Source organism: Rhododendron vialii, chromosome 7a, assembly GCF_030253575.1.
Source record: "Rhododendron vialii isolate Sample 1 chromosome 7a, ASM3025357v1".
Classification (NCBI taxonomy): Eukaryota; Viridiplantae; Streptophyta; class Magnoliopsida; order Ericales; family Ericaceae; genus Rhododendron; species Rhododendron vialii.
Genome location: NC_080563.1, coordinates 482260 through 758952, shown reverse-complemented (window position 1 = coordinate 758952; position 276693 = coordinate 482260). Strand labels below are relative to the sequence as shown.

The 276693-nt window shown below is 38.3% G+C and overlaps 25 protein-coding genes, 3 long non-coding RNA genes and 1 other non-coding gene across 66 annotated transcripts; 12 read left to right on the top strand and 17 right to left on the bottom strand.

Annotated features, from left to right (window-relative positions):
- Positions 1-4981: 4981 nt before the first annotated feature.
- On the bottom strand, positions 4982-7995 carry LOC131334582 (probable WRKY transcription factor 46). Its single transcript, XM_058369685.1, has 3 exons — positions 6777-7995; positions 6546-6665; positions 4982-6137 (listed from the first exon to the last, which is right to left on the bottom strand). Exons 1-3 carry the CDS (start codon positions 7073-7075, stop codon positions 5555-5557), a joined length of 1002 nt encoding a protein of 333 aa, XP_058225668.1. The 5' UTR covers positions 7076-7995; the 3' UTR covers positions 4982-5554.
- A 3956-nt stretch (positions 7996-11951) lies between these two features.
- LOC131334581 (F-box/kelch-repeat protein At3g06240-like) lies at positions 11952-14865 on the bottom strand. 3 transcript variants are annotated; one of them, XR_009202217.1, is made up of 3 exons: positions 13510-14865; positions 12301-12408; positions 11952-12207 (listed from the first exon to the last, which is right to left on the bottom strand). XR_009202217.1 is itself a non-coding variant. In XM_058369684.1 (2 exons), the coding sequence occupies exons 1-2, from the start codon at positions 14626-14628 to the stop codon at positions 12397-12399; spliced, it is 1131 nt and encodes a 376-aa protein (XP_058225667.1). In that variant the 5' UTR covers positions 14629-14865; the 3' UTR covers positions 11952-12396. The 3 variants fall into 3 exon arrangements, 1 of the variants encoding a protein (XP_058225667.1); XR_009202218.1 differs by having other exon boundaries at positions 11952-12196; XM_058369684.1 differs by having other exon boundaries at positions 11952-12408.
- An 8891-nt stretch (positions 14866-23756) lies between these two features.
- On the bottom strand, positions 23757-24824 carry LOC131334579 (MYB-like transcription factor ETC3). 4 transcript variants are annotated; one of them, XM_058369680.1, is made up of 3 exons: positions 24595-24824; positions 24376-24466; positions 23757-24052 (listed from the first exon to the last, which is right to left on the bottom strand). In XM_058369680.1, the coding sequence occupies exons 1-3, from the start codon at positions 24659-24661 to the stop codon at positions 23929-23931; spliced, it is 282 nt and encodes a 93-aa protein (XP_058225663.1). In that variant the 5' UTR covers positions 24662-24824; the 3' UTR covers positions 23757-23928. The 4 variants fall into 4 exon arrangements, with proteins under 4 accessions (XP_058225663.1, XP_058225665.1, XP_058225664.1 ...); XM_058369682.1 differs by having other exon boundaries at positions 24598-24824; XM_058369681.1 differs by having other exon boundaries at positions 24376-24463; positions 24595-24823.
- Positions 24825-31030: 6206 nt separating this feature from the next.
- LOC131334578 (uncharacterized) lies at positions 31031-36419 on the bottom strand. The gene is made up of 8 exons (XM_058369679.1): positions 36019-36419; positions 35557-35630; positions 34457-34537; positions 33780-33864; positions 33253-33350; positions 33037-33124; positions 32054-32411; positions 31031-31403 (listed from the first exon to the last, which is right to left on the bottom strand). The coding sequence occupies exons 1-8, from the start codon at positions 36304-36306 to the stop codon at positions 31150-31152; spliced, it is 1326 nt and encodes a 441-aa protein (XP_058225662.1). The 5' UTR covers positions 36307-36419; the 3' UTR covers positions 31031-31149.
- Positions 36420-37676: 1257 nt separating this feature from the next.
- On the top strand, positions 37677-39911 carry LOC131334576 (protein WHAT'S THIS FACTOR 1 homolog, chloroplastic). Its single transcript, XM_058369677.1, has one exon. The coding sequence runs from the start codon at positions 38027-38029 to the stop codon at positions 39623-39625; it is 1599 nt and encodes a 532-aa protein (XP_058225660.1). The 5' UTR covers positions 37677-38026; the 3' UTR covers positions 39626-39911.
- Positions 39912-42018: 2107 nt separating this feature from the next.
- LOC131334575 (pentatricopeptide repeat-containing protein At4g01030, mitochondrial) lies at positions 42019-45327 on the top strand. Its single transcript, XM_058369676.1, has one exon. It carries the CDS (start codon positions 42189-42191, stop codon positions 44967-44969), a length of 2781 nt encoding a protein of 926 aa, XP_058225659.1. The 5' UTR covers positions 42019-42188; the 3' UTR covers positions 44970-45327.
- A 546-nt stretch (positions 45328-45873) lies between these two features.
- LOC131334577 (abscisic acid receptor PYL9-like) lies at positions 45874-49027 on the bottom strand. The gene is made up of 3 exons (XM_058369678.1): positions 48669-49027; positions 47332-47547; positions 45874-46540 (listed from the first exon to the last, which is right to left on the bottom strand). The coding sequence occupies exons 1-3, from the start codon at positions 48768-48770 to the stop codon at positions 46307-46309; spliced, it is 552 nt and encodes a 183-aa protein (XP_058225661.1). The 5' UTR covers positions 48771-49027; the 3' UTR covers positions 45874-46306.
- Positions 49028-69568: 20541 nt separating this feature from the next.
- LOC131334573 (phospholipase A1 PLIP1, chloroplastic) lies at positions 69569-76253 on the top strand. 3 transcript variants are annotated; one of them, XM_058369668.1, is made up of 6 exons: positions 69569-69899; positions 72594-73297; positions 73937-74467; positions 74583-74642; positions 74759-75175; positions 75632-76253. In XM_058369668.1, exons 2-6 carry the CDS (start codon positions 72620-72622, stop codon positions 76040-76042), a joined length of 2097 nt encoding a protein of 698 aa, XP_058225651.1. In that variant the 5' UTR covers positions 69569-69899; positions 72594-72619; the 3' UTR covers positions 76043-76253. The 3 variants fall into 3 exon arrangements, with proteins under 3 accessions (XP_058225651.1, XP_058225649.1, XP_058225650.1); XM_058369666.1 differs by having other exon boundaries at positions 69569-69982; XM_058369667.1 differs by lacking the exon at positions 69569-69899 and having other exon boundaries at positions 72496-73297.
- Positions 76254-78244: 1991 nt separating this feature from the next.
- LOC131334574 (zinc finger CCCH domain-containing protein 1-like) lies at positions 78245-82357 on the bottom strand. Of its 6 annotated transcripts, none has more exons than XM_058369671.1 (4): positions 82275-82357; positions 80581-80646; positions 79652-80487; positions 78245-78525 (listed from the first exon to the last, which is right to left on the bottom strand). In XM_058369671.1, exons 2-4 carry the CDS (start codon positions 80618-80620, stop codon positions 78421-78423), a joined length of 981 nt encoding a protein of 326 aa, XP_058225654.1. In that variant the 5' UTR covers positions 80621-80646; positions 82275-82357; the 3' UTR covers positions 78245-78420. The 6 variants fall into 6 exon arrangements, with proteins under 6 accessions (XP_058225654.1, XP_058225653.1, XP_058225655.1 ...); XM_058369670.1 differs by having other exon boundaries at positions 80581-80655; positions 82275-82338; XM_058369672.1 differs by having other exon boundaries at positions 80581-80655; positions 82070-82291.
- Positions 82358-84237: 1880 nt separating this feature from the next.
- On the top strand, positions 84238-93525 carry LOC131334561 (uncharacterized). Of its 7 annotated transcripts, none has more exons than XM_058369641.1 (9): positions 84238-85274; positions 86406-86594; positions 87396-87488; positions 87648-87830; positions 87907-88009; positions 88115-88300; positions 88462-90860; positions 91474-91979; positions 92914-93525. In XM_058369641.1, exons 1-9 carry the CDS (start codon positions 85044-85046, stop codon positions 92993-92995), a joined length of 3972 nt encoding a protein of 1323 aa, XP_058225624.1. In that variant the 5' UTR covers positions 84238-85043; the 3' UTR covers positions 92996-93525. The 7 variants fall into 7 exon arrangements, with proteins under 7 accessions (XP_058225624.1, XP_058225627.1, XP_058225623.1 ...); XM_058369644.1 differs by having other exon boundaries at positions 92892-93525; XM_058369640.1 differs by having other exon boundaries at positions 91471-91979.
- On the bottom strand, positions 84255-117313 carry LOC131334571 (uncharacterized). The gene is made up of 2 exons (XR_009202216.1): positions 117191-117313; positions 84255-84376 (listed from the first exon to the last, which is right to left on the bottom strand). It is a non-coding gene; the product is annotated as an uncharacterized LOC131334571 (long non-coding RNA).
- Positions 94992-102029, bottom strand: LOC131334562 (DEAD-box ATP-dependent RNA helicase 31-like). Its single transcript, XM_058369648.1, has 10 exons — positions 100392-102029; positions 99280-99386; positions 98624-98679; positions 98228-98452; positions 97635-97841; positions 97457-97543; positions 97280-97375; positions 96750-96965; positions 96204-96386; positions 94992-95515 (listed from the first exon to the last, which is right to left on the bottom strand). Exons 1-10 carry the CDS (start codon positions 101747-101749, stop codon positions 95288-95290), a joined length of 2763 nt encoding a protein of 920 aa, XP_058225631.1. The 5' UTR covers positions 101750-102029; the 3' UTR covers positions 94992-95287.
- On the bottom strand, positions 103904-183640 carry LOC131334568 (probable trehalose-phosphate phosphatase C). 5 transcript variants are annotated; one of them, XM_058369661.1, is made up of 11 exons: positions 183631-183640; positions 106780-106837; positions 106442-106543; positions 106011-106151; positions 105760-105831; positions 105548-105673; positions 105346-105402; positions 105102-105203; positions 104928-105005; positions 104693-104833; positions 103904-104557 (listed from the first exon to the last, which is right to left on the bottom strand). In XM_058369661.1, the coding sequence occupies exons 3-11, from the start codon at positions 106508-106510 to the stop codon at positions 104303-104305; spliced, it is 1041 nt and encodes a 346-aa protein (XP_058225644.1). In that variant the 5' UTR covers positions 106511-106543; positions 106780-106837; positions 183631-183640; the 3' UTR covers positions 103904-104302. The 5 variants fall into 5 exon arrangements, with proteins under 5 accessions (XP_058225644.1, XP_058225645.1, XP_058225642.1 ...); XM_058369662.1 differs by lacking the exons at positions 106780-106837; positions 183631-183640 and adding an exon at positions 110354-110392; XM_058369659.1 differs by lacking the exons at positions 106780-106837; positions 183631-183640 and adding an exon at positions 107303-107591.
- LOC131334563 (cyclic nucleotide-gated ion channel 1-like) lies at positions 117164-123066 on the top strand. Of its 2 annotated transcripts, none has more exons than XM_058369649.1 (9): positions 117164-117440; positions 118283-118414; positions 119042-119612; positions 119928-120140; positions 120689-120981; positions 121229-121340; positions 121485-121721; positions 121835-122244; positions 122493-123066. In XM_058369649.1, the coding sequence occupies exons 2-9, from the start codon at positions 118386-118388 to the stop codon at positions 122794-122796; spliced, it is 2169 nt and encodes a 722-aa protein (XP_058225632.1). In that variant the 5' UTR covers positions 117164-117440; positions 118283-118385; the 3' UTR covers positions 122797-123066. The 2 variants fall into 2 exon arrangements, with proteins under 2 accessions (XP_058225632.1, XP_058225633.1); XM_058369650.1 differs by having other exon boundaries at positions 117219-117493.
- LOC131334564 (long chain acyl-CoA synthetase 4-like) lies at positions 123356-135576 on the bottom strand. Of its 2 annotated transcripts, none has more exons than XM_058369653.1 (19): positions 135229-135576; positions 133552-133615; positions 133375-133464; positions 132862-132918; positions 132582-132630; positions 131424-131500; positions 131216-131255; positions 131048-131142; positions 129383-129550; positions 129152-129262; positions 128990-129077; positions 128577-128643; positions 127941-128016; positions 127719-127836; positions 126938-127183; positions 126701-126840; positions 125379-125561; positions 125109-125228; positions 123356-123711 (listed from the first exon to the last, which is right to left on the bottom strand). In XM_058369653.1, exons 1-19 carry the CDS (start codon positions 135381-135383, stop codon positions 123667-123669), a joined length of 1989 nt encoding a protein of 662 aa, XP_058225636.1. In that variant the 5' UTR covers positions 135384-135576; the 3' UTR covers positions 123356-123666. The 2 variants fall into 2 exon arrangements, with proteins under 2 accessions (XP_058225636.1, XP_058225634.1); XM_058369651.1 differs by lacking the exon at positions 135229-135576 and adding an exon at positions 133789-134044.
- Positions 140003-146202, bottom strand: LOC131334566 (beclin-1-like protein). Of its 3 annotated transcripts, none has more exons than XM_058369655.1 (10): positions 145862-146202; positions 144643-145004; positions 144286-144456; positions 143495-143619; positions 143234-143282; positions 142506-142664; positions 141909-141994; positions 141056-141127; positions 140692-140841; positions 140003-140389 (listed from the first exon to the last, which is right to left on the bottom strand). In XM_058369655.1, exons 1-10 carry the CDS (start codon positions 146016-146018, stop codon positions 140143-140145), a joined length of 1578 nt encoding a protein of 525 aa, XP_058225638.1. In that variant the 5' UTR covers positions 146019-146202; the 3' UTR covers positions 140003-140142. The 3 variants fall into 3 exon arrangements, with proteins under 3 accessions (XP_058225638.1, XP_058225640.1, XP_058225639.1); XM_058369657.1 differs by lacking the exon at positions 145862-146202 and adding an exon at positions 145610-145755; XM_058369656.1 differs by lacking the exon at positions 141056-141127 and having other exon boundaries at positions 141888-141994.
- LOC131334567 (uncharacterized) lies at positions 147689-152420 on the top strand. The gene is made up of 3 exons (XM_058369658.1): positions 147689-148492; positions 149571-150207; positions 151974-152420. The coding sequence occupies exons 1-3, from the start codon at positions 147855-147857 to the stop codon at positions 152118-152120; spliced, it is 1422 nt and encodes a 473-aa protein (XP_058225641.1). The 5' UTR covers positions 147689-147854; the 3' UTR covers positions 152121-152420.
- On the bottom strand, positions 152018-157033 carry LOC131334864 (putative RING-H2 finger protein ATL21A). The gene is made up of 2 exons (XM_058370154.1): positions 156287-157033; positions 152018-153372 (listed from the first exon to the last, which is right to left on the bottom strand). The coding sequence occupies exons 1-2, from the start codon at positions 157031-157033 to the stop codon at positions 152926-152928; spliced, it is 1194 nt and encodes a 397-aa protein (XP_058226137.1). The 3' UTR covers positions 152018-152925.
- LOC131334559 (protein REDUCED CHLOROPLAST COVERAGE 1) lies at positions 173720-192728 on the top strand. 3 transcript variants are annotated; one of them, XM_058369637.1, is made up of 25 exons: positions 173720-174091; positions 174401-174502; positions 174626-174687; positions 175554-175646; positions 175959-176031; positions 176135-176464; positions 177249-177316; positions 177431-177562; positions 178540-178581; positions 178742-179266; positions 179381-179538; positions 180101-180626; positions 180760-180822; positions 180922-181023; positions 182101-182418; positions 182833-182925; positions 183525-183626; positions 183763-183867; positions 185503-185636; positions 185913-186096; positions 186996-187127; positions 187533-187645; positions 188140-188230; positions 188966-191572; positions 192467-192728. In XM_058369637.1, the coding sequence occupies exons 2-24, from the start codon at positions 174442-174444 to the stop codon at positions 191405-191407; spliced, it is 5949 nt and encodes a 1982-aa protein (XP_058225620.1). In that variant the 5' UTR covers positions 173720-174091; positions 174401-174441; the 3' UTR covers positions 191408-191572; positions 192467-192728. The 3 variants fall into 3 exon arrangements, with proteins under 3 accessions (XP_058225620.1, XP_058225622.1, XP_058225621.1); XM_058369639.1 differs by having other exon boundaries at positions 173809-174091; positions 174372-174502; XM_058369638.1 differs by lacking the exon at positions 173720-174091 and adding an exon at positions 174191-174212.
- Positions 192729-193565: 837 nt separating this feature from the next.
- LOC131334570 (caffeoyl-CoA O-methyltransferase-like) lies at positions 193566-195845 on the bottom strand. The gene is made up of 2 exons (XM_058369664.1): positions 195399-195845; positions 193566-194368 (listed from the first exon to the last, which is right to left on the bottom strand). Exons 1-2 carry the CDS (start codon positions 195450-195452, stop codon positions 193703-193705), a joined length of 720 nt encoding a protein of 239 aa, XP_058225647.1. The 5' UTR covers positions 195453-195845; the 3' UTR covers positions 193566-193702.
- Positions 195846-198948: 3103 nt separating this feature from the next.
- LOC131334565 (dynamin-related protein 5A) lies at positions 198949-206651 on the bottom strand. Its single transcript, XM_058369654.1, has 16 exons — positions 206232-206651; positions 205481-205544; positions 205261-205365; positions 204889-204990; positions 203623-203673; positions 203437-203498; positions 202650-202740; positions 202158-202222; positions 201518-201712; positions 201285-201404; positions 200939-201009; positions 200608-200833; positions 200124-200174; positions 199675-199903; positions 199421-199560; positions 198949-199331 (listed from the first exon to the last, which is right to left on the bottom strand). Exons 1-16 carry the CDS (start codon positions 206358-206360, stop codon positions 199203-199205), a joined length of 1830 nt encoding a protein of 609 aa, XP_058225637.1. The 5' UTR covers positions 206361-206651; the 3' UTR covers positions 198949-199202.
- Positions 206652-222076: 15425 nt separating this feature from the next.
- On the top strand, positions 222077-226495 carry LOC131334558 (uncharacterized). The gene is made up of 2 exons (XM_058369636.1): positions 222077-222893; positions 225973-226495. The coding sequence occupies exons 1-2, from the start codon at positions 222252-222254 to the stop codon at positions 226132-226134; spliced, it is 804 nt and encodes a 267-aa protein (XP_058225619.1). The 5' UTR covers positions 222077-222251; the 3' UTR covers positions 226135-226495.
- Positions 226496-227663: 1168 nt separating this feature from the next.
- On the top strand, positions 227664-232470 carry LOC131334556 (phosphatidylinositol 4-kinase gamma 4). Of its 5 annotated transcripts, none has more exons than XR_009202213.1 (4): positions 227664-229540; positions 230237-230616; positions 230984-231062; positions 231184-232470. XR_009202213.1 is itself a non-coding variant. In XM_058369632.1 (3 exons), exons 1-2 carry the CDS (start codon positions 228212-228214, stop codon positions 230612-230614), a joined length of 1707 nt encoding a protein of 568 aa, XP_058225615.1. In that variant the 5' UTR covers positions 227664-228211; the 3' UTR covers positions 230615-230616; positions 230984-232470. The 5 variants fall into 5 exon arrangements, 3 of the variants coding, with proteins under 3 accessions (XP_058225615.1, XP_058225617.1, XP_058225616.1); XR_009202215.1 differs by having other exon boundaries at positions 230973-231062; XM_058369632.1 differs by having other exon boundaries at positions 230984-232470.
- On the bottom strand, positions 232309-235386 carry LOC131334557 (E3 ubiquitin-protein ligase SINAT3-like). Its single transcript, XM_058369635.1, has 3 exons — positions 234969-235386; positions 233589-233975; positions 232309-233030 (listed from the first exon to the last, which is right to left on the bottom strand). Exons 1-3 carry the CDS (start codon positions 235143-235145, stop codon positions 232668-232670), a joined length of 927 nt encoding a protein of 308 aa, XP_058225618.1. The 5' UTR covers positions 235146-235386; the 3' UTR covers positions 232309-232667.
- Positions 235387-240347: 4961 nt separating this feature from the next.
- Positions 240348-244207, bottom strand: LOC131334555 (UV-stimulated scaffold protein A homolog). The gene is made up of 2 exons (XM_058369631.1): positions 243883-244207; positions 240348-242423 (listed from the first exon to the last, which is right to left on the bottom strand). The coding sequence occupies exons 1-2, from the start codon at positions 244063-244065 to the stop codon at positions 240666-240668; spliced, it is 1941 nt and encodes a 646-aa protein (XP_058225614.1). The 5' UTR covers positions 244066-244207; the 3' UTR covers positions 240348-240665.
- Positions 244208-249804: 5597 nt separating this feature from the next.
- Positions 249805-251758, bottom strand: LOC131334554 (aspartyl protease family protein 2-like). Its single transcript, XM_058369630.1, has one exon. It carries the CDS (start codon positions 251625-251627, stop codon positions 250095-250097), a length of 1533 nt encoding a protein of 510 aa, XP_058225613.1. The 5' UTR covers positions 251628-251758; the 3' UTR covers positions 249805-250094.
- Positions 251759-257147: 5389 nt separating this feature from the next.
- On the top strand, positions 257148-259237 carry LOC131333083 (uncharacterized). The gene is made up of 3 exons (XR_009201695.1): positions 257148-257317; positions 258020-258078; positions 258944-259237. It is a non-coding gene; the product is annotated as an uncharacterized LOC131333083 (long non-coding RNA).
- A 6568-nt stretch (positions 259238-265805) lies between these two features.
- Positions 265806-265877, top strand: TRNAQ-CUG (transfer RNA glutamine (anticodon CUG)). Its single transcript has one exon. It is a non-coding gene; the product is annotated as a tRNA-Gln (tRNA).
- Positions 265878-265994: 117 nt separating this feature from the next.
- On the top strand, positions 265995-271186 carry LOC131334086 (uncharacterized). Of its 6 annotated transcripts, XR_009202045.1 has the most exons (4): positions 265995-266520; positions 267731-268005; positions 268439-268515; positions 269499-269993. It is a non-coding gene; the product is annotated as an uncharacterized LOC131334086 (long non-coding RNA). The 6 variants fall into 6 exon arrangements; XR_009202044.1 differs by lacking the exon at positions 269499-269993 and adding an exon at positions 270956-271186 and having other exon boundaries at positions 267731-268515; XR_009202043.1 differs by having other exon boundaries at positions 268439-269993.
- The last annotated feature ends 5507 nt before the right edge of the window (positions 271187-276693 follow it).

Here is a 276693-nt window from a genome sequence, read left to right as displayed (position 1 = left end):
AAGGTTCTAAAAGTCTTGGTCCAAAGTTGGACAGAGTGAGGTGTTATCTTTCTAAATTAATTAGCATATCTGATTAAGTGAGCAATACGTGTGATATATAAATATAAACATGATTCATACGTGTGATATAAATATAAACACGATTCATACGTTCATTAGGAATATAATTATATATGATTCCTTGCTTCATTAAAACAAGCACAGAGAAGTTTAATTAGTAGGTCGAAGTTAATTTATTAGGTTGTTTAAACACGATTCCTTTGAAAAAATTGTTAACATGATTACATTGACTAAATTGTATGACAAACGAAGACAGTCAAGACACATAGAGAAAGAAAAATAGAGTGACTGTGATCTCACGTTCTAAGGAATCAGTTAATCTAACTACTCTAACAACAATAGTTTTCGCTCATGAAAAAATTTCAAATTTCCTTTTTTTTTTTTTTTGGGAGATCAACTGTTACGGCGTCTTAGTAAATTATTTGCTTAAATTAGTAAAATTTAACGAATATATATGTGTCCAATTTCGTCAATAAAATAAGCTTGTAGAACGTTGAACCAACAGAGTTAAGATTTTGTATATGCAACAAAAAATCTTCAAATTTGAGGATTTCAATTGACCGATAATTCTGGTCAAGGCATATATTCAATGTAAAAATTTCTTGAGAATATCATTTTTGCGTATGGTTGCCCAATGTCTTTTACTCCCTCCGTCCCTAAATTAGTGTTTGGTGTGCAAAACTAGGCTTTACAAAAACATGCATATTTTTTATTAATTTTTTTTTCTACAATCTAATAGAACTCATTGCTATCTATTAATTCATGAAAAAAAATTAATTTTTTTAATGAAACATATGCTTTTTTTTAAGGCCTAGTTTTGCGTGCCAAACACTTATTTAGGGATGGAGGGAGTATTACTTTTGGGAGATCAACTGTTACGGTGTCTTATTAACTTATTTGCTTAAAATATTAAAATCTAGCAAATATGTGTCCAGGTTCGTCAAGACTTAAAAGAAAATAAGCTAATAATTAAAACGTGGTAGCAACTGGGGTAAGTTCTTGTGTATATAATAATGGAGGTTATGAAAGAGAATATATTCTTTGGACAATGTATAGGGTGACCAATTCCTGCTAATCGTTTAATTCATAGATTTAATTGTATTTACTGGTTCTTCTTTCAAAGTTGTTTATATTACCTAAAAAAAATAAAGGTGAATGGCGAAGGTAAAGAGTGTTTTTTTTTATGATTCTATGAATGATAATTGGACATCATCTGACCCTATGAATCTTTACGGATCAACTAGCCAATTTAGCTGATATAATAAGTACAGGGACTTGTTGGAGGGCTAAAGTTGTCAATAATTGCCCTGCCTTTTTGAACATAGACTATATTTTCACTTCAAAACAAATCTCCTTTAGGAGTACCTTTTTGTGCTCTCTCCTTATCCAACTTTCTATCTTCTTTTCCCTCTGCCACCCACGAGAATTTTTTCAGTGCTATGTGATTATCACGTGGTGCCCATTCGAGCCGTCCGATGCGATTTTGAACAGCTCAGATTTTGAGAGGGAAAAATGAGAGAGAAAGAGGAGGGGTGAGAGGAGAGAGAATGTTTCAATCTGAGCCGTCCAAAAATGTATCGGACGGCTCGGGAGTACCGAGCGAACACCACATGGGATATACCCGCTCAGCATTGAAAAATTTCTCGCCACCCACCAAATGGAAATGTTCCTCTAATGCCCTAATCTCAACATATCAACTTTGCTACCACCACATCCGTACAGAAAAATACTTGCGCACTCTCACTTGTAACTGAGAGTGCGTGAGTGTTTGTGTGTTTGGGCTCACACTCACTGGTGTGGGGTGTTTGGGTGTGGTTTAAGAAATTTTGCTTAATGCAATGGAAGATATTTCCTATGCGTGGGCCTCACCCCTCTAATAAGTGAGGGTGTGTAAGTATTTGTATGTGGTTTTGGAATTTCTGCTCAACATAAATTAACGAAGATATTTGATGAAAGTCAGGGAAGATATTGGTGCCTTTCCATTCAGACATTGATTACCACGGCATATAGCCAAATTAGTAATTGTCTATGTCTAAAGTCACACGACAATATTTTTTCAACAAAATCTAAATGAAGTATCAAATCTCTTTTTTGAAATTTTTTGTGTGGATACAACGGTTCTTTTTAACTTCATCTCACATGAGATGAGTCCCGAATATGCATACGGTCCTATCTCATGCGAGAGGAGCATTACAAATAACCGTGAATTAGAAAATTTTTTCTTCTCTCAACAAAATCTACTTCTCGAAAATTTTCATTTTATGAATAAGCTTCAAACATGGTCCATCTAAAGTTCATAAAATAGTCTAACACAACAAATGCTACCAAATCTGTTTAATTCCATTAGTTGCATTCAGGGATAGCATCAAAGATATTAAAACTGTATAATCATACGAGATTCCAACTCGAATTCAATTTTTTGAACTTTCATACATTCAAAAGTGACACCCCTATCGCACTTGTTTCTTTAACTGACCTAGAAAAATAGAAAAGCAAAATAGTTCCAAGATTACATATAACCAAGTAAATAGTAGAGTTTGAAACTCTGTCTACCCAAAAGGTTCCAACAAAAAACCTACAATCTTCAATTCCAGACAGATCATGACACTTCAAATCATCTAAACCAATAGCACAAGTTGTATTGAATAACAATTTTGTTCTTTTACCTATTAGTTAAAAAGAAAAAGAATCTGATGCGAAGAATTACTATTGGCCGCAAAGAATTACTTCTGGCCGCAAAATGTTACTCTTAGCCGCAAAGAATTACTCTTGGCCGCGAAGAATTACTCATGTAAACAATTATTCTTGGCCGCGAAGAATTATTCCCGGCTGCTACAAATTTCTCTTGGTCGCATCGAATTGCACTTGGCCGAGTCAAATTACTCTTGGCCGCATCGAATTGCTTTTGACCGCATGAAATTGCACTTGGTTGCGTCAAATTACTCTTGGCGGCATCGAATTGCTTTTAACCGTGCAATTCGATGCGACCAAGTGCAATTTGTAGAGGCCAAGTGCAATTCGATGCGGCCAAATGCAATTCGATGTGGTTAAAAGTAATTCTTGACCAAGAATAATTCTTTGTGGCCAAATGTAATTTTTTGCAACCAAGAGTAATTCATCGCGGTTAGGAGTAATTTTTTGCGGATATGAGTAATTTTTTGCGGCTAATAGTAATTCTCGGCCAAGAGTAATTCTTTGCAGCCAAGAGTAATTTATCGCGGCTAGGATTTATTTTTTGCAGCCAATAGTAATTTTTGTGAACTTCTAATCTCAGCCATTGGCTTCAATGATTGAGATGTAGTGTCTTTTTTTGTATCCCCGGAACGCTCCCCTATATATATTCTTCAAATTAGAATAGAATTTGGAAAGTTTTGGTATTCTTATCTTTTTTTTAAAAAAAAAATCACAGAGACATTAATGTACAATTGTTAGGAGTAAATAAACCCACACAACATTTTGTGTAATATGTGCAAAAAATGTGAGCACTTTACTGAAAGGAGGAGAATGAGCCTGAACCGTTGGATCAAAGTAATCATCAATTGCAACTTATCTTTTGTTAAGTATAGATGGGCCCTACACCATTGTGTTATGTATTATAAAAAATTAAATTAAATAAGAAAATTAACTCTCATACAGAAGCATATGCACATGTATATTTTCGTTGGCTTTCAACTTTCAACTCGATGAATGCAAATATGAAACTAAGACTTATAATCAAGATGCAACAAAATTAATACATTTGCTACCACCAATATATTGTAATGAATCAAATAACTAAATATATAATTAATCAATTTTTTCCCCCAATCATTCAACCAACTAAGCATTTAGCAATTTGAATACATTTCAAAAAATGACAGGGCAAGAAAATGAGAGAGCTAAACGTATGTGTGAGAGAGAGAAAGTAGTTTAGGATTCAAAATTGGAATCCGTTTTGGAATTAACGTGTGAGGGAGAGAGAGACAACCCTAGATCACGGTAATCATTTTTGATTGATAATTGTTAGGAAAGTAAGAAAAATTCGAAAATAAGGAATTAGAATAAGATTAGAAAACATTAATTTTAGTTTTTCTTTCATCCTTCTTTCAAATATTCATTCTTTCTAAGTATATTTCTAATCTTACTACCGTAAATCTCAGATATACAAAAAAATATGTACAAATCCAATAGTCTAAAATATAGAGAATTTAAAAAGGGAAAATGAAAGCCCATGACGTGTTTTGATAATTAATACCCACCAAGGACATGCTGAGAACATTTGTTAATGAGCAAAATGTCCTTAATATGTATTAATTATCAAAACACGTCCTTGGCCGTCATTTTTCCATTCAAAAATTGCTGCTCCATATTATATAGATGGGTTGGTCCAATAAAATTAAAACAGAAGGGCTCAAATTGATGGGTCACAGCGACTCTCTTTTACTACTAGTTTCTGTGGCCAAGGCACCATCTAGCCCACTGGGAACTGGTTTGGGCTTTCGAATAGCACTTCTACACCAGCATGCATAATAGGCCTTTCCAATTGAGAGCCAGCACAACTGGATTGGCCACTCAACCAATATTTCCGTTCGTTTGGTGCAAATTGGGCCCAGAGTCATAGCTGCTTTCCCTGTTCTTTTGCACTGCTATAGGATGACTACCCATGAAAATTTAGCATGTTGGAATGCATAATCTGGTCCGTTGGTATGGTTAGGTTAGCTTGAAACTTGGGTATGATCTATCTTCATAAAGAGTGAACAACCCGAGTGCATATATGAGGTACAGAATACGCAAGTGTTTTCCTATTCTACTCTAGTTGTTTTTGCTTTATATTTTTCGGGGTGAAGTACTATGGAGCTGGATCATTTCATGTGAGATAGTACAAGATTTTTAAGACCATTGACAAGGTAAACTGAACTCCCGAAACATGTTCCTATGTATATGTCCACCTAAAATGTACATGTGTCTCATAACTTCGTTTTATACGATTGTTGAGTATCTAACACACGTACTTTATACGTTTAGAAGTCCGTGTAATAAGAGTGACGAGTCTAACTAGAATCAAGACGAGTTCACTACATTGAGTACTTAGAACTTCATACAATGGGCAATGGCCCTCACTCCAAAATGTTTATCAGAGATTCTAATGTTCTCAGCTAAGAAACAGAAACCAAAACTTCTAGACTTAGAAATTACATATTATCCATCCCCAACTACGACTACAACTTCCAAAGTAAAACTCTCTGAACCAGCATCATAGTTACCTTATTTGGTTCAACTCTCATCTCATTTCATTTTTCTCTATACGTTTCTCAATACTTTTTTCTCTTTATCTCTCTCCACTCATTACATCAAAAATAACTTTCAAAAAGTTGAACCAAATAAGGTGAGGTATTACTCGTATGAACAGTCTTTCCTCTCTCTTTCGATGCCGGCTAGGATCAAGAAAGTTAAGTGGATGCCACTCTTGATTTCTATCTTTCTGGGTGTTTTGGACGGATGAATCTCCGTGGCGTTAACTGAAGAATTCAGAAGCGTCGAATTGGAAATTCGGATCAAAGTTCACTTGATCAAGGGAGAAGAAGTCCAAATTTCCAGTGGGAGAATTTGTGACTGAAGTGGGAGCTGAAATAATCTCACTCAAATCAGATTCCGAATGCTGCAAATCCTCTCCAAATCCAAAGTTGTCAATGGGGAATTCCACCAATGAGAGGAATTCCAGGGAATCACTACCCAAGAAATTCTTCGCCTTGAGAGGCTCTGGAAAGGAAATGGTTTCAACATTTTGGGATTTACTGGGAGAAGAAGGAAAGGAAAATGAAGGAAAAGTCTCCTCCATTATGCCCATATCCTCAGTTTCAAAACCAGTTCCAAAGTTAAATAATGGAATCTGATTTTCTTCTAGCAGGTGAGGCTGGCATTGATCTTTCTTCTGTTTGGCAAATTCCTTTCCACTTGATGCCAAGGCTGGTGATTGGATGCAGGTGTGTCTTCCTCTATATGTTATCTCAACTATTGAAGGGTCTGCATCTGATTTCTGCACTTGCTTTGTTGCCAAACAGCCTTGTACATGGCGATGAGTGCACCGGTAATATGCTCTGCAATTGCAACACAACACTCTTCGTTTTAGAGAAAAGAAAATTTGTGGTAGCTTCCATGTTTTCAGAAGCAAAAACAATAGTAGCACAACGAGGATCCGTTTGTTTATCGCTGTTTATTTGCTTATTTTGCATCTACATCGTAACGTATTTTAGTTCTTAATTCAAAGTCAAAGTAAGCAGGATAAGCTAGTGATCCATAATAACCAAACAGTCCTTAGAAAGCACTCTTGAAAATTGTTTTGTTCTTTAAATTTCAGCAATTGAAAGCGGGTTATTTTCAGAAACCCGAAAAGTTGTAGCTTGGTTTTTAGGAACAGTTCGTCAATTGTCAAACTGCCGAACTGTTCCTGATTCCAAAAAATGGGCAACAACAACAAAAACAGCAAAAACGGAAGCTTCTGTCACCTTGGAAAATTAGCTCCCAAGATATCTTTCTGGCCATATTTTCTCCAAGTATAGCCGTCATCACCCGTCCCTTTTCCCGAGCAAACTCTTACTTGTTCAGTCCACCGCGGCGATGTCTTTCTGCAAATTCCCCACCAAGAAAGAAGAAGAAAGAAACTTTAGATCAAATTCATCCGAAAAGAGAATTAGCTGAATTACAGGCACCCATAGGTGGTAGGGGCTAAAATTCACCTCTTTTTGTAAGCATCTTTGTGGCATTGATCTGAAGCCTCACTCATTGGGCTCCCACCAGTGAGAGGTTCTTGGGCTTCCAAAGTCCCAGCAACCTGTTGAAACTCTCCCGCAGAATCACCAAAATTTAGAATTGAAAGGGCTCTGTCATATGTGGAAATTATCTTGTGAACCAGAAATTCACACGATTCAGGTGATGTCAATGGGCCAATGTGGCGTTTGAGCCGCTTTGTTAGCTCATACCCTTGGTGTAGCTCATTGATTAGAGTCTCTTGCTCCAACCCCCTGATTTTTTCCATTTGGAAATTGCAGGAAAAAGAAATGGTTTTGTTGAGTAGTAGGGGCAGAAATGATTTGATCAATTCAGATAATATAAAGTAGCTGAAATGGGAAATGGGAAATGTGGATTAGATCAAGAAAATGTTTTAAAAAGGGGAGAAATAACTGAAACACCAGAATTTGAACCTGGGTCTTAGGTTTTTGCCCAGGAGGGTAGAGAGAGAGAGAGAGAGAGAGAGAGAGAGCTCTGAGGGGAAAACCTTGGTTAATGAATGATGAGGTAGGAGAAAACAAAGGAAGATGATATAAGGGGGGGAAAAGCTGATGTAAAGAGAATTTTTTGACTGAAAAATCAAGAAAGGGGAGTGTTTTTCCTTTTTTTCAGAAAAGGTCATGGAAATTATAGATAAGGGGAGAGGAAAACCCAATTGCTGACCCGTTCAAATGGAGGGGAGGGCAATTAAGGCCCCACATCTTTACATAACCCTTTGAACGGTGAAAAAAATACAAGACAGGAAGAGGAATTCTTTCCCATCGAATCTCAGTCATTTTTAACGAGATCTCACAAGAAAGAAGAAGAGTTTAATCAATAAATTTTATTTTTATACTTTTCTCATAATTTTTCATCAAAATATTTAATCCAAATAATTGATTCGACTAGAAATCATAACTATTTTTTCTTTTATTTTATTCTGAAATTCCTTTATCAAAACGGGCCGCTAATATTTGTCTACCATAGGAAAATCACAGGGAAGGTGAATTTTAGGTTTTTTTGTTTTCTTGTACTGTATGAAATTAGGATGAGCGTTTGGAAAGGTCAGAGATATGGAGAGGGAGGAAGAACTGACCAAGAATCTTCAAGGATTCTTCCGCGTTGCTACTTATTACTTGCTCTATTTGCTATGAGAGAGAGAGAGAGAGAGAGAGAGAGAGAGAGAGAGAGAGAGAGAGTGACGTAGAAAGGTGGTGTCAAGTTCAACCCCTTTGCTTACGCCTGATTTCTGATAGGTCACCCGCGTATTGGAAAGTTCCTTTGCCGTGTGCCCGCAAAACCATAACTATTAAGCTAAGAGGTGGTTTTTCCACGGAGGCTCAGTAAAAAGGGTTTTCGTGCCACCTCATTTCATTGTTCGTCTCAGTAATCAACGGTTCGAATTTTAAATAAATTATTCGCGCGAATAATTTAATTATTTAAACTATTTGCACGAACAATTTATTTAAAATTTGGATCACCCAAAACACTATTGGACGAGTAAGATTATTCACCTTCATGAAAACCTTCTTTACAGAGCCTCCTAAAGACGTTTTTTTCTCTTAAGGTAAACTATTGGTACTTCCAAAGTTATTGTGACATTGTCTTGTGATACTTTATTTAAATAAAAATATTGACATCACACAATGTGAGTCACTTCTTATCCATCAATCGCCTAACAAAAATGAATGATAACGTCATTATTGCATAGTTTGTCGCTAAGTAAATGATAGAGAGTGATAGACAGAACCACGTGGTACTCTAAAAGTGCTGAACAATTACTCATAACTACTAACCCCGTCCACGTATATATTTCATCTACTTCGGACAAGCGTTTCTATCACTTTCTTATAGTAGCACATAGTTTTTTTTGTTATAAACAATGTTTACTTTCTGTAGTACCCAAATAACGAATTGAGATTTATTGATTGCTGGATTTTGATGTTGATGCATTATTTGTTAATCTGCGTAAAATGGTTGGCGACGATATTTTCGTCTTGATAATTCAAAATAAATACAGTAAGTCAAAAAGCAGCGAATTACCGACCAAGCTCCTAGTAGTTCAAAACAATAAAGTGGTTTTAGCCAAATCAAGCATTGCAAGGGGTTCGTGTCCCTTTCACCATGTTTGATCATTAATTGAATCATGTCTCAAAGATCGATCTGCTCTCTCAAGATTTCAACCTGAATCGGTACATAGGATTTGAGAACAATACCCCTGCTCTCAATCATTTACTACTTGTGTCTAACATAAAGTGTAGTGTAGGCAGCTTGTTACAAAAGTGCGATATTGATCGGTATGTAAGCACATGTTATTTTACTATAGTATAAAGGTCTCGAGCTCGAATCAAGAAAAAATTCTGTCTGAAAATGGATGGTGTTTGCATTTAGATGCTCCCCACACTCCAAATTAAGTGTTAGGAATTAATATTGACCACTATATTGCCATTTTCCGAAGGAGTACTATTTAAACGACGGAACAACTAGAGATGAAGTTGGGGTAGATATCCATCGATTCTCATTATAAAAAATTGGATGCTTCTAACACTGGAGAACAAATTATAAATCCATTAGACGACCGAATTCTCACAGAGTATAAGATGGAATTAAGCACATTGTTAATGTGGTATTAAGAACACTACCTCGTTTTATATTAACCAGTCCAATTACATTGAGGTTATTGTTCACCCATGTTTCCATATGATTGAACAATATCGATCGAACAATATTTAGATTGAGTAGTCACTCTCCGTTAAGTGACATTACTCAGTCTGATAATGCAATGCCCTTTTTAATGGGTTGTCAATCAAACAAGACCTTATTTCTTTTTGTTTTTGTATCAGAGGATCTCCAATGGAAAGCAATAGTACTAGGATGATCAGGTTTGAGAGGTGTATATGCCACCATAGACTAGATGGACAGAAAGTTGAAATAAACATGCATATAATATTAATATGTGTCTTTTTTTTTTTTTTGACACGTATTAATATGTGTCTTGACGTCTCTCAATTCCAAGAAATTGCAAAGTAAAAAGGTAGGATGGTTCCAAAAGTGGAGTCCCATTCTCAAGTGTGAATGAGGTTAATAGTGGGGCTGAGATTCCATTCTCCTTCTAGACAGATGTGGACCACCCTGACCTTTCTCTAAACACACGGTTTGGAGGGTAAGAGTGAGTGCTTAGTATTATGATCCAAGGCTTCCTCCCCTCCCCTCCCCTCTCCTACCCTACCTGGTCAAAAATTAGAAAAAAACGCTTTGAATACGTTTCTTCATTTCTCATGTACTAGTACATATCAATCATTTCTTTGGAGACTCTCTCTCACACAAGAGTACATAGACCCATTTCTCATGTTCAAAGTTTTCAAGGAAAGCAATCACACCCAGCATATTGGTGGAATAGTAGGACTAGTACTGATCTAGTAATTGATAACTGGTCTCATGAATTAACTCGTCCCACACGGTTAATACTTAATAGTGAAGATAATACCCACATCACATCTCATAACGTATTTTTATATCTTATATTATTTGATGCACCAATTGAGGTCAATTATGTTGGAAAATTTGTGTATGAACTTGAAAAATTCAAAGGGTCTCCCTCGCAACCGAAAGATTCCTCTGTGGTTCATCGTATTTGGACATTGTAGCTCAAAGGACCATGGTTCTAAGGCTGGTTACTCCCCCCGTGATGTGAGGTTGATTATGGTAGAATTCAACTCACCTATTCATTTCCAGAAAGACTACGGCCACCGCAGGCAAAATGCGGTGGCCGGCCACCGCATTCCATTTGGGGCCCACTCCGGGCCCCGCACGGACGATATGATCCGTTCAATAATTTAAAAAAAAAACCGAGTGGGTCACGCGAGAAAATCAGCTCGATTCGATATGTGTAGGTGCTCGGATCAAGCTTCTCATCTATGGAAAATTGGAAAAAATGGAAAGATTGGTTTTCCGATTTTCCAAAGATGAAAAGCTTGATCCGAGCACCTACACATATCGGATTGAGCTGATTTCTCGCGAGACCCACTCGGTTTTTTTTTAAAACATTATTGAACGGCTTGGATCGTCCGTGCGGGGCCCGGAGTGGGCCATCACGGTGTGCGGTGGCCGGTCACCGCATTTTGCCTTCGGTGGCCGTAGACTTTCTGATTCATTTCAGCATTTTCATTTGTATTGATTTCTGACATCAACTCAAGCGTCTCTCCTTCGCTGTAAACTGACCAGTCCTGCATAAAGTGTTCTTCACCACCTCACAAATTCCTCATACCAACATTCTGAAATCGTTCTTGTTTGTGAGAGAGATAGTCAGACACAAGTTCTTTCGCCAATTGCCAAGGCTATCTATGGTGGTGTGTTTCATAAGCTGTGGTTCTAGCCAAATCATCTTGGAAGATAGACGCCGATTCAACCTCAACACTCTTCAGCAAGCCGCAAATTTGTTTAAGTTAGATTGTGTGAAATACAGGATTCCATTTGCTATTGCATCGTGACTTCGTTACAGTGTATTCATTTCGTTTATGTCAATGAAAGTTGTATTCTGAAATTATCCGATCATACTGTATTTCTTCCAACAAATTGACCACAAAAAAATGCGGTCAACTTTATCCATTAGTATTTAATCTTACCGATCAAACAAGTTGAGAAAAAATAACTTAAATAAGTATGCGGTTCAATTGTATCCATTATTTAATCGAGGGTTGTTTTGAGCGATTACTATGTGCCTCCATGCCTACTTGTTTTCGTCTTTCCTTCAATAGTAATTTAAGTTGATGGGATGCAACGTAAAGGGTACGCCAAAGGGGTACCGATAACGCGCGCCAAAGGTGTAACCTGCTTAATCTTGGATGGTTCCAAAAAAGAGGAAGAACACAAACTCTCTCACATTTGGCCAGATAAAACTAATACGACATCAGAACCATCTCCAGCTCCAAAAGCATCACACAGTTTAAGTAAAGAGCACCCGCACACCGAACTTGAAAATTATTCTTATAAAATCTGTTTTTCCCAAAACATCTTTCTCTTTTTGCTCTTCAAAAATATATCGGACCGAAAATACGAATGGTAGTTTACAATATTCTTTAATACGTTGTAATATCTTTTCCAAAACTTTAAGGTTTTCCAATCATGCAAACAACCAAACATTCTTCTCTGGTCAAAATTTAAATTATTTCTCACAATATCCGTCAAGACGAGGAAGAATAAGGAACAGCAGCGCTAAAAAAACAAAATTATTGAATTCAGTGAATACTTGTTCACCCAGTAGTCTAAGCATGGGAAGAAAAAAATCGCAGGAGCCATTGAGTCCTTGGCTTTAATCAATAGCCCAATTCCTACTTGTTCTCTTCTGTACCAACACAAGCCCAAAAGTAACTGCAAAGCTACAGCACAACTGCAACATAACTAATTATATTACAGGCACAATCAATGGTTCAACCACAACTAGTTATAAGATATGGAAAACAAAAGTAACAATCTTTGTTCTTCAAAGATTACCTTAGAAGGCTCGTTTGAATTTCCTCACAAGAAAAGTTAACACATTATGATTCCAGCAGAGCTCCACAAACATCGATTTGTTCCTAAAACACAGGGTCACACACAAACCTGCACACACAAAACACCAGCTTTTGAATTTCAACAGTGAAACATAATTTGGTGTGCGTGTCCGTAATACCAGACAACATCAGCTATCTTTGAAAACATCATCAGTGAAACATAATCCAAGTTAGAGAAACAAGCTAGGCTTCAACATGCAAACCAAGATATATACAGGCATTTCTTCTTTCCTACCATCATTTCCTTTTCCAAGCAAACAACATGTGAAAGCAATCAATGGCAATGATACCAATTACGGCTAAAAACTTCGGAGTACCATAAGTTCCTAAATCTCCACGCCTGGAAAGAACCTACAACCACTTCTCCACCAAGAAGTCTGTCAAATGTAATTTTATTGACAAAGGAGTATTACATAAAGATCTTTGAGTGACAATTTGGATTGAATACCACTGGATGATAAAGTACACAGACAACATAAAATCTAGGGTGTATTGGCAGATAGAGTCATGGTCTTAAAAGGAATACAATTTCCTCAAAAGCAATGTCATCCAGGCAGGAAGGAGATACCGCCGAAGCAAACAGCAGGAGGGTTCCCTAGTTTTTCATTATTACGGTCCAAACCAACGGTTCTTACAGGCAATAGTTACACAATGCAATACCAGAAACATGAAGAAACCATATCCACTTTCACAGGCTCACAGCAAGGTAATCATGAATAATCAGTAACGAGGCTTCTGGTTTAGTATGCATCTAATCCACCATCTTTGGACATATGCGAGCAGAACAGAAAAATAACTCGCCTTAAATAAAACTCTTTCGACAGTATAGGTTAACGTTAAGAAAGGACATAATGAAATCGAATTAGGATTAGTTCTGCCCCATGTGTTGCCAAACCAAAAGGATACGTATTTAAATGTATTCACACCAAAGAATAAGTTTTCTTTACATAAAATCCTGAAAAACTAGATCATATCAACACTAATATAAGAGACAATAAGTTCTAAGCATTAATGAGAAACAGTAGTAAATAGTTTATCTTTATCCTCCTTTGTTGATTCTTCAAACACTCAGTATTTTATCCTCCTAATTCCTTTTCCTTTAACTGCACCTCAAACATATTTCCCTTACCAAATTTTCTTAGCCCAATACCTTTTCTCCTCTATCAAGCAAAATTAGGCTTGACGTGCAAGGAACTAAGCGGAAGTAAAGACCACTAATTCCAAGATCCTTCATCTGTTGGTTCTCAGCATCGCACGAAACCAGATTTCCACTCTTTGTTTCAAGCAAAACATCCCCATTATCCATAAGGTTCAGTGGCAACGAAATCTGTTCCCCTACAATGGAAACTTGTCTCATCCAAGAATCCACAACACCATACTCCTGCATCAACCATACCTCCCACCGGTCGTCAAACTGGAAAAAAAGAGACAGTGTCACACCAGAAGCCGAAGCAGACAAGTGCAATTTGTCATAACCTATAGGGCGATTACTGGGCAATGCCATCTCTTTGAAAACCTCACCACTAATATCAAATGACATAATTGAATCGCGCAGATCACCAACCCTAGGCCTCTTGTAGGCCATCCAATGAACAACACCATTCACATACACATTGCTAGACCAACGATCAGGCATATAGCACGGCGCAACGGCTTCAATTTTCCTCCAATAATTCAACTCCATAGAGTACACCAATACATCAGGAATATCATCACTATCAACATCATACAAAATTTGAACAACTTTGAAATCACCCGCTTCCGAATCAAACCCAAACCCAACAACCATATGAGAGAAGCTATGACGATATCGATATCCCAAGCGCGAACAAGGCAATTTCTTGCACTTCCCAATGACCATGTTCCATAGAATTATATCAGCAGCAGGCGAATAGAAATCATTATCAAACAAACAAACTAACCCATTCGCGGAACCGACAATTTTAACGTACCCATACTCACCATGGCTGCTCTTGAATGGAAGTCGAAATTTCTTGTGCTCAATAAGGGTTTTACCTCCGTCTGCGAAGCTGGAGATAGAGCAGTACTGTTTCTTGAAGTCCAAAGATGATTTGTAGCAAAGGAGGAGGAAATTGTCATCTGGGAAAGGGTTGGATTTCGAGCGAGTCAAGTGAAGGTTGATGAATTGAGGGTGGTGGATGAGAGAGAGGAGTTGTTTGGACGAGAGAGAGAATCGGATGAGGGGTTTGACGGGGAGTCTCAAGAGGATGTCGAGCAACACGTCGCGGGGAAGGCTGGAGATATACATTGAAAATCAATGGATGGGATCCTTGATTTGGAACAAGGGTTTGCTAGCTAATCGTCCTTGCTTGCAACAATACACTGGCCTGTTTGTAAATATAGGCACGCAGTGCCGCCGGCCGGCCTTGAGTTGAAGGTCAACGCGCCGGATTTGAGGTTCTGCTGTGAGCATATCACACAAGTCTGGCGGCTCCATGTTATACATGAGTACTCAATTGAACACCCTAGACTTGGAGAAGTTGTATATATATATAGGGCGTGTTTGATTGCAGATTTCGTTTTGAGGGGATTCGTAATGATATGGGATTAGAATTGGGATTGAGAATGAGGTGGGATTATTAATGAGGAGATGAATTATTTATTCATGTTTGTTTTGCACGGGATTAGGATTGGGATTCGATTGAGAATGGAAAGGAATTGTAAATAACATGTTTGTTTTGGCTAGGATTATGATTGGGATTGGGATTGAAGTGGGTTTTTAAACATGGGGATGGGATTATTAGTAACACCCCCCCATGGTATTGCTAATACCCCCATTTTGGGGGATTAACAATCCCATGGGATAACTAATCTCCCCTACAAAAACCTAACCAAACAAGGTATTAACAATCCCATGGGATTATTAATCCAATCCTCCCCTCCAACCTCCTATCAAACACGCCCATAGTGTACCGTAAGTAGTACTCCTACGAGTTTAAATTATTTTCGGATGAGGTGAAAATCCAATACCCCTCTGCTTTAAGATTTTGGATTTTTATGTAATAAGTGTAGAGAGAAATAGAGTAATGATTGAAAATAACGGTAATGATTGAAGAAAGATAAAAAGAAAAATGAGGATAATGATTGAAGAGAGATAGCCGAGCAAAAAAAATGATTAGAGAGAGATAGAAATAAAAAATGAGAATAATAATTTGAGAGAAATAGAATAATGATTAGATTCAAAATCCAAAACCCTAAAACAAACAAGGTTCAATAGTTTCCGCCACTGATTGTGGCTATCACTCAGTGTGTTCATTGTGGTAATCTGAACCGTCTATCTTGTAGGGCTCGAGAAGTATGATACTCATGCAAAAAAAAAGAAGCTTTATTGAACATTTATAGATATACCAAAACTTAAATTTTAATTTATATAAATGGACAGTTTAACTTAAAGAACTAATAATAGAATTTGGTTATCTATTTTATAAACCAAAATTCAATTTTAGATATAGCAATTGATGTCTGATCAAGCTAATTTTGCGTGAGTTTATTTATTTGCGGACGCTATAAAATTAACGATTCAGATTATTACAATAAACTCTCAGTAGAGTCTAGAATGTGCGGTGGCAGAAATCTCATGGATTCCACCTCACCCTGACAGAACTTACACTCAATGTAGTTTTTTTTTAAAATTTTTTTGGAAACGTACACCCTATGTAGTTGGGTATGTAGTTAGGTATAATGTAGTTAATCTACTGTAGAAATGAACACCTTAGCCACATAACTTTACTTTTTTTGTTACCCATAATTTATCAATTTTAAATTAGTTGAACACATGAATTCAAAGAAACCTTACTTTGAATTTCTAACGCCGGCATCAGGCTGCGTTCCGGAACAAAAAAAAATTCATATTTTTTAAAAAAACAATTTCAAGCTCAAAAATTATGAGTTTATTGAAATCTAAAAATATGCAATATCGATCTTGTTACGATGCAAAAAAAAATTGAAAATTTATTTTTCATTTACTTTAATTTTGAATTTGAAAATGTGAAATAAGTTATTTATTTTTTAAAATTTTTTTTGAAACGGGGCCTGAGCGTAGTCGCATCCTTCTTATACCATGTTGGGGAAATACTCAAATTTTTTTTTTTTGAACCTCCATGTCAACAAAACTCAACCTCCATTGAAGTTGCTCTTCCTCTCTCTTTCGGCTATACTGTAATTGGGTTGGGCCTCCAGTAATAGACGGTAGGATTGGTACCCCAAAACTAGTTAATGTGTCCATACGGTGACCCAGACACGTTATCAAGAAAAAAACTTGTAACTACTACCTGCTCCGCCCATTTTTTTTTCTTTTTCTTTTTCTAAGCCAACGAGAAGAGAGTTTTCAGTGCAACAGCTTTCCTTCACCAACTATCAGAGTCTAAATTGGTTATACTATTCAAGAGTTAATCCTAGAGCGCCTTCCAAAAAAATTCATACAAGCGAATTTTCAAAGAACCCTAATTTGATGTGGGATCATACAAGGGTTTTGAACTCGCTTGATACGGAGGGAAAAAAATGGTTTTAACCTCATAAAATGACGAGAATAAGAGAGAAGCTATCAAGGTCCCAAAAGCCGTCGTACTTGTTGAAGGCAGTGGCAGTGGTAGTAAAGGTGGTGGTCCGCGGCATTGGCACGGCAACTAAGGTTACGTCTCGGGATAGTTTTCCTGCACTAATTTCTTATTTTCTTGACAAGTTGAAAGGTATTCCAATTCCAAGCACACAACACACGAGAGCAATAACGGTAATGATTCCATTTATCGCTTAAAAACTTCGGAATACCACGAGTACCTAAATCTCCACACACAGAAAGAACCTACAACCAATTCCAAAAAAAATTACAAAATGATCTTTTAGGGACAAATTGGATTGAAGAGCAGTGGATGATGGAAGTACACGAACAACATAGAACCTAGGTTGTATTGGAAGATAGAGAGTCAGGGTCTTAAAAGGAATACAATTTCCTCAAATCGTTAGAACAACTCTATGCAGTCTTAGTTGCACTGTCAGAGGCAAAAACATAAGCAAGAGTTGCCTTAATATGCTAGGTTAACTAGCTCCAGTACATAGATTTATTCAATTTAATCTGACTCAAAATGTTGCAAATATGTTCAGGACGAACCTGTACTTCTGAGTACTCAAAACTCAGTAATGAAATTCTATGTCCGGTAAATTTCATTTTGGTTCACCCTGATGCATACTTGATAGTTGATAGTGCAAAATATCAAGATGAGCTTGAATTCAATACCTTTAGCTCATGGTTTGATGGTAAGAATTCCTGTGTTCTAACTATGAGACTTGAAAAATGGGTACAAGTCAACTTGCTCTTTCAAGTACTTGTTTCCCCAGCTATCCACATTTTACTCTCTCTCTTTTTTACGCAAGACAAGCACCTACCACAATGAGAACACCAGGCAAGACAAGCTCCTACCTCCATAAAACCAATGTCATCCAGGTAGGAGGGAGATACCACCCAAGCTAACAACAGGAGGTTTCCCTATTTTCCAGTCCAACCCAAGGTTGTTAAAGGCAATAATCACCCGTGCAACACCGCAAACATGAAGGAACCATATCCACCATGGTAGTCATGAATAACCAGTAATGATGCTCCTGGTTTACTATGCGTATAATCCACCATCTTTGGACATATGCGTGGAGAACAGAAAGATAACTCGCCTTCAATAGAACTCTTTGGACACTAAAGGTTAGCATTGAAAAAGGACACAATGAAATATTTGAATTACGAATTTAGGATAAGTTCTGCTCCATGTGTTGCCAAACCATAACGATATGTACTTCAAAGTTTGCACACTAAAGAATAAGTTTTTACAAGAGACAATAAGGCATAAGCCCTAATGATTCAAGAAAAACGGCAGCACATAGTTTGTCTCGATCCTCGTTTATTGATTCTTCAAACACTCAGTATGTTATTCTTCTAATTTTCCTTTAACTGCAACTTAAACATATTTCCATGCCAAACGTTCTTTTAGCCCAATAATTTTTCTCCTCTATCAAGCAAAATTAAGCTTGACGTGCAAGTAAATATGCGGAAGCCACTCTGAAGACTACTTATTCCAAGATCCTTCATCTGTTGGTTCTCAGCATCGCATGAAACCAGACTTCCACTCTGCATTTCAAGCAAAACATTTCCATTATCCATAAGTTTCAGCGGCCATAAAATCTGTTCCCCTGCGAGGGAAAATTGTCTCATCCAAGAATCCACGACGCCATACTCTTGCATCAACCATACTTCCCATGCCGAACTTGAGAAACAGAGAGAGTGTCTCACCAAAAGCCAAAGTAGACAAGTGCAATTGATGAGTAAAGCAATGATTGGGCAACCCTCTATCTCTTTGAAAACCTCAGCACTCATATCAAATGACAAAATTCTTGCAGGCCAGCCAATGAACTGCTCCATTCACATACACATTACTAGACCAAAATCTAGTTATAGAGTAGATCCATACATCAGGAAAGTCATCACCATCATACATAATCTGTACTACTTTGAAATCATTTGTCTCCAAAACAAACCCAAACCCAACAACCACATGAAAGTAGCTATCACGATATAGATGTGTCAAGTGCGAATTGCGCAATTTCTTGCATTTCCCAACGATCATGTTCCATAAAATTACATCACCAGGATGCGAATAGTGAGTAGTATAAAAAAAACTAACCCACCCATTACTGGAACCCACAATTCTAACAACCCCACACCCACCGAGTCTGCACTTGAATGGAAGTTGAAATTTCTTGTGCTCAGTTAGGGTTTTACCTCCGTCTGTGAAGCTAAAAGTAGAGCAGTACCGTTCGTTGGACGTCCTCCAACTCCAAGTATCTGTAGTAAAGGAGGAGGAGGAAATGGTCGTCTGGAGAAGGGTTGAATTTCGAGCGAGTAAAGTGGCGATTGATGAAGTGAGGGTGGTGGATGAAAGAGAGAAATTGTTTGGATGAGAGAGAGAGAGAGAGAGAGAGAGAGAGAGAGAGAGAAACGGATGAGGATTTCCATTGAAAATCAACAGATCGGATAGCTTTGGAAAAAGGTTCGCTCGCTCCTCGTAAAGGTCAACGTGCCGGATTTTGGGGGATCTGCACTGCAGCAGAGTATGATGTGCCTCAAAACAGTGTCAATAAAACTTGAATTTACAGCGAGAGTAAATTCTACACGGCCCCTCCGTGTAGAAAGGATGTGCGGCAACAAATGTAGAGATGACACGTCATCATTAGGCCAATTTGAAACTTAAAACAGTTATTCTTTTTTTTTCGCTCTTGGATCCTGTAGAGCAGAAACTTAATTATGTGTGCTTTAGAGACAAAAATTAATTATGATTCTTAAGGATAAAATGATAAAAAAACAAAATCTCCGTACCGGTTCAAACGGATTGAAAATTGGAGTACTTAATTTTTTTTTACCATATTTTTTAATATATAAACAATCTAAAAATATTATGTGTTCAAATTTTCAATCTGTTAAAATCGATGCGAAGATCTTATTTTTCTAATCATTTTATTCTAAAGGGTCATAACTAATTTTTGTCTTCATGACTCTCATTATTAAGTATTTTCTCTTTATTTAAGACTCTATAGAACAGATACTTAATTATAAGAGCAATAGAGACAAAAATTAATTACGACCGTATAGGATAAGATGATCAAAAAACTAAGATCTTTGCAGAGGTTTAAACGGATTGAAAATTGGAACACTTAATTTTTTTTAGACGGTTTATATATTAAAAGATAATGCGAAAAAATTAATTGTTTCAATTTTCAATCCGTTTGAACCGATGCGATTTTTTTTTTTGTTTTTTGACCATTTTATCCTTAATTTTTGTCTCTATGGCTCTCATGATCAAATTTCTGTTCTACAGTGTATTAAAGAGCAGATACTTAATAATGAAAGTCATGAAGACAAAAATTAGTTATGACTCTTTAGAAAATGATTAGAAAAATAAGATCTTCGCATCGGTTCTAACGGATTGAAAATTCGAACACTTAATATTTTTAGATTGTTTATATATTAAAAATATGGTGAAAAAAATTAAGTGCTCCAATTTTCAATCCGTTTGAACCGGTACGAAGATTTTATTTTTTTTTTATCATTTTATCCTTAAGAATCATAATTAATTTTTGTCTCTAAAGCACACATAATTAAGTTTCTGCTCTACATGATCCAAGAGCGAAAAAAAAAATAACTGTTAAGTTTCAAATGGGCCTAATGATGACGTGTCATCTCAACATTTGTTTGCCGCACATCCTTTCTACACGGAGGGGCCGTGTAGAATTTACTCTCATTTACTGCTCCTACCGTCCCGGTTTGTTTGTCCCCCTTTTTAATTTTTTAAGAGTGTTTGATCTCTTACAGAATTGGCTATAATTTTCAATTCGTAATTTTTTTAATATTCAATATAGATATTGTTTGATAGATTTCAATTAGTTTTATTATACAAAATCTTCAACAACAAAAAAATTATAAAATGTAAAATATAAGTATATTTTTGAAAGACACATATTTTTTTGATAGTTGGACAAACAAATTGGGACTCAAGAAGTACTCCAATCAATGGACTATAATGTAATTGGGCTGGGCCTCCACTAATCCACGGTGTGATAGGTAGCTTGAATTAGCCGATGAGCCTATACAGTGGCCCATACGTATTAATTTTTGTCTTTATTCATTTGAATTTAATATTTTGTCTTTTTTTCAGTGAGAAATGATATTGGTACTCCAAAATCAGTGTAACTCCAAAGTTAATTTCCTTTGTTTTTTGGAGTGCCAATATCATTTCCCTTTTTAGTACACTTCTTCACATATTTAAGGATAATATCGTAAATTTATGTGGATAAAGACAAAAAAAAAATGTGTATAATTAAAGAAGAGTGTAGAAATCATTTTCCAATTGTGGTCCAGTCGGTTATTGTCTATTGTGATCTAGTACACGGTGAGGATTAAATCTTGGGAATCCAAGGGTCCATATGAAGCCAGCGTGGAGCCTCACATTTGCTCTTAAAACGGCACTGACGATCGCTTTCCTTAACGGAAAGCCCCAGCCACCAAACCATAGCTAACGACAAGCTTAAGAATTAAGTAGCGTAACCAGGAGTAGGATATATTCCCCATCAGAAAATAAAAAATAAATAAAATATGAAAATTCCAACATAAATAATTACATTAGCATCAGTTATACTCCAATGACTTAGGGGCGCGCATTTTGTGTCTTGACGTATCATGTTCGGATCATGACAAACGGGTGAGTATCCAAGTACCTATATATATTACTTAAATGTGTGACATCAACCCAACTTGCTAAAAATCGTGTTGTATACGGGTTGATTACGAGCATGCCGTGTTCGGATTGATCCTTTTATCCAATTTAACTAAAACAAAAATAAAAAAAATACAAGAAAGAGAATTTTTTTTTTACCTTTTTTCATGTTTGATTAGCTTGAAAATAATAAAAAGTGTAATAAAGGTATTTTTTTTTACAACACATCTAAGCATGGCTACCTTCCTTTAACTTCCTGGGCTTTTTACCACTAGGTATAGAAAATAAAAAGTATTTCATACCAGGTCATGTCCAATTAATGATACATTAAAACCCTATGAAAGTACCTAAACCCTGGAAGTGTCTAAATCCTAGGGTACCATATAAAAGTGCCTAAACCATAGGGTACCCTATAAAAGTGCTTAAATCATAGGATATCCTATGAAAATGCCTAAACCCTTTGGTATCTTATGAAAGTACCTAAATCGTTAAAACCCTATGATAGGAAAGTGTACCCTAAAACTCTTATGAAAGTGTTCAAACCTAAACCCTAGGGCTCTAGAAAAGCTCATAAACTTAAACCCTAGGAAATCCTAAACCCTAAAACCCTAGAGTACCCTAAAATTCTATGGTATCTTAAAACCCAAGATACCCAAAGGTTTTAGGGTACCCTAAAACCCTAGGGTGACACTTCCATTAATGGTAAATGTATTTTGTAAAAAGTGAACCTAGTGGTAATTAAGTATTCTATTTTACTTAATGAGAAATACTTTTTATTTTCTGTACCTAGTGGTAATACATAAATAAACTTTACTTTTGTAAAAATTGTCAATTTTTATTATTTTCTTGTTAATCAAACACAAAAAAAAACATTAGGAGTAATTTTTTTCTCTTTCTCACATTTTTTAATCATTTTCACTCCAGTTAAATGGGATTAAAATTATCAACCCAAACATGGCATGCACATAATTTTAGACACATCTTTAAAGATTGTTAACCACAGGGGCTAATAATGTCAACCCGAACAAAACACCGTTTCAAGCAGTTCAAGTTAATGTAAAAATATGTGATACATTTTAGTGAAGGAATGTCGACACGAACCCATTTGTCATGACTTGGACAAAATTGATAAGGCACGATGCCGTCTCCTACTTCGAATCATTATATTTAACGAAATCAGTTTAGTAACGATGGTATTTTTCCTACCGTTTTGTTCCGAGGAATTCATCCAATTTGTGAATACTCTAGTATTTTTTATTCTTAAGCTTGGCGTCTTTCTTAAGAGGCATATATGGAGTAGATTGACTTTTCTCATTTACAATTAGTACTTTAGTTCAATTAGTTTGGCACTTAACGAAACGATCGTCGGTGCTGTTTAAGAGCAAATGTAAGGCTCCACGCTGGCTTCATATGGAGCCTTGGATTCCCCAGAGTTAATCTTCACCGTGTACTGGACCACAATGGACAATAACCCACTGGACTGGAGCTGAACCCGTTTGTATTGTTGATCCAACCCAGTCAAGTCTCCTGCAATGCTCTTATCATGAGGAGAAATTTTTTTTTGGTGCCGGATGGGTATATCCCACGTGATTACCGTTTGGTACATCCGAACCGTCCAATACACTTATGGATAATTCAGATTGAAATTCTCTCTCTCCTCTCACCCAAACACTTTATCTCTCTTCAAATCCGAGCTGTCCAAAAAAGCAATGGACGGCTCTCGAATGCGCCAAGTGGGTATATTCTACCAACGATTTGGTGACTGTATTTATCTAAAGTCATAACCAAATAAAGACATTTAATGTTGAATTTAATTTTGGTCCAATAGTATAGTAGGGCACCACTTGAATTTAATGTTGGTCTGACAAAGGTTGGATTGAAACAAGAACGCTAGCAGAGATGTGATACGCTTGTGCTGCGGCATGTTTTTTCATCTTACGTACCTCAAATCTTGCCACGTTATTTAATGAAGGAGGACGCACTGCCCCTGCAAAAATTGAGGTTGTCTCTCTTTATCTCAATTATATTTTTTTAATTTGAAATTAACGACCCACTACTGACATACATGCAGTTCAATTTTTTTTTTTTAAAAATTTGAGCTTCAACACATACACATGCATACACATATAGAGATCTCTCTCGAGAGAGAAATGAAATTAGGAAGTCTCATGTATACAGTACACTAACAAAAGCACTTGTTGTGGGGAAAATGGGTAAGCCCAACAGAGAGAGAGAGAGAGAGAGAGAGAGAGAGAGAGAGAGATTCTCCCACCATAAAAAGGCTTTAGCAAGATTAATTAACGGGGCTTGTTCAATTGGGCTCTACGTTTGCTGGCAAAAACTTGGCTATGGCTCATTAACCAAAATCTTTCGATTTCTTCAGCTTTCCGGCCCGGAATTCGCCCGGCTATCAACCCCCACCTGACCGCATTCAGCACCCATTATTTATTATTACTCCAAAAGGTAAAAAAGACATACCACAATATACTACGGAGTACTACTACTACTATCCAACCAAGAAATGCTGACTCGTTTTTATGTTTGTTTTTTAGAAAAACTTGTCAGCATTTCTTGAAATCAATATGACAAGATTTCATTTGAGTTTTTTTTTTTTTTTTTGACAAGGATTTCATTTGAGTTGAGCATTCGCAAATATACGGGTTTGGTTCGTGTTAATAGTGGCATGAGAAGCTGTAACAAACAATTAAACCATATTATTATTAATTAATAAACAGGTTAATTACCTGTCCCCAACAAGCTTATGCATTCTGTAAATCATGTCTTCCTCTTGTTCGGTCATGTTTATGACTTCCCACTCAATGCTGCTCACCTCTGCTAAAAACGTCCCCACAGAGAGAGAGAGAGAGAGAGAGAGAGAGAGAGAGCCATATATTAACCATTAGACAAAGAATAAAACAGAAAGTAACCCAGATCGAATTAAAGGAAAATGAAGGAAAACGTACCACCTTGAGAGCAATTACTACAGTTATTGTGGGTAGTCTTCAGCTGCTTCCTCCGACGTTTATCCATGGGTTGATTAGCTAGATTAGGGGCTAATTACCTAGGAAATGAAAGATACTGGAGAGAGAAGAACCATAGAAAGGAAGAACAAGAGGAAAGTTTGTTGGTGAGAAGGAGGAGGAGCTATAGTGGTAACATATATTTGTAGTAATTTTTAAAGTACTCCAGCCAGGATAGGAAAGGAAACTCTTAAAATAATACAGTACTAGCTAGTACTATATGGAACGTACTCAGAAAATTGTGTCATGCAGAGAGAGAGAGAGAGAGAGAGAGTATGTAGAGAAGGAACGGTTGGTCCTACCAAACAAACAAAATGTATGTAAGTGGTTGACTTGTAGTTGTTCGTGTTTTGAATTGGCTGTAATAAGAACATACTCTAGTGGCATGGGTTGGTCGGGTGGTTAAAGTAAAAAACACATCAAGATTTGTTTCTTTTAAGGTTTTAATTTTAAAACTCCTTACGTGTGATTAATTCTTGTGAGATCCGTCGCATACGTTGTTCTTCTTTTTTCAGTTTTATAAATAGACCTATAGTTAGTAAGCTGATCTTCTAAAAATTAGTCGAAATGCAGGTAAACCAACTCGGATATCACTTCGGCCAAAAGACAAAAAGCACCCTCTATGGAACAAGATCCTCTGTCTTGGTATTCCCCCAATTTCGGACTTAGAGCAACTACATCAAAGTAGCAAAACCAACATTTGTAGCTATTTTACCTAATTAAGGCACCAAAACAAGCTTGCAGCAGGTTCAGCAAGCATGGCTCTATTTTTCCTTTGTGAACGGTTGATAGTTATTCCTACCGAACAACTATATATTCATGAGGATTAAAATATTATTTTCTTCTCTCTCCTCCCTCCCACGCTCTTGTTATTCTCCCCAACCCAATTGGGGAAATCAAAATAAACGATAAAGATAATAGGAAAAGAGCGAAAATGTATATTTTAATTGGTGTTTGGTAAAATAGATGGTATTAGTGTAATTGTGAAAGAAAAAATTAATAGCTAAAATAGAATTGTGAATTGTTCACAAGATAATATGCATACCCACCAGTAAACTTGCTCTTGAGAGAAGACATAATTACCACTTCGCTAAAGGAGATAGGACTTGCTGTAGATAGGGGCTGAACTGTATTTTCATGTGTTTGGCAGCCTTTTATCCACTACTAGTGTAGCTTGTTCTCAGTTTTGTCTTAATGCTGTTGTATCCTGTGGCAATTTCTCAGTAGTAGCAAAAACTCTGAAGAGTTGATGTAGTTGGGTTACATCATACAAAATGAGAGGTCCATATCTTTGGATTACTAAGCTCATGCACCATCAAAAGTGGTTAAACTTATGGATTAATTAACTGTAGTTAAGAGCATTACTAAGTTCACTAAACCTGCTTACTTATGCCTTGTTTCGTTGTGAGTTTGAAAAAAATTTGGATTTGGTTTTTAGGTAATAAGTGAGGAGAGAAAATATGATAATAATTGAGAATATGAATAATGAGTGGAGAGAGATAAAGAGAGAAATTAGATTAATGATTGGATATAAGATAATGAGTGGAGAGAAAAATGAAAATAATAATTGAAAATATAGATAATGAGTGGACTTAGGTTTGAATTTTTTTTTCTAAACCCACAACCGAACAAGAGCTTAAAGTATTAGTATACTTTGGTTAGCTACACTTATGGAATGCAAATCATATATACCAGAGTAGGGAGCTAGGTATTCCATTTTCTTATAGGTGCTTCGGAATAGCAACTAGAAAGGTATTCAATTGTTTGATACAAGTTTCAATTCATTGTATCTAAACTTTTTCTTAACAATATAAATGTGTTTCAAAAATATACGTATTAATCAATATTCGATGAACATGATTTTGCCATTTTGGCGTGATTCATGGTTTCAACAAGCTTTAAGAAGTAACAAGTCTTGATAATCCAAATAGGCCTGAGAAAGATCCACAAATAACTAGGACAAGGCCAATTCCATGAGGGAACCGGAGAGAATCTCTTTCTTGCAAACATACCTACAAATTCAACATCCAAATACAAGCTTTGACTTTACCGTATCTATCTTCTTTCTTTTTTTTTAATAACCGGATGTTCAAAAAAATCTCCATTGACCCGAAAGTTCAGAATGTTTAGTTTGGGTAAAATTCAAGCTTGCGACCTCTTAGGACAAACTCTTTATAGTTGTTTTCTTTTGCCCATTTGACCAAACTTTGGAGTTGACTAAACCATATATTGGTATTCAATTGTACAGTGAACATGACGATTTAGGTTACAAAATCCATGTGTGGTGTAATACAGTAAAGTTCAAGAAGAAACAAAACCAGATACGGTTTTACCAACTTTGTTCTTTTATTTATTTATTTATAGAGTAATATAGGAGAAGAGGTAGGAGAAGATAGGAGTACTAATCAAGTCCGTACAAGGTTTTAGGGTTTAATGGTTCAGCTGAGACAACTTGTTTTCTAGTTACTAGAAAAAGAATAAAAATGTCAAATACGTACATTTTGGCAGCTTTCACGAGAGTTGCAAAGCTTTCTAATGAGCTGTGCTACTTGCACAGCAGCGTGTACACAGCAGCTGTGCACAGATCTCATTTTCTCCCGACTCGGGTCGCACCTAAATTCTGAAGTGATTTTGGATGTTTTGTTAACGTCTCTAACGATATCGAACGAAGCTCATTTTTTACAGAGACCTTAAACGACATATTTAGAACAACATGAGCGGCTTCGATCATCTTTGTGCGACCCGAGCAGAGAGAAAATGGAATCTGTGCACAGCTGCTGTGCACGTAGCTTTTCTGCTTTCTAATAAGCCTTTCTTACGGCTGAAACACAGATCAGCTTTTTGGCCGGTGGTAATCAGCTTTTTTTTTGAAAGTAATGAATTGTAAGAGATAAATAAATAAAAAATTATTGTGAACGGGGCACATGAATTTTTGAAAAAAAGAACAACGGCTAAAAATGTCCTCGCTCATAGACCAAATCCTCCCTCTTTTGTTATTTGGACGGTCAAGGTGTCCAACTAGCATACGTGCATCTCGACTATTCCTCTCTCAGGTCTAGTTAAAGGCAGACTATCAACGCCGGAACTCAAGAATTCATAAGAGATTTCTTTCTTGCAACCTATCGCCAAGAGGTTGTCAAGTTTCAACTCAAGATGTCTGGATTTACAACTCATCTATGTTGCCGCTTAAGCTACCCGTTGAAGTTGTCTAATCCTCTTTTCCTTATCCATTTCCCTCCATGGATCTCCATCAGTGATTCAAACAAGCACAGAAACGACAAGAGAATGTGCTTGAAAATAACTAACCATTAAAGTTGGTGATCTACCATCCACATCAGTGCTTCAAACAAACACCAAAATGGCAGACAAGTGCATAAAATAACTCAGTGTAAATATGTATCCATCCTTCAAAGATTATTCAAAACAAAATAAGTGAAAATAACAATTGATTTAATTTGCCCATTTCATGAAGAAAAAACTCGGCAATGCTAGACAGCTTAAGTGGGTCACAGAGAACCCCTTCTTCTTTTCTGTCATTATTCTGAAAACTCGAAACAAAAACAACTCAACTAACAAGTTTCTGTTACCATTATTTGGGTCCGTCCTTGTTCCTCTTGTCTTGTTGGTTCAAATAGCAGTAATAGCATTGGTTATCTTATCACTAACTGCAGTTCTCTTAGGCCTTCCTCTCGATCTGTTTATTGCGTATCGATTCACCCGTCTAGTGTCCATACAAAAACCACATGAGATGCCGTATTCCCCATCCTACCAGTCTCGTTGTCCAAATCACCCTTCTACCACAAGAGCTAGATCAGGGACATAGCAGATGGAGGATTGGCACAGAGGCTATGATCGAACAAGGCAATATCTTTGATTGTTTTCCAAGAGATTCAACCTCTAAGAAACTCGGCAATCACTGTCCATGGGAATTGGAATTCACATAAAATTAGAGCTAACAGCAGCCAAGACTCAAGAGTGCTGCTTCTGATATTGGTTTGTAGGGTAAAGTCTGTACGTGTCCATTTAGTGTTAGGCAACAAGTGCCTACTTAGATTACTCGTTATTATTGGTTCGTAGGAAAAAGTCTGTTCATGTAATGTATAGTGATAGATTACACATGCACGAATGATTACATTACTTGGTGTGGGAAGTTAAGATCAGCAAGTACAAGAGGAGATCTGAACAAACGTGCTTAAAGATTAGAACTACAGTCGGTCTCGAAGCAGGTATAAAATCTTAATCGTTTGGATTTTGGAAGCTGTACTTCATAATTTAGTTACCAGTGTCGTGCTTGTGTCCATGATTTTTTCTTGCGATTAGATTTTCACGCAATTGATGTGTATGTGGTTGGATGATATGATCTTCAAGTTCTACGCAAATTTTTACTACTGCTTAAATAACTTCGGTTAATCTGGTTAAGCAATGTTCGACTAGAAACTTTCTGTCAGCTTGTTTATATTGCAACATCGGACTTAAAAGCTAAAACTACTACAAAAGCTGACTCGGGATTGAACCGCACATCCAAAGTATTTTTTCTTTTTTTTTTAATCCGAAAAATCGCCCGACGGGCCACATCCAAAGTAGCATGATGCATGAGAGAAATAAGACGAAAGAATCTAAGGTAACAAGACAATAGTCTTTGGAAATGTTGTCCAGCTAATTTCAGCTAGGATCCTACGGACAATGTCACCACTATCCTATGGGTAATGATTAAAATGGTCTACTGGAAAATCAAGTACATTCAATCACAGGCATTTGATAAAGGATACTTCGAAGTTATTTGCACTGTTCCTACCGCTCCACGTCCTAGATACAAGAATGAAGCTAGTTATTGCAATTTAAAACAAAAAAAAATAAAATGCATAACAAGATATTTAACGGACAAATGGTGGCGATTTCATTTTAATTTGGCGTCAGCTAGGAAGCGTTGATGGATAATTTTGGTTTCATTTCGGAAAACTATTCTTTGTATTCAAGCAAGGGCAAAAGCCCTTTTAATTTGTGGTTTAAATTTTCAAATTTGGATTTTCATTTTGGCTCAAAACTACATGGAAAGAGAGAGACTTTTTTGTCGAAAATGATATTGGTACCGACGGGGTCGGTACCGAAATCGTAGGGACGGCCGCGCCAGGCCGTCTCTGCCCACCGGACGGCCGATCCGAGCCGTCCAAAATTCTAAAAAAGAAAAAAAAAGAGGGGGCTTACGCGGAAATCAACGGCATCCGAGGTATGTAGGGTGCTTGATCCGAGCACCCTTTTTTTGTGTATATATGTATAGGGTGTTTGATCTGAGCACCCATTTTTCGTGTATATATGTATACATGAAAAAAGGATGCTCGGATTAACCACCCTACACACCTCGGATGCCGTTGATTCCCGCGTAGGCCCGTCGTTTTTTGTTTTTTAGAATTTTTGGACGGATTGGATCGGCCGTCTGGTGGCCGGAGACGGCCCGGCGCGGCTGTCCCTACGATTTCGGTACCGACCCCGTCTCCTTTTTTGTGGGACTCGGGCAAAGATGTGTCCGTTCTCCCGCGGGGAGGGCAGTTGAGGCATATTTCATGAGTACCGTACATAATTATCCCATTCCATATGTCTAATTTTACTACTTGAGATTCGGAACCCTGTTGCTTTGCTTTGCTTATCTACTCCATTCTCATTCTCCATCTTAATCTTATTCTGACATGAGATGGAGCTTGTGCATTCAACAAAGCCATTACATTGTCCTTATTTGCTTGGTACTGCCCAAATGGACCACGATCACAACAAGGTACCGGCCAATTTTCTGCGTTCTTTCACGGTTTACCAATCAGCCCTAAAGTCGAAAAAACATCAATGCAATGGCATATGGTCCATTATACAAATAGAATTATACTTCAGAAGCCACGAGCAAAGAGGAAGAATAATAGACTTTACCAGCTAAAACAGTTCACCATCCCTTCAAGCTGGGAAGTATGGTTTCGGCCAACTGTCCACAGAAAGTGTAACTATTCTCCTTCAAAATATAGCGATCACATCACATTACTAACGATGATTTCACTGCAGATTTATGCACCAAAGATACTTGTGGCCCTGGGAATAGATAGCCAAACAATTGCCTCTTGAAGATAAAAGTCGCAGACCTAAATTTGCTCGTCCTCGCATCATTTTCAATGCTATAATCTTTGTTTACAGTTGTGTAGCCTCTTGCATATAGCTTAGCATGTTTGAGAGGGGGTAGGGGGGTACCGAACAGATTTTTGGGTTAATAAAGCTCTGGGTAACGAAGCAGGAGTAAAAAAATCCAGTGACAAATTCCTGTAGGATTTAATGACCAACCATGCATAAAGCTAGCTAGAAGCAATGAGCAAACCATTAGCATCTCATCTGAAAGGTAACGTTGACTGAGAAGAGCCTCAACTGATTTATAAACTCCGTTCCGGTTACATAAAAATGGAGAACAAATAGCCAAAATTAACGTAACAATTTCTAGGGATGAACAATACGATTGATCTCTACCTACAGAAGATCACAAAAGTAATCCAAACCTTGACCAATTTCCCAAATTGAGATGCCAGCACCCCATGAACGAGCTTCCTCCAGACGCATTGCTATGGAAGTCAGTGACGGGTAGAATACAGCATGCCTGACATGCTTATCGTCAGAGTATATGAAGAAATGCTCTGCACTGTTCTCATCCCACTGCAACAAAGGCCGGTGCAGTTCCAACAAAGACAGGTAATCACTTCCGATGATAGCTCCACCACCTAAACCTGCAAATTCAGGAGATCAATCGTCTGCTGCCATGTATATGCATGTCATTATGAATGTTCATTTGGAAGAAAGGTTGTATCTAGTAAACACCCTATCAAATACCACAGTCCATGAATCAGAAATACTCCTTTGGGCAGGATAAGGACTCCAGATATGAAATGCACGAGATTATGGATCATTAGAAAGGTCATTGGATTCATGATTAGAGAGTTTTAGGAGTTTATTATAATTAAAGCATTCTTGATTTGGGCACGTTTCTGCCGAAGTCAAATATTCCTCTCTGCAATCCAGATAATATGATGAGTTCAATGCATATAGCATATGCAGATCAAAATCACTGACAAGGTCCCAGATGGGTTCATTTAAAATGAAGATAAGGCTCCTAAGGAGTCCCTTTTGGGACATCCAATAAAATTAGAACAAAACAAAGAAAGCCCCTGAGGAAGTGTGTCTACTTTCTCCAAAGTCAAGAAATTTGGAAACCCCAAGGACTTGGTCTTTTGAAATCGCCAATCATGGTGCCTTATTTGATTAATGATATCCTCCTTCATGTGCTCTGCTTAATCAGTCAAGAGCATCGGGTATAGTACAAATTTGTTAAGACCAAACATAAATTAATAGTTCTGAGATTAAACAAAGTGATATATACCTTCTGAGAGGCTGAAGTCGTTCCCGTAGAAATTGAGACCAACAAATATCTTATGAGCCAGGATTCGAGCACCATTACTGGTGGGACCAAGGAGCAGCTGCACAGTAGAACGGACCCATTTCAGAGGTGCATTGGGACCCGGACGCTGAGGACCCGAGAAGTCATAGGTCATGAGTGAGAAACCATCTACAGCATCACTCAAGCTTTTAAGATCTTCCGGCCCAAAATCATGCGTTTGAAGTTTCTCTGAATATGGTGGACCTATAACGTACACTAGTTGTAAACGTTGTTGCCCACTGCTCCTCTCTAAGCTCACAGCATGAAGTGCTTGCCCAAGTTGCTTTATGAACTGAAGTGCCTAGACTTGCAAAGCAATAAAGGTACCACGCACATCTTCAGATGTCAGAAGATATAAAATGGCTTCATATATAATGGTAAATGTACAGGTTAAAATGCCAAAAACCAATTAACTGAAAAAGCACAGCCTTATCGCTCAAGACTTAAGAGCACAGTGTGCTCACAAGGTTCTATATTTACGTACAAATGAACACAATATGACGAGAATATCTGCTATGACAATTAAAACATGAGTCAGGTATAACAACAGCAAGTTTTCTTCTTGATTTTGCTAAATTCTGCAGTATAGTACATTTGAAAACCCAAAAAAAGCAAAGCAAGGAGGCAGCCAAGGAAAGAAAGAGAGAGGAAAGTGGTAGTAGAACATGAAACAAAATGGCATGGCTAATTGCCAGGTGCATCAAAGAGAAAACCAAGCCAATTAGTTTTTCGAAACAAGAGATTATAAATCATCTGTACAGAATAGGCTCTTAAGGTATCCTGGAATAAAAGATAATGAGATATTTGCAAGCCCCTGCACTCTAGCTGATTAAATGTGGAAGATGGTGTGTACAAAGTTATTTTAAAGTCGCACAGCAAAGAATTGTTCAAAAGACACAGGAACACAACTGGGAGTATTCATGTACCATATCCCGCATGGCTGGATCTTGCAAGACTCCATAACCTGCCCACCTTGACCAAGATTCGAGAACAATACCATCATACTCCATTTCCCTGTAATTTAGAGAAGAGACACAAGAAGTACTCAATCCCAAAAGTAGGCTTACTTGCATGTGAAAATCATGTCATCCTCGTATAACTAGAAAACAACTTGTTAATCTGTTGCCGCATAGAAGGCTTACTTGCATTCTGCCACTATAAGATCGATAGCTTTATTCCTCTGCTTTTTCTTTTTCAGCAGCTCACTGGGTAATGCTTCCAGAACAACTCTTGGCAAAACCTATTTTGAGGGAGAGAGAGAGAGTCTGATATTGAACTATTCCACACACAATGCGGGACAAAACTAGAAGTATGAGTACTTATGATCATAGTGGTCTCCGAGGGAAGATATTTCCCTCTAAATGCGAGGTGCGCCAACCTTTCAAGTAAAAGAATAGAACTATTCTAAACAAGAAACCAAGAACGTGAGCTGATGATTCTGTTTCAAACTCTCTAAATGTTTGTTCAATTTCATGAGCATCTTTTACTGGAACCAAAAAGTCATGCACTCTCTTCACTCATTCAACAAAGCCTCAAAAGTTTCACAATCAAATGAGATGTCCATGAATTATTGAATAGTCATCTTCTATTAACAAGACATGGAAATCCCAAAAGTAGGAATGTAGTAGATCAGCCTCATTCCACCTGTGACAACATGCATTGATTATACCTGAGCATCTCCTTTCATTCTAAGATCTGAAATCCATTCTCTATCAACATTGTGTCTTCCCTCCAGAATTAACTTTGGCCCTTCGCTGGCAACAGAAAGAAGAAAAGATATGATACTTGACAATAAAGGCAGCCCCAGTATATACAGTTCAACTTCTCATACCTTAGTTTTAGCACAAACGTCCAAATTCTGGGATCTTGGAGTCCCATTTTGCCAATCAGCAAAAAAGAAACAAAAAGACAAAACTAGCTATGTTGAGGATTTGTGCCAGCAACAATAAGCTCCATCCATAAAAGTAGGTCATTTGGCTGGCTGAGAACAGTTCATGACTATGGATCAACAGGAATTATGACCACGATAGTACTTTGGTAAAACAGCTAAAACGAACAGTGACGAGAAATGCTTGAAATCTTATATAACAAGTTTAATCCACCAGTGAGACTTAATTATGGCCATGATAGTACTTCTGTAAGATAGTTAAAGCGAGCAGTGGCAGGAAAAGCTTGAAATCTCAAAAAACAAGTTTAATCCCTTTGAATCCTTCAGGTGTCAACCATAACCAAAGGGGTCAATGTATTCTAAAGAACCCAAAGGAGAAACTTCAGCCTCCCCATCAAGGCATCAATACCTCTAAGATGCAGGACTTACTGAACTGGATAATCAGAATTCAGACGCACCTCTTCAGGTCATACCACACAGGCGACAAATGTGTAAACTTGGAGTTGAACCTCTTTGCAATTTCATAACCTCTTGAGTTCCTGCACCATTTATTATGTCTTACATGAATTCGTATAAGCTCAAGGTTTGAATTGGCAAATATGGTTATCAAACAAATGCCAACAGTAGATAATAAATGCAGGATAGAGTACAATCGACCCAAGAACTGATGTGAATATGATAGTGGAAGAAATATATATGGACCCACGAGCTTCTACAAATCACCATGAAAATTTAAATAACAGCTTTGCTAGCAAAAACACAACTATACCACCAAACAAATTTCTGAGTTTCTCCCATAAGCTTTTCATTGATTGCAAACGTACATTTTTTTTTTAGTGACAAAAATTAGTTTGACTGAGAATACAAGTTTCAGCTCCAAATCTAGTTCAGCTCACTAAATGGCCTGCTGATAGAAGACAAAGATGTCCACAATATACAAGCCAATATTCCTAATTTCCTACCACGTATAAGCTATTAAAACACAAAGATGTCCACAATATACATATCCTAAGATGCTATTTGTGTCGTCCTCCTACCTTAAAAAATTAGAACCGAACAAAAGGAAAGCCTAGGAAAACTCACAGAGCTTTTCTACCCAACATTACACACATTACCGATGGGTATGTAATCTTGTTTCAATCAAACAAGAGAATCTCCACTCATTCCTTAAATGTCAACCAAAATTTGTATTTGAGTAAATAACACCAAAACCATCTTTCCACTCCTTTTCCCAAACCTAAATGAGAACGAGTTTAACCCAAATGAAGGGAGACTCTTTTGTTCACTCAAATATCTCAAGGCCATTTTGTGGGCCTCAAAATTTACCGCTATCCCATGAACAAAGTTTTTAACCAAATTTAATGCTTAAATGCGAACTCTCTATTGGAATGTTTCATACCAAATGAAGTTTTAAGTCAAGGGCAGGAAACGTCTATAACAATTAACCACTTGTACGCCTAATAAACTCAATTATAAAGGTTGATCACTTTGCTTTCAAATGAACCCAAAAAAATTTTACTTAAGAAATAAGCAAATTAATTTTACAAGATGAACCTACCATGGAGTAATGTAGGCCAGTACAACATTCGTAAAATGCCGGTGAGATGTATTCTCTGAGACCTTCGAATTTTCCTGAATTCCTAAACAAGAAATAGGTGAAATACCACAAAGTTCTATCTCAACCACAACTACAACTAAAAAACAATGTGTACCCACACTCATGTACCTATACATAAATGAGACATCTATATATACTCCCTCCGTCCCATATTGTTTGCTCTTTACGGGAACTCAACTTTTTAAGGGAAAATGTAATTGATGCAGGTCTCCATAGAAAATTTGAGAGATTCCCAACACTACCCCTTATTATCTACCTTAAAACTGCTTTTAATCATTTATGAGTGTTAGTTTGTGAAAATTTAAACTTGAGGGGAAATCCCAAAATATAATACCAAGCAAGCAAAATGGGAAGGATGTCAGTCTTGACATCTGTGTGGGAGAGAGAGATGGAAACACGTACAGTAAGAACTTCGAGGTAACTGATGTCAGTCTTGACGAAGCCTGGTTGGTGTACGTGTGGGAGAGAAGCGTCCGTACGTGAAGCGTATCGAGTACGGTATACAATTAGGGAAATCAAAGTAGAGACTGTGAAGAAGATAACGACGAAGATAGTGAAGAAATTGTGATCGTGGATGGATTTAGAACTAGCTGATCGTGTGGTCAGGTCTTCTCGATTTGACAGTTCAACTCGGTCCCGACGGCGATCCGAACCTTCGGCGACTCGCCTCTCTCGCCTCTTACCCACCATATCCTCCGGCGCCTCCGATCAAAACTGGGCCAGAAGATCAAGAACAAGAAAGATGTACTTTTTCGGGTAAAATGCATTTTTATCCTCTCAGTTATTCAATCTTTTTATATGTCATCCTCAAGTTAACAAATCAACCTAAAATGTCCTTCAAGTATTTAAATCAGTATATTAATCAGAGAATTGATATTCATACTTCTTTTTTGTCTCATTTTTTTTGTTTTTTAGTGTTGAAAATGTAATTTTTTTTTTGCTAAAAGACAAAGGAGGTGTGGATAACACAAAAAGAAGGGTGAATGTCAATTTTCTATTAAAAACCGTAAATTTGATTGATGGAAGTGTTAGGTGAAGCTCTTGTATAGATTGGCGATGTGAGCATAAATAGTATTCTGTGGCTAAATCACTTTTTTCTCCCAGTCAACAGACAACCAAGGCTTAAATTGAGAGTGAAATCAATTAAATGTTTTTTTTTTCTTCCATGAATAGGGTTATTGAACAAAGGGATTGAGGCCCTTGGGGGTAATCTAACATGAGAATAATATAATGATACTTGGGTGGAACAATTTCAAAAAATAACTATCAATTTCTCTTTTCTTCTCTCCATTTTCAAAATTTTCTTCCAAAGCAATGCTCTGTTTTGGCTCAAGATGACGTGATGATATTTTGTGTATATATCACCGGCATATGTTATGAGTAACTTTCATCGAATAGCCAATCTTCAAAGTGTCTTTATTATGGTATTGTTTCCAATCCCAATCGTGATGCACGTAAGCTTAGAAAAGTTGGGCAAAGCCGGTGGTTACACCCATAGCACACGTTCGCAACACTTTCGTAGCCTAGGTTCATGTTTTTCAAGGAAGAACGGGTGGGGTGGGGTTTAGTTGACATACTTTAAAGATGATTTAGCTTGAATTCTTAATTTAGGGACAAGATGGACAAAAAGTGTATAGTTTAGGGAATAAAAGTGCATGTTAGGCTAAACTTCTGTTGTCAAGACAACTGTACCCTCCCATTTCTCCCATTTTTAGTTCAGGGCTCTGCTATTCGCAGCCTTTTATTTTCTCTCATAACTCACTACATTTCGGTAAATGGTAGTTGAAAATCATAAATAAAATTTCGGTAAATAACTGTTGAAAACAAGATTATATTTCAGTAGCTACATGTCAAAAATATGTTCAACTTTCGGTAAATAACTACCGAACATACATTTTCGGTAAATAACTGTTGAAAAAAATATTATATTTCAGTAATTGAATGCTGAAAATATATCTCAATTTCGATAACTAACTGTCGATTATAATTAAAAAATTTTAACGAACTATAAGAGAAAATAAAGGACTGCAAATAGCGGCACCCTTAGTTTATTACCCTCCAATTCCCTTGGGACAAGATAATGTTTTGGTCACAGAATCAGGAATATCTGCTGAGAGGGGTTTTCCATTGATAAACCCCAACCTGCTTCATCTCCCAATCTTCTTGTATACCTGGTAAGTAATCATCTTCTTCATCCATTGTATACGTCTTACCGTTTTCTCTCTCTAGCTTCACTTGTGTGTATACGAATTGCCTCTCTCTCCAGTATTCCTATAAAGAGACTGATTATGATTGAGCAATACTTGCTGGGATTATATTCCTAGGGTTTCTCTGCTTTGCGTATAGCTATTGGTATCTTTATGCTTAAACTTCCTTATTTTATTTCTCTTCTGAAAGAAAGAGACTGATTATGGAGCCCAAACTGTTTCTGTCAACATCACCATCTATTGCTACTATACCCTTTTTCGGCTCATTCAAATCGACATTCACTAAGAAACCGAAGCTTTCTTCAAAAACCCATGTTTGTCTACCGTGGTATGGATCATGGAACACATCATTTCTGGGTCAAAGTTTTAGTTCACAGGAAAAACATTTTCCTTTTGGTAATGTACCGAGAACCCGCGTTCCATTTGGTCCGATAAGAGCTGCTGTCAAGAGAAGAAAAGAGATTCCTTTCGATAGTGTGATACAGAGGGATAAGAAGCTTAAATTGGTTATGAAGATCAGGAAAATTCTGGTGAGTAACCCCGATAGGATAATGGCGCTTCGTGACATGGGTAGGTATAGAAAGGCACTAGGTCTTCAGAAAAGGCGACGATTTATTGCCTTATTGAGGAAGTATCCGGCGATTTTTGAGATTGTGGAAGAAGGGGCTTACTCGCTCCAGTTCAAGTTGACACCCGAGGCGGAAAGGCTTTATATGGAGGAGTTGAGGATTAGGAATCAGATGGAGGATGTTTTGGTCGTTAAGTTGCGAAAGTTGTTGATGATGTCCTTGGAGAAGCGTATTCTTGTCGAAAAGATTTCCCATTTGATGTCTGATTTCGGGCTTCCTCAAGAATTCCGCGACACAATTTGCCGCCGGTACCCACAATATTTTAAAGTTGTTATGACTGGACGAGGCCATGCTCTAGAGCTTACTCATTGGGATCCTGAACTTGCTGTTTCTGCGGCTGAGCTAGCCGAGGAGGAGAATCGGTATAGAGAGTTAGATGCGAAAGATCTGATAATAGATAGACCACCGAAGTTTAATAGAGTAATGCTGCCCAAGGGCCTTAATCTTTCCAGAGGCGAAATGCGGAGGATTGGTCAGTTTAGAGACATGCCTTATATATCGCCTTACTCTGATTTTTCAGCATTAAGGTCGGGTACGCTGGAGAAAGAAAAGCATGCATGTGGGGTGATTCATGAAATATTGAGCCTAACCATCGAGAAGAAAACTCTGGTGGACCACCTCACTCATTTTCGCGAAGAGTTTAGATTCTCTCAGCAGCTGAGGGGGATGTTGATTAGGCATCCTGATATGTTCTATGTCTCCTTGAAAGGAGAGAGAGATTCAGTCTTCCTTCGAGAAGCATATCATGATTCGCACTTGGTCGAGAAGGATCGATTGTTGCTTAATAAGGAGAAGCTCCGTTCACTTGTTGCTGTTCCACGATTTCCAAGAAGAGGTGTTCCCAGGACTGATGGCGATGGAGCAGAGGGAACTGATGAGCCAGTCGAAGGAAGCAGGGAAGAGGGTGGAAAAGAATGGTTTGATATTGATGACATGGTGGGCGATGAATTTGATGAGGAGGAGGAGGATGATTATGATGACGGGGACGATCTTGATGATGAGTATGATACTGATGATTTAGAAGGCGATGACGATGAGGTTCCCCCGGACTTTGATGAAGATGGTGGAAGTGTGAGAATTGGAGTCAGCAAATTACCTAAACAGGTAGAGAATTTGAAGAATGAAGAAAAGGTGCTTGCATTTCCAGATGGTCGGCCTAGAGAGCGCTGGTGAAAGTGGTAGGAAATCAATTTGTATTTCTCTAGTTTTGGGTACGGAGGTGTAAATGCAGTTAAATTGTTGCATTTGGAGTGTATTAGAACAGGTGTTTTGTCCTCCTAGAAGCAAAAATGCACTTCACCATTTGGAGGGTTCTGCATTTTTGTGCCAATGTGAATCGTGGATCTTCTTCCTCATATTTAAGGCCCAGGAAACTGCTTGAGAAAGAGACTTTTGTCTGAAATTATGTTGTTTTGATATAAATTTAATTATTTACTTGCCTTACCATCATGATTTTAAACTGAACATTTGTGTGGCTGTTGTATCAGTAAGCTTCTTCTGGTATGCTATAAAAATATGAGTTTGTTTCATGTTGGAGAGCACAAATAGGTTAGTTTTAGTTTGCCCCCAATATAGATGATACTTGGTAGCCTTATTTCCATTGTTTAGATTATGTATTTGCTGAGATTTAATAGGGACTGTGGCCTCAAAGATTGGATCATGACCTGGCAATAAGATGCTTGGAACTTTGGACAAGCATCAAGGAAGAAAACATTTGATGTTCTTACTCAACAGTAAGATTGTTAACTAACATCTACTTCTTGGAATGCTTGTCATTTTAACGTTTTAAACCATTAACAAGCTTTTAATTGGTTTTACTTATTTCATCGATAGCTTAAAATGTGTCTGATCTTTATGGTGTCTCCCTTCCTCCAGCTTACATTTTCTGGATTATTTTGGGAAACTAGTTGAAGGCTACTATGTGTTCCTCATAGTAAAGCTTAGTCAAATCACTGTTATTAGATCTTCTTCAACTTTTTTTGGCATCATTCAACATTCTAATTTGCTCTTTTAGCTGTTAGCTGCTTGTTTGATTGACTTCTTCCCTAGGACCTGCTTGGACATTAGATAAAAGGGGAAAGAATAGAGAGGGCTTGGATAAACATAACTAGTTTCTTATTACTGTTTAAGAGGGAATGAATGAACAGTTTGCCATTGATAGATTTATCAGTCAGGAACCTTTTGAAAGGGCTAATATTAGTTTTGAACTCAAATTATAATTGTCTGTGACTTTCATACCTGAGTTAGCTTCTGCCACAGCTTTGAACTGTACCGAGCTTTGCATACTGGGTTGGGATCTCCTATATAGGAGGCCGAGGGTAAAGACTAGCTTTCAGTTTCTTAGCACTCTAGGTGATGGGTAATTTTTCATGGTTGTCGTCATGACTCTTATCACTTGTATCTACTTTTTCATGCTTGGCTCACTCTTATCTTCAGCACTGCTTCCATTTTTACTCTTAGACTCTCTCATTAGATTATGATTTTGAGGAAAGGGAAAGAAACAAAACCAAATTTTATACATAATACGTTAGTTTGATTCTAAAGAATCCTAATAAACCTCGTTAGTTCACAACCGCCTAAAACATAGTCGATCCTATTCCTCTCTACTTGAAACTTTCAGTAAAGTTTAGTGGTGAGATGCCGTAGCTAAATACTACATTAGCACTTTAGCAGGGTGATCACCGAGTGAGAAGGTTGAGAATAAACTGGCATGAATTGTTCTTACAACCCTACTACGGCCACCGACCGAGCAGCACCAACGGTGCACCGACCATCACATGGAGTCTACTCAGGATCCCGCACGGATGATCCGAGTTGTTCAATAATTTAAAAAAGCGAGTAGGCCTGTTAAAAATCAGCTAAATCCAATACGTGTAGGTGGTTGATTCAATCTTTCAATTTTTCATTCAGATTCAAGATCTTGTAATGGTAAAGAAACTCTGGATTTACAAACATAATGCCTTTTAATGGCTTTGGATGAAAAAAAAACTATCAGCTTTCTACTTGAATCTGCTTCCTTTTAGTAGCCGACTTTCATTCTGTTCAATTTGAAGTCGCTTAGTTTACATGTATGGCTCGAATTCTTCATGTTTATTGATTAGTCAATTCAACTATTTTTGCAATAAATTTGGACATTTTTGGTAGGATACATAAAAATTATCCATGAAAGTGTTCATAAAATTAAAATGAAGAGTTCAGACTCACACTGCCTTCATTTTCTTTTCATGAATAGTTTTCTTGTACCGTGTCAATCCTTAAATTTGGAACCTCAGAAATCAAAATCAAATCACATTGTCTACGTATTGACAAAGCAAGAAATGTTTTTCGAAACAATACTACTCCAAACCGGAGTACTGCATTGATGCAAAATCATTTTGGCTCAATTACTAATTCTCTAACATGGAAACAAACTTTCTGATTTTTCTCTTGATCTCGGATGATATCCAAACCGAAATAAACAATCAAACCGAACTACTAAAATTTGATTTGGCATAGTTTAATCGCAAAATGTCCAAAGACTCCAAACGAACTGTTTACCCCCTCATGGCTCAATGACACTACCCACCGTTTTGAGAGCGAGAGAGAGAGGATAAGCCTTATCCACTGGATATCTGAGCCCTGGAGTAATACTTTTCAGGAAACTATCAACTCCAATTTCCTCTTTTGTAGTCTTAACTAATCTTTCTTGGCAGCTTCGCAGCCCAACTTCAGTTATATTCGCAGCTGTCTCACATTCATGGGGACAATCCCTCAATTGCACCCCATTAATCCATCACCACTCCAAAATCCACTCATCACCAAGAAACCCCGGAGCCATTCCACCGCGTTTAGCATTCTTAGAGTTGCAGAGACCCAGCTCTCTACTTCTCTTCCACCATTTCATTGCTTAAATGGCTATCACGAGCCTAATTCCTTGAAGTCAGTCAAAATAATGCATGCCCAGATAGCAAAAATGGCCAAAGACAAGAATTCAGATGCCAAAATGCAATCTTTGATCACATCTTACTTAATTTTTGGCGATTTTCGTTCATCTGCTATGGTTTTCTTTCTGGGTTTTGCACAAAACTACCTTCACTGGAATTCTTTTGTAAAGGAATTCACTAGTTTTGGGGGAGACCCATTTGAAATTCTTGAGGTTTTCTGTCAGTTGCATAATAAAAGAGTGAGCTTTGGAAGTAGAGTTCTCACTATTGTTTTGAAACTTTGTGCAAATGTAAGGGTTGTATGGTTAGGTACGGAAGTTCATGCATCTTTGATTAAGAGGGGATTTGACATGGATGTCTACTCCAAGTGTGCACTGATGAACTTTTATGGTTGCTGTTGGGGCATTGAATATGCAAATCAGGTGTTTGATGAAGTGCCTGACCAAGAGGGTCTATTGTGGAATGAGGCAGTTTTGGTGAATTTGAGAAATGAGAAATGGTTGGAGGCTCTACAATTGTTTAAGGAAATGCAGTTTTCATTTGTGAAAGCCAATAGCGTTACACTTGCTAAAGTTGCGCAAGCCTGCGGAAAAGTGGAAGCTCTTGATCTAGGAAAGCAGATTCATGGATTTATCATTCGAAGCGCATTGGAATCAAATGTATGGGTATGTAATTCGCTAATTGGAATGTACTCGAGAAACAATAGCCTTGAACTTGCTAGTGCAGTTTTTGATTCAATGGAAAAGCGTAACTTGTCTTCATGGAACTCAATCATCTCTAGCTATACTGCACTTGGTCATCTACATGATGCACAGAAACTGTTTTCCGACATGGAGAGTTGTAATATGGATCCGGACATTATAACCTGGAATTCCCTTATGTCAGGTCATTTCCATTGTGGTTTATACCGAGAAGTCCTGATTCTTTTGCAGAGGATGCAAGCTGCTGGTTTGAAACCTAGCTCTAGCTCTATCACCAGCGGTCTTCAAGCGATTAGTGAATTGAGTTACTTGAGTCTTGGGAAGGAATTACATTGTTATGTGGTAAGAAATGGATTTAGCAATGATTTATATGTGGGAACTTCACTGCTTGATATGTATGTGAAGAATGATAGTCTAACCTACGCACAAGCTGTTTTCGATAGTATGATGAATAGAAATATCTTCGCTTGGAATTCATTAATTTCAGGATATTCCTTCGCAGGCCAATTCGAAGATGCCATACAAATGTTGAACCGGATGGAAAGGGCAGGAATTAAACCAGATTTAGTGACATATAATGGTCTGGTTTTCGGGTATTCAACATGGGGCCGCAATAAGGAAGCTCTGTCCATGATTCACCATATGAAAGTTTCAGGCTTGACTCCTAACGTTGTCACTTGGACCTCTCTAATATCTGGTTGCACACAGAAAGGAAACTTTATGGATGCACTTGATTTTTCCATCCAAATGCAAGAAGATGGTATCAAGCCTAACTCGGCCACCATTTCCACCTTACTTCGAGCCTGTGCCAGCCTATCTTTGCTACAGAAGGGAAAAGAGATACACTGTATGGCAATTAGAAATGGCTTCATGGAAGAGGTATATGTAAATACAGCTCTAATTGACATGTACGCTAAGTGTGGCAGCCTTGTGAGTGCCTACGAGGTCTTTGGAAAAATCCAAGACAAAACATTGGCTTCTTGGAATTGCATGATCATGGGTTTTTCAATCTACGGCCAAGGAAAAGAGGCGATTTCACTTTTCAATGAAATGCAAGAAGCGGGTATTCGGCCTGATGCTATTACCTTCACAGCTCTCCTCTCCGGTTGCAAGCACTCAGGTCTAGTAAATGAAGGATGGAAATATTTCGACAGTATGAAGGTAGATCACAACATAATCCCCACAATTGAGCATTACTCTTGCATGGTTGATCTTCTTGGAAAATGTGGGTTTCTTGATGAAGCTTGGGACTTTATTGAAAGGATGCCTATAATGCCAGATGCCAACGTTTGGGGCGCTCTTCTTGGATCATGCCGAATCCATGGAAATTTAAAGCTCGCGGAAATTGCAGCAAAGAACCTTTTCAAGTTAGAACCACATAACCCTGCCAATTATTTACTGATGATGAACTTGTATGCGGCTTCGGGCAGATGGGAGGATGTAGACAACATTAGAGATTTGATGGGTGTGAAAATGGCGACACTTGGGCAATGGAGTTGGATACAAATCAATGCGAAAATTCACTTGTTCTATTCCAAAGGAAAAGCTCACCCAGATGAAGGAGAGATATATTTCGAGTTATATCAGTTGATTTCAGAAATGAAAAGTTCGGGTTACATCCCAGATCTGAAATGCGTAATCCAGGATATTGATTATGACGAAAAGGAGAAGTTGTTGCTTGCTCACACAGAAAAATTGGCCATTACATATGGACTGCTAAAGACGAGAAGCTCTTCACCTATTAGGGTGATCCAGAACAAGAGAGTCTGTTCCGACTGTCATACAGTAGCCAAGTATATTTCCATGCTAAGAAGACGCGAAATCTTCCTCAAAGATGGTGTCCGGTTTCACCACTTCAGAGAGGGGAAATGTTCCTGCAATGACTTGTGGTAGTGGGGGAAGAACTGTGGAGTTTATGAGCATTGTTTTGCGTGTTCAATGGTGACAAGTAGGTGGATTTGGTAAGGTTGGTGGAAAATTATCAAACAGAAAGCGGATGCCAAGGAAGAATTGTTGTCCATCAGTTTGAGATGATTGTCTGCAAGAGAGCTGTTAATGCAAAAGGGTGGGGATTGTGAGGCATTTTTGAAGATAGTTAGGTCATAAATATGAAGACACCTACACTGTCTAGCATATCGAAGAGGCCTGGAGTTTTAAGCCGTGTCTGGATCTTGTATTTATCAATCGAAACAAAAGTACTTTCAAGACTCATTACGGATAATGAAAAATTCGTGAAGTATTTATCGAATGCCTATTTATTTTCTTTCCTTTTCCGACCCCAAGAGGAAAGAGGAGAAAGAGAACTTTAATTTTTATTTTCTGCTCCAGCCTATATCTTATCTGCCAGCAACGGGGAAGAGTAAAATCTACTTTCCATCATGTTCAAGTGGGAGCCAGGGTAGGATTGAATCACTTCTGCTTGGACAGTTTCCTTGAATTAAGTTGAATAAGAGTCAAGTTATTGATATTGCAATCTCAAAACTCTTAAACTGTCGGCAGAAACAGTTGCATTACAATATGTAGGATCTGCATTTTGTTTACTGATGTTAGAGACACTCCATAAACTACGTATAAATGCAAATGCCCGGCAACATGATTGAGCCCATTTATTTGACTGAACTAAAGTGAAACTGAAAGGTTATATTATTTCATCATACGTCTGATTTTATCGTACTTGTGTTGACATATATTGGAATCCCAGCCAATTATTAGTACCCATCGGCAAGGGCACATACACGGTGAAGCAAGGGACATGACATACATACTTCATAAAACAAAACTTGTAACATACATGGACTTCAAACAAATATGTTCCACACCTCTTGCATACCTTACTGTAAGTGGCAGCTTTGTGCAATAGGTTTTTATGTTCATCGGTTGAGAACCGAAGTAAGTACAGTTTGAAATTGAGTCCACGGCAAGTGACAACAGAAGGAACGCAATACCAATACAAATCCAGTCCATAGGGAACACATCGTAAACATTTATATACAAATTACATTACAATAACTTAATACACCATGCTCAAGCCAATACACAACTGTGGAAGAGACCTGAGTTTTATCAGACGTGCTTGTCCAGAGTATGATGATGAAGGAAAATGACAGAACTACAAGCATGACTGGTCAAAACTTTTGAGGAAGAGGAAGATATGCCCCAACCAATGTCTTCAAATCTTCTGGGTAACTAAAACCTCGCCAGACAGGGACTAAAATACTTTCAAATCCTTCTCACTCGCAAACTTGGACTCGAGTAACGATACCGGACTCTTCGTGAATGGCAGCCAGTCTCTCTGAAACTTCAGCCAAAGATTTGAGGTTGCAGTTGATCAGGGCCCTAACAAAGTAGCATGTCTCATCTTTAGTGTTCCCATCAGGTACATCCACGACAAATGACTCTATCACAAGAGTCCCGCGTCTGCCATCAACTATCTCAGGATGGACAGTAATGATTGAAGAGTAGTTCTGCAAAATAACGTAACAAAAACCCCATAAGTTTAGCGTTCCTCAACAACTGCACGATTGGAAGCATCAAAACAAAAGAAAGCCAGTAACTAAGATAAAAAAAACACAACTATAACGGTGATAGAGCCAATCAGAAGTAGGTACGTCTTTAGTCTTCTTACCTAATCATCTAAGTGAAACACAAAATTATGGCAAACGACAATGGATTTCTTGAAAAGTGTATCAAAGGATGGCCCATCATCGGGAGATGGGAGTTAAGTTCTACATTGGCAGTTATCCATATTCACCAAGGAAACATGTCAGTAACTGTTTTGACTAATGCTTGTCTAAGAGAACTTGGAAAAGTAGCAACATCTTTTCAGAATAAACAAGTTCATGATTTGATTAAATTTTGTTGCTAAATCAAATACTCCTATGTTTTAACGGTTGTAAAAGTGGAGCCATGATTGGTCCGGCGTCCACTCTAAACAGTCGTTGGAGGGGACGACATATCCTCTTATCGTTAATCTATCAACCAGGTACAACTATTCTTCCTATGAGCTTACATAGCCCCACATTATCAAGCCTACCAATCACATGGGCCAAGACTTCATGTATTATCAATCCAGTGAACATAAACAAAATTTAGGGCATTCATCCTAGCAATAGATGATTCTAACTCTCTAAAAAGTAAAAACAGCAACAAAAAATTTACAGTCAAAACATGGCAGAAACATTTTTCCATACTCAGTTTAACAAAGGTAGGCTGCAGAGGGAAGCACAGAAAAAGGAAGAAAGAGAAAAAACCATACCCTCAACCTGTGATCACCACCAACAATCCTGATTCCAAGGATATGCTCCTCATCATCAAACAGTTCCAACCTTTCGGTGCTAGTGGTGGCTGGAAGCCCTGACTTCACATTCACCTGTCTGAGACTTCCAATATTAAGGTCACCTTGCATGGTGCATTTGCTTACAAAGGGTTTGTAACCCTGTGGCTGATCGAAACGCCTCACCAACGACCAAACCTAACCAAAGAAAATAGTTCCTCAAAAGAAAAACTCCATCTCCCTAGAAAAGAAAGAAGAACAAAAAACTTTTAACCACTAAATAACATCTAGATGACCACCATCCCCATAATTTGCCCAAGAAACCCATGTTTACAGAAGCGAAAAAAAGAGAGTTTTCAACTCCGTTTAACTCCAATTTTTAACTTCCAAATGTCAAACTTTTCAGGTCCTTAACTTCCCTTGAAAAATTGTCGGCAACCACAAACATATACACCAGCTCAAATTACCATCAAGAATATATAACACCGATTTAGACAACTAGTCCTCAAGATATGAACCTCTTTTAGGTGCTACAAAGTGTTGAACTAAAAACCACATCACAAGACATGCCTTTACATTCACTAAATGAACTCTCACACTCAAATTCAAACAAACGCCCTCAGAAACGAAACAAAACCAAACGAATTGAATGGAGTGTAGTGTAGTGTAGTATCTCAAATCTAGATCAGAAAATAATAAGCTAAACAAACTTTTTTTAACTACTGAATAACCTCTAGATGACCACCATTCCCATAATTGGCCTAGAAAACCATGTTTAAAGAATCGAAGGATAACAATTTATTTACACCGTTTGACTCCAATTTTTCACTTCCAAATGTCAAACTCTTCCAAGTCCTTAAATTTCCTTGAAAATTGTCGGCAACCACACATATACTCCAGCTCAAATTACAATATAGACTATAAAGATCATCAATTCAGAAAACCAGTCCTCAATATATGAACCTCTTTCAGGTGCTATAAAGGGATGAACTTAAAACCGCATCACAAGACATGGCTTTAAATTCGCGAAACGAAATATCAAACTCGAATTCAAACAAATACCCAAAGAAACGAAACGAATTGAATCCAATTAGCATCTCAAATCTGCATCAGAAAATAAATCAGGAATTCTCGATCCCATCACAACAATTCGTTCCATGCAATTAACCGCAAATCAAACAAATTAGAATAAACAGCAAATCGCACACTCAATTGCCTAATCCATGCATGTATGTCTGTATCTACATCCGTACACACACTCACGCCTTCATATATGAAGAGAGAGAGAGAGAGAGAGAGAGAGAGGGATAGGTATATACGAGATCAACGGGGGCTATGATGTGCTTGACAAGAGCGGACGTGCACTGATTCTCGTTAATCTCGTGCTTGTGGTGCCTCCTTATGTACTCATGAATCTCCATTATTGTTAGTATTTCTCTCCAATAATCAAAATCACCACAATTATCACGAACCGCTTCAAATCCACGCCTCCTCTCGATTCAGATAACCTTAACCTCTCTCTCTCTCTCTCCTCTCTCTCTCTCTGTGGTTCAGCTCATCAGCTTGAGTTTTGACTTGGGGAAGAAAGAGAGAGCAAAAAAAAAAAGAAGATATAATCTAGACTGATAAAGTCCGCCGACAGCCCTATGCCCGAAAAGCAATTCTTCCGATTTAAAAATAAATAAACAATTTTATCTCCGCGTTGCTTTTATTGGTAAAAGAGAGAAAACACTACTAACAGGACGAGGCTGTGATCGTTACCGTGGTGACAGATTAATTGGAACCGTTGTGGACTGAAGATGAACCGTCAATACTGGTCTAATAAATGGGGTTGGGGGCATTAAGCGTGTGGGCTCCAGCTAACTTAACATTTAGGAGTACATGCACCGACCCAGGAGTGTTTTTTTTATTTTAGTAGTGTAAAACATGATGAAAGTGGAGAGCATACTACACACATGGTGAGAGCAAGTTTACCAATATTTAGGTAAAAAAACTTGTGAATAGGGCACATTTTTCATTTTACCTACTCATATTTCTTTTAACACTACATCAGCATTATCTATTTAACATATCTTGTATTAAAATATATTTTCTTTCATTTTCAATAGTGCACCAAAGTGCAGATTTTTCAAAAAAGAAGAAAGAGGAAGAGAGAGGGTCGAAGAGAGGAGAGAGAAAATAATATTAAAAATCACATATCTAATGAACAGTTCTTAGCTACAAATAGCTTACAACTGTAGATTGAGCAACTCTGCCTAATTGTTTACAGAGGCCGTTGCATGATACTTTTTTCCAATTTGATGAGCTAATATAGCTAAAAAGCTTCTTTACCTTAACTGGTAAAGTTGCTTTGAGTTTAGTAGTAATTTCTATTTCGTGAATATTTTATCTCTAGATTTTTTTTTTGTTTTGTGTTTGTTTATTACGTCTTTTTTTTTCAATATTGTATATATCAACGACAATTAACAAGATGTTAGTAACCACCACAACGCAGTCTCCGGTTGGGCTCCAACTTCCACCACCACTGTTGCCTGTTGGGGGAGGGTGAGAAAGCCAATTGTGCTACGCTAGCCTGGCTTCTCAAGCCAGTTGTTTATTATGTCATCGACGCAGCACTTTTTTGTGCAAATTAATGCTACACAAAATGTACAAAATTCAGCAATTATACAAAAATACTAAGAGTACCGACAAAATGAGTACTAATGAGGTACCAAGGGCACGTGAGACCCCACTCCGAATCCCGCATGGATGATCCGAATCATTAAATAATTTTTTTTTAAAAAAAACGAGTGGGCCTCGTGAAAAATCAACTCAATCCGATATGTATAAGTGTTTGATCTAATCTTCTTATTTTTCATTCAGATTACAAAATCACTATTTCATTTAGGGTGTCGTAGTCACATGGTATACCATATCCCACTAAATTGATATTAGTGTTAGGATACAAGTCTGAATTTTGGAGAGAAAAAAAATAAAGAAGAAGAGATTTTGTCCTATGAATGTAAACAATCTTGTTTTTTTTTTTTTTTAATATGAAGAGATAAAGATCCTGTAATCCAAATGAAAAATGAGAATATTGAATCGATCCCTTACACATATTAGATTGAGCTAATTTTTCATAAGTCCACTCATTTAAAAAAAAATATTGAATGGCTCGAATTATCTGTGCAAGACCCAAAGTGGGCCTCGCGTGCCTGGCGGTACCCCATCGATACTCATTTTATCAGTACTAATAGTAGGACTCATTTTTTTTATATCAATATTTTTTTTTTTAATAATTTAGGTGATTGGATAAGTTTATGATCATCTCAACTAGGGGTGGCAAATTGAACTTAGACCCATTAACAAACCCAGACCCATCAACTAGAAAATATACCCAACCCAACCCATTTATTAGTTGAGTAAGAATGGGTTCAAACCCAGCTAACCCATTATTAGTTGAGTCATAATTGGGCATCAATTAGGTCAACTTAAATGACCCAATGAGCAATAAAAGTAACCCACCAAATTCCATCTCTTAATTGGTCTTTTTTTCAAACCCAGACCCATCAATTGGTCTCTTTTCCCTCACTCTCTCTCTCTCTCTCTCTCCCTCCCCCCCCCCCCCCCCGCTCTCTCTCTCTCTCTCTCTCTCTCTCCCCCCCGCCCCCTCGAACCCCTAAGAGTATGGCCTTCTCTCTCTCTTTTATTCAATTGTTTTGTCTTAAATCACACGCGTCCAAAAATATTTTGAATGGTCCGAATTAAAATCAATTGTGACCGGTAACAATTATTTTGACCCGTCAAAATTGAAAACACATCTCATCCATTAATTGCGCGAATGGACCCGTGAAATTGTACTTCGCCGTGAATAAATTTCTCTCATGGTAGTCCCGCAAAGGGTTTGGATTAAAAAATTGACTTATTTTTTTGTCCTTATTCAAATTTTTTTTGCATTTTTTTGTTTTGTGTCATATTTTTGTGACTTATTAATTTGTTTTGATGAGAGGAATCGGAAAAGTAAAAAAATTTGATCGAAACTTATAATTTTTTGAATAAAGACAAAAAAATTACTTATTCTCGTCTTTTTGAAAAAATTTATGAGTTTCGATCATAATTTTTTTTTACTTTTTTAATTTTTCGATCATAATTTTTAGTATATATGTAATTGGGTTAATGGGCGGGTCGGGTTTGCCTTAAAATAAATGGATCGGGTTGGGTATGAGTATGGGTAATTAGACTCATAGTTAATGGGTCTAAATGGGTCAATGACCCATTAAAGACCCAACCCACTAACAACTTACCCAATTTGACCCAAACCCGCCCGTTTGCCACCCCTAATCTCAACTAATCATGCGAGCCGAATCTCACAGTCCACTTGAGGAGTCCAATTAAATCTGAAGCAAAGTTCAGTATGAACTAGCTTCAAAAGAGCTGATAGCATCTAAAATATTTCAAAATTAGGCTAGCACCTTTGAGATTAATTAATTATTTATTTATTTATCATTATCTACATCCTAAAGTTGCCATTTTTGTTTCTATGTACTACCATTTGTATGTACTTGTTGCCTAAATTGTCAACATGTACCAAAACAATTGTGTGGTGGTTCTTTTTCCTTAAAAAGCGTAATGAAAATTTGTGGTGCACACATTTTTGTGCTCCTTTTGCGGTAGGAATACCTACTACAGTAAAATACTGTTGAATGCAAATTTGTGTGAATGCCGATTGGCCACGACAATCTCAACCACACCGTTAGCTTCACCTTGTCGTTTTCTTTCTCACCCAGTAATTACTTCGACACCGCTCGTTTTGAAATTTTGGATTTAAATTTGTAGGTAATAAGCGTAGAGAAAAATGAAATAATAATTGAAGATATGATTAATGATTAGAGAAAGATAAAAAAAAATAGAATAATTAAAAAAATAAAATAATAATTAAAATTCAAAATCTCAAACTTTTAACTAATAGTATCTCTTCCACCTTGTATTTATGTTTTTGGATGGGATCCCTTCAATATTTTAGTACTTAATTGGGTACGAGAAGATAGAATGACAGTTAAGGCCATGTTTTCTCTAAATTTTTGGTGAGAAAAAGTAGGTTATTTTAGACAATCACTGTTTAGTGTAGTTGGTTAGTCATTACGTTCCCTTTGTGGAAGGTCTTGGGTTCGTGCCCCACAGAGGGCAGGCTCTTTAGGGAATCAGGGCTATAGATAGCTTCTGGTCTTTCCGTGCTAACTCTAACACCCCTGCTAACCCCAGCTGATGTATATCGCCATGGCAAAAAAAAAAAAAAAAACATAGGTTATTTTACCATTTTGTTCACACTAATCAACAAGTTTTGATGTTACACGAAACTCAACTCCAAAAGCTAGCTATTGAAGTGAATGTGCCCTTATGCATATATTCTTCATATTACTTTGGTACCCAAGCGATGTGGAACTTCGCTTCACACCCTCCTTTACGCCTAGAGTGCTCATTTGACAGCACATGCCGCGTGCAGGCCAGGGACACGCATCCTACCCATCCTTGGCATACTCGGCTCTGATACCATGTTAACTTCTTGTTAACAATAACTTAACAACTTGTCAACAATAACTTCTTTTTCAATAATTTCCACTCACATATTCATCTACAAATTATTTACTGTCGAAATAACTTGACATTTCTCAATTCTCAACAATTTATTTCCTATTGAAAACATCTATCAACTTGATTGTAACAAATTCTTTATCAAAAGTTATTCACTACCGAAAACGTCCCGTAAACGTGGGTAGGATATAGATGCAATTGGGGGCATGTGTGAGTTTGATATTTTGATTATGTGGATTAGGTAAGGTGAATGATTAATGGATTTTGTGAAAGCTTATTTTTTACGGTTAAAGAGATGAAATTGATGTGCGAATGATTAAACTCAAGAAAAAGTAGACGAGATATTTTAGTAGTAAGAGCATGTACACAAGTTGGGAGCAAAAATGCCTATGAACAGTATCCAATATTTACTTTACCGATTCATTTTCTTCTCCCACACTGCACCGGTCTTCCTATTTTACCTACATTGCACACAAGTGCTGACAAGCTAGTCACGGGGAAGGGGAGAGAGAGAGAGAGAGGAGAGAGAAACAATAGTATTTTAGTTATACCTTTGCTACATTACATCGCCAAAACTACCGAGCAAAAATTTCAAATGTATTTTACCTTTCTTTTTACCTAGTCTGTTGTACTCTAATTTTCTCATTTTGCATAGGTAAAATAACTAAAATTGGGTGTTTAACTAGTCTTGTGTACATGCTCTAACTTTCGAAATGGACCAACGAGGCTAGCTCAATTTGCTAGAATCCTTGCACCTAAGAGTTAATGGTTTGATTCTTTTTTCTTAGAGTTGTATTTGTAATTGTGCACTTATAAAAACCATCGCCAACCCAATACTCTATTTTTACCTTCATTTCTTTTTCATTTGGGAGGATCAAAATAACATATTTTTATTATGAAAGTGATTTTGAAGGAAATCTAACTCCAACCCAATACTCTATTTCTACCTCTCTCTTTTTAAAAACTCACTTCACCACACACCCTCCAAAATTTAAATTCTCATTTTTGTAACGTTATTAAAAAAAATATTCAATATTGGTCTTATTTTAAAGATATTGTAAATAGGAGTATCTTTTAATTGGCACAAATTTTATTAAAAGCAAATGTATCAAACTAATTTTGTAGAGACCCGTATTTTCAACAAAAAAAAAAAAATCGTTTAAAGGTTTATTAATGTTAGACTGTCGAGTAAATGTGAAATTTGTTGAATTTATTTGATTTGGGGTCAATGTGATAGGATTAAAAATGGAGGGAGTGCAAGTGTGGTTGGTGTGTGTGTCCTAGTATATATATGTGTGTGTGTGAGGGTGTAGAGGAAAAAAATCCCCAACTCTCTTTCTCTCCTCCCGATCTCTCTCTCTCGGCTTCTCTCGTTCTCTCTCTCTCTCACACTCGAACACCCCAAAATACCTCGAACCCACCTCAATCCGCCGCAAAGTTCTCGCATTCAAGTGTTATAGAGCTTGGAAATTCGTGGGTTTGAGCTCGGAGAAGAGTATTCGGATGATTCGGAGTTTTCGGAGCTAGGGCTTGCTTGGTTGGGCTTGGATTTCGTTCTTCGACTTCGAGGTAGGGATTTCTCACAACTATTATATGTTTATGTGTTGATTTGGTGTTTGAATCGCACCCTAGATCATTGGTTTTGTTGTTGGAATTGTTCTGGTGAAATCTGAAAATCGTGCACTGAAAACCCAAGTCCTACCGGTAGGAGTTTTGGCCCTACCGGTAGAAACGCTGTCCAGTAGAGTCATTTTCGTGAAATTGTGGTCTCCTACCGGTAGGAAAATGTGTCCTACCGGTAGGAAATGAAAAATTCAGCATTTTGGCAAAACTTCGGAAGGGCATAACTTTTTCATCCGAACTTCGTTTTGGGTAAATTTTATACCGAAATTCATGTGCCGGAAGTCTACTTTCCAATGGTGGTGGTCTCACATCCAAATTCTTAATCAATAAGATTTGGTAGCCAAAATAAGATAGATATGTTCGTAGATGTTGGAAAATCCTTTTCCTTAGAATCGTTTGGGTGAGACATGGATATTCTTAGGTTCTCCTAAGTACTTAATTGAGTGGTTTGACGAGGCTAGTGGTATACTAGGCTTTATGGTGGTCGTTGGGTTCCGTATGAATCTTATGACACCGAAACGAGGGTTTAGAGAATATAAGGAATATAGGTGGGCGAAGGTTATATGTGTTGACATACGATGTGAAAAACGAACACGTAGAACACTCTTTTGAGTTAAACAACGCTAGGCGTGGACACGCGAGACATTTCTTTGTGTTTGATATGTGGTATACCTCTTGCGTAACTTATACGATTTTACGAGTTGCAAGGTGAAAATCTATGAATCGTTGTGAGAGAATATCCTTTGATATGTGAATGCTTATATGAAGAATGAATGGTGTAATGATTATGAGTTGAATGAAGTCGGATTATCCTTATTACTATTACAACTACTACCTCTTGTGAATAAGTCTTCGTTGTGAAATCATTATATGTGATTGAGATGAATGGTTGAGTGGTGAGGTGTGTTGGAGGAATTGTGGTACGGTGACTTATGCTACGTGATGTGATTTAGTTCCTTTAGTGAGGAAGGTATTTGTAGGGAGTAGCGGGACTCCATGAATAGCCCGGAAGGAGCACTTGTTTACGCCATGTGATGTGGGATTGCAACGGTGATATATATATGAGTAAACGTAAGGGTTTATTTGATGAATATACGAGAGAAGTGATTGGTTGCTGAGACAACACCATAGAGTCATGTATCAACAGGTCTTTCTCTTTAAACATGTGACGTTATGACTAAAGCGAAGTCGAGGAGCGGATAGAGTATTCGGAATAGGGTGTTATGGTTAGCCTATAGTCTTGATGTATAGTCACGGAACTTCATTTATGTCGTCGATATTGGGACAATCACTAATCATGTTTTGTTTCTACTTTGAGATACCTTACCTTGTCTCCGTTATTCATTCTACCTGTCATCCCATTTGCATATAATGGTTGTGTAGATTTCTCTGCTGGGCTAGTGTAGCTCAACCTATCATTTTTCAGGTATGAACCCGGAGCAGTAACATAGAGCGAAGTGCATGCATTCAAGTGATATTCTCGAAAGAGGTGGTAAAAGAGACCTATGGACATTTTGATAAAATGCATTTTTTTGGGAATGTAATGGAACCTATTTTTTTTTATGATGTAATATATTCAAACTCTTGGAGTTGGATCTGTAATTTAATGATTAGGACATGGTGAAATCTTTTGGTGTATTATGTAAGATATCGTGAGGAGTTTTATTTACAAAAAAACTATCTTTATTTATGTTAAAAATCGAGGGCATGACAACTTGGTATCAAAGCATAAGTTTAGAATACCTCGAGACCGTGGGGAGACTTTGAGTCTCATGGGTTCAAAAAAAAAATATTATTGCATTGTGACATGACTTATGTGCTATTGAGTGATTGATATGTATCCAACTATGTGGCATTGCATTTATGTTACCGTATAATGGCGTAGAGTTGTTAGATGGGATTGGTGGAGTTGGAGATTCGCAGTGTATTCCTTTGTTGATGATCTTTTCATTGTTTCTTTGTAGTGAGATGCCTCCAAGACCTGAGAATAGGCGGGGTAGGATTGGGAATCCGAGAATGGGGGCAGGACAGAATCAGCTTGCTAGGGATATTGTAGCGGCACTTGCGGCAGCTAATCTTTTGCAACCACCTCCTAGGGATAACGCGGACAGTCGGGCCATAGTAGCCATGAGAGAATTTAGCCGTAGAAATCCACCTCAGTTTGATGGGGAGAGTAGCGATCCCCTTGTGGCCGACCATTGGCTTTCACAAATTCGTAAGATCTTCAATGCCCTTAAGATTACGGAGGACGACCTACGGGTGAGTATAGTAGCTTGTCAACTTATCGGTGAGGCGAACGAGTGGTGGGAATCTGTTTTAGGAGTAAGGAGAGATGCTAGGAGGGCGGCTGGAGTTGCAAATCAGGAAATTGAGCCGGTTGAGGAAAGTTTGACATGGGCTAAATTTGAGACACTTTTTGAAAACCAATATTTTCCAGAGTCGTATCGCGAACAGCTTAGAAACCAATTCGAAAGGTTAGATCAAGGTGACATGACCGTTTCAGAATATGCCACTAGGTTCCAAAACTTGTCCCGTTTTGCGCCAGAGTTAGTTGCAACCGATGGTAGGAAATGTAGGCGTTTTGAGAAAGGGTTATGTCTGTCTATCAAGAAGTTTGTGGTAGGTCAACGAATTGAAAGGTTTTCTGACATTATCGAGTGTGCTAGAAGTATTGAGTATACGGAGGAAATACCAGAGGAGGCGAAAGTGCGGGAGTCGAGGAAACAAACCATTAGCAAGAACATATCTATAGAAACATCTGGGAGCCAAGGCAGGAAGAGACAAAGAGATCAATTTTGGTCCACCTCGGGCCAGCATAGTTCAGAACCACCTAATCTTTCCAGAACGTCAGGAGTTCCGTCGGGATCAACAATTGTGTGTTATCGATGCCGCCAGTCGGGCCATCGTGCAGTAGACTGTCCTCAGGAGAAGGAATATCATGGTCAGAGACCACCTCGGGTTTGCTATCGATGTCGTCATCCGGGGCACTTAGCGGTAGATTGTCCACAATCGACAAGCAGAGGGAGCGTACAAAGACCCACGGGGTCGGGTCATGCGTCTCATACCGCGTTGCAAGGTAACGTGAATTTATATGTTATGTTGAGATTACTTATGCGTATACAAAGTGCTTAATTGCCAAATGATTGTTATTATGAAGTGTATGGTCTATTCTAGTGTTGGATAGCATTGCAGAGTTGTCTCTATGAACTTGTCTGATAAAATCTAAGTGTTGTGACAACTAGACTAATGGGATGAAAATACTCAAAATTGATAAAATGAATAGAAATCGTGCAAGGTCTTGTGGGATTGAAATGAACTAAATTACTATTGGGCTTCTTAGAGCCACGAGTTATGAAGTTTGGGCACTAAGTGAGCCCGTGGTTGTATTGGGTACTGTGTGAACCCGTGATGGTATTGGGCACTGTGTGAGCCTGTGGTATTTTGGGCACTATGTGAGCCTGTTGTCATATAGGGCACTGTGTGAGCCCGTAGTGTGCTGGGTACTATGTGAGCCCGTACTATATTGGGCACTGTGTGAGCCTGTGGTATTTTGGGCACTATGTGAGCCTGTTGTCATATAGGGCACTATGTGAGCCCGTAGTGTGTTGGGTACTATGTGAGCCCGTACTATATTGGGTACTGTGTGAACCCATTGTATTGGGCACTATGTGAGCCCGTGGTCGTATTGGGTACTGTGTGAGCCCGTTGATGCGTAGATGTGTTCGATGATGTGTAAACCATTAATTCGTACAGTGGGTTTGCAACTGGTTAGTCTATTATGGTAATTGTATATGAAATCGGTTGCTGTTTAGTTTTAATCTACATGCTTGACTTGTAATGTAAGCTTAGCGTGTGGAATTTGCTTTTGGAACACGATACTGGATAGATGATGATGTGCGTATAGGTACTTGCTACGTGTTAAATAGATGATCGATAGGAAGTGTTTGAATGGGGTGACCCAAAGCTCGTAGTTAGATGTAACGTTACGTGATGCTTGAAATCTCTAATCTTAACTCCTTATTTTGTTATACCTTATGATTTGATGATTTTTTTTTGCATGCCTTTCACTTTATAGATTATGGTCTTATTGAGATTTTCAATAGCCTAATTAATCCTTCGTGAGATATTGAATAAGTAAGACTACATGGATGTTGTGGACATATGCCGAACATGAATTGAATTCTTTACTAGGAGCGCCGCGTAAATATAGTGAAATGTGTGGAGTGGTGGGTCTTGGTTTAGAAAGTTGTTACACTTACGGATGTACATATTTTGAACTCAAAAATTTTCGGAAAGGGATAATGCTTGGTGAAAATTGAATCTTTGCATAGTTCATTTTCCAAATTTATAACGGTATAGATCATTTTCAAAAATGATAACGGTATAGACTTGGAGTCGGCTACATCATAGTCCATTTCCATGTTGACAAAATTGTCATTATTTTCAAATGACCAAGTGAGCTGTTCGTAATTAATTGTTGATAATGTCGTTCCGAAATGAACATTTCCTTTCAAATTCTATAGAATTTTGTCACACATGGGCATGTTTCAATGGTTTGGCAACTACTTGAACAAGAGTTTTCAAGGAGGGGGCAAAATTTTCATCAAAACTAACACTTCACCATGGCTTTGGAAAATATAAGTTGGAAATTCATGATCATTGTTTAGTTTAGACTTCATCGTGTTGGACACTTTAACAACTACTCGGCATTTGTCTTTTGAGGGAATTTGTCTTGAATTAGTATTAAGAACTATTAGAGTTCTACTTGTGCGAGTCTTAATAATTTGAGTAAGTCGGGGAGTAAAGAAATGAGGTGAAAGGAGAAATGTATGAAAGTTGATTTCCCTGTAAGCGTGCGCGAAGAATCTAGTAAATCTTGGGATGGATGAGTTAATCTTAGAACTTTTCGATTACGTATTGCTTGACAAGGTTGTTGAATTACAACGTTATGAAATTCTCTTTTGTGTTTGGACGCGGTCCATGGAACCAGAATTGGTTAGTCGGAAGTAATGAGAATGGATATGGTTTGTGAGACTGGAATTAGATGGTAACATGACTATGATTTGTATGAATACGACAACTTCGTGATTTGACGTGTATGAACATCGGAACTTGGCAATTGTTTAGTAAAAAGCTAAGCTAGTTAGTTGTGGCATTATAGAGTTTTCTACTTTTCTTGCATTTTGGACACGGAAGTGGCGGATACGAAGCGTTGTGTGATGAACACGGCCCTTAGGACAAGAAATCCATTGATGGTGTGCTTTCATTTATTCTATGCAAATTTCGGGACGAAATTTCTTTAAGGAGGGTAGGATGTAGAGACCCGTATTTTCAACAAAAAAAAAAAATCGTTTAAAGGTTTATTAATGTTAGACTGTCGAGTAAATGTGAAATTTGTTGAATTTATTTGATTTGGGGTCAATGTGATAGGATTAAAAATGGAGGGAGTGCAAGTGTGGTTGGTGTGTGTGTCCTAGTATATATATGTGTGTGTGTGAGGGTGTAGAGGAAAAAAATCCCCAACTCTCTTTCTCTCCTCCCGATCTCTCTCTCTCGGCTTCTCTCGTTCTCTCTCTCTCTCACACTCGAACACCCCAAAATACCTCGAACCCACCTCAATCCGCCGCAAAGTTCTCGCATTCAAGTGTTATAGAGCTTGGAAATTCGTGGGTTTGAGCTCGGAGAAGAGTATTCGGATGATTCGGAGTTTTCGGAGCTAGGGCTTGCTTGGTTGGGCTTGGATTTCGTTCTTCGACTTCGAGGTAGGGATTTCTCACAACTATTATATGTTTATGTGTTGATTTGGTGTTTGAATCGCACCCTAGATCATTGGTTTTGTTGTTGGAATTGTTCTGGTGAAATCTGAAAATCGTGCACTGAAAACCCAAGTCCTACCGGTAGGAGTTTTGGCCCTACCGGTAGAAACGCTGTCCAGTAGAGTCATTTTCGTGAAATTGTGGTCTCCTACCGGTAGGAAAATGTGTCCTACCGGTAGGAAATGAAAAATTCAGCATTTTGGCAAAACTTCGGAAGGGCATAACTTTTTCATCCGAACTTCGTTTTGGGTAAATTTTATACCGAAATTCATGTGCCGGAAGTCTACTTTCCAATGGTGGTGGTCTCACATCCAAATTCTTAATCAATAAGATTTGGTAGCCAAAATAAGATAGATATGTTCGTAGATGTTGGAAAATCCTTTTCCTTAGAATCGTTTGGGTGAGACATGGATATTCTTAGGTTCTCCTAAGTACTTAATTGAGTGGTTTGACGAGGCTAGTGGTATACTAGGCTTTATGGTGGTCGTTGGGTTCCGTATGAATCTTATGACACCGAAACGAGGGTTTAGAGAATATAAGGAATATAGGTGGGCGAAGGTTATATGTGTTGACATACGATGTGAAAAACGAACACGTAGAACACTCTTTTGAGTTAAACAACGCTAGGCGTGGACACGCGAGACATTTCTTTGTGTTTGATATGTGGTATACCTCTTGCGTAACTTATACGATTTTACGAGTTGCAAGGTGAAAATCTATGAATCGTTGTGAGAGAATATCCTTTGATATGTGAATGCTTATATGAAGAATGAATGGTGTAATGATTATGAGTTGAATGAAGTCGGATTATCCTTATTACTATTACAACTACTACCTCTTGTGAATAAGTCTTCGTTGTGAAATCATTATATGTGATTGAGATGAATGGTTGAGTGGTGAGGTGTGTTGGAGGAATTGTGGTACGGTGACTTATGCTACGTGATGTGATTTAGTTCCTTTAGTGAGGAAGGTATTTGTAGGGAGTAGCGGGACTCCATGAATAGCCCGGAAGGAGCACTTGTTTACGCCATGTGATGTGGGATTGCAACGGTGATATATATATGAGTAAACGTAAGGGTTTATTTGATGAATATACGAGAGAAGTGATTGGTTGCTGAGACAACACCATAGAGTCATGTATCAACAGGTCTTTCTCTTTAAACATGTGACGTTATGACTAAAGCGAAGTCGAGGAGCGGATAGAGTATTCGGAATAGGGTGTTATGGTTAGCCTATAGTCTTGATGTATAGTCACGGAACTTCATTTATGTCGTCGATATTGGGACAATCACTAATCATGTTTTGTTTCTACTTTGAGATACCTTACCTTGTCTCCGTTATTCATTCTACCTGTCATCCCATTTGCATATAATGGTTGTGTAGATTTCTCTGCTGGGCTAGTGTAGCTCAACCTATCATTTTTCAGGTATGAACCCGGAGCAGTAACATAGAGCGAAGTGCATGCATTCAAGTGATATTCTCGAAAGAGGTGGTAAAAGAGACCTATGGACATTTTGATAAAATGCATTTTTTTGGGAATGTAATGGAACCTATTTTTTTTTTATGATGTAATATATTCAAACTCTTGGAGTTGGATCTGTAATTTAATGATTAGGACATGGTGAAATCTTTTGGTGTATTATGTAAGATATCGTGAGGAGTTTTATTTACAAAAAAACTATCTTTATTTATGTTAAAAATCGAGGGCATGACAAATTTGATGAATAAAATGAGTTTGAAAAGGGTGAATAGTGAAATGGAGAAGCCTTTAAGGTAAGGCCTCTCGTCAACCTTTAAACCGAGAGTTTAGATATCTTCATTAGTAAAAAATATTGTCTGGAAGAAGTTTAAAGATTATGTATTTTTTTTCTATTCTCTGAATTTGGAGTATCAAACTTGATCCTCTCCGATGGAGGATGAGTTGGAGTTGTATTTTCTCAAAAAATAGAACTCTCAAATGGAGAAATTGAGTGTGGATTGAAGATACCTTAAAAGTATATCCAACGTCCCACTATTTCTTCAAATATAGAGGAAGAACAAGTTCAGCACATCCTTTATTTCACATTTTTTCCCCTCTAAAATAGAGCGTTGGATTCCTCCACCCTACCCTTTATATTTGGAGGTTTGGAGGAGTGAGGACACACTATGTATTGGGAGGAAAAAATAGAGTCGAACCCTCTATTTTGGAGGGTCGATGGGATACTTCGTGTCCCTGTGTCACTATTCACCCTCATAAAGATAAAACAGAGGATTGAAAAAGTAGATTTGAAGGGGGAAAATGGAGATATGTAACACGAATTGGAGATGCCGTAAGAGATATCTTACCATTATTTAAAATGTTTGATGTATTGATAAAATTGAGTATTGACAAACCCCTCATTAGAAATTCATGGAATTACTCAAACTTATAAGATCCTATATTACACATTTCGTAGTATAACCAAGCAAACGGTGATAGGCATTTTGAGAAATGAGTCCAATCTTTATACGTCATACTAACCAACATAATTTAAGAGTTTTTGGACATGTCCAACATTAATGAGGCATGAAACCGAAAAGAGATATAATAATACAAACGAAAGTATTGAGACCAATCCATAATGAGTTATTCGGTGCTTCTGGACATCTTCAACAATGAATATGATTCATATGAATCTTTAATTATGATCCGTCAGCGTGTTGAAGCATTACTTGATGGATATCTTAGAATTACCAATTTTACTGATGAATAATTTACTCCATTTTGTACCGAGAAAGGGTACTACAAATCTTATGTTGATGAATCGACCTGAAATGAATCAAATGATGATAACCTGCCGTAAGGACTTATTAGCGAACGAAATGTCTCCCTCAAATCAGATACCTACCAAAAATAATACAGTATCTAACTGGCACTACACGTACGCGTTTAAGGACACAATTTTTTATATTTAAAGATGGAGAATCAGATTCAATCTTGGGGCCATATTCATTGTTCCTGTCGCATTGGTTGCCAAAAGTGCCTCCACCTTGTTCCAACTGACAGAATCCCGCGCTAAATAAAAAGAGAAATGATTTTGCCACACTATTTTTTGATAATACCACATTCTGTAAGTGTATTTTTGCACCAAAAAATACACTTGCAGGGTGTGACATTATCAAAAGAGGGTGTGGCAAAATCACTACCCTAAAGGGTTGGATTTCCTTTCGGTATTTGTCACAGCGGTTATTTCCTGGTCATCTTACAAGAGAGATCAAGGTTCGAGCCTTGTTAGAGGCGCTTGAAGTTAAGAGTTATGACAACTTCTGAATCCCTTGTGGCCTAACTAATTAACTCATCCGCTAACCCCCTACTGATGTATACAAAATTGACAGTATTTGTCGTAGAGTCTAAATTTTTTCATAATGCTGTAGCATCTCTTTCTTACAAGTAAAATACTACTTTTATGGGACTCACATTTAATGGCGAGACTACCCTAACATTGTTAGGGAAAAATCCACACCTCCAAAAAAAAAAGAGGGGGGGGGGGGGGGGGAGGGGATCAGGACTGAGGAAAGAGGGATCTAGAGAGACTTGACTGGGGAATAGTTGTGGTGTTTTTTTCTTAACTAGATGTCACTCACCTCAATTGATTATGGGGTCCTAAAATTAATAATTGAACAAATCCTCTAGTGGTCCTAATGTTTCAACTTTCAAATGTTTAGCTAGCCTTTATAGAATTCAAACATGCAATCTCATGAAGGACAAATTGTTAATATTGAATTGCTAGAGAAAATTTGGGGAAAATGATGTAGTATTCCAGTAATCTTGTTTTACGTGTACATGCGAGATCTCTACGCTATATGCTTTCCGTCCATGTATATTTTTTTGGATAGATAAAGAACCTGAAGAAATTCTTTAATTCCATAATCTTATCCATTGTACGTAGTCATTGCTATTTCTGGCGTCAAGTACTTCAATTTGTTTACCCATTCCCGGCCACATGTAGGTGTTGCTCTCTCTCTCTCTCTCTCTCTCTCTCTCTCTCTCTCTCTCTGTGTCTCTCTCTCTCTCTCTCTCTCTCTGTGTGTGTGTGTGTGTGTGTGTGTGTGTCTCTCTCTCTCTCTCTCTCTCTCTCTCTCTCTATATATATATATATATATATATATCCATTCTAGTGCTCATTTAGCTGTTTAATCATTTCGGGAAGAAGATGGCATAATAATAGGGTGGGTTACAGTTGGACCAGACCGTGCTGTTGGATCCTTTGTGAACTATTTTTGGGCCTATTAATTGTTACGACAGCCACTAATTGTTACGACAGCCACGAAGTAGAGAATAAACAAATCGGCCAACAAGCTAGCGATCAAAATAAGAACACAAAAATATACGTGGTTCCGTTCAAACACAAAACAAAAATGTCTACGGATGAAGAGCGAGAGACGAGGATTAATCACTATGAATGAGGGGATATTACAAAGAGCCTACTATACCCGTGACTCTCATCGAAGCACCAAACGATATTCAAGGATTAATCTCTTATGAAACCCGAAAGGAAGCACAAACCCTTGGTGAAATCCAAATAGACAACTCAAAACTCTATTATCAAGCCCTAACAACAAAAGGAACGAAGAACTTCACAATAAGACCCAAAAGAGTTTTTCCTTACCGGACCCAAAAGGGACAAACCCCATAAACCTCCAAGGTTCCTTATTTTTATACTCCCTCCGTCCCTTTTTAAGTGTCCTGTTTCGTAACTTCAACTTATTAAAAAGACATCATCATTACACCTTTCACATCAACTATTTCCCTACTTACCCATCATCATTACATTTTTATTCACTAACTTTTTAAAATAAAATCTACTTTTAGGGACAAAATAGACAATGCACCAACTTTTACCCCCTAACTTTACAAAATGGACACTTATTAAGGGACAGCCCAAAATGAAATATTTGACACAAAAAAAGGGACGGAGGGAGTAATAAATTTAGAACTAAATAAACCTAAACAGACTTAGGCCCCGTTCCAGAACATATTCTTAAAAAATAAGTATTTATTTTACATTTTCAAACTAAAAAATAGTGTAAATAAAAAATAATTTTTAAATTTTTTTTGCACCATATAAAAAATCTCATCGAGATTTTTCAAATAAGATCCATATTGCATATTTTTAGATTTTAATAAACTCATTATTTTTGAACTTGAAATTACTTTCTTAAAAAATAAGGACTTATTTTACATTTCGAAATGGGACCTTAGAATAGAATTCTAGTCATATAAGCCTAAACCGACTCCATTAAGAAATTCTAATCACTTTCCAACGGGGCCTACCGGACACAATCAACTTAGAAAAAAACGAGATGGCGCACCGGATTGAAACTTATTTTGGTCAATATATATATAAATGTGTCGCGATCATGTGTGTTGATTGATATCGAATAAACGAACGTGACTTTTAACATAACTGGTGTTCTTGATAGACATTTATGTCGGCCGGCCCAGATAATATACACAAAAGGACCCACCCAGCAGCATGGTGGTAAGGATTGCCAAACAATGTTGCAGAAGCTGACCCAAGGCCCAATGGGCCTTAGCAATCCGTGATGCCATTCTGTGATCTTCAATCGATGGGCTATTGAATTGGGCACTTGGTGAAACTAAAAAAGAACAAGTGGCGAAGAAGAAAGAAATTTCACAAAGAGGACCAAGACAAATTTAGGGAGTAATTAATGTTTTATTTGGAGGGAACAAAATGCTTTAAAGTTGTGCGTACATACAAACATGAGAATAACTTATTCACGGCGGAGGAGTCATTAATAAAAGTTTTACGGAGCTCAATCTCACTCAACCAAAAGTGTTTTAGACGATCCGGATTAAAAACAAACTATTATCAGTCAGAGATATTTATTACGTACCGGTCAAAATTTAAAAACATATCTCAACCATTGATTGTCGATGCAGACGTGTGGCTATATATGATGACCCCCACATGCATCAAACGGATCCGAACACATCTATATCCGAATCTGCGCGTCCATGCTTGTGTTTGTAACTTTGGCAGATAATTTACGTAGTATTTCGTGCACCAAAGTGTTGGAGTGATAAAATTTCTCAAGGATTGAGAGGCTGAAAACCCAACACATGGCATCATGCCAGGTTGCAAAAAACTAGTGGACTTAAATGAGTTTAATTTGATTGCGAGCTAGATTCATTTTAGTACAACCAAATAGACTATAATACATTAAGAGATCTTATTAATTACCAAGGTTAATTAGGCTTTCTCCTCCTATAGCCGGCCTGTTAGGTACATTTTGAAATGGAGGAGAGGAGGTAATTAAGAAGGGAGGAATATTATAAAGACACAAGTGTGTAATGTAGATGACAAATGGCATAAGATTTTACAGTCATAGAATTTTTTATCAGAAAAAAGAAAAACAAAAGGCAGTCATACTTTTACAACAATAATCACCAACCAATACTATTGGAGGATTATATGAGCTAGCTAGGGCTACAAGATAAATAATAATATACAATATTCCTGTTAGTGTATGCACACACGTGGTAAAAGTATTTAATTACCAAGGGAAGTGGTGGAAACTCGATTAGGACATAACTGGACCAGGCCCAAGTTCAAGTCCTCCACGGTTTTTATTGGAGCTAAACATACTTTTAACATTACTTACACGTGGTGAGATTTTATTTTCGGACCGAACGCAGGTGCAATAGAATCTTCTACTGATAGTGATGTGGTGATGGACATCCGTAATGAAGGTGACAGAGTATTATATCTGCCCTTCCACTTGTGTAAAAAATTTAAAAATAAACACATTGTAAAAGTATGCAAAGGGTGCTATAACAATTCATGAAAGAGCCATACAATGCACCTTTCATAAAAGACAGCTTTAATTGTGATTCACACATGGCATGCAATGCAAGAGAGGAGAATTCCATTTCCAAGCAGCTAGCTGAAAACTTTCCACCAGTTTTCTGCCCGATGCCACCGGAATTGGGGGGCAGACAGAGAAACAAACAAACAGCAGAAACTAGAGGCGCGCAACACCCCCGGTGGCGAATGGTGGTACTTTAGTCCCCATGCAACCGCACATTTGGCACCACAACTCTCCCGAGTTTACCATAATAACCCCCGACCCCCTTCTACGCCTTTACAAATATATCTCAATTGCCTCATTTAATAAGACTAAACTACCCCTCACTCGTTTCATTTACAGGAATATCCCATGAAGCTGACAAACTTGCAAATGGGCAAGAGTCAGACTGTGTTCTCTTGAATTTAACTTAAATTGACGAGTTTTATTCTTATTTTTTCACATTTGTTAACTTCGCACCAAATTTTTGTAAATTATTGATTCGTCTCGACAAGAGAAATTGAAAAAATTTAATTTTTTTTTACTTTTATCCAAATAATTTGAGAAATAACCAATGCGAAAAAAATTCAAATAAAGACAAAACTTACAGATTTAAGTTAAATTTAAGTTTAGTTCAATAGAATGCAGCCACAAGACATAACATAAGAATCCAAGAACTACCTAATGATTACCATTAACCTGGTGTTACTTAATTTGCTGAACACAGAAAACTACTTTTTTTTTAACGCGCATCTCGACTAATTTTGAAGATCATAAATCTATCCATCCACTAGCAGGGGCACCACTTGAAGCCGGAGCAAATACTCCATTTGGACTAGCCTTAGAGGAGTTGATAACATCTGAGAAGTTTCGAATCTGAGATCTTAGGAAAGAGCAAACTGCTAAGTCTAAGGCTTTGACCATTAGACTAACCTTTTTGGTTAGAAAACTAGTTAAGTTGGCTGAGTGAAGCATTGTTGATCTAGTTTGTGAAGCCTGGTTCAACTTTGAATTGTGGCTTTGCTAACTATATTGGAGCTCAAGATCGAGCAGCACCCTCTAAACCTATATTTAGCAGGGTATCACAATAATGAGCAACGTAAACCCTAATTGTAAATATATCTTACATTCGCTGTAACTGGTACTCCATTCTTCACTTTCATAAATGGTGAAAGATGATGTTAGCTATGTATGTACTTAGTTAATTACACAACCACAGAACCACGTTCTGTCTTTGTTATTTGCATTCTTTGTTCTTCCCGTTGTGTGTTGTGGTTTTAGCCGATTTCTCAACAAGCATTACAACAATTAAGTAGTTTACCACCCAAGCTTGCAAGTTCAATCGCCATCTCTAACAAAAATACTTGGGAGTCGTTGGAGGTTTATTTGGTTGTTAACTTTAATGCTTTGAGATTAATTGAGTTACACATAAGCTGACACAAACTTCCGATCATAAAAATATTTAAAAAATAATAATCGAAAGAGTTGAGAGGAAATTATAAGAGTTTTGAAAGTGTGAAGAATCTGGAGGCTTAAATATCGTTTGGTGCTCTCTTCAATATAACGTGCAATTTACCACAAATACATATAAATATATTTGTGTGTATATATAAAATATAGAATCCATATTATAATGAGCCACTTCTCAACTTGCCTTTTTTTTTTTTTTCCCCCTATCTTTCTTTCTTTCTTTCTTTGTCCTTAATAAATGCAAATATGAAGCTCACACTCTTGGACCATATCTTGATTAGCTCATCTACCCACAGGAATTTACTTTCGTTAAGTAATGGGAATGATTCTGAGAAGTAAAACAAATTAATACTAGATCTGATCATTTAATTAAGAAAAATAAATTCGTTAATTACTATATATAACCACCAAGTAATATATATTTGGTTGAACCAAATTGATGAGTCATTTTCTTCAAAACGACTAAAGTCTCCCCATGTCTTGTGACTATGCCCAAAACGTTTGTTTATTCCTGCCCAAAATAACAAAACCAAAAATCTTATTCTTTTTTTCCTACCTACTCTACTTGTGGGAAATTATTAATACTCTTACTAAAAAACAAAAAACACAAGGGGCAATTGTGTCCAGTGAAAATATATATATGCAGATTCGAAGGAGAGAGAGAGAAGAGGGGGGAGACACGTGATTAGATTCCCCTTCCTTCCTCCTCATGCTGGTTTTGTGATTCCCTTCTTCATTTGTTTCACGCAGTGTGTGTGTATATATATATAAGGCGAATGCAGGGAACCATCACTACCTCATGAGAGAGAGTATATATACTGACATGCATTTATTTTATATATATACTTAGTCCGAGAGAGCTTTAATTTACGTGTGCACAAATCGGTCTCTGTATATATATATAAAGTTATATAGAGAGGAGAGAGAGAGAGAGAGAGAGAGAGAAGAATCTGTTATTTATGTGTGTGCATTACATTGTGTGGATCTGTTACGTTCCTGCTGCGAGATGTCTCCGCTGATGGGGGCTTTCGCAGCACACCACTAGCCTCTCTCTCTCTCTCTCTCTCTCTCTCTCTCTGATTTGCACGAGATGCGGATGTGATGAGCTACCTATGGAGTTAACGCACCTATCATCATCTTGAAAGAAGCGATCTCCACCGTGTGGTTCGTCCTCCCACGAAGCGATTCCATGATTAATCAAATTGGACGCGATCGATCGTTGTTGAAATTAATAATTTCCAGGTATATGTCGTGATCATTTGATTGCAGTTTGCCATTTCAATTTCTACATTGCGAATCTGGAGGCGTCCAACAAACTCTGCTAGGTACGTATCTAACAACTCCGCATTAGGACACCAACTCTCTTTTGTTTTGGCCTACCTACATTCATATGGTTTATATACCCTCAAAAGTTGAATAATTTGTGAGTAGTGTATCCAACAGAGTCTCCTGCTTTTGGTTTATTGTTTCGTCCCTTCTCATTCCCTCCCGCCCCCAAAGGTTGCATAAATTTTTGTTTCAATATTGCAAACTTATCCATACAGCTAGCATTGCGCATATTCGTGTATATATGGAGAAGTCACAATCTGTTACATCACATTAATTCTCTGTTGTTTTCAGGTCTATTGTTTGACAATTGACATTAATTCTATTCGATCTCTTTTTGATGTTTTCGTTATTGCGACATCGTCAACCCCTGCTCTCTATATCTCCATTTCTTAAAAATTTGGAAGAGAAACGAACGCCACGGTGGAGAACTCTCCACCCAATCCTCCTCTTCTTCGTTGGAGGATGGGATTTGATGAGTGTAGAAAATTATGAAGCATCTCTTCCATTTCGCTACTCGATCACATTTTTCAAATCACATATTCATCAAATGAGAGTGTACGTGTACATTTCTTCTTCTTCTTTATAAAAAAATTAGTACCATTAAAAAAATATTCACTTTACCTGTAAAATAAGATCGCTGTTGAATATTTTCAATAAAGATTGGAATCCAAGAATACGAGTTCTGGAGGAAAGTGACGAATGTTTCAGGTTTGAAATGAGTTTTCTGAAGTATAGAAGAGTATTGGGTTGGACCGTTGGAGTTATAGAAAAATTCCTCCAAAACCCCTTTGTTTGGTATAATATATGATAATTTGATACTCTCAAATTGAGAAATGAGGTGAAAATAGAGTATTGAATCAGAGACGCTCTTAGTATCCAGCAGCTGCCATTTTACCGACAAGAAAATCTTTTAATGGCGGAGTCGTGAATAGTTGTTTACGGAGCCAATTGCGACCATTCAAAAATGTTTTGAACGATCCGGATGTAAACAAAACTTTTTCGGGAAAGAGTTCAACTTTCATTGAAATTCGGACTGTCCATAACACTTTTGGACGGTCACGATATGTTGCTACCGTAAACAACTTGTTCACGGTTGAACTGTGAATAAGTTTCACTCTTCATCGACTTACCGCACAAACAAAAGTAAAGCAATAAGATTATACAACAAAATATTTCTTTGGCGAATTTCTTCAAATTTGGTCCCTATTTTTTTTCCTTCTAATTTCCCTCATCGAGAGGAATAAGATGAAATAAAAAGGTACAAAATTTAACTGGAAGTTTAACCAAAAACTCACTCAAAATGAGAGTAGAGCGGGAAATAAGGGTTGACTCTTTAGACGGTGCACTCTACTAGTAGATTACTGTATTTGATGAGGTTAACCTCAATACTGTTAAGGGCACTCCCACTTTTACTTGGTTGTCTAGGCTTTTGCTGAGTCGTAGGTCTCTCATAATATTTTTGTTCTAAAAAATGATGAACGAGGTGAATATACCACCCATATTTTAACAAAAAATAACTAAATATATCATCTCCTTTAGAGCATCTTTTTTGGCAGATCTGTAAATTTAAACACAAAAGTGTTCTTTGCTACCTCATAGGAGTATACCAAACAATTTGAATGGTGACTTTTGACGGTGCACTCTTGTAGATTATTTAAACATGACCCTTCAAACAATATTTTTGCAATAAAAAATGATAATCAGTACACAATATAAGAATTAAAGTGGAAGTTTTATGCAATAAATAATACTGTACTAGTTTGTCATTTGAAGGGTGAGAAATAAAATTTGAATGGTAAGATGGGAGTTTGAAAAGTCTATTGGAGTATGTAAAAAGTATAAAACCTTCAAATCTTTTAATATTTGAAGTTTGAGGAATTTGCTAGAGATTGCATAGAAAATGGACAACTCCTCCCAATCCCCCATTGGGAGGAATGCAACCCTCAGATCGCGCGTCTACGACTACCATATCAAGCTCGATTTTGTCATGACATTTTTTTTACTTGCAATCACACCAGATTTTATCATGACTCATGATATTTTTTTAATATGCAACCGCGTCCCTGTCCATTTGAAATGATTTACTAACACGACGTTTGAGGATCATTAGGATCGGCATAGCTCACACGTTTAACAAGTCAATCAAGTCTTCAAAGTTTTTTCTACATGAAAATAACACCACACGACACCCACCCCTACTTAATAGTATAAGTTATTGAAGGGTCAAAATTTAGGTATGATCTATATATGTTGGTATTAGCCGTGTGATGAAACCAAGCCTTTAATCGCCGCATTTATTGGCACTGGGGAGGTTTGTCCCATGAAATAAGTGAAATCACTGTTATACCCTCATCCATATGCAGTTATAAGCATGTAATGGATGGATAACTTAGTCAATTCAACAGATTGTACGTTGTAAACCGGTATCATCATTTATGTTCTCGTTGTAAACAAGGTGCATTTACATGGCCTCTTTATAAGTCCGCTGCTTTTCCTCAATTAACAATTCCACCAAACTAACAGAGAGAGAGAGAGAGAGAGAGAGAGAGAGGGAGGGAGGGAGGGAGGGAGGGAGGGATCCTCACTAACGAAATTGTTCATTTCCAGGCATTTCAAAGTGAGGATATATAGTCATGGAATGCACTTCATTTTCCATCACTAGCTCTCCATTTCCCACAGTGGCAAAGGATACACTACAAGAACACCATGGCCTTCGCCGGACTTTTTCTGGCATGGACTTGTGTGCCCGAGCCAGAATGAAAAGGTCGTATTCCGACAACCACATCGTCCACTCCATCAACCGCTCTCGAGCCTCTACAACCGAACCACAGATGAAAAACAGCCAATCAATGGGGTTTTTCAATTTCAAGTTAGCAGGACCAATTTTCCCAAACTCTCTCCCATCGTTTCTCTTTGATCAGGACACGAATAAGGACATGGACGTGGCAGAGACCACGACTAAGAAGACAGATATGCCGGAGGAGAACTCGTTCGAGAGCGATGATGAAGACGAAGGGGAAATGACGAAGAGAGTGAATTGGATTGAAAGGATAGTGGAGATTCGGAGTCATTGGAGAGAGAGGCAACAGAAAGATAATTTTCACAGTGATGGAGTGATTGATCAAGATTGGGATGAAGATCATGAGGGTGGCTGTGAAGCGGACTATAGCGATGAAGAAGAAGAGGGGAATACGAAAATTGATTCCGAGTCGTTCTCGAGGTTGTTGGTTCAAGTTCCTTGGTCCGATGCTAAGCGTTTCTCTCAACTGGCCTTCCTTTGCAACATGGCATATGCCATACCGGACATCGAGGTACGTTTTTTCTTCAGAGTAATACTACCATACAAAGAAAGTACTTGACAATATTCACAAACAGAATGATGCAGTGCCACTTTGTAGTTCTTAAATTTAAAATCAGAACACCCTCCGTTCACTCACAGTTCCCAAAATCCCTCCACCTCAGTGTTCTGGATTAGTTTTCTTATTCAAAAATTCTAATCTGAATCTACTTGTTAGGTGTAATTAGGAGGACCATAATGACCTAGCATTTCAATTCTTCCATCCCTAAATAGTAGACCGATCAGTAGAGTTTCGATCATACCAATTAGGAGAGATTGTCACAAGAACCATGAGGTAGGTTTCGTATTAAACCTACCAATATTGCTGCATTTATTAGAAGACTAATTCCCTCCTTCAAATAGAACTACAGCACATGTTTATTCTGAAGCCCCACAAGTGAATATCCTCCTATGGTCTCATCTAGTACAGAACCCTCCATCCAATAATTTCACTTTGCATGCCCCTCAGGAACTAGTCTCTGCTAATGATCTCCATCAACAGAAGATACCGATAGCCGGTAACAAGAATATTTGTGAATGACAACTTTCTAGTCAATTTGCTTTAGCTTTTTGATCACGTATATATAAGTAATTTGATCTGGCTGACATGTAGGCCAAGGATTTAAGAAGACAATATGGCCTCTACTTTGTAACGTCTTCCTTGGAGAAGAAATCAAAAGCAGCAGCACTAAAAGCCAAACTTGATCAAGACTTGACTCGCGAAGCTGTTGCTTCCTCAGCTACTATTGTGTCGAATGGAGGAAAGGCTGTGAAATCTGCGGAGAAATGTCCAAATTGCCCTGCCGTTGCATATGAGATTGCTGCTTCAGCTGCATCTTATGTCCAATCTTGTTCTGACGACCTTTTACCCCTTGGCTACGAAAACAAACAAGGAGGAGATGACAGGGATTTATATGGCAACGAAGCATACCGAAAAGAGGAGGGAGGGAGTTGTTCACCTCGAGTATACAAATCGGAGGTGGCTGCATATGTCACAGCAGCGTCAACTATGACGGCAGTGGTAGCTGCAGGTGAGAAAGATAAACAGGAGGCGGCTAAGGACCTCCAATCACTTCATTCATCACCCTGTGAATGGTTTATTTGTGATGATCTGAGCACATATACTCGTCAATTCATCATCCAGGTAACTGATCCATAGATATCTCAATATCTATGCTTTTATATCAATTTCAGCAATTTCTCTCTTAAACCTATTTGTATAGTCATACGATTAACATGTTAGTTCTCCAAAATCACAGGGATCGGACTCTGTTGCATCATGGCACGCAAATCTCTTTTTTGAACCCACAAAATTTGAGGTAAGCATAAGCGTAAAACTCCCAACACTTGTCTAAGATCGAGTTCTTTCACGCGAATAAGACAGAAACATTGAGGAAAAGCCAGAACAATTCAGGAAAATCTTTCTTTCTTGTAGGGGACAAATGTGCTTGTCCATAGAGGAATTTACGAAGCAGCTAAGGGAATATACGAGCAATTCATGCCAGAAATCATGGAGCACAAACGTAAATTTGGGGAACGTGCAAAGTTTCAATTCACGGGTCATTCTCTTGGCGGTAGTCTTTCCCTATTGGTTAACTTGATGCTCTTGACAAGGAAAGTAGTCAAGCCCTCTGCTCTGTGGCCAGTTGTCACCTTCGGATCGCCATTTGTATTCTGTGGAGGCCATAGGATTCTTGACGAGTTGGGGTTGGATGAGGACCGTGTTCACTTTGTGATGATGCATAGAGATATCGTCCCAAGAGCATTCGCGTGCAATTACCCTAACAGTGTCGCCCAACTCCTTAAGCGCTTGTGTGGCACTTTTCAATCCCACCCATGCCTCAATAAGAAGGTAGATATCCTCACACAACTCTTTTATTTCTGATTTTCACAAAGGCCTGCCCTCTCTGATGCCATTTGGCTTTGATTTGAGGGCATGGTTCTGTAGCAAAACAGGTAGGGGGCTCCACTGTTTCAGTGGTATTCTGAGAGCAACCATTTTGTGCATATTGTCAAAGGTTAGATCTGTCTCCAATCCTCCACGCCCATACCCCCAATGATTGGGGACTACATGGATTTTGTTGTTGTGTTGATGTTTAAAGCCGGGGATTCATATGCGTCCCTCGGTTATTTTGGATCTACCTTTTGCTGGGCATCCAAGGCTGGCACATTCAAACCTCAACCTAAAAGCCCTGCCATTAAACTAAACAAAATATAGGGAGAAACCCATTTTACTTTAAAGATAGGCAAGTCATTTCTGAATCTTCATTCAGTAATCTAACCCTTTTTAATATGACTTTCTCTGCAGAAATTGTTGTACTCTCCGATGGGTAAAATATACATTCTCCAACCAGATGAAAAGTCCTCTCCTCCTCACCCTTTACTCCCTTCAGGGAGTGCCTTCTACGCCGTTGAAAATACCCGATGCAGCTTTACCCAAAATGCCCTCAAAGCCTTTCTCAATTCTCCCCACCCACTGGAAACCTTAAGCAACCCTACCGCCTACGGCTCAGAAGGTACAATCCTCAGAGACCACGATTCAAGCAATTATCTGAAAGCAGTCAATGGGCTTATTAGGCAGCACACAAAGACCGTTGTGAGGAAACAGGGAAGTCTCTTGTGGCCACTGTTGACTACAGAGTCTCCACGTGCATGGAGCCATGAACATAATCTAGAGGAAAACAGGGTGGTAAAACAGGAGGTGATGACTAGCGTCTAAACCTTTTCTGAAGATTTGCTACCACAAAATCTAGAGTTATAATGTCCATAAGAACTCGAGTTTGGGGTAAATTTTCCCGAAACTCCATGTATATTTTGCCTAACTATCTCAGTACATGATTGTATTTGTATGTTGTTCATCAATTTATCAAGTTACAGTTGATAAAATCTCTAATAAAACATCTATGTACTTGTACAAGCTTTACTCAAAAGATGTTTTTCCAAGTTCGAAGAATGTACTAGTGCCCAATTAATGGCCTATGTTGTCATCTATGAATCCAAAAAGATGCAAAAACGCATGCCTAGGAACTGTATCTCAGCCCTACCTGGGATCTGGTTCCTCCCTAAGGAAATAACATCTGCTGTAAAGGATACAAATCAACTCGCCCCTCTCTCTAAAGCGGCTTATGCACTCCACTCGTTACCGCTAAACGCACTCCCCTCATTACCACTAAACGACGAAATGACGAAACCAGGAGCGGGATGAAGCCAGCTAAACGCACTCCCCTCATTACCACTAAACGACGAAATGACGAAGCCAGGAGCGGGATGAAGCCAGGAGCGGAAGGAGGGACTTGAACCCTCAACCTTGGCAAGGCTATGCTCTACCATTAAATTACCAAAACAGGTAGAGAATTTGAAGAATGAAGAAAAGATGCTTGCATTTCCAGATGGTCGGCCTAGAGAGCGCTGGTGAAAGTGGTAGGAAATCAATTTGTATTTCTCTAGTTTTGGGTACAGAGTGTAAATGCAGTTAAATTGTTGCATTTGGAGTGTATTAGAACAGGTGTTTTGTCCTCCTAGAAGCAAAAATGCACATCACCACTTGGAGGGTTCTGCATTTTTGTACAGAGTGTAAATGCACATCGTGGATCTTCTTCCTCATATTTAAGGTCCAGGAAACTGCTTGAGAAAGAGGCATAGTCTGAAATTATGTGATATAAATTTGATTATTTACTTGCCTTACCATCACGATTTTAAACTGAACATTTGGGTGGCTGTTGTATCGGTAAGCTTCTTCTGGTATGCTATAAAAATATGAGTTTGTTTCATGTTGGAGAGCACAAATAGGTTAGTTTTAGTTTGCCCCCAATACAGATGGTACTTGGTAGCCTTATTTCCATTGTTTAGATTATGTATTAGCTGAGATTTAATAGGGACTGTGGCCTCAAAGATTGGATTATGACCTGGCAATAAGATGCTTGGAACTTTGGACAAGCATCAAGGAAGAAAACATTTGATGTTCTTACTCAACAGTAAGATTGTTAACTAACATCTACTTCTTGGAATGCTTGTCATTTTAACGTTTTAAACCATTAACAAGCTTTTAATTGGTTTTACTTGTTTCATCGGTAGCTTAAAATGTGTCTGATCTTTATGGTGTCTCCCTTCCTCCAGCTTACATTTTCTGGATTATTTTGGGAAACTAGTTGAAGGCTACTATGTGTTCCTCATAGTAAAGCTTAGTCAAATCACTGTTATTAGATCTTCTTCAACTTTTTTTGGCATCATTCAACATTCTAATTTGCTCTTTTAGCTGTTAGCTGCTTGTTTGATTGACTTCTTCCCTAGGACCTTCTTGGACATTAGATAAAAGGGGAAAGAATAGAGAAGGCTTGGATAAACATAACTAGTTTCTTATTACTGTTTAAAAGGGAATGAATGAACAGTTTGCCATTGATAGATCAGTCAGGAACCTTTTGAAAGTGCTAATATTAGTTTTGAACTCAAATTATAATTGTCTGTGACTTTCATACCTGAGTTAGCTTCTGCCACAGCTTTGAACTGTACCGAGCTTTGCATACTGGGTTGGGATCACCTAGATAGGAGGCCAAGGGTAAAGACTCTAGCTTTCAGTTTCTTAGCACTTTAGGTGATGGGTAATTTGTGTTCATGGTTGTTGTTGGCATAACTCTATCACTTGTATCTCCTTTTTCATGCTTGGCTCACTGGTATCTTCAGCACTGCTTCCATGTTTACTCTTAGACTCTGTTATTAGATTATGATTTTGAGGAAAGGGAAAGAAACAAAACCAAATTTTATACATAATATGTGTAGTTTGATTCTAACGAATCCCAATAAACCTCGTTAGTTCACAACTCAAGCCACCTAACTCCTATTCCTCTCTGCTTGAAACTTTCTCAGTAAGTTCAGTAAAGGTTAGGGGTGAGATGCTGCACATCTCAATTTCTAGAACATTATCTTCTGCTAAATACGTTAGCATTCATTGTTCATCTGAAACTAATGCATCAAGGAATATTGGGTGAAAAGTTACAGCGTCAACAATAAGTTGGTGGAGGAAAGGAAGGCTCAACTTACATGAAGATGAAGTTACAAAGTACAAACCCAAGCAGTATACAAATACTACAGACAGCCACATTATTTACCCTCGGCAGCCATCTTTTTCTTTATCTCATGCGCAGCATTGAATATGCCATCAGTTTTCTTGTTGCAAACAAAGCACTTTTTGTTCTTGGCATGATGCTGTGAAATAAAGGAAGAGACAATTAAAATATTATTAGGTGAAGAAGCAAATGTATCATGGCAATAACTCTAATACCTTTGAAAGGCTTAGAGGATTCAAATATTCCCCAAGCATGCTACAAGGCTTTATCATTTTTTATAAGCAAGCACAAGTTGCACAAAGAAAAACAGCTAATGACAAACAGCAATAAAACACAATACAGTACGGCACAGAGGGTTGAACATCACTTAGCGCTTAATACAATCACTTCTAAACAGTGTTCAACTCCTTGGGGCCACTCATCACGACGTTCAATCTTCGGACAATGCTTTCCATGTGTTCTCTCTGGCTTTACCAATAATATCTCTGATCTTAATATTCAGATTCTTCTCTTTGTAAGGTTTCCTAAACTAACCAATGGAAACAAGGATAGCATTAACAGGCTTCTAAATTTAACCTTCGCACCACATTGGAAATTCGTATTCCTCCAGTCATCACCAAAGAACTAATCTCAACCAAACTACTAACCCGTTCCTCCCCACAACCTATCTTCAATCCCTGAAGTCTGGCCAGTAGCCACCTCATCAAAATGCATCACCACCTCTTCACCCGGCCAACACACACAGAACATACCTGTGTGTTCCATTGCCATCTCCAAAATTGGAATTTTCCCAAAATCGAATTTTATTTCTTCCCCCGGACTTACTAGTCTGGGCAGCGGAAAGTTTGTTTGCCTGTAACATAACAGTTCTGCTCCTAAAGATGAAATTGTTTGAGGGAAACATTTCATAAACTTTGGTTATGATAGTTTTCTCTTATATATGTTGCCAACTCCAAAAATATTCATCTGGAATAGTAACACCACAAACATGTTTAACCCAAGTAGACTTTTAGCAAGTCATCTCTATTTCTCTACAGTTGAGTCCATTAAAGGGGATTTTCCTCTCCCGACCCCCAAACTATTAGGTTCTGTTATTTTTCAACCTCCTATGGTTGCTTCTTGCAAATGTATATTCCATCTATCTGATAATCACAAAACTAGTACCAGCATGGGAAGACCTGACAAGAAGCCAAAAGACAAGGAACACTCGAGCACTAACACAATTATGACCAGAAAAAGAAAAGAGCGTAAGAGGGCTTGCTTACCCTCAAAGCGCAATGCTCACAGAAGTAGTGCTTGCACCTGGTTACAACAGGATCAACAAAAGGCTGCCTGCATATGAAACAAGCAAATGGCAACGAATCCTCATCATCTTCGTCACTCTGGTCCGCAACCCCCTCATCCATGTCATCTCCTCCCAGGGCCAAATTTCGCTTTCTTGCCTTTTCAGCTTCCTCCCAATCCTTTTCCATCTGCCATCCCGACTTATAATCCCCCCGATCATGCATGAACTTACAAGAATCTCCGTACCCACAGTAACCAGTCTCTTTATAATCCTTACAAATGTCTGGCTGGTAGTCAAACCTGGCTGAAACTCGTATGTGAGCAGAAGCCCGAAGAGGCCCATGTGATCCACCGGCTTTCTCCGAAGAAACGGTTTGCTCCCTACGGAACCCAGCTTTGTAATCAGTATAACCATGAATTCCTTTATACAGCTTTTCACCTTCAGGATTCTTGCTTTTCCCCTTCAAACCCGCCTCTGCTTGCTTAAGTACTTTCTCTCGAATCGCTCGAGCATCTCTTGAGAAGTCAGTCTCAGTTTCCAGAGTCGCAGTTGCCCTGCTATCATCTTGAACTTGAATTTCTTTTGAGGACTCAAATTGAAAGATTGGAGCGCTAGACTCCGCATTTGACTCAGAGGACAGTGAGTGTTTTGAAGCTCCTGTGGAGAAATGAAGCTTATTATCAGGCCTTGGAGGCTTTTTCTTATTGTGTACCAGCGAATTCTCAGCTTTAGAATCTTCATCTTCATTGTCATTTTCATCTAATGTCCGCTTTCTGATATTCTTATTCTTTGATGGCTTTCTGAAGAAATTGCAGACTGCAAAGTACAGAATGAGTAAGTACTCCTTCAAAAGAGCATATAGAAAATGACATACAACAAACGGTAGAAACGCTACAAATAACACCAGACCTGCTTCAGACTGTTGTTGGGGTTCACTCGAGTCTGCCATTGACAGTTGGGCCAAAGGTTCAAAACCTACAGATGCTGAACAAAGAGATATATGAGATGTTTCTTCTATCCCAGACACATATTACATTATAACTGACAAATAAACAGAAGTCTAGCCCTTTCAAGGGATCAGTCATCATTCAAAAGATGTCCTAGTAAAATGCATACTCAACCTTGATACTTTGAGGAGTCGTTATTTGCTAAACGTTGAGAATTAAACACAAACGCAACCCAACGGTGTCCACCATTATTGACAAGAAAATCTGCTACCTTATTGAATTGAATAAGAAATGAAGCAATGTTGATCATCAAACAATATTCGTTCAGTTGTCCATTTTGCAGCCAACTGTGTGATTGCTTCCAAAAACTAACCAAGAGAAGTGGAGTATCCATCCCCGCACACACGGTCATTTTTCCCTTCTTTTTATACCACATAGCCCCAGCATTGAGGTCGGCGACAAGAAAACAAATGTGATATGTAGAATAGCCATCAATAAAACAGAATATTCAGATTGGACTTATCCTCATTATTTCATCTTGTTGAATTATTCTAAGATATCCCAATTGTCTTTACAAATGCCACTCACCACTGGAAACTACAAAATATCCGCAGAAAGGAACAAATAAAGCTATGATTGTGTTGCTATAAATTTGATAAATCAAAATGCACCCATAAATATTTCGGTTTTCCAAAAGGGATCACCAGTAGATCGACTAAAAATACTGGGTTGAGGGTCACAAATTGTACCTCTCATAATTATACAAAACTAACAAAAGTTTCCATATAAGGTTATGCATCATTTTCTTTTTGCATGGAACGGGAATCTTTTGCATTGCTCATCAACAATGTATACAAGATCTTAAGGTCCCCTAGCATTGTCCTCGTGCTGAAACAAGAACAAGATTACTTCAACCTGATATTCGGCATTGGGTGATGTTTCATACTATACATAGGGCCAGCAGATCAATTTAATCCAATTTTCGAAACAGAAACATTCCGATATGGAATCAAAACATTGACCAACATCTCTACTCATACGTATCACTATCTACACTCATACAGTCCTACGCATATAGTTTACACAGATATGCAACAATTACAGATTAGACGACTGTGAGTTATCAAATTAAATAAATAGACGGCTATCATAGGTAGATAAGAGGAGAGAGAATAGGTTGAACTGGTTTAAAAGGTCTATTGCAAATGGCATCGATATCATATGGTGGCATTAAGATGAATGTAAACTAAAAGTGACCTCAGAGGCAGTAATTCGAAAAGACCTAAGTTTGTCAAATATCACAAAACAAGATACCCTTGAAAAGGTTTAATGGATAAAAACAAATTCATGTAGCATATGCAAGACAGAAGAACAAGCAGGGCCGGCCCTTGATAGAAGCCTAGAAAGCAACTGCTTCAGACCCTCAAAAGAATGCTAAGAAGAAGGCCCACCTAAAAGAATGGGACTACTGCATCTGCGTCAAATTGATTCACTCTTGGTGTGTGCATTGGACATCCCAATCAACTCTTTCAAAGGACTGATTATTTACTAAGCCCCAAACATATCAGGTTTAAGTATCTAAATTAAGGGCAAAATAATCAATCACATATATAGACGACGCGAGCGAGCGAGCGAGAGAGAGAGAGAGAGAGGTACCTGCTCGAATTTGGGCCGGTTCTGATCGCGGTAGAAATGGCGTATATGTGTGCGACTGTGCGTATGTGTGTGGCGGCGATTACAAGGAAAACCCTAGAATTTGATCCTTGTTACAAACTACTCCCGGTAGTTCTACCTTTTTCAATTCAAAGTCATGAACTCTAATTTAACAACAATTTTAACCTTGTGTTTATTATAATACTCAACCTCTCCAACGGGACACACCATATGTATGCATCTGAATTTGTTGTAAAAGTAATTTTTAGTGACAATACTGTTGGAATGTGTCCCACTCGCCTCGACATGCTTCATATGTGCTGGTTTTATAAAGCTTCAGTTTCCCTCTTCTTAATACTTGAATTTTAATGAGTAGTTTGGACTGGACTTTTCAACTTGGTATCAAAGCTTGGTTGGGCCTTTGTTTGGTGGACCATTGTCCAGTTGCCATATGTTATGATCCAGAAAGGTGTGTTGGAATGTGTTTCACATCGTCTGGACATGCCCCATCTGTGTTGGTTATAAGGTTTAACACCTGAGTTTTAAGGAGTAGTGTGGGTTGAAACTTTCAACTAACACCACATCAAGATTAATTAATATTTACTATGCCCCACATCATAGTATTTTTGTGTAGTTAAATATATGTAACTAAACGTAGTCAACCTTTTCACCCGTACATCATTACAAGTATCTGCCTTCTCTCTTATTTTCAAACACAAAACTTGACAAAAACAATAAAGCGTTTATGATAAAATTGTTAGACTTGATTTTTTTTTAACACGGTTAGACTTGATTAAACGTGCTCACAATTTGAGTTGCAATAATTAAATAATGGTTAGTAAATTAATTATAGAGTCGAATTTGTCATAATTAGGTGTTGTGCCTATTTGTAGGACAATTAGCAATTGCGAGACTCAAACAATAAAGGTCAACAATGATAGAAGCACAAGGCAATTATGAGTTTTTTTGCAACTTTTATCCGATTTTGCACATACAAGGGCTCAAAGAAAAGTATATGGTGGTTTGTGAGGATTGACATAGCAAAACAAGTTTGAGTGAAATTTAAGAATAGGTCAACACATATAAAAAAAATACAAAATGAAATTAAATAACATGATATTAATAGGCTGCACACGAGACGAAACAAGTCAATTTTTAGATTTTTTAATTTCCTTTGTTAAGTTTTTAACAAACTCAAACTCAAGCTCAATAAAATTTGGTCAAGGTTTAGGTGCTACGATGCCGGTGTCTAGTGCTAGTTATAGAATTATGTGCAAATTAGACATTCTTCGATACTTGTAGGGAATTGATTTTGCCATTCTCCTTTTTGTTAATATCACTATCATTCTCTCACAAAATAAATTCATTTAATCAAGACACGCAGGGAAGTGACATTAACAAAAAGGGAGCGGCAAAATCACTCCCCTACTCTTATATAGTTGGTAACTCAAATTAGTACAAGTAATTACGAAGATCATAGAGGGTGTTTAGTATTTTTTCCAAGAAGTGAGGAGCATTGGTATAATTTGTTTTTTTACATTCATTGATCAATGGACTGACTATTCGCAATCCCGTATTTTCTCTCTTAACTCGTTACATTTCAATAAATAGTTGTTGAAAATCATACATAACATTTCGGTAAATAGTTATTGAAAACAAGATTATATTTCGGTAACTACATGTCGAAAATATGTTCAACCTTCAGTAAACAACTGTCGAACATACATTTTCGTTAAATAGCTGTTAAAAAAATATTATATTTCAGTAATTGTATACTGAAAATGTATCTCAATTTCGGTAACTAACTGTCGAGTATAATTAAAAATTTTTAACGGACTAAGGGAGAAAATACGGGACTGCGAATAGTCGTCTCCTTATCAATTTGCTTCATTTTCCAACTGCAACTATTCATTTCAGATTTAATTATTCACCATGCATTAACTAATTTGATCTACTAGTATTCAGATTTCATTATCTATGATTGTTTGCCCTACTCTTCCAATAAAAGATTGCCGTAAACCCCTACCTCTTTCCATTTGCAGAAACCGCAAGCAAGCAAATCCCCAACGTCAACTCCTCTTCTCTCTCTCTCTCTCTCTCTCTCTCTCTCTCTCTCTCTCTCTCTCTCTCCTGATATCTGATTCGCACCACCACGCCCGCAAATACCCGATTTTTAAAATCTCTATCAACGATTCAACGATCCCCAATAGCATCAATAACATCCAGTGCTTCAATCCGATACATTTATTTTTTACTTTTTTGTTAAATTCCTGATTCGTGGACATTTAACTATTCCTAATTTCGCACCAAATTCGTTGCGTCCCCATAATAATAACTGCAATCAGTTCCACTTAGGGTTTGTTTTCAATCTATCCCGATGTGGTGATCCCTAACTTGTACTCCGTACTTCATTTCCATTTCGTTTATTGCTTTTTATCTCTTCGTATTATTCCCTCCAAAATAGCATTCTTTTTCCAATTCATTTCCTCCCATTTTCGACTAAAATGGATAAGGGTACATTCTGAGAGTATTTCTTTTTGCAAGTTTTTTCAGTATTTAAAGTTGAATATTGGTCAAAGTGAAGCCTGTTATCTGTGTTTACTATAAACATATATAAAGTTTTGTTCGTTGGGGGATTTTCATCCCTGTTTGCTATAAAAAAGAAGAAGAAGAAGATTAAAAAACATCAAGTTTTGTGCCTTTGGCGGTTTTTTTGTTGCTTTGGGTGCAAAATAGGAACCAGCATAGTACAGGGAGCCGATAGCCACGTCCATGGGCGAGGATGAGGGCTGGGCAGAGCCAAGTGGGCTACTACGGCCAAATGGCCTATTGGCCAATGCAGGTCCGGTGATTCGAGTTCTCGACTCGGAGAGATGGTCAAAGGCCGAGGAGAGAACTGCAGAGCTCATTGCCTGCATTCAGCCCAACCCACCATCGGAAGGACGCCGGACCGCTGTTGCCGATTACGTGCAACGGCTCATTATGAAGTGCTTCCCATGCCAGGTAGTTCTTTTACTTTGAAATCTTTCCTTTGTGTTGTGTCGATTCTTGATGCAGATTTTTGGGTTCTATTTTCCTAGGTGTCTTTGTTCTTTGGGAACTGCTAATAACTTGTCAATGTGTGCCGGTTATCCTTTGTACATGTAATGAAGTGTATAAAATAGTGGGGGGAAAGTGTATAGACAAACGTGGCGTCTCGAAGTATGTGACATGTATGTGAAGATTCTAAAAGTTTTGGGCATTATCTCTACCTTAACCATAACATGTAGTCCGCGGTTAGCAAGATCCTTGTTCTTTGCTGTGGGTGGGTCGGTAGGAGTTGCTAAAAGGACAAAGGAGAAGTGGAAAGGGTGTCAGTTGGGGTATGATACACGTGGAAGGATTTGAGTAACAACTAACAATAAGCCTTCAGAACAAATACGCAATTAAGGGTCCTTAATTAAGTGTCCTTAATCGGCAAATGGCATCGTCGAGAGATGACCATAGATTTATTGAAATGGTAAGACCAGATTGTAGCCAAGTATAATGCTTGAGATTGTGCTTCCTCGATTTGAGCTTTTCGTGCACAGTAGTGTAGTTGGAGAATTGTCAAAGTTTTTTTGTTTGGGTAGCTAGCATCTCCAATCCAACACCCTCCAAATCTCTATTTGAGAGGATCAAATTAATCTATTTTATTTGAAAAGTAGATTTAGAGGATTGTACTATTTATCTCAACTCCAACCCAACACTCTATTTCTCAACTCCAACACATATTTGGAGGAGATCCTCTATTTTTTCCTTCATCCTCTATATTTAGAGGATCAAAGTTCATCCTCCCAAATGGAGGAGAGTTTTAGAGGATGGGTTGGAGAATGTTTTTCCTCCAAAATGAAGAAATGGAGTATGGGTTGGAAGAGTTCCATTTTAGAGCAAACATAGCAAGAACAACGAAGGCATTTATTCCTAATTCAAGACTGAGAGGGGAAAAGTTGTTGTGCAATAACCCAGTTTACTTTTCGTATGCTTTATTTATGTGATATGTAGTTTTCACAAAATATGCAGTAATTCTAATTTTGAATTTCCTGTTCTTAATTAGACCCCAATTGATTGTTACACAAAGCTTAGTTTGGTTTGGTTACTTCGAATTCTCTACAGGTGTTCACTTTTGGGTCTGTACCCCTCAAGACTTATTTACCCGATGGAGACATTGACTTATCGGCCTTCAGTAACAATGGGGACTTAAAGGACACATGGGCTAATCATGTTCATGATATGCTGAAGGGTGAGGAAGAGAATGAGAATGCTGAATTTCGTGTAAAGGAAGTTCAGTATATTCAAGCAGAAGTACATCCTTTTTTGAACCCTCACCTTCTATTGTTTTATACTTCTCTTTTTGTTTCCTGTCTCCTTAGCAACATTTTTTTTGCTGAGTTGCGATTGTTGATATGCTTGTTCTATATGACACTTATGTTGATCAGCTTGGTTCATAGTTAGTGGTACTTGTTTCAATGGGAATTTGATTTATGACGTCCTACTTGACAATATTTTTCAACAGAGCGAACCAAAAAATCAGCAGAAATTTCCTTGACTTTTGAAACTCTATCCTTCTGTCACATGGATTTTGTAAATGTTTGTTCCACCTTGTTGGTATGGTGTCAACTCTTTGCTGGATATTGTAGCATCTCTTTTTGCACAATGGTGGGACTAGTGTCACAGTTGTGACTTATTAGACCTAAGGAAGTTTTGTGGATGGTAAGTCAACTTATGTTGGTAGACAAGATTGTGGTGTCTAAAGTTTTAGATAGTGGGCTGCTATGTTTTTATCTTGAGAAGAACCTCTACCGTCACGTGATTTACATTTAAAGCTTATCCAAACCAAACCAAAACGAGTCTTGTGTCCCAATCAATTGTAGTTGGCTACATGAATCCTGTTTTCCATCGAGCTCTGTCCAGGGCTACCTGTTCACTTAGATTTAGTAAGTCCAAGTCATTCCTTATCACTGCATCCAAAGACAGTTTATTTAAAGCTTATCCTAGTTTCTCTTAAATGAATATGAATCTCCTTGCATTGCAAACGAGTCAAGTGACATGTAAACATGTATCCCTCTTCCTTATCGTTGCTCTTTTGTTCTCATCTAATTGCAGGTAAAGATAATAAAATGTCTTGTGGAAAATATTGTTGTAGACATATCCTTTAATCAGCTTGGTGGGCTATGCACTCTTTGTTTCCTAATGCTGGTCAGTTATTTGTTTCACCACCTTCAATTTTCTTTTGTATAAGAAATAACCTTCAAACTACTCGTATGTAGAAAAACCTTCAACAAAAATTCAGTATGAAAAATATGAACTCTGATGATGTTAGGTTGCCTGTACTGGACGGAAATTTCTGGTCTGCAGGTTGATCATTTGATTAGTCAGAATCATTTACTCAAGCGTAGCATTATATTAATTAAGGCGTGGTGTTACTATGAGAGCCGTATACTGGGTGCTCACCATGGACTTATTTCAACTTATGCCCTGGAGACCTTGGTTCTTTACATTTTTCATGTTTTCAACAATTCCTTTACTGGACCACTAGAGGTTGGTATAGTTATTTTTTCCATTTTGCTCTTTTTTAGTTGATTTTCCATCTGAAATATTTTCTTTGCTATTTCAGGTCCTTTACCGTTTTCTGGAGTTCTTTAGTAACTTTGACTGGGATAACTTTTGTGTAAGTCTGTGGGGTCCTGTACCCATTAGATCACTTCCAGATGTGACAGGTAATAGCAGATGGTAGCTTGCCATCTCTTTCCTTGTTGAATGACCCTGTAGGAATACTTTGCCCAATCTGCCTTTTCTGATACTTAGATTTGAATGTTTTACAGCTGAACATCCCAGAAAGGATAAGGGAGAGTTACTACTTAGCAAATTATTTCTCGATGCTTGTAGCTCAGTCTATGCTGTTTTCCCAAGTGGCCAAGAAAATCAGGGCCAGCATTTTGTTTCCAAACATTTCAATGTTATTGATCCATTACGCGTAAACAACAACCTTGGGCGTAGTGTTAGTAAAGGTACTTGTTGAACACTATGTACTAGTTCAAACTCTTGAATCTTGACTGCTTCCTGTCCTTGAGAATGATTTTTGCCTTCTCAGTAGTTACATTGCATGTTAGTTATTTATGGATCGGTTGCCACTTTAAATTTATATAGATTTTAATTTGTTTTATACCAGGTAATTTTTTTAGAATACGCAGTGCATTTGCATTTGGGGCGAAAAGGCTCGCAAGATTACTTCACTGCCCCAAAGAGAACCTAGTTTATGAAGTAAATCAGTTCTTTATGAACACATGGGATAGACATGGCAGTGGTAATCGCCCTGATGCGCCAAGAACTGACTTGTGGTACTTGACATTATCAACTCCACATCAACTACACAGGCCCGAGAATCTGAAAAACATTCCAAGTGCCAAAACGTTGAATGACAATTCTTCTGGTTGTGATGTTGAAGTTGTTGAATCCCGTTTACATAATATTTCCTCCCAACATAGCAATCTTTCCACAGAAAACACATCTAGAAGTCCCAACATTTTTGCAGTTCTTCCTACTGAAAACCAAAAGACTTATGGCAATCTGAACAGCTCTAGGGTATCAGATCCAGTTGCACAAGGAGTTGGTTCTAATTTGGGCGTGCATCAGAGAAATTTTAGATCTCATCATTTGGTAAATGATATTCAGGGTAGGTTTCTTTTCGCGAGGACACGTTCTAGTCCTGAGCTTTCGGACACATATAGTGATGTCTCTTCTCGAGGAAGGCATGACAGAACACCAGAAAGTGGGAAAACTCAGCCTACCTCCACAAGACAGGATAGTAGCAGGTGGAATAATCAAAGATCTGAACTTTTAATAAACCATAGTTCTCAATCTTCCACTGATGATCCTGCACCTATCCGAGAAATTCCATTCAATCAAAGCCTCGAGTCTGCTGTTGACTCGACCAGTGGTTTCTATAGGCATCGGCGTGAATTGGGTGGTGATGAATTTACTTCTGTAAGTGGGACCCATGGGATGCATCAGGAAGAGCAAGATCTTGTCAACTTCATGGCATCTTCAAGTCTTAATGGACAGGTTCATGTGCCACTGAATTTAGCATCGCCTCACCGACCTATTCAAATGTCACCATCCATTCTAGCTTCAATGGAATATGCTCAGAGGACTTTGGCTGGAATGGTTCCCCAAAATGTATCCTCGATTGATCCTTCTTTTTCAAACATGCAGTTTCCTCAAGGTTTCGTGTCTCCGCCACTGACCCGTTACTTTCCTGGATTGACCCAAAATTTTCCCGATGCTATTGAACCAGGAAATGGAAATTTCGGTTCCATGAAGATGAAAACAGGAGAGGTCCATCATGATTTCTGGAAGGATGTGGGTTCCACGGAAGGCTTTGAGTCTGATAGTGGACATCATGACATTCTTCAGTCCGATGAGAAGCCAGAGTCAAGTGTTAATTTTGTTCCATCATCTCGGTTAAGTGGTTCAGGTAGCTCAATGAGAGTTAAGCAGAGGTCCACCAAAGAAAACCGAGGATCAATGCAGGAAGATCACGAATATGGTTTCCCATATCAAGATAACAGAGGAAAGGGCGTTTACTTTGATGACAGAACTACAAGTCGAAGGTTCTCATCCGCAGCCCACAGTAGTTCTCTAAGAAGTAAAACTTCTTCAGAGAGTTCTTGGGATGGATCATCAGCAAAGGTCTCAAAGTCTACAAGGGAAAAGAGGGGAAAGAAAACAGTTGTTGCCGAGATTTCTTCTACGTGTGGAAAATATAGAAACGCGTCCGAAAATACTAATCAAGTCGAGGAGGATGAGAGTGACTGGAATTCCCTATCAACCATGAGTGGTGAGATGGAAGAAAGAAACTCAGGACCTCAGCCTTTTGGAAACTTACACGGCCTGAGGCAGCACGTATCTGGCTATGATTTAGCTCAGACAAGTGGGTCAGACTCCATGATACCCATTGCTCCGGTGCTCTTAGGTCCTGGTTCTCGTGAAAGCTCGTTGGATAATTCTGGGGGGGTTCCTTTTGCATTTTATCCTACAGGGCCACCTGTTCCATTTATTACAATGCTTCCTTTCTATAATGTTCCACCTGAAATGAGAACTTCGGATTCATCGACGAGCCATTTTAGTGGTGAAGATAATTTGATTTCATCTGAGGAGATTGATCATTCTGAGCAATTAAGTACTACTAGTTCTTCAATGAGGGCTGCTTTTGTTGGGACTGGTAATGAACATAAATCCGATATTCTTAACAGTGACTTTACTAGCCACTGGCAAAATTTGCAGTTTGGGCGGCTTTGCCAAAACCCATGTTACCAGGGGCCTTTGAATTATCATTCACCCGTTGTTGTGCCACCTATGTACCTGCAAGGCCGTGTACCATGGGATGGTCCGGGAAGACCGGTTTCAGCCAATACCAACGCACTTACTCAGATAATGGGTTATGGCCATCGCCTTTTTCCCGTTGCTCCACTCCAACATGTTCCCAACAGACCTCCCAATGTCTATCAACAGCATGCTGATGAGGTCCCAAGATATCGTAGTGGGACTGGAACCTATCTGCCGAATCCTGTAAGATAGTTCTTCATGTTGTCTATGGCCATTGTGTTTAATTCTGCTATTTTTCGGCTATAAGTCTGTTTACTGCTCTTTATACTGATAAAAAGGCCAAGTACCATATTGCTGGACAAAATGTGTTCTATATGTTTGACGCTTGTTTTTCTCACATGCTACCGTGGCCTACTGAATGGACTAGGCTTACAGAAAGTACCAACTCTCTGATGCGTCTATTTATTGTGTTCTTCACTTGCATTGCTTGATTAATGGGGCTGTGGATTGATTTTCATTAATTGTAGCAAGGTTATCATGTCCAATTTTGACCAATGCTGTGAACATAGTGGTTGCTGTAATCGTTAATTTGTTTGGTTAAACTTTAATTTAGAAAATGACTAGAGTACAGTAGGGATAGCTGTTTGCCAGCAAGTTTTTGCAGTCCTAGAGACACCTTTCCATCAACATGTTATGGCGCCGTGGCCATGGTTTGGTAAGAGCAAGAACAAACACTTGTTCCTGTTTTGGTGGGTTGGGCATGCTTGTTATTATTAGTTTGAATTCAGTTATAGCAACATTTATACAGCTAGCTTCTCAGTGAATCGCTTATTTTGAACTTACTTTTTTTCAGAAGGTTTCTGTTAGGGACCGAAATTCTTCAGGTGCTAGAAGGGGAAGTTACCACAATGATAGAAGTGACAACCATGGTGATAGAGAGGGGAAATGGAATAACTCCTCAAAATCAAGAGCTGCTGGGCGCCATCACAGTCGCAGCCAAACCGAGAAGTCAAGCTCGCGGTTGCAATCACATTCCCAAAACGGTCCATCGCACTCTGATTCCAGTCATGCTCCTCCCAACATGGCATATAGCATGTATCAGTTACCAGTCAGGAACCCTAGTGGAATTTCATCAAATGGACAAACTCTTCCATCTGTTGTCATGCTATATCCGTTTGACCATAACACAAGTTATAGTTCACATGCTGAACAGCTTGAGTTTGGGTCTCTTGGGCCAGTGGGTTTCACCTGTACGAACGAACGACAGCTAAGCGAGGGAAGTCAAGCCAAAGAACAACGGTTTCACAGGGCCTCTGTTCTGCGGTCATCCCCAGATCAGCCATCTTCACCCCATCTCCAAAGGTAATTCCTCCTTTTAAAGCACATACGAAGTTAGTTTGACGACTATTTGTGCCGTATAGTAAATATGGACTTATTTTCACACTGTCACTAGATAACACTAAATATTTCCAAAATCTGTATGTTGTTGTTCCGAAGCAGGGAGTTTATTAATCTAAATGGATCCCGAAATCCTTTTTTCTAGCCTCAGGTACGGGTAATAGGCTAATAAACTGAATGAACAATCTATGGAAACTGGACTTTTTCAAGGATGGATGTTGTAGTACATAATGCTTCTAGGAAAGGGTTACTCTTGATCATCATTAGTTGGAATTAAGTCAAAAGGTTTGCTTCTTCAATTGACTCCATTAAATGCCATGTCCTTAGTTAAGCCAATGCGGCCTTCTTTCAGCCTCAACCTATATCCTATTTTGCTCACTTCTTAATAGGTTACTATCTTCATAGACTTCAAGTCCACTTGTGTCTTGTTGCCCTTGTATGTACATGGTGGACCATCGAAATTGACTCTCTTGTTGTATATTTAATTGCTTCGACTTTTCCTCAATGGAACTTCAGTATAATATTAGCAGTATGCTTGCCTTGGTGATGTTTACAAATAAGCATGTGAAGCCCTTCTCACCTTCACGGGAACACAGGATAAGAAACTAGTGGGATTGGTCTTTTCGAGCCCAGGTTGTGGTGTGTTTTGATGCTCTTGGTTACCCCTGGTTTAGAAAGTTCTCAGGTTTAATTGGCTGACAAATAGTAGATGACACTTCTAGAGAGCTATTTTAGCTGATTAGAATGAAACTGGACTGAATGTTTAATGCTGTGGCTGTATTTATCTTGCTTACCAATTGCTTTCTCTTTCATTCCTTTGCTTCCAATAAAGCACTGGAATCACATTGTGATGCTGTCAATGTATTATCTTAACAGGAGGCTTTGATTATTTTGCCAGATCGGTGGCCCAGAGGAACTATGAGTTGAAAGAAGAGGATTTCCCACCCCTTGCATTTCCGAACCAGGTAGAAAATGATTAAATCATAATGAGAAAGCTTCTAACTACCAAGCCTTGTTGTCACGTCATTCACAAAGGAAACACCTGGTATCTTGATAAGATGATTGCTTAAATCTTGCTTACTAATACGGTCACCCTCAATGCTAGTTTAGCACGTGTATGTAAACTACCAAGTCATATCTAACCCACTGCCTTTTCTGACGACATGGAAGCGTGGTGGGAAGGGGGAAGCTGGACCTGTTCAGATTTTTCTCCTTTTTCGGGTTTCCTTATAGGCCTTGACGATTGTATTACCCCTTGAGAACTCTCATGTGGTTAAGAAAATAGGGTTTTACGTTGTTATAACGCTATTATAGTCAGGCATATCTTCACACTGTCGTAGGGTTTTGATTGATAAATTCCCTGTGCACTTGCCGCCTTTAGCTCTTGTTCAGGACGTTAACAGTGTAACAACAGCAGCTTGGTTAAGATGAAATTAGATGTCAAAGAACTCCATATTTCATCAAAGCATGAATGGGTCTCATATTTTTATGGACATAATAATTGTATCGTGCACAGTGATTAGCAACAAATTTTTGCATTGTTTTTCTTTAATCCTCGGTTTTCATGTGATTACACCTGAAGAGCTCCCTGCGAGTAAAATGGCCATCTCACCTGTCTTTGCAAATGTTATTAATGTTTAAGACCAATTAAAAAGCCTCTTGGTTATTCCCTTTTTTTTTTTTTTTTACTAGAAGCTGTGAGCTTAGGCGGTAATGCTTTCTCCTGTACTCGGAACTCTGAGATTTAAAGCTTCCATGGGAAAATTGGGAAATGTCATAAACAATCGCATTTTATTATTAATATGAATATTGCTGCGGACAAGAACTGAAGCTCTCAATGGGTTGGGACTTGCACGTTACAGACATGTTTCAACGAGACACACACACAACCCCATCCCCCAAGCCCCCGCTGTGTGTGTGTGTGTGTAATCCTAGAGTTTTGAAGGTGAATGCTATATCTTCCAAGTATGGATGGTAAGGAGTAAGGTCAGAAAGCTGTAGTCACATGAATGGTTGAATCTTGGGAGTCTTGATGCCTCGGTTGAAGTTGGGTCCTCTCCCAAAATGAGATTCTATCATGTGACCATTCCTTAGGTAATCTGGATCCTCTCCCAAAATGAGTTTCTATCATGTGACATTTCCTTATGTAATCGGATCCAGTACGTTTCTATTTGATGAGTGGATCTTAATTCCTCACCATTTTTTTTTTCAGGAGAAAAAAGAGAACACCATCATATGTAGGGTTTTATAGAGAAAGTTATCGAGATGTTAAAGATACATATAGTATTTTAAGAAACTACATCCAGAAACAGACAGCACCACGGCATTAGATGAGCAATTCAGAGATGCGTAAACCTAGCAAAGAGCTATAGGGAGTTCATTCAGAATTGAGAATCTCAACTAGAACAAATTGCGGATCAAAAAAAAAAAAAGAAAAGACCAGAACAAATTCTCTCATTCACCACCTTGCATTGAGCACCTCAACAAATGCATTCTCTTGTTTAGACTCTCGAGTCTCCAATTTCACCTTGAAGAATGAAGATCATGTGCTTGCAATAAAAAAGATGCCAAACTGGGTCCCTCATCTAGCTAGGCTGGGTTTTCCCTATTGTCTAAAAAGACCAAGGGTGAGTTGCCCTTAAAGAAGTTTGTCTATAGCTTATGGGCTTTAGACAAGTTGTTTCGGCTATTTGGACTTTTAAATGACGTGAGTGAAGAGAATGATATGCCTCAAAATTCATGCTTTTGTAGTATTTAGCCCCTTTTTTTTAGACAACAAAAACACAAATTTCAAGACAGGCCAATCTCTTGACATACATATACTAAAAGTCTATTTAACGGAAACAACTTGTCTAAAATCCTTAAGCTATAGGCAAACTTTTTAGGGAAAACCCACCATTAGTGTCTGTTATTGGAAGAAGTGTTTTTCGTTTCCATTACATGTTTAGCAATATCAAGCCTTTTGCCCACAGAATAATAGCCAACGGGAAAAACTCAATTCAGTCCTCAGAATCAATAGATCAAAATATTGGTTCATTGGAAAAATGCTAGATTCTCACTTTCCAGTACAAGGAAACAATAGAAAGCAAATGCGGATATACTCATCTTTTTCCTGGATGTTTCAACGAATATGAACACAGATCAATTCCTTGTATGAATTACATAATCGAGACAAGGCCTAAGCTTTTAGAGTAGGGTTAATGGTGCAACCATTTTCCTTCAGGTCACAACAGAAATTATGAGACAAGAGAAGCATTCCAAAATTTGTAAATCTATTTAGAACGCAAACCAGGAATGTTTCTCAGTCCCATTTTACCAAGGACAAGCTTGGGAATTGCTGGAGGGTTGTCGAGCCCCATACATCGGCTGAACTCATTAGCAAGCTCCACAAGTCTGTACTTGTCCCGACCCACAATCTTATTAGAATTGTAGTAACCAAGCCATGCCTGGTATGCGGCTTCTTTGTTTTTCATCTCTACATGAGACAATGCTCGTTCCACCTGTTCGGTCATTCGTTAGTATACTAACAGTTTCCTCAACAGTTGCCAGTACTGATAAGGATTTGCATATACAAGACGAAATTTCTTTATCAAATTAGAGAACATGAACTGACTAAGAACAGGAATCTATATAATAAAACAGAGTGGCTTTTGACAAAATGCCTACGCATACAAATAAAGTAACATCCACGGCCATCCGATCATATTTTCATGTCAAGATTGTAGCCATCAGGTCATTTCTTTTCAAAAGATGCAAAGAATATTTTGCTAAGAAATCTACCCCCTCTCTCCTCACTTTAAATGTTGCCTTCTGTTATTACGAAAACGTCTCAAAATGATAACTAACGCTATGTGTAGATCAGGCGGGTTGAGCAGGTAGTTTATTTACGTTGAGATGATTTTACGTTCTGACTTGCCTTTAGGCACATGCATCCACTAGTTTGCATATAAAAGATAGTATTCCTTTGTCCACAACTCCACATAGACGACGTGAGCTGACTATTACCAAAAATTTGCGCATAAAATAGGGCATGTCCTTGTCTAAATAGAAGAGATAAGCCAACTTGTTTAGCTGGAAAAGTTTCTTGCCATTATTTGGCTGATGGGTGGGGAAGAAGAAAAACCAAGATAAAAATTGAAGATTAGGAATTTATGATGAGGAAGAACTGTAAATTCTGCTTATACTAACCTTTTTGTTTGTCTCTGGATCAATCGAAGGTATCTGGCCTTTTGCAATTGGCAAATCCTTAATAGAAGACAAAAAGGATTCCTCCCAATGTGCCAATAGCAATATGCCCTGGCCTTCTTTACCTTTACGACCGGTTCTACCAAGTCGATGCACGTACTGCTCTCTATCGGATGGCAAGCCAACCTGCAATCGCAAATATGCTTTCTTTCAACTAGTGGCAAACAGAAAAATAAGAATGGTATCTTTAATTCTGTACAAAATACATATACACAGATTTTGAGAGAAGAATCTCCTCGCTCATTTAGTATAGCTTTAGAAATGTCCAACTCAATCAGCGGACTAAGGATGATGTACTCGAAGGCACCACTATATATACGGGAATCAGACATATCCGTTAATATGCTTTTGTAAAAACGACTGCATTATTCATCGATTCAACAATATTCAAGTTTCAACAGAGATAGAATTAAGTGAGTCCCAACCATATATAAACAACCAAGTGATTCAACATCTTAGACACTAGGAATTAGGAAATCAACATGATACCTGTATGACAAGAGTAACATCGGGATAATCAACACCACGTGCAGAAACATCAGAAGTCACGAGAATAAGGCCCTTTGACTTCCGGAATTCATCAGAGACCCTTGTTCTATAACTTTGTGGCTTCCTAGAATGGATCTCTCGAACATTGAGATTGAGCTCACCAAGGAGGTCAGCAACTAGCCGCGTGACCATTGCAGTAGTGCAGAACACAAGAACCTGCAAAAAAAATAAAATTCTGGGGCAAATATCAAAACACTGACAAACAAGTGTCCTGGACATTAAGAGCAAGACCACAATCTCACTGCAAAACGATACACTCACTAGCAAACCAACATGATCAACGCCAACCAAGAAACAGTTATTTTGAAACCAAAAAATTAGCCAAGCAAAAAGTTTACCCATGCAAGTCATATAGCACTTCAGTACTTCTCAAAAAAAAATAAAAAAATAATTGAAACAAATAAAATAATCTATTTGAGAATATTTAGGCTAAGATAATGCAGAGAAGAGGCTTTTCGACTGCACTGTACCTTGTAATCTACATCATCTGCGATATGCTCTTTCAGTAGAACATACAGTAGTGGAAAATGCTTGTCCAAAGGAGCAACTAGATGCATCTGACTGACCTACAATTATCCAACACTTAAGGATTCAAGATTACAGAATCAATATATTAGTAAAACAATTGCAGATAGCCTTCAGCATACCTGTGAGTTTGTCTCCTCAGTACCCTCTCCAACTGTATCGATAAATTCATGATCTCTTTTCAAAGCAATATGGCAAATTTGCCGGACCTAAGTATCAGAAAGCATAATCAAAATTTCCCTCTGAGTAGAAAGTAACAGAACTTGTTACCACACAAAAGAAAAAGTAAGAAGTAAAAACCTCTTTTGGAACAGTAGCAGAAAACAGAAGTGTTTGACGTTGTTTTGGAACAGAAGCTATGATCCTCTCAATATCTTTGCGGAAACCCATATCTAGTAAATGATCAGCTTCATCAAGCACAAGGACTTTCAAACCCATGAGCCGAGTTGCAAATCCTGCTGTATTCTCAATGTGATCTTTGAGTCTTCCGGGAGTAGCAATAAGAATCTGAGTAAGTAAATTATATCAGCTTAAATAAATCTAAGTATACCCAGACAAAATAAATGAGGGTCGGTGGTACCAAGTTGATGCATACTGCTACATATGCAGACAAGCAAACAGTTCAAGTTTTTAATGGGTTGTAACAAAGATCCTTGTCCAGTGGAACTTACAATCGAGTAAATTGACATTAAACTTCTATTTGTTCTCTCTGCAAGTACTTTCAACAACATTCTGCATGGATGTTTGCTGATTTAATTTGCAATGAGAATCATAAAATCATATTTCACACATGCCCTGGCGGATCTCCTAACATGGTGCAATAAAATCAATGCGCCAAAATTCATAACGTTGCATCGTCTCTTACAAATTAGTTGCTATGATGAGAAACTCACCTGACATGGATTAGCTTGCATACGTTTCTGCTCTAGAGTAAGTCTTGTACCTCCTATAACTACTTGGACACCAATTGAAGGATGATACTTCAACAAGGTGTTAGCCTCTGCAGCTGCTTGACTAGCAAGCTCTCGAGTTGGGCATATTACCAGCACAATAATTGGGGGTCTCTTTTGATCACGATCCACAGGGGGTGTTTTGACTACCACTTCAATCGATGGAAGCTGGGGAAAAAAAAAGAAGAAACACTGAGCTACCTAAAAAAACATCAGTTACAAGGTAATAGGATTCACCAAATAGGCCAACATTAAGAGAGTAAGAAAGCCCTCAATTCTAGACAAGGCATTTGTTGACAATTAACTTCACATGTACGCCCAAAGATAAAGTGTTTTTACCAAAAATGCAACAGTTTTCCCAGTGCCAGTTTTTGCCTTGGCGAGAACATCCTTACCTACAAAACATCATTGACAAAAACAGGTCACATGTAGAGAGAAGAATGTATCATGGATTAGGATAATTTAAAAGGATGTAAGTTCTTAGCATCTACTCATGTTAGGTTCAAAATCACTTTCTACTTCATACGCTACGAAAGCTGCCAAAAAAAAGAATGGAACTCACTGGATGTAAAAAAAGCACCAAACCAGTGAAACCATCCAGATCTAGAAAGTTTTACCATTAGCAATCCTCAATTTGAAACTTTCCTTCTCCTTTTTCTCGTTTCTCTTTTGGTTTTCGATTTTGGAATAGGTCCAATGTAGGATGTGACACACCTTAAACTATTTTAGAGAACAATGATTGGAGCTCCTAGCCTAACGAATGAATTACTACATGCCAAGTTCCATTCAACCTTTCATCCATTAGTAAATTTTTACAAACCACAGGGAAAAAAACATGTACCAATTGGTTGTACATCTAAAAATACTATGAAAAGTGTAGTCAGTCTCCTGAATAAACCTTAACATTAAAATAATTAATAATGGAAGAGATAAAATAGTTTAAGCTTTAGCACAAGCCTTTCTTAAAATAATTAGACAGGCTAGGAAAACTAAACCTTTAAGAATGACAGGAAGTGTTGCCTCTTGCACCACAGTCATCGTCTCGTATCCAGCATCTTTAATTCCTTTCAATGAAGAGGGAGAAACTGAACATTTATCAAACCTAAGGACATTAAAAAAACCAAACGTCAACAAAACAAAAGCAAAAGAATAGGCTGAATATCAATACAAATTACTAAAAAGGGCCTCACATGCAAACTATTCCAAGCAAAACTCCTTGTCATTTAATTCTATCTAAGGGCCATATCCTTTCTGATTCCCCAACAATCGTGCATTCACAATCACCTCTACCAAACAGAGCAGCCAAAGTTCATTCCCTAGATATTTACCATGTATGACTTGTAGTTCAGGAGATGAACAATGGCACCTCGGAATTGCAACAGCTTATTACTGTTGCCCATACATAAATTATAACATGCAGGTATACATATATAAGTATAAAGAGTTTATTGGTATTGCCCTTCCAGTCTGCCAAACTGCCTTAGTTAAATTTATCATGAACAAATGCTTCTACTTGCCCGGTAGTTTGTACCACAAAGTATGGCTCTTTGTATCAATCCCAAATCTTTTCCTTCCACATGAAAATTGAAATACAAACAAGAGCAACAAAAGTCTGTCAACTCTATCCGCTTCAATATTGTTTTCAATCTTCCTTCACATGTAGCTGAAGAAAATTTTCGACAATGGATTGACTGTCAAGTTCACTGAACACCCTAATTCTAGATTATACTTTTACCGATTACATTTACATTTTTCACAAATTGTAAGTACCTCAGTCCATCAGCAACCTTCCAATCCAAGCAGTACGGCAATCAAGTGCGATTTTGGATAAATAAACAAAAGAGCAACAGCCTTTTTCGATTATCTACTTACACCTCAGGGAACAACTAAGCACCTCCCTTTTATAAATTCCTGCAATTCTTAGCATAAGGTTTCCTCTTACCCAAAGTTTCTTCTTTACATTTATGCAGCCCTGCATATCCAATCTACTGTCCTCTACTCAAAAAACCAAAACATGATATATTCCTCAAACCAGCAGTAACACAAATGCAGGAGATTGGAATAACAAAAGAAAAAAACTACAACAGTTAGAATGTTCGGAACAAACCTGGTCTCGCTCAAGTACGAGTCACTTCTGCCAGGCGAACTAGGCACAGCCTGTGAACTAGCTTGTTTCTTTCTGGCAAAGAGAGAACCTGCATTCTTGAGCATATCATCATCATCACTACCGTCACCATCCTCTTCTTCTCCCTCACTGTCTTCTTCACTTATCAAATCACTAAAGCTCTTCATTAACCCCCGTTCCCCTCCCTCATCATCATCACCAATTTCTTCGTCTGAGGTCACCAAACCACCTTTTGTCAAACTTTTCCCGCTTCCCTTCAATTCACTACTACCGTTACTCCTACCCCCTCGTACCCCTCTGTCCCGCCCATACCCAAAATCTGAACCCCTCCCACCTCTCTTTGCTAACTTCCCTTCCCCTTCATCATCATCATCACCAATTTCTTCGTCTGAGGTTACCAAACCGCCTTTTCTCAAACTTTTGCCGCTACCCCTTAATCCACTACTTCTATCACTCCTACCCCCTCGCCCCCCTCTGTCCCGCCCATACCTAGTATCCGAACCCCTCACACCTCTCTTAGTTAACCTCCCTTCCCCTTCCTCCTCACTATCATCGCCAATTTCCTCGTCTGAGGTCACAAACCCCCCTCTTTGCATACTTTTCCCGCCTCTATTCAATCCACCACTGCCTCGGCCATTACCCCTACCTCCTCCTCCCCCTCGGTCCCGCCCATACCCAAATTCCGAACTTCGCCCACCTCTCTTAGACATTGTCGAATCCTTCTCCCCTTGCCAACCATTGTCTCTCCTCCGTGACACAAACCCATCATCCTTCCCCTCGAATTTACCACCAAACCGTGTTTTCTCCCTCGAATATGAATCCCTGCCCGTTAGCCTATTGGAAGTTGAATAATCATCCGAATCACCATCCCTTTGCCTCTTAAAGGACAAAAACCTAGCCCCATCCCTCCCACTTCTCTCATCCCTACCCCTACCCCTACCCCTACCCCTATGACTACCTCTACCTCCACCTCTATCTCTACCCGAACCACTGCCACTATCATCATCATGAGTACGAAACGAGTTCGATCTCAGCCCACTGACCCAATCACTGAGTTCAGCCTCATCGTCAATAAGGCTCTTCGAAGCCCTGACCTCGGCCCCCGAACCGGACCTACCACCGGTCGAAAACCGACGAAAGCCGAGATATTCTGTTGGGAGCCCTAATCTTGTGGAGAGAGATTGGTACTTGAGCTTGTGAGGGAACATCCGGGAGAAAACGGGGATGACCCGAGAGGAGTAGTGTTTGAGGGATGGGTTGGTGGACTTCATGGTGGAGAAACGGGATAGCGGAAGTGACTGGTTGAGGAGACGGAGGTGTGGGAGGAGCTTGACGGGCATGCTACGGTGGACAATTTGAGAGAGATTAAGCCAAAAAAAAACCTGGATTTTCCAGTTAACGGTGGTGGAATGGGCAATGAGGAGTGTTATTGGGGGAAGTTTATACTGTGTAGGGGTTTTAGAGTTTAGACGTTAGGGGTTGCAGCGACGAGAGAGAGAGAGAGTGTGTGTGTGTGTGAGAGAGACGGAGAGGGTTTTATTAGGGTTTAAGGCGCCCGCCCTCTGCTTCTGATGGAGACTGGGAAACTGAAACAAGGCTCTTCTGGTCATTAGGGCTCATAAACGGACAAGGGGCCCTCATGTGCCTTTGTTTAAAGTCGCACGTATGAGAGTGTAGTGTGATTCAAATCGATCACTTTGTATTGTAGACCTTAATACATACACAGAACAGTCTCGTAAAAAACTGAATCAATCAGATATCGATAACACAATTAACAAATCACGTTTTTCTGTAAGCCTTGTTCAAATTAAGAGAGAGGACTGAAAAAATCAATTTTTGCATGTTCGGTTACTAGAAAAATAATGGGAATCCTAAAAATGTTTTTCCCACCATGACTCTTTTTCACAGAATTCATCCCATAACAAGGTAGGAATTTATTTTTCTGGAAAAAATTTCGCTAGCCAGTAACACTTCCCTCCTCCTGACAATCACTTTTTTGGCACCAATATCAATTTCCTCTTCTCTCTTCTTATCTTAGTACTGGGTTGACATTTAATTTATCTTTTCTTTTCTCTATTTTCTTCTGTATTTCTTCTTGGCAAGGTAAATCTTCGATCTCAATTTTTCGTTCAAGATTAAATCAATATCTAGATTATATTTGTATGGTCCGAATAATTAACCATTCTTAGTTGGAATTCAAGACTTATTTTAAGAATAAGTATCACTAGGTATATTATTTTAAAAAAAATATGGTGATTATTAATTCATAAAGTTACTTTTGCCAAAGTTTGTCATTGCACAAACAACTTTTCCACAATTTTCCTTTTTGTGGTAAATGAACAAACACATTTTGGTTTTCCTGCAAAAATTCTTTGTCAAATGAACACTTACAAAAACATAAATTTTTCTTTAACTTCACTTTAATTCACTTTTCTCGGGATTAACTTTTTCTGCTTAACATTCTTGGCAAATGAATAGTGCATTAATAAATGAACAACTAAAATTTGAAATATACGCACCAAAATTATTTGATTTCATCAATAAGCTACCATTGCTGATCGACTTGATTTTAAAATGGAGTTGTTCGTGTTTAGCTCTAAACATTGAACTGTTCAGATTACATTTTCAAGATCGAGACAAGGCCCGATTGTAGACACAGGAGCCTTCTGTGCTCCAAAGCAGACAGAAACTGGTTCAAGCACTTACCCAAAAAAAACTGGTTCAAGCTTTGTTTGTTATCTCCTTTTTTTTTTTTAACAGATGCTTGGTTTGTCATCCCAATCAAACTGTTAACGAGTTGAACACGAATTCAAAGTCAACCCGCTTGGTTGTTTACGAGCTCTACCTGTTATTGGATTTTGAGGACTAACATCTCGGCTCGTAGTTTTGAAATCGGAAGTGGGAGGCAGCTGTGAGCAAAATACAGCAACATACAGAAGAACGCAATCTCACCATACAAAAGTGTTTTAGGCGGTTCGGATTTAAAAAAAATTCTCCTAAGAAATGGAAGAGTTTTTTTAAAATCCGGACCATTAATTGCCAAAACGGACAGTGAGATGGGGCACACACCACGCTGTTGTGTTTCCTCACAACAGCCCCCGCTTCCTTTGAAATTAGTTGTGAATTTACAGAATTTACAGCTTGAGAAGTGTTTTCGACAATTAATTAATTCGTGTATTTTATAAAGCAAGAGGGCAAACTGGCAAATTAATTATTTGAAAAGGGAGGTTTAAATTTTGCATTGTATGCTCAGAGTCAAAAGGAAAGAAAGAAAATGATACTTACATCCTCTGAGTGCTTGTGGCTGAACTACTGCTTAGCGTTGCAAGTGGAGTGATTGATCAGTCATAAATACTCCCATGTATAATGAGTATGACCGGAGTTCAAACCTCACTAACTACAACAAACACTATTGACCTTCGCCGAGGAAAAAAAACACACATGCGTAAGAGTAGAAAAACTTGTTAAACAAAAGCAGTACATCCAATTAACTAAGCAAAAGAAACACTAGCAAAGCTCCCATTTGATCAGGTACATGATGTTCCAAAGAAACAACTGAAACAAGAGTCCTTCATTCAGCACGTAGCACATATTCATCAACTATACTTGGCAGAATTGGAACCCAGAATCCCATTACACCGGATAAAAACAAGACCTATACGAAATAGGCAGCCTTCCCATAATTTTACAGGCTCGCCCATGATTCACTTGAAAGTTTTCTCCTGCTCCCTGGTGATCCATTTCTCCCCATATATCTCACTGGTCGTATCATGATTGGATAAAAAGGATGGAGGTATAATACTATTCTGCAATGGTATAAAAAAATAAAAAAATTCACCCCAAAAAGAAACAAGTATCTCCCTTTTTGCACATTAGATTAGAGTAGGATAGGTTTATGGGCACCTTTCCAGTCCACCCTTTGGGTTCCATCCTCTAAATTCAGACACCACTCCTTTATAGTTTATACCATTTCCGTTTCCCCTTCTATATTTAGCCTTGTTGTCTAAAGAAGAATTTTTACGCCACCTGACCAGACGAAACAAGAATTTGTTAACCTCCGACGGATTACGCAGAGAGAATAATGCCATCGTGTCCTTTGGAGTGGATGAAACAACAATGGGATAGCCGTCTCCTCTATTCCTTATAGCCTGTGAATATCCAATTACGAATTAAACTAGAACGTGAGAAATGCTAATGGAGGGGGGAAAAACCCAGCAAACATTATACATGAAAGTATGAAACAATCAAAGCGTAGTTGATGATGGAAAAGGAGTAGTTGATACCTTAAAAGCGTCTTCATCGGTTCGATCATCTCCAATGTAGATAGGAAGGACATCACTAGAAGCTCCGAGTCCTAGTGTGTCGAGTAAGTAATTTAGAGCATGACCTTTATCCCACTCCATATCAGGACGTATCTCAAGCACCTGTACAAATCCCATCCCCAAAAGGTATCAAAATAGGTCAAGAAAATGGGATAAAATGATTGTTTCTTGGAACTATAATGGAGATTATAAGAACCTTTTTGCCCTTTGACATGCGAAACTCTTTGTATTCTTCAAGTATATAATTTACCAGCTTTTCGAGGGTGCAAAAGTCCTGCATTTTAAACTCTATGCTAATAAGCTACAGTTATCTAAGTCGCAAGTGATTTTTTTTCCCGTCTCACCATTTATGAACACGAACGACACATACCTCATCACGTACTTGTCTGTAATGTACAGAAATGCAGAACTTATTGTTTTCGATCACGACGCCTCTTATACTTCTAGTCTTCTCACTCAACACGCATAATATCTGCCACAAGCACAAGATAAGTTAGATACACATGAGAAGAGGAAGAAAGAGAACTGACAATAGGTTTTCCAAAACAGTGGACTGATCATCTGCAAGAGGTTTCATTAGTGATGAAATGCAACTAAACCTGTTTACCACCTACCTTATGAATTGCTGGCAAATACTTTATCGCCGGTTGGAAGATAACTACTTCATTACCCTATAAAAAGAAACCATGTAACATTTTCTAGTTAGGTCAGTTACGGCCGATTCAACCATATCAACGCCAGTACGCCACCAAAAGCATTGTAATCAGTTCTTGCTTGTGTTTACCAGGTTTCCTAGTAGAACAAAGCAATTCTCACCTCTCTATCAGCAACACTGGTTTGGTGCTTGGGATCTCCATTGGTCATAGACTGCACTGGAGCTGCTATATCCAATCCATGACTTCCAGCATAGTAAACACCGTCTAGTTCTACAAAGTCATACACCTAGAAGAGGGAAAATAAGATGTTACATTACTTTTATAACAATAAATAGAATATGCAACTAGTTAATTTTTGGTCTATAGCATCACCTTATCACGGCTCCTTCCACTTATAATTGCAGTGGGAAAACAACTGGCAACTTCACGCACTGCCATTCGCATCTGTAATGTTTCTCACAATTTTCATTACTCAGGTCGAATTTCATTTAGTTATCACCATGGCCTATGAGTCTTAATTATGTATCAAACTATACCCGGAGTTCATACTCACAAAGAATAGGAACTTTCACAATGAACCATAGTTACGATGTCTCATGAGTCATGAGTAGAAGATTATTCACCTTATTGGTCATGAAAGCCTTTTCAGGATTTTCCACGATATCGGAGAGCGTTCCATCATAATCCAAAAACACTACCATCTTTCTCCCTTTTGCGATGCTCATCATGTGTTTGAATGCGTCCAAGGCAGAAGGATGCTTTAACTGTAGCCAAAAAAATGGATAAATTTAAGGTCAACATCATCTAATGTAAACATGGGAGAAGAGGAATGGTACAGAAAACATGGTTTCAAGATGCAAAATGGGAAAAATCTGTACCACAACATGAATCAATAATGTCTATTATACAATGTGCTAAGATGAACAACAAAGGAAATTAATACTTTGGCTGGAATTAATACAAAGGAAATTATACGATGTGCTAAGATGAAGAACCATGCTGAGTCTACAGCTCAATTTGAAGATGAAAATCAAAATGACTATGCAGAACTTACCAGCCATGAGTCATATGGATCCAAAATAGAATTTCCATTCTCAATTGCTGGTAATTGCAGCAATCCCATCTCTGTACAATCAAGTGTAAAATTTATGTCTACCTGCAAGAAAATTTTTGAGTTAGATGGTTGAAGTTGATAATAGTAAGTTGCTTTCTGGAATACTAAGATTAAACTGAATTCTGGAAGACAGGTTCCAAGACGAATGCTACTTTTAACTTCCTATGAAATCAAGCTATTTATTTTTGCTTGGCTTCCCATGTCGACTTTGTATTGTGGAAAAAAATATCAGTAAGATGCTTCCGTTTTTTGCTCATGCGTAGGTAATATCTTACTACCTATTGCCTTTTCATTTGGATTTGTTGCAGAGAAAGAACTTGAGGTGGAAGTGGGCACCTAGCAGAGGTTTTCTAATCTTCTCAGGGTATTTGGTTTATTGCATACCCTTTATTCGAAAATGATTGTATAACTCCAAGGCATCGAAGGGATATTTTTATATGTCAAATTTGATGACTCATCGTTTGATAGTCTTTGATGCATTACTATTCTCTGACTCAGCTGATACTGACTGAGCCTAACTAGAAACTAAATTAAGGTTTGTTTATTGGAACTTCATTTGGCTGCGCTCAACCATCAATTCATCAAATAAAACTGACGATGCCAACTAAATTTTAAATCCTTCAAGCAAACATCAATAATTGTTGTCAGCTGTTTTGACATATAATCGATGCAGTGAGCATTATTCATTTCAGGAGCTCTATATGATGCTTTCAACTACCTTCATGTTAGTGCCCATGTTAAAATATTCAACCTGATCTGCCATGTGTTGAAGAGAGAATTAGAAGGTTGAGTTGACTATACCCATACTTCTAACAAAGCCTTGCCTTGGCCATGGCTGAATGACATCAGTCTTGCGTTGAATCTCACTCACACAAGAAAAGGAAAAGCAAGAGGAAGCTATGAGGCAAGTGATCTACTGACCCAATTGCTAAAAGATCAGAAGAGCTTTAAAGAGCAACTTCAAAACTTAAAAGCATCTATTTGAGATACAATGCTCTTCTAGTCCATTTTTACAGTGAGACCAATCAGATTTCGTCCATCTGTGATGGTTCAAATTAACAAAATCCAGGATGTGGGAAGGGGGAGACCCTAAGTTAGGCCTTCTTGTTGACAACTTTGGTAAGAAGTACCTCTTTTTTTCTTTTTTTTGAAGGGTACTTTGGTAAGAAGTACCCTTTGATTTGACTTAAAGTGCATTAAATGTTTGTTGCATTAAAAAGTTAGAATTTCAAAAAGGGACAAAAATTATGGGACGGAGGGAGTACAAGATTTGTGGCTTCTACGGTCTTTAACGGTTTTTATTTTCAGCCTAGCCATCTATCAGGTTTTTTTCTCCAACATTTGACAAGAAACTTTCAGCTCCAACTAAATTCTGAAGTTTGCATCATTCTCGTTAGGCACATCCATTAATTGTAACATTGTTTTCTAAGCTAATCATCACAAAACATGCCCTAACAAGTAGGTGACCTTGAATCAAACAAGTTAGAGGAAAGCATGCAATTTCCAACTTTCCTAGCAAATACCAAACAAAACATCATCAAATAATACAATGACGAATGCGTATAAAGCATGCAATTTCAGACTTTAATTTTTTTTTTTTGCTAAGCAATTTCAAACTTTATTACCAATACCAAACAAATCACCATCAAATAATACAATGACGAATGCGTATATTGTACCATAACCACTACTAGCATATTAAAAACCAATCAAAACATGCCCCAATAAATAAATTTAGGCTCAAGTCGCATCGCAGAAAATAGTAAAGTCCAAACTTCTTCCCCAACTATGAGTTGACTTGCCAAGAATGACATGTTGGCATGTTTGGCACTGTTTTCATTTTCTGTTCTATGTTTTCACTATTCAGAGAATTAGAAAACAAGTGTGAAAGTACTTTCCCAAAAGAAACTTGTCAAAATCCAGGAAACAAGAAAACTATGCTTTTGAATTTTTTTGTAACAACACTATGCATAATAATCCAACAATTATAAGAGATTATGTTGACAAATACTAATTTTGTCCCCGTTCCCTTCCTAGTCAACGAGAATTTGTTAAATTTTTTTATGGTTTTTGCTTCCGAAGTAGAGAAGAAAGAAAATGAAACACTACCAAACATAACCTAACATTATTAGTCCAACCAACCAAATATGGCTGAGGGGTGTTGCTGCTTATGGCTGCAGTGGTGAATGTGTCCCCTAATCCCAGATGTACTGCAACGCAAACAAACCTGGTGTTTATTTTTGGTGCAAAAAGTGGCCAGTTCTTGTACAGATATTGAAGTGTGTCTACTACTTCCTCAAAAGAAAAGGGGGGCCTGTTGTGTTCTGTTCTAACTATACGCTTGTTCTTTCTCCTTTTTATAGGTTGAACAATCACAAGGATCTATGGTGTCAAAGTGAACTTGAAAATTCAGGGTGCCTAATTTACATGGACCTCCACACCGTATGTGCACCGTCAGATTATTTGTGTGGGACCCCGGAGTGGGCCCTACACACTGTATGTGCACCATCAGTGCCCATTTCATCGGTACACATAGAAGGTCTCTCTACTGCCTGTGAATACAAACCCAACTGAGAGAAACTAAGAAAGCATCATCTGTATAACCTCTAGTTTCCTAACGCGCCGGGAAAAAAGAACAACAAAAAACAAAAAGCCAATGCAGTATTGACGCATTCACTCCATGATGGCCCTAAAACAGAACAGTAAACAAAAAACTACTACTAATACTACGAAAACCTAGAGCACGTTTCCACTTTATTATTCTACTACAGGCTAATGGCAATAATCAAGTTGTTTCCGCTAAATGGTACTATTTGATGTATTTGAGAAGAATGAGCTGCCTAGAAATCAATGAAAACATGGGCTTTATAAGTCTATTTAGTTTAGAGCGGAAACGCCCCCCTAGTCGTGAAAACAGCCATTGTAAGAGCAAATCCACCCTTTTGTGCCTAATCTCATTCCAAAGCCTTGTGCCAAATTTTGGCAATGCCGTTTTGGTTCCAAATTTTGCATCAACTTTGGCAATAGCCAAACTTGCCAAAATTATCCAAGTCATTTGATTTCCATTAAAAAAATGGGGTGGGTTTAATCTAAAATGGTCTGCTTTTGAGATTATGCTCAAATGACACCAAGACGATGTAGCAACATTGTTACTCCATCCATCCCATTCTGCTTGATTGTTAAGCAAAGTCGTGCATTTTTACCTTTAAAAAAAAGGTACTTTCGAGGATATTTTTTCGAACTCTTCAAAACTGTTGAAAAGTATCTTCTGAATGATGATTTTTTTTTTTTTTAATTTCTGGAGTTCAAGATGATACGGTTTCCGTAGGAAGCAAACAAAATGTAACAGAGGGAGGTTTTTTTTTTTTTTTTTAAAAACTTTTTGACACCGTAAAACGACCATTTTAGCACCAACTGGTGGACTTGCTCTAGCGTATCCTCCAAAGAAAATTGGCCATTAGTCTTTCCAATGTCAATCGAAATTAAGCGCGACGTATTGCATTTTTGCAGAAATTGAACACCAATGTGGACTCTGGTTGACTGTGTGTCTGAGAGACAGAGAGAGCAGTTCGAGTGTTCAGTTACTATTTTTTTTAGTGGAAGGGCAAGTTGGGCAACAAATATATAATATTGGTATTACAGTGCATGTACCACAACTCTGAAAAAGACCTATTGACAAATAACACATCTAAATCAAATGAAGGTTAAACCAACGATAAATTAATTAGACGATTATATGCCGGAGAAGCGCATGCAACTATGCAAGAAGTCGATGAGCGACTTTTGATTATTAAATTGCAAGGAAGAAAAGCGATAATGAAACACTGTGAAGGTGCAAACATAAAGGCTTACCGGGGTTAACTATGCTGTTCTTGGAACTGTATCTAGGCGTAGTATGAAGACTTTCTGTAGTATGAATATGTGATACTCGAACCACCTTATAATACGGGAGCCAGGAGCCTTACGCTTTGCATTCGCGCACACACACAGGGGATGGAGGGAAGAGGAAATAGGAATGGGCTTTAAAGGAGCGATTTGAGGGGATTTTCGGAAAGCTTCCAATTTCCAAACACCTCAACTTTCCTATTTTATACGCTAGGGTTGTGCCGGTTCGATGCATAGGATAAAAAAAAATACATTGATATTTTCGGCCCCGTAAATTGAATGGACACATGCTAGTTGATAAAAATATAGTTTAATAGTATTTTTTTTTATCTCGTGTTTAATGCAAGCTAGCATTGATTTCATTCTATAAACTAAAAAACATAGAGATTAAATTCTTTCCACCGGCAGTGACACTTTTCCATCACCGCCTTTTTTCGATCCTACCGTGTATCTATTATTGATCTGGACCGTTCATTTTGTAGATCTCACATAATAATGTATCCATGTAAAAAATAAACTTGATCGGACATCGATAGAAGTATCAAAATTTGAATTTTGCTTTGTAAAATGGACAGTTTATATTTATTATTATTAACAGAAAATCATATTGTCCATTTTATAAACCAAAATTCAAATTTTGATATAACTCTCGAGTTTCGATGAAACTGATTGTTTGCTTAGTAATACTATACCGCGGGTCTTATAATATGAACGGTTCATATTACAATAATAGACGCTCGGTAGAGCCCATAATAGACGGTGGTAGAAAAATGCGGTTTTACGCCATATAGAATTTATTCTCAAAACATATATGTGTGAAAAATATATTTTGGAGTATCATGTTACGTGCCAAAAAAAAGTGTGGAATAATTTTTCCTTCCCTGCATCTCCCTCTCTCTCCCACGTTTCCCTCTCTCAACTACTCTCTCTCTCTCTCTCTCTCTCTCTCTCTCTCTCTCTTATAAACCCTTTTCCTCTCTCACATAAAGTTCAAGCTATACCATATTTGTTGTCTTATTGATAGTAGAATGTTCTGTTATGGAGTAATTATATATATTTTTAAAAGTCTCTCAATCTCGTCCGAAAAATATTGTGTTGTTCTTTCACGATGCTGGAAATAAATGATTTTAAGATTTGACCATAATTTTCCAAGTTGTAATTCTTGATTTTCTCGCACAGGAAGAAAGGTTTCGTAAAGAATTTTCCTTCGAACTTCTAAATCGAAAAGTATTTCTACCATTTATTGAGAATTGGGAATCATAATTGGAAGTTTAATCTCCCACTTCGTATACTTGGTGGTATTTTTTCATAGCAGGGCCACATAGAGTCAAATATCGAATGTGCAAAAAGATTCGACTAAATGGTTTGAGATACTATAGGGAGTATCAGTTAGGATCCTCTAAGGAATCTCTTAAATTGTTAAAATGTGGATTTTTTCTTTCCTGATCAAAATTTCGATGATCTGAATTGTTCAATGTATTCAGAATGCGATTTTAAGTGTTCCAACGAGAAATCATCAAAAAAAAAAATCGGAAAGTGCTTCATTCGAGCAGCTTTTCATTGAACCGTCCAGTGAAAACTGTTCGGATGAAGCACTTTTCGATCTTTTTGTTTTTGCTAATTTCTGTTGGGACCCTTAAAATCACAATATGAACACATTGAACGATTCGAATCATCGTAATTTAATTGAAAAAGGAAGAATCCGCATTTTAACAAAATTAGAGATTTCTCACTGGATTCGTGGTGACTATAGCATTCCTCTTTTATTTATTTTTGTCAATATTACATCCACAAAATACTTATTTTAATGGGCTCTGGCCTTTGCTGAAGTTGAGGCTTTGGTGGTTGAGGTCCAAAAAACCAACCCAATCCAGCTTCAACCTTTGACAATCAAGTTTTAATAAGCCCATTAACAGAATCGATGATGTGTCTCGAAATCTCTGGCCCATTACGTCGAAATGGAACCCCCACAATGGAGTACGATTTTCACAAACTGATCTTCGCATGGTTCCTGGAGTTCTTTGTAGGCCGATTTCCAGAAATTGGAGAATCAATCAACCATCAGTGAATATACTACCAAGTGGGAAGAAGGTGTGTGGAGGTGAAAGTACAAAAGCAATGGCAATAGATCGAGGCTAGACCGTCGTAAACGACACACGTAAAACAACTATGGACTGGGCTATTAACATGTCTGAGAGTTTTTGAACAATAAAAAAAAAAAAAACAAAGCTCACCATTTGTTAACAAGTCGAGAGTTTGTTTGGAGATCATGGGAGCTATGATTGGTGTTTTTAGAATCCATTATGTCGAAATGCTTTATAAAAAAAAATAAAATTGATTGAGAGAATGCAGAATTCAAAATTACTCCCGTGAGAATTTTTAGAATTATAATCATACTTTGGGGCATAGCACACTAGATTCATTGCATATAATAAGTCGTAGAAATTATATTGTTTCATCCCAATAATGCAAAAGCAGGAAAATGAGTAATTAGTGTTAATAATGCTCTTATTATGAGGACGTTGTAGCTCAATCGTACATACTTGGTCAATGTCGCTGACCTTAATATGGTTTGAACAAATAAAGAAACTAGGGCTCCGTTTGTTTGGGCTTAGGCGTAAAATATTTTACTTATTTTTCTGTGCTTGGTTGTGTAAAAAATGATGAAAACATTTTACATGTAAAATATTTTTCATTAATTGAATAAAAATGACTTACACTTAAATCTTCTGTAAGTTATTTCTGAAATGAACATGTTGCCTTTTACTGCGCGCAATTCTCACTACTCAGTTTACTCGATCGTCCCTGACCCACATTCTATTCCAATATTCTCAGATCTCTTCGCCGTTTAAGCCCCCCTCTCTCTACACTTTTTTTTTTTTTTTGATTTCTAAAAATATTTTTCAATTATCGGAAAATAAAAATTTAAAATTTATTTTCTAAAAAAATATTTTATATAAAAAACATTTTACATCGAAGCAAACGGAGCCTACACGTCAATTGTTTTAGGTAAATATATCTAGCAGACTAGGGACCGTAATCAATATCTTAGGGTTTTTTGGAGGTCAGATGTAGCGTTTTCCTTGTGCATGCACTTTGAAAATTTGCAATAAATGGAAGATTCATTGGAATCAGTTCAAATTAGAAGAAGGGGTCTTTCAAAATTGGGGGCAAGACATGTTCTATGCGTCAATTCTTCGATGTATAGTTAATGGACTGCACCGTACAACGAGTAAGATTGATGATTGGGTAAACCAAGGTTCTGAATATTGTACCAGCTTAATTATCAATTTTTCTTATTGGAACAATACATACTGGTACCAGTGAGATATCGAGTGCTGATTTGAATTTATCACTATTAATTTTATTTTTTCACATAAAAGAATTTATAGTATAATTTACATATTTATTATAAAAAAAGAACAGTCTGGTATTTGTTCGATATTGACTTGTATCTCCGGTACCGTCTAGTATTGACTAGCACCGGCCGGTATTTGAGCCAGAATGAAAGTGTAGGGCATCAAATTTGGACAATACCAGTACGCACCGGTACCGGCCGGTACAATACGAGATTCATAACCTTGGGGTAAACGATCGGGACCTACGAGAAATACAGAGGTTCTTATTACAAATGCTTGATCTATACGCATTGTTCTTTAAAAAAAAAAACGAACCTCTTGTTTTTAATGGAGTGACTATCCACTATTTTACTTTCTTTTTTTTTTTTTTTACGGTATGTTTGGCAGTTACGGCTTTAGAAATTTTTAACAAGGTGTTCAAGAATTATCTTAACTCTACTGGCTATATTAATTAACCAGTAGTATATACACAAAAATTCATGTAGTAGTAGGATACTAGGAATAGTGCGATTAGAAAAAAAATATGCATAAGGTTTTACAATTGTTTTTTGACGAAATTTTACATTTTGAACAAAAAAAATGTTAACCCAGTGCATAAATCTACTAATATTCAAAACGGGAATATTGTAGCGAATGAGTTGGTACGGATCTTTTTGAACATATTCACTTCTTTTTCGGGCTGCCTTTCAGAGAAAATCTATAAAAAGATACTGATACTAATAGATCATTTTTTTTTCTCTCTAATTTTTAATTTGTCATTTGCTAGGAATATGTATATCTTTTTTGAACTAAAAATATTACGTCTTCAATTATGAAGTACCCTGAACTGATGGGGGTTCATAATACAGAAAAGCTACGTGCACAGCATCTAACGATATCGAACGAAGCTCATTTTTTACAGAGACCTTAAACGACATATTTTGAACAAAATGAGTGGCTCCGATCATCTTTGTGAGACCCGAGGCAGAAGAAAAAGGGGTCTGTGCACAGCTTGCGTGCACGTAGCACAACTCTTCATAATATGTGGTTGAGTGTTCAAATAAAGCCTAAAATCAAATTAACACTAATGAAATTCAGAAATCAAATAAAATTAGGGTGTTTACTTGACCACACCCTTCTCAAAGGGTGGAGCTGCCTATGTGCTCGGCATGAAAATTCAAGTTTTGTGTTTTTACTTGAAGAAAAACAAAATATTACTGTAGAAGAGTATGATAACCCAACTACATCAATAACGGGAAAAAAAGAGAGCCTAACGCTAGGTTTAGTTGTAAACGTACGTGAAGTGAAATTGGATTCTGTGCAAGTCTCAATCCCAATTGTACAAAATAAAAAATTCCGGACTGATTAAAATAATAAATGGTAGTTTGCATATATAATAATAATAATAATAAAAACAAGTCAAATTATGGTGGTTTGTATATATACATACCTTTTTTTTTTTTTTATTGAGATAAGTTAGTTAGTTGAGAAGGAAATAAAATAATACAGGGCCATATAAGAAGTCCCTCTAGCGTAGAAGGACTTATTATTATATACTCCTCATATGTTCTAATCTAAATTTTCAAACTCGAATCAAAAATTGAACTTATTATTATGAGTACTTTTCTGGGGTATTTGATTTTGGGATTTTGGGTAGGTGTTGTGAAGTGAGGTGCACAACACCGTGCTGCACACGTCCGAGCTGTCGGATTATGCATCCGACGGCTTGGATCTCATCTCGGCAGCCAACGATCGAGAGTCATTCATTGCCGAGATGAGATCCGAGCCGTTGGATGCACGATCCGACGGCTCAGTGGTGCACAGCATGCTACTATGCACACCAACCATCCCCCAATTCAACCTCTTTGCAATAATACGTTACCCTTAATTGAACTTGGTCAATTTTGACTAATCCTTCACATAGGATAGTCAAGTAAACGGACTGAAGCAATTCCAGTTAGACCATTCATTACAATTGTTCGCATAGTCAAGTAAACTGAAGCAATTCCAGTTAGACCATTCATTACAATTGTTCGCAATTGATATCATACACACGTTATAACAATGCCACATTTCCGACTTTGTAATTACGACAATGCCCCATTTCCTGACATTGTACTATATCCACTCCAAAATAACCCAAACACATACATATCTCATCTTTTATAAATTACTCAAATAAACCATCAACAACATATTCCTCTCATACTATATCAGCCAAAACTAATCTGGCTGGCAAATGGCTCGGAAAGTCCTACAAGCAATACCAAGACTCCACGGGGTTGTTGTTTATATAATTCCATGAGCATTACCATGTGATATCCAATACTAATCTTAACATTAATATTAAGCTGTGCGAAAGCTGGTCTGAATACCTGATTATAAAAAATTTACATAGGAGTATTTCTTTATTTGATCCTAATCGTGAACCCCACACATCTAGTAGTTTCTAAAAATAAAATCAAGCTCGCTCTTTAATTCTCTCGTGGCATTCTCTTAATAAAGTACAGTATATTGTTCTCTTTTTCCCCCCCTGCACTTTGCTAAATACCAAAAGTTAGAAAGAAAAAAAACTATCAAAATCTCTTTCATGCTCAACTATTTTCTCATTAAACTTTTACATTTGTTGTTAAATCATAAATAATGAGGAGTGAATAATAATAATAGAGTTTGGAGGGATTTTGTACTCCAAATTTACTTTTGGTCTTCGAAGAGCATCCGCATTGTAATAAGCAAATGGATGTGAATAAACAAATTTAACAACAATGCTCAAAAAACACCCCACATTGTAATAATCAAAGTTACAAGTCTTTTAGTAAATAACCAAATTCCACCAAATACATAACCAAACTTAACAACTTTTACCAATAACCAAAACTCAATAACCAAACTTAACAATTAAACTCAAAACTCAATAACTCAAAAACACCCTATATTGGAATCGTCTCATTGAGACGAATAATTTGGTGTGGTCGAGTGCGTGATTAAAATTCGTTTGCGATTAGACAAATGTGCATTGTGTATTGTGGGGGTTTTTTTGGTTATGGATACAAAAATAACTAATGTGGAGGTAGGGGTTGTTAAGTTTCATTAAGGACTAAATGGATAATCAAATGCTGACGTGACACATTTTGATTAGTAGCATTGCGGATGCTCTAATAGAGGACCAAATTCTAAAAATGACGATGAGTTCTTCAAAAATTTTCCTAAAAAGTATAAAAAGTGAAAAAAACATGAAATAAATTACAAAATCTCCCATCAGTGTGTCACATTTATCCTCTATTTTGAAAGAATAGAGATGGATTGGAGTTGCGCTAACGCGGCTAGGACGCTTGTAAAATTTATGAACTAGTTAACAGCGTGGGGCCCATTGATAACGTACCCAATAAATTGTCCCATAGCTGACTATTATAACGACGACTCCTCTCCCGCCAACTCTTCTCTCTCTCTCTCTCTCTCTCTCTACCAAAAAGAGGAAAGAGACGAGCAAGTCCGTCAAGACCACAGCAGTCTCCATTGAAGTTTCTCAAAATCGAAGCCGACTTTGCTTGACGACTCCATTAAAAAACCTGTTTCTAACGGACTATTTGTTTCCGTATTCTGTTTGATTCCCGAGAGACGTCGGAAAATTGGAGCTGAGAGATTGTGCCTCGGAGTATAGACTATAGACTCTTTGCTTCTATTGAATTTTGCAGTTACGATTGTTCTTAGCGAAGGTGAGGGTTTTCCCCACGTACTTCTAATTTACCGGAGCAGCATCGGTCATCAGGCATGGCGCAAAACTTTGACTGTCCACTTGTTTTCCTTTGTTTCTCCGTCTTCTCTGCAACCAAACCAAAAAATTAAATTTGGCTTTTTTTACACTGTTGCATTTCTTAATCTACCTTGATTAGCTTGGATTAATATATCACTCTTGATTGTTGAATTACTAGCTCCTCTTTCCTGCGAAATAAAGTTCATTTCGAAACTGTTGAATCAAGACATGCGTGTTTTTAGTTCATTATTCTCTTTCTCTCTCTCGGATTTTAGAAGTGAAAATGTTTTTAAATACTATGAATTGCATGCTCATTTGGCATGATAATTTGTGTTTTTGTTATCGGAATGGCTTAATATGATTATTTGTATTTATATTAACAACTAATATTAGAGGGTGACATAAAAGGGTAGTACTGTCTTGTGTTTTACTCTTAATTGTACTTGAAGAGCGGTTGTTTTGTTACATTAATATCCCTATTAAATAGCCCCTACTTGGTTTTGTCTTATTGATTAACTGATGCATTGTTGGAAGTGGCACAAACAAGACTTGAAACTCGTCACACATGTATTTGATTTGTTGTTTATAATTAAATTAATGATACGTATCTATGCATTTCCTCATCCATATGCAAATTAAATTCTGGGCCGATACATGTTTTGATATTGCTAAAAGGTGAAAAGTGTCAACGGACTCATGTAGGTGATCGTAATTTATTGAGTTTTAAGGGTCGGTCTGGTTTGTTTATTTATTTGTTTTTGCTGCACCTCTTCATTTGGTGATGGTAAGGGTGGTCTTTTGCAGGGTTTGATCATAGGATGCTTGAAAGCTGCAAGTAAAGTCCACCTAAATCTACTGGTGAAATATTCGTATCGGACAACCTACAACAATTAAATTACCTGGAGATATGGATTTCCAACGAGACAAATTTGTGAGGTTAGTTCTTTGAGCCCTCCATTCCTACATCTTCATGTTCTACTGGTGTTGTTTCTAACACTGAGTCCATATGGTATTTTTACCTTCTTTACGTGGAACAATAAAACTGCTATATCATATCTTTTTGATTGATATTTTGGTTGGAGAGTAAACCTGTCAACAAGTCTCTTATGTGAAGGTGCTAATGTCGTGACAGCCTCCTAATGCACAGAAGGCATCACACTAGTGCTCTCATTTTGACTTGGGGGTCTAGGTGTACAAGAAAATGGGCATTTATTTTTCCTAACGCAACCGATATCCAAAGTAACCAATCGTCCAATTGGTAGCTTCCTATCACAGATCTCCAGTTATGCATCTGCTCACCCGAGTAATGCAGTACCGATGGCTAGTATCATCCCGTCCAGCCATACTTTTGTACGGACTGCTTTGTAGACTTGTTCTTCCCATCTTCTTGCTCATTCTGTTTTGTTCTGTTCTTTTGGTATTAATCTTTTTTGTTTTGTCTCCTTCGGTATATATTTCTATCTTTTAATTGGATTTGAATATATCTGTTGAAGGGTGAAGAGCTTAATACCTTTGTACTGAGACTTGGTTTTTTATACCTCTTGTGCTGACTGTTTTCAACAGGTTTGAGGATTGGAAATCAGACCAATCTTCAAGTTCTGAGCTGCAATATTCTACTGAGGATGGAATTTGGACAAGGAGTAGATCAATGATAGGCTCAGTAGTGGGACGTACGCGAAGTGGATTTGAGAGGGTCTCCAAAGGAATTAAAAGCTTTAAAACATTTTCAGGCACCTATCGACGAGATGATCAGCCAACAAAAGAATTGGGTAGTAGGGTAAAGATTCTCGACCCACAGGGGAAGTTTCTTCAGAGATGGAATAAAATATTTGTACTCACTTGTGTGATTGCTGTGGCCGTGGATCCATTATTCTTTTACATCCCAGTGATTGATGATGAAAAGAAATGCCTCAGTTTGGACAACAAATTGGACATCATTGCTTGCGTTCTTCGCACATTCGTTGATATCTTCTACATACTTCACATTATCTTTCAATTCCGGACAGGGTTTATTGCCCCTTCTTCACGAGTATTTGGGAGGGGCGAGCTAATTGATGATCCTCATGCTATAGCGAAAAAATACCTGTCCTCCCACTTCGTTATCGACGTTTTATCAATCCTACCCCTGCCACAGGTATGTGCTTTTTTCAAGTGAACTGGGCTATAACTAGCATACAGTGCTTTTGCATTATTACAAATAATCAATCCCCAAGGAAGCATCTACTTTCATACTCTGACGCTATGTTTTAGTCATTAGTGGTTGTAAAATTGCTTTTTCCGGATTTTAGTTTTGCCATTCATGTTGAGCACTAATTAATTTTATTGAGATGGATGAAATCAAGATTGAAGTCATTTTTTAGGTCTTAACTATTCAATTCTCATTAGTCAATTATATTAAGAAAACGCTGATGTTAATGGCATCTTCTGATTTTCCGTTTAACCTCTTCAGGTGGTGATCTTAGTCATTATCCCCCAAACCAAGGGCCCGGTTGCACTGGTTACAAAGGAATTCTTGAAGGCTGTTATTTTCTGCCAATATGTGCCTAGGCTTCTTCGAATCTGCCCTCTATACAAAGAAGTGACTAGAACAGCTGGCATATTTGCTGAAACAGCTTGGGCTGCAGCTGCCTTTAATCTCTTAATATACATGCTAGCCAGTCATGTAAGTTTCATTTGATCATTTACTTTTACAAAAAGTCTTCAAGAAATCTGACACTCACGAAAACCATTTTTCTGTTATGATTGTAACTTTGATAGTTGTCTGGGTTTGCTCTCTTTTAAGTGTATTACTTTGTGTTGGTGTTGCATTTAATGATTTTAGTGGTAAGTACGTATGGGTAGAATTTAATTGATCACTGCTTCAGGATCAATGGGGCATTGTAACTCTTGACATGCAAAGGGTTTAGTGGGAGATGATGACGTTTCAGATCAACATGATCGCTGAACGAGTTTAACTATCGAATCTTCCTTTTTCTCAGCTTATTATATATGTTGGTTGTTGTCAGGAAATTTGGTCAATCCAAATAACTGCTTCTGTTCTCAAGTATTGTGATGAGTTGTTTTATTTACGTGGGCTTTGACAGAATAAATCTATGTACCATAGCTGATATCTTATTTACTAGAAAGTTTCTTAATGACGTTTTCATTGCATCAGACAGGAAGTTCTATAATGTCTATACTTCTAACAGTGAAATGAATCATATTTACCAGGTAGTTGGAGCCTTCTGGTACTTGTTCGCAATAGAACGACAAGATAGGTGCTGGCATGATGCATGTACAAAAGACGATTGCGACAGTTTATTATACTGCAGAGAAGGAGCTGAACCAGTCGATGAATCTCTGATAAGCTCTTGCGCTTTTCTTGAGCCCAGTGAAATAAAAAACCGAACAACAGATTTCGACTTCGGAATATTTCTCGATGCTCTTAAGTCTCGTATAGTGGAGAAAGGAGACTTTCCAAAGAAGTTTTTTTACTGCTTTTGGTGGGGACTGCGAAGTCTAAGGTTGGCGCATGTTTGATCCTTCTGTCCTTGAGTTACTCTAGTTCAGTCATTTGATGCTTTGTAGTAACCGGTTTCATTGGATCAAAAGGAAAACTGCATAACTGACTGTAGATACCTGCATCTTTCCTTCTTCAGTACTTTCTGGTACTTTCTTGATGATGTTCAGCATTTAGAAAACTTCTCCTACATAAACTTTAATACTGTGAAATTTGGGGCTTAGTGATTTCCATGTTTACTCTTCCTTCAGTTCTCTTGGCCAGAACCTCAAGACGAGCACTTTTGTTGGGGAGATTGTCTTTGCTGTTGCCATTTCAATCCTAGGATTGGTTCTGTTTTCATTGCTCATTGGCAATATGCAGGTAAATGCTTCATCCCCATTCCAACACTCTTCGTACATTTATGCATTCCTTTCCCTTTCACATCCTCACAAAAGTACATTATTGTATTCTTCCGTGTTGCAATTGGTGCTGAAGTGCTAAACACTTGTTTCACGGACCGTACAGAAATATCTGCAATCTATAACAAAAAGAGTAGAAGAGATGAGAGTCAAAAGGCGGGATGCGGAGCAGTGGATGTCCCACCGTATGCTCCCTGAGAACCTAAGGGAGCGGATTAGGCGCTATGAACAGTACAAATGGCAAGAAACCAGAGGTGTCGAGGAAGAGTCTTTGATTAGTAACCTTCCTAAAGACATCAGGAGGGACCTAAAGCGCCATCTTTGCTGGTCTTTGCTCAAAAGGGTATGCGTGATTCTCTAAATTCTATCTGTTTAAGCACTATTCTTAACAGTGAGTGAATTGGGAAGGACTTTTGTGATACTCTGAACTCATTTGTTATGGACTTATGCTTTTAGGTGCCAATGTTCGAGAAAATGGACGAACAATTATTGGATGCAATGTGCGATCGTCTTAAGCCAGTTCTTTACACACAGACTAGCTTCATAGTTCGTGAAGGGGATCCAGTTGATGAGATGCTCTTTGTCATGAGAGGCAGTATTTTGACGGTGACCACCAATGGTGGAAGAACTGGCTTTTTCAACTCTGTCGTTCTCACGGCGGGTGACTTTTGTGGAGAAGAGCTTTATACATGGGCTTTGGACCCCAAATCTTCCTCCCCCAAATTTTCCTCAAGTCTTCCCACCTCAACCCGAACTGCTGAAGCCATAACAGATGTTGAAGCTTTTGCCCTTGTGGCTGATGACCTGAAGTTTGTAGCTTCACAGTTCCGGCGTCTTCACAGCAAGCAGCTCCAGCACACTTTCAGGTATTAGATTCAGTTTGTCTTACTCTTGGGGTTTATGTTCGGGGTCAAGGAGCAAAATTTCTTTTTCATGTCCATCGAAACGGCCAAAACATTTATCTTTCCTGGGAGATGGTTACTAAATGTTAATACAAACCAAAAAAGGGGGAGATTAGCTTAAAATTTCAACTACAAGCATCCAATTGAAACACTATCCTTCATAGTATGATCTCGATTCCGTAACATTACTATTGTGCTTGACACAATTTCAGGTTCTACTCACAACAGTGGAGGACATGGGGAGCCTGTTTTATACAAGCAGCATGGCGGCGGCATTGTAGGAGGAAGGCTGAGAAGTTGTTGCGTGAGGAAGAAGATAGGTTGCAGGATGCTCTGGCAAAGGAGGTTGGAACTTCACCAAGTCTTGGTGCTACCATTTATGCATCCAAGTTTGCCGCCAATGCACTACGGGCCCTACGTCGCAGTCGTGCACCCAGTCCCAAATTGCCACGTAGGGTCCCGGCTTTACTGCTCCAAAAACCATCAGAGCCCGATTTTACTGCCGAGGAACATTGAAATTCTCAAAAACATTTCACTTACAGCACTCGGCAACAGGTCTTGCTCTTACAAGTACTTCTATTTTTGCTTCCCTGTCCATTATTTACAGACTTCCAAATAGAAACCTCAGAACAGGTGGGTGTAAATATCATGTTTTTATACATATCACAGAACATAATATATTACAGGCTTTTGTTTAGCATGGTCATCAAAAGAGTTCCTTGTACGCCCAGTCCTTCCTGGATCAATAATATATTCTAACACTTCTCTTCGGAGAAATTTTGCACACATCTGTGATTCAGCATGTTTGACGAGGCCCAAAATTTAAAGACATCTCATTCAGGTGAATGCACAAAAAGTTAGCAGAACGGGGATAGCGACATCATATCGTTGGCCTTTGGGACATTTACTCTTAAAACTGTGAGATATATTCGTATTTTTTTGGCTTAGACGTTACTTTTCTTTGCATGATTTGGTGACTTTTGGGGTGAGTTGTATATGACTGTACAGCTATAGTATAATTCTGAGTTTTAGGAGTATCTTTTTGATACATTCTGTGTCCAACGTTGCATTAATCTTTTACAACAAAAAGATCATCATTCATCCAAACTTATCATTGTCTGGGAAAGAAGTACAACTGTATAATACATATCAGCAGAAAATAGAACTAGACAAAATATACATCAGTGAGTAAGGCAAACTAATCGCCAGCAGGTATTCAGATCTGCCCCGCGAATTAACATTCCATAGAGCATCTTGCAAAGACTTTCCTTATATTTCACAACCAAGATAGCCAAAACATAAAGTCGGAATGCCGAAATAGTGTAAAACCTTTGGGAATACAATTTGACAAGCACATCCCAAGGCAGCATGAACGTCTCTGCATCATCAGATTGCTTCCTTTACACGTTTGTATAAACTGTCGATGACATTCTGCAATAAAACAGTCTTTGTTCAGCATCAATTGATTCAGGGGTAGTTTCCCAAAAGTACTAATCAAGTTTCCTAAAAGTGCGAAAATGTTATGATATTAAAGGTGATAAAAGGGCTAAAAGTGCTTTTTTAGAGAAATGAGTGGGCTTTTTGCCCTAAAAGTAGCCTGGGCTACTTTTGGGAAACTCCCCTCAATTCCAAGCGTACACCTTCCACCAATTCCAAGCGTACACCTTCCACCCCATACACAAATAGGACAAGGGGGGAGAGAAGTATGTATCTACTATCAAGTATCAACATGTGCTGCTAGGCAAAATCTCAAATTTCAGGCATGCTCTCCATCTTGAACACAAGTTAGAAGATGGAGACAGCAAGATACAATAGATATAAGCTGCTGACTAAAAATACTAATGACCCATCTTTTCCAAAATGCACGGCAAAGAATAGGATTTAAAAACATCATACCACATTTCAAATCTTTTCTATATTTAGCAAAGTGGGACTTTTGTTTCCCTGTATAGTAAATATGCCCTAAAGGTGAGTGTAGCTATGGAAATTGAACAATTCGGCTTAAATGAATAGTCCATAACCAAGTGAGAATACCATCTGTTGCTCCATACAGCATTCTATGGTTTTAATAAGAGGAGGTAGAGTGAAAGAACCATCGTTTCCACTACGATATAAGTAGCCAACTCCGGCCTCCCTCCCCGCAGAATAAGGGTCCTCTCAAAACAAATAATTAAAGAAAAAGTCTTCCAAGGGACGGAGAGGAGGATTTCAAGAAGGAGGTACGAGTGTCTTATCCTGGAAAGAAATTTTGCTGGATTTGATCTGATCCAAAAGCTTAATCTAAACTGCAAGCAGTTTGTCATAAAAGCAGGAGCCATTTTGGACATCAAAAATCTAATGATAAAGAAGGGCGCACCCTTTGAAGTCCGAAAAGTTGAGTTTGTAGCAAAAAGGTAATCGTCAGGAGCGCAATAGATAAAACAAAAGAGAGGGCACTCTCTAAGTCATATACTTATATGTTATTACACTATAAGACAAAAAAAAAGTGAAATTATGCACCTTATAGATCTTTTGAGAACAGCATTTTTTAGGCAAATGACTAACAGCTGCAATCAAAGCTTGTCTTGGAAAGATTGCAGTGATCACTGTTATTCCCTGATTAGGAATAAGCAAATGCATATATCTTTCGTTGTGATATATCCACTTAAGAAAATCCTCGCAAAAGGGAAAACATCATCTGCAGTAGTTCCATTAACTATTGGACACAAAGATAACTTACAGAACACATAAAATTAGTTATCGAGTGACCAAACATCGTTACACATGGTACTTCCCCACTTGTCTCAGAGTCTTTGGCCAATCTAAGTGTGCAGATCACAGGAGCTTACCTGATAGTATTTGAGAAACTTGTCCCTCTTCTTCTTGAAAGTTGGGGTGAGAAGATCTCGGTCCATGTCAAATGGTATTGGGTCAAGGTGGACATCTTTTATCAACTCAAAACCTTTTAGCTGCAAAGAGAGCAAGATAAGTTAGGGACACAAAAATTTCATATAGCTATTTGGTTTCATTCACGCAACCTTTTAATCTCAACTTTCAATACAGAGTATACTTGTCTTGTGTACAACCACAGAACAGCATGTTAAGAGAGAGAAAGGAACCTTCTTTTCTTTTCCAGTCTTAGTAAGTTCTTCAAGAATGAATGCTTTTGCCTTGGGATTCTCACAAAGGGTACTAAAATTGGCAGTCAATCCATTCTCTTCAGCCCAATGTACCAAAAATTTCTCATTGGGGTTCACAACAGCTACAAGGAAGGACTCGTAACTGTTCCCATATATCCATATCTGTAAAATGTTGGCAGAATAATTCCTCGGAAAAATTAAAACAGTCCGCAAAGTTTAGCAGAGACAAAGAAACAGAAAATGCCACATTTCCAAAACTACCATGTCAGATGCTGCTCCTAGAAGATAATGGGACCTGGAATGCTCTACACTTGTCTCTTATGAAAGTAGAGTGACATGACGGATGGAACCAAGCAGGCAATCAGATAATAGGGAAAGCACGTGATATCATGATGACATTAGGCTTAGTAACAAGATCTGCCTTTTTCTCTCTTCCTTACATTAATTCCAAATGACAAGAGAGAAAAAACCATTGTACAAACATGGACAATTCAATCTGACGAGCCTGGAGGAACTCGGGGCACAGAACCAACCATTGCTGTGGTGCCTTTAAGTGGCAGCCCTGAGAGGACTCCCATTGTAACACTTTGGCAGTCCATATCATACTATCATGGACTTGCAGAGATTTTATGGATGGAAACCAAAAGGTAGAAGTATTGTTTTCCCTACCATTTTCCTTTCCCTCCATGAAGCCCTGAAATTCTATGATATACCTTATCTGATTGAAATAACGTTTGTGCTGTTAAGGTTCGATCCAATGGTTTGATCAAATAAGCTGTATCATCAGCAATTGAAACAATCAATAGTTTTCCTAGGAGAGATACTTCCAAATGCACAGGTTGTAGGACATGTAAAGGTTGAAACAGGGGCATGGAGGCCAAACTTCATATAGGAAGATACATCGACTGCTAATGTTTTATCACATGAAGTGCTCCATAAGAGTTGCGCAATGGTTAAGACTTTTCCAAATAAGAGTTAGAAGGCAACTATAGGCCAGCAATACTTCATGGTGGAGAATCTAGACCAGCCAAGACAATGCATTTTTTGGGACATGTGTATATCCAAACTGAGGAAAGTTGCAGTGACTTGTCCTTTTTGTTCAATCGTTTCTAGCCAAGAAAAAAGAAAATAATGCATGAACAAAATCTTTAAGTAGTTAAATAGCATCACTTACAACAAAGGTGAACTCGTTTATGATGATCATAGTACGGAGTAATGAAGAGATGAGTGGAAAAAAAGAAGTAAGGATATTTATTGACCCCAAGAATCATATTGAAGGGTTATAGAGTTTATATGCATACCGAGTCAATACCAGAAACACGAGAATAGATATTTTCCAGATTCTCAACTGATACATATTCGCCTTGTGAAAGCTTGAAAATGTTTTTCTTGCGGTCGATAATTTTCATGCTTCCATCTGGTTGCCATTCACCAATATCACCTGCAGAATTTTATTTGTTATGAGCAACATTATAATAGAACCAATCTGAAAATAGGGGGAAAACTTGTACACAAACATGAACTTTGATGAAGACAACCTGTGTGGAACCATCCATCAACCAACACCTCTCTAGTGAGGTCCTCGCGTTTGTAGTATCCTGAGAACAGAACATTTCCTCGTATACATATTTCACCGCAAGGGGTGCTTGATAGGGCATCATATCCCATTTCAGGAACAGATTCTAGGCACACATCCACATTTGGCAATGGAGGACCGACTGTACCAATCATTGCCAGTTCATCTGGCTTTGAAACAAAGGACCCCGCACAAGTTTCTGTTAAACCTATAGAACATTTAACAAGATGAGCCATCTTTGCAATTGATACATAGATGCCAAATTCAGTGCATATTTTTGTCAAATTCGAAAAAATTGAAGGTGGTACAACCACGAGAGAGGGGTATCTCTTTTCTAACAAATTCACGTATCGTGGGGAAAAGTAGGGTACATTTTGGTCTACCAACTATTGGTTCATGGTGGTTGAATAGGCCCCCTGATCCTCTGCAACCCTGCTGAGGGAGGACTATCATTTGAATGTAGACTATGTAGTTGATTAAGGCAGTTCTTCGCATAAAAATCCACAAGCAGAGCTTGCTTATCATGCATCATGCTCGAGGATCTGTAACATGCTATGAGATCTACATTTATACACATAGTAGATGAATAAGAAATTATAAGACAGAGAATGTCATGGCTAGCTGAGCTGCCCAAGTTCATGGTTGTCAATGCAAAGCCATTCTTGACAAAGTTATTGTAATTTGCCAAATCATTTGCTGAATGACAAAGGTTGAATCACATTATGATCGAAAGGTGTACATACCATATCCTTGTAAAACGTGAGCACATGAAACCACTCGTAGAAAGGTTTCTACATAGGTAGCAAGTGGTGCCGCTCCAGATAGAATGACACGTACATTTCCTCCTAGACCTTCTTTTACCTGGATCCATAATTAGCCAAATTGAAGAGTAAATTTGAGCTGAGGCCAAAATCCAATGGGAAACTATAGGAGTTTGAAATGCAGTATTAAAATACTAGCACTACCTTACTGAAAACAATTTTATCAAAAATTGGAGCTGCCTCCGCATGTTTGTAGCCTTTATTCATGTTACGCAGTTTACTGCAGATTTCACATCTAGGATCAATAAGGAGATATGAAAAGGCAATGGCAAGCTTTATACAATAACAGGAATGCACCAGTGTGTTTTATAAGCATCAAACACACATCAAGATTCCAAAAGCACGGCCAGGACTATTGCAGATTTATCCATTTACCTAACTGGATGCCAAAAGGAATTTGTCAAGGCAAATGACTCACAATGCTTAGTTAACAAGGCTAATGTAAAGTTATACTCCTCCTTTAGAGGTAATAGGTCTCACAAAACCTAGCAAAGTGGATTCATATTCCAAGGAGTACATAAACGATATCTTAGAAAGCAAAAAACATAACAATTTTCTCCTAATCTTTTAGCTTCTCTACGAAACACTGCTAAAGGACAGGAGGACGAGGAAATTGAGCAAGGGTGGAATAGCTGAATCGAGTAGTAGATTCTCGGGGTGTGTTGTTAAAAAATGCTCAGGATCAAAAGGAGTTGTTACAGTATATCTAATAGAACAAGCTCGTCGCATCTCTTGTTCGATGTAACTTTCAATAGGTTACATGAAGCAAATGGCACTTACTATGAGTATGCAAGGTTAAACAATGCATTTTTGACAAAACCCGCTGAAGAAGTCTTCTCAACCAAACCTGAAAACACAAGTAGTTATGAATTTATGCATCAAATACTAAACAAAATTGCAGCCTAGTCTCAAGTAGATATATTTGTTTCTGGATAGGACAACAGAAAGTTTCTCAACAGTGAACTTGAAGAATTGCTATGGTAATGATAAATGAATATAGCAATGCCATTTTGGCTTCTGCAATAGTCACATAAAGAACTACTAGGCCATCTAGTGCTTGGGTTAGAGTAAGACCCACTGTAAGGTGGTCTTCAACCCCTAACACAGAAACCATACTTAATCTGCATGTAGAGGACAATAACATGTTTTCAAACTGAATCAACATTCAGGTTAATCATGTTTGTAACTTTTACCTGAATATATCCTGTCTAAGACACGCGGAACAGCACAAAAAACAGTTGGTTTTAGTTCTCTGAGGTCTTCAATCAGTAGTTTAATATCCTGGACACACAATTGGTGAAAGATGTTACAGTGAACAATTCAAAAACAACACTATTTTGTCGTCCGTATCTTACCCCACGCCAAAATCCTATTGAGGCTCCAGTGGAAATGAACACTTCCTCTATGACTCGATCAAATATATGTGCTAGAGGAAGATATGAAAAAAACACGTCCTTCTCACTAAACTACACAAAGAAAAAGAAAAAAGAAGCAAGTTACAGAAAAAAAGGATTGAAGACAATCACCGTATCATGTCACTAACTACAGAATATGTCAGGTTCAACTCAGCTTTGAAACTATCTTACCTGGTCATTCATGCTCTCGAGTGACTGATTTTGTGCCGATATGATCGAAAGAATGCTCTCATGGGATATCATCACTCCCTTTGGGTCACCAGTTGTGCCACTCGTATACATAATTGTACAAATATCTGTTTTCTTCTTAGTTGGGAGATCAAAGTGTTCATTCTTTCCCTACAAGAGCATGTGAATTATTAACTAGAATTATAAGACGTCTGCGGCAGTAGTTTCACCAAAGGTATACAATCTTCTATATAGCATTGATAGTGCTGATACAAGGGAAAAAAAGAAAAGAAACAGGACACGTTTTACTATAAGGCAGTTATGAGGCCAAAAAACGGTATGCATGACATGTCCAGTATCTCCAAATCTTTGAGAATGAGGGAATCTAGAGCCCATCCAGTTCATCACCAGAGGTGGTTACCCTGGATTGCCATTCAGAACTTGAGTTTCAAAATCAATGACTCAAAGCTAATATTAATCACATCTTAAGCTGATTGATAAATGACAGGGGTAAACAGTACATACGTGACACCAAGAAAGTTATACAAGGATTAAGATAGCGTTCATCCAGCCAACCTCAAGTATAGGGGATTTAAGGCTTTATCAAGTTGTCAATCCTCAAGTGCAAGGGATGTTGGTATAGGATCAAGTAACCTTTTGGGTAGATAATTGAGCAAATTAAACCATCAAGAAGCACGCATAGAGCACACAAACAAGCAGAAGGGCGAGCATATGCATAGAGGTAGCTATAACTCAGTGGGAAAAATAGAACTATAAGATCCAAGGTTGTCAAATCGTGAATCGAAATGGTCCTTTTCCGAATCGTGAATCCAATCGAATCGTGAATCACTCCTATTCGGTCATGATTTCTATAATGCATGGAAACATGTTTGTTGTTTTAGGGTAACGAAAATGTATACTATAAATTAAAGTTTTAGACCTAAATCAATAAAAAGCTTTCTTCTAAATGATGATTTGACAATAATGTGGATTACATAGGTAAGTTACTTATATTGCAACTTCCAAGAGATGAAGGTTCGTGAATCCTACTTATGGTCCTTTTTGTGAAAAGAGTTAAAAGTACAAAACAAACCTTTAGAAGGTCTATAAGGTGGTTGTATTCCATTTTTCATTTTTATTCGTTATCACTCTTGTAATAAATCTCCCTTTCTTATTACCTATAATACTACATGAGGAGAAACATAGACTAAACATGACAGATAACGATACTAAAGACCTTAAAAAAATAGCTTGAACCATTTTCCAACAACCAAAAAGCAAAAAAAGAGTCGAAAATGAATTCATGAAATTTTAAGTGAATCGAACAATTCACCGATTCGATACACCGATTCACTGATTTGGATCACTGATTCACTTACGATTCACAGCTATTTTCGATTCAGGCAGCCTATTCGTATCGATTACTCACTGAATCGTATTGAATCGTACGATTCTAACAACCATGATAAGATCTACAGCTAAAATCTGCCCCAAATAACCTCTCTACAGTCAAGTATTGGTCAAACAGTATACAATGTCCTGCTAATGATGACAAAGTAAATAGAAAAATAATAGTCTATACTGCAATGAAAAAAGGTGTGGAACTGTGATATGAGAAAAATTCTACTTGAACAATTTGAAAAAGCATATTGGAAAAGGTCAGCTTACCAGTTGTAAAAACTGATCCCAAGAATATAATGCCAGACCAAAATTCTCAGCTGCCTTCTTTTGTTCTGCAGTAACCTTGCCAAAGCTCACAAGAGCTTCATAACAGAATGAAGACATGAGTAAGTTCAGTATTCCTTCTATTAAGAGAAGCAGACAAGTGCAACTTACTTTTCAAATACTTCATGGTATTAGGAAAGGTTTTCAGGACCTGGAAGTAAAAGCAAAAGAAATAAACAATTATATAGGAAGTTTATAGAAACAAGTTTGAAGTATGAAATTGATGTCAATATTGACGAAAGAACAAGAAGAAAAGAAACACAAACTCCCAAAACTCTCTGGACCTATCATTTTGAGTAATATGGAGATGATTGCTTACCTCAGGAATTTTAGTTTCTTCCACGAAGGTTATTGAAATCTCTGCATGACAAATGATATATTCCACCGCACCAGCACCTTCAAATATAGAAAAATGTTTGTCAAACTTCCACAAGACCTATGCTTTAATAATTTTGGATGAGATTGTGGTTAAGGATGTGAATGGGGCAGGACACTTGTGATATTTGACAGAAATTTCACCAAAGCTATGTCAACAATAACGACTTAAGTTGTTGATAGTCAAGGGGAATCCATTACTAGAATGTAATAGAGTTGCACTGACATAGATACACATACACCAAAATACATGAAGACACAATCATACGGTCCAACAGATGTAACTATGGTTCGGCTGGACAGAAATGATTTCATTAAGGTGTTCTTCCTCTAGAGTTTGGCTTCGTCTCTCTCTCTTGTTATTTTACATTTACTTTGATCGCAACATCATTTTCCTATATTTACGTAGCATTAACCTTACATAAATGTCATAACCAGTCACATTAGAGAAACATATTAGCCCTACCATCGCTTGCTCAGCCCCCAACATGTCATGATGATGTGAACAAGACTTCAATCTCTTCCATGGAGAATAGGAATAATCAAACAAGTTCCTTTCCATACTGAGGTAATAGAGTGATATCTTCCACAGAGTATGGGAATAATCAAACAAGGTGTCTTTCCATACGAAGGTAACATCACTGAACCCAACCAATGCCATTTCTGATCTTTATCGATGGGTCAATCACAGTATCTGAAGAGATGCTATGTTTTTGCATTTTACAATAAGAGTTACTACATAAGTTCTATGTAGCATAACAGAACCCCTTTGGCAAGTTTTGTTCCATGTTGGACAAGTAACAACCATTAATGAGAACAATGAGTCACTGACACCATGTCCTTGTTCATGATTTACTAATCCCAACTACAACAGTTTTGTTCCATGTTGGACAAGTAACAACCATTAATGATATTGATAACAATGAGTCACTGACACCATGTCCGTGTTTGTGATGTACTAATCCCAACTACAAGCCATCCAATGTGAACAAACATAATCCTTCTAAAATGACCTGTTAATCGCCTTACACAAGGAGTCAACACACACACACACACAAAGGCACATGAGCACATACACAAACACGCCAGGGAAACTGCGTACCTAAAGTGTCGTATAAGGGAACACAGTAAAGTCCGTGGGCATTGCAGGCCTGTAAGATTGGAATGTATTACATCAAAATGTCAGCTAAATATCAAAAGTTACTCAGAAACAGATACAAAATTTCCCTTCACTTCCAGAGGTAGCACGAAATATTTATATGCATATAGAGGCAAAGGACTGCTTAAAGGGGAGATACGAGGAAAGAAAATGTAACAGGTCACAGAACTGTATTTTGAGCAAAAAGTAATCGTTTACTTGGTGTTGGTGCATTGGTATTTACCTGCATACTTACAACCCATTTCACGCAGTTGGCACCATAGATTCCACATCTCGCACCCTTCATAAGGAATTATACTAGAGTTAGCATGTACTCATACATCCAACTTTGAAGCAAACTATCAACGTCACAGTCCATTGCAAACCAGTGAAGATATTTATGCAAAGCTCATATTCCAAATCCATTAGAGTTAGACAATTTACTAGTGACCTCCACTAAATTATACAGAGCACGATCCGAACTTATTCCATCAAGAACTATTGGAAGCACAGAACTCAAACTTTCCGATGGGTACCCCCAATGTTGCCGAAGAGAACTAGGATCAGAAGCAGAGAAGCCAAAGGCTTACCACTCTGCAGAGAAAACTATAGTGAAGTTGAGCTAATTCAAAGTTTAAAGGTGCCGCCTTGGCACATACATTCTCAGTTTTAGACTTAATTAGAATACTCACGACAACCTCTAATTGATAGTGACAGTGAACTTCACTATTGAATTGGTACAGACCTAATTACTTACTTGCTTAACACCACAACTGCGGATGGAAGCTCCAACCTTCGACACTATATCATATACATCCTCATAAGTTAACCACACATATCCACCAGCCTGTAGAGAATAAGAATGCCATCACTTATACAACCAAAAAGATAGAGGAAGTAAAGAAACAATCTTAAAGGGCAATAGTCAATGCACCTTCCCGTTAACAATCTCGCGCTCTCCGAGCATGTTGTTTCTTGGATATTTCTCAACAGAAACACTGCAACAAGGTCACAAGTACATTAGCCTCACCACAAACTTTTGCTGATCAGTCCAGTTTGATTCAATTCTTAACCATCAACTTCGCCATAGGTTTTTAGGTTGTTAATCAAAGAAACACAAAATTTACGAAAGGAGCATCAACAGCAGAATTTGCGTGTATATGTATTCTACCCCGAATCCGACGAACGTAAATTTGCGTTCTCTTTCTCCTTCCTTTCACGGAAAACCAAACATAGTCCTTCAATTTCCGGCGGAAAACCATGATTATTTTTGCGGAAGAACAATGGTAGGCGAATGGAGGCCGGTTGGTAGAAGTAGGTAGATGAAGGAGTAGGAGGGTCCCCGCCGCCGCCGGAGAATCGGTTGGGCTGGTCCTTTTGTATCATGCTTGCTAGGTGGCCCAGCCACGGCCTTTATCACCACATGGTGGGTGGGATGGGGCTAACACGCTTGCGTTGGGTCCAGAATTGGGGCACGTGCGATGCGACGTGTGCAATTCGATTTATTGTTAGATGAAAATATATATATATATATATACTCAAAAAAGCAATACATTTATGTGAGCGGAATTAAAGATTGAGTTATATAAACGTCAAATTTTTCGTAAAAGCAACTTAATTAAATTCATATTTAACCATCACTCAAATTCGTATTCGGAATGTGTTATTCTTTTCTTTTACCCAAATCGAAGGAGACAATTTCGTTTACAAATAAAGCCTATCATGTACTTTGAAACCAAAAAAATAAAATAAAAATATCATTCTACTCATAAATTATGTAAAGCATCTCAAAGGTTTAGCAAAATTAGTTCTTGTAAATGGACCTCGGGCTTGGGGGGGAAGGTTGTGACTTGTGAGAGTAATTAGTAAGTGGATTTTAGTTTCATTTCAAGGAGTATTATGAACATCCTCTATGGAGAGCAACCATACAAAAAAGGAGGTAAATTTGGTGATAGGTCCACTATAGAGATTTCATAATCTTGAAATGAAACCGCTGCGGTTACTATCATTTTTTACTTGATTAATTGGTTTATGGAGGAGATATGTTGCCCTCTTTAGTCTTGCAGTTATTCACGTGTGAACGGTATTTCAATTGTAATTAGAGTTATTTCATTAGACATTTTTAGGTATATTACAAAGTTTGACGCAATGACAAAATAGAGAGACACGAATAGATATATATATATATATATATATATTGGAATAAATGACAATGGTGATACGTTCAATTAAATTTACATAAAAAGAAAGAATATAAGTACATCTTTTAACTATTAAAGTCAGCCTTAATGATCCAGCGGTGACCGTGCATGGCTCAACAGTTAGAAGTTTTTAATGAACAATTAAGGGTTTTCAAAAACGATGGTGGAGTTTATGAAAATGCATGATATTTTGCTATTGGGCCAATCTTCACATTTTATAGGGATCCAAATTAAACAACAAATATTGCCACCTGTACGTAATAATTTAGTGCATCATGCATGATATTGATATGAATGAATTTCTGATCTTCTAATTTCCATCTCCCCAACCCATGTTTTCACTGTTAACAAAAGCCATTTATGAAACCGAGTCAACTAATTAACTTAATTTACAAGGGAATTAACCTCACCGGAAAACATCCCAGCAACTCTCGATTCCGGCAGCTGGCGGCCGGAAACCATCTTTCGCTAGTACATCACGGTAAACCGGTCCAACCGACGGCCTCCCGCCGGTCGCCTCCTTTGCCTTCTCGACCTCAACCACGAACTTCTTCTCTTGTGCCATTAATATTGCTCTGATTAATTAACCAGCAAAACTACGTACTCTGGTCTAGCTACTTAATTTGTTTTCAATAATACTGATATATATAGGGATAGGGAGAGAGAAAGTTATAAGCAAAAACGTCTATCAGTTACTTGTGCTATCTTTTTCTTCTCTAGAGTAAAGTGGGGCTTCGGTGGCCAAATTGGAAAAAGGTTGATCAGAAGGGCAACCACAATTAAGGTCCATATATGACTAGACTTAGAGCGGTTTTGGTGGCCTAATATTGCTACCGACGGATACAATAAATTTTCTTGGTAAGATGGATGCAACCAATGTTGTTAATTTGCCGCATTACAAGCAGTTGGTTGAAGAATTTAAAGGTTTTTCTTTCCCAACAAATCCGATTGCTACATGCATCCTGTACTTCTGGTCAATGAATGGTCCATGAAATTAATTACGTACACAATGAGTGTGCTAACTAGTGTACGTGTTTAATTGCGTGTGTTAAGATTTAGCAAATAAAAATGTATTTTTTTGTGACATAATGCTTGTGTTAGTTTGTGTGCTAGAGTGTGTTAAATCTTATAGTGTGCTAGCATGTGTGCCAAGTTTGACAACTATGCTAGCAAACTATAAGTGGGTCTCGCCTCTATAATTTAAACTCCAACCATAAAATATAAATATCCACTACTCCTAATACACACTTGTACGCGAGACTCATCTTTACCCTAACAAACATTTTAACACACAAATTTACCAAACTCATTGTGAATGTTCTAACACACTTTTATGTTATCAATGTCTAACACACATTTGTGGAACCCATTGTTATCCTAATACACCTTTTAACAAATATTTTAACACACAGATATACCAAACTTCATTGCGGATGCTCCAAGAGGGTAGAAATCCCATTAAGAATTTAAAAAAAAAAAACTAATTAATACTATCCTTAATCAAATTTCAAATTTTAGTGTATGTACCAGAAACAATTTTGAACCAATTAATTTATTCAAATTTTCTTTAAGAAATGTTTGACCAAGTTTGATAAACTTTAAAACCAATTGCTTTGGGCTCTCTACTATTAGAATTAGTTTAGATTTCAATGGGTTTATGTGGTACAGTTCAATTCACCCGGTCTAAACCACAAGGGGGTAAAATGGACTTTTCCCATAAACTTCTTGCGCTTTTTTTTGTAATCTGCAAACACACCTTAAAGGCACTTCTTGCACATTTGAAGACATATAAACTTCTCTGTGTTAAAGTAGAGAGAGAGAGAGGTGTTACGTCGTTATAATCCTTGTGTCAGGAATGCAAAAAGGGTAATTTAGTCTTTTCAACACTTAGATTCCATGACAGTGAGAGGACAACTAACGATTTGGTATTAAAGTTCGTCGCTTCCACTAATTTGAGGTGTCCCCTATGACAAAATAGTTTTGCAACGAAGTTTGCATCGTGCATGTGTATTTATATTCTCTTGAACAGAACAAAGTTTTTGTCCATCACGTTGTATCAATTTTTCATAGCTCTCGGACGACATCATCTAGATAGTTGGCCCTTGAGAATAATCGTCGATACGGCTCAATACCAACTGGACAAGCTTTTTTTCATCTTCTTTGCTAGATTCTAACTTTCCAAATATGACATTCTTTCCCTCGTAGAAATCTGCACGCCTTGATAATGTCCTTGCGATAAACAATCACATGACCTTCTTTTGTCAGGAACTGAATTCAAAAAATCCCAATGTTACGCATATCTAGCTATCTCCCTGCCTGCCTGAATGTCGACCTGTTACAAGCATTCAATTTGTATACTAGTGAGATAACCCCACAACTACTAGGATATCTTCTCTTCTTCTAACAATGGAAGTCGAGGTATTAAGAATTTTAAAGAGCAACGATAATAATCCGTATCGCATACTCTATCATGCAGTCGCCATCTAATATTACCAAAGTCATGCAACCCAACTTCCACTAAAAGTTGTTGAATTGGGATGGTGCACCTTAAGCCAAGGCGTCAGTCATACCCACAGAACCAATTTCAATGTCTACCTGCAATTTGAAAAAAAACTGATATTCCTCAACCAGTTTTGCTCTAGTTTGGGATCGATATGGTGAATTCTACAAAGCTTAAAAAAAAAAGGCTTCAGTTTCCTAAAAATAGTATTAACATGCCCTTCTACCTCAATCACCTCCAACTGTGAGTACGTAGCCATTATGCATGCGTTTATATACGTATGGATGTGCAACACTTGCTCACTTTTCACTTCATGCGTTTCACCATTTTCTCTTCAAATGATGATCTCAAACTTCATTTCTTATGGGGGTCACAACAATTGGACACACAGTGCGTTTGCAAAAGATAATTGAAGCATGTTCTTTCCGATGCAATTCCTAGTTTTGCCCAGTGGAGAAAATTGTATGATATTTTTTTGTAACTTTACATGATTGCGTGACATAATGTATGACGTTAACGATAAATGTGTCCAGAAGAAGCCTTTCTACGATACATACCTAGCATGATGATGTCATTTTTCTTCCCAAATAGTACTTATTATCATAGTTTGCTTGCATTTCTTTAGTTTTTCCATGCTCTGTCTGGAGGTGGCACTTGTGTACCGCGCTGGTCTTTGTGTAGTTTGCAGGGTTTATGCTAATTGCGCCCAAAAGAAGGCTTCTACGGTAACTAGCACGGGAAGAAATTCTTCTTGTTGATCCTTCCTCTAACTATGAAGGACTTTTGCTGCCATCCTTTACGCAACTGGCTTGAACTTAAATACCCTTACGGGCTCTATCTTTGGTTATTGATGCATGTAGCTTGGCGTTCACAGTAGCCATGTTAAATTTTTTCATGATTGTGATGTACTCCTCTGTAATGATGTCACAGGCGTCTCGGCCTCTTTGTCTTCAGCACTCGTTGCCATTCGATTGCACCGTCCCAATTCTCATATCATAAAGAAAGAGGGATGTGCTGTGTGCAATATTCCTAACATGGTTTTAATTTTAAAGTTCATTAGTTTCTGGAGGATTCATTTTTCATTTGAGGTTTATGGTTTTGCAGTTGGCAGGCGAATCATGGGCTTTGCATTCTTGCTTGTTTTCTGTTTCATCAAAGCTTTTGGCTTTGAGCGTCGCTTGTTTGAAGCTGTGTTGGACTCTCGTTACGTGCGTTTATATTTTCCTGCTGGAGGTGGACATTGTGTTGTGACCGCGTCGTTCGGTGTCAAAAATAAATTTATAAAATCAAGAATTAACTACTACTTCATAGAATAATGGTTAAAACCGAGTATTGTTCCAACGGGAACTGAATGGCTAAGTTATGACAAATTTGATTAGTTTGGAAAGAAAAAAGTTGATTGATTTGGTTTGTTTGGAATAACCTAATTAAATTAAAACAATGAATTGAAAAGTTTGAAAACGATGGAGGAAAATATCTAGGGTTTTGAATCCACTCCGATCGCGTAACAACAATATGCATAAGCTAGGTTTATTTATTCGAATCAAAAGAGATTATCGCTAGGGCTTGCAAACCCTAATGATAATCATAAAGAAAAATCAGGACTATCTCATAGCACGGACCATCTCTCAGTAGCACGGTCTGGCCACCTAACGATATAATCCGTCTTACGAGCATAATCTATCTTAGAACTCCAACCACAAACAGTGAAAACTATTGCAAAACTCGATATTTGAAATCGCAAATACAAATACTTAATCGATAGGAAGAAGTAAAATCAATTCATTCAATTGCAATGAAAAGGATTTCGGAGTTTTACAATCGATCCGAAAAAAACAAACACAAACCAAAACCTATGCATAGACAAGGTTACTTGGGGTTACTTGCCATGGAAACGTGCGCAACTTTTCTTCTAAGGTTACTTGGGGTTGGGGTTACTTGCCATGGAAACGTGCGCAACTTTTCTTCTATTCTGCTCTCAGCCGAATGTTTTCTTCCAGCCGCCCTCTGTTCTCCCGTTTTTCTATATATATGGGCTGCCGAGATTTTGCCTTCGGAAGATAAATTCTTTCCTTTTGGACTTCTTTTCCTAATCAAACTCCTTCCTTGTGTGCACCAAATAATTGCCCAGGAAAGAAGAACTTTCCTCCGGCCCAGTCTTGGTCAAAGTTCTACATACAGTACTGCTTGGGTCCACGTGGATAAAAAGAGCAAAATTCATAACTCCAATTATATTGGTATTTTATTTTCTCCACCGAATAAATGCTAGCCCATCCGTAAGACCTTCCAATTCGCACGTTTTCACATCCACCAGTCTCCAAAGCCTACAAACACCACAAATGCTAAAATATATCAAGTAACATAGTAAACGGACCGACAAAGCGTAGATTAGACGGATTAAATGGATGCTTTTCAGCACCTATCATGTTGTAATCATTCTGGACTTCATTGTAAAGCCCTCTGTGCTGGAAACTGGGTTAGTTTTTTCACATGATATGCACATGAGATCCACAACATTGAAGGGCTTCTAACACAGATCCGTGTGCAAAGCATTTTCCTTATCGGACACCCCACATTTCTCAGGGAGGAGTGAGATCTTTGATGGATCGTATGATCCGATTTTACCGAAGATGCAGGCTTGATGCAGTTGCAGCTGTATACCTATCTAATTGTGTATTCGCCGGTGCACAATAAACTTACATTTCATTGAATATTTGAAGGATCCGGCCATGTAATTTGATATACAACTAGACAAATCAGTTAAGCACAAAGCACGAGTACTTCTAATTACAATTTAGTAAGTTGCTTAAAAGGTACTTCAGTATTATTGGTTTAACAAACTTCGAGGTTCAGGCTTAGAGTCGGAAGTGCGTGTTGAGTACACAGATCTGGCGGGTGGAACATCGTGCGAGGAAACTGTTGACGAAAGAGGCTGGAAATTTGTGTTCCCGACAAACCAGTATAGAGCCCATTTCAGATTGCAGAGTGTGTACTTAAGAGCTTTAGTCCAATTCTCCTGCTTGTTGAAGCTCTGTGTGATAGAGTAGCTTTCCACTCTGTCATTCTCAATCCTGTAAGAAATTGCGCTGTTAAGTGGCCAGCAAAAACAAAAAAAAAGTACTGTTTCATCAGTCTATGTTTCTTTCCGTCTGTCATTTTTGTTTATACAGATGAAACTGTTTTTTTATTCTTCTGGAATCGGCACAACAGATGTAACTGTTATCAACTACTAGAATTTTCCAAAAGCCAAAACAAGGAAACATTCATGTGCAGAAATAACTAGAGTTTAGCAGTCTTACAATCTTGGCTAAGGCATACACGAACATATTCACCAGTGATGTAAATAAATTTTCTGGCACACAGAATGACTTACTTATAAGGCAGCTTGAAACATTTCTCGGGCGGTATGTTGTTTTCCTTGTCCTTGGAATTTGCAAACTGGGTAAACTCCTTAAGACAAGTCAAGAACAATGTCATTGCTTTGTCGTAGCGAGTGCTCCAAAACAAGTTCACCGGACCAAACCTAAGAAAACTTGCATCAGATAATTCCACAGGCAATAGAAAAACATGAGAATTGAAGAGAATAAGTGGGCCAAATATCCAATTCAGACTCCAGAAATACACAGTACACTTCCTGCACCATGTACTGCTAAGTACTAGTGCTTTATTCAAATCCAAGCTGCATCTACATTCAAGTTCTGAGTGGATTCCAATAGGCAAATGAAGTGTGTACATACAGTTCATAGGTGTTGTTGCCGCTGTCCATGATTCGAGGATAGCTCCCCATGGGAAGAATTTTTATGCGATATCTGAATGCCAGTTAATTAAGTATGTAACACAAGCCAATCAATACAGATTACGTTTGATAGAATGATGTGGACAGATTTGGCTTCACATCAATAAGCATTCCTAGGTTCTATTCAACATGACGAAAATAAGAAGAAACTTTTCCCAAAACATTAATCCAAGGGGACAAGAACAAAAATTTCAACAGGAAATTTCCTAGCAACCTTTTCCCGTTACAAATGCAACGAGAAGCATTCATCTCGACATCAAAGGGATTAAAGAGAAAGAAAAAGAAAAAAGAAATTACAGAGTTCATTCTTTCTAGGCAGTTCATAATTCAATACCCACAGTTGTACCTACCAGGCAAACTTATATTCCACAGAAAGCTTCTTAAGACCAGTAGGAAACTTTAACCAAGCTTTTGAAGGAAGTGTCAGCATAAAGTATAGTCACGCAGCTTATAGAAGAAATAGAAAAATTGGCAATGCTTACCTCTTAAAAACCCAAGTTAAGGTCTCACTCTATTTCATAACTAGTAAACCCAATATAGTTCCAGCAATCTAACAGAAAGATGTTTTTAGACGACAATGGAGACATCACACACTTTACACATACTCTCCAACTAGTTTATTTCAATCTAACTTTTCGAAGTGCAATTCACCAAGGTCGCTCATGGCATACAAAATTGAACAAATATACAATTCTCTGTTCAGTTGCCTGAAGGAGCTACCAACAGAAGGAAATTCAATTCAATTCACTGAGAGAAACACAGCGAAGAAGAACCTCTCCAAGAAAAAAGGATACGGGAATTTTGGCCGAAAATATTGAGCCATTGTGTGGAGAAGAAGACATGCTTGGCCCCAAGCGGCATTTATCTCATCCCATTCAACCTAAGCATTTCCAAAACATGGTACATGCTGTTAGAAAGATAGCGACAAAGCCAAAGAGATACACAATGAGTTCATCCCAAATAATTAATTGGAGAAGTGGGATAGGAATGGTGAAAGACTTATCGGCTTCTTGGGAATAAACGCATAATGAGGATTTCACAAATCAACACAAATGATTGCCAGACTTAGGTATTTTATCATGTCTACCAGAACACTGCATGTCTGCAGCACTCGCCATTGCAACTTCCCCTAGTTAACTGCTTTACCTATTTTTACTACATGAGACCCAATGTCCCTTACTTGCATAAACACATCGCATAAAGAAAGACAGACATTTGAATCTTAAATGAATCCAAAGTATCTGAGAAATAAAAAGAATATCCAAATGAGTCAAAAAACATCCATTCCTGATTCCTAACACTTCCATTTGTTAGGTGCACAAGACACTGGTAGAGACATCTAAATTGACCCATCCAAGGACACTTTCTAATTAAGTTCCCTACTTCCGTACCGGAATCTTAGGAAGTCTTCCCAAACGGAAGTTGTTGATTGTTCCAAAATCTCCATCATACCATATAGGGAAGGCATCATTGAGCACATTAGTGCGCTTCAACAACTCTAAATGTGCTTGTGAAACTTCAATTTTGGCCAAAATTGCATCCCTCTCTTCCTGTTTAACGAAAAACCAAGTTAACAAGCCAAAGAGATGTGTTGAAAAGTCAGAAAACATTTTCAATTAAAAGCAGAGAGATAGTACTAAACTTACTCCACATTTAAAGTTCAGAAGAAACAAACCCACTGTAGATAGTCAGATTGGTTGATGGATGAGAATGAGGGGTGCCTAGACGTAACATGTCAAAGTATAATGTGGGTGGGAGTAATATTTACCTCATGCACAACACGAAAAAGATTCTCAAATGGAAATTTATCACAAAATATTCATAATTGCTGTGTAGTAAAATCATCACCTTCCCCAAATACACCCAGGCACACAGAAAAGAGGACAAAACAAAACCAATCTTCTGCTTCAACAATAAAAGGTTCACTGCACTACCTTAGTTGGCACACCAGGGGATTAGCAGAAATCCAATATATGACAATTGACAAGTATGTATTGTGGCAGTCACTCAACAAGCAAAAATATCCCCAATTGACAAAACTTCACACTCCAGGATAGTGTATTAGGGCAATTAGTAATAACCACAAAGGAAACTAAAGAAGAGGGTTAACAGAACACACCTGATGAGAAATTAACTGAAACTGAAAATTATTGAACCCATGCCAATACCTGGCACACATGAACGAAAAGAAAAATTTATTAACCAAGGATTTTGGTGTGTAGGATTATATATGTGCCTATATGTGTGTGTGCGTATATAAACACACACACACACACAAGTATATGTATTGTTTAAACTTCGTCAAATAAATTATCATTTCATCAAAAGTCAAATATTGAGGCCACTTTACTGAACAATTTTACGAGAAGAAGAAACTCACCGCTCTTCCAACTCTTTAAAGCGGCTAGATTTTAACTCTAATTCCTTCAGTTCTGCAGTCACTTGAGCACATTGCTTTTCTGTTTCTTCAATAGCTGCTTCAAGTTTTTGTTCTTCTTCTTCAATCTGAAATAGCAACCAAGGAGACTATATGAATATCTTGAACCCCAAAATGCACTTTTTCTAAAAGTTCAAGTACCAAGTGATAGGCATATCCAGAAGAAAATACACAAAAATGCATGCGTGACCTGCCCCAAATTTTCCATAAACCACTTATCACCCACAAGATTGTGCAAAGATAACACATAGGTGTTTTAGTGCAGTTAAGCCAATAAGATCAAAGTCAATCATAGCGTTGCCAATATTGTACCATAAGTATGGATTTTTCACATATTTTGTGGACTCTTGCTTTTCTGTTCAGAGCAATCATAACATGGAGGGACAGAAAATAAATCAATCAAAGCAACACCATAAAGAAACCAAAAATTGGTTTATGACATCACAACAACAGCTACAGTGATCATTGCGTATCACTCACGATCCAAAAACACTGCCTAGAAGTGGTCATGCAATTGACATATAAATACTTCCAAAAAGTAACACTCCAACATGTCCACTCATCCCCCAGATTTTGGGAAATCATCCTCTCTGAATTAAAAAAAGGCTGTCCATTCGTCTAAAAGAGTTAAAGACAAATAATCTCGGCTAATTCATTCGACAATTTATTTTATGGACAGGAAACCCCACAATGTGTTTTCTGCATGGCACTGGTTACCAATATAATCAATGCACCTTGAGTTTCTCCTTGAGAAAATCAGCCTCGCTAAGAACATTTCGAGACTCCCCCTCCAAGCGCCGCAGACAGGCTTCATATGCTTTGATGTCTCTGTTCACATCCTCAACCTCCTTATCAAGTTTATCAGATAGCACCCTCATGCACTCCAGGCATAAAGGTTGCTCAACCTAAAAGGAAAAAAAATAAAATAAATCATATGCCAAAATCTTAGGCACCGACTCTTCAACCTAAAAGCAAATGTAAACAAATAGACAATAATGCAAGAGTAAATTCTGAAAGAAACAAATTTTCAAGGCAATTCTATTATTGCTTTGAAGTTTGTTTGGCACGAAGAAGGTAATACTACTTTATACCTGCGTCTGAGTTGTGGCAATATCAAATGCATGCTTTAGGACAGTTATTGTTGTGTGAAACCCAGATTTGTTTGGCTGCATGGGAGCACCAGTGGAACCCTCAGACGATGGCGATTGAGCCCCCCCTCCATCAGATATAGAGTCACTCTTGTAGACCGAAGCCGCCGGCGGAGGCAGCACCACAAACGACTCCTCCATTGTTTTCCCAGACTGGCTTGTCTCAGGCTGCAACCCTCCAGCACGCAGACGAGGAGGCACCCCAGGCACTTGATTTCTTTGCTTTGGCAATACAACAAAGGACTGGTCCATCCGTGTCGACGCCAGCACACTGCCACCACCGTGCATTGAAGAACCCTGCATTCCTGCATGGTTTATCCTGAATTGGTAATTGAAGTTGGACAACAAAAGCAATATCTATTTCTCTAACATCGTAATCATGTCTTGATAACAGGTCAAATAAAGCTTCACAGATGGAAGAATACTCACATCCGACAAAACCACCAAACAAAAAGTCATCCAAATGCAGTGAGGGGACGAACTTATAAATGGAAACCCAGCTTGTGCAAGAACTCAAATCTAAATCTACATGCAGTGCTGGATCCTGGGAGTCAGGCCAATCGCACCTCCAAAAACAACTAAAATCCCTATGTAATACCAACATTTGGTAACAAAATCGTGATATTATAAGGGTTCTCACCCCAAAATTCAAATTATATAAATCTGCACCCCAAACTTGAAATTCTTGATCCGTGTTTGTATGCATGTAACTCAGACTGAACGATTTTAGTACAAAAAAGGCTCTAAAATTGCCCAAAAGTAAAAAGCTTTCTTGATATAAAATCAAAAGTGAGTACTAGAAAGTTAAGACAAATTCCCTACTCTTACACGTCTATAGATATGCACATATATATGCAGGAAAGCAAGCAGCCAGAGGACAAACAATCGCGTTGAGGATAAAACCACTTACTTAATTCAGCTCATGTGCAAACTCAAGCATGTTTGAGCAGTCAGTCAATTTGAAAACCTAAAGACAACTCTTTCATAGGAGTACAACTTTATGCCAGCACGAAACGAATTGGACTCCATAATCGAGAAGGGGCAGGCAAAACGTCGAATTAATCAATTAACAATTGGAATCTTAAAACCACTTACATGTCATATATGCATTGAAATCTAGAGAGAGAGAGAGAGAGAGAGAGAGAGAGAGAGAGAGAGAGACCGGAGCGAGAAGAGGAGTCGTTGAGGAACTTGTCAGCGTAAGAATCGACGCCGACGATGCAGAGATTGTTGCGACAGTTCTGGCAGGCCCATCTTGGGAGGTTCGGGTCCACCGGAAATGTCCGGCCCTTATCCCCTGTATTGTTATTGTTCTTCATCGGCTGGTTTTGGCATCTACCAGTTTCTACTGCTGATTTGATGGTGCAATTTGCGCAGAGAGAGAGAGAGAGAGAGAGAGAGAGAGAGAGAGAGAGGGAGGGAGAGGGAGAGGGAGGGAGGGAGGGATGAGGAGTCGTTCACTTCTGCAAGGTAAAGACAATCGTGGCAATTTCTGGGATTCGTGTTTTTGTCAGATAAACGGAACTGTTTCGGGTTTTATTACTGTGTATCCGGATCCGGATTCGTTTTAACATTTAAGTTTTCCTCATTAAGGTAAATAATTTTATTTTAAAACACAAACTATTGAATTTTACTTGTCCAAAACAATAACAGAATGACCTTTAGGGAAAATAAGGATCTTCAGCGAAAAAAGGAAAGAGAGGGATGGGGTTTCTCTCGCTTTTGGCATAGCGGGCTCCTAATAAGGGGCTCGCACGACGGACTATTAGTTCAGTGATAGAGCGCGCCCCTAATAATTACTTCATTATAGACTTTATAAAAAAAAAATTCAAACCAAAATAAACTAAAAACAATTGTCAAAATCTTTCGATTTATCAAATTAATTAAGTAGTGCAACAAAATAAAAGTAACTTTTGTCTTTGCTTCAACTTTTACTTGTTCATCATCTAATTAGACGATGATTTAGATATACTCTTCGTGAGATGGTTCATTTATTTATGTTAATTAATTATCCAATAAGATGATTTATGTACACACTTTACTTAAAAACAATATGATCGTATGTTTGTTGCATTTAAACTATTTCCTTATAAAATTAGGAGGCTTTGAGGAAATCAAAAAAGTAAAGGAGAAAAATTTTCCATCATCGCCAAAACAAACATGTCATGAACGTGATCAAATTGCACTTTGCACTTTCATAGCACTATTGATAAATTCCTTTAAAAAAAATCTATTGATAATTGTTGATTTAGGTGTTTTGGCAAAATAATTGAGCCATTTTTTTTATTTCAAATTTTTTCTGCATCTATTAGTTTTAAGTCGATTTTGTGTAGATTATTTGTTCGCATTCACAAGAAGAATTTAAAAAATAAAAAATTAGTATTCAAATCTATAAAAAATTCACTAAAGACAAAAATAATGCAAAACATACAGATTTTTTTTATACTACTTTTGTTTTTATTCAAAAATATTTAGTTTAGTTGATATTTTTTTTATTTTTTGGATTTCTCTCATTGAGATGAACCAATAATTCACAAAAAAAATGACGCAAAATTAATACTCCCTCCATCCCAGTTTGTTTGCCCAATTTCGACATACGTGCCTTTCAAAAAATTGTTTATATCTCACAATCTATAATGATTTATATAGTTTCGAAAATATCATATTTTATATTTAATTGAGATATATCAAACAAGATTCATATTGCATATAAAAATATTATAAATTAAAATATATAGACAATTTTGTAAGAGGTTCCAAATAGTGAAAATGGACAAACAAATCGTGACGGATGGAATACATGCAGAAAAAATTAAATAAGGACAATATAATAATTTGGCTCAATTATTTAGCTAAAACAGTACATCATTTTTGTTGCTATATGGCTGACCCGAGCCCGTTCCGATCCGATTGATAGGGTAACGGGTGGGTTACCACTTAGATTCTAGGGCATATATATCTGACCAATATGTAAATAATATCTTCTCTTCACCTCTCTCTCCTGTTCTCCGATCCTTGCAATTCAGATCAAGCGAGAGACGAATACATCTTCATCTATCACCTCTCTCTCCTGTTCTCCGATCCTTGTAATTCAGATCGAGCGAGAGACGAATACATCTTCATCGATCGAAAGGGAGAAATTTTATAACTCGATCATGGAGGAGACGTACCAAATCTACGTCAAACTCCTAGACGGCAAACACCGAGCCCTAAATTTCCCATCCCCATCGATCCCACTTCTCTCCGTCAAGAACCAAATCCGCCAGCTCACTGGCGTTCCGATTTCCCAACAGCGACTACTAACCGGCACTAAACAACTCGACGAAGACTCCTCGTCCCTCCTCCTCCACCCCTCCGACGGCGGGCCCCATCCGACGCTCCACCTCCTCCTCCGCCTCCGCGGTGGCAAGGGCGGGTTCGGCTCCCTCCTCCGCGGCGCCGCCACCAAGGCCGGCCAGAAGAAGACCAACAACTTCGACGCGTGCCGCGACATGAGCGGGCGGCGGCTTAGGCACGTGAACGCGGAGAAGAAGCTGGAAGAGTGGAAGGCCGAGGCGGAGGAGAGGAGGTTGGAGAAGGTCGCGGACGAGTTTATCAAGAAGAAGGCGAAGGCGGCGGGGAAGAAGGCGGGAGTGGTCGGGGAAGCGGAGAAGTACGTGGAGAAGTATAGGGAGGAGTCGGCGAGGTGTATGGAGGCGGTTGAGAAGGCGGTGAGGGAAGCGGTTGGGAATTCGAAGAGGAAGGTTGCGGCGGTTGGAGTGGGGGGTTCCGATGCCAAGAGGTTTAAGATATGGTAAAGCACTTCAATTCTTTTTGTTCTTGGTTTAGGTTTCTATGGTTGTTAATTTGTTATGTTGGCAGCTAATAGTATCTGAAGAGACTTGATAATACTTGTACATGTGGGAAGTTACAACTTATGACTATCCGGGTTCTCCTCAAAGGGTGAGACCGATGCAAATATTTAATTACTAGATGCCAGAGGGTGTGCAATGCTTGTGCAAAACTCATTACACAAAAGAGGAAAAGAGAAAAATTTGCAATTGAGATTTATCTCTAGCAAAATTTGATTTGAGGAAGTAGAGAAGAGGGGAGAAGAAAGCAGTTTATTTTTTTGTCCTTAAGCAGTTTTTTTTTTTGGCAGTTAAAAGGGGTGGTTTAGGAAATAAACATGTGAGCCAGCCTCAAACTCACCTTCACCCCACAAAGGGGTGTTCCCTTTATAATAGTCATTGATGGTATAGATACATAGGTTAATGAAAGGTCATCTAGGTAGTTTTGTCTTCTTTGGTTCTAGAACAAATATGACAATAGTTCTTGACAAGAGAGGAAACACAAATGAAATTTTTTGGCTTTATCGATATGTAGATAAGGATATGTCATTGTTGTTCGATGACAGTAGCTCAAACTTATATTTGATAGCTTACTGGTGGATTTCAAGATTGACTTTGTGGATTTACGACAATAGATTGGTAGTAACCATTTACCATTGAAAATATTTCAATGCAGGATAGTAGTCATACGAGCACGCCAACATTGTATGTTCATTTGACCTCTAATCCATCTTCTGCCTTACTTTCACAAGGCATCTATTATGAACCTTCTTTATAGTCATAGGAATTGAACATCGAATCCCTTTGTTTGACGTCCACATGTATCCAAGCAGAACCTTGGACTAACCGTGTAGGAGCAGCAAAGGATCCCAATAGCTCTTTGCTGCTTGATTAAGCTATCCCTTTGTTTTGAATGTTATTTACTACAAACAGAATTGAAGCCGCAATATATTATCAGAACATGCCCAACTGTCTAACCTGGGGATCTTGCATATGTTTTTTTTCATTTCTGATTTTTTTTTTATCGGTTCATATTGATAGGATGGGGAAGAGAACAGTTGGTGGCAGTGGTAGTGATGATTCAGATGAGGATGACAGTGATGACATTGAAGAGGATGAGGATGAGAAATCTGTTATTTTAGATGGTGATAACCATTTGGGCTCAAGTAAGGAAGCTGAGGGTAGTCTGGACTCTGTTACTGGCCGGAAACTGGATGAAGAACCTTCTGTTGGAGGTTCTTCTGAGAGTGGTTCTGAGGGAGAGGATTCTGCGGTAAGGAGTTCATTTTTTGTTGACAATTCTGATGCAGTCATGGCTGGCTGTGAAAGCAATGGTGCTAGCAAACCAATTTTAGAGACTCAGGGAGAAGTGATGGTGGCGAATGTAGATACATCTTTCACAGAGGAGGCAGCTGTGTCTGGGACTGAAGCCTTTAAGGCTGAGAAGCAAGAATCCGATGGACCCGAGTCTGGTAATCTGGAGGACACAGTTGGTCTGAAAAATTCTAGCTCTGAAGATGGGGGAGCTTTGGAATGTGGAACAACTGATGCAGAGGTTGGTCTAAAATTAGTATCTGAAAGAGCCGTTCATGAAGAAAGTGTGGTGATGAGCACAGATGTCTCAGATGTTGTGAAGCCACTAAATTACGATGAGTTTAATTCGGCAGCCGAGTTGGAGGTACGATCTTGATAACCATTTTTTTCTCCAGGCTATGGTTTTTGTGTATTGGTGGCTAGTACGTTCCTTTTAAGTGCTCTAATTTGGAGTTCTTATTCCATATTTTCTGAAACGTCTGTCACTTAGGTAAGATTTATTCTGAATACATTATGCAGTCTACTATTTGTATTACTACGAATGCCAATAATATTCATCTTCCAAAATATTAGAATTTGATATCTTTAAGAATGTACTATTTAGTCTATTATATAAGGTGGGCTCTCTTTAATCTTAATCTTTCTTCTTTTCTTTTCTTTTCTTTTCTCCGTAGAAATGTTTTGAGTCTTGCAACTAACATCTTGTTTTAACCTTGTTCATCAAGGGTTTGTCCCCTCTTTGAGGGAACTCTCTAGGCATATAGATTTGCCCATGACTACATTCATTCAAATGTGATTTGCTGTTCTTTCACCGATAATATTTTTGGTGGGATTTTTTTTCAGCCTCGTCCATAGGTTATTTTTATCTTTTTTTCTTCTTTTAAAAACAAAATGGTATGATTTCCAACTCTTTTATATATTTTTTGTGAATTGCAAGTTCCAACTTATTTTTATCTTTTTTTCTTCTTTTAAAAACAAAATGGTATGATTTCCAACTCTTTTATATATTTTTTGTGAATTGCAAGTTCCAACTTATTTCTCTTGCTGTTGAAGTCTTTGTGGAAGCATGTTTGGCTGGAACACTCGTTCAGGGAGAAGTGCATTCAGTGTCGAAGCTTTTGATTGTCTTCCCATGCCATTATCTTCAAACTTTTCTTTTCAAGGCTTGTTTTGGGAAACAAACACACCCTTCAGCTCTTCAAGTGTAACCACAGGGCACACGTTTATGTCCTTATGTGACTTTGCCTAAATAAATGTTTTTACTTTTATTGTTTTCTGTGGGTGCATGTTTAGAAAGCTCTTGTTGAATGTAAAATCATTCTCTGAATGCTCTCCATGGTTGCTGTCTGCTTTTTATTTCCTTTTATTTCACTAAGTATGAATAGCAAAAGCATGTACTGTTAACTTGGCCTTTGCACAGGTTCAAGAATAAGTTCTGAAAAATACTCTACTTGGTAGGTAGGTCTAAATTTCGATGGATATCGGATTCACTTTAAAATTGGTAGGATTGGTGTTTGTCTGCCATCTATATGACACTTCCCAAGTTGCGATATGTTCCTTGTGGGTATATCTAATTTGTTGAGTAGATGCTTCAACCTATTATCAGACCTATGTTTTTCGAATCTTTGGGCAAAACCAAGCCATTTTCATGATTAGTTGTCCCTCTGTTGCACCATAAGCTGTCAGTTGTGAAGAGTTTCATGTGGAAATTCATTTCTGGTTTATCTGTTGCCGGAAAAGAAAACTTATTTGTATGTGCCAATAAGACGACAATTTGTGCGAAAATTAAAATTTGGCCCGAGAGTAGCAAATAAAGCCTTGCAGTCTTCAACATGAGTTGCATTCATACATGTTTGCTGTCAAGTTATCTGGCTGCAACTTTGATATTAGCTTTTTTTTCCTTCAACAAGTGCTGGGCTTTTTTTCCTTGCAAGCTGTCGGTTGCAGTGGATTAGGAACAATATCGTAATTGGTAGTTGAAACAGGACTTTGTTCTTGAACCATACTGTGTTTCTTTGATGACGTGCTCCTGCTCCTCTTTTTTTACTGGCATGTAGAAAAGCAAATATTATGAATGTTGAAATCTGAGTTGCAACTAATAATTTTGGCAACTTTCTGGTATGTTTGTAGGCTCTTGGCATGGAGAGGTTGAAATCTGAGCTGCAATCACGCGGGCTGAAATGCGGGGGTACATTGCAAGAGCGTGCTGCCAGGCTTTTCCTGCTCAAAACCACACCTTTGGAGATGCTTCCAAAGAAGCTGCTTGCCAAGAAATGAATAATTCGAATTATTTTCATGGCTTTGTATGCCTCTCTTTGGAAGTGGTTCATTTTGAGTTCCAATTTACAAGTGACTGCTCACGACTTGAGCAAAATAACAGAATGTTGATTTGAGGTGTCCCAAAATTAGATTTCGTCTGCTGTGGCACACATCTTGACTGTTGCTCCGAGATTTGTCAATATACTTGTGACTCTGTAAGATACGATTGTTGAACTGCTTGATTGAGGAAAGATTATCAATGCCTCGATTTCAAGTATCAGCTATATGAATGTCAAGGGTGGTGTTATGTTACACTTATGTACCGTGTGCGTGTTCACAAAACTCTAGAGGTAGATTTTGAGATTTTAGCTTTTAAATGTCCGTAGTGTTTGTCAAAAATTCTTGTCTAACAGATTAAAAGGATTCTAAAATCTGATTCTAGACAAGCTAGGTTTGCAGTGCTTTTCAGATAGATTTTAAATTGTAAGTATTCTGAAAGGTAATTTTTAACTTTTTGTAGTAAGCAGTACTAGCTTTCACATATGGTAAACATAAATATATGCTTTTACTTAGATCTAAAACTTAAAATTTGCAGCATAATCTAAAAATTGTAATCTATAATATGTATCAAGAGCTATTGCAAACACGGTGACTGCGTATCATATCAAAAAATTACATTTACAAGGTATTTTGCTTTATGTACACCACTCAACCTGCTAATTTTTTCTTTTCTTTTTTTGATCCGCAAACGAATGCAATTCAAAACCACTACTCTGCCTAAGAGAAACGAAAGCACACTCCAAACATTAACAAAACTCAAGAATCAAACTGGTTGCAGAACACCATGAGCAAGAGATGGGGAATTCCTGCAAACTGGGCATGAATTGTTCAATCTAAGCCACGCATCGATGCAACCAGCGTGAAAGCAATGCTGGCACTCCGGTATACATCTGACAACCTCTTCCGCGCGATAATCTGACAAGCATATCGGGCAAGTTCCATCATTAGGCCCCATGGGGAGACGCCGGCTTTCACCGAGAACTACTTTGGTGTATGATTCAATGCTGGATTGGTCTAAGCCGGAAATTGAAGTGTCGGATGGCTGCAGTGTTACCGTCGGATCAAAGTTTTGCTGCCTGGCCATGCCGTGGCTCTGCCTTCCATGGATTAAGCATATGCATGCTGTACAGAATGCGCATACAATGGTTGGAATGGCTACGGTGAGGGAGATCATCTTGAGCAATCGGAGATGGTCAGCCGTGTCTGTCAATCAAATACTTTTCATCACATAAGGCTCGGTTTGATTTAGATATTTGGTTGTACTAAATCCTAAAGCTGTCAAAAGATGGTTTTCATATGCAATTTTTCATTTGTTACTTCCAATGAAATAACTAAATTAAGAGGTTAACTACACAGTACATTTGCAATGACAAATGTAATTTTGCTTTATAATTGATCCCAAAGACTACATTTTTGTAAACCACTCATGATATCCTTATTCATCCTACTATCAACTCTTGAAAAAAAGGAAATGTTTGGCATTTCTAAGCATTTGAAGCAAGTTGAGGCAGTTTGAAAATTTCTTTGTGGGGTAAAAATATCAAATTTTGCTGCAAATTATCAAATATCATTGTGAGAAATAAAAGTGAGTAGGGTTAAATGATCCCACTTGTATCTTACTCCCTCCGCTCCGCATGACAGTCCCGAGAATATTTAGTGTTGTGGAAGAACACTGTCATTAATCTTTCTAGAGCGAGAAAGCTTTCTTCTCTAGATTTGCAGCCCATGCGGCCGGCCGGCCCCCTTTTTCTTCCTTTCCCTCCCCCGGTAGTCGGTGGTTAAGACTCCCCCAGTAAGAGAGAACTCATATTCTCCTCATCGATCATTTTTAGACTATCCAACAACAATCTATGGTTGCCTTACAAACCCGGCCACGATAGACGTCAGACATCGCGCGGCTTCGACTTTTGGAGATCTTTTCTTGTAATTCCCCCCCGGTTTTTGCTTTTCTTAATTTGTACTCTTCGTTTTTCTTAACAAAAAATAGTATTACTTACGTCTCTACTTCCTCGAGGTAAATCAATGTAGTAAAAATTAAGGAATAAGAAATCAGTACTATATCCGCATTGTGTTGCTTGACGGACTAGAATTGAAGTTGACAGGGGCGGAGCTAGCTGGTGATGCCACCCCCACCCCAGTTTCGACTTTCAACCCAAAATATCTTTTTACACTAGGAGATAATTCGATCGGTTAGACACATACTGTCTGCATTCGGCAAATTCAAATTTTGGTCTTGCTATTGTCAGCCCACTGAGATGACGATAAGTACACTAGAAGACAAGAAAAATACATATCTCTGTGTACTTTTTACACTATTTAATACACATTCACACATTTATTATTGTCAGCCCATTGGGCTGATTTTAGAATTTTCTTTCATATTTTGTGCTGATAATGTAAAAGATCCATATTGCTTTCTAAGAATTGATCGGCCGGTTTGAACCGTAAGAATAATAGTATCTCAATTAATGACTTTCATTTGAATGCTGCAAGAGAGTTGGACTACACTTTTAATTATTCTTTTTAACCAGATAAAAGCCCACCATATTAATTATTCCTTTTAATTATTCCTTTTAGTCCAGAGTTGGACTACACTTTTAATTAAAAGCCCACTTTTAATTATTCCTTTTAACCTTCTTCTTCTTCTTCTTCACATTTTTACCGACAACACGCATAAAGTTGGCTCTTACTATTAAACAGCACTGTCACGTTGAAGGGCGCGAGAGGAGGTTTGGGATGTCAACGTCTTGTTGCGCTATGCAAGTTGCAACGGGTAGCCTCGTTGAGGAGAAAATATTGTTAAATATGACAAGTTGTTCATTAAACCCACCATTCTAATCATGAAGATCTTCATTCCAATACCACTATGTTTTCTTTTTTTCTTTGTTTTTTAATGCATAGTCTCCCGGATCAACATGCGTGTGTCTCAGATTAATACCTACATTTTCTTACCCAATCTTTTCACTCGCAGCTTTGAGAGTGAGATGACCCCAATGAGAATCGAATCTAAAATCTAAAATAGACTAGACCCCTAAGTTTCAAGACAAGACCATTCCTAAGGTTTGGATTATAACCATGGAATTAGAAATCTTGCAGGGTACTTCCTGTAGTGCACCCTGCAAGGCACATTCAAACCGTCCACGAGTGTTTTCAACGGTCCAAATTTAATATAAACTCTTCCCCTGCAAGATCTCCGGATCCTAGAACCACTATGTTTTCGGTAGCTGGGGTCCTAAAAATGGAAGCTCCTTGTTATTGGCCAGCTCATTCTATGTTGACCTTGTTTTTTGGTTAGTCGAGCCTCCTGATTTTCTATTGCCTGTGGATGGATATTTAATCATATATCTCCAGTTAAGTTAATTACACAAACCAAGATCATAGATTATGACCTTTGATTAACCAAACTGTACTACTGTACTCATTTATTTAATAAACTACTGCTAATTTAAACAACTGCCGGCCCGATGAGAATTAATATCTTAACCTTGAGCCAACTAGATAATTTACAATAAATAGCCTTCAATGACAATTTCTCTATTTTTTTTATTTTTGGATAATGCATAATCGAAATCTATAAAAGTGTACGAAAGATATGCGAAAAACAGATTATGTATTCGAGTAGTGCTTAATCTAATAACTATATCGTCCATTTGCATTTATATTTGGAGACCTCTTATATTTAACCAACATGCCCTATTCGATTGTTCATACAAATATGGATATATGTGGATGTTTTGTTATTTATTTATGACACAATAATAATGTACACAATAGTGATGTACAAATATTGTTAAATGTAATTTATGTCATTATTCAAATTGTTTTCACCTTTTGTGTCAATTTTTTTATATTACTATTTCGTCTTGACAAAAAAAATTAAAAAAAAAAATGATCCAAACAACTTTAAAAATTTAAATAAAGACAAAAATAATCCAAAAAATTTGTCAGTTTCGGATTATTTTTGTCTTTAGTGAAAGTTTTGATCTTAATTTTTCACTTTCTAGATTCTTCTCTTCGAGACCAACTAATAATCACAAAAAACAAAAGAGAAAAAAAAGTAATGCAGAAAAATTATTAGACCAAATTAACCACCCTGAAGTTCCAAACAATAAAGCTTATTCTACAAGAGAAATGAAAGTCAACAGAGGGGCGTAATTACCTGTTCCTGCAGGACTATCAAAGCACATTACTTGTTGACTTGTATTATTCTCAAATCCACACATAACCCCCTGCGCTTCACAATCTTCACAGTTGGGTACATCCCAATACAGCTGAAGATCACCGTTAAGCCCAGACGTAAATCCAGAGTCAGATTGCGTTGGCGAAGAAACCGGTATCGGCATTGTAACAAGTACTTTGCAGTGCTTTGGCGCCAAAAATTCCACCAGAGTATTCGAAGAAGTTGCCAAGGTCGTGTTTGTTGAATCACTCAAACAAGGAACAGCGGTAAATCTAGACTGAGTGAAAGCCGTTGGACATAGCATGAACGTGTAGTTGATATGATAAGCGACCCGGAAAGGAGTCCCAGAAAGGTTAAAGTCCAGAAGCCGCCTTGGAAGGCAATTGGATGGGTCATAGAGCTGGATTTCTTGTGCTCGGTAGTCGATACTGCGAACGAAGAATTCTCCGGAATAAGGAAATCTTATAACCGTATTGCCTTGGCTGTCGCAGCTTAGATTAAAGCCGGGATAGACGCAGTTTGGCGAGGCTCCGGGGACTGCTTGGAAAGGGAATCGAATGGTGAAGTTGCTGTTGAAACAAATGGAAGTTGGACAGTTACTGGGAGTACTATTCACTGCAGAAATGAGAGGGAAAAGGAGGAGGAGGAGGAGGAGGAGAAAGAGAGATTGGAGGAAGTTGAAGATGTCCATAGGAGTATTTCAGAAGGATTGAGTACTCTAAGGATGGGAAGGACTTATAAATTATGCTGAAGGAATTTCTTTTTATATCAAAGAGTACTTCATTTAATTAAAGTAAATTTTTTTTTGGAAAGTCAGAAGATCATGGCAATAATTTTTTGTTTGTTTGTGTTTTTTTAACTATTATGTGGACCTCGACCTCCAATAAGTTAATTGATGGTGGCCATTAATTTATTTATTCAATTAAGCAGTCATAATAAGAGTTAAAAAGACAGAGTAAAACTCCTTTGAATCCCCCCCCCCCCCCCCCCCCCCCCCCCCCCCAAACTTTGGTTTGTCATCAGTTTACTAGCTTTTGGTTCTTTAAAGAGAAATTATTATTGTGGATATGATGATATGAGATGAGCCAAAAAGAAACGTGTTACTTTGGACTTTGAAATTAAGCTAGCATGTTAATGGTGCAGATGAAGGAGGACTCATGCATTTGATCTCAATGGCATATTGCTGCATCCGTTTTTTATGACCCTATAAATTAATGCACGAGTCCTTCATTTGCAGCATGGACATTATGATGTTTAAACATGGTATTCCCTATGGTATGCTCCTTAAAGATAGGGTTAGTGTACGTGACAATGCTGAGATGTTAGAAGGATTTAGCAAGAGAAATATTGTAACAAGAATTGGGAGATATGATGATGGGTTGATAATTTCAATATTAGTGTTTCAGCCCATTGGTTCTCGAAGAATGGTAAGAAGGAAACCATGCTCAGAATGATTCGAAATTTGATCTAGCACCTCGCGGAGAGGAGAACTTCATGTAATCGGTTGGTTATATTTAAGTTCCATTTTGAACTTATACATGAACTTTCAGCTTGTTCAATAATAATTTTTCCTTTCTTCAAAAACAATGAAACTATAGGAGGATTTATTTATCCCTAAAGTGAAAGACTCGTGCACTTAAAATCTTAAAAGAGACCAAACCCCTAAGTTTCAAGACAAGACCATCCCTGAGGTTTGGGTTAGAATCACGGAATCAGAAATATATACTGTAGGACATTTCCTGTAATGCACCCTGGCCCCTGCAAGGCACATCCAAATCGTCCACGAGTGTTTTCAAAGGTTCGTATTTAATACTAACCTCTTCCCTTGGAAGATCGCCGGATCCTAGAACCACTATATATGTTTTCGGTAGCTAGGGTCCTAAAAATGGAAGCTCCTTGTTATTGGCCAGCTCATTCTATGTTGACCTTGTTTTTTTGTTAGTCGAGCCTCCTGATTTTCTATTGCCTGTGGATGGATATTTAATCATATATCTCCAGTTAAGTTAATTACACAAACCAAGATCATAGATTATGACCAAACTGTAGTGTACTCATTTATTTAATAAATTACTAATTTATACAACTGCCGGCCCCGACGAGAATTAATATCTTAACCTTGAGCCAACTAGATAATTTACAATAGCCTTCAATGACAATTTCTCCATTTTTTGATTTTTGGATAATTCATGATCGAATCCTCACCATCCGTTGATCTATCACGCTATATTAACTCTACCCGCTCTTCATCCCCCCCTCTCTCTCTCCCCAAATTGTTCCATCCAGAACGACAGACCATCATCTCTCTCCACAGTCCACACCACGGATGAAAGTTTTCACTAAAAAACTGAACCGATCAACCGAACCGAAGCATTTTTAGTAAAATTCGATCGATTTTATTGCTGCCTTGGTTCGGTTTGATTTTGATGTTTCAAAAAAATATAATTTGAGTTTTTAGTAAACGAAAACTTTTTGCACCAACTGAACCAAATTCAATTGATATGGCACACTTAATCGTCAGATCTTAGTCGTTCATTCGTTTAGCCTAAGACTAATCCCTCCCGTCCATATATATCATCACCTGCTTACAAGACACAAGAATCCTAAAACTTTGTTCTGAAGTTGATGAAAGTGGGAGAAAATAAGAGAGAGAGTAAAATGGAAGAAAAATGAAAGGGAAATTGTAGTATTCACACTATTAAATTTTTCTATCTATTGTCTCTTCTCTTCCTCTTCGTAACAAACAATAGGAGAGAAAATTTTCTAATTTTCCCTTCTTTTCTTTCATTTTCCTCTGGTTACAAACAAAGCTTAATAAATCTATTCATGCCACTTCAGTTCCCTCTCGTCTACGAAATTTGTTTTCGCACAAATTTCATACGCATTTCACCCACTCATCTGATGCAATGTAGAAGCCAAGATCGACATCTCAACTGAAATTATTTCGCCAGAGGTTTGAGATTATCCTCTTTCAACAGTTGGGGCTTTTTAAAGTTTAAACATTTCTCCCAATCTCTTTGTTTTGTTTTATTTCTACTTCATTTTTTCTTGATTTGGAGTATTTGGCTGTTTTTCGGCACATTTCTTCCCCAAAACTGTTATGAATGATCTCCTATTCTCCTCAATCTGATACAAGATATTTGTTTTTGGTTTGAAAGGAAAAATTGAATGAACCGACCGAACAGAGCGGTCATTCCTACTGATCGGTCGTGTCGGTTTGAAATATCCAAAAGTCAACTTGGTCGGTTTGGTGCGAAAATAGGCGAAAAAATGATCGAATCGAACCGATTTCATCCCTAAATTATCAACTGTTGGAAAATATTACGGAATATAATATTTTTAATTTAAGTGTGAATGGAAATTGATTTATTTAATTTGGAGTTGCGTCCTTTCATTGGCACTTGTTTGCCATGAACGGACGCGTGCGTCTTTTACGAACAAATGTGTATCTTTCCTTGTCAGACTCTATAGAAAGTCATCAGTTGGCCTATAAATATAATTTCTTTATTTCATCTCTATTTCATTTTTAGTGGATTGATTTTCCTTCCATTCGAGTCCATGCACATAAGAGAGTACAAACACAAGGAGATTCAACAGACCCATCGATTGTAGTGCTGCTTCTGTGGGGAATTCGATCAAGTAGTGCTGGGAGATAGACGTGAGCAAACCGTAAGCATCGTAGAGGGGACGAATCTATCTTAAGTACAGAGTGTCACACTCGACTTTGATCACAGTTTTAATGCATCAATTTCCAGGTTTTGAGTTTCGATTTTATTGCATTCATATTTTTTTTTCTAACATTAACAAAAAATTAACCAGGTAATGTACTAATGCCAAACCCATTGAAATACTAAGTATATACTCCTATAATTAAGTTCAACTACAGATAGAAGGGAAGGAGACTCAGAAAGGACACATGGTTAAACTTCAGGTTACAACGGAGAATGTTATGCAGTAGTGCACTTTTAAGACTGCTTTAACTTAATATACATCAACCTCGCCAACGGGGAAGTGCATGCAATTTAAACGTCAAGCTAACATCATCGACCTCTCTCTTTCTAATTCAGGAGTTTTGAGGGACTCGGTAAACGATTCAAAAACCTGCTCCTTCAAAGGGAGACGATCGAGTCTCATCTCAAAGCGCTTGTTGTAGTATAATAGGCTAGCACTCTTTTGCTTATGGAGAAAAGCAGCCACTTTTTGTGTCATGAATGGCTGCCCAAGCTAGCTGCAAAGTGGTAAATGAAGAAGCATGCAACTCAATCTACACATTTTTTTTCCAATAATCAACGTCAAGTTCATTTAGCTTATGCCACTTTATATATTGCACGTTTTTTGTCAGCTTTGTTATGATTACCAATATCATCTTCATGCTTATTCGGGTCCTTAAACATGCTCAGGCATTCTTCCTTCCGATACTTGCCAATATACGGAACCTAATTAAGAAAAGATCACAAAAAATACACATTAATAACGAAACCTAATACCACAAAAAATCCTTTCGTGTTAAAACCCCTATCGTACTTGCATCATACTTCTAATGCTAAAAAGCGGTATCAGGCCAGTCATGAGCTGTTTACATATACAGTTCGTCTCCTCATCGATCCTCCTCTCCTCATCTATCCGCCAAAAAAGCTCAATCGAAAACTGAAGGAGCCAAGGAGATAGTGGTCGAACGGCTAAGGAGAAGCTTGAAAGGAGCTTATTTGGCGAGGAGGGTATATTTATGATCTAGTCCTTCACGTATGATTTACCCATTGTCATCTTGATTGATTAACTTACAAATGCCCTGCAATATTTTGGGCTCGAGGATGAAATGGCTGATTTCATCACGGAAGTTGACGATGATGGGATTCCCGCGAGGTATAACTTTGCATGAATTATCTCTCGTGTTGTGAATATGAAGACTTTGTAACTTCTATTTTTTTTTTTGTTACTAATTAATGACAGTGTTTTAAAAGAAGGATTTAACCGGCGATTAATCGGAAATTTGGCCTAACCGATTAGATTAATGCCTAGAAGGTTGAATTAGTAGGTCAGGAGGTTAATCGGAGTTAGTTGGCGATTAACCGGCGATTAGTCAGTCGGCGTCTAGCAGCGATAAGTCGATTAATCGGTTAATGAGCGATTAGTCGGCTATCGGCGATTAATAGAGGTAAAATCTATAATTTTGGAAAATCAAAGGGTGTAACTGTTATATACTCATACCAGTTTAAGGGCTTTGAATCACAGTTTTTAGGGCTTCTTCAACACCCAGTCATCGATTGATCGATCTCGGAGTCACCTGTCATATCTCTGTGTAAAACACGAGATCTCCGAGCCGCCTATTGCCTCTCTCTCTCTCAAATTCGAGATTTCCTCACTCACGTCTCCACCGACCTCGAACATTAGTGTTTTTTTTTTTAAAAGCCCATACTGGAAACAAAGTGTAGTAATATTTTTTATTAAATCTTAACACGAAGTGTAGTATTGTTTGGTATATATAAATAAAGTTTTTATAATTGATAAGTGACTGATAAATGAACGGCCCATACCCAGTACCAGCTAGTGTTATAATCATGTTAACAGTTTTCTGTAAATGAGAGATTTCTATGTCATATTTGAAAAACAATTGATGTTGTTGGATTGATAGATGAATGTTTAATTTTTTATGAGAGTTGTCATTGGGGAGTATTTATATATAAATAAATAAATACCCGAATAATTGCTACAAGCCAATTAATCGGCGATTAATAGGTCTCGAAGCTCGAAGGTGGTCGACCAAGCGACGAACGCCGAGAGACTTTTAGAACATTGATTAATGATTTAGTTCCTCATGCAGGCGGAAGGAGGTGAACAAGAAGAAGTCTAGGCAGTCTACAGGTGTTTCATCGTTTGCACTACAGGAATTTCACGGCATATTTGTTGCTGATTGTGAATCGCCTTGGGTCCGCAAACCAGGTTTAGTTAAACATGATGATTCTTGTGAATTGAGAGAAAAGAGGCTTGTAGATGAAGTTGAACCATGTGTCCTTTCTGAGAAGTATGTGACACGGAAGGATTGCCTGATAACTGGAATAGATATACCAGAGAGAATTCAGGTTATGCAGTAGTGCACTTTTAAGATTGATTTTTACCCACCACAACGCCTTAATGTGAATGTTGTCTTGTGTAGATATCTGAGCAAAGCGCTGGTGCACCACCAATATAGAAAAAAATGAGGATAGATGAGGATATGAACTAGATATGTAAATAGTTCATGAATACCTCTGTTTTTAGCATGAGCGGTCCTGAGATATCATTTGCTGAGTTATAGTGTAACAGAAATACAAACAAAAAAATGCAGCCAGAGCTTATATTTCCACTCAAAGTGGAAAAAAGTTACAATTACAAGTATTCAACCTCTCCTTGAGATATCATTTGCTCCAAACTACATCCAAACTTGTCCACAACCATTCATAGACCAGCCTTTTTTTTGGTTTTTTGGTAATTTGAAAATTTGTAAACTAACAACGAAACAGAGTCAACGCATAGTGCATAATACAAAAATTTGAAACAAGGAGAACACCTAATCTAGTATCTGCCTTAGATTTAGGCTATCTCTCAGCATAAACTCTCTAATGGATAAGGGAGCTTCAGTCATAGTCACAAGGGATTCATTTTGTTCTACCCCACATGGGCAAGATGATCGGCACATTGATTGACTGATCTTTAAACATGGGACAATTGAGTTCCCGTGAGACACGGGACAATTAAGTTTCCATTCGCTTGAGGATCGTGTGAATGGAAACTCAGTTGTCCCATGTCTAAAGATCAGCCAATCAATGTGTCGATCATCATGCCCACATAATGTGCCGATCATCTTGCCCACGTAGGGGCAGAACAAAATATTGGGATTTGTCCCACATCGGTTAAATATCTCCTCTAAAACTAGTATATGAGCTTGAGCAGCCTCTCCACTCTTTGCCAATTGGTTTGGAGTTGGATGCTTTAACATAGTATCAAAGCTAGAGTTTCGGAGGCTTTTCCCCTTTGTTTGTGCCATAGTTGCACTTTATTTCATTGTGATTCGTGTGTTCCGAATCCTTTGTTGACCTCTCCACGTGCGAGTCAGGGGTCGCACGTGCGGGGGAGTATTGGGATTTGTCCCACATCGGTTAAATATCTCCTCTAAAACTAGTATATGAGCTTGAGCAGCCTCTCCACTCTTTGCCAATTGGTTTGGAGTTGGATGCTTTAACACAAAATGAACTCTTGTATCCATTAGGAGTTATGCTGAGCATATACTAGATTAGGTGTTCCCCTTGTTTCAATTTTCTATATTATGCATTATGCGCTGACTCGGCTGATTTACAAGTGGTTGTGAACAAGTTTGGTTGTAGTTAGGAGAAAATGATATCTCAGGAAGAGGTGGTATACTTGTATTGGTTTGTGATTGTAACTTTTTCCCGCTTTGAGTGGAAATATAAGCTTTATGCTGCATTTTTTTGTTTGTATTTTTGTTATAGGCTTTCTGGCAGAGAATGGATGAATTGGAGGATGCCATTGGAGCCCCAGAAGATATGGCTGTTAATTTCACATGTCCAATGTTTGAAAAAACTCAAGCTGTGCTGAAAGGTGCCACGCACATGGTATGGTGATATGTTTTTGTGGTGCATAGATATATGAGCTATGATGTTTGCTTCAATATACTTGCTTATGAGGGCACATTAATCTTCGTAATTCTGTCACCTGTTCCAGGCAGCAGAGAGATAAGTTCTGAACCATGTGTTCGGAAGCATGTCCGTAGTATCTTCATGGACAATGCTATTGTATCCACGACACGAGTCCCACACCTGAAGGTCATGCGGCCATAGATATTTTCCACCAGTTTGCAAGGGTGAAGTGGTTACGAGTCCCACACCTGAAGGTCATGCGGCCATCGATTTTCTTGTTTTTGTTTTGATTTGTTGTTTTGTTGTACTTAGTTTCTCAAATTTTTATATAACCGGGATGGTCGTTTATTAAAAAAAAAAAAAAAACAATTGCAAGGGATGAGCAACTTTTTGGCAAGGAGGGATAAAGGAATTAATGTCACTTGCCCCCATTTGTTATGGAAGGGTATTCAAATGGTTTGGTTTTGGAGGTGTAGATTCACGGGTTGAACTCTTAAGTGCAAAGCTGGCCGACCGATTGGCCAAAGAGAATCAACTAGTTTAGTTATGATCTGAGTAGGCTCATAATAGGGAAAATCCTACCCCCGGGATCAGGGGCCTGGACATCTTTGTTTGCGATCGACGTTCCTTCTCCAGTCTCCTACTCCACTGGGTCCTTTCTTCTCCTTCTCTTCCTTTCCCGGGGCTTGCAGCTGCGGCTTTAGCTAGTAACTCGTTTGTATCCGCTCCTGTCCTAGTCTTGCTTCCGTCTCTCTGCAATGGGGAGATCTTGTGAGGAAGATCAGTTCTTTGATACCCATGAAGACATCACCTCTGCATATGTGAACGCCGTAAGAAGTTCCTGAAAGGCTGAAATGGATGGGTGTAAGTTCAGAAGAAAAACAGGAGGGTTGTCAAGATGCCAATTGTGATGAAATGGAAGTGGAGACTGAAAGAATTATCAAAAATACCGGTCCTTTTTAGAAAATCGGGTTTTGATGATGGTTATTCATCGAGTCAATCGCCCATGTCTTATTGCTCAAATGAGGCGCTCTAGCGTTGTTAGATGGTGCATTAGAGAAGAATTTTTCGTGCAGAATAAATATTCTGGATGATGGTACTGAGGAGTGAGGTCATTGTGGATGACCTGGTGCAAGATGGGTTGCTGAGAAGACTTCGTGAAGTGGGGCACAAATCGTTTGATTCCTTTTGAAAAGTTTGGGAGAACTCTGGGATTATCCCCTCTGGTTCAGCAAGTCGTGCGGAGAGAAGTCCAAGAGTATTGCGATTCGGAGAAGGTAATGAAACAAGTAGAAAGGGGATGTTGAGGAGATCAGCTACTGTGGCTTGCATTGTTGATAGAAAAGTACAAGCTGGTAATTTGAAATCTTGTGATTCCCATCCAATTATAGGAGCCAGGACTGAAAATGTTAAGGCATAGAAAAAGAGATCCAAAAAACTTTCAGCCCTTTATATTGGACAAGATATATTAGCGCGAAGGATCAATTTTGACTTATGAAATTCAGCTGTGATGGTAAGTACCTTGCAAGTGCTGGTGAAGATCGAATTTTGTGTGTATGGGAAGAGACAGAATCAGGAAGATCGGATGAGCTTCATGTTCCTAAGTTTGATCCTTCGTTTATACTATAATTCACTGTTAATAATCTGGCAGAACTAGTTCCCCTCTTCGAAGCTAAGGAGAAAATGGGTAGATTATGGAGTCGGAGGAAAACATCAGACCCAACTTGATCGGATTGTTGCTCAGGGAAGAAGTCGGAGCTACTATCTGATCAATCGTCTTGCCCAAAATGCTTGATCTACTTGGAATTGCTTTGTAGCTATATGCTCGAGAAGAATTTCTTTGTTTCACATGCTGTGCTATTTTGTGTGCAGTTTTAGCTTTTGGTCTCTTTCTGGTTTCTCTCTGCTCTAGCTCCTACCATCCCATGGAAAGAATGTTGTTGCTGGAGATAATGGTTTTTACATATCATGTGGTGGTGCTGAATTTATTAGTATGTTCCTTTTTTCTTTATTGGAAATAATTATGTTCATCCATCTTGTTGAATTGTAATCTCAGACTTGATTATTGTTTTGTCACCAGACGTGGTTGCTAGGGAAAACCGAAGTCTTTTCGACATTGTAAATTTTTCTTGGTTATTTAGTCAATCTCCAGTGGTGAATTTTTTTTGAAGAGCATAACAAATTTTATTAATCTTTAAAAACAAATTATAAAGATTAAAAGGATCCTAAGCATGAGGCATCTCATTGAGACAAAGAGCAAACTAAAAAAAGACAACTCCGCACATTGACAATCATATACCGCATGAACTCAAAAAGGAAAAACTACCCGAGATTGGCAAGAACCAACCAAGACATAAAAGGAAATTCTTTCTTTGTTCTACTTCTAATGCAGCCGATTTTAATATTTGGGTTTTCAGGATCAATGCATGCCCATTGTGCGAGTCAGTGGGCAAGAATTAGCACTCCCACCACAATCCAGCAATCGTGAAACCTATGGTTGGATAACACGTACGTTTCAGACCCTGTTCAGTTCAATGCGTTTTCTTCCGACCAGGAGAAAACAATGGAGTAGTAAAAATCAGGGATTACGGGGTGGAAGTGTGTGGTGGTCGTAGACTTATTGAGAATCAACCAACCTGCACGTGGAATACAATGGAGGAGGAGACACCAATCATCATCTTAGTTTATGATGAATTACCTAAAACAACTTTTACTTTAGTCCAAAGTCAAGTGTATGCACAACCAACAGCCCCACTCATTTGGAATTTGTTGGGTAAATGAGAAGAATGTCCTGATTGATATGGTCACTGAGTTGACTATTTTTGTTTCGTGCTTATATATAAGTCCTGAATATGTGTGCCAATTTCCGAAATACTTCTTCTTGTTAGGCGAGACGGGAATGTCGCTCTTTAGTCTTTAAAATAATTATTTGCCGAGATTTTGTACCGATTAATCTCTCAAGTATATACATGTAGTTTTCGTATCTCACGTAAAACCATAACCCCCAAATACCACTTGTACATGGAGTAAAAGCCTAGCTACCTGACGAATCGATGGAGCGAAACAAAACAGAATCACAACAATCGGGATGGATTTTACGAAAATCGCGGGTGCCTATTAATCGGTAAATGCATGCGGGTCAGGATCAGTTGAACGTTAGGAAAATGATCGAGTCAAATGACCTCTAACATTGCTAAAATCAAGCGATTTGTATAAGGAGACAGAGAAGTTGCTGAGTGTACGACGGTGCCAAAGGAATGGGTGGTGCAAATCGAATTATCCACCAAACATCATTGTCAAGGAATATGGTGGTGGGTTATCTACCCGCAAGAGACACAAAACGAACACCTTGAATCTAAATTCAAACATGACTTGCACCGTTGGACCATTCCCCTCAATCATCTCATTTTTCCATTTTCCTTTTTTTCTTAACAACTGGTAGAACTAAAAAGGAAAACAAATAGAGGAAAAAAGCGCAAAAGTGTGACTCGAATCCGGAGCACATGTTATGTCGTGAGGACCTTCACTGAATCATTTTGCTTCTTGTGCAATTTTACTCAAAATAATTAGAAACGCGTTAGAAATGTGATCAAAAATCAAAATCACAGTTCGGATTTACTAAAGATCGAAGTTTGTACCATGAGTTAATTTTTTTATTGTTTGGTAATGCAAGGTGTCCCGAGCCAGCTTGCGCGCAGCTCGGACTTATCCCTATAGTCCCTCTCATAGCCGTTTCACACGTTTATGCGTGGAGTGAGGTGGCCCCAAGAGTTGTTAGCAAAGAGAATTAATCGAACCTGAGACCTTAGGATTGAGCAAACGCTTATGTCTCAAGCCAAGACCATTTAGCCAACCTTGGGGTTTTTTCGTGAGTTAATTACTCTAGTTAGAGCTCTAAAAAGCAACTTTTGGTTATTTATCGGGCTTTTGAAAATGGGGGACTGCTTAATTAAACGTCACTGTCAAAATTGCCTAACAGCATCTCTAATCCATCTTCATCCCTTCCTCCATTTGATAGTATAAAAATAATATGCTTCAATGAACAAGTGATTTTGGAGGATTAACAATTCCAATCCAATTCTCTTTTTCTTTCTCTATTTTTTAAATAGAAAAATGCTAATAACAGCTAAATGGATTGTCAATAAGGTAGGAAAACAACAAAAATGAATTGTTTTCTATATTTTAAAGTGCGTTGAAATGTTTTAAAAACTTAAAATGCATCAGAAGTTGTTTTTTTAATGCTTCTTGCCTTATTGACAATCCAGTAGCATAATTGTTTTCAATATTTGGTCTTGTTAATTTTAAAGATACTGCATATATCTTTTGATTGGTACCAATTTTAATATTTAAAAAATCAACATATCAAAACTAATTTGATGAATAAAATGAGATTTGGAAAGGAAGAATTGTGAAAATGGAGGAGATCCTCCAATTTTTTTCCCATCCTTCAAAATTGGAGTAGTACCAAACTTGATTCTCTCATATGGAAAAGGAAGTGGAGGATGGGTTGAAATGCATGCTTGTCTGCGGTCCACGTTTGGACTACATCCGCTTCGGTTGGAGTGTTTGCAACCATCGAATGATATTTTTAACGGTCAAGATTTAAAAAGACTTTTATGGGAAAAAGTTCTTTAAAGTTTGGACTGTTAAATACAAAGATGAACGGCTGTGATTGAATTGCAGGGACTCTCTGCAGTTGGGACCGCAGAGAATCCGCCTCCTTCCTCCAAAATGGTTCCCTCGAATGGAGAAATGAAAAATGGAAGGTGGCCTGGTTGGAGATGCCCAAAAGATAAAACTTACTTGAAGTCGATGTCCAATATTCATACATTCTCTTTTTGACAAATAATCATGGTGTCTGAGTAATTCATCAATGTCATGTCCAACCTTTCTACTAATACTAGTGGAAAAAGGATGTGAGTGAATCTTGGAATCTCAATATTTAAGTGAGATAAGGAACCTAACAGTGGAATGTTTATATATATATTTACGGGACGGTTCAAGGGACACCCAAAAAAACACCTAAAAAAACACTCCAAATCTCAAACTCATAGTTTCCGATCAAATGTTTATGATCCGAACCGTTCAATGTGTGCAGAATGTGATTTTAAAGGTGCCCGCGAGAAATTAACAAAAAAAAATGATTGGGAAATGCTTGATTTGAGCAGTTTTTTTATTTAAACTGTTCAATAAAAAAACTGTTTGAAACTGTTCGGATCAAGCCCTTCCCGGTTATTTTTTTTGCTGATTTCGCGAGGGTACCCTTAAAATCACGTTCTGATCACATTGAGCGGCTCGGATCATCAAAATTTGATCGGGAACTATGAGGTGTTTTTTTAGGTGTTTTCCTGGGTTCTGACTTTCCTTGTAAGAGTTTGGTGGATCATACAGTTGAGTACTCAGAGTCTTTGTATTGTTATATTAAATATTATTAAACTAAAAAATATTTTTATAAAATCGCTAGTAAGATATATAGATGTTTTGATGATGCAAATAACCTTGAAAATGAAAGAGAAAGTAATTAAGGGAACCATAACCTCTTGTTAGCGCGCGCATTGCCAACATACATTATTACCCATTTTGTATTACTCCTAGAAAGAATTGGTTGAGTGTCTTGGATTAGCATAGTTCGAATAGCTCGTCCTCCAAAAGGATGTATACCTACCTTTCATTATTCAAAAGATAGTTGACTAGCTCATAGGTCACAAGTATACCCGGAAAAATGTCGCTACGGCAGGACGTGGATTGATCATAAGGAGAATGGACTTCCTTATCATTCAAAAAAGGAATGGGATTCTCTCAAGTCCTGGATGATCCTCTCCAGGTAGTTTCCGGGCCCTCTCGAGGTCCGTTTTGATGATTGAGACCGTTAATATTTTAGACCTCATCGAGAACATAGGCACGCAAACAATCATGCTAATCGGGTATCTTTTGACGTATTCTCGAAACATATTTATCTCTAGAAAAATGGATTTTATCCAGTGTTGCAATATTATTAAACCCATTTTTCTCGAGATAAATGTGTTTTGAAAATTTATTAAACAATATCTGATTAACACAATTTTGACGTACGTATCTGATGTTCTCGACAAGGTCTAAAGTAGGAAAAATCTCGATCATCAAAACGGATGCGGGAAGGACCTGAAAACCGCGGGTCAAGACCGTCCAATGCCTTTTGAGGGTGGAAGGATCCCATCCCCCCGTGGAACTACTAAAAGAAAGCTAATCCCTGTGATGATGGAGTGTAAACCATTCGGTTATTCATTCAACCCTAATATCAGCTAATGCCATTTAAATCCCGTGACTCTGAGTTCTTAATACTGGAAACTCATTAGAAATGTGATCAAATAGTAAAAATCAGTTATTCATTCAGCCCTAAAATGTTACTTTCGCGGATTTTTTATTTGGGATTTTGAAAAATGGGGGAATTTAATTGTTTAAACTTCATTGCCTGGGGAGCAAGAGATAAGGCAATTGAAGTCGATGGCCATATTGTCATTTTTTTAATTGCTCATGATGTTTGAGTCAGCTTACATACACACGTGCCTCAACTAATCTCCAGCTATGTTTGTATGTATCTATTAATGTACATATTATTTCAGTAGTGATGTCGATCATGTCCACCGTTTTGTTCTAATAGTGGAAGTGAAGCATTGAACGATTAGAAACCTAATAGTCCAATGTACGTTTTCTAATCACCTTGTCTTTTGAAACTAGCAACTAGTTAATTACAGTAGAAAGCTAATCCCTAGCTGAGATGATGGCATGGGGTTGCCTAGCTACTTGGTATAGTAGTATTAAAATTACTACTTAGGGCCCGTTTGTACGTGTAGCTGGTCTACGAATTGAATTCTATATAACTAGAATAACAGGTAATTGAAGTACCCTCGTTTCGGCTGTATACACCGTCGTCCTAGATATTAACTACCCTAAACACCAAGAGATACGATCGAGAGATATGATCGAGACGAGACTGTTAAGGAAATAGAATCACATATTGCTTGGGCGTGGAATGGGTGATCACTTAATAAGATTTGGGACCTCTCCATTTATTGCCAATTGATTTTGAAATGGATATAAAGTTTCTACATGATATCAGAGCAGGACCCGTTTCACCCCATATTTTAAAAATTTACAATCCGCACCCCACGATGACAGACCAGCAAAAAGGCTGCACGATAATAAGACCCAAAAGTGGCCACACGTGACAGACCTCAAATGCAGCTACACGTGAGGGGGGATGTTAAGAAAATAGAATCTCACATTGCTTGGGCATAGAATGAGTGATCACTTAATAACATTTGGGACCTCTCCACTCATTGTCAATTGATTTTGAGATGGATATAAAGTTTCTACAGAGACTACTATAATTGAGTGTTCATTGCTAATTGAGTTGAGTGTTAAAAGAAAAGCTAGCCCATAATTTTTACATGTATTCTAAGCAAAAAAAAGGGCACTGATTTTCGCGCTCCAAGATTTACTGCAGGCGCTCCACATTTTTGTTTTTATACTGTGATGTTGCTGTCAACATCAGTGTATATCAATTTCCCAAAAAAATTGGTTTTGGTGTTTAGTTGACGACTGAAGGCTCTACATACCGCCTCTGCTAGCAAAACAAACGACCCAATCAGAACGAACGACACTAGACCAATCAAACACCCAATCAATGTTCCAAATTTGCGAACATAGAAAAAAAAAACCTGCCGTCGACATGAGACACTTGAACATCAATACCTACAAAACGAAGGTGAGGAACGAGAAGGCGAAGGCGAAGGAAAATCAATGGGAAGCACGGCATTAGGAGCACGATATATGCGTTAATCTGTGCCCGGTTCGAATAATCTTGGGTTCTTAGATTAACGATCAGTCAAATTTTTAATGACCTTGAGATTTATTACATTTGGCCCTTTGTGGAACTCAACCTTGTGATCTCTTGAGAAGCAATAATTTTGGGTTCTCTTCTCGTCTTTATTGTCGACGGTCTAAATGTGTTAGTTTCGCATTTATGACAATAACTTTTTTATTTTATTTTGTCTAATTAGCTTATAGAGTTACAAACAAAGTTTAAAAAAAATTCAACTACATTGCAAACCCCGTTAGCTTGAATAATATTATTTCAAATTTAAGACTACGATAGAAAATCTCATTATGTCATCCTAAAGAACAACATATTTTTGAGAAGGTCAGTTCCAATATACTCGCTACAATTTATTTCAAAAGGATTTTAGTAAATTGATACCCGGTTAAACGTTGACACAAAATATGAGAACTCATCTAGGAGAACTGTAAAATTTTATCCCCTCTATTCTCGAAACACTGTCTACTACGCAACACGACAACTTTAAAAAAAAATTGTTAAAAAAAATAAGATATTTTTTTAAGTTACCATGTTGTCTCGTAGTTAATTTTTTAAGAATAGATGTTATGTTTTTTTGACAACAATATTTATAAATTTTGTACATATATTACTGATTAAAATATTTTTGAACACCTTATTATAAATTTCTGGAACCGCCAAGATTTGTTGGGTCGTATTTAGGTGGGTCGTTTGTCTGATTGTATGCCGTTGCAGTATCTTACGTGGAGTATTTGATTTGATGAAGTTTCCTCTTTCTCGGAAAACAAACAACTAAACAAGTATGAGTTGGGAAATAAAAACCACTGGCCAATCCGACTTGTACGTGCTGTTTTACCAATCCGGTGCAAATAATAAATGCCTGTAAGGCTGTTGTCTGTTGATGTACAAGTTCGTGATTGAGAGATGAAACTGTTCATCCCCTAGGATCCATAGAATGTTATATTTACAAAAAAAAAAGTTAATTTGATAAGACATCAATAGATCAATCAAAAGTAGAATTTTAGTCTGTAAAATAGATGATCTGATCGTATCAAGTTAAACTGTCCAGAACCGTCTGTCTTATTATAAACTAAAATTTAAATTTTGATTCACCAATCAATGTCCGGTGAAATTAATTTTTTAAATGAGAATACTACTCTGCGAGCACTACAAGATGAACGGCTCAGATCAACAATTAACGCATTATGGGGTCCAAAATGATGGTGGTAGAAAATATATAATTTTCGTCTCCAGCGGAAGGAATTTAGTCTCAAGAGAGATTGCCTAGTGTGCTGTGTGGATCCCAATAACAAGGAGGTTGGCTTATTCACTAATTCAAGAAGTGGTACGATCTCGGTTGTCCATTTCGGCTTTAGACGATTCAAATTTAAATGAATTTTTTTTCGAAAATAGTTAAACTCTTCCCCGGCAAAGTTTCATTAACATCCGGACCGTTCAAAACCTTCTTGGACGGTCGCGATTCACCTTCGTAAACAACTCTTCAAAAAACCCTCCATTAAAAAGATTTTCATTAACAAGTGGTCCTCTCAATCTACTGACATGCAGTTTTTGGAGTAGAAATTTAATTGGAGGTCACTAATGGAGGAGCTTGAAGCGGTGTCGATAAAACATATTTATCGTGAAGCATATCATTGTGCGAATGCGTTGGCAAATGAAGCACCGTTTTCGCTGAGAAATTTATATATTTATCTTTGTATTTCTAATTGTATTGCTCGTCTACTTTACGCTGATTTGATAGAGGTTGTTTATCCCTGGATTGTAAACTCTTTCTAGTTCAATCCCGTTTGAACCAAAAAATAAAACGCTTTCTAGTTTAATGCAACGTTCATTTACCAAAAAAAATTTTGCTGCACGTAGAAAGTAGAAACAGCCTCCATATTTTATTTGTTTATGCAAAATATCGTCAAGATAATTACTGTATAGGGCAGAAACTGCCATAAAATGCCATATAACTCTGACTGCTAAATCTCCACCCTTCCTTCCTTATCACACTACCATCATCCTCTATATCTCGTGCTCTCTCCCTATTCCTTCAATTTCAACCTATCCAGTGGTGAAATTCTCTTCATTATCCCCTCTCTGAAATCCCTCAATACACTTCTCTTTTCCATACTTGCATACATACCCTCTACATACCTGATACCTGGCTCTGGGTTCTACTCTGTTTTTGATGATGTCTCCTTTTTCGCTTATTTAATGCAGCATTAAAGACCCGTTTCTATCAATTCTCCGAATCTTTTTTCTCTTTGCTATATATCTGGTAATTCCTCTGAATCTCCACTGAACTAGCACTAGTCCTTTTTGGCCATTTTAATGTTTTCCAGTGAAATCTGACGTTTGCTCGATTGGTTGGTTTAGTGAGGTTGAGACCTTTTCATTGGGTTCATATTCTATTTCGTCCTTAATTTGCTTTTCTTGAACTGGACACAATAAATGGAGCGGATTTAAAACTGTGTTTTCTTTAGTATGACAATGGCATGATATTTGGGATTAGTAAAGTAGGGGTAGTAATACTTTGCAACTGAAATCGATTCTTGTAGCTTATGGGTTTGATGGGTCTGTTGAAAAGGCATAGTTGAGAGCTTGGAGTTCATCGAACTGAAGCTGCAAATGGCACCTAAGAATGGTCGTGGAAAGACGAAAGGCGATAAGAAGAAGAAAGAAGAAAAGGGTATTGATTTTTTTGTTACTAAATAAAAAATTAAAGCCATCTTTATCAATATCCATACATTAATAGTGCCATGATTTTGGACAATCTGTCTTTGTTCATTCGTTGTTCTTTGTGAATTTGCAGTTCTTCCAGTTGTTTTGGATGTAACGGTAAACCTCCCCGACGAGACTCATGTTGTTTTGAAGGTTGGGCGCTTCTGAACTCATAGCTCTTCTCCTTTTCTTCTAGTAACAACTAGTGGAGTAATATATTTTGGGCTATCGTAATTTTTTGTTCTCTCTTTTATACAGTAATAATTGTTTTTGACATACACACATCATCCAAACACTTTCTAAATGTTCGAGAGTGTCTCGTGGACTTCCCTATATATGCATATTCTTTCATTTTATTTTTTAACTGTATGGTTTTTTATATATTTCATTATTACTGTGTTAAACTATTTCAGGTCTATATATAGTTTTATGAACTAGTAGTTCAAATTTAATGTAGTGGAGAATTTAAAAAAAAAAAAAATGAAGTAGGAAAACAAGAATTTGCCATGTTTATGTTCCAATATGGAGGGCAATCTTCAGAGGTACTTTGATTTCGTCAACAAAACTATAAAAGATTTTTAACTTGTGCGACGTGATTGACGTTTTCGGTGATTCACATGACTAAATAGCGTGTACACGTTAAATACATAATTAAGTGGTCACCAACAATTCCGTATCTAAGACGTTATTGGCGGTATTCAAGAGAGATATTGACTAATGAGTTTGTTGTATTTGTGGAACGTACCAAGATTTTCTTGAGTGGAGAAATATTTTAATATATTCTAATTTTTTTATGAATGTTGGAATTTATAGAAAAGAAAAACTCCTTATTACTAACTGTATGAGGTTACCCACAAAGTTACCTGTTCAATACTGTATTTTGTACCTACTCTAGCTATTGTTACCTTTCTGTGTTTATGTCATACAGTAACTTGTTTGCTTCCACTTACCCATTATTATTAATTCCTTTATTATTGCTGGTAAGCTAAAATGTGAGACAAAATTGTAATCTTTGACAGGGGATATCGACAGACAGGATCATTGACATTCGTCGACTATTATCTGTGAACACAATGACTTGTAGTATCACCAATTTTTCATTGTCCCACGAGGTAATTCTAATACCAATGTCAAACTCCGTGGACTTTTTCATTCAGATCTAGATAAGCGTGTGCGGTTCAATCTGAACCGTTTATCTTGATAATCAATGGATCAGATTTGCTGAAATTTTTACCGATAAGAATATGAAAATAAATCTGAACTATTAAAAATATCATCTGATGGTTGCAATCACTTGGATCGCATCTCTGCAGTCCTAAACTGGGCCACAGACAAGCCAGATTATTTTCAGGAAATCAGGTCCCATTTAAAATTCAGTTTTTCGAATTTACTCTTTTCATTGTTTTTTCCCATTTACAAAACAGATAAGGGGGCCGCAGTTAAAAGATACGGTGGACGTTGCCGCACTCAAGCCGTGCCTCCTCACTCTAGTAGAAGGTACCCAAAACAAGTCATACGACAGCGTTTTACTAAACCACAGCGTATCGTTGTGATATCCCCGTTTTACCCTCGTATTGTTTTTCCGCTGTTATCGTTACAGAGGACTACGACGAGAAGAGCGCGACGGCGCACGTTAGAAGGTTGCTGGACATAGTGGCCTGCACGACGAGCTTCGGTCCGTCGGCGATCAAGGACTCCAAGGCCGAGTCCTGCAAGAATGCGCGGGGTGCGCATGATATCAAGACCGGAAAGAAGTCGGGGAAATCTGCGGCGAACAACAAGCAGTCATCATCGCCGCCTCAGTCGCCGTCGCCCCAAGCTTCGAAAGATGCGTCGGTGGAAGGAGAGGGAGAGATAAGCAACTCTTGCCCTAGACTTGGTAGCTTCTACGAGTTCTTTTCTCTCTCTCATCTCACGCCTCCACTCCAATGTAATCTCTCTCTCTCTCTCTCTCTGTGTGCGCGCGCGCGCGCGCAATTAATTGCTAGTTGTTAAGTTGAGCACAAATGGAGATGATGAATGGTGCCGAACCAAGCTACTCCAGTTCGGTTAAATCGGTTTGTTATATGAACAAACCAAGCTTTGAACCTTTTTTTTTTTCCAGCTCATTAAGCTTTCAAATCAAGCTTAAACAAGCTACTACTCGATTGTTTTGACTTATGATATATGAAAATTCAAGCTACGTGAGACCGGGCTACGTGAGACGGGCTCCTGTTCGGCTTGATTAAAGCTCGTTCAAGATGGACTCATCTCATAAATAAGCTAAGTTTAAACACGTTTTGATGCTCATTAAGCTGCTCTTGTTCGACTCGTTTATCACCTAATGATGAATTAATATTTGATTCAAATTGTGGATGTGATCCAACGCGGGAAAGTTAATATCTGTTAAGTAGTTGGCTTTGGGTAGTTTTTACTAAAATAGAGAAACAAAGTAAATTTGGGTGCTTTTTTGGGTGCTCAACAAGCCAAAATGCTTACTTCTTATGCTATCCCAAACAAAACCTATTAACCTAACTAAAATGCTTGTTTTTGTGTTTGAGGAGGTCGGTTTGTCATTTCGTGGGGTGGGATGGGGATTAAGGCATCATTTTTCTGGGAAAAAACAGATTATACTAGAGCGGGAAAGAACCACTTCTAGTTCATGTTGTTTTTCACAGTCGGGGGGATAGTCGTACTCGTAATGAGGATTAATTATTGGAATCTTATTTTTGCAGTCATAAGGAGATCATCAAGAGAACACGATGATGAGATTTTGGCGGACGATCATCTTTTCTCACTTGAAGTAAGAGCTTCCTGAACTGATTTATGTTCTACATACTACAGGACCATTCAGTTTTAACTATTGGCACTGCCATTAAAATTTAAAACCATCGTAAAATGCATTGTGGATGAGCAGGTAAAGCTTTGCAATGGAAAGCTGGTTTTTGTTGAAGCTTGCAGAAAAGGATTCTGTAGTGTTGGGAAGCAGCAGATACTTTGTCACAGTCTTGTTGATTTGTTGCGACAACTCAGTAGAGCTTTTGATAATGTTAGCTTTGCAGACTTGCTTATTTTGGTTCATTTCTTTGTGTTGTGATTTTGCTTGGTTCTTCTATTTCATCTGGGATTGTTAGTATTTTCATGTTCTAAATTCAATGGATGTTTACTCAAGAGCATCAGTTAACATTCGAGTATCTTTTACCTTTGCTGCTAAATTCAAATGCTTTGAATTCAGATTTTCAGAACATATTTTTATTATGCAAGTTAGGTTTGATATTGCTTTTCACTGATAAGCTTCATTAACTTGGACTTTACCTCCTTTCCTGAACTTGGAAAAAGTGAAATGGAGCTAATCCTTGTTTGTCAGTAACCTACTCAATGGTCAACACTATCACATCCCGCTACCTTGTGCAGAATACTTCTTCTGTGCAATTCCTAGGAACAGCCTTTGCTTGAAAATCTGAATTGGTTATGTCTAAGGATTATTGATAAGATTATGAAGACATGTTTGGACAATGCGCTGCCACCAATTAATCCATAACGGGTAGCATGTTAACAACTAAAACTAATGTTCGTATAATCGTATTACTTGGGGAGATTCGCAACTCTCTTAGAAGTCAAAATTGGTGACAGTTCTGGGATCTCGGGCAGATGACATTTCGACATCTTAGCGGCTTTAGCATTATTGAATGAGTAGTCTCTGAATGCAAATAATCTACTATTGATCTCAGAATCTCTCAACAGAGCTCAATGGAGACAGCATATTCCTATAGCGGACCCAATTGATTGGGTCTTGAAAGCCCAGTTTTGTTTGGTTTGATATTTACATCCTGGTTTTAAATTACTCTATTGAACAAGTGAAGAAATTCAATTTGAGTTTTTCACCGGTTGTACCAGAATATGAAGATAATACACTCTTTACCTTTTCTTTTCTTTTTTTTTTTGCTTGTTCTGGCATCATGCTTCTTCCTTTGGTTTGTCAAAAATCTTGTTGAAGGATTAACACAACTTACTTCTCATTCTCAGGCCTATGATGATCTCATGAAAGCATTCTCAGAACGAAACAAGGTAAACGATAGAGGCTGTGAATTTATTTCTGACCCTAACTTACTACAAACTAAACTTACCAGATATTCCAGGGGAGTGTGTTGCATAATTATTTGGTCCATTATTCTGGCTACGTGGGTTGACAATATTTTTAACCAATTGGTTGGAACTCTTGCTGCAGTTTGGCAATCTTCCTTATGGATTCAGAGCCAACACCTGGCTCATCCCTCCTGTTGCAGCGCAGTCACCATCAATATTTCCTCCTCTCCCTGTGGAGGATGAAGCTTGGGGAGGAAATGGGGGTGGCCTGGGAAGAGATGGCAAAAGTGATTTATTGCCTTGGGGTAATGAGTTTTTGTCTCTTTCATCCATGCCTTGCAAGACAGCAGAGGACAGGCAGATCCGAGATAGAAAAGTTTTCCTTCTTCACAGCCTATTTGTAGATGTTGCCATTTTCAGAGCAATTTCTGCTGTGCGTCATGTAATGGGAAAGTCCGAACTAACCCATCCATCCTTAAACAGTGAAATTATTTACAGTGAAAGAGTAGGGGACTTAAGTGTAAGTGTAATGAAAGATTCTACAAGTGCGAGTTGCAAAGTAGATACTAAGATAGATGGAATTCAAGCAATTGGATCAGATCGAAAGAATTTGGTAGAAAGAAACCTATTGAAAGGAGTCACGGCAGATGAAAATACTGCTGCCCAGGTAACGTTGTGTATGGAAGCTTATATTTTATACAGAAAAACTGGGATCATCTTCTTTCATCTTAAGTTCATTTCCGTTAATATGCTTGAAGAACATTGAACATTGTGCATGCAGGACATTGCTACTCTAGGTGTTATTAATGTGAGATACGGTGGTTACATTGCGGTAGTTAAAGTTGAGGGGAGAGAGGATATTCAAATGGATCATCCATTGGATAGCTCTGAACTTCTTGATCAGCCTGAAGGCGGTGCCAATGCCCTCAATATCAACAGGTTTTAACTGATCTCTATTGCTTGGTCAGTTGGTTGGTTGCCATTATGTTGTTTTGGATGATAATATACCAAAGTATATAAGCCCTTAATGCCACATGTTTCTTTAGTTTTTTCCATCTATCTATAAGGCGGTATTTGTGGTTTGATGTGGAGCTATAAATGCACTTGTTCTTTTGAAGAACTCTCATTATCTTTTCTATGAAATGTATCAACACTTGAGAGTTGGGCACTTTCCTGAGTTTGGCTTGCAACTTGCTGTATGAGATGAGTCAGTCATGGTTGAGGTGTTTTAAGCTTCATCTCTTCAAATTTCAACACGGATTGGCTCTTAATTTCAATCCTTGGTCTTTTAATGTGAAATATTCATTTTGTGGGGTACTTAGATATGCATGAACTTAACAGTTGTTTGCTTGATTTATCACCCCGTACCTTCCAGTTACCAAAATTTCACTATGTGTTTTCTAGGGCAAGAACATGCTCTTTCATATGTGGTATTTTTTTTTTGCTCTCTTGACTAATTATAATTATCCTTCCTTTTTACTACAAACCTTTTCATTTACAGTTTAAGGTTGCTTCTCCACAAGAAAGTAGATTCAGAACACATTAAAGCAGTGCCTTGTTCTGATACTTTGGAACGGGAAGAGATCAATTCTTCCCGAGCTTCTGTGGAGAGACTATTGGAAGAAAGTCTAGCTAAGCTTCAGGAGGAGGAGTTAGAAGGGGACATTTTTGTGAGGTGGGAACTTGGAGCCTGCTGGATACAACATTTGCAAGATCAAAAAAACGCAGAGAAGGATAAGAAGCCATCTAGTGAGAAGCCCAAAAAAGAGATGAAGGTTGAGGGACTTGGAACACCTCTTAAATCCCTTAAGAACAGCAAGAAGAATTCGGATGGAAGTAATATGAAACTACAATCAGAGAACTCAATGTCTGATGCAGTTGTTGTCAACGGGGAAGCAGAAAATGCCCCATCTCTACAAGCTCAGCTAGAGACAACTGCTAATGAAAATGAACTTGTCCTAAAGGGGTTGTTGTCTGATCCTGCTTTTACTCGTTTGAAAGAGTCAGAAACTGGTCTTCACCGCAAGGTAGTGTTTTTAACATGATAGTATTGATGTTCAGGACTCTCTCTCTCTCTCTCTCTCTCTCTCTCTCTCTCTCTCTCTCTCTCTCTCTCTCTCTCAATGTATCATGTACTGACCTACTGCTTGCTATTGATAGTCGGTGCAAGAGCTGATGGACTTGTCTCAGATATATTACAATGAAGTTGCTCTTCCGAAACTGGTAACGAAAGAACAACTTTTTATCAAACGTTTGATCCATCTGATACATGCCTATTTCCATGATTTGATGCAACTTCTAGGATTTAATTGTGTGAAACAGGTTGCAGATTTTGGTTCCTTGGAACTCTCACCAGTTGATGGTCGGACTCTGACTGATTTCATGCATACCAGAGGACTGCGGATGTGCTCTCTGGGACAAGTGGTAAACGCCTTATGGCTACACAAGCTTTTGATTCCATGATTTCTTGTTACCAAACCAAGCCTTGAGTCCCAATCCATGGGAGTCGGCTGCATGAATTCTCTTTCTTCATTGAGCTCTGTCAATTGTGTTCCATCATATCCAACAAATTTAAATCCTTTTGAACTACCTCCCCTTAAGTCAATTATGGTCTGCCTCCCCTCAGTGCTACCCTATATTGTAATCATATCACTCCTTCCAACTACCGCATCTACCAAATTAGATAGACATGTGCCACATTCTCTTATCTTATCTTCTATTGGCGCTACCCCTACCATTCTGCAAAGATTTTCATTTCTAATTTTATATTGTAAAGTCTCACCACAGATCCATCTCAATCTTCTCATTCTGCCAAGGCTTTGCTTGGTTTTCTCATTAAGTACGACAATTGTGCAAAGAAAAAGGCACCATGGGTGCACCCATATACAAGTAACACACAAACAATAACACTACCCATGTATTCCCCAATAGATGGGGTTATGGGCAGGGAGGACTCGAGACATATCTAACTTTTGGCAATAAATGAACAAAATGGCTGCTCTCAGAAAGTCTTACTGCTGAAGTAGCGACCCCTTTATACCTCCAAAAATTGAGAAACTCAAGGGATGTAATGCCCATATATGAGTTACAAGTGAAAAAAAAAAAAAAAAAACTGGTCACCTTGACATCATACCTACTCCAAAGACTCCACAAAATCTGGATTTTGGTTTAAGCACTGATCAACTCCACTCGAGAACCAACTATAGAAAACGGCCAAATTCTATTCTGCTATTTAAAAATAGGAGTGCATTACAAGTTCGCTGATTGGGTTCTCCCCGACTAGACCGCTTCTAAGAAGCACGGACACTTCTCTAATTGTAGCCCCCCTGGTTCCCTTCAAGAACTATGTAGTTCAGAACTGTATCCAAACTTCACATGGTTCCTTTAAGAATTATATGCCTCTGTTATAAGCTGAGAAAAGGAGAAATATTGAACTACAAAATACTGCTTGTTGGACTTGCCCCATTGAGTGATCATTGCTATTTCTTTTTTCTTGACCAGGTTAAGCTTTCAGAAAAGTTATCACATGTGCAATCTCTCTGTATCCATGAGATGATAGTACGAGCTTTTAAGCACATTCTGCAGGCGGTGATTGCTGCTGCTATTAGTGCACAGGAAAAGGCTCTGTCAATTGCAGCTGCCTTAAATCTGATGCTTGGAGTCCCTGAAAATGAGCAATCAAACCAATCATGTAATGTCCATTCTCTAGTCTGGAAATGGCTGGAAGTATTTGTAAAGAAGAGATATGAATGGGATCTCAGCAGTTTAAACTACAAAGATGTGAGGAAATTTGCAATTCTTCGTGGGTTGTGCCACAAGGTACATGTCACTGACCTTTGAGTTTCACGTTGGCTGCATTCTAAGAGAAATTTAGCAGGATCCTTCTTTTTGAAATAAAAGCCCATCTCTCAAGCGTACTAAAAGTCAGGACCAGTGCCTAGTTTAAGAAAAACCACGTTTAGGATAATTTGAAGTTGGACTTTTGGAGGCTGCATTCCACAGTTTAGAGATTGGCATCTGGAGTTGCTAAATTCTGAGAGGAAATTCTCATTAGAAAAAACTGTAAATGTTTGCAATGAGATAGTGTCGTTTTTGATTCAGTAAAGTTTTACGTCCATGATAGAATAGTGCGAATAGTAATCTGTATCTGATGAAAGAAAAACGAAATGCATATCATATGTTCTGTGGTAAGTGGCAGATAAACAATGACAAACTTCATTTGTTCTGTTCCAGGTGGGTATTGAGCTGGTTCCAAGGGACTATGACATGAATTCCCCAGAGCCTTTCCGGAAAGTAGACATTGTCAGTCTAGTACCGGTGCATAAGGTTATGAACTGTTTTACTTGGTAAACAATTATGCATTTAATTCTATTTTGTCATCTATGAATTGGACAGTAATCAAATCAAACCAAACTCACCCTTATGTCCCAATCAATTGCGGTTGGATGCATGTGTTCTCCATATCTCTTTCAGATAAATTTAGTTAGTTCATTTCGTTTATTAGTTATTCCCCTCTCCCAAGCATTCCCAGTAACGGTTTCTTATCGTTGCATCTGCCAGTATTTGTAGCACTTGGCCAAACCATGTTAGGATATTACCTCTCAACCTATCTTCATTGGTGGTAGTCCTACTACTGCCCCAATGGTTCATGTTGAATTATGTTATTCCTGGTCTTACAACTTGAGCTGCACAAATCAAATCTAAACATCTTTATTTCAGTTATGCTGATATTATTAATGTGTTGTTTCTTAATTGCCTGAGTTTTGTTTCATAGAGCATTTCTAGCCTTATTGCTGTTCTATATAACTTTTAGTTGTCTATCAGCCGTGCAGTATGCCAGAAGCACCCATCTTCTTTAGCCAACCTACTTTGATAATGGATTGCCACTGCTTTGTAAAATCTTTTATTTATCTGTTTCTTTGCAGCAAGCAGCTTGCTCATCTGCAGATGGACGGCAGCTCTTGGAATCATCAAAAACAGCATTGGATAAGGGAAAACTTGAAGATGCAGTCAGTTATGGGGCAAAGGTACTTGATAACTAAAAATCTTGTGATCTATTCTGTTTTGGTATCAAATCGTATTTACTTGCTTCAGCAAGTCTGTTCCTGTGATCTGTCCACTGGATGAGCTGTGTATTATGGTTTATTTCTCTGATGTTTCCAGGCTCTTGCAAAGCTGGTAGCAGTTTGTGGTCCTTACCATCGAATGACAGCCGGAGCTTATAGCCTTCTTGCTGTAGTTTTGTATCATACGGGAGACTTCAATCAGGTTCATCATCTATTCTTGTTTTCGTTTTCTAGGAATGTCCGAGATGGAAAGAAGTTTGTGATGCAGAACTGGTAGCAAACCCTAGGTAACCTTGTACATATGGGTGAAACAAAACCTTAGGTATCCCTGTACCTAAAGGTGAATTGGAATCCCTTTGCAAACTCAAGAAACAATACTTTTATTCATTCAATCAATGATCCAATAGTTTCTCACAAAGTGATGTAGGACAAGATTTGAGAGTTTCTATATTTTATTAATGAAAAGTTGAATAATTCAATTTTTAACCCTTAGGCCTACACCCTTATTTATACTAGTAGGAGTCCTGACAATAAGGTAACTACTTAGAGTGGAGACCAAGCAAAGAAATACATGGAGACCAAGACTAACAAAATTAAAAGACGGATAGGAATATGCCTAAACAAGCGGCATTAAAACAGGAATTCCTAAAACGCATAATTCCAAAAATAAAGTTTCCATATATTTGAAATCTCCTAAATTTTTGTCCTATATCACAAAGTGATAACAACTGACTAAGATAAAGATAACCTAACAATACTGATAAACAAGATAAAATCGTAGCAAGATAAAATTCTAAATAACAGTCTATCTAGATGAATACTAAATAGACAAATATAATAAGATCTGTAGTTGGGCCCATAGATGTCATCATCCATCCACGAGGACACCGGTTGGGCTATCTTCCAACTCTGTTGGTGGTAGACAGCAGACTTGCGAGATTGGGCTTGGGCCCTGGTGTTCGCCCACAAGATTCCACTCACTGTATGGAATTCTTTTGAATCATTTCTGGCAATAGTTACAACTATCCGTCGTATTTTTGAACATTGCTTGTGCATCTCTTTTAGAAGGAAAAAGTAAAATGCAAATGCAACGCACCTGTAAAAGAAGATTAAAACAATAGGAGGTGGAATCAGACAACTAGAATAAGCTGAAAATTAGGTCAAATACCCATGTCTCAGTCCCAACAGAGAAAGCGAGGGCATTCTATTAACTGCAGGCAATCAGCCAAAAGCTGTTGTACAAGCTGGAGCAACCATTTCCCTTCAAAAGATGCTACAGTCACCTTAAGAAAATTCATGCCTTCTATTTTTACTCTAATGCGATAGTATTCTACTTAGCTAATTGAAGATAAAATGACCAATCTGCCCTCGAAGTTAACACATTAAAAATAAAAAATACCACGTGATGTCTTAAGATAGAAGTATGATGACCAAGTACCTTAACTAGAACTGAAATGGCCGACACAAACTAAATATCTAAAAGGAAAGTGAAACACAAACTAAATATCTTAAAGGAAAGTCAAATTGCAAAAGGAAAAAGGCCCCCAAAGAACTAAATAAACACACAAAGTGACCGCACGATTATTATTAGCTGATTTGAGTGGGGTCTGTACTAAAATTGCTATTCCTTGATTATCATGCGCATGATTTGTGTAGTAACTTATGTTATAAACTTATAAAACCCTTTTCTAAGAAATACATTCTAGATTTGCTGCTAGACTTCTATTTCCTGCCCAAGCATCCAAACTTCAAGTAATTTTTCTCTTTGATTTCTTATTTTCATCTTATTAAAGTAGATACATCAAGATATAGTCAATTCATATAGCCCCAATTGCAGGCCACAATTTATCAGCAAAAAGCATTGGATATTAACGAGAGAGAATTAGGTCTTGATCATCCGGACACAATGAAGAGTTATGGGGATCTGGCTGTGTTCTATTACAGACTTCAGCATACAGAGCTAGCTCTTAAGTAAGTTTTGATTTGTTGTGTAGCATTGTGTTCCATAGATAAGGCTGCATGTAGTTTTCATGGTTTTTGTTTTTGTGTAGCATTGTGTTTCATATTTGTAGTTTCATGGTATGTGTATGCAAAAATAGTTGATTACTCTTTGCGTTGCTATTTCTGTGACAATAAATCCAGCTCTGTATTTATTTTGGTTGACATGAAATACATGATCACAGACTCTGTCATCAAGATTAAGCTTTTCATTCTTCTAATGAGTGGATTTCATAATGGCATGTTCAGATACGTGAAGCGTGCTCTCTATCTGTTACATCTCACATGTGGACCATCACATCCGAATACTGCTGCAACATACATCAACGTGGCTATGATGGAGGAAGGCCTGGGAAATGTGCATATTGCTCTCAGATATCTCCACAAAGCTCTGAAGTGTAACCAAAGGTTACTTGGCCCTGATCATATTCAGGTCCTTTTTCATAGCTGGTTTCCATCATCAGTTATATGCTTGTGTGTCCTATGCTCGATTAGATATGAGTTGATTGTGTAAGAAGACTAGGGTTGGTATGATTCTATTTGATTCAAGAAATCTTCTCTCTTTGGCCTATTGAGCATAAAAATAAGGGAAGTGCTACAATACACACCCCTTATTTGGGTGTGTATCATATGCCTTAGAGGAGTATTTAAAATGCACGCGACTGTTGCTCTGCCCTTTAAGGCACGTGCTGGCCCCCCCAATCAAATAACACATACATACCCATGCTCAAATATGCTGGTACATGATCCTAATGAACTATTTGCCTGTTGGTGTTCCTTCTTGTGGCCAAATAGTTGAGTTTGAATTTGTTGACTAAGTTACTACGATCGTAGTTATGCACTTTTCATTGTAGCTTTCTTGCATATTAACATTTTACGGTAGATCACTAGTACTACCACAAGATTGATGAACTCAGTCTTGAGATTATGTAAACACCAGTTGACAATTTGGATGTCAATTGTGCAGAGATACAGGATAATTATTGGTAGGGTTTTTAGTCGACGAAAAGGAAATAGAGATATAAAAAAATAAAAAAGAATTTCATTTTCTGAGTAAACCTCAGGTAGGGGGCTGTGATTACCAGATAGACGGGTGGATGTGCAGCCTTAGAAGTTGTTAATCAATTTGTTTATAAGCATAACGCCTGGAATTGGATACTACATATTCCATATCTCTGATCTCTCTTATTGTTGTTTCTGCTTAACCTGCAAGGTTGAGCACTGCTGATGCTTGTTCGCTACCGTTATTACAGTGTCCTTGTTGATTGATATGGATTCTCAGTTTCTGGTGTATCGTCAAGACCTAATTCTTTCTCTTCTATTTCTTTCCAGACAGCCGCAAGTTACCATGCCATAGCAATAGCACTCTCATTGATGGAAGCCTACCCTTTGAGTGTTCAGCATGAACAGACAACCTTGCAAATCCTCAGAGCTAAGTTGGGCCCAGATGACCTCCGTACGCAGGTATTCCCTTTTCATTGATCCAGTGAACTAATTTAGTGATTAGGATTATGTATTTTTGTTTCCCTCTTTGCTACTTTGCGATCATTAGTCGTATGTGGGTAAAAGCCGTAAATCATAATGTGATGGTGCCAGGTATCACATCCCATGAATGATCTCGGTAGTATTGTTAAAACTTAACTGTTATCTTTAGAGGTAGTTTGTTAGCATCCTTAAATTTTTAGCTTTGGTTATGTCAAGTGTATGTCTTCAATTATGTACCAAATAGTTGGCAAGGCTGGCAATGGATTTTTTGTTTTTTCCCTTTTGTTTTGTTTCCAAACTCTGGTTCAAATTTGCTTCAATTTTCTTCTATTCAATGTTTTTCTGTCCACAAATGGTTGTGAACTTTCTATCTGAATGTCTCAGGATGCTGCTGCTTGGCTTGAGTACTTTGAGTCCAAGGCTTTTGAGCAGCAAGAAGCTGCAAGGAATGGGACTCGAAAGCCAGATGCATCCATAGCCAGCAAAGGCCACTTAAGGTATACCAGTTTTTGCTGACAATATGAACCTTTATCCAGTTGTTGGTTACCAGCACTTAGCTAACTATGTGAACCTTCATCAACTTTTGGTTCTCATTCCCTTGCTTGTTTCTTTCCATTAGAGTTTATTTGAGCTGGGCCCATGTTCCTACCAATTGCAGATTTACAACGTATTGTAGTAGTAAAACACCAGTTGACAGTGACATTAGAAAGTAAATTGGTTCTAGAGTATGCCATGCAGAAAAAGTACCCTAGTAAAATATTGGCATTGAGAGGATCAATATTCAGTAGGTTTTCTTAGGATCTTATGACTGGCAAACAATGTGGACTGTAATCTTCCTGCCTCATTGGGTACACCCACTGGTACCTCATGGCCTAACAGGCTGGTGGTACTGGGCTATCTTTATGACTGCAGTTATTTTGTCAATACTAAAATGATTGTTTAGTTACTTACGTTCTCTTTTCAGTGCTCTTGACCTTGTTTCATGTGGCAGTGTCTCAGATTTGCTCGACTATATTAATCCAAATCATGATGTCAAAGGCAAAGATGCTGTGGCTATAAAGAGAAAAGCCTACTTAGTGAAGGTATGACCAGTCATCTCTTTATTTTGTACGACGAATGGTTAAATGCAAGAATGCCAACGAGATGTTGATAATCGGGTTCTTTTAAATTTGCCCAACATTAATGGTGGGCATGAAAGGATTTTCCATCTGCCTGTGGCTGGCTTGCGGACTATTTGTCCTACTCAGTTGTTGTCGTAATTGGTCCTCTATATATGAGAAAATCATTCTGGAAGGAAAATTTAGAAAGCTAAGTACCAGAATGAGAGAACAAAATGCCATACCTAGATAACTTAGAGCAAAAACTTATTCCTCTGATGTTTGCTAATTTACCTATTTCTCTCAATTTCTTCAACCTTTTGCAATCCAAATTTTGTTAGAGGTTTGCATCATACTTCTGTTGCAACTCCACAACACTTTACGTTGTCACCGCTAAGACTCGGAGACAAGTTTTTTCTACATCTTTTATTTTTCATATGCAAATTTTCTCAATGTTATCAAGGGGTTCTAAACCCCCACAATTTGATGGAAGAAATGCACTGTCGTCAATGTCCGTATTTTACCTTTAGTATCTTTTCTTCTATTAAGTGGATACATCATCTCTTTTGAGCAGATACAAACTTTTTTCATCAACAGAGATGCAAGGTTTAATCCCTTAAGTGTATTCACCTTTGTTTCTTGTTGTACACTATATGAAGCCGAAGTTCAATATTTTCTCTATATATGTGAAGCTAATCAAATTGTGATTTGCACATGAAGGAGAAATCTTACCAAAACTTCAGCATTGCAAGTTCTGAGGTCCCTCCAAAAGATGCCGCAAAAGATGCTGAAGATGGGACAACAATTCCTGAACCCGAATTTGATGCAAAGATGAACGAAGAAACCACCTCTCCACCAGAGTCCACCGATCCTGTGGATGAAGAAACTATTGACAAACTGCCAGTTCAGTTCGAACATCCTGTTGAGGAGGAAACTGCCACGGAAAAGCCAATGGTTGCCATTGATATTTTGTCTGAACCACAGGGTGAAGGAGAAGATGGATGGCAGTCAGTTCAAAGACCAAGATCAGCTGGCTCATATGGGCGGCGGTTAAGACAGCGACGGGCAACTGTCACCAAGGTGTATGGTTATCAGAAAAAAGATGTGGGTCCCGAATCGAATAATGCTAGACCGAAGAGTATCTATCAGAATACTAAGTATTACCTGTTAAAGAAACGAACAGTGTCCCCAGGAAGTTATGCCGATTACCTCCCAATGAAGGGTCCCTCCCCAACTACTAAATTTGGGAGAAGAATAGTGAAAGCAGTGACATACAGAGTTAAGTCTGTATCTTCATCTACCAAAGATGCTGATGCAACAGAGGTCTCCATAAAGGAAGGGGAGGCATTGAGATTACCTTTGGAACCCTGTCCGGTTTCTTCACCCAAGGAAATTGGACATAGATTGCAGAGAAGTTCAATAGTTAGTCTTGGAAAATCTCCATCGTACAAGGAAGTTGCGGTGGCCCCACCAGGTACTATTCCTATGCTGCAGGTTAGGGAGTCCCAGAATGACGTTTCTGAAAACAAAGAGCTTGGTGTTGAAAAACAAGGATTGGATATGGATGGATTGAAAGAAAACGCTGAAGATTTAATAGAAGCTAAAAGCATAACAGACGAGAAATTTGAAAATTCTGTGAGAAATCCTGTAGATGAGTCTAGCGATGGTGTTGAAGTTGTTAACAAGAATGGAGAAAACTTAGCCACAGTATCAGAGGCTGACAACATAACAGGAGGGAAATGTGAGAATCATGTATTAAATTCCAAAGATGGCTCGAGTGGTCGAATTGAAGTTGTTGAAAAGAATGAAGAAACTAAGTCAAGCAATGCGATGTTGGATAAAGATTCTGAGATTGTGTGTGGAAATGTGGAAGTGGTTAATTCTAGCTGTTTGGAGGTTAATCAAGTGGAAGTTGTTGACATGAAGGAAGAAACTAAGTCAAACAAAGTGCAATTGCATGAAGATTCTGAGAATGCATCCACACGTACAGAAGTGGTTTATTCTAGCTATGCGGAGGTTGATCAAGTGGTTCAGAAGAGCATTGAAACCAATGAAGTGCCAAATTCAGTTGATGCTCCCCGAGTTGAGCTCTGTGACCATGATGCATCTAGCGTAACTTCCAAATCTGACAAAATTTTGGTTTCCACTTTGGAAGGAGTTGAGGATTTAAAAGAAAGATCCTCAGTTTCTTTTTCAGGCGACGCTCTGGAGTCCCCCAACAAAAAGTTGTCCGCTTCAGCTGCTCCATTCAACCCATCACAAGCCATTGCGCGCCCAGCACCAGTGGCGATGAACATTACTCTCCCTTCTGGTCCTGGAGCTGCGGGCCCATGGCCGTTGAACATGACTTTTCACCCAGGGTCTCCTACTGTCTTAGCGACTGTTAATCCAATGTGCTCCTCCCCTCACCACCCATACCCATCACCTCCACCAACTACTCCAAACATGATACACTCGTTGCCATTTTTGTACCCTACGTATACTCAAGCCCAAGCCGTGACTACCACGACATTCCCCATGAGTAGTGGCGGCTCCTTTCACCCTAGTCATTTTGCTTGGCAACGGAACATGAACCCTCACGAATACATGGCTAGCCCTGTTTGGCCTGGGTTCCATCGAGTGGAGTTCTCTGTCTCACCAACTGTTGTTGAGCCGTTTGCTGATCCCATTTTGGGGCCGAAGGAACACATTGATACTTCTGAAAGCTTGACTTTGGCTCCAAACCTGCCAGTGGACATTACCGATGGTGCCGAAATTAAAAAAGAATTGGATCTTCCGGAATCAGAGGTAGTGGAAAACGTAAATGAGGTCGCTGCAATTGAATCCGCAAATGAGAAGGAAGATAATGATTCGAATCCATGTTTTGTGAGTCATGGGAATCAGCTGAATCCTGTTAGCTCTGTCAGCGGAAATTCTGGAAGCAGTTGCTGTAATCAGGTGGCAAGACCACCTTGGCAAGTTGACAGCGAGAAAACCATCAACATTTTGATTAGGGGGAAAAGAAACCGAAAGCAGACTCTGCGAATGCCAATAAGTTTGCTCAAGAGACCGTATAGTTCTCAGCCTTTCAAAGTCATACATAGCAGAGTGGTCCGAGAGAACGAAGCTCTCAAGTCTACCAGTTTTTCTTCAAATGGAAATGGTACAGCTACTGCTGAGTAAGCAAATTTTTGTTGCTCTTACTGGTTCAGAATAGGGGAATGACTTGGAGAAAATGGAGAATTCGTCCCTTTATTGCTGACAAACAACTTAGTCGCACCTTGAAGTTTCCCGGTTCCACAGTCGAAAGTTCCTTGATCAGTTACACCACTTCATCAAATATTGCAGGTTAGTCCTCTACAAGCTAAGCCTTTCTTTTATGCTGCTTAAATTTTTAAGGAAACAATGAAGATGTAATGAGTCTTTGGGAAAATCAGTTTCCATCATCATGGGTTACAGTTATCTTTTTGAAGCTTTTGAGGATAACAAGCAATTTTGAAGCTTTTGAGGATAACAAGCAATGAAGTAGGAAAGACATCCATCATCAATTTTAGTTATGAGATCGGAATTATAACACAAAAAAGGAATGATACACGTCTTGATTCCAGAATACTATGGTCTCCTAAGCTGCTATACTGATAGCACAAGTAGCTACAAAACATTAAAGTGTTTTTCTCTTTGGATTTAACTATTTATGGTTGATCTTTGGGCCCTTAATCAAACATAAGGCCCTATCGTTTTATTTCAGCTACGAACTTCTCTTCGTAGATATTCCAGCAAATAGATATAAAAATGCATAATTGGGTGGTGTTTCCTAGTTTCATATGTAGGTCTTACAGTTGCTCTTTTCTTCTCACTTTGCTGTATTCTAGATAAAGCTTATAGAAAGGCAGGTGGTAGTATGTTTCATTTTACCATTCAAAAATGGTTCCTTGAGCAGGGAAAAAAGGTAAAAAACGGTTTCAGTGTGAAGTATAACTTATTCTTTAGTCGCTTTGAGTTGGATCTTGCGATGTAGATACCAAATTTTGATGGAAAGAAATAACCTGAAACAAGCTGATTTAGTGTTTCCTCGCACTAATCTGTTTCTACGGTCACCTGTTGAATTGCTACATGTATTCAATTTAACAACATTAAGGCATTTTCTAGTGCATCGTGCAAGATGAAATCATCGAATCTGCTACTTAATACTTAGCTTTTCCATGCGACAGATGGCTGATCCTTGGTTTTCTTGACGTGCAGGTTTACAGCAGCAAATTTGGTTTTTGGAATTTGAAAGGCATCTTTTTAGTCCATGACATATTCTAGTTAGGAAGTTTTGACATTCTGTTCATGAGAAGAAAAACTGAAAACAATGAGTTTTCTTTTATTTCTGATGATTTATTCGATTTAACTGTATACAAATTGAGCACTTTCTTTCCTTTCAATGCTTGTGGTTTATATAATCCACCTGCAAGTTGACTCTGTTGTAGTATTGGGTATCGGTAGAAATATTTTGGCAAAATCCTTGCATCTACTTTTTATACACTTTCATATTGCTTTTCTGTTTGTGAAGGACCAATTTAAAGGGCTGGATATAGGGATCAGTGTGCTGTGTGAAACTCTCTCGTGGAGGAGAGTTCTCTGGTGATTCAGATGACAACGAACTTGTTCTGTTTTTGGATGGTGTATTCAATAATTGATCTTTAAAATTGTTGGTTTCTGAATCCAATCTATGGATGGACTTTCTTGCTCGAAACTTAAAGAAGTAAATTGATCTGGGGGCGGAGTCATCTCTCTCTCTCTCTCTCTCTCTCTCTCTCTCTCTCTCTCTCTCTCTCTCTCTCTCTCATCATAGATTATTGTATGTGATGGAAGGGCAGAGAGATTAAGAAGAGCTGTTGTGTTCCCTAGATGTCATAACGAGGAAGATATAGCAACACCAACAGATGGTGCAGCTGAAACAAGCAAAAGGAGAGATTGTGGACAGTTATCCATTTGGCATTAGAAGTCGGGCAATTTGAACCCTTGCAACGACATAATATTATGCTTATTGCTGGATTTCCACTATAAGGTTCTTGTGTAAGTGTTCCAAAACGTTGATCATCTCCAATGAAGATTAATTTGTGGAAGCATATCCACTGCTGTACATATGCCTTAGCATTCATCACCACATAAACAAGAACAGGGTTGAAGAAAGAATCATGGTCTCAAACAACCAAATAAACATCCCAACAAATAAAACTGCAGTACCATGTGAAGCAGCCACCTTGTTTAGTACTCTCAAGGTAGAAAGAGCTCTCTATCAACTTGTCCAGGAAGAGAGACAAGATTTAACAGAGTAAGTGAGAAGAAATCAAGATAAAGCGATAGACACATTGTGCATATATATACTTCTGAATTGATTCTTCTCATTTGTGTTGTGATAGATGACAGTTTTCAACCTTGCTAACTTTTGGAAGAACATAAAAGGATTTCAATAAACGATCTATAGATAAATCAAGTCGTTCTAAAAATATGTTCCTCACCACTCTTCTCATCAATCTTAATAACCCATTTGCTTTTACCACCACCCTTCTTCCCTGACCCACCTCTTGCTCTAGAAGAATAACTTCCTTTGCTCTGATTTCTCTTCCAAGTCACCTCATTGCTCTTCCCTATCATAGTAACCTCCATGCCTTTCCCGATCGGATGCTTCATTGACCGCACTTTCCCTTTATTTTCCATTCCTTTCACATGCCCCTCCAGCCCTTTTCTCCCCTCCGCCAAATTATCTGCCACTACCACTGATCTCATGGGATTCACATCCAACAACTCAAGAAAATTCGCATAATTGTCAGTTTTGCAATCAACGAGGGAAAAATCAATGCTTTCATAATTTGGCAAGACATCAACTGGGTCGCCTGTTTTGAATTCCACCATGTCGTTTAGACCTGAATCATCTATTACTTTCTGCGATTTGTCAAGTCTTGGTTCTGGAAGAATGCACACAAGCTTGCCTCCAGTTTGTCTAGCTGCTGCTGCTAATGCTATTGTTGATGAGGATGCCTCAGGTGTGACTTCAACAATGAGCTTTGCATTAATGCCTGCTGCTAAGGCTGATATGAATTCCTTGCTCTCAGGCTCTGTTGTCGAACATGAACATTTATGTTCTTGTTGATTGCACTGCAAGGACAAAAAGGGAAGTAGAGTTGGCCCCTATAATGTTTGAAAACACAATCGTGACAACACAAGGGTATATCTTCAAGGCATGGGATTTTTTTGTCTCTCGACATCAGCTGCACTGAGTCTATTGGACCATATGCTGATAAAATCTTCATAAGTGAAAAGGTCTACACTCTACAGCAACAAGTTAAAGCAAGAATACAATGGTAGTCTTGGTAGAACATTTATGCGAGAGTAGTTAGCTTGTGGGTACGTGAAGTGTGTACACATAATGGTTTCCCAATACAAACTCTTCTGGCTACCCTATGTCTCTTGTTTACACGTTGACACATTTTCCATCACTTTTACCTTTTAGATGTGATCTCTGTGTGTGTGTGTGTGAACGCGCGCACATTTGCCCACTTTTTTCATGCTCGTGTACCCTTTTTCCCCCTTATTTAAGCCGTGTTGTGATCATCAATTTATGAAGAGAAAGCAATGGTAAGGAAGCAAGAGAATTTCCGCAAATCTCTTCCCAATCCTTGATCAAAAAGTGAACGGAGAGCAAAATTGTTCTTTCAGGAGAGGAAACGACTTATTTGGAAGATTGCAAATCACAGCATCTCTGAATTCACAACTATGCCGACCGCAAAGTCCTCCTCCATACATACACCTAACTACGATATCTACCATACTAACATCGTCCTATTACAATCAAATTACGCTTCTTGTAATTAAGAGACAATACATAATGCCTCGTGAAATCTTCTACCTTTTACCCTAACAACACGGGAAAATATCTTAAGGATCATCAATACCAATCAGTCAATCAATCATAATGTGTTCTTTTTATTCTTGGTAAATAGATCACAATACGAATTTTCTATGCACAAGACCAATAAGCAAAACCCATATGCTCAGGTACCAAAACACATACATTCAAACCCGCAATCTTGTATGTTTTTGTGTGTACGGTATTAGCATATCTACGTGAAAAAAATCAAAAAAAACACAATAAAATCAAGAATGACAAATGGCAAGAGGGACAAACCAGTTTAACGGTATCAAGATATGCGTTTCTAGCAGAATCTGGAGACCAATCCATCCTAAGCTTGTGATGACCAAGGAAAATGCAAACCCCAATTGAAATTCAGACGTGAGCGTAAGCTGGGCCGAAAAAACGTGAGTTATCAACGTAACGTATGATATGTATTGATGAGAAATGATTTCCTCAATTTGCCGCGTCTGTGTTTGGTTTTTTCTTGACTGGGGTTTTTCCTTTGAAAAATTCCTGCTTGTGTTTTCAGGTGAGAGAAAATTGAGGAACACTCAACAATTGCGTTGGATATATATATTGTGGAGGTGGAGGTGGTGGTGGTGGTGGTGGTGGTGATGGCAGAGTAGAAACCGTGGCCGAATCTCAAGGAAACTAACTTCTCTATTTGGGAAATCCTATTTTGACCATTGACGCCCCCCGATGTTTATCTCCCATTTCACTATGGCCCTTATCCATCGAAACAACAAAATCACATCCTAATCTACTCTTTTTTTTGTAGTAGTATTTGTTATGGCCACGTCCTCTCCTTTGATTCAATTTTGAAGTCAATGTCGATCTGTTGTCTGTTTCATTCCCTAGCTACATAAAAAGACACTCTCACAACTATGCTACAGGCATTTATCTCAATTTGTTGTCTTTTTCAAATATATGTTGTCATTTTTTAGTTCAAAATTTCTTGTCTATTTCATGAACCAATCGACAGTAGAGATTCTATTCTTGAGCCTACCTTCAAGTTTAAACTTGGTATTTACCTCATATCTACAAGACTTAAGAATTTCATGTTTTTGGTAAGTAATCAAGGAATTGTGAACACCCTCGTTGGCAAAATGTTAGTACATGTTAGTATCTTCTTTGGTCACTGTCTAGTGCAATGTTCAGAGGACAAAAATAAGAGAGGTAATGTGGTCGATGTAAAGGGAAAAACTATATTCAGGTCTTGTTTTTTTAGGTCCTTTTGATTATTTATTTTTGGGCGTTTTGCGTGTTGGTTTCTTGTCTGTTTCATGAGAAAAATAACCCCACATATACACTGGAAATCTCACAAGTAAATCTCTTGATTGCTCTTCATAAAGTACATGATTGCTTGCATTGCATCTATCTAACCGTGAATTTTGGGTCGAGAGTGTCCAATTTCCCCCCTTGTGCACGCATCAAGCTGTCATTTGGAATTGAGAGTTGCGTTAGTTTAGTTTACTCTCTTGCAATTTCATTGGTTGTCTAGAATCGTTTTATGGGTAATCATTTCAAACTCTGGTAGCAATATATTACCTCTCACATAATATTGGATTCCACTGATGAAATTTATAATGGGATCCACCAATCATGTGAGAGAAGCATTATTCTCGAGTAATAAATAATGTTTTTGTAGACACCCCAATCTGGGTTTCCAAATTAGTTTACTTACGGTTTTTGATTCCCCGATGATGAAATGGATCAAGAACACCCTGGGAATGATAGCGTGTTTGAGTTTTGAGAGTTTGCAAAACCCTTGAACCTAACCTAACCTAAGCCACTTCAAAAACCAAAAACCCTACTGATGCACGCCAGGGCGCAACCATCCCGCGCCGGGGCGCACCATCACGCGCCTGACTCACTCCATCGCGCGACAGAGCGCCAGGACGCACCATCGCACGCCAGACTCACTCCATCGCGCGACAGAGCGCCAGGGCGCACCATCGCGCGACAGACTGACTCCGTTGCGCGACAGTCCAACCTACCACCAACCTTTCTGAAGGAAGACAGTTGGCCACCAATGCAACTTCAGCCAGGCCTCATGGACTGGCTGAACTCCTCTGTTTCCAACCAGATTCACCCCAATCTCCTCCTATGAATACCCTCCATTTGTTCTCTTTCAAAGGGTTAACAAAAATTGGCATTCAAAGGTTTACACCCTAAGCACCATAAAGAGCATAGCTTGTTCTTCTTCAACTCAAACACCTCAAACAACCTCAATCTCAATTCAAAGCTCAACATCTTTCAAAACTCAAGAACCGAAGGTATAGCTTACCTTTGTTCTACTCTCTGTTCTGATCCCTGAGGGGGGCTGGCAGAGTCAAGGCTGGTAATCAATACCAGTTCTGGTCCTAAAGCTGACAAGGTTTCAAAAACCGTCATAGTAAGAACCAGCGCGCGATGGTCCCACTCTCTCGCGCGACACTCCGGTGCTGCATGCAATGGACCGCGTGGAGATTGATGTCCTACTGTTTTGCATTTATGTATATATAGATCATTCTGCAAGTATGATAATAATCAGTTTACCGCTTTCCTTAATATAAACTGCTAGTCTTAGTTCAATATGAGTTTCTGTTGTTATGGAGTACCCCTGGGACCATTCTGGATCTGTCCCAGAACCCAGAAATGTGTAAACCAAGCACTGGTCTGGTCGCGCCAGGGCGCACCATCGCGCGCCAGACTGGCTCTATTGCGCGATAAAGCGCCAACGCGCACCATTGCACGTCGGACTGCCTCCATCGCGCGACAGAGCGCCAGGGCGCATCTTCGCGCGCCAAAATGGATCCGTTGCGCGATAGTCTGCCTCTGACCAGTGAGTGGCCTTACACAGGTAACTTGGATTTAGGCTGTTATTCTATCCCCACACTGTTTATGGGATGCTTTATTCATTTGTAGGGCTTTTTAGCCTTTAACATTGCTTAGAACTGTATATTATGCTGCTATATGAACTGCTTGGTTTGTTTTGAGTGTGCACTGGTCCTTCCAGAGCCCAGAGGGTTTGAGAAAAGGAGCTGTGGGTTTGAGCTCACCGGCGCGCGCGTGTCTTGGAGTTGTGCGCGCATGAGTGAACAGCATGCAGTGACTTGTTCAGTGCATACTGGTTTCTTTCTGCGCACGTCACTCCAAAACAGAGGCCTTCCAGTTTGTTTAAACTCCCACAGCAGTCTATTCTCATCCTATACTAACTGCTCATTCATGCTATCTATCACATCCTGCAAACATGTTACAGTTTTAATCCCCGATTAACTGTTCCTCCGCCCTAATTGGCTAAAGAATTGGTTAATCAAAAATAATCGCAAACAAACATCTTTCGCAAATGCCTAAGTAGAGACCGATCTCCGGATTGGGCGAGAAGGGTGCCATAAAATCCTTCCCCTCTCGTAACCTGGCTCCCGAACCCAGATATGGTTATGACGGACTAGTTCCTTAACTTTTTCAAATCAAACAACGCGGCAAGTGCTTCGAAATACAGTTCCTTGGGTGTCGGACTTTCAAAACCCGAGTGGCGACTCTGTATTTTCGCGAGCTCTTGTTGTCCAGCTCAAAAGCACTCCCGCAAACTGGCACTTTTCTCTTTTAGGAAGGGAACGGAATCCCTTCCTAGGAAAGAAAAAGGGACACGCATGCCCACATTTTTCATACGCAGGTTTTGTGCCACAAGCAATCGAACATTGCTGTGTGCACACAGCCTTACAAGACTTGACAAGTTCAGTTAATTAAAGGGCAAGTGAAATAACATCTAACCAGAATAATGTTCGGGCAAACGTAAGAGGAAGGACCAAAAGTGGAATAAAAAAGTGAAGACCGCAAATAAGAACAGAATCAGAAATCTCACATGCAAGCCTCGGGACCAACAATACCAATACAACAGAGTGGATATAAAAGAGTAGTGCACCATATCAATCTCTGAAGAAGTTAAGCAAAAAGACAAGGCAAAATAAGGCATCAGCCCTTCCCTTGTGTTGACTTATAAGGAACTATAAGTCATGAATGAAAGAATCTGACTCCTCCTCTTACTGACTTGTATTACTGATTAAAGAAAGAGGGAAGAATAGACTTCTCCCTCTATTTAGACCAGGCAACTGCATCGATCTCTGATTGGGCGGATCTGTATAGCTCCAGTCTCTTAGCGAGGTTAACACGCCGCTGCATTATTGCTGGATCCTCATCCAATAACGAGCCCAACTGCTTCACCTGCAAAACAAGTCGGAAATATACATCAGCACCATTTTCCATTCTCTCTTATTCCTTTCAAAGCCAAAGGATTTGGAAGCAACCCTCACCTCCTTTTTTCCCAAGTCCGTGAAGAAATGATCAAGTAAGCTACGCTTGGCCTCACGCACTTGACAATACACGATGGATTTTGGAATGGAGTTCCTTAAACTTCCGCAGACCATGTGGACATAAGACAAGACAGTTGTTCCTGTTTGGGGGAAATGGAGATACAGCCTTAATTAGGATCGATAATGTGGACACTATTCAATATTTCCATGCGTACTTTAAAACTACTGTGACTTTCTTAAACCTTCCCACTTACCAACTCGTCTAAGGTATGACTCATTGTATCTATCAAATATTGAATGTGTTGGATTTCCACCCTTGTCAACATCTTGTGGAAGCTTGCGGAAGAAATCAACTGTCAGATAACTATACTCCATTTCTACTAGTTGCAAAGTTGCTCTCCTACTTTCTTCCTTCATCCTGTCCAGAGACTCGCCGGCTGCATTTGCAACCTCCACTCTAAGGGTAGGATACTGCTTGAGTTCCTGCACAACATGAATTCATAGGATTCAATTATTCAAATTTGAAAATATTTTTGCACACCACCCCTCCATCAAGTTTATTAACATTTTCCTTTGCATTTCATGACTCTTCAGCAAACCAGGAAATCAAAACATCATACTAGCTACAGTTTTACCCTTGTGCAAGATGAAAGCAAAATCCATCCAGAAACACACTATAAATGGGGAAAAACTAGGGACTTGCCATGGTCTCATTGATTGACTTGTGAACCAGTTCCTTCAGAATGGCATGAACCTGTATCATTGTGGGAAAAAAGTTATAAGCTAAGTAATGTGCAGCCTCATAATCAAATCATGCTTTTGTATTGGTTGCAGAAAATAACTCCATACACCTAATCAGTTCCCACAAACCACCTACCACACTCTTAGTAGTAGTACCAACCAATCAGCATTCTGCCCTCTACAAAAGAATTGCCTCTAGATGAAGATGTAAGGGAAAAACCCGCAACCAAGCAATACAAGCTGAACTAGCCTTAACAGTGCCACTCAGCACTTAAAAAATTAGAACCCATGCCAAGCCAAGCTCAATCTCCACCTGATCTTGACTAAGCTCAGCTTAAAGAGAATCGTCAAAATGCCAGTGGCAAAGCATGAGCGACATGAAAACATAGTGCAATTACCAAGTGCATCAAATTTCAGTGTGAACATAAACATAGTAGGCTACATACCGCATCAACAGCAGCCTCGGCAGGGCCTTTAATGGTAATTAGTGAAGATTCAATAAGACGGCGATATCCTTGTTCAGGAGCTATTAAATGAGGTTGATAACCATCAGCTTCAGTGATTAGCTTTCGTACATTCTCCATTGAAAGCTGCTTGTCAAATTGCAACCTTTTCAAGGCAGCAGGAAGTTGATTATCAAATACATTGTAGATTTTATCTCCACCAGGGCGTCTGCAGAAATCAATGATCATGATAAACAACAGGGTAGGTCGATTTTGAACGTTGAACTAGGGGAATAAATGCATTAAAATGGAGAAAACACTTCAGTGTGCATACATGCCATCAAGATGTTCTTTGAATATTCCATCAAAAGCACGACAGATTTCCATACTCATGTATAATTTGCCCTGCATAATTTAGACATAGAAGGCATCATGACAAAAGCTAGTTATAGCAAGAGTAACCAGGGAACAATCACAAAGCATCTTAAAAACTCTAAATGAGAAGATCTGGTGAGAAACCTCCAGCTCATTCTAGCTTGCTAACTGGCTGAATATGAAAGATGGAACACCAAATAATTATCTTTCTATGAAAACGGTCTGGGTCTCATCTCACCTTTATGCATTAAACCAACCGAACAGTATTCTTGGAAAAAAAACCGCGAGAGTAAAAAATTCCTTACCCCAGCATCAGTTGCAACAGGCTTCCCAAGACGGCTCAACTCCGTTTCCAGTTCAATAATAGTTTTGTTTATCAGAGACTGAAGGCCTGGGATTCGAGACTTGATAACTTGTTCTAAATGCTGAATTCATGCAGAGAGTATCAGACATGCTATGACAACAAAATTTACCCATAACCTAAACAGAAGTGTACAAAATTTGTTAAAACCAGTAGATAGGGTGTGGGATTTTGTACCTTTGAAAGCATCTTTCCTAGATGCTCAGAACCCATCCTGTGAGCAAGATGCTTGTACTCTGGGGTGTTGGCAAAGTACTCCCGTTCTCTACGACGAGCAGCAATCATATCAGTGTTTTTGTTAATATCGGCTTGAGATCGGTTAACAACGCCAACCCAAGGAAACTGTAGCTTAAATGATCTTCCTTCCAAGATCTGAAAATAACATAAATTAGTGAGGTCAATATGATCTATATCAAATTTGAACAATTCTATTTTTTGCAAAAAACAGATTATAGATGAGCAATGAAACTACATTACTCTCTCTCAAAATGAGTTTACAGCGTAAGAATCCACCCACGTATGAAGCACGATTGAAAATTCTCTAATTTCCCGAATAAATAAACGCCAGGGTGAAAATTTAAACAGTAACCATCGCATTTTCATCATTATGCTCTTATCACTAATGCATTGTGACAAAACAGAATAAACGGGGGGGGGGGGGGGGTCAAAGGGGGGATGGAGAACAGATGAGGTTCCCATAACTCTGCACAAAATAGAAGGCTTGATCATCCGCTCGAATTCCTAGATGCAACACACTTTGAACTAAAATTGCGAAATGTGAAATCATTCTGTTCATACAAATCTAAAAGGAACTTACTTCAACTGCATCTGTACCCTTGTCCATGAGATCAATCTTCGTTAAGACTCCAAATGTCCTGTCTCCTGAAAAAATGACCACCACAGAAATTGAAATTCAGAACTATTCCTCTTTCATCGACTAGAGTACTAGACTAAGTGGTGTGCCAGTTCCATCATTGGACAGCTGTCATCATCTTCCCAAACAATGGAATACATTGAACTCAAGGGAGTAGAAGTTCCCAATCTGAAGAAAGTATGCAGTCTGGAAGATTGATGCAACAAGCAACCCACTAGAACTATAGATATGGAAGTAACAGTTGCACATGCACTCACATTGCACAAGCATTTAGAGTACTATAAAATAGTTCAAAGTATCCAGATCAAAATCATGATAAGAAAAAAGACCTAGAACCATCAATTAAACTAGACCATAAAGAACAATAAATTCAACTAGACAGGCATGAGCGAGTCCATAAAATTGCCCGAAATTGCATCATATGAGAAATCATACCTTTGGGATCTACTTCACGAGAAATCTTAATCGCATCAGACGTAGCAAGATCTTGATTCGCAGGAGAAATTGCCAGAATTATACAGTTGGGCTGCAAGGAACTAGGCGAAGATCAATAAAATAATTTGTTTCATGAAAGTTGATGCTGCTAAAGGCATCCAAAGCGAAACCAATTAGTCATGAGTGAAGAGGCCGCTCACAGTCATATTCTAGTTTTTGAAGCATTATTTAATTCATGTGGGACAAGATCTCAATACTCCCCTGCACATGTGACCCCCAACTCGCAGGTGGAGTGGTTAACTACGGATATGTACCATAGGTATCACAAGCACATGAAGTGAGCTTTTGGCATAAACAAGAGTGAATCAACCACCGATAAAATAGAGTCTTGCAAAAATTCTTACAAACTTGGCTTTGATACCATGTTAAAGCAACCAATTCACAATGAGCAGGGAGCCTGAAAAGGCTCCTACAGTAGTTCGAAGGTGCTATTTAATTGATGTGGAATAACCACTTAAACATATCCCACATGGAGCATTATGAACTGAGAAGCAAGCATCTCAAAGCAAGTAATTGAATCGCTACCACATGCCGAATAAAGAATCCATGTCACTTCTTCAAATAAACGTATGAAATAGTCTCTCATTATAGCTTAACTATTGAACTAAACTAAAACTCCTTAACAAGAACATTGTTTCCTACGACATACAAAAGAGGTTCTAGCATTGCTTCCTAAATTTCATATAATCCCAAAACAAAACCGAAAGAAATTGAAATAGTACATTACCTTCTCAATATAGGCCCGAACCATATTCTCAATGTCTTGCACAATGCTATCAGACTGACCCTCTGCAATGATCCACACAATCAGCATTATAGATGAGTTATTTAAAAGGAAGGCCAAAGAAATGCTATGCCAAATTGATTATGTAAAGAAAATCAAGACATGCAAAAGTTGAGACTGCTCGCTCACCGACAGCTACTTTTGTAAGCCCAGGGAGATCAATCAGCGTCAAGTTCACAACTGCAAAGCCACAGAATCACAATAATGAGATGAAGAAAAAGCAGATTTCCACATTTAGCGAATAGGTGAATTCCAAGGTGAATGCAAAATTTTGTGCCAAGGGTAAGATTATAGGTGGAAGGGACAGAAAGGCAGAAATGAGATTTTGAAGCACTCACTGCGCAGTCATTCGACTATGAAATGAGATAATAACTTAAAAGTGTAAGACGATTATTTAAATTACTAATGCAGTAACTACTGATAACTAACACTTTTCTAAGTCAAAACTCTAGTATCTGTCAGAAAACAGGGATGCTAATAGCATCGCCCAGAATACCGATACATCACTAAATAAACTAAGAATTTTTTTCTCTCGTCCTGTTGTCCACCTTGCTGATGTTGGCAGACATCCATCTCAGAAAACTACCTTGATATAAGGCAAACTATTTAATAGTTGACCAGCAATATTAGTTATTAACAATAAAGTGCCCCATACTTAAAAGTACTGATGACAACATCTTCAATCTTCCATCATTATCCATGTTAATCACAATTGGGTGTTCTCAATTCATCCCCTCACTTATATGGGACTGACAATTCAAAATCTTATGCTCTATTTGATTCAACACTCTAACCCTACTTACAGTAATGCTATAGCATAACCTTCTACAGAGTCTACCACATCATTTTAGGTATTTACCTGTACTCTTATCTCCCAACTTGATCAATCAACACCGAGGGCATATACAAGACTTTCATCTACTCTATTCAAACCATTCGCACGAATTACACATCCATCATGCATGCCACAAACGTTAACACTTGTAATTCCAATCTAACAGCAGGTTAGTTGTGCAGGAATTATTTTCACAGACGATTAGAAAGTGCATGTAGTTGTTTGGTTCTCCTAAAACCATTGTGCGTGTGTTTTTTTTTTTCCTTTTTTGATAAGTAGGCAAGTAACAGCTTAAAAGCATCGTACTAAAAGCGTAAAACAAAAATCACTTCCATGATCAAACTCTGCCGCGTAAAACAAAGTGTCTGAAACATCTTCTAAGATGCTTTAAACTGCAAGTCCCAGTGCTTTCACACGTACTGTATGGACCTTAATTTCAAAACGTCATTTATTCTAACCTAAAGGAGACGAGGATTTTTGCTACCTAACATACATTTAATACAAAGAAATAAGACAGAACTGGAAAGATTAAAAGAGCATGACTCACAGTCCTATCTCACCATTTGGGGAATAGATACTGAGATAAATTGGAACACTAGAAATTTGTTTTGAACGGCCAGTCTCCCGATCAGTCTCATCAGCAATCTCCTTCCTCACGGCAGCTGCGCAAGATACAACTAAAATTTAGCCTTTGAGATTTAACATATATAAATCAAACTTGAAGCAATGACACATATACAGAGTAAGATGGAGAACTGTTTCAATGAACTACTGACTGGCATTTAGATTAAGGTTCATCTCAATTAAATCATTATTTGTAAACATAATAGCAGGCTTTCTAAAACACGAAAACTAATAGGGATAAATGCGACTTGGAGTAAGCTAACAAACTTCAAAAAAAAAAAAAGATCATTTCCTTGCGAAAGACATACCAAAATCAGTGAACCTCTTTCTTGGGACGTGCATGAATTCAGCATATTCCCTTCCTTCATCAATCCTATGAAGCTGTAGCACAAGAGGACGCCGGGTAACAATTCCTACATGCAATAGTCACACATTATATCTTGGGTTTATTGCATATAGATGTCAATGATAATCAAAACATTACAACCGTGCATTGACAACAAATACAAACTGTGGAATCATTATTACCAGATCCACGAGGCAGAAAGTCCTTCCCTACAATGCTCTCCAGCACTGAAGACTTCCCAGAACTCTACAAACCATTAAAGAGTGGGACGGTAAATGCACAATGTGTGAAAGATCAAATGAAAGATTAATTAATCTACACAACGCAGTTTACACTCTACCACAATATACGAATTCATTTGATTCAAAGCATGGACCAGGACAAAATGAACAATCCAAATTCCAAATATACATGCCAATACTAACAATCTGAAGTATGATGCAGCAAAAATATCAGTAGAACCAGTGGTTTGAACCAGTGGAATACGGATAGTGGTAGATAAATTAAATTGAACTGGTATGTCATTTATGAAGTTTGACTTTCACATTCAAATTCCAACCAAGCGAAGGCAACACCTCCGTATAACCATCAAAAAGAAATATGGTATATGTGCTTTCACTTTGTTACACCGCTAATTTATAAGCTTAATTATTCAGCTTTTTTCACACGCTGTATCTGAACTACGATAACCTAACTAACCAACGAATTGAACAGAAAAAATGAGAGCTACAGCCTCTAATATCCAACTTATCCAAAACGAAAACCAAATGCGATAACCGAAAATTGAATTTTGGGGACAAAATTAAAGATCTGAAAACGATGATAGAGGAACACGATTGTCCAGATCTATACAAATATATACGTATAGAGAGAGAGAGAGAGAGAGAGAGAGAGAGAGAGAGAGAGAAGTTGGTGGATGAGGTGAGATCTGACCTGACCACCGACGACGGCGATGGAAGGAAGAGCGTCCCAGAGAGTGGGCAAAGCGCTCTCTTCACCGTGATCTCCTAAAGCTGTGCACGCTCTCTGTAGTTTGTTAACCAGAGCTATCAGATTCTCCATTATCGCTGACCACGGTTTTCAGAAGCTGTTGTCGTCGATCCCTAAGAATTTGAAACGTGGGTCAAGGAGATTCTGCAACCTTGAAGACGGAGACGATTATGAAGAGAGAGAGAGAGAGAGAGAGAGAGAGAGAGAGTTGAATAGGATGAGGAGGGCAAGGAACCGACGTGGAAAATTCAAAAGAAGAACCGCCTGCTCGATGGTGAGGGGGCCTGGTGGTGCGTGACCGTCACCAATTTTTTATAGTATTTTCGAAAGGAAGGGGGAAAAGGGTAAAAAAAAAAACAAAAATGATGCTCCGTAGATCTGGACCTGTTCGGTTAATTAAATGGAAATTTATATAAATGGTCCTCCTAGTTTTATTCGAGTTTCATTTTCGTCCTCCAAGAATCAATTATAACTCTTTAGATCTTCAAATTTGATTTTCGTACCAAATTGGTCCAATTAATAACTTATGTTAGCCAAATTGGATGGAAAGAATCACAGATTGATGGCAGTTTGGATATTGCAGTTCGTACCAAGTTAATCCAATTGATAATGTTTGCCCTCAATTTGATTTTTTTTTCCGTATAAGTTTGGACCAATTTGGAACGAAAATCAAACTTGAAGGTCAAAAAAGTTAACGACAATTGATACTTAGAGAATGAAAATGAGACTCGGGTACAACTATGAGGACCATTTCTATAAATTTCCCTTAATTAAAGGGAACAAAAACGAGAACCTGTTTGGTTGGCTACTTCAGTTTTCTCTTCCTTAAATGGAGTTAAAGCAGTCTTCCTTGTCCAAAAATACTCCGTAGCTGCAAGTAGATGATCTGCTAACAAAGGATTTTGATACTTCGCTAGTTTTGCTGGAATCGAAACCCTGTAGGGGTGCGCTACAGGGCTATAGGACATTATTTAAGCTATTTAGGAATGTTTTTAACGATTTGAATTAAAAAGTAAAAACAGTGCTACCCACACAGACATTTTAAAACAAATCATGCACAGATCTTTGTGTGGGACCCACTACGGGTCCCAAAAAAATGATCCAATCCATCCATTAAATGCTCAATTTGATACTTAGAAATATTTGATCCAATCATCTAACTTTTCATAATCCTGTAATCTAGATGAAAAATTAGATTATTGGATCGAGCATCTAGATATCGGATTTAGCTGATTTTAAGCAAGGACCCTTGAAAAAATATTTTGCATTTAATGAACGGCTTGGATCATTTGTGTAGGACCCTTAGTGGGCTCCACACAAAAAATCTGTGATCAATCTATTTTGAAAATGTTTGTGTGAACAAACTTTTCCAAAAAAAAAAAGAACTCTTCCAAAGAGTACGATAAAGAATAGAATATTCTTTTTCTGAAAGTGTTTTTTAAAATTCTAGACGGTTGACATGATGCATTATAATCCTGTAATACAGAGGTACACTACATAAACATAACACTCCATATATGTTTAAAGTTAGATGAATGAGCAAAGCTACCCGACTTTAGACTTCGGGTTTTTCTGGTAGGATTAGGGGGACAGCTGTGAAAACGACATAGTTTTAGCCCGAAATCAAAACTATCCCTTCCCCATCTTGTACCATGTTTGGAAGCAACTGAAATCAAAAAATTTATATCCCATGACCCCAGTGCTAAATAGGAATGGATTATGGAGCTATGGTAGGGGTACTTTGGGGCCTGCACACCAAGTCCAGTATCCAAACCCAACAACCAAACACACTACAAAATACTTGCCCAACATGACAAAAACCATTGGAAATGCACAGACCACTATATTTTGGGGTTTCAACCTCTACTTTGAACATATCTTGGGTCTTTTGGGGCCCAAGTTCACATGCCTTTACCTTTTGCTCATTTCTCTTGCACGTATGATTGTTTAAGGCTCAATTCGGTGTTTCACATAAATGATCCTCTAAGTTGTTATAATTTTAAAATAATTTTTTAAGTCACTTTGTAAAAAATCAACTCAATTGAATATTTATAAATAATTCATCCAATATTTGAATTTTTCATTCAGATTTTAGGATCCTGAATACTGAATACTGAATGAATACTATAGAAATGTTAGACAATTGTGTGCTCGATATCTTTATGATCTAAACCGTTGATGTTATAGAAATTGTTAAGAAGTGCCTTAATTAAAAATTTTATCTTGATTCTTGACTAGACATCAATAGGCATCGAAACAATTCATATTTTTAAATAATTTTTGCATTTTGATACTTCACGATGTTCAATAAATATAATTTTTTTATTGAATGATTTTCTCAACAATCTCTACAACATCAATAGTTCAGATCACTAGCATACTAAGCACACAATTGTCTAACATTTATTTAGTATTCATTCAGTATTCGGGATCCTAAAATCTAAATGAAAAATTCAAAGATTGGATGAATTATTTTATAAATATCCAACTGAGTTGATTTTTTACAAGGTCACTTAAGAAATTATTTTAAAATTATTCAATGGCTCAGATCATTTATGTGAGATCCCAAAGTGAGCCCCAAACAACTATACATGTGAGAAAGTCGATCAAAAAGGTAAAGGCTTATGAGCTTGGCCCCAAAACGGTGTGGTTTTGAAGTGCTGCAAATGGCAATGAGAAAAAGACACGGTAGGTCCGTACCTCCCCCAAAATTTTGGTTTGGCTTGGGGCCGCCTGGCATCCCCTAGGAACAAGTTTCATTTAACTTTTAGCATTTTTAAGAGGTTTTATTTTTATTCAAAAAAATTCGCATTCATTAATTTTGCGCCAAATCTTTATGGATTATTGAATTTTCTCGACGAAAGGAATTAAAAAAGTAAATTTATTTTACTTTTACCCAAATATTTTGAAAAATAATAACTTTTTAGCAAAAAAAAAATTGCTGGAAAATTGTTATTCTCCAAAATATTTAGGTAAAAGTCATAATAAATTTTTACTTTTCTGATCGAATCCGGAAACCAAAAAAGTGAGGCGCAAAATTAACAAACAGAAAAAAAGGTCCTAAAGAACAAGATTAGTAAGAGCATCCACAGTGGAATAACCAAAAGTCAATAATCAAAAATTGTCACATCATTTTTTTTATGCATTTAAGGGGTTGCTAAAGTTAGCAATGTAGAGGTCCACAATGGTATAATCAAAACTTGTCACATCACATTTTCAATTTATAAAAATCTAAAAATTGTGAACATAGAAAATAATTTTTTTGAAATAGGTTTCAAACTAATAAAAACAGGTTATTAGAAAAAGAGAAAATAGTTTTTTTGAAATACTTAATTTAAAAAAAAAGTTTTGAATTTTTTTTTTAAAAGAACAGTTTTTGAAAAAACAAGTTTTAATAAAAATAATAATTTTTGCAAAAATAATAATAATAAATATTTTTCGCAAAAAAAAAAAGTTTTGAAAAAAAACAATTTTTGCAAAAAAAAAATAAAAAAATTTTAAAAGTATTTTTCTTAGAAATATGTTGAAAATGGAAGAGAGAGAATGTTTTTGTGTAATGATGGTGTACTTGATTGAGAAAATATAGGGACAACTAAATTTGATTATTAGAAAAAAGTTGTTAGTTTTGATTATCCAATGACCAAAATTTAATGAGTTATTAAGAGGTTGCTAAATCTGATTATTCCACTATCAACTCTTTTTTGAGCAAATGTTGCTAATCTTAGCAATATTTTAGTTTTGATTATACCATTGTGGATGCTCTAAGAGGAGGATCTCCAATCCTTACCCATTCTACTATCCATACCCAAAATTTGAGTAAAAAACTTTAAAAAATTCATCTCCAATATCATACTCATTTGCCTACCTGTTTTGAGTTCTACCCATTTCCTCATCTAAATTTGGGAAGACTCAAACAGTCAAACCTATACTCATTTTTCTCAAACCCTCTTTTCACTCTTATAAGTGTACCATTCAATAATAGATTTGGATAAAAAATAAAATAAAATAAACATTGAAGATGTCTTATCCAAATTGAGTTTTAGCTCAAATCTCCACCCCAAATTTAAGTGGAAAAAAAAGGTAAGGGCCAATGATGCTCTAAAAAGTAGGGGTGGGCATAGACTGGATGTAGACACCCTAATCTGATTTCCCGATCGTTTTACTTTGTTTTTCGGTTTCTTGTGTTACCCAAATTATGCAACCTAGAGGGGGGGTGAATAGGATTGCTAGTAATAATCACCGATAAAAATTTATCTCTAACAATATATGCAAACAATAAGTATGCAATTAAAATAGAGAGATAGAGAGATAGAACCCGTTTATAGTGGTTCGGTCCGGATTTGTCCACGGTCCGGCCCTACTCCACTTCTCCTCAAGCAATTACTTGAAGGTTCCACTAATCTTTAAAAGATTACAACTTGTAAGTCTTGCGGGTGCTTACAAAAACCGAATGCCTCTAGCTTTCCCGAGGAGCTAGCACAACCGCAAGAGTTTTCTCCGAAAACCGCTCAAAAACAATAACACCCAAATTTCAACCCGAATTTGGTCTTCTAAGCTTTCAAGTGTTTGACTCAAACACTCGCTTAGGAATTACAAGTATGTGAAGAGGGTATGAAAATTATCGCTCACGACTTGTACAAATTTTCTCTCAAGAATAATATGAAAGTGGAAGAACAATGAGAATTTTTGGCTTTGATCTTTTGAGAATTTGCTCTTGCAATAATATGGAATGTTGTAGCTTGTGTTTGTACTCATTAATGAGTTCTTGATGCCTTATATAGCCATCCATATGCTTCCTAGCCGTTGGAACTAGCCGTTGGAACTAGCCGTTGGAAACTAGCCGTTGGAAACTAGCCGTTTGAAACTAGCCGTTGGAAACTAGCCGTTTGAAACTAGCCGTTTGATATAATGGTCATCCGGGTGGTCGTCCGGTTGTCACAGCTTTCTGTTCAGACAGCCGGCTTGTCAGCCGGTTCGTCAACCTGTGGCTCACAATTTCATCTAAATAAACCGTTAAAGCATGTATTGAGCTCAATAAAGTCTTTGTAAATATAAATCATGAATCCAAGAGACTTTATGCTATATTTCAAGGTCACGAAAATATTTAATTCGGGAATCGACTTTTCGATAATTTTGTATTTGCCGAATAAAAATATCATTGAATTAATCATCAAAATAATTAATAGAGATGCATATAAATTTTCACAAATTATAATGCATACATTTTTCAACAATCTCCCCCTTTTTGATGATGACACAAAATGATAGTTTTTATTCAAGTAGGAGCTATGCCAATCTCCCCCTTAATACATGCACCAAAGCAGTTATCTATGATCAACGAGTAATAGCAATAATCATCAGATCATAGCAAGCAATTTTTTAAATTTGCCCAAAATGGCAAGATTGATCAATTAAAACTTGGCTTTTTCTCCCCCTGTGACATCATAAAAAAAAAACTAAAAAGAGAAAAACAATAGGGCCATGGTTCCAGCACCATGCCGCTCTTGCCCTGTAGCACTCTATCTTCGTTCATTGAGAGCTTGGCGTCCTTGATTTTCGTATTCTCGAATAATGGCTGCTACAACGGCAGCTATAATGCCAATCCAATACCACAGAGTATCCACATTTACATTCCACCCGAACCATGGTGGTATTCTTATTGTAAGTAACGCACACAGCAGAATGAAGATAAAGAGTTGCATCCAAATGGTTTGGATAAACAACCTGAACTCTGCTCGTTCGGCATCTCTTTCGTAAAACTCAAACGGTAACCCTTGCGGTATGTTTGCCATTGCTTGATGAGAGATTTAGGCCGAGAGAGAAGGAAAGATAGATAGATGAGGAGATAGAGATTGTGTTGTTGAATTTATAGAGTATGAGATTGCCGAATTGTTTGAAATGCTGCGCCGAATTGTTTGAAATGCTGCGCCGAAGTGTTTGAAATGGTGCGCCGAATTGATTGAATTGCTGCGCCGAAAGAGAGATAATAGGGGATGCGGCACCGAATAGAGATAGGATAGGGGATGCGGCGCCGAATAGGACAAGAATAGGGGTGGCGCCGAAAAGAACAAGAATAGGGGAAGAAAATTGTGTTCGGGTGTTTATTGTTGTGTCCCCTTAATACATGCTCCCCCTAAAAGAGAGCTTTTTAAAGAATGCGAGGGGTATTACCGAGAATGATTATCCCTGCAAGCTTAGAGACAAGAAATTCATATCGGCGAAGTATATAAGAGACAATTTAAGCACTAAGCCATGAAGTTCATACAAACTAAGTGTAACAGACTTAATAAATCAGAGTTAGCAACGCAAAAGCTTGAATAAGTCTCAATCCTCACGGTTGTCCGGTTGGACATCCGCTTGGACATCCGACTGACTGTCACGACCCTGACCCGCCCCTTGAGGTCTTAATCATGACAAATGCCAGTGATTTCTAGCAGAGGGCTCCCAAAAGACAGATTTCCAAAACCCACGAAATTATCAGCATATAACAGATTTGTTCAAGACTCAAAATAAATGATCAAACTTGATTCTTGTACATCTAACCAACACTTAAACATGTAAAGAAGGTAGGAGATCCCTACCTCGAGGGTTAGAAGCAAGCCCGAACATGGAGGAAACCTCAAAGTGCTCCGATCATGATTCTTCTTCGATCAATAGGAAGATCTCGTCGCGTAGAACAACTTTAGTACTTGGGATTTTTCCGAAATCTCATTCTAAGGCGATGAAATCGAAGAGAGAAGTTTGGAGGAGAGGTGAGAAAGAGAGAGAGTCGGTCGAGGGAGTAGAGAGAGAGAAACGTGTGTGTGTCTGCCCGGAAAAGAAAAGAAATATATGTGGGGGAGAATTATCCCCTACACACACCTTCACTTATACACCCATGCATATTACACTTGCATCCCGAACTTCTAAATTCTAGCACATTCGACATCCGAACTCATTCTCCATTTTATATCACAACTCATGCCTTAATAAAACATAAAGAATTATGGAAATAAAATACGGGTCTCTACACTGACAAATGCAGGTTAAGTCCAGAAAACGTTTAAGAGGAGTAGCATTAAAGACCATAAAACTGTTTTTCTGCATACCAAACACAGGAAAATGAATCATATGATAAAATGTTTGGAGGGTGATTTCTTTATCAAGATCATTTGTACTCTCCATCAAGTATGATATTTACGAATTCAATCAACTCAACATTGAATCCAAAAAAAAACTTTTGACATCAAGAACACAACTTTTTCATAAATGATTAGACATGCCGAGTTCTCGTCGAATGAAACAAAATTGTTCTTCACCAAGGGGTTTTGTGAAAATGTCCGCCAATTGCTTGTCGGTACTAATAAAGTTAAGTTCAATATCCCCTTTTTGAACATGATCTCTTATAAAATGATGTCTAATCTCAATATGTTTTGTTCGAGAATGTTGAATTGGATTCTTGGTTAAGCTAATTGCACTAGTATTATCACATTTAATAGGAATATGATCATATTGCAAATTGAAATCCTCCATTTGTTGTTTGATCCACAATATTTGGGCACAACAACTTCCGGCCGCTACATATTCCGCCTCGGCGGTAGATAGAGCTACGGAATTTTGTTTCTTGCTATGCCAAGACACTAGAGAGTGCCCTAGAAATTGGCAAGTCCCACTTGTACTTTTACGATCAACTTTGAAACCTCCAAAATCCGCATCCGAATAACCAATTAAATCAAATGCAACTCCACGTGGATAAAACAATCCTAAGTCATGAGAACCGCCAACATATTTAAAGATACGTTTAATAGCTTTTAAATGCGATTCTTTAGGACATGATTGAAATCTAGCACACATGCAAACACTAAACATTATATCCGGTCTACTTGCAGTGAGATAAAGTAATGAGCCGATCATACCTCGATACATCTTTTCATTGACGGCCTTACCATTCTCATCTTTGTCTAGCTTAGTTGATGTGCTCATTGGTGTGCTCGTTGGCTTTGATCCTTCCATGCCAAACTTCTTAATAAGTTCTTTCGCATACTTGGCTTGGTTGATTAGGATCCCCTCATTAGTTTGCTTGATTTGAAGTCCGAGGAAGAAGTTAAGCTCCCCCATCATACTCATTTCAAATTCACCTTGCATACACTTAGCAAACTCTTTGCACATATTATCATTAGTGGCACCAAAGACAATATCATCAACATATATTTGAATAATGAGCATATCTTTACCTTTGGCTTTAATGAAAAGAGTAGTATCAATTTTTCCACGAGTAAAGCCATTGTCAAGCAAGAATGAACTAAGTCTATCATACCATGCACGTGGTGCTTGCTTCAAACCATATAGAGCTTTTGAGAGTTTAAAAACATGATCGGGGTATACATGATCTTCAAAGCCGGGAGGTTGTTTGACATAAACTTCCTCATTTATGAACCCATTCAAAAATGCACTTTTCACATCCATTTGATAAAGCTTGAAATTTTTGAAAGATGCAAAGGCAAGCAATATGCGAATAGCCTCTAATCTAGCTACCGGTGCAAAAGTTTCTTCAAAATCAATACCTTCTTCTTGATTATAACCTTGAGCAACAAGTCTAGCTTTATTCCTAACAATATTTCCGGATTCATCTAGCTTGTTACGAAAAACCCATTTAGTACCTATAATAGTGTGATCAAGAGGCTTAGGTACTAATGCCCAAACTTTATTCCTTTCAAATTGATTTAACTCATCTTGCATGGCCAAAATCCAATTTTCATCATCTTGAGCTTCCGGAAAGTTTTTAGGCTCAATTTGAGAAACAAAAGCTTGATTTTCACAAAAATTTCTATGAGACGAGCGAGTGGTTACCCCTTTCGAAACTTCTCCAAGAATCAAGTCTTTTGGATGGTTTTGCACGAATCTCCAATCCTTGGAAAGATCTTGGTTGTCTCCCATGGCATCTTGAGGTTGATTAATAATTTCATCTTCTTTGATTTGAGAGCTTTCTACTTGAGTATCACCATCAACTTTTTCTTGAATTGTCAAGTCATGAATCTCATGTGTAATTTCTAAGTCATCATTATCAACAACATCCTTAGTAGCACAAGGATTAGATTCATCAAAGGAAACGTGAATAGATTCTTCAACAAGATTAGTGCGCTTATTATAAATTCTATATGTTTTGCTAGTAAGAGAGTAACCAATAAAGATGCCTTCATCCGATTTTGAATCAAATTTACCCAAGTCATCTTTTCCATTGTTTAATACATAACATTTACAACCGAAGGCATGAAAGTAATTAATGTTGGGTATTCTACCATTCCAAAGCTCATAAGGAGTTTTCTTGAGGATAGGCCTAATTAAAACTCGATTCAAAATATAGCATGATGTATTAACGGCTTCCGCCCAAAAATATTTTGGCAAAGAGTTTTCACAAAGCATAGTGCGGGCCATTTCTTCCAAAGTACGATTCTTTCTCTCAACTACTCCATTTTGTTGAGGAGTACGAGGTACAGAAAAGTTATGACCAATACCATGTTCATCACAAAACTTTTCATATAAAGAATTGTCAAGTTCTTTTCCATGATCCGTACGAATGTTAGAAATAACAAATCCTTTTTCATTTTGAACTCTTCTACAAAGTTTAGTGAAATTAGGATAAGCCTCATTCTTATGAGCTAGGAACATCACCCATGTATATCTAGAGAAATCATCAACAACAACAAGACAATAATAGTTTCCACAAAGACTTGGAGAGCGAGTTGGTCCAAACAAATCCATATGAAGTAATTGCAAAGGTCTAGTAGTTGAAACAACATTTTTGGACTTAAAAGAAACCTTGGTTTGTTTTCCTTGTTGGCAAGGACCACAAAGTCTATCTTTTTCAAATTTGATTTTAGGAAGACCTTTTACCAAATTTTTTCTAGAGAGTTTTGAAATAGCATCCATACTTGCATGTCCTAGGCGCCTATGCCAAAGCCAACTATTTTCACTCAAAGCGGAAAAACATTTTATATCACAATTACTTAAATCATTGAGATTAAAAACATATACATTTTCAAGTCTTTGTCCAACGAAGAGTGTCTTGTTGCTTTTGACATTTTCAATGATACATTTGGATTTTTCAAAGATAACACGATTTCCTTTATCACATAATTGACTTATGCTAAGAAGATTGTGTTTTAAACCACTAACAAGTAAAACATCTTCAATAATAGGAGAATTACCTATATCACCGATTCCTATGATTTTGCCTTTGTTGTTGTCTCCAAATGTGACATGTCCACCATCTTTAGGCGAAGGAGAATTGAAAGCCCTCTTGTCACCGGTCATGTGTCTTGAACATCCACTATCAAGGTACCAACTACCTTCCTTGAGAGAACTTTTGAAGCATACCTACAATAGCACATCAATTCTTGACTTTTGGTACCCAAATCATCTTGGGTCCTTGAAGGTTAGCATTGATACGGTTCTTAGGAACCCAAACCTTTTTTGCATTAGAAGATGAGTATCCTTTCATAGGACATGTAGGAGAAATATGACCAATTTTACCACAATAATGACATGTCAATTTAGAATGGTTAGAAGGAGGAACATCTTTTCCAAAAAGATTTTTGTGTTGAGTGGGATTATAACCAATTCCGGCCTTGTGAAAAGAAACCATTTGTTTTCCAAGAAGAATGTCTAAACTTTCTTTTCCATTAGTGAGTTTTGAAAGAGAATTAGTTAAATCATCAATTTGTTTTTCTAAAGGTTCGTTTTTGGAAGTATCCTTCAAATACTCTTTTTCTTTTGCCAAAGAGGTTCTTAAACTTTCATTTTCTTCCTCCAAAATATCTTTCTCTTCAATTAAATCATCCATTTCTAGTGAGAGATCTTTAGCAACCTTTTTAAGAAATTTGTTTTTAGAAACAACTTTTTCAAATTCTACTTTCAACTCTTTATAGGCAATAAACAATTCATCAAAGGAATAGGATGAGTCGAGATCTACCTCGTTTTCTTCGATGGCCATGAAACACAAGTTAGCGACCTCTTGTTGCTCATCGTCCTCATCGGAGCTACTATCGTCACTATTGTCCCATGTGGCCATCATAGCTCTCCTTTTGTCCTTCTTTGAATATTTTTTGGCATATGGACATTCACTTTTGATGTGGCCGGGCTTCTTGCACTCGTAGCAAATGATTGGATCCTTTTTGCTACTTTCTTCTTTGCCTCCATCTTTTCTTGAAAATCCTCTACCTTTGCGAGATGCTCTATTTTTGAGGAGTTTCTTGAACGTTTTTGTGATGAGCGCCATTTCATCATCCTCACTTTCGTTGCTTGAATCCTCCTTGCTTTTTGATTTGCTTGTTGTACTTTTGAAGGCAAGATCCTTAACTTTCTTCTCTTTTTCACCCTTGAGGTTGTGATGCATTTCCTCCGTCATGAGAGATCCCATGAGCTTGTCCATCGTGTATTTTGAGAAATCTTTGGATTGTAGGATGATGGAGGTGGTAGTGTCCCAATTGGTTGGCATGGAACGGAGCACCTTCCTTGTCATTTCGGATTGACTGTAAATCTTTCCAAGAGCTTTTAAACCGTTAGTAATACTAGCAAATCTAGCAAACATTTGAGATATAGATTCATCCGGTTTCATTTTGAAGAGCTCATAGCTATGCACAAGAATATCAATTTTGGACTCCTTAACTTGACTATCTCCTTCATGTGACATTTCTAACTTATCCCATATTTCTTTAGCCGATTCACATGCGGAAACACAATCATATTCATTGGGAGTAATAGCACAAAAAAGGAGGTTCATAGCTCTATAGTTCTTTTCTATTGAAGCCTTTTCCGAATGACTCCACTCATTATCTGATTTAGGCATAGTCTCTTCCCCAACTTTCTTAGTAGGAATAATGGGACCATTTTTGATAATTTTCCATAGATCATAATCCGTGGATTGAATAAAGATCATCATTCTATTTTTCCAATGAGAGTAATTTTCTCCGGTGAACAAGGGAGGTCTATTGGATGATTGACCTTCGATACAAGAAACATTACTAGTGGTTGCCATGGATCTTAACTCTTAGATGGTTAAATCTACAAACAAGAGCCGAGGCTCTGATACCAATTGTTACCCAAATTATGCAACCTAGAGGGGGGGTGAATAGGATTGCTAGTAATAATCACCGATAAAAATTTATCTCTAACAATATATGCAAACAATAAGTATGCAATTAAAATAGAGAGATAGAGAGATAGAACCCGTTTATAGTGGTTCGGTCCGGATTTGTCCACGGTCCGGCCCTACTCCACTTCTCCTCAAGCAATTACTTGAAGGTTCCACTAATCTTTAAAAGATTACAACTTGTAAGTCTTGCGGGTGCTTACAAAAACCGAATGCCTCTAGCTTTCCCGAGAAGCTAGCACAACCGCAAGAGTTTTCTCCGAAAACCGCTCAAAAACAATAACACCCAAATTTCAACCCGAATTTGGTCTTCTAAGCTTTCAAGTGTTTGACTCAAACACTCGCTTAGGAATTACAAGTATGTGAAGAGGGTATGAAAATTATCGCTCACGACTTGTACAAATTTTCTCTCAAGAATAATATGAAAGTGGAAGAACAATGAGAATTTTTGGCTTTGATCTTTTGAGAATTTGCTCTTGCAATAATATGGAATGTTGTAGCTTGTGTTTGTACTCATTAATGAGTTCTTGATGCCTTATATAGCCATCCATATGCTTCCTAGCCGTTGGAACTAGCCGTTGGAACTAGCCGTTGGAAACTAGCCGTTGGAAACTAGCCGTTTGAAACTAGCCGTTGGAAACTAGCCGTTTGAAACTAGCCGTTTGATATAATGGTCATCCGGGTGGTCGTCCGGTTGTCACAGCTTTCTGTTCAGACAGCCGGCTTGTCAGCCGGTTCGTCAACCTGTGGCTCACAATTTCATCTAAATAAACCGTTAAAGCATGTATTGAGCTCAATAAAGTCTTTGTAAATATAAATCATGAATCCAAGAGACTTTATGCTATATTTCAAGGTCACGAAAATATTTAATTCGGGAATCGACTTTTCGATAATTTTGTATTTGCCGAATAAAAATATCATTGAATTAATCATCAAAATAATTAATAGAGATGCATATAAATTTTCACAAATTATAATGCATACATTTTTCAACATCTTGTTTCCCTGATGATGAATCAGGTCGAAAACAGTCTCGAGAACTTGGAATGACTTGAGTTTGACGTGTGTGTGAAACCCATCCTTAGCCCTGAAAGCCCTTGAATCCAAACCTGGGCCTCAGGTTTGATAGTCGCGCGACGGACTGGAACCCTCTCGCGATGCTTTGTTTGCCAGGTGGTGGTCAAAGTCAAAGACTATTGACCCTCGCGGGGTTAGCTTTACCCTCGCGCGATGGTCTCGCTGTCTCGCGGGATGGTCAACACCTGTCATTTTCACCCGGATTGCGTGGTGGTCAGGGGGCTACAGGCCTATGTGACCCCGTTTCGTCAACTGAACAGCGTTCTGGGGGGCTCCCCTTGCACCACCTCAACCCCCATTCTCCCATCACTTTTGCCACCCCACTTCTCCACCAAGCAATTGTGACCAGCCTTGTTGGCTGGTTACATGGTCTTGTCTAGCCACCAACCAACCCATTTTTCTATAAACCCCCCCCCCCCCCTCATGCTTCATTTCAAAGGGTTACCAATTTCTCTCCAAGAAAGAAGAAGGAAAGCTCAAGCACAAACATCCCATACCACACTCACTCCCACATAATCACCCTCCAAGTCTCACCACCTCATTCAAGCCATCTCCAAGACACTCAAGCAAAGGTATAATACCTTTCTGCTCACTGTTCGAACCCTTGAGGGGGGCTGGCAGGGTCAAGGCTGGTAATCGATACAAGTTTTGGCCCTAAAGCTAGCAAGGTTTCAAGAGCCGTTACCAAGCACTCCCTCGCGCGATGGTCCCACACACTCGCGCGACAGTTCTGTTTGCACGAGATTGGACCACGCGAGGAAGGGATGTTGGTCTTTAAGTTTTTTGTTGTGTTCATAGTCACTTTCAAGTCTTTTAAAAGTATTAGCTCGCTGTTTTGTATGCTAAAAATCACAATTTAGTTTGATTTATAACTTCTCTTGGTTTGGAATGCTCTTGGGTCGCTCTTGAACATGTCTCAGAGCCCTAAGTGTGCAAAGCAATCCCTGGAAGTCTAGTCTGAACAATCGCGCGCCTGTATCACTCTGTCGCGCGATGGTTCTGTGTATTCCAGGGACTGCCCTTGCATGAGCAGCTTGGCCTTGGCCTCTGTTTAGACACCCCCACTGTTTAGGGGTCGTGTTTCCATAATATTTTCATCTGTCTGTTTTAATATTGTTTACTTTCAAGTACTTATAAACTGCTTGGTTTGCACCTGGGTGAGCACTGGTCCTTCCAGAGCCCAGAAGGGGGTGAAATTCAAACCATTGGTGAGGCATCAACACTCACGCGAGTGTATGGTATTGTCGCGCGACGGTTTGCTTGCATGCAGATGGATTCACGCATGCAAGCTGGCCGTTTGTTCGTGTCAAAATCATACACGGCACTGCCTTGATGTATGATTGATGTTATGAATTTTATTCCATTTATTACTTATCATCTCGCCTATCCACGCCATATCTAGTACATCCTGCAAACTGTTACAGTTTTAAATCCCCGATTAACTGTTCCCCCGCCCTAATTGGCTAAAAATTGATTAATCAAACAGAATCGCAAAACAAGTATTTTCGCGAATGCCTAAGTAGAGACCGATCTCCGGATTGGGCGAGAGGGGTGCCATAAAACCCTTCCCCTCTCGTAACCTGGCTCCCGAACCCAGATATGGTTATGACGGACTGGTTCCTTAACTTTTTCAAATCAATCAGCGCGGCAAGTGCTTCGAAATACGGTTCCTTGGGTGTCGGACCTTCAAACCCGAGTGGCGACTCTGTATTTTGCGAGCGCTTGCTTCCCCGCTCGCGCTCCCTTGACCAGGGCCCCTTGCGTTTTGGAATCCGGAAATTTCAAGGGCACGCTGCCCACACTGGATTGGTTCGGTTTTATAGTAAACCAAAAATCAAACCACTACACACGGATTATGTATTTGAAGAACCAAACCAACAAAAAAATAGTGTAAAACCAAACTAATCCAAACCATTAGACTACTGTTCGGGTTCGGTTTCGAACCACAGTCTACTTAAAATTGAGAAATCATCTTTGTAAACTATTTAAACTTTTAAAGTACTCAAATTTGTGGAGATAAACTAAGAATTGGTTTTTATTTATAGAAAAATTTATGAATTAATTGAGCTGTGAAATCAATATTCACTAAATGGAGCATTATTTATCTACATGTTATGTACTTTTGAGATTATAGGAATGAGTTGTGATATATAAAAATTTATACTAAATAATTTTGGTAGTAAATAAATAATGAATAAGACGGTAGATTGAATAAATTATTAATTTCAAAAATTAATTCACTATAACTTTCATGTATACTTAGTGTATTTAAATTAAATGAGTTATATGTATATATATTACATCTATATACGGATCGGATCGGTTTGGAACTGAAATTATTAACATAAATTCACAGATCAAACTATTTAATGCGATTTCTAAATTTTTTAAACCGAAACCAAGCCATACTACTAAAAAACTTAACCAAATCATCCGGTTTGGATTGATTTGGAATGGATTCACGGTTTGACATATTTTTTTCTCACTCCTGCTAAAAAGCATATTCTTGTGCCAGAACAGGAACCCAAATAGAATATGCAATTTTTGGTAAGAAAGTAAACTTTCAAGTCTCACAAGAAGACAACTCCTCTGTTACTATTTGGCAGTGGCACCAGCCAATCCCTCTCCTCCACAAACCTGAAAGCATCTAGTGCTAACTAGTAGTACTAGGACGTACTACTAGTTTCCAATCTCTCTCTCTCTCTCTTCTCCGGTTCAATGCAGACTGGACCAACCAGGGACAGAGGCCTCGTCTCATGGACTATGTCGTAATAAAACCCTCCTTTAAAGCCCTCAACTTCCTCTCCTCGTACCCAAAATCCACCAGCAATTCCTTCTCCACCTTCCACTTCTCTTCTTTCACTAAGCTAAAACGCCCTTCTACTTCAATCTCTGTTTCTTCTACACCTACTAACAATCCCAACCCCCTAAACCCGGGTCCAGAAACCTACAACTACACCAAACCCATCTCTCACTTGTCCAATTTGACCAAGAAATGGGTCTCGATTTTGCAAGGTTCAGATTCGGGGTACTTGCAAAACGGAGGGTTTGGGACGGCGCTATTGAGCTTGACGGCGACTGCGAGGGTCCGGTTGAGTCCGTTCATGGCGACGCTGGCCGCGAACCCGACGTTCGTTTCGGGGTTGTTTGCTTGGATGGTGGCGCAGTCGGTGAAGGTGGTTCTGAATTTCTTTGTGGAGAAGAAGTGGGATTTGAGGATCATGTTTGCTTCGGGAGGAATGCCGTCGTCTCACTCGGCGCTGTGCACTGCGCTGACGACGTCGGTGGCGATTTGTCACGGAGTGGCGGACTCGTTGTTTCCGGTTTGTTTGGGGTTTAGTTTGATTGTCATGTATGATGCGATCGGTGTAAGGCGGCATGCTGGGATGCAAGCAGAGGTATGGTAATTGTGTTTTCGGTTTATTAGTCAATGCTTGAATTGTTGGAATTTACCTTTGTTCAGTCTATATATACATCTGTTTGTTTGTTGAGAAATTGGTCAACGATCCTTTTCTTCGGCATCATGAGAAGGGGGAATTCTTTCTCACCAAATCTCACCATAGGAAGGAAACAATAAAAAAAAATACCATTATTTGTACTTTTCTCTCCAAAACTATTTTGGTAAGAAACTCTAATCCTTTCTTTTTATTTTATTAGAAAATCCCTCCATCCATAAGGTTTGTAAGAACAATTAAGTCAAGAACGCAAACAAAAAAGGCACTACTTTTAAGTATTTCCCCAATTGGTTAGTTGAGTATATTCACCGCTTGGACTAAATTTCACTATGTATCGAATGAAGAGAGGGCAGATTATGTGAGCTATTGCGTATATAGCAAGCAAGTATTATTAACCTTATAACTTTGGATTTACATCACCAACACTGTTGTTATGCACTGGCCGGAAGTACCACCACATAAATCTGGTGTTCTCTTGTGTTGTGTGGCCAGGGGCGGATCCCTGTTGACCCTGACTTTTCTACTCTTGCACTTTTACCCCTATTAATTTAAGATATAGTTCATTTATCCCCTCAAAAATTGTACTAGTGCCCTATTGAGATTTACAAAATATCAAATCTGTCACCTTATAAGTCTCAAAAAGTATGAAAAACAACCCCTTATTCAATGTGCTTAACTTCCTCAATCAAAAATATCTCTTTGTCCAGTGCTCTATTTTATAGAAGTATATCGATTGCTTTATTTTTTTATTTTTGGTGAGATTTAAAACTTTGATTCCTGCTAGGTATTTCATTGTATGAATAATACTCTTCTAAGCTCTAGAATATCTACAGTTCAGATCACAAGGATACCATTACTGGACACACAATTATTAAACTTTTCTTCAAAATTCATTCAGTTCGTAGGATCTTAAATTTTGAATGAAAAAATGAAAGTTATGCTGCAAATTTCATTATGTTTTAAATTTGAACTTTTTTGCTTAATGAAGAATGTTTAAACATTTTATCTTCTCATTATATTGGACCGTGAAATTTTTTTTTTCCAAAGTTATGTTTGAAAGGTGACCCCCTATGGGAAATTCCTGGATCCGCCACTGTGTGTGACTATTTGTTTCTCTTAATGTATGTATGGATTGAAACTGGATTTAGTATTTATAATTCTGTCTAATACATAAGGGCACTTCTGGGTTTCCGTCCTAATGGGATCCATTTTTTTGCATGTATTGCAATGGAACTCATAACGGAGTCTGTTAGGTGTTTCTTTTTCTTTATGTGGAAGTACTTTATTGGGTTTTTGTTAGCAACTTCTCCTGATATGAAGGTGAACTAGGTATCATTCGAGAAGGCACTATACACTAGTCGTTTATTTTGGTACAGTGAGGGAAGGTTGATGCGTGCTTACTTCATTGATGTGGGATTGCGGCATAATGGAATTCCTATGAACGGAAAAGATTTTCGGCTGTGATGTTTACCCCATCTTTACGATACTTTAGTCATCCCACGTTGGCCCTCACTATTGTCAGGAGCTTATATGATGTAGAGGCCATGTGAAAAGGATTCGTTCATGTGGTAAGCCCTGGAGAACTTAAGGTCGAAGGAGTTAGTCAACTCGAGCCAAGAGTCTTGACTCAAATAATACATAAAGGTAATGAGCCAGGCTTGCAGGCACTGAAACTTGGCTTCGCTCCTTCCTTTAGTGGCCCTAATTGGATACATGCATTGCTTAGTAAGTGGTAAGACTTGGGGAATCTTCAGGAAACAGAATATTTCCTTTCATGCAAGGCAAGAGCATAGCCAAATGCATTCAGTGTTTTCAGTGTCTATATGTGCTAGTTTTGGGGGCTATTTCTACCTCTTTTGTTTCGTGGTTTCAAGTTTGAATTTCTCTACTGATTTCCTACCTTTGTTTTGCTGGAGATGGTCTTTGAGGGGTTATTACGTGTCTGTTTTAGTGTTAATAAGACACCCCAAGGTCATTTGGGGCTTTGAGGATGTATTTAAATTCTCGTGCCGAAAACTGAGCTCACTGCATTGTCCACATGGTTGTCTTGCATCACTGGATTTTCTGGTAGTAATTAAGCAAAAAATGCAGGATAGGATTGGAGAGCTTACTTATTGGGAGATATGGGTCAAACATATTGATGAACTGAAAGTATCTATCCCTGCCTACTTCTTCCATTCGCTTGGAAGAAAAGCTGCCGAAACTCCTCTTCAGTGTTCAGTCTGGAATGTAGGAAGTGGGCGAAGCATTTATTTTTGGGTGGGTGAACCTGGTTTAGGTGATAGCTTCGTTTGAGCATACTTGGTAGATTTTATTATTTTCTAACTCATGGTTTGGGGGAACATTGTAGGTTACTTACATCCCCTATTTCATGAGTTCAATGCTGAAGATACTTAAGATCGTACCAGAGGCATGTCTGGTGTGCAAGATTGTTTATTATCTTTCCAGAATAGGAATTCATAAGGATTTTGAAGAGAGTTCTGTTTATGGTGATTACACCTGTAGAAAACAAGTGTAAAAAAAAGCAAGCGTTTGTGCTTATAATCTATGATATACTAAATCTTTTGCAACTTGATTGGAAAAGATTCTTATCTGTGATATATTTGACGGGATACGTGATTTCACAAGTATAAGCCGAATTCAATAACTCGAGATGTCATCTACAGTACTATTAATTTCTTCTTTCATGCACCATAATTCGCCATATTATTCCTGTGCCTGTAAACACATCGTTAATTGTCATCAATTGTGCAGATATTTTGGTATTCCTTCTGCTAGATAATCTTCGTTGGTGTGTGGGTTAAGCATTATGGTTTGAAGCTTATATGGGTTCTTGACTTCCCCTCCCCCCTTTCTAGTTGGTATCTTGTGTGATGGTCTGTTTTAGTGATTTTCACCTCTTCTTAGCTCAACTGGGTTCAGAAGTTATCTTAATGTTTCTCTTGCTAACATATACTCTTACTATTTAGTTTGACGAAATCATGTCTGTTGTTCTGCTTCCTGAATATGCTAATCACCACAGGTTCTCAATATGATTGTTGCGGACTTGTTCCAAGGGCATCCAATCAGTCAAAGAAAGCTCAAGGAACTTCTTGGCCACACTCCGTCCCAGGTCGTTGCTGGAGCTCTAGTAGGCATTGTTGTTGCTTGTGTCTGCTGTCAGGGTTGCTTCGTTGCAACTTAATCTCGTGCTGCAAATAATTCGAACTGTGTCTGCTGTCAGGGTTGCTTCGTTGCAACTTGATCTTGTGCTGCAAATAGTTCCAACTTTGTGAACGATGCACAACTCTCATATTTAAACTGCCTAGGTTCGCCACAGTGTATTTTATCTTTGGACTTCAAAAAATGCAGAGCGGCGAATGGAAGGATAATTTTCCACTTTTATTCTTTTTTTTTGAGGAACCACTTTTATTCTTGAACTAGTGGGTTTAGTGCAAAGATTTAAGCAGAATTTGCCGATTTGCGTTATTGTGATTGCTTTGTGGCCTTGTGGGTCAGCATTAGTTCTATTAGATATTGAATCAATATGGTCTGAATTGTGATTAGTGGTTGGGTATTTCGATACCTAGATTCATCCTTTGGTTGCAAAATAAGATTAGATAGGAGTAGGGGATTATGGAGGACTCTTCTGGTACCTTTCCAAGTAGAGGAGTCCTTACTGCATTTGTTCTTCGAATGTTTGCTCTCTCTCTCTCTCTCTCTCTCTCTCTCTCTTGCTGATGATTTCTCACTGTGTTTTACATCTAAACCTCAGCATTCGCGGTACAATCTGATCAATTGGTTGATTTAGTGGTATACAACTCTATGGTATAATCAGGAAGTTTGTTTGGGCAGCTATGCTACTATTCCTATGTTGTCATTGTCGAAAGAGAGACAATTTGTGGGCCATGGTTCCTGTTCAAAAATACTACACCTCACCCGGTATTGATTCACTCCTAACCTTCCTGTTTCGATACACTCCTAAACTCAAAACACCAATTCTGAGGCACTATAGCACATTTTAGGTGTACATTGGGACACCAAATTTGTAACAACATATGAAAGTCAGTCATCTGACTCATCTCCGTATCCAACCAAAATTGGCTTGAATAACTAGATTTATCTTTCCCTTTCCCAATTTATTTGAGTTCAACTTTAATGTTCCTGGAATATGGAGAACCATGTCAAAGTCATTATTGTTGCAGGATCCCCCCTTAATAGACCTCCTAAAATTATGATGCTACGGTTATGAGATCAAGCTAATGTATATTCATTATTAGTAATTCAAATGTTTAGATACAAGAAAGTAAATGAACTGAATTTTGAAAACGAGATTAAGCTAATGTATCTTCATGAATAATTTACCGTGTTATATTCATGAATAATTTAAATGTTTGGATCCTACGCATCAAAGCAAATTTCAATCATTAATTTTGCTTTTAGGTGAACATTTTTTACACTAGAAAAAGCTTCTTTACAGAGTAATCTGTAAACAAAGTTTGTTTATGATACTCAATCGTGCGCGTTTAAAAGTGCCTTGAACGGTTCAACTTTTAAAAAAAACTAGTATTTTTTTGCTAGAAAAATAGCAACCGTTCAAAAAAGTGAAGAAAAGGAAGACTAGCATATTCTGCAAGCACAAGAATAACGTCCTTAAATCGAAAAGGAGGAAATTTCCCAGTAAAACTCACTTGTTCAACGCCTATAAATAGCCAACGGTTCCAACGCGTTCTCTCTCTCTCTCTCTACTCTCTCTCTCCGGAAGCCTTCTTTACCAGAGCAGAAAAATCGAACGACAAACACTCTGAATTCACTCCTTCAATTCAAACCGTGGAAAGCGTTGGCGTATCCCCAATACCTGACTATATTGGCTTCTCATCGTATCCCCTTTCTCTTTGGTTCTTGCTCTTCTGGTAAGAATCCCCCTCTGTTTCTTCTCTTCCATTCTCTCATTTTTGTCGTACCTCAATTCACTACAAAACCCTAATTGCAAATCCAACCGTTCATGACCTCATTGTGATTTCCAAGCTTCAGATTAATTTCTGGGGTTTCGGAGATCACCTCAAGCCCTAATTGCAATTCAAACCATCAATGACCTCATTGTGATTCGTGTTCCAGCAGCCTCAAATTAATAAGGGCTTGGTAGCTTAAATAATGGCTAGATTGATATGGGGTTTGACTTTGACGATTGGTTTTCTATAGAATTTTTAGGTTAGGGTTGAACATTCAATCAAGTCATTTCTTAGGCTGAGGATTCGTGGGGCAGTGTTGCGATTAGTCCAATGCAGAACGAGAGTTCGGTTTGCCCTGGTTACATGCATGACCAGCCATCAAGCGAGGCGATCTTGATTTATGTGGCTGTATCGGGTTCGATGATTCCATTGAGGGTTTTGAAGTCTGATTCGATTGAGTCTGTGAAGCTTCGGATCCAGACTTACAAAGGGTTTGTTGTGAAGAATCAGAGGTTGGTTTGTGGAGGTAGAGAATTGGCGAGGAGTGATAGCCTCGTGCGGGAGTATGGGGTGACGGATGGGAATGTCCTGCATTTGGTTCTCCGCCTCTCTGATCTCCAAGTCATCAGTGTTAGGACGTCTTGTGGGAAAGAATTCACATTCCATGTTGAACGGTGTCGAGACGTGGGGTATGTGAAGCGTCAGATTGCTACAAAGAAGAAGGGTTTAGTTGATCTTGACGATCAAGAAATCATATGCAATGGAGAGCTTCTTGAAGATCAGAGAATTATTACTGATATCTGCAAGAACAACAACGATGCTGTGATTCACTTGTTTGTCCGGAAAACTGCCAAAATCAGGGCTAAACCCATTGACAAAAACTATGAATTGTCCATTGTAGCACCACAATTGAATGATAAGAGAGATGATGAAGTTGAAAGGGAAAGTGGATATTCCTTAGAAACTAAGAAGACTCTTGAAGTACCTAGAAAGCCTCCGAACAGAGATTTCTTTTTGGAACCAGTAATTGTTAATTCAAAGATAGAAATGCCTTTGGTTCTTGAGGATTTGGTAAAGTCAACGTATCAAGGGTTAGCTAGAGGGAACTACCCAATCAGGTCTGCAGAGGGAACAGGAGGAGCATATTTTATGATGGATGCATCAGGTAAAAGGTATGTCTCCGTATTTAAGCCTATAGATGAGGAACCTATGGCTGTGAACAACCCACGAGACCTCCCCTTGTCAGTGAATGGTGAAGGGTTAAAGAAGGGAACCAAGGTTGGGCAAGGTGCATTGAGGGAAGTTGCTGCCTACATTATAGATCATCCAAAGAAAGGCCATCGCTTGATTTTTGGGGAGGAGAGGGGCTTTGCTGGGGTCCCACCTACAATGTTGGTCAAGTGCTTGCACGGTGGATTTAATCATCCAGACGGTTTAACAGTCAAGATTGGGTCTTTGCAGATGTTTGTGGAGAACTATGGAAGTTGTGAGGATATGGGTCCTGGTGCTTTCCCAGTGAAGGAGGTTCATAAGATTTCCGTGTTAGATATAAGGATGGCCAATGCCGATAGGCATGCTGGGAACATTTTGGTGAGCAAAGGTGAAGACGGCCGGACTGTGCTGATTCCAATTGACCATGGGTATTGCTTGCCTGAGAGTGTAAGCCTCTTCTAACGACGTCTTCCTCTTTTCTGTTTCACTTTGCTATTATTACGACACTTATGGCAACTTACTCGGTCAGATTTTACTCTTGCTATTCTTGGATGTATATCTTTCATGTGATTTAGTCTTGTGTTAACGGAATTGCTTATATCCCTCTCTTGCTTCTGCTTTAGATTGAACTTTAGAAACTGAAACTGTTTTTGGACTCAGCATAATTTCTGGTGATGGTTCCATTTTGGGATTAGTCTTCATTGTCACATTCTCAATGTTTTTCAGAAAGGATTGGAAATGCACTTTTAATGGTAACATTGTGTAAATATATTGTTGTCATGTTTCTCTATTTGTTAAGTTTAAATTTAGCTACATAAGTTGGAAGAAATAAAGTGCTAAAAAGGAAGGACAGTCAATTATCTACTTGTGAGTTGTGAGAAATACGAAGACCACAAATATTTCTCCTCACATTCTGATCACAAGTCGCAACCTTTGATGTTTCCCTGCACTCTGGTAGATCGTCATAAAATTCATTTTTCATAGGGGTTCTGCTGAAATATGTGATTACTATTGCATCATCAATAACACAGGAGTTCATTAATGTGCATGTGCATTTACGTGTGCGCTTATGAGCTGGGTGGGTAGGTTGTTTCAAAAATTACATTTATCAGTTCTCCTCATGATTTTCTTTCATCACTACAGTTCGAAGATTGCACATTCGACTGGCTGTATTGGCCTCAAGCTCGCAAGCCTTACACTGCTGAAACTATTGAATACATAAAATCACTGGATGCTGAAGAAGACATTGCCCTCTTGAAGTTTTATGGGTGGGTTCTGCCACTTGAATGTGCTCGTACGCTCCGCATATCCACCATGCTTCTGAAGAAAGGAGCAGAGAGAGGGCTCACCCCCTATGTCATTGGAAGCATCATGTGCAGAGAAACCTTAACTAAGGAATCTGTGATTGAGGAGATTGTCCTGGAAGCACTGGATTCCTTGCTCCCAGGGACAAGTGAAGCTGCATTCATGGAATCAGTCTCCCACTTTATGGATCGCCGCCTTGACAAGATTGCCAAATGAAGGTCTCTGGCACAATTTGGATATATGCATGTCAGCGTGTCTATATGTTCATATGTTCCACTCTAAATGCATGTGCAGCATGTATAGTTTCTATTGTTTGCATACTTCAATGCTGAATTTCTTCGGTTGTGTCTTATTTTCAGTTCTTTCATCGATTAGCTCTGAATGTCTTCAAGAGGTTAAACAAGAACTTCCTTGTTTAATTTGTCAGACCGCCGGTCATGTTGCTTGATATCCAAATTCTTATACTTGTAGAGGGAAGAGCGTAACTGTCCTTAATGACACTGAGATGTTTAATTTCTGTTCTAGTAACATGCTACTTCCAGAATTACATGTATATCAATACTGTGATTTTAAGTGTGACTGCAGGTGGTGGTGCACTTAGATAACCAGCTGATGCAACTTCCTCAATGTTGTGCTTTTATTCTCTGTCCGTTGACATAATTAGGTAGCAGTCAGTCCTCTACTACTGATAAAGCCATTGGAGCTTGAATTTTGGATCTTTCTCTACTTAGGATTAGCAATTATCACCTGAACTGGACAGCTAGTTCATTGTTTTCCCTTTCCAGAAATGAAGTTGCCGGTAGGAATGAAGCTGACTATTGGCATACTTGACCAATCCTCACTATGGATGTTTGAACGTATAGAGCTACATCAGGTGAAATTGACGGTGCTTAAACAAGAATGCAGGACCGTTGTGGGTAGCGTCTCTGTAAAATTCCTTCCCCCCCCCCAATAAAAAAGAAAAGAAAGGAATACAGGACCTATCCATATTATGTTCCTGTAATCTTCTTGATTTCCATCTAATTTGTAAGAGTAAATTATGTGTTGACCTCCGCTATATTTTTCATAAGTTACTAGGCCTTTCAGCAGATGTCATCTGTTGCTAAATTGGATCCTAAAATAACTTCCACTTTATCTTTCAGCTTTTTTTGACTTTCTATTCATCATTTACTTCTGAAACCTTGTGGATACTATGACCGGGTACCTCTGTTTATCCAAATTTCGCTTTCACTTTTGATAAATTGCACTATTAGCTGTAGTTTGCGGAGGTTTTTCAAAATTACCTTCACAAATATTTTCTTACATAGGAATATTTACTCAACGATACACACAATGGACAAAGATGTCAGCGCACCATTATATGATTCTTCTTCTCCACCTCTTCTCTCCCTTTCTTTCCTTTCCTCCTCAATTATAGTACGGAGTAGTTATGATATTGCCTCTGCATGAAAGTCATGGTCAAACCCTGATTTCGCTCCTCTTAATATTAGTGATTACGCATTTGTTATGCCCTCGTACCCACTTATGTAAGAATTTCTCCCCACATTTTAAAGAGATGAAACTCCATTGAAGTAATTGTTCATTCCTGTGATGTCCACTCTTAGAACAGTGTTTAATATGCAAAAAAAAAGGATCTATTTTTCCTGGAAAGTATTATAAAATATGAATGAATGTAAAATAATCCATGAAATATGTCCCGAGGTTCTGAAAGAAATTTTAAACACAAGAAATGAACGCTAAAAAATTTGATTGCGTATTCTCAAGAAAGGTGATTGATAATTCAAGTAATTACACTGCATTAGTTATCTGGGTAATGACAAATGCTATTTTGACTCTCCCATTGCATTGCTCAAAGGGGCAGAGCAGTTGTACTTTCAGCTTTTCTGTCCTTATCAGTAAAAGAAAAAGCACGATGAAAGCTGAATCTTCCAGCCACTATCTGTATTCATAATAACATGTCTCAAGTCTCAACAATTTTCAACATCTCTATCAACTAACCACATTATCAGAAAATTCACCGCCCAAGGAGAGAGAGAGAGAGAGAGAGAGAGAGAGAGAGAGAGAGAGAGAGAGAGAGAGAGAATTCAGCATCTCTATCAACTAACCACATTATCAGAAAATTCACCACCCAAGGGGAGAGAGAGAGAGAGAGAGAGAGAGAGAGAGAGAGAGAGAGAGAGAGAGAATTCAACATCTCTATCAACTAACCACATTATCAGAAAATTCACCACCCAAGGAGAGAGAGAGAGAGAGAGAGAGAGAGAGAGAGCTAACTACAGAGGTTGGGTATGCACACCCCACCATCCGGAGTCTGTTGCTCCTTCCATATTCGCCCTGTAACTCGGAGCTTCAGTTCTTTCCTTTCTCCTCCCGAAAAGAAAAGTGCCATATTTCGCTGTATAATGAGGCCGTCGTGGCTGTCTCTCACCTTTCTGTGACTATCCCTTATGCTCCTAGGGGTGCCCTCAAAAATGAGTTTCCGGCCATTTCCCCCTACCTCCAAACTGTAACTGTAGTTTCGGGCATCTGTCTCATCACCCATGAATCGTAGAAACGCCATGTAAACAGGAGCCATACCCAGTTGAAAGGCTTCGAAATGGAGACAGAAGTACTGACCAAAACAATTAAAAACCTAAAAGGAAGGAAGAGAGAACAAATATTTAGGGGACAACATAATTCGAAGATGTACACTGCTCAAGGATTTGTGCTCTAAAACAACCATTGTCCAGCATACAGAAAGAAAGACAGATCGAGATAAACATAGCAGCCCATAAGCATTTGCAAGTAATGTGATGTAGAATTTTTGATACTATTGGTATCAGTATTTGAATAATATACTTCATGGATGGAAGCCATCAAGCTCAGTTCAGCGAGTTGGGAGTTCGAATCTCAACCCCTTCCCCACCCCCTACCCTTAGGAAATGAACTCGTTATCTATTAAAAAATAGATAAATAAATAAAATGGGTAGGTCAAAGTTTTGAGAAATTATTCATCATATTGGGGCTAGTAAGCTAAAATGTTAGTATTTTGTTCACTGAGCAAACATTCATCGATCATACATACAACAGGCCCAAGATGAACATTCATCACATTAGCAAGACATCACTTCCTAACCAAGACTTGTAATTTGTAAATGTAGGCATATAGCCAGACTAAAGATAATTTAAGCTGAAAAAAAAAAGTACTTACGGTTAACATCCATGTGGCATTCTCTACTTCACGTGGATTAGACTTGACATAGCGATGGTTAAAAGTGCATCCAGAGTGCATGTCTACTTTGTGATCATCCCGAAGATGAGTAACTAGGTACGGAATATCTCCCACGACTGAGCACTCTGATCCAGCATAGGGGCAGTTGTATGGTCTAAAATTACAAATGGCCTCATGTTTGAGCTTGCTGTAGTAGGGGAAAATCTCAGGGCAACCAAGAGTGCTATACTTGCAAGGTAGTTCAAGTGATTCAGCCACCTTTTCTAACGCTAAGCACCTTATATCACCGAGCTCCTGTCTACAAGTGGGACAGCGATTGTGTACCCTCTCTTTGCAGGTGGAGCAGAGTGTGTGCCCGTTATGACACTGCCAAAATCAAAACTCGTTAAAATGCTAGTCAACTCACTATGTAAGGGAAAAAAAAGCGACCTACAAATTTTATAAAGGCATATGCTAAAACAGATATGGACAGTTGGACACACACATGTTTGCGATGCTTATGTATATACAGTTTGTCGATGCTTAATTGCTTATGACTTTTTGTATCATTATATACATCCGTATCTGAAACAAGACTCACCGGTATGCATATGTTACTCAAGTTATGATAACTTCCATTGAAAGTATTCTAAACATGTGTATAAAGTTTCACCAATAACACTAAATTTACTTCCTTTACCAAAATTGATTGCGAACATATGCAAATACAGTGGCCAGTTTCACCACTCGTAGAAGAATTACATTGAAAAGTACATTTCCAGACTTTCCCAGCAAAACTCAGACCAGAAATACCCTTTTCAGAAATTTAATGTTCAAATGTACCGAATTCCAGATTAAGCAATTAACCGAATCACCTTATGCTACCACTCAACTGCATTAATTTTTTTTTGGGTAAATTTAAATTAACTGCTGCATTAATTTGGTAAAGCAATTCCCACAAAATAAATATCAATTACGCCAATCAATGGCCCAAATCCCCAAAAGAAAATCATGCGAAAATAGAGAAAAACATCTCCAAAATGCAGCATTTACAAGAAATTTGAAGCCCAGAAGAACCAAGAGAGTTTTGGCACAGAATCAAATTTCAAGGATGCTTAAACATGTCATCAGGTTGGGTCCGAAATATCAAATCTTGAACATCATATATACAACGAACCCAACAAAATAAGAGAACAAACACGAAGGCACAAGGAAACAACAATTATAGAACCCATTAGACATGAACAAGACAAACCCTATAAATTCCAAATTGAACAAAAAGAAACAAACAAACAAAAAAATGCACTTTGAAACAACAATTGCACCAGTACTTGGATGAAAACAGCAAACCCTTTCATCGAAATTGAGAACAGAACAAACCTGGTGTATTGGAGGGTACATTGAATTGGTACAAACTGGGCATTCGAGAAGCTCATGGACACTTGTTGTGGGATGAATCTGAGGCTTGGAAGAGGCAAACTGAGGGTGAAGAAGAAGACGATGGATCTCATCCTCATCCGTAACATCCGATATACACTCAATGTTATTTAATTCCATTCCAACACAATACCTGTATAAATGACTTGACTACGGATTAATGAGTGGGTATCTAGATGGGTTTGATTTATTTTGGTTGTGGTTGTGGTTGGGGTTCAGGTTATGGTTTCTTGATGAACGGAGAGAGAGAGAGAAATAATTTTGGGGGGGGGGAGGGGAGTAGATGGATTGGGCAGAATAATGTTGAGGGACAGGGAGGGGAGGAGACCTTTGATTGATTTTACTTTTTATGGGAGTGATTTGATTGCCCTGAACAGCTGTTACACATGGAGTATTTTCACTACCATGATTAGAAGAATGGAATTGATTTTGACACCCTAATAACCATACTCTCAACATTGGAATTGATTTGGGCACTTCCGAAAGTAATTTGACACTTTCTTTTGGGAGTGTGATTATGAATTTGTGGAGTGTCAAAATTACTCTCACTCCCCTTAAAAAAATCTCACTAAAAAAAACAAATATATATATACTCCTATAAAAAAAAGGTTTTAAGTGTTGTTTCAATTCCTACATCTAAAACCATGACGCGTAAAGGTTGTTGCTTTTTGATTAAATAATAATGTGATAATGGAAACTAGCACCCATCTGATTGGAGCTTCCATAAATTAAAAAAAGACCCTCGATGTCTTTATGATTACTAGATAAGTGCTGAAAAATAGCATTATATATGTGAAAGTGTTTTTGAATAATAGAAAGAGTACCCCAAGATGCTAAATTTTTTGACATTTCTTCTCAAGACCTTTTACAGACATTGTAAAAGGTTTTAGTAACGGATAGGAGAGTAATATTAATTCTTTCATGAAAAAACATAGACTATATTTATAGTGTCATATACCTTTATTATGTGTGATAAAGAACGAAGAGCACGAGTCAACGCCCAAAAATCTTCGTTTAACGTTTCCAAACCGTTTGTGAAAGATCTTGATTTACATTTTCGTGTAGGTACGCAAAACCTTCATTGAGAACCATGAATACGCTAAAGAAAGATTTCCAACCACAAGAACAACAGAAAAATGAAAAAGAGAAGTGATTTTCGTACTCGCTTCTCTACAAACATATTTTACTTTTGTTAACCAGCCTACGTAGATTTTTGTTTTCTACAGAGAGATAGGAAAACGGAAGGAAAATCAAGTTAACTTCTTTATATATGTTTTCCTTTTCTTCCCAAAATCCCCTCCAAAAATTTGATCCAAACACAACTGAAAAGTGCTTGAAGTCAATTTATCCTGATAGAGTGGGTTTCAAGGATGCAGGCATGATCTTGCAGCAATAATGCTGGGGAACAGGATTCATTTGGACTTTGAATTATAGCTGATCATGCATTGTGGTTGTACAATTAAATCCGCCGGGCCGGGCCACTTGCTATCAAATTTGTTTCTATCTCATCTCTCAAGTTTCATATCAATGAGCACTGCGGGAGAAAGAAAGAAAGGATGTGAATTACTACAAGCTTAATTAAGGTGTGAAATGTGAATGTTAAGTTTGTTGTAACCATGTTAGTATTTTGTTTTAATTGGTTCAAGTGGCAAATCATAGCAGGTACATGAATTGAACGACCTTAATTTACTCCCATTGGCAATCCATTAGGAGACGTGATTATGCAAATTGACTTTTAACAATGGTATTCAACATTAATTTAATTACTGTAACACTGTTTCTTTAAATTAAGTACCCTTTTTGTGTGACAGTTCAATTCAATTCCATTTGATGTCCCAGTTTTAATATAACCAGCCTTCGTAAAAAAAATTCTACTAGTTTTTTGCTTCTTAAGAGTATTCATTTTCGACATGTCATTCCAGATTATAGGTTATGCGAAGGATATTTTAGAAGTACTAGAATCCATCAAAACTTTGAACTATGTATGATGGGGAGAAATCCGGGGTCTTTAATTTATTCAAAAAAAAGTTGGAAAGGGATGAGATTAATAAACGATTAACAAAGGATTAATTGGAAGAGCTGAACTGGCAAAACCGTAAAAGAATCAAGGCTTAACAGTAGGAAAGAATCCTTGGCAGGAAATCTTCACCCGGACTAGAGTAAGAATCAAGTGCGACCTCTCTCTAGAATTGCCTTTGGAATCCATCTCTCCATCGTCCCCCCAAAATGTGGGGGAATGTCTTATTTATAGGCAACTCGACCTCTCTTTTCAGAGCCGAGTGGACCAACAAATTCTAGACACGTGTAGCACAAGTCGTGCGGGGATATTACTTTTGTATTGTCAAACCATGGCCCTCGCGACACCCGCGGGTGCTATTCTGTGAGCACCTCTCTGACGGGGGGGGGGGGGGGGGGGAGTGCTATTCTGTGAGCACCTCTCTGCAGAGGGAGGGGGGAGGGGGGTTCCCTTGTTCTTTAGCCACCAAGCCACTAGATCTCTAGTAATCCCGAACAAGTGGCATGGTCAAGGTTTGCCACGGTCCTGCCATTGTCATTTTCGAGCATGGTCAAGTCCCGGCTCTACCTTGCCATCACCGTTTAGCGGTGGGGTCATGACTCATTTTTTAATCTTCACCCGGACTAGAGTAAGAATCAAGTGCGACCTCTCTCTAGAATTGCCTTTGGAATTCATCTCTCCATTGTCCCCCCAAAATGTGGGGGAATGTCTTATTTCCTCTCTTTTCAGAGCCGAGTGGACCAACAAATTCTAGACACGTGTCGCACAAGTCGTGCGGAGATACTCCTTTTGTACTGTCAAACCATGGCCCTCGCGACATCCGCGGTAGTCTCGCGGGTGCTATTCTATGAGCACCTCTCTGCGGGTGGGGGGCGAGTGGGGGTCCCTTGTTCTTTAGCCACCAAGCCACTAAATCTCTAGTAATCCCGAACAAGTGGCATCTCTGCGGGGGGTGGGGCGCGGGGGGGTCCCTTGTTCTTTAGCCACCAAGCCACTAAATCTCTAGTAATCCCGAACAAGTGGCATGGTCAAGTCCCGGCTCTACCTTGCCATCACCGTTTAGCGGCGGGGTCATGACTCGTTTTTTGGTTGTGCCACTACCGCGACCAAGCCTCTGATGGCTCCTCTTCGGGTCCTGCCAAGTCGACTAAAGCGGAACACTGTCTGGGTCAAGTTGTTTAAATGGTCGATATCTCTCTGCGTCGTGCCCAAGTCTTCAGGGAGTCACGATTGGACCACTATATCGGCATCTCTTAACCAAATCGGTTGAAAGCCAAGGTCACGGCTCACGGCTTAGGCTTGCAGCCAAGGCCATGGCTCGCCATTGTGGCTCCACTTGTCACCTCGGGTTCATACCATGTGTCATCTCGGGTGATGTGCCACATGGCATCTTGTTTGATGCGCCACATGTTTGCGTAATTTTTACCCTCTACGAACTAAAACTACTATTTTTGTTTTTGTTATACTAATGGGAAATTGGTTCATTAATTGGTGCATGAGAGAAGATTTAATAAGATAAAGAAACAATATAGCAACAATGAAGTTAAAATATTGATTTTTATTTTTTCAACCGCAAATCCTGATCGCATTGGACCTGACCGCATGATGAATCCGGAAACCACAAATTCACCCTAAAACACCAGCACAAGATGAACTAGAACGTTTTCAGAAAAAGTAAAATACAAATCTGCGAGTTTATTATTAGCAAATAAATGGGTGACCATTGTCCGAAAGAGTTTCCTAAACGCTATCCAGACATGATTTATCCAGAATTTTTTTTTTTTTTTTTGGGGGGGGGGGGGGGGGTGGGATTTGACGGTGAGACATGTCCAGATCAGTTTACGCACACCTCAACTCTCTGAACAACTCAGATATTATTTGGAAGATCACAATGCCTCTGCATGTATGTGTGTGTACACAATCAGAGAAAGATGTTGCACTTTAGACAACCTCTGCCATCAGCAAGTGCCAATGGAGTAATCAATAATCATCATCCTTTGCAGACTAAGTATGCAAGGCATCAATTGCACTTTACGGTTTTATTACTACATAATAAGAGTGCAGAAAGAAGATTTGCAGTAATAATAACGGCATAAAAGGTGACTTCGTTTAAAAGCTACTTCAAGGATAAAAGGACCACTAGTGCTTCACAGAGTATACTAAAAGCATAAATCACTACTTCAGTTGGTTCAAAAAAGTAAAAATAATTATATATATATATATATATATATATAATTATACTTTTATCCTAATTTAATTATCATTATATTTAACATTTTTACCCTAATATTATTTTCATTATACTAAAAAACCTTATATTCTTAATTTTATATTTTCACCATTATACTAAACTATAATTATTTTCTTTTATTTTGCTTTTAAATTTTCTTACGGAGCGGGGCGGGGCTGGTAAACCCGTTCTCCGATCGGGGCGGGAATGGGGGTAGCCAAAAAATATCCGGTAGGGTTCGGGGCCGTGTAATAATTTTTGGGTCGGATACGCAAAAATCCGCCCCGCCCTGTTGCCATTCCTAACCAGGGTTCGATTCTTGGGGTCAAGTCTCAAGAAAGTAATTTTTTGTGAATCTCCTAGTCCTGGCGTGGATGGCCTACCTTTGGTTGGACCATGGAGGAAATTAATCGAGGTGCATGCAAGCAAAGAAATAATGGATTATCTTTCCCCCTACATACCAAGAAGGAAAACAAAGAGTAAAGATAGGGAATTTCTTCTCTCTGCTACCAAACAAACCATAAAGCAAAATATTCCTTGAGAAAGTAAGCAGCACCAGAGCCCACTTCATCACCACCGGATAAAGATGCATTCAGGTCTCTCTTTGATGAGATACCAAACAGATCCATCTGGACCTAACTAGTTATCAGATTGAAAGATGTATACCAAACATCAAAGAGGGGAAGGCACCTATTCTCTTCATCTTCTTAAAGTGTAGGGCTCTTTCTCGGGTGGCCATGCTGTTGATCAAGGAGGTTCCCCCATTGAATCACTTTCCGGGAGAGAAAATCTCTTTCATGAAAGATGAGGAAGAGTATACCTAATATCCGCTTCTCCCTACCGTCTGTAGGTTCCGATTCAGTAAAGCAATAGCTATGGCACCTGGCTCTTACCTCCTGCATTGAATAGCAGGATTGGAAATGGCCACATCCCTCATAACTTGAAACTAACCTCAGAATGGAGGTCATGGGTCTAAATGAGCACCACTATATAGATGTCTAAACCACCTTAATCAAATCAGAGCATCTAAATACTGACAAAATCATAGTTTCAATCCACGAAACAATGGAATCACTGTAACAAAACAAAATGTTAAAAGGTCAATACCACCTTAGTGAGAATTCGTAACTAACAAAATGAAAATTCAAAACTTGTCATTATTGAACACAAAGTATAGCCAAAAGTTCCCCTTCATGTCACAGATCAAAACAATCTGCTGCGAAGGAAATGGGTCGGAAAAAGAAAGAAAAGCTACTCTATGTACATTGTACACTACATAACTAACAAAAGAACCTCCGACTTTGGATCATTAACTATCGCCAAAGCCCTATTTTACAGTAATTGCATCAAGGGCTTAAGTTTAAATATTATGATAGTTGAAGCATAAATCCATCTACCACTGATTTGGGAAGGCTTCTCTGTATTTTGAATCCTCTCCCTGGGTAAGCTGTCTTACTGTAGAATCTGTGGCCCGGGAGTTCAATAACCTCTGGGCTAATCTATCTTTAGAAGTCACTTTCTTTTTCAGCATTGCTGCTAGAGTTTGCTTCTTGTTTCTGGCTGAAGACCTCTCTCCATTGGTTATCTCACCAATAGCTGAAGATCTTGAAGTTGAAGCCATAGCAGCATCACGTAAGACAGCTTCATTGTGTTGTCGAACTTTTGCAAGCTTTGCTCGCTTCAAAGCTTGTTTATCCTGTTCTCTCTTCTTCGCGTCTTCTTTATCCCTAACCCTAACATTCTTCACCGCCTGTTCTGCTAATCGCTCCACCAAATCAGTCCCCAATTCCGGAGTTTTCTCCTCTTCTATTAAAGTGGTTTGCTCTATTGGTTTCCCATCGTTGTCCCGCGGTATAACAGGACCATGAAATGGGCAAACTCTCAAGTCTTTTCTCTGACATAATCCCCCTTTACTCAAAGGAGCGCGACATGGTTGGATTTCAATAGGGTCTTCTTTGTAAAGAGTTGCTTGAACGTTCAACTCTGCGATTTTCTCCGCCGGAATAACTGCATCATAGTCTACTCGACCCCAGTGGCCTTCAAGCTCCAAACCCCTTTGGTTCGCCAAAACATCCCTATTGGAACCCCAAGTATCCAAGAACGTACCCCAATTCATAAGTGGAGCTTTAGCCAGAAGCTTATTCCTTAAAGGGAATGAGTCAGGTCCACTACCTTCACAATCCAGCTTTTTGTTGTCATCTGTCTCTTTATTACTGCTTTTGGGAGCTTTCTTTTCCACACCAATGGAAGTTGAGGTGATGGCGGAATCATCACATTGGTTATTGAGAATAGAATTCCTGTTCTCAAATGATTCAAGAGTACCTTCTTCCCAAATATCTTCTTCTTCTTCTTCACGATTGCTGATATTGGGAAGAGAACAGCCCGATTCTTCGCATTTGTTCTTCACCGACTTGAGATTATTTCGAGTATCGATCAACTCTTTCAACATGGAGTCCCTGAATCTGTTGTCTGCCACTTCAACCCTTGTAAGAACTGAGATCCACTCTTGCACTGAAACCAAATGCTTGGTAACTAGGAGCTTGTACAACTCCCTCAGCGCATCAAAAACCACTTTATTGTCATTTGTTTCTTCAACTTTGTCCCCTTCTTTCAATGAATCAAGACGTATCTGCCGAAGCTCAGAACTACGAAACTCTTCTGTTTCTTCATCATCAACTATAAGATCCAGCATAGTCTCATTTTTTGCAGTAACAATATCTAAACATTCCCCAATTTCATCAGTTGTTGACTGTAACTCATCCTTGATGGACGAAAAATTTTCCTTCAGAGTTTCGAACTTGTTTTGTAAAATTGCTTTTGTCCTCATCTCTCTCTCCCTTCTCTCCTGGTGAATCCGAGCTGCATTAGCTTGTAGGTTAGGGAATTGAAAACGCAGCGTGTTTTTCAGGTAGTCAAACCCTAACCTGAGCTGTCTGTAATAAATCCCATAAGAAGCATTCCACTTCTCCAAGAATTCGATTGCCTTAGAACGCAAAACAGATGCAACAGCTGGAGGAGCCGGAAGCGGCAAGTTTCTTCGGAATCCCACACTTAGAGCCAATAACTGATCCATGTTCTCAACAAGAAGGGTTCTGAAAAGTTTTGACCGCATGAAAAGTTCATCTATTATGAGAAGAGCAAGGTATCTTACCTGCAGAATGCACATCACAATGACATCATTTATCCAACAGCGTTAATATTACCCACGCAGAAAGAGAGCATAAAATCACAAGTGCACATAAGAAACAAAATATTTGGAAATCATAATGACCCCATTGAAAGCCTTTAAATACAACTAAACCGATTCCCCTGAGAGGAATGTCTTCCCAAATGCAACCCTAAGTCTATTCTTCTATTACAGCAAGTTTGGCCAAACTTTCCATTCAAATTCGATTCCTATAGAAAATGAAAAGGAGGGCCTGTTTGAGCAAAACATTTCAAGTTCTATTTTTCCATGACAGGAGTCCTATCAATCCAAAAACCATTAGCTTCGCCCCAATTAGACACCAGTTCTTATATACTAGCTTTCCTATACCAATTATTTGTGTGGCCGATAAGAATTTGTGTATGAAAGCAAAATAAAGACATTTACATCTATTCTCACATTGTCCCATGAATTAATACCAATTGCAATCTGAGATAGATGCCATAATACCATTTCCCAAGTCAAACTGACATCCAACCACGTACCCCTGAACCCAACCTCAGTTTCATGGATCAAATCATTAGTCTACAGAACTAGGTTAAAAAATTCACATCAAAAGTCTGATAAAATGAGCCATGCCGTCAACCCTGGAATCAAACGTCTCCCTTTATGAGGCAACAAGGAATCTCATCAACTACCAACAAAAATGAAGGGAGTGCTTGAAGTTATTACTCTGAGATGTAGGATTTTGGCATCACTCATTCAAAAATAACGTTTAATTCACTTTCACAAGTCGGGTGGAAATTCCAAGATGAATTTGAAAGCTTTAGGTTGCTCGATTTGAAATGCGACCATCGGTATTTGCATTACTTCGATAAAAGATCCTACTTAGACATAAACTTTATCAAGTGCGCTACTACCTCTATTGAACCCTCCAGTTTCGAATTGTAAACCTACCTCCAATAGGTAAACTTCCCACAATTATATCAGATCCAACCTCAAAACCATTCCGACATCTTGCAATTCATTCAAACAGAGCCTAAATTCTCCATTCCCCAATTAAAGTTCCAACCTTTAAAAGCCAGCTTTGTTAAAAAATCAAGGCGGTGATGAGAAAATACTAAAATAGACCATCTAACAAATACTTCCTCCGTCCCAAATTGAATGTCAATTTTTGATATCCGTACCAATTTCAACTCCTTATATCTTTCAATATGGACCTCAAACAATATGCAATATGGATCTTGTTTGATAATTCTCGATTAATTCTATTATACGAAGTTTTCAAACTCATGAAAAATACTATAGATTGAAAGATATAAGCGATGAAAAATGATACGAATTTCAAAAATTGTCATTCTTTTTTGGACGGGGGAGTATTATTAGCGGAAAAGAGAACCTTTGATTGAGTCATATTGTTTCGTTAATTTTACCATGAAGGTAAATGGGACTAGTATGCCAATACCTGGGAGTGGTCTCGCTTCATGAGGTTCATAAGGGCTTCGGCGGCGAGGCGGAGCTCAGAATCAGAGCGACGGACAACGGATTTGATGGCTTTGAGGAGGCGTGGGTCCACCTCCCCCGCCGTGGAGTTGGTTGCCTTCTCTATCAACCCTGCCACTACCACTTTCTCTCTCTCCTCCTCCATCGTCGGCAATGATTTCCCCCAAATCCTAGCCAAACAATGGCGTTTCAAATTCGTAACCCTATTAATTTTCTCTCGTTTTTCATTTTCCCCGGAAAAATCACGTTGCTGCTTGGTCAAGACTCAAGAGGCAAAGTCAATGCGATCTATCTGGGCGGTTCTCGCGAAACAAAATTACGTTAATACCCTATGGAAAAGGAAAACGGCATCGTTCGCTTTATCAATTGTCAAATACTAGTACTGACCCTATCACCAATCTCACCTGCTAGAGCTTTTTCATGGAAGTTGTTAGAGCATCTCCGGGAGTAAGAAATTCGAGTACGGAAAAGGGTAAAACTGAAAATGGATAAGAAAATGAATATGCCATTGGGGGTGAATAAATTTAGTGGTTTTTTCTCAAGTATTAAGTTCAGATAAAAGAAAGAATAAGAATTGAAGATGCTTTTAGATAGTATTGGAGTGACCTAGAAAGTAAATAAACTTGAAATATTTGCACTTTAAACAACGTACTTCACGAATATGAGTCATCATAAATAATGAGCAATTTTTTTGAAGTAACAATTAAAAATGGTATCACTGTCAAGTTTGTTAGCATTTACCTGCATCGCTGATAATGAAAAAGATTCAAAATCAAGGGTTTGGGCGAGTTGCAGGAGACGGTAACTAAAAGACTTATCTCTCAATAGACCACAAGATTGAATTTCACGAACGTTGAACACTTCAAATTTTAAGGTCATTGATCACGAAATTATTCAAAGTGCTTGAAAATTGGTCCGAACACCTAGTTATTGGAAGGGGGGAAGACAATGAACAAAACCCATCTGTTACATATACTGTAGTACGGAGTATTTTGTAATAGATCCTTTTGAACACTCCCATTTTTTCTCAGGAGTAAGCTCTTCAAACTTAATTTCGACTATGGCTTGACTTTATAGGGTAGCCCAAATGACACAACTACTTCAACACATATTGCTATCACTTTCTCCTCCCTAACACAACTCTAAATCCACAAGCATTTACCAACTGATATTGTCATCGGAGATCGGACTGATCTATATAATCAGATACAAGAAAAATATCGGTGCTGAGACATTAACCGTGTTGAGGCGTAGTTTCAAATCACGTGGACTATTAAAAGATTTGGGTGCCGACTTGAATCCACACTTTAATTCATAGCTCCATTAGAAGTGTATAGAAGAGAAGCTTCATGTGTTTACGTATAATATTTTCTTTTTCAAGTAAAGTTTTCGAATCATTCTTTTTTTCTTTTTTTAATTCTATCTGATTTTTTCAAATCATTCGAGCAACCATTGACGAAATCATTCCCTGATTCAGAGACTGGACTCTGGGGAGGGTTTTGGACATAACAAACTACGACTACTTCTTCTTCCTTTTTTTTTTTTTTCCGGTAAGTACAAACTAGGACTACTTGTTTCTTTGGACTGCCAGTAGTTTGTAAAAAAGGCCTCAAAAAGTAACAGGCCGGCCTTGTTTTCTTCTTTCTTTTCTCGGCAAAGACTAATGGGCCTTTCGAGATGGGTTTGCCTGCCTTGATTACTTGCCCCAACCCAAAAAGTTTGACAAACCTCGTCGAGAATAGCACATGGCAGGTCCAGCGTGGCACATTCGTTAATTTAATTTACATTTGTTTATCAAATACTACTACTACTAGTCGATCGGTGACATCGGTCGGCGAGATGACTTTTTTAGGTCAAGGCAGTGGGCAAACTTTTGAGCGAGGAATGTCTTTTGCCAATTACCATCCACTTCTTAAAACCCTGTGCCTTGAAAGATTAATGTCCTGGTGAGATGTTTGTGGGTTAAAAAGATAAATTAAGCATTGTTTCGGTGAATGTACCAACTAAACAACTGTAGTGGATGCACCATTCGTGGGATTCTGCTCTTTGCTTGCGCATGGATCACCATGGAGAGAGAGAGAAGAGGCCCTTAAACCCTTTTCCCCTGACCATTTGATTAGTTTTGACCGGTGGATATGCTATTCCTTTTTTTGTTAACATTACTTCCCTGCAAGTGTATTTTTGTTAACAAAAAAATAGAGTCGCAAAATCATTTCCCGTCTTTTTAGTTACCATTAGAATAACAGCATAGATAAGGGGAAAGATAAAAGGAAACACAGAGAATGGTATTAGCTACAGTAGTAGCTAGTAGTTTAATTATGGATCTTATTAGAAGAACCAATCATGACCTGGTCTAACTTTCAATAGGCAAAATAGTTGGCTCCCACAGCTAGCAGATCTTCATAATTGCCATATCTGAATATGAGCTAACCAAATTTACAAAATATAGCTTTCAAAAATTATTACTAAACATAAGGTTAAAGTGAATATTATCAAAAATTATTACTAAACATAAGGTTAAAGTTAATATTACCTGCATATATAGTTTGTGGTGGGCAGTAATTTCTTCTAAAACTTAATAAAATAAACAATATTGTAGCATCTTTAAAGAATAAATAGAAAAATAACGCTAATACAGGAAAGCTCTTTTGTTGGTAAATATAATAAGGGTTTATAGAAATGTCTTGAGAGGAAGCTGAAATTATTGTATTAAAACAATATTCGTGCTGATGAGAATAGTATGAGAACGAAGATGTAGTAAGTCATGTCTTAAAATGATAAAAACAGAAGAAGAAGTCATATCTTAAACTATATATGGTAAGTAAAGAATAGAATATTGGAGTATATTTTTTTACTAGCGAATGTCCGTACTTGAAGGCACGGCGCACCACATTTTGAAGACATCTAAAGCTACTGGTCGAATAATAAGCAAAAGGAGGACATGTTGAAAAAAAAAGAGGGTAGAAACAAGCTAAACTTTGGTATATGTGCAGGACAAATCGAGATGCAAATAATATTCAAGTTTTACACAAATTTTCAAAATCCATAACTCACCCAACACACGTAATAAAAATTAACTACTGTCAAACCAAATATATTTTTGTAAAACTTAACCTAACAAATAAAACGTCATTATGAAATTTTCAATGTCTTAACAAAGCTTTTGTCACGACGACCTCATTATCTCTTTGCCAGTCCTCGACTTTCCTACATAAATAAGATTAAAAATTATTAAATTCATCGCAAATAAATATGAACTGGCCATGAAATCAAAAGGACAACTTATTACCCCTACAATAATCTAATCTAAACATCCTTGATTCACTCGATAAACATTACGACAGAGAATTTTTTTTCCTAAGATTCATGCAAATCACATCCTAGAAGCAAAATGGGTTAATATTTCAACCTACATTGTATCTCAATTTCAGTCGTATTTAGTTTTATCTTATGCTATGAATTTTTGAAGAAGCTTTAGGCAGCTTTGAATCGTGAAATCCAGTTTTTGGTAGAACGACTACATGATTTTTTCAAACTTACACTATAAGGTAATGGCATATCCGGCCCAACAGTTCAAGGTTTGGCCACAACTAGACCTTGTGTTCGACCAAGCAACTAGTATTTTTTTCATGAGTGATTTCATAATGAAGTGAAATTAAGGACTCGATCGGATCAAATCAATGAACCTGAGGTGGGTTACACTTTCACTGTCCAATGCACAATGGTGCACCCAACTTGTAAAAAACGAAGTCCAATTGCTAGACTAGATGCATGTATATTATGTATGATGGGTAACGCATATGGAGAAGGAGAGTAAGATTAGTCATGAAAGTTTCATATAATCCTTTTCGTGGTAAAGTGAAAGGAAACCCACAATGCCCATCAACGGAAGGACTTGGAAAATGTTGCACCAAAAAAAGAAAAGTACTCCTATTTGAGAAAATAACGTGACAAAAAAATGTAGTACTAGTAAAAAGGAAAAGGAAAAGATGCTGTAGGGATCATAGTTATGGATACCGTTCCGTACCGGCCGGTACGTACTGTTTTGACGAAGAACCGGTACCCTAACCTCTCAATTTCGTTCCGGTCTCAATACCGGCCGGTACCGGAACGTTTCAGGCCCAAAATAAAAAAACGTTTTTAAAAATTTTAGCAAAACACGGGCTTAACCATAGTACGTGCGCGAGGCTTAGATCCCGAATTTGCACCCCCCTTGCGCACGAATAACCCGTGACGCGCACCCACGCGCACCCGGTTAATTGGTTTCCGAATCAGTTTTTTCAAATTGCCTTCGGCCATGGCACATTTTCCCGAGCGCGCGAGACCTCTTATTGGGTTCTCATTCACAAGTTCACTAGTGTGCAAAGTCATTTAAAGTGGGAAAGAGTTTTGTAACTAAGCAATGTGGGACTAGAAAATCTCTAGTAGAGATATTTCATGATGAATTATATGATATGGAGGATTTTTTTGAATTATAATTACATATAATTATTATATATATTGAAGTTGCGGTAAATCCGAAACGGTACCCGGTACTTGACCGGTACCGGTACGTACCGTACCAATAGAAAAACCGATACCCTATCCGAAACGGTATTCAAAACTATGGTAGGGATGACAAGTCCCAAAAGCACAGCACGCACCAATAAGGAACAAAAAGGTTAACGTCAGGTTGACTCATCTCTATAAACAAAGTAGTAGTAAAATCTTGGGCGTGATCCTGACACCCTCCTCTCTCTCACAGGCTCAATCACCGGTGGATTGGTTGGATCTTTATTAATTCGCTCCCCACCTGCTCTAATTTACACCGTAAAAGTCCCATCACATTCTCTTGAAATAGTACATTACAAATTGCATATTATGTCAATTTCACAACTATGCCTTCTATGTTTTGATTTAACAGTTATCTTGCGATCTTGGGCAATTTTGATGCCACTATCAAAGTCACATGCTTAACGAAGGAAAAGAGAACATACAAGTACTGTTAAGGAAAAATACTACGGCTCTTTGGGCCGAACCACATGCGTTCGTGCCGGCTTGTCGCCCTTTGAACCCAAGCACTGGACTAAAATAGAGTCTGCATGCAAACCAAAGGGTCAGTTCTGTCGAGTGATCATCACCAAGCACTCGGTACGTCATGCATGACATTTCTTTTTTTTTTTTCTTTTGATAACCGGATGTCAGGGCTAGCTTACGCATCTCTCAATGAACTCTGGGGCCTTGAAGGCAACGATCCGACATAATCACAAATTGCCCCAAGGTTTGGAATATTTAGTCTCCGTGAGAATGAAAACTACGAGAAATCATAAAAAAACGCTTATTACTTTCTCACAATCATTTGGCTAAACCCCTTGGGATTTGTGCATGACGTTTCTCAAGGAAGTGATCATGGTACATGCCTAGTACGAGCTTACTTTTAGCCTAAGCTAAGTCACTTACTTTGAGCCTAAGGAAGTGATTAAGTCACTCTAGAGACATATGTCACTTGCTATTTATCCAAGATCTCTATACGTACCTTCCTCTCTCTGAGCAAGAATGTACTCAAACCATGGAAATTCCTCCTAGTTGTCGCCGACCTGGTAGGAGCGGAGCTCTCTTCCAAATCTGAACCCGAGATCCAGATAAAGAACTAGATTCAACCACCACCGTAGAATTGTCTAAATAAAAGTTGAAGGATAACCAAAATTGTTTCTTATAACCAATTCATCATTTAATACTCCTTCCCACATGTAGCATGCAATTACTCAAGTAGCTGAAACCCAACAACATAGAGTAATTCTTATTGATCTTTTCGTATGGAGATGAGAAACACCATTTTGCCAATGCTAAAGAAACTCCAATCAGCAAAATATCACGACCCCCTACCAGTCATAATGTGAACTCCTTTAGAAGAGGTACCTACGTACCATTGTTGACATTACATAAAAGGCAGCTAAAGCAATACTAGTACTACTATATATATTGGATTTTCTTACCCTGTAACGTTACACCAATAATTAAACTGAGACAATACAACAAACACCCACGTGGAGATGTTCCGCCTTTACGACTCTCTCTTTTCTTCCTCCAAATAACTTTTGAGAAAAAGAAAAAAAAGAAAAAAAAAAACACCAATAAACAGGCAGGGGAACGAAGTTTTCCCTTCTCCCAAACAAGCCCCAGCATCCATCCAAATCAATCGCACCCGCGTGGAGCAAATCCGATCCGAGACCCCGCCAAATCATACACAACCCGGAACCCCTGCTGCTGTATATTCCCAATTATGGACAACCCGCTCATTGTACCCGCAAACGCAAAGCAAAAACTGCCTTTGCTATCCACCGGAATCAAATAATTCGACGCCGGCAACGCCACGTTCGCTCCGGCGAAATGCATCATCACCGTCGGCACCTTCACCACCGTCTTCCCAGACAGATCAAAGCACGTGTCGAACAGCGAGAAATCCGCCGCCCTCTTCAAATCCGCCGCTCCGGCCCTAAATGCGTCCCTCAAGGCCACGTAAGCGGGTCGGGTCAACCGGGTCACGGAGGTACCTGAATCGATTATAACCCCGCCGTTACCGGTGCTATCAAGCTTGAACAGAGACTCCGTGATCCCTTTGACTCTAACGCCGCCGACGCTCATTCCCGTGAGTCCGAGGTAGTAGAAAGTGTCTAGCTTGGGGTTAGTGAGCAACGGCGTGAAAACGGCGGTTCGAGAAACCGCAGACTCGCCGAAAACGACCGATGACGGTTTCGACGAGGCGGATCGGTCTACTAAACAGTAGGAGAACTTGTTACCGAACCGGCGTCCGGCCTGGTTCGGAAACGACAACTTCCCCCGGCCTAGGCCTAGCAAACCGGCTGCGCCGACGAACAGCCCCTCGTTGTCGTGGCCGCAGCCTAGGGCAATGTTTTTAACTCGGACTCTGCGAAACGTGAGCGTTTCGGTCGAGAACTCGCCGAAAGTGAAGGAGCCGTCGCCGTAGGAGACTTGGTATAGGCACATCTGGCGGTTGTTGCAGCCAGGGGAGTCGAGGCGGCGGCACAAGGGGGACCCGCAGGTGACGCCGGCGAAGGTGGTGGATTTTTTCGGGTCGAAAACCGGGTCGGACTGGGTGTAGCATTTCTTGCATGGGGAGCACTGGATCCAGACGACGTCGCTGCCGGTGTCGAGGACCATGTAAGAGTATTTGGGAGGCGTGCCGATGCCTATGCGGGTGAAGTACTCGCCGCTGCCCTGGGCGAGTCCCGACGTGACGGAGCTGCTGAACCCGCCCTTCCCACGCGCGCGGCTGACGTTTGCTTTGGCGGCTAGTTTAACGGCGTCCGTTAGGGTTTTGGCCCTGGCGGCGTCGCGTTGGAGACGACGGGTGAAGAGGGTATCCGGGGTGGATTCGAGGGAGGGGAGAGAGTCGCGGTGGTGTAATTGAACGGAGAGGGTGGTGGTGGGGGTTTGTGATGGGTCGGGTAGGGTGAGGGATTCGGAGTCTTGTTGGGTCCATGAGAGGGTGTGAGGTTTAGGAAGGGGGGATAGAACCAAAGTTTGGAAGTCAAGGGGTGTGGAGAAAGCGGAGGAGAGAGAGAGGAAGAGGAAGGAGAAGAGAATGGGCATGGCGATTTTCCCTCTCATGTTTTGGAGAGGGAGAGTGGGGAAAAGGGTAGTGAGAGAGAGTGAACTCAGAACTGTGGAGGGAGGGAGGGAGAGAGAGAGAGAGAGAGCAAGCATTGGGAGTATATTATAGTATATATAAATAATGGGCGAATAAAGAAGAGGGGCGGGGTATGTGTGTACTGTGTGAGAAGATAGAGGCGGTTCTGGTTTTGGAGTTATGTTGCATTCACCAACTTGGGCATGTAGTTGTAAACTTGTAACGTGGGGGATCTTTATTTAATGTATAGTCCCATCCGTATTAGTAGTAGTTTTGAGTATTTATTTATGTTGTACTATAAACTACTCCTGCCGTCCTTAGATACTGTATATGATGAAATCATAATGAAAATTTGTGTAATTAAAAAAAAATTATTTCGGTACATCATTAACAATCTAAACGATATCTCCAGAACTCCCGCAAAAATGCCTACTCGAAATACTGAATTTTATTTTGACTAACCAAAAAAAATACCAACGCTCCAATAATCTTACCAAAATGTCTATTCAAATCACACAATTCCTACGCTTGCACGGTTGCACCACCACATTCCTTAACCTCTTTAGGGATAACCCGTTTGGACGAAGGATTTAATTTTGGATGGATATGTAATGATGGTAGATTTGAGAGTGAATATGTAACGAATGGTGATATATACTGAGGATGACCCTATCTCTTAAGATTTGTAATGAAGGGTTTGGTGCTTGGATGATTTTTTGAGGAGGAGGATTTAATGGGTGGATATGATGAGATTATGTGTCAAATGACTGAATCACCCCATTGATTTTGTAATGCTCCAAATTGGTTTATTTCAAATGACTAATTTATTTTTAATTTATAAATAATTAAACCATATATTTAATAAACAATTATTATTTTCCAAAAAGAAAACGCAATAGGAAAGAGGAAAAAAAAAAAACCAAAGCTGTTCTATACTAGTATCAGTATATGTATTACACATACGGGAATGATTTCGGTGTCCCCGGTCACAGATTCATTTCCAAACATCCCACCGACGTATCCACCACCGCCTCCCCCTCTTTCCCCAACCCCCTCCTCAGCCTCCACTCCGACGATCGGCGACCTCTTTCTTCCCTGACGATCGGCGACCCCCTCCTCCGACAATTGGAAACCTCCTTCTTCTCCGACGCCGACGATCTCTGCGAGGTATCACTCCTCCTCCTCCTCCTCCTCTATCTTCTTCGGTTTGGTTTCTGGCTTTCTGCGTAACACAAACGTGTGATGACAAAAAGCAAGGGTGAAATGGTCATTACACAGCCCCGCATAACCAACGACAGGGGTACCGTTAGCTAATCCGGCCACAGGTAGATTTGTAGTCCGAAGTCCCCAAATCAGTGGGCAAATCGGGATGGATTTTTTCGCTTCCAAAGACCGGAGAAGAGGAGAGCCCGGACTTCATCTCCAGCCACATCACAAATCCGAGGCCATATCCACCAGCCAAACAGGCTGTTAGTGCCAGCATTCTCCCACCCTCGGAAATACCCCTCAATTGAATATCATTTCTCTCTCTCTCTCTCTCTCTCTATATATATATATATAGAAAGTCTACACACACGTACACTTTGTGCACAGATTGTTCACAGATTTTATTGTGGTGCCCACCACGGGTCCCACACGAATCATCCGAGCCGTTCATTAAATGTAAAACACTTTTTCAATGAACTCCATGAAAAATAAGCTCAATCCGATACCTATAAGTGCTCGATCCAACCACATAACTTTTCATTAACCGGAAATCTGAATGAAAAGTTAGATGGTTGGATGAAGCACCTATAGGTATTGGATTGAGCCTATTTTTTACGGGAACCTTTGAAAAACTGTTTTACATTTAATGAACGGCTCGGATGATTTGTGTGGGACCTGTGGTGGGCCCCACAAAAAAATCTGTGCACAATCTGTGCACAGACTGCTGTGTGTGCAGCAGCTCTCATATATATATATATATGTTTGTCCCTCCATATTCGATGGTACCACCATGCTCACCTCCCTCTCTCTCCTCCTGCACACAAAAACCCATCGGCCATGCCATCTTCGTCACTTTACTTCTTTGACGAACTAATTGCCACCTAAATAAGCACAAACAGCCCACATACACCCCAATTTCGGCATCAGAAGTCCACCGACATCCTAAACTCCACCTCCAATTTCACCCACGAAAAATACTATTCTCATAAATCGGAATATAATCACGACACTCCAATGCAAAACCATAAGCCTCCACTATCAAATCAAAGATAACCTACAAATCAAGAGAGAGAAAAGCACGTTGCCAAGTGCTATAGTGACTGGCTGGGTGTGACAAGTGACTATAACAATGGGGAGAAATGCCAAATGCGGAGCAAGACTGCCAGAGATCTATGGTCTTTGGCTTGGCGAAACCTCTAAATGACATGTGGGACGAAACTGTTGAAGATGCTCTAAGTTCATAACTTTAATTGACGGAAATTCCATTTTTTTTCTTGTACAATTTTCAAGTAGACAACTCATCGTGAAACTTAGGTAGAATATAATCATGTGATTGCATTTGATCAATCACCATATGTCACAATCATGATGTTTGACCAAAGTAAATGAACCATATAAAACTACACCATTCTTCTTGAACCTTTTATCCAATTTTTTGATAAAAAGATGATAACTATACATCCTTCACAAATAGTGTATGTATTGTGAAAATTACATTGGTTCTCTTTCTCTTCAAGATTGAGGCTGAACCATGAAACTAATTGAACAATGGAGCTCTCAAAGTGAATGAGGATGGCCAGTGGCGAAACTGCCAACTTTTTATTGCGGGGGACAAATGTACGGTTTGTTTGTGGTTGTTATCAGAAGATTGGTTTCAATTTGTCAAAGTTACTCAAATTTCTTACCAGCTAGCTAGCAAGGATTAATTGGCATCTTCTGGTTTGCAAAGTAAATAGTCATACCTATAACAGCTATGGCGCATTAAGGACCACCATCTCTTTAATTTCCACAATGGTTTGCCAATTATACACAGGCATGGGCCACCATCCCTTAATCTTGGCATTGATGCAGATACAGTAGCCTCCCCAAAAGTTTTACTTCTTCTTTTGGAAACGAACCTGTATATAGTTCAAAAACAAACAAACATAGAGGCAAGTTCGTGCACAAGTGCGTAAATTTGCAAACCTTGAAGTCTGAAGCAAGAGAAGACCCAACTAAACATAACAATGTGATACTCCTATAAGTACGTGACACTTCGACTAAGCGAAAAAAATTATATTGAGACATGTGTTAGTAGTTATTTACCACAAATCTCGTTGAGATTTTTATTCATATACCGATCAATTTATCTCTAGTTGAGCTCAGAGTTGGATCTAAACACATCTTGCCTCACCCAAAGAAAACTTACTCTAATTTCTCACTTAAGTGGTTAGGTGCTACTTCTACCTCTCCTTTTTATCTTGCATAGTCCAAAAATATAGGGAAAATAGAAAATTACTATTCAAGAAGGACTGGACTCGATTAAACACATCCATAGATTGCAGTCCATCATGATTCATATGCATCGATCTCTAAGTAGTTAATTTCTAGCCAAATTTTGTATCAAAACATTTGATGTTTGGGTACGGTGTTACTAGTTTCATAAAGTGATGAATGTGAACGTACACCAATTATTAAATCAGAGAGTCTAGAAACATGACTTTAGAATACAACTTCACACACAACTTTAGCCGGAGTTGTTCGATATATATGAACCCAAATACATCGACAGCTCTAACTACAATTATGCTCGAAATTGTGCTTTAAAGTTATATTGGCATGCAACACTGATTTTATTAAAAAAGGTACTGCTTTGCTGGGCCAAGAAGGCATGGGAATTATCACGTTCTCATTGATCATTGAGAAAAAAAGAAGACGACAAAGGTGGAATTTCGGTGAAGTGCATGCTTTTGTACTCCACCCACCACGACAATGCGGGCCTGGCCCTTCCTCGTGACTCTTGTCTAGTCTCTCTATTAACAGCATCCCCTTTTTCTTTACTTTAACCCCTTTTTCCCTTTACCAAATACTCGTAGTAGATAAATACAATGAAAATGTAAAAGGATGGAGTATTAGTAGAAGGGTATGACCTAAGCAAGGTCTAAAAGTACATACCGTACAAAGCCTTAAATATTCGTCCACGTGCATTGAACTTTATCAACTTGTTAGGAGGAACCCGGATCCCCTGTCCGACCTGTCTGTCCCACCTCTTTCGACCGTTGATCTCGCAAATCAACGGTTGAAATGGGCCGAGCACTTTTTTCTCAAAACGACGTCGTTTTGGAGCAAAACATACTCGGCCCATCTCAACCGTTGATTTACGAGATCAACGGCCAAAAGGGATCGAACAGAGAATTTCAGTCGTGTTAGGAGTACCATTTTTCTCTTCCTAGTTACAGTACCTTAATGACAAAGTTGCCTCCTAACTTGGTTAGTGGAACATATCATGAGCACTTCGAGCGTTCAAATCCAACCCCTCCCCACTTCCCTTCCCTTCCCTTCCCTTGGGATAGTCTAGAGTAGAATTTTTCCGGGGTTGGAAAAAAGGTACATTAACATGGAGGGGACTAAACTCACGTTACAAATAAGACAGCTCCGTTCCGCTTTCTTTTGAACCTTCATTTTCAAAATGAATGTAATTTCAAGTTCAAATATAATAAAAATAAGAAATAGTTTTAAATTTTTTTTTGCACCGTTTAAAAAATCTCAATGAGATCTATCAAACTAGATCCATATTAGTAGAAAAATTATTTGCGTAAACACATAATTTTTGAATTTGAAATTACTTTTCTTTTCTAAAAGTTCTTTTTTTTTAGAAATCGGAACACCCCGAATTTTTGAAACGGTAAGGTCGGTCTTTCATGTTTGGATCGATATTCATATTTGTATCCATGATTCACCTCGCGACTCCAACCAAATTATTGAATCCGATTAAATTATAAAACCCGACAAAATGACAGCTCGACTCGTACACAAAGGGCCATAGGCCAACAAAAGCGCATTTGAGATGGCTATGAAACCTTGAACATCCCCCATAATAAGATGACACATTCCTGGAAGATTCTGGTAAGGATCATTTCAAAGTATTTAACACTTGATATTGAAGGGAAAATGACGGCTCGTGGCGTATTTTGATAATTAATACCCACCAGGAATATGCTGAGAATATTTGTTAATGCTGAAAATATTCTTGACGGGCATTAATTATTAAAACAAGTCTTTGTCGGTCATTTTCCCGATATTGAAAGGCTTACTTGCCCATGTTAGCGGCGCCTCATCATACCCACATGTTACTTATTGGGCCTGTTTTATTCACGATTAGCCCCACTTTGGCCTAGGCCCCTACACTTAAATACAAGATTTTCATGCACTCGAGTTTTGATAGGCTTAATTGCAAGGATACTCTCTCAATTATAACCTTTTGTCAACATCACCCCTCAACTAAAAAACTCATCAACTTCACCCCTTCCGCTTTTTTTTGTTAAATTTTTGGACAGAAACAAACAAAAAGACTAAGTTACCCCGTTATGTTAAAAATAGGGTTTCGGGCCTGATTTTTTTTTCTAGAACTCCATCTCACTCTTCCCTCCTCTCTCCCTCACAACTCCCTCTCTCACGATGACATGCATCCAAACCTAGAAGATCGAAACCCTTGAACCCAAGGCGACGTCCTCCTCTTTCCCTTCATCTCCAATCGAAACCCTAAATCGACAGAGCACGTCAAACTCTCAAAACCATACGAGTTCTCCCTCATTTTTTCATAAGTTCTATAGTACTATATATATATTCCCTCCGTCCCAATTTACTTGTCTCAGTTCTATTCTAATTGGATTAAAAAACTAATTATATATTTAAAATGGTAATGAATTTTATATCTAATATGGATCTTGTTTGATAGATCTCGATTTTTTCGAAATCACCTAAAACATTATAAATTACAAGATATAATTAATTGAAAAGTGACATGAACTCCAAAAAATGACTAAGTAAATTGGGACGGAGGGAGTATATGCATACATTTTTGGACATAAGCTTCGATTGAAGAGTTTTTGGGAACCCTAAAGCTTCGATTGAGGTTTTTTAATGTTTTACCCAAAAAAATTCAATTGAAGTTTTAAATATTTTTCCCAAATTTTGGGAATTTTTGTTTTTGAGTTAGGGTTTTACCAGGGTTACGCCTTTTTCCTTTGAAATGGGTTGTAACCTAATGTTTAAGTAGCTTTTTATCAATAAGATTGTGATTTTGGCACTCCAAAAATTGATGGAGGGACTCCAAAACAGAACTGTGTTAATACACAAAACAACGTCATTTTGGAGTGCTAGAATCAATTTCCTTATCAATAATATACAGACTTTGTCTCTTTCTCTCGTGGACTCGAGTTTATCATTATCCAATTTTAGAATAAGTGTAAAAGTTAGAACTAATTTCTTTTTCTTTGTTCAGAAGTGATATACTTAAATCTCATTTGGGTCTGAAGACTAAAGTGCAAGTTCCACCTTGAGGTACTTATTTCTCTAATTTTTCTTTCCAAAGTTGATTACCTTTCCTGCATATGGTATATGGTTCCACTATGTTATTATTTATCCCATGGTTGGTGTAGGGTGGATTCGACAACAATTGAATAATATGTTCTATAATGTGTTACTTTCAAGTTAGTTTTCGACTTTAATCAAAGTGTTCCTCTGACAATTTCATCATGTACACTGCTAGGTCCTCTTCATTTGATTATTGTATGGTATCTATGCATCCACATTAACTCTGGTTTTCACTTAGTTCTTCCCAAACATATTGAAACACCAAAGCTAGCTGTTGATGTAGGATGATGATAGTCCGGCATGGATTGTTCCCTGTCACGTCTCATTTGGTTCTTGTTGGCATAGTTGCTTCTTTTCATGTTTAGTAATGATTTATCGAAACCAGCATGTTCTGTATGACACTTCAGTTTTACTTGATTTCTAATTGGAAGCCGGAGACAGGTTCATGGGCCGCAAACTAACTTTAGTGTTAGAGTAGATTATAAGATGTGACCGATTTATTATTCAATTGTTCCTAGTGTAGACTGTAATTTGCAAGTTGTGGTTTAAAATATTGTGATGACTTCTAGTGATATTTGGTTGATTTTCCCCCCACATGTCTTAGGGAATCATCCCGTGCCAGATCATGCTAGGTAGTTGAAAAATGACTGTAATGTCTTAGCAAATTTTCATTCAGACAAGAGAAGCATACGGACTTCGCCCAAGGGTAACGTACGTATTTTTCATCATTCCTACTCCAAAAGGGATATTTGTTTTGTTCACTCCTTAATGTGTTCAAGAAGGTTGATGTGATTAAGACTTTCTTCATCTGCAGGTTTATGACTCGAAAAAGAAAGAAGATTCAGTACCTTTATTGTTGGAGATGGAGATTGCTCTACTGTTGAATGGGAACTGTTAAGAAGAATTTTCTCCTAATATTCTCATTCTATTATATGAAGACATGTACACACCGTCTTGGATTGTTAGAGATACAAATTTTTGGGTTATATTTGTTGTTCATATGCTCACTTTTGGGTTATGGTTGGACATGGAGGCTGTTGATTCTCTTCTATTTCAAGACCAGATGTTACTTCAATGCAAGTATGATGAACGAAAAATATTTATGTTCATTTGCTGAAAAAATTGGTTATCAGTACTTGGTGTTGCATTGATATCTAGTAATCAGGGCTATCAGCTATGGTCCTTTTGTATAAATTTGGGTTTTGACTTTTCTGGGTTTGGACAGGGGAGGAAAGGAGATGGGTTGTAAAAGAGGGAGAGGAGAAGAAGATGGAGTAGAGATGAAAGAGAAGCAGGAGAGAGAGAGAGAGAGCAGTAGAGAATCTGGGTTTCAAATTGTGTTTAGTGGTGTTTTGTTGATATAAATACCGCAAAACTTATTCCTGCCCAAGGCCAAGGGCAATTTAGTCATCAAATTCTTTTTTCCATCCAAGTTACCCTAAAATGTTAACATTTTCTAACAGATTTGGACGGAATGAGTGAAGTTGATGAAAATTGATAGTTGAGGGGGTGTGGTTGATGAGTTTTTTAGTTGAGGGAGTGATGTTGACAAAACGTAATAGTTGAGGGGTGTCCTCGCAATTAAGCCATTTTGATATTAATAAAAACTGTTTTGCTATTATGATCACCACATATAAAAAGACTGATTAATGCAGGCAAAAGGTTAATAAGGAAATGGAAGGGGGAAGAAAACAGAGGAGGACAAAATCCTTATTAAAAATGTTACTAGTAAATGAGAGTGACAGTAGGAAGGCGAGACCAAGAAAATAATGTTAAGAGGACAAACTGATTTAAATGCCGGAGGGGCAGCAAAATCGGCCGCAGCTTTCAGAGACTATAGCACATACGTAGGACATTAAATTGTTCTACACTTATAGGGACTTTAATTCCCTTCTTACATCAGTTCCAACAAGATATGCTGCTGACTCTCTGTGTGTGTGTGTGTGTGTGTGTGTGAGAGAGAGAGAGAGAGAGAGAGAGAGAGAGAGAAATTTCTGGCATGATCCTAAGTAGCAAGACTGTGACAATTAACACTGGAAGACGCTAGAAGTAAACTACCAAAGGCAGAGCCAACTGTGAATCCAACGGCACAGCTTTATAGTGTAAGGCTCGATGAATAATTTCTGGGTCATATTGATGCCGTTAGTCTAACAGATGGTTTGTTCCTTTGGTTGAAACAGATACATACAAATATACTTGATAAGGAGTATGTGCTATTAACAATCGCACCCGTAATAATCTGGTAGGTGTTAAGGTTAAGTCGGGTGAGAATGTACATCGCCTGTTTGGATGCAGCGATGTGAAGGGGGATTATGATATCCCCCTCCTAATACGTGGGCCCGTGCATTTGGCGTGATTTGAGAAGTCCAAAACTAGGGTGGATATCTTAATACCCCTGCTCCATAATTCCCCCTAATACCCCCTGAGGGGGGGCTTACACATGGCTAGGGTGGGAGCCGGCTATGTGGAATTTCCCCCTTATAATACACCATCTCTCTTCCATTCAACTACAAAATAACCTTATCCCCCCATTTTATACCTCATCCAAACCATGTACTCCGTATTATTTAATCCCCCCGTCACATCAATGTGGAACCACCCTTCTTACATAATACCCCCTACTATCCAATCCCCCATTCTTACATAATACCTTCAAACCTAATACCTCATCCAAACGAGTCCTTAATACAAGACAAGACAGACCAATAAAACGGGCCGAAGTGTTCAAGAAAGAAAGGAGCTAAACGAAAAGAATTTACAGACACAGCAGAGAAAACCGCATGGAGTCAAAAAGAAGGATGGGGAGCACCTCTAGTGCCTCGGAAAACTTTATAGAGGTCAAGGTGCAATTGGCAATAGTATAATAGACAGGACAGCGGATCCCTAACAAGGGCACTATCTTACACTTCTTCAAATTGAAGCTTTGTTTCATGAACCGTGTGGGGCTAACTATCAAAACTGGAAAGGGAAAAGGAAGAGAGGAAAAGAGGAACTACAGCTGGAAAGAGCATCAATGGACAGACAGAAGCCAAAACATTGCACCGCTGACGGACCCACGGACACAAAGGAAAGAGTTAAAAGATATCCAATCCATCCCCACTGTGACTTTAAGTTTTTTGGGACCACCATCGTAATGTGTTTTTAATTGAAAGAAATGAAATTCAATTTCACCAATAATCTTTACACTAAAGCAAGCATAAATGTAAAGATCGAGAAACAACTGCATGACTATTCACTTCAAACAAATTATAGATTTCATTTCGTTATTTTCTTAGTACTATGTGTTCTATTTCATTTGGGTTTGTTTAAAATTTCAGAAGGTAGCAAGAAATTAGCTATAGGATTTTAACATCTGTCACTTAACAAACCCTCGCCAAATTGAGCTAGGCAGCCTAGCGCACACCAAATACGTAAAGACAATTCAAGAGAGTTAAAACTGGAAATCGCTCAAACTTCAAACTAAAGATAGAATATCTATATTAATTAGCATTGCCATTGATATTGCTTTTCAATTGGGTCGTAAAGTGTGGTACCAAATGTTCGATAGCCAAGAAAAAGTTTTTCTAAATAGCTGAGACCCAAGAGAACACATGAACTAGTAAACTACTAACTGGTTGGTTTTAATATACTACTATAAGAAGACAACAGAGAAAATGAGGCAGAAACATTTAACACTTCATAACACAAAAATACTTGGTTGTGGATCATGGTAGAATGTTGGAATCAGTTAAGTTAACAATCTATCTTTGTTGATTATTCTCCCTTTTTCTAGATTTGTTTCCCAGGCACATTATCAGCTACAATATTGTAGTGGGTTATTTCTTGGAAGGAGCCATTGACAAGCTTAGAGACAGGGCTTACAACTCATAAAACCTAGACATGCCCTAGGTTTCACCATTTCTTGGTAACTTGCTTTCCAATCTAAAAAGAAGAGCATTTGGAAAATTTTATGGAAGTAGTTCAATGGAAGTAGTTCCGATGCAAACGAAGCACCGGGAAAAAAATCTGATTTAAACGGGAAAGAGAACCCAAAGATAAAAAATAAAAATAAAAGGACTGCAAACCTATACAAAGGACTGCAAAATATCTTGTTCAAGCCAAAAAATATATATCCAAGCACATCATGTCATAACTGCTCTATATGATAGCTCAACCTTAAGCATGACTAACATGGGGTCTAGGATTCTTTGAATTAGAACTTACCAATCCATTGAACCAAAACACAGTGAAGAAACGGCAAGAAACGCAAACTAAAGAAGTATCCTCAACGCCATTTAGTTGGAATGTGCTGCACCCCATAGAAGTCCAAGAAACAGTGAAGTTACCCTGGAACACTAACCACTTTTACCGCCAGTTTAGTTGAAGGAGGCTCACCACGGTGTCACGAATGTGCCATGGCAACTAAGAAAATAATGACGTCAACACTGCCTCACTTAGAATCAGAAGCATCAGATTGATCTTTCTCATTCACTATCATCATCCCAAATAACAATGAAGCCTTTGTTTTTTAAGGCCAATACCTTGGAAATCATAAGGGCTTTACTTGTCTATAAATCGTTCCTTTCTTCCTATTGGCACACTCCTTTTGAACATGACCATACCCTCAACAGTCATGACATTGTATACCACGACCTTTCTTAGGCTTGGTTTTTTCGCCATACTTATCCCCTCTAGATGGGTGTGACATATTGTTACCATGGACCTTCTGAGCTTGCGAGTAACTACCACCCTTGCTAAATTTGAGGAACTCCCGAAACATTTCAAACTTGGCCATCTCTTCTTCATCCATCTCTTTCTCACCATCCGACTCAACATTGTCCAGTTGAACACTCTTCGAGGACATACCTTGATTGTTGCTGTTATCAGAATCCATAAATGGAAAATGGTTAATATCGTAAATTTCAAGGGACTCTACTAGTTTCTCAACCGTCATGGAACCAATGTCCTTTTTGTATTCTATGATACTAACTTTGAGGCTGAAATGCTTAGGGAGGGACCTAAGAATTTTTCTCAATCCTCGATACACTGACCGACTCACCCAATCTGGTCATGGAGATGACAATGGCTTTATTTGGTTGGTTGAGAGTTTAGTTTAGTTTAGTTTTGGTAGTGGGTGGAGAGAGGAATAAGGTAATGATTGAAGAGATAGAGAGAGAGATGAGAAAGTAATGATTAGAGAAATAAGGTAATGATTAAAAAGAAATAGGGAAATGATTGGAAAATTAAACTAAAATGTGAACCAAACACAACGAATATCACTAAGCCTAAGATAGAACTTACGTATTGTTTCAGACTCTTGCATCCTACACTCTTCAAACATAATATCCAAATTCTGTAGTTTCCTATATTTCATCGCCGGAGTGCCCTCGTGCGCAACTCTGAGGATGTCCAAAGCCTCCTTGGCTATCTCACACTTTGAAATCCTCCCACAGTCAATATCAGTGATAGCACAAAATATGGCATTCAATGCCTGATAGTTATAGCGCAAGTTATCACGTTCAGTTTGATCAAATTCTTCGTAGGTTTTCAATCTTGTTTCATTAGTCTCCGTGTCAGTGACTGTGGGAGGATCATAGCCATATTCTATAGACTCCCAGACACGTTCATTCATCAACCCAAGGTACGCTCTCATTCGAGCTTTAGTCAAAATCAATACTATTATTGAGTAAACGAGGTCTTACGGCTCCGCAATCATCGTCTTCTTCCCAAACAGACCCCATAGAGTATCTAAACGGAAGCAACGAAGGTGGCTAAACCTAAACTCAGATCAAATTGAATCAGATACAATAATGAATGATACCTTATTGAGACCTGCAATGGCCCTGAGGTTTCACGGCTGTCACCGTTGCGACTCGATGAAGAAACATAATTAAGCCTAAGAAAACCAATTCTCGGAAGGACGTATTCACAGACAGCTAGGGCACATTCGATTGGTCAGAAATAATAAGAGCAAAGTTAGGCCATCTACAGTGGTATAATCAAAAAGAATAATTAAAAGTTGATACATTAGCTTCTGATTATTCACTTAAGAAGTTGTTAATTTTAACAATGTTGAATTTCACAATGATCACTTTTAGTTCATAACCAAAATAAGGATCCACTACAATTTCACTCTCTCTCCCCCTCTGTTTCCTGCCATTCACTTACCTCCGTTTACGTTTTTTTTTTTGGCAAAAATATATCAATTCTCTCTTAATTTTGGTGAAAAATCGGTGACTTTCTTCCCTCTTATAAATTTTTTTGGGGGAAAAAAAATAGAAACGGAAAAGAAGAGTGAAATACATTAATCCGGCGATGATGGGTTGAATTGTAGAGGATCGAGAGATATGAGCTTCACTTTTTGAGGGAAAGAAAGTGAAATAGTTTGTGGGTGAAGTGAAGAAGATATAGAGTAGGCGAAGAAGAGAAAAAAAAATACCAATTGAAACACGCGTGTATACAAATTTTGGAACTAGTTAACTTATGTGGTGTGGAGTCCACAAATTTTGATTATTGAAAAATATTGCTAATTTTGGTTATCCAAAACCCAAAATTTGATTATTTCTAAGGATGTTACTAAATTTGATTATACCATTGTGAACCATCTTTTGCACAAACATTGTTAACTTTAAAAACAATTGGCTTTTGATTATACCACTGTGGATAGCCTTAAAGCCCAATTGTTAAGCCCAAGCTCACTAGTAGTGTTTTTTTTTTGCCCGTGTTTTGTAGAGATTTTTTTTAGAAGTAATTAGAGATTTTTTTTAGAAGTAATAAGATAGAATTGCATTTAAGTAAAATAGACAATAATTTCAAGTTTATTAATGGAGTGCCTCCTAATGTTTAAGTAATTTTTTCATACCTTCAAATTTTTTTTTGGAGAAGTTTCCTTTTTCAAAACAAAACTTTCTTGTCTTGGAGGCGACAACACAATTACGTTAGACTTTAGTGAAACATTCCATTGGTACCAAAATTATATTTTTTCAGAATATATCATAACCATTTTATCACTGGGAACGTCACTTGAAGATTTGTATGGAAAAATCTTTTAAAGAATTTTTCTTATCATAACCATTTTATCACTGAGAACATCTCTTGGAGATCGCATACAAATGTAAAATGTTGGTGCGGTTAGAATCAAATAAGAAATTGCAAATCTACTTTACTTTTAGCTTTGACTAGCCAAATGGCAAGCACGCTAGCAAAATGTCCCACATTTGAGCTACTCCTTTTGTCCCATTCGAGCTATCATTTTTGGGATGTCCCAAAATGATATGTTTGTTTCAAAAAAAATCATTTTTGATATTCATATTATTATTTTACCCTTCATTTGCTTTTACATTTAAAAAGGTTAGAATTTCAAAGTTGATTTTCTAATGACACTTAAGTGTGGAATTTTAGGCATCATTCTCTCTTGACATGACACCATATCAACTTGAATTGGCTCCAACACCACCATCTTGGTACAGTTATTTATATTTTTTTGCATAATTTTAATATTTTGACAAAGGGGTAAAATGGTAAAACCAACAAAAAGTCAACGCAATTATAATGTCTCCTTAAATTATGGGAAAGTCAAAGTAAGCGCAACAAATTGGGACGAATGGAGTATAAACTAATGATGATTTTGAAAGAGATTGTAATTTACTAGTAATTTTGAGCATGTTACGTTTTAATTATTATTATTTCAACCAAAGTAAACAAGTGAGATGCGTGGTTCCATGGTCTAGCGGTTAGGACATTGGACTCTGAATCCAGTAACCCGAGTTCAAGTCTCGGTGGAACCTCTCACTACATTTTTTTGTTCCCTTCTCTCCGAGGCTGGAAGGAAGTCAAGCAACTCATTTCTCTTCTTCTCTGTAATCTCTCTCTCTCTCTCTCTCTCTCTCTCTCTCTCTAAGCAAGTCAAGCAACTCATTTCTCTTCTTCTCTGTAATCTCTCTCTCTCTCTGCGAGCTTCGTTTTCAAGCTGGTACTGCTACATTGCTGTTAGAAACCCACCAAAAACATCAAGCAAAGTGCGATCCCTCAATCTTTTTATCATTAATAATATTTCGATTGAAGAAAAGGGATGACGTGTTTTATTTCCTATATTTTCGAGGAAACCAGACGAAGCTTGAAGCGCTGCTTATGTATATTTTCTTGGAAACCAGACGAAACCACCAAGGCCATCCACTGCTCCACTGCCTCAGGCCCTCGCCTCTGGCTGCCCGCATGTGCTTCCTTCCACCGCCTCAACACACCATGTACGGCCTCCGCTAAAGGAGTGGCTACGGCCGCTGCTGCGATTCAGACATCCTTTTCGGCTCCTCTGGAATAGAGTAGGAAAAACGACCACTCGCAGCCGCCTATGTATACCGGGGTCTGGGTGCCCCCTCACTTCCATTAGATCCATTACAACAAGAAGTGTATGAGCCTACGTGAAAAGTTGTAAGTGGACCTCTTCCCCAAATTTCCTAATTAGTTCTTCGACGAGAAAACGTGAACATGCCGTTGTAGTACGTTTGTGGTATGTAATATGTATATGTTCATGCGGATGATAGAGATCATGAATGTGTGGTAGGTATTTGTTTTTTTATAATCCTATTATGCTCCTATGAACGTTTAAAATGATAGCACGTTCATCTGTATTATGGTCATGTGAAGGTTGAGGTGAAAGAGTCACAGGTGTTATGTTTTTGGCTTAAACAATCAAGTATTTCAGGTGCTCGATAAAATGTCTAAGTAAAAGAGTACATGAAGTTTCGTGACACATCTCCCCATCAGCCTACGTCACAGCATTAGCAAATTGTTCCGATAACACGCCAGATATCATGATTTCATCCGCACTGCAAAGTTATCTCCGTGCACGAGGAAAACAAAAAACCTTGACATTGCATTCGTTTGCGTTAACGATGATATTTTATTCATAATTCATTTACAATCAAATGTGAAAACTGAAGATGAAGTGAGTTTCCAGCTATAGTGTGAATACTAGGATAAATATACATCTGTTAGTCAAGTAATGAATGTGCCACAGCTCTATTGTTTTTTTTTATCAGCAAAGAAAGGATTCCAACTGCTAGAAGGTTCTTTCTTTTGTTCATGAAGCTTACAGTTTGTGTTGAACTGCCAGAAGCCATAGAAAGTTCATGATGATAATAACAATGGAGTACTCGAAGTCTTGAACTAAAAAACTAACAGAATAAAGCTGCTATTGCTAAGTGGAAGACGAAAAATTAATCATAAAATCATTGTCGTTCATAAATAATATGTCTAGTTTCTTTACGTCTATAGTGCAGCAACGGTAAGTGTTCCTAAAACACGGCGTATACCATGGTTTCTTATACACTAAAAAGTTTGTTAGAGCTTGTCACACATCCGTCAATAATTACCTCCAAAACTAGTATATGAGCCTGAGCGGTCTCTTCACTCATTGCCAATTGGTTTTGAGTTAGATGCTTTAACATGGTATCAGAGCTAAGGCTTACATAGGTTTTTGGACAAGACTCTATGTCGTCAATGGTTGGTTCCCCCTTTGTTTGTCGTTGATAGTTGATTGTTGACATATGTGTTGAATTGTTTGTTTTGTAGTTGTTGCGTACCCGTTTTCTTATTATTTTATCTACTGCTTCCGTTAATCTTGTTCTGTTTTGATTAGAATGTTGATTTTTGGTGAACCGGGTCAACGTCTGTCTGCAAGATTGCTGAGGGAGGAGCAAGAAAAAAGACGTGGGAAACATCAACATTGAATAGCTAGCCTAGGTGAGGAGAGCGAAGGAGAAACAAAAGCAAGATGATGATCGGGACGAACGTCTATTTAAACTAATAGCTGAGGCAAGAGCTAAGAGAGAGCCGAAATGTCAACGATGCCAGATCAGTAAAGTGACGGATACACAGCTGCTGGATTTCAGAAAGAGGGTCTTCGTGAGCGGGGTACGTGAATGTTTACATAAATAAAAACTTGTGTTGAAGAATTCTTCTATTTGATCGAATTTATTAGTAAACCGGGTCAACTCGGACTAGTCGGCGTCTCGGTGCTCCTTTTCCGCTCGACTACCGCTTAGCTATTTTTAGAACATTGGGGGTGTTACCAATTATTTCCAAAGTAGTTCTATTCCTGTAACTCGGCTATTTCCAACTCCGAAGGGATATTATGGACGATACTTTAGCATGCAATGATCTACAAAGATTAAAAACCTCCTTCTCACCAAATCTTATATCCAAACAGGCCCAGCCCTAGGGCAAGGCCCTAGAGGCCGCGGCCTGGGGCCTCCAAATTTGGGCCTAAAATATGGGCCCCCTTCTACAATAAGTATATCAGGTCAAGGAGATGGCTCGTTCTGGTTCTCCCACTCTCAACTTCCAGGCTATTGTGAAAACTTTTTAAGGGTCAGGCAACTGTCGAGTTTAGTGCGCTTGAACCGTAATCCTATGTACTCCAAGGTACGCTTACGTGCTTATACTGTTATATGTGTTTATACTGTTCTTGGGTTGCTGATTGTCTTGTGCGCGATGTTACCATCTCTTTTCAGAACACTAAATTTGGTGATTCAAAGTGATCCTGTGGAATTTTTCCCATTTGTTTCGTTAGTGGTCTCCTTAGTTGTGAAAAGCACCTAAAAGTTACATTTTCATTGCATTTTTCAAATTTTTTATACAATCTTACATCTTTTAAGGTAATTTTTACTCAGTGGTGGTGGTTACCATCACCCAAATATTAAAACTAAATGATTTATCTACTTTTTGTCAGTTGGTTTCAAAATTGTCCTTGCATTTTTTTTCTGTATCAATCTCGTCTGTATAATAGTCATTGTTCAATGTTCAATGTCACCCTTACCATCAACTAGAATATGCTAACAAAGTCCATGAAGTTTGCTTATGAGGAGGTGACATAGAGCCAACATGAATAACATTAGAAAAACTAAGTGAAAAAAAGTGTTTTGCCTCCCTCAATGTGTGAAAAGACTAGAAAAAATCACAAATTTCTAAATCTTTATAAAAACAAAAGAGACCCACATTCCTAATAATTCCTTATATAATAGGAATGGTAGGTATCTAATAATTCCTTTTTAGGAATAGGGAGTAGGGCTAATATTAGGATATGTTGTAGAGTCTATTAAATTAAGGAATGGAAAGAGCATGGGACACTTGGTTGGTCTCCCCTCCCCTATCGAGGGCTGGGATTCTAACTTTGATGGATTGCCAGTTTTTCCTTGTTGTGAAGCCTGATCTCTTTGGATCCTTTTAATCGTTGTAACTTGTTTCAATGATCAATAAAATCTTTCTTTTGCCGAGGAAAGAAAAAAGGGCATGGGACACTTGTCGCGACGAGGGCCCTTTTCACAAAACGCGACATTGCGTTAATACATAGTATAGATTTATCTCTCTTAAATTTTTTTTTTGGTCTTGTTTTTTTGTGTGCCAAGGGAGACGTTTATTGGGGATACGAGGATGAAGATGTAAACGATCGGGCTACTGAGGCTATCCGCTCGGTTCTCGTCTTTGCATGTGGAGTTATAGCAGGTGAAGACAACGTATGGATCCAAAGCACTTGCCCCCAGAAGAACGGGGCGACAACGGCTTGGTGCGGTTTCTGCACATCTCTTCAGGCGGTGTAGGTATCCAGACATCAATGGCATCTCTCTGGAAATTCCATGATCCAAATCATTGGTCATGAACTAGTTTTTATATACCATACAAAGAGGATGAGCTTCCAGCAACATCACGTATAGAAAACATACTTTCATAGATCATGTTTGGTAATAATTTCATTACATATGTCAGAAAAAGGAAGGAGGACTTGATTTTGAGTTTGTGAGAGATTGGATCTATTTGTGAACTTGTTTATGTTTGGTTGGTTTATGTTAAGGACTTGGGTATGTATGGTTTGTTCTACGAATTTCAGAGAAAATTGGAAGGCATTTCCTTATGTTTTTTTTTTTTTTTGGTTTTAGCAGAATCAACCTCCAGTCTGATGTGTTGTAGTAAGCCTCACAGTGTGTTAGTCCGCAGTCTTCAAGTGAATTATTTTAAACTTCCTTATTTTATTCCTTTTCATAAGCTTTAAACTGAACAGAAAATGGTAAATTGAATCATTTGTAGTTTCTTTTTCTTTCCTTTCATTTAGCTCATTTTTGACATTGACTTTTCTTGAAGAAGCAATCTGGTAGTTGCTTTAGCTAGCCTTGTCTAGTTTAAACGTTACAGTATCCATTCCAGTAGAAACCTCGGGCAAAAACATGCATGGATGTCCCGGTATGATCTGTTAGTTTTATTGAATTCTCATGAATGTGATGAAGAATTCAATTTTGTTCTCTTCAAAGTGTAGCCTGCAGATAACATTGCCATAAATTATCGCTTTCTTATACGTTTACTGTTAGTTTATTGCTATTTACCATTTATGTCATCCAATATTTGCAGTCCTGTTTGTGTTGAAGGTTTCTGATTGGACCTGTAGGATGACCAAAGCAAACTGACCATTGGGCTGAGCAGGCCTTGTGGTTGTATCTATGGATTAGTAGTGTACTCCTATAAAACGATGATTCATGACTTCTGAATTGAACTCGAGTTTGGTGTAGTTATCCCTTGTCCCTTAATCTCAACAAGCTCGACACTAATGCTAGTTACATCATCTGGGAATATCTAGTGAAGACTTTACCCATTTTGCCTCAACTGGTTTTAGATTAATCGTGCATGGAACGGACACGGTAGGAAAATTCCCTTCCTTTTAAGGTTAGTTCATTTGCGTCGGATAAGGTTAGTTCAACACAAGAAGCATCACAATCCAACAATTTCGAGGGGCCAAACTTTTACATAGCAATCTTCTTCGCGTAAACTGGTGGAGTTATAAAAAATATATCCTAGTAGCAATTTTCTTTTTCAGTGATAGTTGAGATAGACATGTGGCAAGTGCTAAGAAGCAATCCCTTCTGGTCCCTCTCCTCCTCCCCAAGTGTCTTGGAGTAGGGTGCTATCAAGCTATGGCTATGGAGGTTCCAAGTAAGTCAGATGGAGTTTATGTTATTCAAATTGTTTCTAAAGAAGGTGCAACCTGGCAGTTGTTTATTGTTATTATATTAAGTAAGTTTCTACCGTGTGAAATGTTGAAATTTCCGTGAGCCCGTGAACTTTGATCTTGCTTCAACACCATTTTTGTGCGTGTGTGTGTATCTATATGTTAAAAAATTATTCAAAGCAATGACTTGAGAAAGGTAATGTGAATGGTAGGTAGGGTCTCAATTTTATTTTCCATGTTTTTTTTTTTCTTGCTTATAGTATTTGTTTACAGGTCCATTTATCACGCTAAAGGGTGATTTAGATACACTTTTTTGTATTATGATTTGACTATGACCACCACGTGGTCTGCTTTGGCTGTAGTGTACTTGAGACCACCAATAGCACATGCCACACATTCTTATGTGGTTCTGTCAATATCTTTCACCAACAAAGAAACAAGATTCGTAATACTATAAAAAGAATGGAAAAAAAAATAATAAAAAAGTTCTAGAAATGAATAAAGTGGGAAGGGCAAACATGGAAGTGATTGTGAAGGGTGGGTGAGGTATGGGCAAGAAAAAGTTAAAAGCACACCCAGACTTATTATGGTCCCTGTTTATGTCACATGTTTCTGTATTTATTATCCACACATTTTTTTTCAAAGTGCAATTCAAAGCCAAAGATATGGTGCACTGGACAGTCTTCCTGCGCGTAGTTTCCGCGTGAATGTGTCATTTTCTCCTTTCAATACCGCCATGCCGGTGCCTGCCTGCCTACTGCTTATTAAACGAGACTCACTTTTTCGGGAACAAATTATACTATGTAGATAGGCTATATACTCGGTCAGAAAATATTGCCGTCAGCACTATAGAATCATCTTCGACGGACCATGTGTTGGGTACTCTCTCTCATACGGGGTCTTTATTGTTGTTGGGAATGCCTTGTATTCTTTAGCTCCACATTGGTTAATTATGTTGTTTCCGTTTTTGTAGCCTATTATAAATAAGGCTTTTGGGGTACTTCTAATCTTTATCTTTTGGGCTTTCATATTGTGGCCTTTATAGAGTTACGGATTATAATCGGCTCTTTGTATCTCTTATTCACGTTGGTTAGTGAATCCTCTCTCTCCTCGCCCGTGGACGTACCCATCTTGGAGAACCACGTACATCTTGTGTCTTTGTGATTTCTTGTTTAGTTTTCAATTTCTCGTTCTTAGCTTGCATTCATAGCGTTCGTTACAACAAACTGGTATCAGAGCCTTAGGTTGCAAAAACTAGGGTTTCGTTTCCGATTGTGGCTATGGCGGCTAAATTTGAGATTGCGAAGTTTGATGGACAGAGCAGCAGTTTCAGTCTTTGGAGAGTAAAGATGAAGGCTCTGCTAACCCAACAAGGATTGCACAAGGTTTTGTTAGGCAAGACTAGTTTTGGAATCAAAGAGGAAGATTGGGATGATACGGATGCCAAAGCTCTGAGTTCTATTCAGTTGAGTCTGGCAGATGATGTTCTTCGCGAGGTGGAAGAAGAAACTTCAGCAGCTGGAATTTGGCTGAAGTTGGAAGGCATATATATGACGAAGTCGCTCACCAACAGGTTATATCTCAAACAACGTCTTTATACGTTTCGTATGCGAGAAGGTATACCTGTTAAAGATCATTTAGACGAGTTCAACCGTATTATTATGGATCTGAAAAATATTGATAGTAAAATTGAGGATGAGGACCAAGCCCTAATTTTGCTATGTTCTTTACCACTTTCGTATGAGCACTTTGTTACAACCCTATTGTATGGCAAAGACACGATATCCATGGAGGATGTTAAGGCCAGCCTATATTCGAAAGAATTGAGGAAAAAAGTGTCAGGTGAGGGTGATGCACATGCGGAGGGTTTGTTTGTTAGGGGAAGAACAACAGAAAGGGTGGAGTCGAGTAATAGGGGAAGATCCAGATCATCAGGTAAGAAGAAGGGAAAGTGCAATTATTGCAAGAAACCCGGGCACTGAAAAAGTGACTGTTTAAAACTCAAGGAGAAGGAAAAAGAAGACCAGAAAGGGGATAAAGTAATTGCTGAAAGTTCAGATGAGTCAGATAATGTGTTATCAGTTACAGAGGGCGATTCTCGCTCTAATACCGAGTGGGTTCTAGATTCTGGATGTTCATACCATATGTGTCCGCATAGAGAGTGGTTTTCTACTTATGAGGCGGTCAATGGTGGTACAGTTTTGATGGGCAACAATATGGCCTGTAAGACTGTTGGTTCAGGAACGATTCAGCTTAGGATGCATGACGGTATTGTTAGGACTTTATCTGAGGTTCGACATGTTCCGGATTTGAAGAAAAATCTTATATCCCTGGGTGCTCTTGATTCTCATGGTTGCAAATTCCTCGGTGAAGGTGGAGTTTTGAAAGTCTCAAGGGGTGCATTAATACTGATGAAGGGTCAAAAGCGTGGTAACCTTTATACACTCCAGGGCAGTACAGTTTTAGGTGCTGCAGCAACGGTTGCTTCATCCAAGGTTTCAGATTCAGACTTGACTCGTTTGTGGCATATGCGCCTTGGGCATATGAGCGAGAGGGGGATGACAGTTTTGAGCAAACAGGGTTTGCTATGTGGCCAGAAAATTGAGAAACTGGATTTCTGTGAGCATTGTGTCTACGGCAAGCAGTGCAGGGTAAAATTCAGTACAGTTGTTCATCGCACCAAAGGCACGGTGGATTATTTTCACTCGGATCTTTGGGGTCCCGCAGAGGTAACTTCTAAAGGTGGTTTTCGATATTTTATGAGTATTATCGATGATTTCTCTCGTAAAGTTTGGGTGTATATGTTGAAACATAAGAGTGACGCCTTTAATACATTCAAACAGTTTAAAACTTTGATTGAGAATCAGACTGGTAAGAAAATAAAACGTTTGCGAACTGATAATGGTATGAAGTTTTGTCTTGGCGAGTTTGATAGATTTTGTAGTGATGAGGGCATTGTGAGGCATCACACAGTGAGAAAAACCCCTCAGCAAAATGGTGTGGCTGAACGAATGAACAGGACTCTTTTGGAGAAGGCACGTTGTATGTTGTCCAATTCCGGATTGGGCAAAGAATTTTGGGCTGAAGCCGTTTCCACAACATGCTATTTGGTGAACAGGTCTCCGTCGACTGCTATTGAGTGTAAGACTCCGTTTGAGGTATGGTCAGGTCATCCGGCTGATTATTCTGTGTTGCGTGTTTTTGGGTGTCCAGCTTACGCTCATGTGAATGAAGGTAAACTGGAGCCACGGGCCAAGAAGTGTATTTTCTTGGGTTATGCAGCAGGTGTTAAAGGGTACAGGTTATGGTGCTCTGATGATTTGAAGTTTTTGATCAGTAGGGATGTGACTTTTGATGAAAATTATCTGATTAAGGGGTCTAAGCAGGTTGATGATACAGTTCAAGAACATAGTGTTCCAAAGCAGGTGGAGTTTTTGGGTGAATCTTCCGACTCAGGGAAGAAGCACATTGAGAAGCCAATTGAAGAGGAGTTCAAGAGTTCAGACACAGAGGTTGATGCATTAGTTGAGCAACCACGCACTATTGCTAAAGATAGGCCAAGGAGGGAGATTCGGCCTCCTGAAAGGTATTCGGCTTATTCTGAGATGGTGGCCTATGCTTTATCAGTTGCTGAAACAGTTGAGTATGAGGAGCCTTCAAGCTATACGGAACCTATTTTGAGCGCTGAGTCTGCACAGTGGTTTGTTGCTATGAATGAGGAGATTGAGTCTCTTCAGAAGAATCAGACATGGGAGTTAGTAGAACCGCTGAAAGGGAAGAGGATTGTTGGATGCAAGTGGATCTTCAAGCGCAAACCAGGTATTCCAGGGGTAGAAGACGCTCGGTTTAAAGCTCGGCTAGTGGCGAAAGGATACAGCCAGAAGGAGGGTGTTGACTACAATGAGGTATTTTCACCAGTTGTAAAACATAGTTCCATTCGCACTTTACTTGCTATTGTTGCATGTTATGATCTTGAGTTAGAGCAACTTGATGTCAAAACTGCGTTTTTGCACGGCGAGCTTGAGGAACAGATTTATATGCATCAGCCTGAGGGATTTGTTGTTTCTGGTAAGGAGGATCACGTTTGTTTACTTCGTAAATCTTTGTATGGCCTCAAGCAATCCCCTAGGCAGTGGTATAAGCAGTTTGATACTTTTATGATAAGCCAGTCATATTCAAGAAGTGAGTATGACAGTTGTGTATATTTTCGAAAACTTCCAGATGGTTCATTTGTTTATCTACTGTTGTATGTTGATGATATGCTTATTGCTGCCAAGAGTGTGTCAGAAATCAACAGGTTGAAACAACAGTTAGGTGGTGAATTTGAGATGAAAGATTTGGGTGCGGCAAAACGTATTTTGGGTATGGAGATTTGCAGAGATCGAGTAGCTGGCAAATTATTTTTGAATCAGAAGTCTTATGTTCTTAAAGTACTTGAGCGCTTTGCCATGCAGAACTCGAAGCCAGTCAGTACCCCTTTGGCAGCACACTTTCGACTTTCAGCTGAGTTGTCACCACAGTCGGAGGATGAGGAGAAGTATATGTCTCAGGTTCCATATTCGTGCGCAGTTGGGAGCCTTATGTACGCCATGCTATGTACTCGTCCTGATATTTCACATGCAATTAGTGTCGTTAGTCGTTATATGGGGCGTCCAGGAAAGGCACATTGGGAGGCTGTGAAATGGATACTACGGTATTTGTGCGGAACTGCAGGTGTTGGTCTATTGTTTGGGATTGTCAATTCTGGTGATCATGCTGTTGGTTATGTTGATTCGGATTTTGCCGGTGACCACGATAAGAGGAGGTCTCTGACAGGTTATGTCTTTACTCTGTCCGGAAGTGCCATTAGTTGGAAAGCTACTTTACAGGCTACAGTTGCGCTGTCTACAACAGAAGCGGAGTATATGGCCATTGCTGAAGCTGTGAAGGAGGCATTGTGGATGAGAGGTTTGCTTTGTGAGCTTGGTCTTGCACAGGGTGTGAGTTCAGTATTTTGTGATTCGCAGAGTGCTATACATTTGACTAAAAATCTGATGTATCATGAGAGGACTAAGCATATCGATGTCAGGTATCACTTCGTTCGGGATATCATCTCACAGAAGCAAGTTGAGGTGAAGAAAGTGGGTACGGCAGATAACCCAGCAGATATGTTGACTAAACCGGTTCCGGTTGCCAAGTTCAAGCATTGCTTGAGCTTGCTTGGTATTTGCAGTTGATCGCCCCTCGGGGGCATTTGGCGAGTGAGAGGTTAGAAGGGGATAGCTATATTTGGTGATTTAGTTCGGTGGAATTCAAGTCAAGGTGGAGAATTGTTGGGAATGCCTTGTATTCTTTAGTCTCACATTGGTTAATTATGTTGTTCCCGTTTTTGTAGCCTATTATAAATAAGGCTTTTGGGGTACTTCTAATCTTTATCTTTTGGGCTTTCATATTGTGGCCTTTATAGAGTTACGGATTATAGTCGGCTCTTTGTATCTCTTCTTCACGTTGGTTAGTGAATCCTCTCTCTCCTCGCCCGTGGACGTACCCATCTTGGGGAACCACGTACATCTTCTGTCTTTGTGATTTCTTGTTTAGTTTTCAATTTCTCGTTCTTAGCTTGCATT

What these genes read in the sequence shown, in the direction of transcription:
- LOC131334582 (XM_058369685.1), bottom strand. Translation starts at nt 7,075, where the DNA reads ATGGAAAAAATCAGGGGGTTGGAGCAAGAGACTCTAATCAATGAGCTA. An exon ending in AAAGATGCTTACAAAAAGAG is followed by an intron (nt 6,666 to 6,776) that starts GTGAATTTTAGC and finishes GGGAATTTGCAG; the next exon opens with AAAGACATCGCCGCGGTGGA. An exon ending in TTGGGAGCTAATTTTCCAAG is followed by an intron (nt 6,138 to 6,545) that starts GTGACAGAAGCT and finishes TTGCAATTGCAG; the next exon opens with AGCATATTACCGGTGCACTC.
- LOC131334581 (XM_058369684.1), bottom strand. Translation starts at nt 14,628, where the DNA reads ATGTATATCTCCAGCCTTCCCCGCGACGTGTTGCTCGACATCCTCTTG.
- LOC131334579 (XM_058369680.1), bottom strand. Translation starts at nt 24,661, where the DNA reads ATGGATAAACGTCGGAGGAAGCAGCTGAAGACTACCCACAATAACTGT. An exon ending in TAGTAATTGCTCTCAAGGTG is followed by an intron (nt 24,467 to 24,594) that starts GTACGTTTTCCT and finishes GGACGTTTTTAG; the next exon opens with CAGAGGTGAGCAGCATTGAG. An exon ending in CATAAGCTTGTTGGGGACAG is followed by an intron (nt 24,053 to 24,375) that starts GTAATTAACCTG and finishes GAATGCGGTCAG; the next exon opens with GTGGGGGTTGATAGCCGGGC.
- LOC131334578 (XM_058369679.1), bottom strand. Translation starts at nt 36,306, where the DNA reads ATGGTGGGTAAGAGGCGAGAGAGGCGAGTCGCCGAAGGTTCGGATCGC. An exon ending in GAATGAAAGGAGATGCTCAG is followed by an intron (nt 33,351 to 33,779) that starts GTATAATCAATG and finishes CCCTCAAAATAG; the next exon opens with GTTTTGCCAAGAGTTGTTCT. An exon ending in CTTATAGTGGCAGAATGCAA is followed by an intron (nt 33,125 to 33,252) that starts GTAAGCCTTCTA and finishes TCTAAATTACAG; the next exon opens with GGAAATGGAGTATGATGGTA.
- LOC131334576 (XM_058369677.1), top strand. Translation starts at nt 38,027, where the DNA reads ATGGAGCCCAAACTGTTTCTGTCAACATCACCATCTATTGCTACTATA.
- LOC131334575 (XM_058369676.1), top strand. Translation starts at nt 42,189, where the DNA reads ATGGGGACAATCCCTCAATTGCACCCCATTAATCCATCACCACTCCAA.
- LOC131334577 (XM_058369678.1), bottom strand. Translation starts at nt 48,770, where the DNA reads ATGGAGATTCATGAGTACATAAGGAGGCACCACAAGCACGAGATTAAC. An exon ending in TCATAGCCCCCGTTGATCTC is followed by an intron (nt 47,548 to 48,668) that starts GTATATACCTAT and finishes TTCTTTGGTTAG; the next exon opens with GTTTGGTCGTTGGTGAGGCG. An exon ending in GTGGTGATCACAGGTTGAGG is followed by an intron (nt 46,541 to 47,331) that starts GTATGGTTTTTT and finishes GTTATTTTGCAG; the next exon opens with AACTACTCTTCAATCATTAC.
- LOC131334573 (XM_058369668.1), top strand. Translation starts at nt 72,620, where the DNA reads ATGGAATGCACTTCATTTTCCATCACTAGCTCTCCATTTCCCACAGTG. An exon ending in ATGCCATACCGGACATCGAG is followed by an intron (nt 73,298 to 73,936) that starts GTACGTTTTTTC and finishes GCTGACATGTAG; the next exon opens with GCCAAGGATTTAAGAAGACA. An exon ending in ACCCATGCCTCAATAAGAAG is followed by an intron (nt 75,176 to 75,631) that starts GTAGATATCCTC and finishes CTTTCTCTGCAG; the next exon opens with AAATTGTTGTACTCTCCGAT.
- LOC131334574 (XM_058369669.1), bottom strand. Translation starts at nt 81,054, where the DNA reads ATGTGGTATAAAAAGAAGGGAAAAATGACCGTGTGTGCGGGGATGGAT. An exon ending in CGACTCCTCAAAGTATCAAG is followed by an intron (nt 80,647 to 80,792) that starts GTTGAGTATGCA and finishes CAGCATCTGTAG; the next exon opens with GTTTTGAACCTTTGGCCCAA. An exon ending in CCAACAACAGTCTGAAGCAG is followed by an intron (nt 80,488 to 80,580) that starts GTCTGGTGTTAT and finishes TGTACTTTGCAG; the next exon opens with TCTGCAATTTCTTCAGAAAG.
- LOC131334561 (XM_058369640.1), top strand. Translation starts at nt 85,044, where the DNA reads ATGGGCGAGGATGAGGGCTGGGCAGAGCCAAGTGGGCTACTACGGCCA. An exon ending in ATCACTTCCAGATGTGACAG is followed by an intron (nt 88,010 to 88,114) that starts GTAATAGCAGAT and finishes AATGTTTTACAG; the next exon opens with CTGAACATCCCAGAAAGGAT. An exon ending in TGGGCGTAGTGTTAGTAAAG is followed by an intron (nt 88,301 to 88,461) that starts GTACTTGTTGAA and finishes GTTTTATACCAG; the next exon opens with GTAATTTTTTTAGAATACGC.
- LOC131334562 (XM_058369648.1), bottom strand. Translation starts at nt 101,749, where the DNA reads ATGCCCGTCAAGCTCCTCCCACACCTCCGTCTCCTCAACCAGTCACTT. An exon ending in ACTTCCTGTCATTCTTAAAG is followed by an intron (nt 98,680 to 99,279) that starts GTTTAGTTTTCC and finishes GATGTTTTGTAG; the next exon opens with GTAAGGATGTTCTCGCCAAG. An exon ending in CTGAGGAGACAAACTCACAG is followed by an intron (nt 97,376 to 97,456) that starts GTATGCTGAAGG and finishes GGATAATTGTAG; the next exon opens with GTCAGTCAGATGCATCTAGT.
- LOC131334568 (XM_058369659.1), bottom strand. Translation starts at nt 107,347, where the DNA reads ATGTCATTCAGCCATGGCCAAGGCAAGGCTTTGTTAGAAGTATGG. An exon ending in AGGCTTTGTTAGAAGTATGG is followed by an intron (nt 106,544 to 107,302) that starts GTATAGTCAACT and finishes ATTTTCTTGCAG; the next exon opens with GTAGACATAAATTTTACACT. An exon ending in ATTTGCCAGCAATTCATAAG is followed by an intron (nt 105,204 to 105,345) that starts GTAGGTGGTAAA and finishes TGCTTGTGGCAG; the next exon opens with ATATTATGCGTGTTGAGTGA.
- LOC131334563 (XM_058369649.1), top strand. Translation starts at nt 118,386, where the DNA reads ATGGATTTCCAACGAGACAAATTTGTGAG. An exon ending in CAATCCTACCCCTGCCACAG is followed by an intron (nt 119,613 to 119,927) that starts GTATGTGCTTTT and finishes TAACCTCTTCAG; the next exon opens with GTGGTGATCTTAGTCATTAT. An exon ending in GCTGGTCTTTGCTCAAAAGG is followed by an intron (nt 121,722 to 121,834) that starts GTATGCGTGATT and finishes TTATGCTTTTAG; the next exon opens with GTGCCAATGTTCGAGAAAAT.
- LOC131334564 (XM_058369651.1), bottom strand. Translation starts at nt 134,003, where the DNA reads ATGATACAAAAGGACCAGCCCAACCGATTCTCCGGCGGCGGCGGGGAC. An exon ending in AATGGGTTGTAAGTATGCAG is followed by an intron (nt 132,631 to 132,861) that starts GTAAATACCAAT and finishes CCAATCTTACAG; the next exon opens with GCCTGCAATGCCCACGGACT. An exon ending in CAATAGGATTTTGGCGTGGG is followed by an intron (nt 129,078 to 129,151) that starts GTAAGATACGGA and finishes TTGTGTGTCCAG; the next exon opens with GATATTAAACTACTGATTGA.
- LOC131334566 (XM_058369655.1), bottom strand. Translation starts at nt 146,018, where the DNA reads ATGAAGAACAATAACAATACAGGGGATAAGGGCCGGACATTTCCGGTG. An exon ending in TATTTTCGGCCAAAATTCCC is followed by an intron (nt 141,128 to 141,908) that starts GTATCCTTTTTT and finishes ACTGGCATTCAG; the next exon opens with ATATCGCATAAAAATTCTTC. An exon ending in TGTTTCAAGCTGCCTTATAA is followed by an intron (nt 140,390 to 140,691) that starts GTAAGTCATTCT and finishes AATTTCTTACAG; the next exon opens with GATTGAGAATGACAGAGTGG.
- LOC131334567 (XM_058369658.1), top strand. Translation starts at nt 147,855, where the DNA reads ATGGAGGAGACGTACCAAATCTACGTCAAACTCCTAGACGGCAAACAC. An exon ending in GCCAAGAGGTTTAAGATATG is followed by an intron (nt 148,493 to 149,570) that starts GTAAAGCACTTC and finishes TCATATTGATAG; the next exon opens with GATGGGGAAGAGAACAGTTG. An exon ending in ATTCGGCAGCCGAGTTGGAG is followed by an intron (nt 150,208 to 151,973) that starts GTACGATCTTGA and finishes GTATGTTTGTAG; the next exon opens with GCTCTTGGCATGGAGAGGTT.
- LOC131334864 (XM_058370154.1), bottom strand. Translation starts at nt 157,033, where the DNA reads ATGGACATCTTCAACTTCCTCCAATCTCTCTTTCTCCTCCTCCTCCTC. An exon ending in TGTTGACTTTCATTTCTCTT is followed by an intron (nt 153,373 to 156,286) that starts GTAGAATAAGCT and finishes AAAAGTATTTGA; the next exon opens with TTGACAGACACGGCTGACCA.
- LOC131334559 (XM_058369637.1), top strand. Translation starts at nt 174,442, where the DNA reads ATGGCACCTAAGAATGGTCGTGGAAAGACGAAAGGCGATAAGAAGAAG. An exon ending in ATGAAAATACTGCTGCCCAG is followed by an intron (nt 179,267 to 179,380) that starts GTAACGTTGTGT and finishes TTGTGCATGCAG; the next exon opens with GACATTGCTACTCTAGGTGT. An exon ending in GTCTAGTACCGGTGCATAAG is followed by an intron (nt 182,926 to 183,524) that starts GTTATGAACTGT and finishes GTTTCTTTGCAG; the next exon opens with CAAGCAGCTTGCTCATCTGC.
- LOC131334570 (XM_058369664.1), bottom strand. Translation starts at nt 195,452, where the DNA reads ATGGATTGGTCTCCAGATTCTGCTAGAAACGCATATCTTGATACCGTT. An exon ending in ATCTTGATACCGTTAAACTG is followed by an intron (nt 194,369 to 195,398) that starts GTTTGTCCCTCT and finishes TTGTCCTTGCAG; the next exon opens with TGCAATCAACAAGAACATAA.
- LOC131334565 (XM_058369654.1), bottom strand. Translation starts at nt 206,360, where the DNA reads ATGGAGAATCTGATAGCTCTGGTTAACAAACTACAGAGAGCGTGCACA. An exon ending in AGGGTACAGATGCAGTTGAA is followed by an intron (nt 201,713 to 202,157) that starts GTAAGTTCCTTT and finishes TGTTATTTTCAG; the next exon opens with ATCTTGGAAGGAAGATCATT. An exon ending in CGGACTTGGGAAAAAAGGAG is followed by an intron (nt 199,332 to 199,420) that starts GTGAGGGTTGCT and finishes CTTGTTTTGCAG; the next exon opens with GTGAAGCAGTTGGGCTCGTT.
- LOC131334558 (XM_058369636.1), top strand. Translation starts at nt 222,252, where the DNA reads ATGGACTATGTCGTAATAAAACCCTCCTTTAAAGCCCTCAACTTCCTC. An exon ending in ATGCTGGGATGCAAGCAGAG is followed by an intron (nt 222,894 to 225,972) that starts GTATGGTAATTG and finishes TAATCACCACAG; the next exon opens with GTTCTCAATATGATTGTTGC.
- LOC131334556 (XM_058369632.1), top strand. Translation starts at nt 228,212, where the DNA reads ATGCAGAACGAGAGTTCGGTTTGCCCTGGTTACATGCATGACCAGCCA. An exon ending in GGTATTGCTTGCCTGAGAGT is followed by an intron (nt 229,541 to 230,236) that starts GTAAGCCTCTTC and finishes TCATCACTACAG; the next exon opens with TTCGAAGATTGCACATTCGA.
- LOC131334557 (XM_058369635.1), bottom strand. Translation starts at nt 235,145, where the DNA reads ATGGAATTAAATAACATTGAGTGTATATCGGATGTTACGGATGAGGAT. An exon ending in TGTACCCTCCAATACACCAG is followed by an intron (nt 233,976 to 234,968) that starts GTTTGTTCTGTT and finishes TGATTTTGGCAG; the next exon opens with TGTCATAACGGGCACACACT. An exon ending in ATGCCACATGGATGTTAACC is followed by an intron (nt 233,031 to 233,588) that starts GTAAGTACTTTT and finishes CCTTCCTTTTAG; the next exon opens with GTTTTTAATTGTTTTGGTCA.
- LOC131334555 (XM_058369631.1), bottom strand. Translation starts at nt 244,065, where the DNA reads ATGGAGGAGGAGAGAGAGAAAGTGGTAGTGGCAGGGTTGATAGAGAAG. An exon ending in TGAAGCGAGACCACTCCCAG is followed by an intron (nt 242,424 to 243,882) that starts GTATTGGCATAC and finishes TGCATTCTGCAG; the next exon opens with GTAAGATACCTTGCTCTTCT.
- LOC131334554 (XM_058369630.1), bottom strand. Translation starts at nt 251,627, where the DNA reads ATGCTTGCTCTCTCTCTCTCTCTCTCCCTCCCTCCCTCCACAGTTCTG.